This window comes from Blennius ocellaris (genome assembly GCF_963422515.1).
Source record: "Blennius ocellaris genome assembly, chromosome: 23".
In the NCBI taxonomy this organism is placed as follows: domain Eukaryota; kingdom Metazoa; phylum Chordata; class Actinopteri; order Blenniiformes; family Blenniidae; genus Blennius; species Blennius ocellaris.
The window spans coordinates 15014621-15302978 of NC_137672.1; the positions used below are offsets into that span (position 1 = coordinate 15014621).

At 41.6% G+C, this 288358-nt stretch overlaps 12 protein-coding genes across 16 annotated transcripts in view; 2 read left to right on the top strand and 10 right to left on the bottom strand.

The window, feature by feature from the left end:
- dok1b (docking protein 1b) overlaps positions 1 to 10432 on the top strand; it is a 16183-nt gene extending 5751 nt beyond the window's left edge. The window contains exons 2-5 of the mRNA XM_080518732.1: positions 5558 to 5881; positions 6576 to 6678; positions 6763 to 6935; positions 8033 to 10432. Coding sequence (XP_080374858.1) covers positions 5558 to 5881; positions 6576 to 6678; positions 6763 to 6935; positions 8033 to 9376 — 1944 coding nt within the window. The 3' untranslated portion in view covers positions 9377 to 10432. The remainder of the gene's footprint in view (positions 1 to 5557; positions 5882 to 6575; positions 6679 to 6762; positions 6936 to 8032) is intronic.
- A 13080-nt stretch (positions 10433 to 23512) lies between these two features.
- On the bottom strand, positions 23513 to 25806 carry LOC308147121 (G-protein coupled receptor 4). The gene is made up of 3 exons (XM_080519205.1): positions 25693 to 25806; positions 24784 to 25603; positions 23513 to 24514 (listed from the first exon to the last, which is right to left on the bottom strand). The coding sequence occupies exons 2-3, from the start codon at positions 25362 to 25364 to the stop codon at positions 24091 to 24093; spliced, it is 1005 nt and encodes a 334-aa protein (XP_080375331.1). The 5' UTR covers positions 25365 to 25603; positions 25693 to 25806; the 3' UTR covers positions 23513 to 24090.
- A 2322-nt stretch (positions 25807 to 28128) lies between these two features.
- ugt5g1 (UDP glucuronosyltransferase 5 family, polypeptide G1) lies at positions 28129 to 29715 on the bottom strand (the record flags this gene model as incomplete). The annotated part of the gene is made up of 1 exon (XM_080519281.1): positions 28129 to 29715. The coding sequence occupies one exon, from the start codon at positions 29713 to 29715 to the stop codon at positions 28129 to 28131; it is 1587 nt and encodes a 528-aa protein (XP_080375407.1).
- Positions 29716 to 34364: 4649 nt separating this feature from the next.
- Positions 34365 to 35885, bottom strand: LOC308147296 (cornifelin homolog A-like; the record flags this gene model as incomplete). Its single annotated transcript, XM_080519403.1, has 3 exons — positions 34365 to 34478; positions 35274 to 35428; positions 35771 to 35885. The coding sequence occupies 3 exons, from the start codon at positions 35883 to 35885 to the stop codon at positions 34365 to 34367; spliced, it is 384 nt and encodes a 127-aa protein (XP_080375529.1).
- Positions 35886 to 39826: 3941 nt separating this feature from the next.
- LOC308147297 (placenta-specific gene 8 protein-like) lies at positions 39827 to 44939 on the bottom strand (the record flags this gene model as incomplete). Its single annotated transcript, XM_080519404.1, has 3 exons — positions 39827 to 40003; positions 44564 to 44718; positions 44840 to 44939. The coding sequence occupies 3 exons, from the start codon at positions 44937 to 44939 to the stop codon at positions 39827 to 39829; spliced, it is 432 nt and encodes a 143-aa protein (XP_080375530.1).
- A 6247-nt stretch (positions 44940 to 51186) lies between these two features.
- LOC308146891 (uncharacterized protein) lies at positions 51187 to 55987 on the top strand. The gene is made up of 3 exons (XM_080518859.1): positions 51187 to 51417; positions 51733 to 52110; positions 54300 to 55987. Exons 2-3 carry the CDS (start codon positions 51930 to 51932, stop codon positions 54377 to 54379), a joined length of 261 nt encoding a protein of 86 aa, XP_080374985.1. The 5' UTR covers positions 51187 to 51417; positions 51733 to 51929; the 3' UTR covers positions 54380 to 55987.
- A 1917-nt stretch (positions 55988 to 57904) lies between these two features.
- Positions 57905 to 63187, bottom strand: cldn7a (claudin 7a; the record flags this gene model as incomplete). Its single annotated transcript, XM_080518850.1, has 4 exons — positions 57905 to 58073; positions 59333 to 59417; positions 60973 to 61137; positions 62965 to 63187. 4 exons carry the CDS (start codon positions 63185 to 63187, stop codon positions 57905 to 57907), a joined length of 642 nt encoding a protein of 213 aa, XP_080374976.1.
- Positions 63188 to 69235: 6048 nt separating this feature from the next.
- Positions 69236 to 79698, bottom strand: chrnb1l (cholinergic receptor, nicotinic, beta 1 (muscle) like). The gene is made up of 10 exons (XM_080518793.1): positions 79570 to 79698; positions 79285 to 79329; positions 78819 to 78928; positions 78004 to 78112; positions 77763 to 77910; positions 76989 to 77174; positions 76293 to 76516; positions 75470 to 75654; positions 69679 to 69817; positions 69236 to 69539 (listed from the first exon to the last, which is right to left on the bottom strand). The coding sequence occupies exons 1-10, from the start codon at positions 79648 to 79650 to the stop codon at positions 69399 to 69401; spliced, it is 1368 nt and encodes a 455-aa protein (XP_080374919.1). The 5' UTR covers positions 79651 to 79698; the 3' UTR covers positions 69236 to 69398.
- A 4577-nt stretch (positions 79699 to 84275) lies between these two features.
- Positions 84276 to 107664, bottom strand: chrnb1 (cholinergic receptor, nicotinic, beta 1 (muscle)). 4 transcript variants are annotated; one of them, XR_013937148.1, is made up of 12 exons: positions 107445 to 107664; positions 104191 to 104324; positions 101822 to 101866; positions 101247 to 101356; positions 97615 to 97723; positions 97389 to 97533; positions 97101 to 97286; positions 95588 to 95811; positions 92266 to 92441; positions 88078 to 88225; positions 87762 to 87978; positions 84276 to 84400 (listed from the first exon to the last, which is right to left on the bottom strand). XR_013937148.1 is itself a non-coding variant. In XM_080519298.1 (11 exons), exons 1-11 carry the CDS (start codon positions 107494 to 107496, stop codon positions 87832 to 87834), a joined length of 1476 nt encoding a protein of 491 aa, XP_080375424.1. In that variant the 5' UTR covers positions 107497 to 107664; the 3' UTR covers positions 86455 to 87831. The 4 variants fall into 4 exon arrangements, 2 of the variants coding, with proteins under 2 accessions (XP_080375424.1, XP_080375425.1); XR_013937149.1 differs by lacking the exon at positions 84276 to 84400 and adding an exon at positions 86455 to 86723; XM_080519298.1 differs by lacking the exon at positions 84276 to 84400 and having other exon boundaries at positions 86455 to 87978.
- Positions 107665 to 112053: 4389 nt separating this feature from the next.
- On the bottom strand, positions 112054 to 205174 carry fgf11a (fibroblast growth factor 11a). 2 transcript variants are annotated; one of them, XM_080518917.1, is made up of 6 exons: positions 205077 to 205174; positions 203582 to 204623; positions 156399 to 156509; positions 144111 to 144214; positions 119368 to 119566; positions 112054 to 118753 (listed from the first exon to the last, which is right to left on the bottom strand). In XM_080518917.1, exons 2-6 carry the CDS (start codon positions 203772 to 203774, stop codon positions 118611 to 118613), a joined length of 750 nt encoding a protein of 249 aa, XP_080375043.1. In that variant the 5' UTR covers positions 203775 to 204623; positions 205077 to 205174; the 3' UTR covers positions 112054 to 118610. The 2 variants fall into 2 exon arrangements, with proteins under 2 accessions (XP_080375043.1, XP_080375042.1); XM_080518916.1 differs by lacking the exon at positions 205077 to 205174 and having other exon boundaries at positions 203582 to 204684.
- Positions 205175 to 241757: 36583 nt separating this feature from the next.
- On the bottom strand, positions 241758 to 267649 carry tmem102 (transmembrane protein 102). The gene is made up of 6 exons (XM_080519253.1): positions 267524 to 267649; positions 264927 to 265138; positions 247772 to 248110; positions 245905 to 246098; positions 245509 to 245721; positions 241758 to 244725 (listed from the first exon to the last, which is right to left on the bottom strand). The coding sequence occupies exons 2-6, from the start codon at positions 265126 to 265128 to the stop codon at positions 244126 to 244128; spliced, it is 1548 nt and encodes a 515-aa protein (XP_080375379.1). The 5' UTR covers positions 265129 to 265138; positions 267524 to 267649; the 3' UTR covers positions 241758 to 244125.
- Positions 267650 to 275469: 7820 nt separating this feature from the next.
- tmem256 (transmembrane protein 256) lies at positions 275470 to 278236 on the bottom strand. Its single transcript, XM_080519249.1, has 4 exons — positions 278116 to 278236; positions 277537 to 277574; positions 277079 to 277159; positions 275470 to 275976 (listed from the first exon to the last, which is right to left on the bottom strand). The coding sequence occupies exons 1-4, from the start codon at positions 278195 to 278197 to the stop codon at positions 275833 to 275835; spliced, it is 345 nt and encodes a 114-aa protein (XP_080375375.1). The 5' UTR covers positions 278198 to 278236; the 3' UTR covers positions 275470 to 275832.
- Between the last annotated feature and the right edge of the window lie 10122 nt (positions 278237 to 288358).

A 288358-nucleotide genomic window follows, 5' to 3' on the forward strand; every position in this document is an offset into this window, starting at 1 on the left:
CATCACATTTTAGTCGTAATACATTGTTAAATAAAGCTGAAACACACTCATCATTTATAGAACATACCTACCAATAAACATGCTCATTAAACAACATTTGTTGTTAGTATGTGAAGTACAGTGAGCAAAAGTGCAGGTTTGAAAAAGATGCCAAATTAAGTTGTAGTAAGAAACCATTTCAAAAATTGTTGACTTTTGAAATGATGTCAACGTTTAGAAACAGTTTGATAGTAAAGGCTGGTGCGCTGATGAGAAACACGCACTATCTTAGCTGCTTCTGTCTGGTTCTCGGACACCAGTGAGGAAGTATGTCTCTGTCAGGATCTTATTTGCATAATTTCCACTCGGTGTACCAGCGGCTGATAACGGTCTGTTGCCTTATATGGACCAGCTCCTACACACACACACACACACACACACACACACACACACACACACACACACACACACACACACACACACACACACACACACACACACACACACACACACACACAAACACACACACACACACACACGCACGCCCTGATTGCAAAAGTTTTGACAGTTTCACACCCTGTTCATATGTACAGCAAACAATGTCACGCTTGTGCTGAACTTAGGACGGCCGTTCACAGTGTGTGCAGCTACAGATGGTCCAGAACGCCCCGGGGGGAATTATAACCCAAACAGATGGACATTCACAAACACATATATATCTTCACACACGTATACTGAGACACGCCTGGATGCAGAAGAAGCTCAGAGAATCCTGGGTAATGACAATCCCACACATTTCCTGTCCTTTCTGGCAGTTGCAGCCTGTAGAGTGTACATGTGTGTGCGTGTGTGTGTGTGTGTGTGTGTGTGTGTGTGTCTGCTGACTTATGAAACTGGGTGAGTGCAGGTGAGTGTGTGTAGCTAGATATCAATGAAACCGACATTTGGCTCCGGCCCCGAATTGCAAGTCGTGTGTTTACCTCAGGCGGCCTTACGGCCGGTGCAACATTCAACGTATTGTTTAATAGGAAAGGCAACGATGCATGATGCATGTGATAAAACTACTGTACGATAGTTGTGTGATAGTTTGTTTATAGTCTGAATGTGAAAATTTTTTTCCACCTCACTTCGTGTACTTATGAAGACATGCCTTTTATTTTCTATTATGAGGATGATAACATATTGAATAAACAACAGTTATTTAGACTTAAAGATACCAGTAAGTGGGCATGGGTTTGTACACATGCTCAACAGTGCAACTTTTCAGATGTTTCACAGTTTCATACAGTTTCCTGTGCAGTTCACAGTGTGCAGTGTCCTCAACTCATCCCTCCTACAGATCTCCTGATTTCCTACCTCGTTGGTTGCACTCTTGCTGTCATCACACTTTTCAAACATTTTGGATGCATTTTAAAACCTTTAATTAGCTTGTCAACCGCCTGTAGCTGACTGTAGCGCCTGACGTTTGACCGGCTCAGTCAGGTGTTCATGGATCACATTCACATTCACACTCAGCACGGTCTTCTTTTTACCACAAAGACAGGAGGACATGATATAGTATAATTACACCTATAGGGGCAATTCAGGGTCACCGATTAACCTCACATGCATGTTTTTGGATGTTGGGATTCATATGTGAACTCCATGCTGTAAGGTGAGAGCGCTCACCATTGGATCACCGTGTGCAATAGATCACAAGATGAATAAAAATAGCAGTTTTGCCACATAGAATTAAACAGAACACCATAATAAAATAAATCATTTTTGAATAATTTAAATGTTAAAAATGAACAAAAAATAATAACATAGGAAACGCATTTGCATTGATGCAATTCAGCCCCAAAATTACTTATGTTACACTTAAATTTAGCATTATTTTATATCCTTCAGGTCGACTTTCTGCACTATGGCAGAAAAATATGGTTAAACAGTATTATAATTTTTTATTTCCATTCAGTTTATGAATCATAGATTTTATTTTTGTTGATCATTAAAAAAGTTGAATGTTGTACCTTGGTTATTCCTAATCATCCTCCAAATAATACAATAAATACAAACAGTGTACTTGATTTACTGAAGTTGTAATAATTAATTCTCAAGTTACCTGCACTCAAATCATTACTTATATTTATATTGCTTCTTTACCCAAACAATTTAAGGCAACCAGTGTCCTCAAATGTTAAACTAACTCAGCAGGTTATATCGTGAAGAAAATTCAGCAAAAGTATGCAACACGTACATGTTTTCTTCTGATGAATCTTCGCAACTAAATATCATGTTTTTAATTTTCTAGAGGCTAAAAGCAAAATCGGCCATGTGTAATAAAGTCTTTCCTCTTCATGGGTTCTTTGGAAATAAAATAAAGTTACGACTGCACCAGTTAGGTAGAATTGACTGCAGGAGAATAAACACAACGATGCGGTGAAGGCGGATTAGTTCAGCGTGATGAGGTAACGTCTCTTTAGTATTCTGTAATTGAAGCAGCTGGTTTTTCTGAGTTGAAGACACACAAAATGTGCTGTTGTTTGACATTTCAAGGTCCAAAGAAACCATTTAGAAAAAGGTGTGTTTTTGTATTTCCTGTCAAATTATGACCTTCTAAAATTCTTCCTGCCTCACTGGTTGCGAGGATTAAAGGCCTGAATACAAACAATCTGCTGTGCATCAGATACATGTATAAAAGAAGAAGTTAATGCAGTCTAATTGTCTTGATTTCTATCGCTACCAATAGATACCATTTTATATGTCTGCTTTTACAGTTATTTTACGCATCATACTTTTCACTGGGTGTTTGACCGCAGCCTTTTGCACATGCACAGGAAGAGTAGAGGTGTTAGTAACTGAACTGATGATAACACTTTGAGCTGCTTGGGTTTTACGGTCCCGTTTATGCGCACACTGGCTCACCATCACAGCTTCCTGCAACAATGAAACAGAATGAAGCCTTCATAAACTTTATTAAAAGCACCCGCATGTCTCCTAACGTGGCTGAATGACAGGAAGAACAACATGGTCTCAATGCTACTCAAATATCACAACTTATCACAGGTCAGTGATTGATTACCTGCATGAAGTTACTGGACACGTGTGTGTTTTATTACATGTATTTGAGGTGAGTTGGTGAGTCTATGAGTGTGTTTGCCCTGCGATGGACCGATGATCTGTCCAGGGTGTAACCCGCCTTCGCCCAAAGTCGGCTCGCCGCCTCACAACTGTTTTCTATTTTCTTTAATGACACCAGTTCCAGTGAACCCGGGCTCGCCAGCGTAACTGGAAGCACGTGACCTGGAAATGCACAATTAAATGTTCACGGTTTAAAGGAGGGAAAACCGGCGACAGTGTAGAAAATACGGGAAGATGCGGTAAAACGTTTGTGTTAATTTGCACTCAACCAATAAAAAGTGTAATTCTCGTATAAAACCACAATCACAGCTTGCTATCTGCTGCTGTCTCTCTCTGCCCTGTTGGCTTTATTTTTCCACAGTACAATATCCATGGCTTTTAAATAAACCTTAGCGTCCCTTTCTTGGAGCTGTCTGCATGTTGATAGTTTATCTCTGCTGCTTCTTCATGCTCATAATTGTGCATGAAATTATTGGACGTTAATGATGTCTGAGTCACTAAAATAGACCAGAAGAACATGTGTAACACGCCCAACTAACTGGTGTAACTTTGGCTGAGCCTAATCAGTGCTTAGAATACCGGTATGAGTGCATGTGGGTTTTCATTTAGTAGCAAATGTAGTAACTACTACATTTAAACAAAACTAAACTGGGAACTGTCGTCAAACACTAATTTTCAGTTATCATATTTGAATGAGTTTTTGAATACTCATCACCAAATACATGAGTTAAATGACAATCAGGCATTTAAACACACTTACTTGATGATTTACTTATTTAGTTTTAACTAAAAATTTTGATCAGTAAAGGTCAGTAAGTGTGTGAAGAACTCAGCATGGGAATGTGTGTTCCCAGTTCATCACTGTTTGCTGGACTTTCCCCGCTGGTTGCAATATTTTAATACTGCCGACCTTCCTGTCATAAGCTCCGCTTGTTGCTCAGTGAATGTAGGGGAAGCACACACACAGAAACACATACACACACACACACAGTGGAGAATGTAACTATGATGAGGCATAATGTGATGGGACAGAAATTCCTACTAATGTCTTTCTGGAGGCAAATACAGGATGACTGGATAAAAAAAAAAAACCCATATATGTTTAATCATAGTTTGATATTCAGAGCATGTCGTGATGTGAATTGTTCGTATCGAACACGTCGGCCATTGCACACCTGCTGCGCTCCTCATTGTTAAATGTCACATAGTTTGTCCTCGTAAAGGAAGAGATCATTGTGAGCTGTTACTTCCTCACTGCTGTCTGCAGGGAGAAACAATAAACCCGTCACCTAGTTTTTAACTCTATTTTTAGTCTTTACAGGGCTCTGCCCCACAATGACCTACTCATTTGACACTCTCTTAACCTGTTGTCAAACAGAGATACTGACACGGAGGCACTTTTAGGACCTATTGTCAGTTTTGTTATTTCACGACACTGACAAAGCCTCGAAGAATGCGTATGCTCACCATCTTATACAACATATTATCCATCCATCCATCTTCTTTACCGCTTTTTCCAGTTCAGGGTCACGGGGTGCTGGATCCCAACTTCTGTAGGTGAGGGCAGGGGACGCCCTGGGCAGGGTGTCACAGGGCACAACACATTATGATCATGCTAATCTGGACAGACGTAGAAAAACCCCAAAACTAGAGCAGGACATTTCTCTCCTGTACAAGCAGCGATGACTAACGCTGAGACTGTTTAGGCCCACGGCTGCAGATTGAATGGAGAGGAAACAATGATATCTGCCGCAAATCCAAGACCACATTGGATTTATCACCACATGCACACATTTTTGACTCAGATTTTTTGCGGAGCTCGGATTGTTCACATTTTTCCCCTTTTCTGTCATCGTCAGTTTTTAATATGTGTGGTTTACTCTGTACATCCTTTTGCCCCTTAATGCTGCTTAACTAAGCCACATGAAGATCTCTTTCTCCCCTCTTTAGCGTATGTTAATGAGACGGTGTGTGTAGCACAAAAAAGTGTTCCATAACTGTCTCAACTCCATATGAAGCAGTTTAGAAATTTCATTGAGCTTACGAAGAAAGTGAACGTGAGAGTTTTCAATGTGTACTAGAATTGAAGGAAATGGATTTCTCTCTGTTCATGATGCTCACTTTATCATGAAGTGGTTTAGTTGAGATCAAATAGCACAGTATGTGAAGCCTGAATTAAAAGGAGTTTGACACCCCTGCACTAGAGAAAGTCTAACGTCTTTTCAACTCTTTGGGTGAATATGTGAGGGTTTGTCTGGTCACGACAAACAAGCTGCAGCTGGAATTAGCCGAGTTTGAGTTTGAGTTTGATGCTGAATAAACTGATTGCCGTTGCCTATTGTGAAACCAAAACAACAGTGCTTTTTAAAAAAAGTTTTCCAGTAATAATAATGTGTATCCTTGAGGTATAATGCGGAAGAAAGCCCAAGTAACACTTCCTGTTTTCCATCATCAGAAATGGAAGAAGAACTGGTTCGTCCTCTACCCCGCCAGTCAGAATGGCATCGCGCGCCTCGAGTTCTTCGACTCACCTTCGGGCGGAGGAGGCGGGGCCGCCGGCGGCTCGGGAAGCCTGGCCAATGAGAAGACCAGGAAGCTGGACAAGAAGATCATCCGCCTGTCTGAGTGCATTTCCATTCTGCCCGCTCTCACAGAGAGCTGCCCCAAAGAAAACATGGCAGCATTTTGTGTGGAGACAAACGACAAGACGCACGTGTTCGCGGCAGAAAGGCACGCTGCCAAGGAGTGGATGGTCACCATGTGTGACATCGCGTTTCAGGTATCTGCCGCAGGACCAGTACTCTATTACCTTAAGCACATTAGCTGTGAAGTGTTGGGATGAATCCCTCTCCATTCTCCCACACTGAGAATGTCTGCTCCAGGGTCTAGAGATGGCAGTATGTGATTGTATAGGTTACTTCATAACTTTAAAAGGTTTACATGTCCTAAATCTTTTTGGCCTTATGTTCTACTAGATATTTTTGGCCACATGACTCTCTGTTCTCTGGTCTTCAAGCCTGAAAACAACGACTTTTATTTACATAGAACAAACCAAAAAGCTCGACAACTGCTGCTTCAAATTTACAGAATGATGCGGTTGATGCCAAATTCTTTTTATGTGCGAGTCGTCCAACTATTCCCACAAGCCCCTGGAGGGTCTGTGCGGTCCAAAACTTCCATTGTGTGCACTTCCATACACATATACAAACATGATCATGACACAGATTTGTAGAGAGGAAGCCGGAGGGAGTTTCCATTAGGACAAATTCATCCCCTTTCCTCTCAGTTGAACCTTCAGTCTCTCAAACTCTTTTCTTCTTTCATTTCAATAACTATTTACTCACTCAGTTCTTCCACGGGTACTACTGGAAAGTCCACAATTCCTCATCTTTCCATACATACAGTACATAAAACAAAAAAGCTGAATCGAGCAGGAAATCATAATGACAAATTCAATTTGGTGTGATCTGCAGGGTGGAGGCAGCGGCGGCGGCGGCTGCGGCACTGCAGACTCCAATGGAGGACCTCAGGACCTGCAAATGTCTGAAAACCTCATCTACTATTCCAGGGAGGAGGGTGAGTACACTAACGTTAAGCAGAGTACATGAGCGCCATTCTAGAAGAAGTCTTTACCAACATGAAAAACCTCTTCTTCTCCAGTAAACGAGTTCTGGGTGAGCATTCAACGCACCGAGGCTTCGGACCGCTGCGGGCTGGCAGGAAACTACTGGCTGAAAGCCGAGAGAGACGTCCTGATTTTAAGGGAGCCAAAGACCAAGAGGAAAATTCTGGTGTGGCCTTATAAGCTGCTGAGGAGATACGGGAGGGACAGGGTGAGTGAATTTAGTTTTTTGTTTGTTTTAACTGCTCATGCTTATCACCTGTGGAGTTTAGCAGTTTACAAGTATGTGGAGAGGAAGTGCTCACTAGTCTGATTTAATCTCAAGCTGCGCGACTGATCACACATAGGAAGTTCACACAGCAACAGTGTGTGTGTATGTGTGTGTTCATGTGGTCGAAGCCCCAATGGTGTCCAAGTATATTTAGCTCAAGAGATTGTGGCTGTTTCTGTGTCACTGTGATGTTTCAAAGCTCGACTTAAGGAACTAAAACTGACACATGACCTTTAAAGAGTTTTTTCTAGTTGGTGTGCATATGATGTTTATTTCTCAATGTGTGAAAACCAATATAAGCTCAGACATGTACATGGAAAATGAAAATAGTCATAATTTCTTTCCATGTTCAAGATATAATGTCAAACAAATAACATTTATAACGGAATGATTATCATTTATTTAAAAAAAAGAGTCCAGTCCCATGGTAAAAAGTCTGTTCCTTTTGCCACTTTCACCCCCATGCAAATAAAAATCAACAGCTGGAAGTGTTGCATGCACATCGTATAAATAAAAAGGTTCCTGGGCTACATTTGCAGATCCTGAAGCAGTTAGCAGTTTGAAAACTTGTCTCATCCAAATAATTTTCCTTTACAGTGCAGCAACTTAAATGAAAACAATTGCAATAGCAAAGAGAAGAGCTCAAATGTCAAAGGTTTAAAAAAGGACAATTTGCTCTTGTCAGTCTGCAAGTCGGTCTGAATTATCGTCACCCAGTCATCAGTCTAATTCAAATCTGATTTTAATATGTGAAAACTACTCAAGTTAAAAGTTAATTGCAAAAAGTCAGTATTATGTGTCATTTTTATGACAGTGTCACATTTACCAATAAATACTGTTAAGAGGCATTGTTGGGTTTAAACTTTTTGAGATGGGAAGTTTTTAGAGCAAAGATCGTAAAAAAAAGAGTCAATCAGGAAACAGAAAACTGACGTTCAGTGGAAAGAGGAAGTGAGGATTTTTGTAGTATAAAAAATTTTATTTACCAGACCTGGTGCCAAAAACACATTTTCAATTCTTTTGTTTTCTCTCTTCAGGTGATGTTTTCATTCGAGGCCGGCCGACGCTGTGACTCAGGCCCCGGCAACTTCACCTTTGAGACCAAGCAAGGCAACGAGATCTTCACACTGGTGGACCAGGCCATCCAGTCACAGAAGGCCCTGGTTGAGGACCACCACGTCAGCAGCCCCATGAGCTTTGACCCGGACGGTTCCACGTTGCAACAGCACGCACGCAGCACTTCTTCCGGAGGCCCGACGGGAGTCAGCGGTGACAGCAGCAGCTCCAGCAGCCGGGAGGCGGACGGGGATTCGGGAGGCAGCAAACCCGGCTCCGCTGATGGCGTGCTCGGAAGGCGGGAGGGCGGAGATGGATTAAAGGGGCAAGGTGGCACATCTGGACACAAAGGGAGGAGTTTACCAGAACCTCCAGCGATGTTGGGGGTTTTGGGCGGAGGAGGAGGAGGAGGAGGAGGGACAAGCAGGAAAGGCGTCTCCACTGCTGACGAGCACGCGGGTCTTTATTCAGAGCCGGTAGATTCAGTCCGCCTGCCTCCACACAGCGCCGACAGCCTCTATTCAGATCCAGTGGACACTCTCAAGAGTCAGAACCAAACCAGCAACGTCCCAGTGCCGACTCCGCGCCTCCGGCCAGTCGGGGACGACGCCTGCGCGGCGACCCTCCAGGGAGACCATCACCACGCAGGCAACAACCACAGGAAGCACCCCGACCTGTACTCGCACGTGTATGACCAGATCAGCCTGGAGCTGAGCCAGAAAGCAGCTGCACTGGGTCTGAACGACGCTGCGGGGGGAGGCAGGGGGGCGACGCCTAACAGGCGAGCCCCAGGAGGTCGAGCGGAGGGCGCTTCATCGCCCGCCGCTCCTTTACAGGATCACATTTACGATGAGCCAGAAGGTTGCGCCAAAGGAAACGCCGCCATGCCCTCCGGCCTGGCCATGAGTATTTACGACGAGGCCCGCCTGGAGCCCCACAACCACTGGAGACAGGAAGAGGATCTTGGTGACGAATACAGCACCCCATCTCGGGGGAAACCGTTGGACCATCAAAAGTACTCTCCTCCGCAGCCAGGCAAGGGCCGCGGCATTCCGCAGCCGCCGGTGCCGCGGTGGCCAAAGCCCGTCAACGCCACTAGGATGGGGAGGGGCATTTTCACCCGGAAGGAACCGGTGCCTCTTCCCCCTGGCAAGCATGGTGGTCCCGGCAGTAACCTGAACAATAACAACAACGGGTGGGGCGGTGGAGGAGGCAAAGGAGGGACAATGGATCTGTACAGCACAGTATCCAAACAGAACCGTGCAAATCCAAATCTGGCACTGAGATCGCCCGATATCATTTATGACAACTTGGGAGATATTTGACATTGTGCTTTGTTTTTTTTTTATCAGTTCCAGAATCACAGACGGAAGGTAAAGAGAATCGATGGGATCTGAACGACCAATTATTTCACACGAAGTCTCTTCTGGCAGTTTACTTTTTTTATTTTTTCCTCCATCTATGGACAAAAAGTGGATTAGCTCACAACTTTGAGAAAACTGCATTATGGCTGCGTCTTACAACACAGAGCGCCACAATCGTACGGCCACCCTCTATGTGTGTGTGTGTGTGTGTGTGTGTGTGTGTGTGTGTGTGTGTGTGTGTGTGTGTGTGTGTGTGTGTGTGTGTGTGTGTGTGTGTGTGTGTGTGTGTTTAAGAAAGAGAGAGAGACAGAGAGAGTGAGTGTTTGTATGGACAAACCCATAATTGGCGTCCCAAGCCACACTGTGGTTAGAGCCAGCCACTTCACTTGAAGACACACACACACACACACACACACACACACACACACACACACACACACACACACACACACACACACACACACACACACACACACACACACACACACACACACACACACACACACACACACACACACAGGGCATGGATTTGCCAAAAGGACTCGGTCTCCAGACTATACTTTTACTTTTAACAAGTTGAGAGGGTGACTTGGCCGCTGTGCTCGCGAAGTGACGGGGAAACATGTTTTTTTTTGCACTGCTGCTTTTCTGTTTCTATGAAATCCGAGGCAATGTGATGGCCAGGAGTCACTGTTTGACAGGTCTGGACTATTTCTCTTCCATTATTTGTGTTTTCTGGATTGGAAATCCTCAGCCAGGGACACTATTAGAAGAGACGTGGCTGCATTTGAGGAGCAGCTGTATGAAAAAAAAAGAAAAGAAAACAACCTTAAGTTACCACTGGGTTGGAAGAAGCATGAAAAGTTTAAGACCCCCGTTTGGTCTTGGAAACAGATGGTGGTCCCCTTTTGAAAATCAATAGGCAAATTCCAGCTTAAGATTATATTTTTGGAATCGTGTTTTTATGTATAGACAAACTAAAGAAGAAATGAATTAATCCCCGGCAATGTGTCTGTATGTGTGTGATAAACAGCTGTGCTGTCTGTGAATATAACTAATAATAAAACATATTTGAAGACCCTTTAAACTGTTGTTCATAGTGAATCTGTAAACAACAAGACTTCCTGTGTGCGCCCCAGCAGGGAGCCAATCATCTGGCAGTATTTGTGTTTTTCAGTTCTGGACCGACCAGACAGTCTGCCCTCATCCTCCACTCTTGTTTTTCTTGTTTCACTCCGTTTCCAACCACTTCATTGCACCGTTAAAGCCCAGCCCCCGACAACCTGAAAACAAAGAAGCCCTTTCTTTCCTCTCTTCTCTTTCTCCCTCCCTGCATTAATTCTGTTGTTTGGTTGCTCCGGTGACATTCAATGGCGGCTGGTTTGTGTCGGACACGCTGTGCATTTTAACCGCCGAGAGATAGCGTGACGGCACGGAGGGGGGAAATGAACACGTGGGTGTTGGTGCTGAGCTGCTGCTGCTGCTGCTGATGATGATGATGATGATGATGATGATGATGATGATGATGGTGGAGGAGGGAAAGGAAAGGAGGAGAAAAGACACAAAAAAGATGCTGACATAATGAATGCTGGCTGAATGAACCTGTCTGTGTCTGCTTGGCTTGCTAACAGGTACACACTGTTCCCTCCACTGCTGCTGCTTTTGATCCCCTTCATTGTGTTGCTCCCCCCCCCCCCCCCCCCCCCCCCCCCACACACACACACACACACACACACCTGCTGCCCTCTGGACAGGAGAAGTAACTGGAAATACATTTTGAGGGTACATTTCCAAACGTCTCTCTTCCTTCCTCTCGGCAGCAAAAAGAAAGAAAAACAGAAAGTAGAAACCCTCTGTTTTTCTCATTAAACTCTGAGTGAACTCACTTGGAAAAAGAAAGGTCATGGTGAGGAAAGGGCACACAGACAGCACACACACCACTTCACACTTATTTGGTACTTACTTATTAGATAATAAGCCCCAACGCCACACAAATGTGTGTTTAGAGATGACTTTTCAACATTTGTGATCATAAAATTAACTATAATGGCAGAAACCTTGATAAAGATCTCTTGTTTCAGTAGCTTTTCTTTTTATTATCAAAGCGGAACCTGGTGCTTTTACACTGAAATCAGGGATTTTCCCTTGAGTTATCACCGACTGATTTTTGTGACTTTGTAAGGTCATAGAAGTTAAAGTAGCCAAATTGACCCACATACCATAAAGTATCCACCAAATATTACAGATTCAAAATCAACACATTAACATATACAGTATTTCACACTTATATGTGGACTGTATGCCATTACAAACCCATTTAATATAAAATTATACCTAATTCTTTGTGACAGAAGTGGAATTTTTTCGAATACATTTTACTATTGTTGAGGGATCACAGACTGATGTAACAAATAATAGATGAATAAAACACACATGATTCAATATATACTATTATTATTAATTTGACCAGCAAATTCTGGAAACAAGCTGCTTTTTCATGTATTTGAATGAAAACCGAAGTTATTACATAATCATTTTGAAATCGGGTCAAACTGACAAGAAAGAGAGGAAGGTCAAAATAAATTTTCTGAACATTGTCCGGTCTTTTCCTAAAACTTGGAAGAAAAAGAACCCCCATAGTTTATCACTTTCTTCATTCAACATGCCACAAAAACGAGCTCGAGTTAAATGTGTACTATTGTATACTTGGAAAAATCATTGAAAAAAGGTGTTCACGTGATGAGGTGACATTTGCACCTGAAAGATCTTGTAAGGCTCACCAAGCCTCACGTTATGTGCCGTGTGCATCATACTGTAAGTGTTAAAATAGCAGCCTGTGGTGTGACAGGATGTTATGTGCTGACTATTATTTCTGCTTTGAACACTGACTTCCTGACGGCTACGGCAACTGCACGATGCCTCCGAGCCTGACTGCAAAGCCCAACTGTCTCCTGGCTGCAGCTTCAGCTTTTACACCTGTTTACAAGAGCTTGGAAAGAGAAGGAAATACAAAGACAATGTCCCCAAATGTTTAGTTATTCCTTTTTAGTGTCATATAATCTGATTTCAGAGTTTGCATTTTAGAGATGACTTGAAAATCTCCTGTCATCTCTTCATCTTTTGTCACATTGCAGCCATGTGGCCTGTGTGCATTCTTGATCTGGTTTTGTGTTTGTGTGCTCATACTGAAAGCGTATGACATTGTAGTTTCACATCTCTTCCTGTGGGTTTTCTCAGAATGGTTGAGGCAACAAGAAGCTCTTTAATAGCTTATTGTGGGACAGGTAAATGGAAAAAGAGTTCTGGTGAGGTCTTGACCTGAAAAAAAAACCCCCATCTGATGTACTGTAGATAAGTATGACATTCACATTTCAGCTGAAGTGGGCGTGTTTATGTTACTCGCAACACAAGTTTCTCTCAGCACAGAGGTTTCACTTGTTGGCAACTTTAGTCTCAGTAATATATAATTTTTGACTGGCACACAATTAAGAGTCGCCAAATTGTCTCAAAAGCATGTTTGTGGATTAGTGCAAGCAAATCAGTAGAGTGAACAAGTCAGAGTATCTGATGAAAAACCCTCACATGCAACATACAAAGACCACACAGAAAGGCCCTGGTAGTTGTAGTAGTAAAATACTATTTTTCTTTGAGAAAATGCGTGTTTTGTTATTGTTTTGCTTTGGTCTGCTGATTTTGCTGGGAAAACATAAAATGTGAAAATGTAAAGCAGCTGCCGCATGCCACATGAAGTCGCATTTCCGCATTCTGTTTCAAGATGAGGGTGCGCAAGATGCGAGACGTTGCTTCTTGTGTGCATCTGAAAGAGATCTGACGTGTTCTGCCGTCTGATGCACCTGAAACCATCTCCCTTCTCACTCCGCAGACCACCGCATTTTATTTTTAGCTCTGCGTGGGCAAACTCATTCATTCTGCGAGAGCTTATTTCACTCTGCCAAATCCAAAGGCAAAGTTTCATTCATAACCCCACTTCAGTGCTTTGTGAACAAGACATTTAAATCCCCTCTGGTTGTGTGGATAAAGTGTGTAAAGGGGAGCTGTGATGGCGAAGTACCTTCCCAGTGAGCCGGCTAAATCAACACCTGCAAAATGTGCACGAATGACAAGAAAGTTGTCATACTTTTTGTCTTTTTGGCCTTTTGCCTTCTCAGATGTGCGAATCCCTTTAAGATTTTTCAGTCTGCTGATCCCCTCCTCACTTCTCCTCGCAGACACGAACTTCCCCTTTCAGTTCTCGCAAACCACAGTTGGCAAGAGAGAGAGAGAGAGAGAGAGAGACGATTATTCACTGTAAATGAATCGACCCTCTTGTGCGTCTTTGTGCTCCGTTCTGAGTCCGTACAGTACTGAGGTCCAGTGACCAGAACAATAGCAGGAAGGAAAAATATATATTTCAGTCTATGAGACAGATAGAGAGTCTGAAACCGTTTGTTTTTTCTCTTCTGCAGACTGCAGCAAAAAAAAAGGAAATGAGACATTGCAAATATAGCAGGAAGTCACAGCACTAATATTATCCTGAGCCAGTTAGAGACGAGGTGAAAAAATATGACTGCACTTTTAGCCCAGTTACCACAGTTTTTTTATGGACCACAATGGAAAAAAGAAAATAATAAAAAGAGCATCTGTAAATAGCTTTTTGAGAAATATATAAATAATGCTCAATGTAAAGAGAAGACGTGTCATTAAGAGGCAGTGTACGTTTTAAAATGGGTCAAAATCAATGACGAGACCAAATGCATTGTACACATAATAGAATGTTTATTTAGAAATATTTCCCTCGTGACTCTATTAAGTTGAACTTATATTTTTTGAAAATGATATTGTGGAACAGGGTTACAGTACATTTGGCAATAAAAACAGAATTCATATTGTAAGACAAACAAATGTTTTTTGATGACATATTTTAATGCAAATCTATTCGTCTTCTCCATTTGGACAGTTGGAGGAAACTAGATTACCCGAGAGCGCTCACTACTACTCTTTTTTGACCTAAAAATTCTATATAAAGTTTGGACAACTTTCAAAAAGTTAAAAAAGAAAAGTTTTTCCCTCAATGACACCCTGAAATTAATTGACGAGTGGTCCCCCAAGAGTAAAAGAAATGTCTTCAAAATAAACACTGACAACTTTAAACTTGTCTTTAGTAAACCACAGTAACAGTCCTAAATACAGAAGAATAAAAACATTTACTGAAAGATCACAGAGCAGAACGTACAGAGAACAAACAACATCGCTTCATGTCTGTCATGTCAAGATTAAATACAGTCAACAGACAACAGTGGACAGGAAAGCCAGTGAGTCACCACGGTGAGATAAGGATGTTTGTGCAGTGGAGTCATAAAGAACAACAATGAACAAGGAATTTAAAACTTCAAAACTCTTCTGGCAAACTAGAATTTTTTATTTATTTTTTTTCCTTTTCCAGAATTCGAACTCGATGAAATGTGAAAACACCTGAAAACCTCTGAGTCTGGTTTCTGCAAAGGTTTCTCCTTGTTGAGGGAGTTTTTCCTTTCCACAGTCGCAAACACACCTGCTTGCTCATGTGGATATGTTGGGCTTTTCTATTTTCTCTATAACAGCAAATTGGAATGACTGTAAAGTATTTAAAAATAAATAAATAAATAAAAAAAAATTAAAATAAAAAAAGAAATGTGAAAACACAAACAATTCCACTTTTGTCAGCTCCTGGTCGCGTCCCGTCAGTCTGCAGCAGTTGTGACATTTAGTGAGGAGTGTGTCAAACAGAGGAGCTTCAGCTCTTTTTTGCTCCTTTTGACCTCATTGGGGGACAGAGAGGCTGCTGTTGTTCCATCTGAACTAATTTCTGAGATTGGCACACGTTGGCTCAACTCCTCGACGCAACTGAGGAGCGAAGGGAGAGTTTAAGGGCGAGCGGGAGAAGTGAGGCGGGGGGGACCTCAGTGTGCAGTTTTGAAGGTTCGAATGAGTTCTCCTCAGAGACAAAAGCAGCGCTGTAGTTATAATTCCTGAATGCGGAAGTCCTGTGACATCACAACCTCATGAAGTCATTTCGCATCGGGGTTGGCCCGGATGGTATAAGGTTGAAAGAGGGGGTGGAATGGCGGGAGACTGATTAGGCTAGTGTGTGTGTGTGTGTGTGTGTGTGTGTGTGTGTGTGTGTGTGTGTGTGTGTGTGTGTGTGTGTGTGTGTGTGTGTGTGTGTGTGTGTGTGTGTGTGTGTGTGTGTGTGTGTGTGTGTGTGTGTATGACAAAGCTCCATGACGAAGAATGAAATAATGATAGTGACGGTGGACATACGAGACTGATCATTGTCTGAAGGGACGGCGAGTCGTGTCACTCCGCAACATGAACTCGGTGGAGATCTTCAGCTCAAAGTTGCCAAATCCCCTCTTTCTCTCGCCTCTGTTCGTCTCTCCATCCGGCCCCCTCGTGCTGCCTCCGAGCCCCCAGAGAGAGTGCTCGCTGTGGGGGTGAAGGGAGAGCAAGAGAGGCCCCTCTGTCTGCCGCTTTCTTCTCTGTCTCATTAAAACAGTGAAGCTGTGTTCAAATCGGGGCTCAAGGGCAAAACCAAAAAGGAATGTGCACATGTGTGTGTGTTTTCCTTTACGTCTTCAAACGCCACGGTCCTATCCAGTCTGAATTGTAGTTTTGTCGCCTTCTTTTCAGTCAGACTGTTTGTACCCGAACATGTGGAGTGTGGCTGTTGTACAGCCGTGTTCCTCTGATCTTCAACACCACCCACCTCTCTTCTTCTTTCTGTGCCCTTTTTCTTATTAATTTCCTTCCCTCCTCTTTTGAGAGCTTGTGGCTTTCATTGTCTTGCTGTTTCCCTTTCTTTTCATCTCTCCCCATTTTTCTTTTTCTTTTTTTTTATTGTTTATAGAGTATGGTTTTGAAGTTTTGCTGCCTCAGCGCTCTGCACATGGCAGTCAGCTGAAAGATTTCACACACATCATAATTCAAGCATGCACAAGCGGAGGTCTGTCGAGTTTGGATCGATCTGATGCCGCGTGTGTCGTGAGAACAATGAAAAGATGTGTCAGAAAAGCCACCCAGAGTGTGACGTGGAGAAAGCGCGCTCGCAGCATGTTAATGGGTTTGTTGGGATTTATGTGCAAATTGGTGTCTCTCCTCCCCTTACAAAGTCTTTAAAGAATTTATGAGCTGCAAGGGTGTTCACAAGCTTTTCAGTTGAGACCAATTAGACAAATGTGTTTCAGTGAGTGTCTGTGTGTGTGTGTGTGTGTGTGTGTGTGTGTGTGTGTGTGTGTGTGTGTGTGTGTGTGTGTGTGTGTGTGTGTGTGTGTGTGTGTGTGTGTGCATGCACACACTCTCTCCCACTTTCTGTGTGGCCAAAGATTTTGTGTTACATACATTGTACAAAATTTTCATATTATAAATTTGCAGACGACAGTTATTGTGTGGCTTCTAAAGGAAGAGGACACAGAGGAGGAGGAGGAGGGGGGGGGGGGGGGGGGGGGGGGGGGGGGATGCAGAGGCACGGTGGCCCCGACCTTGCACTTTGTTCCCAGCTGGCGACCCTGGATATGAGCTGACAGGACACAACGTGCCTTCCACATTTCATCACCAGGGGGTATTTAGAGTTCGGATAAACTAATAATATATTCAAATTGTCTGGAAATGACAAGATCATGGCATCCTTTATTATATGTCAAAAAAAAACTAAAGAGTCAGCTACATTGTGTTTGCATAATTCACTCTTTCTTCAAATAGACATGTACAACACAAAAAGAAAAATAAACAGAAATATAATAAAGCATAAATATACAGACAATTAAATCCCCCCTTTTCTCACATTGACAAATGGGTTCATTTATTTAGCCTCACTCTTCCAATGCTGCTGCAATAAAATAAAAAGTGTAATTGAATGGAATAATTCATAGTTTTACCCACAACACAATTCCATTTATCACGATTTTGTCTCAGACAAAAACCCCTCCACATTAAAAAAAAAAACAGTAAACTAAAGCCCTGGAGTTTTCAGTCATATTATATTCAGGAAAAAGTCAAAGATTTGAAGTTTCATAGTTGAGAGTAGCAATCGGGTGTCAGTAGGAGGGAGATTATTAGTAAAACAGGCAGCGTGAATAATGTGAGCTCAGGGACACACGATGAATCATGAATAAAATGTACCGTTTTATATTTCAGTTTCCGATCTGTTTCAGTTTATTTCTTCTTGTCTCTGATTCATAGGATAAATTCACTAAAGCTGAGTCATATTTGTAGGCGTTTGTTTTCAACGATGAGCATCTTTAAGATAAAGAAGAGGAAAATAGAAGGACATGAAAGAAGCTGAATCCAGCCTGGTGCTTCTGATTTGGGATTAAAGTTTCAGTGTTATGACGAAAAACAGATCAGATAGAAGCAGTGGAAAGAAACAGTTTCTCTCTCTTTGCTGCTGAAGTGAACTATTTGCATGTTAGCAGTCTTATCTGCAGCGCTGAGTCACACACAGCTCCACTGTCAAATCCATGAAGAAATAACACGACAAAAGATGTAATACAATATTTCCGAACAAGACATTGTGTCCGTATATCAGATGAATGATTATGAATGGGTCGTTAAAGATGACAGGGTCTTCGATTTGAAGGGTTTCCTCTTGTTAGAGACACCGATTGACATTATTGACAGAACAAACTGAGAATCTTTCAAAGTTTGTTTCCATCATGGTGGTGAAGAAAATCACCCTGAATTAAAGTAAGTGTAGAGGTAAAACTACAAGAGTGAATTAACTTTAGATAATCTAAATCTATATTGATCTATTATTTACATGATATCACATGACTTTCCATGTGACTTGATCCCAGTTGTAATGTAAAAACCTACTGTTAACTGCTTCAAATCAGCCATTTGGACCTCACACTGCTGAACTCGTCTGTGGTCACCTTTTCGCGAATTACCAATTTATAAGTGCTCTATAAAATATCATAAAGTAGTGCGACTCAACAATTAGCAATTCTTGAGGTGTTCCTTGTGACTCCTCATAATATATCACAGAACAGTTCCTTATTATTATTATCCATAATCTGAATGTAGTGAAGTAAATGTTGAAATGTTGTTTTTTGTATGGGAAATATACAAAGCATCTACACAAATACTCCGACCTTGGACGACAGTCCAAATCCAGTTCTGTGTACACACTGCCCCACTATGGTTGCAGAGGCCTGGGTCAGTTTGTGTGTGGCTGAGGCACGTGCTGCCATCTAGCGATTGAATGAGGAGCTGATTAAGAACTTTTACCACTAAAATTAAACTCCATGAGCACAACCTATGGAAGTAAAACTGTGCCATCAGATTCTGAATTCGAATTTCTAACTCTGAATTTTTTTACCATCGAAATCAGACTTTGAATTTGAAAAGCTGTCTAAAACATCTAAAAATATTCAGTGTGTAAAAATTCAATGTGTCTAAAAATTCATCTGCAAAAAAAAATTCGGCTGCAAAAAAAATTCGGCTGCAAAAAAAAAATTCGGCTGCAAAACAGCCAGAATATCTGTGCCATCAGGACGATGCAATCGATACCTGTCTCATTCACCCAACATCCAATCAAGGGAAGCTTTGTTGGTCACGTGACCAGTGCAACACTGGGCAGGAGCGCCCAGGATTTTCAATCAGCCATGGAGGCCAGCGGTAGTGACGGCGCTTCGGTGAGTATTTGTTATTTATGTCTGTAAATCACACATTGCAAATCACCAGAAGTTATGAAGCAACATATGTGACGAACTTTTAATGATGTGTGGAAATGTTTTCAAAGAAATTACATTTACTGTATGCAATGTTTTACATGCAGAAAATAGTTAAATTGTCTCCTGTTTGATTTTTTTTTAATGTCCATTGAATACTCTAATCTGCGCAGTGCTTGTTCTGGCAAAAACATTTTTTAACAAACATAACCAGGTCATTGACGGTGGTGCTAGAAACACTATTGCAGGGGGAGGGAATCCGCGCTCCGGAGGCATGTGGCTCTTCGGTAACGTCTTCAGTAATGTTTTGGATAATATTGTTTTCAAAGCATGGAGTTATTAGTATGCAGAATGAAACATTTTTGTATACTGCTTGTTTCATGTTACTTTATTACATATTTCAATTAAAATTGTCTCCATTTGTAGGGCCTGGATATTCCTGACATTGACTGGGAAAACAGTGGACTTCCTTATGATGACCACTCCAGCATGGTTGTTCCACACACAGGATGCCCACTGACTGATGGACAAATGGCAGCTTGAAGAGCTGCAGTTCACCAAAGAGCTGCTCCAGTGCTTTGGCAGTGACATTTACATTGCTGCTGTTCAATTTTGTGAGCAATTCCTTCATGTCTGAAGGAATCAATCAGAGAATCAGCTCTGAGTTTTGTATGTTGTAGCTTGAGTGTTGTAACAATGTAACAAAGACTTTCAATTGTGTAATATGGAAATAAAATCAGTGTCCACTTTATAAGTTGAATACTTGGAACATTGCATATGTCAAACTAGAGTAAGAAGGGCAAGGAATCTCACAGTGCATGGTTCAGAGAATCGGTGGGTTGCTGTTCAACAAATGCAACAATTCAGTCAAGTCTTGGAAGTGGGATCTATGCAGTCAAATTTATTTTAACAATTAACAAACATCAACACTAGTTACTTTGGACAAACAAGAAATTCAACCGTTCTCATTTCTTAAATTTGGATTGTATAAATGAAAAACGTATCCAGACATCCAGAGCTCTCAAACATGTAATTTAGGCTTGGAAACATGAACTTTTCACTTTACCTAAATACAGGCCCCATATAGTAACTCACACAAGACCAAATCCCGTATGGCAAGTGGCAATGCATGCCAGGATGTCGTTTTTAAAAGAGTTGTAGTCCGTATAATGTCCTGGGAAGCACAAGGTCTCAGAGCAGGTGGAGGCCGTTGGGTGTCTGCCACTGATGATTTGGATGGTGAGACTTTGTGGCAGAACCTCCCATCCAGTCCAGAGCTTGACCAGGTCATTTAATTCACTTGCAGCTGCTATAGAGTAGAGTACAATAGATTATGATCACGTGTACTCTGCGCACACTCAGACATTGGTAGCATGAGGAGGCCTTAAACCTACCATTGGCTATGAACTGTCCTACATAGCTCGACGTGCAGCATTTTGCTTGAATTGAGCAATCGTCCTCATCATCACTGTCATCTTGAGGCCATGTGATCCGCTGAAGAAGAACCTGCATTGAAAAAATAGCATGATAATAACTGATCATTTATCTAGAAACTAGAACTTCAAAGATAGTTTTAAACAACTGAATATTACTGGACTTTAATTGAAGTGACATAGTTTGATTAGCAGAAAATATGACACTTAAACTGTGGTGTATACATACATTATCAAGACCTAACAACTAAATAAAACATTTCCATCAGCAAACATAAATTCAGATATGCTCATTCAATATGCCTTTAAGATATCATTTTTTGTTCAGGTTTTGTATTTCCTAAAATTATTTATTTAATATCTTAAAAACAAAGGCAGTACAACCCTCCACCAATGCAGATTGACACAATTTTTGTTCATAATCATTTTATTATATCTTACAAAGTAAAACTGCACAAACGATACTTTTAGTCAGCACAAACCAGGACCAACGCAGCACAAACCACTTGACTATTTTCACTGATTTTCGCTGGGTGGGGGGGGGGGGGGGGAGGGGGGGAGGGGGCAGCTCACGTTATGTTTGTTAAAAAATGTTTTTGCCAGAACAAGCACTGCGCAGATTAGAGTATTCAATGGACATATAAAAAAAATCAAACAGGAGACAATTTAACTATTTTCTGCATGTAAAACATTGCATACAGTAAATGTAATTTCTTTGAAAACATTTTCACACATCATTAAAAGTTCACCACATATGTTGCTTCATAACTTCTGGTTGATTTGCAATGTGTGATTTACAGACATAAATGGCAAATACTCACCGAAGCGCCGTCACTACCGCTGGCCTCCAATGGCTGATTGAAAATCCTGGGCGCTCCTGCCCAGTGTTGCACTGGTCACGTGACCAACAAAGCTTCCCTTGATTGGATGTTGGGTGAATGAGACAGGTATCGATTGCATCGTCCTGATGGCACAGATATTCTGGCTGTTTTGCAGCCGAATTTTTTTTGCAGCCGAATTTTTTTTTGCAGCCGAAATTTTTTTTTGCAGATGAATTTTTAGACACATTGAATTTTTACACACTGAATATTTTTAGATGTTTTAGACAGCTTTTCCAAATTCAAAGTCTGATTTCGATGGTAAAAAAATTCAGAGTTAGAAATTCGAATTCAGAATCTGATGGCACAGTTTTACTTCCATAACAACCTGCATGCGGTTACATTCGACGTCAGTGTTTAAGTGTGTCTGCAGAGCAAGGTAGAGACTGCACAAACTATCACAAACCAACAACTGCCTGCAGAAGAACACACATACACCAAAAGGTCTCATTCCACCTTTTCTCACAAAGTCCATCAAAACAAAAGTATATGTGAAGTGAGAAAAAAAGCAAAAACTGTTTCTCTCCATAGAATCACACAGACATCAGCTCCTACAGATGCTGCACTTAAACTATGTGAATTCAAACACACAGTCCTCAAACTCTGCTGGAGCAGATTCACGACTCTGAAAAACATAGACAGAAATACATAAAACAGAAAAAAATGTCCACCTGTGTCATGAAAATGTCATACATTATCGTACAGTTTCAACACTAAGCTGGGAACCAAAACTGAACAGCAGATGGCACTAAAGATCAGTGATGTTGATAGTAAACAAGCGTTATTATCAAGGCCAAACCATGAGGGTGAGTTTGAGAAAACATGCATGCGAAATGCAGCGGATATCCCGAGAAACAACAGGCTGAGGACAAAAAAAAACACGAATGCATAGAAATTCAGATGGCACAAATTTTGGGGAAAATGCATCAATGTGAATATTTCAGGATGTCTTTGTATTTCTCTCAAGTATAATTTGGATTTACCTGTACTCATTGGTTATTGTGTTCTTAAACATGCTGGTTTTTAAAGAACGTTCTTCAGTTTTTTTTTTGTGTTTTTTTTTTGAGGGAGGGGGAATGGAGTAATCTTTCTACTTGTCTTCAGCTGTTTTGAGAGATTCCCACCATCAGAAGATCAGCAGAACAAAGCTCACTCTGATGTGACCCGAGAGCTTCGTCTCTGGAAATATTCCACCACTCTGCCATCAGAAAGAGTCCATTCATAGATCGGATCTGACGAGAAACACAGTACGTTACACATGTACTGCTGTTTCCCTTGCTGGCTAAAATCTGAAATAAAATTAGAATTTGATTGAGAAAAGAAATAGCAACAGAAATAAAGAAGTTGTTTCGAAATACTATTTGTGCATGTAGTCAAAGAGCAATGCATATGTTTTTATTTTTTGTTTAATTTTCATTAAATATATTAACAGAATATGAGCATAAAAAGCTCATCGAGGAGAGTAGTTGATAGTTGTTTGGTAAATGGGCATTTACTATTTACCGTTTTAGCTATACGAAAGGCTCCGACTAGATATTGAGGAATGTGTCATGGTTCACATTTGAGATTCTGACTCTTGTCTCTGGTTTCAGGCTCCTTAACTTCTCCTCCTCGTGTCTCATTGCTGTTTCCTGATGTCTTCACCTGCGCCTCAGTGTGTAATTGTCTTCACCTGGGGGCTGTGGTATATATTGGCCGTCTTCTGGTTGTTTGCTCGTCTGTGTTTCTGTGTGGGGAGTTCTCAGTCTGTGTTCCGGTTCCTGCTTTGCAGTGCCTCATTATCTCCTGTGATCTTGAGGACTTTAAGGACTTTTTTTTTTTTTTATTATTAATTTGCCCTCACCCTAACCCAAAAAGAATTTAGCATTTGTGAATGTGTGAAGTTACTGCAAAAAGGGTGTTCCTCTTTTGGATTTCAACCAAGCAGACTCTTTGAAGAACAAAGCAACAACTTTGAGAAGCTTTTTAGAATTTATTGAGATGTACCAAGAACAAGAGTTAGAATCTATTAGCATTATGAGTTGAGAATCATACAAAACAAGTCAAAACTATTTGAAATCTGTTTGAAAGTTGGGGATTCATACAAATGGACTCTACTCATATAGCAAAATTGCACTGCTTCAGAAGTCCTGATGCTCTGTTTAAAAATAATGACAAAAAGCCGATTGTTTGTAGTCCTTCTTTTAAAAAAAACAAAAAAAAACCTAAAAGGTTTACATTTGTAAACATACCAGTCAAAAGTGGGTTTACTCCACAATGAATTATTTATTTCCATGCAATGAAAAGACAAGAATAAATACATATTGGGAGTAACATCTTTCATGCTCTTATCGGCTCGTAAAGTTCGTGAAGTTTTGACAGAAATTAAAACCTGGATTCTCATCTTTCTTCTGTTGGATTTCTGCAAGCAAAGTTATTCCACCTTGACGTCTGTTCATTCAAAAGTGTTCAGCATAAAGATGATCACAAAAAAACAACTATGAATTGTATGAGAATAATTCTTTAGATGAGGGTTTGGAAACACTCACTGGCATTATTAGTGGATTTATTGAAAGGAAGAGCTTAGACTGTGTATAAACTGAACACACATATTTCCACTGGGTGGCACAATTGTTCCTGACTGAACTTCAGGAGTCAGACTTGTGGTCAAGTCAAACTTATATTGCCAGGAGGCTGCTGTGTCTTGTCTCACACTCCCTCTGGGCGTGTGGGTGAGCTCTGGTACTGAGGGTCAGGCTCTTCTGGGTAGTTTGCCCTCTTCCTAAACAGGGCAGGGACCTTTGCAGCTCCAGGCGAGCATCGGAGCACAGGAAGATGTAGAAGAGGGGATCGAGTAAGGTGTTGAGGCTGGTCAGACCATAGCACAGGCGGTAGACGAGGAAAATTGATCTTTCGAATCCACACGGCTCGTCTGTCAACAGGAGGGACACGAATCTGTATCCGCCCATGAGGTGGTAGGGTCCGAACACGACGATGAAGTTGATGGTGATCACGATGAGGATTCCCACTATTTTGTGGCGTTCTTGATCTGAAACAGACGGGGATCGCCGCAGTGTCACGCCGATGTGGGCTGAAGTGTATCTGAGGAAGAAAGCAGAACTTTCTTAGAAAAGATATATCAAAATAGTCAATATCCATAAAACATAGGAAAGGTTGAGGTTTCCTTGTTGAACTCACAAACAAGGAAACATATGACCAAGGGATTTTTAAACAGTTGTCCTCACTTCAGTCTGAATAGATACCATTGGAAAACTTAAAACATTAAAAAAATGTCTTGCAGTAAAACAGCCTCTTATTGTATGTGGAGAAACAAAATACACGCAAAGGAAATTTTTTTTTTTTGAGCTCACCCAAGTATGGTACATGGCAGCAGAAAGCCCAGAAGCACGGTGGCAATCTTGAAGTGAGCGTGTTTGGGGCTGACGGGGTACTGCTCCAAACACAGCAGCCGCTCAGAGTCAAACACAGACGGCAGCAGCCCGCTCAGGCAGAACAGAAAGGTCAGTGTCCACACCGCGATACCCGCCACGGCCGCCACTTTGACGGTCCGCACGCCACGGCTGCTCAGTGGGTACACGATGGCCAGGCAGCGATCCAGCGCTATCAGGCACAGGAACATCACGCTGGCGTAGACGTTCACGTAGAACACGTAGCCCACCAGCTCACAGGTGAGCTGTCCGTAAGGCCAGCGGTGCGCCCCTTGGAGGTACAGGATCCACAGTGGCAGCGTGAGCAGCTGGAGGAGGTCCGACAGCAGCAGGTTGAGGATGTAGACCAGCTGACAGCCTCCCCCGCCGGAACGGCCCAGGTGGTACAGTCCCCAGAGAGAGAGCAGGTTGCTGGGGAGTCCCAAAGAGAAGATGAGGCCATACATACAAGTCAGGCCAAATGTGTCCGTGTCCAAAGGGAGGTCACAGGTGTCATTGGACATGTCTCTGGTGATCAATCACCTGACATGAGAAAACGTGACCTCAACCAGGCACTGAGTGTCAAAGAACCTCCGCCTTTTAAAATAAAGTCCCTTCTGCTGTGAGCTTCATGCATTTGATTATCTTGAGTCCATTGTTTGACGCTCATGAATCTATTCCACCGTGGAAAACCTCAGTGTGTGTCCTCATAGAGACCGTTAACTCTTCGAAGTTTCCTGGATCCATCGACAGAAACAAGCACCTGCAAAGCACATGGATTCAGGACTTTCAGTGTCAACAGGTGCATGAGGAATTGAAATGCAAATCAAAACACCAACAATATTTACTCACCCCCTCAAAGCACTGAGACCGATTTGCCTCAAACAGCGTGAGTTCTGCTGTGGCAGGGCGACCTGTGTTCACCAAATGCTGGGAACAATTTGTCTCGACAGAGTCTCGTCTATTCAGTGATCGTTTCCTCCGCAGGAAACCCACTTCTTCAGCTTTAAAGGCAACATCCTGAGACAGGAGAACGCCTTTCTGCTCCAGAACAAAAACATACTCTTATTTTCTGTGCCTCCCTCTATTGCGGTCAAGTAGTAGTCACAATGATTAAGGATGGAGAGAGGCAAGGGAGGGGAGGAACTGATGTATAGTGTGTGCTAATGTCCTTTAGATTGTTTGTTGTTGGCTCTGATCCATTACACACTTTAACCCTTATGTGGTCTTTTTACATAAACATTTCTGAAAAAAACAAACAAACAATATGTATGTATATGCACACAATTATATTTGTTTAGGGTGAGTAAATTGGGATAGGTCATGCATGGAGATGTGTGAATACATATCATTGGCTTGTATCAGTTTACTTATGGGGCCGCAGGCTGAGAATAAACTGTACATACTTTTATGACAAATGTGGAAGTCCCTATATTCATATGCATGTATTCATGCCATGAGGTGTGGCTTTAGAAAGACTTGCTCTAACCTGGATAAAACAGGTCTAAAAGATAGAAAACTGATTATTGATGTGACTGTGTGAGTGCATCATGTCAATGAGAAGATTATCTGGCATGCTTTCAGGATTGCTTGATCTCACAAACTTAATTTTTACCCAAGGAAATATACACTTAAGAGTTCAAAAGAGGAATTGAACTCTGGGTCTTATAACCACTGAGCTGACCATTTATTTTACGAAGAAAACTTGTCAGCTGCAGACTTGCATGCATCAAATGAGCTATTTCTCACAAATGTACCAGTTGAAGATAGACATACTGACCACTTACTTATGGTGTCACTTTATCATCAGGCGCTAACAATGGCAGCCAAAACAATGAATGCAACAATAGTTGAGGACACATTTTGATTTGACTGTCGGGTCAGAGTTAAGCTAAGGTTAGGGTTGAATAAGGTCAACGTGAGAACGATAAGATCTCCCACAATGATTTAAACGTATATATATGTCCTTGTGTGTGTAGTTCCAGGCCTGTAGCATCTCATTTTTAAGTCAAACTGGATTTATGAGATTAAAAACATAGGAATCTTTGGAAGTGTCTTTTTTTTCTGTAAAAGCAACATTTCTGAGATAAATGAAATACAAAATAACATATTCTACTTTCAATGTTTATTTCAATTAGGGTTTGCATCCAGTTTTTGTGGTGAATTAACTGCAGAGACCTTTTCTCAAGCACGATAAGGAGGAAAAGTGAAACACAATTCAAATTGTTTGAGTAAAGAATGGGCCTATAAAGACAATAGGTGTTAGTCAGTATTTTTACCGCATGGTTTCAAAAAGAGGAGGGTCCAATCACTCACTTAGCTTCCTTTGAATGCCACAAATATCTGATTTATTTAATGACCCAAGAGGGTTCCTGATCAAAATGAATTGTCCTCTGAGGCTTTTACTCCCACTATCTGCTCTCCGGGACTTTTTTCACGTCAGTCTCGCTGAACCTGAACACATCGGCTGGAGAGGAAAGTGTCCCTGGAGAGGGTCCCATAGCAGAGGCAGCTTGATAAACTGTCTCTGTCTCTGCACAAATATAATCTTGCCGTGTCAGACAGCCTGTGCATGGAGAGATGAGAATGAAGCCTGTGAGCTTTTTTTTTTTTTTTTTTTCTTAATTTGTTTTTTATCAAAGCACAGTATTCTGCTACACTTTGAGCAACCAGCAGTCACGTTCACAGAAGTAAAACATAGAAAAGTAGAACAACTACTGTTATACGGACTGGTTTAATGCAGCTGTTTGGCTTTAGGCTCATGAATGCCAGAATTAACGCTTAAGCATAAAAGTTTGATATGGAAACCTGTTGACAAGTTATTTTTTCTGTAGCCAAATGAGTCAAAACGATGATCTGATTGTATCTAATTAAAGATTTCAGAGCAAATCAAACATGGAGAAAGGCCTTTATTTTCTGTAGAAAAGAGAGAAGGCAGACGTGGCAAAGATCATTGTCAATCATTATAGATAAGCATGTCAGATTAAATGTTGACCAGTTTTATTATTTTGAACAGAAATACATTTCTTTCAGGCAAAGGCATGACAACAATTATGGTGGGTTGGCAATGTTGGGAAAGGTTACCCAAAACACTGGAGTAAACTATTGTTTATAATTTCCTGCTTTTAAAATCTCTGGTATCAGAGCAGATCTCATTTGCTATGAAACGATTAAGGACCTGAAGTTTGAACTTGAATTTAACCTCCAAACATGTTGGATGATTTTTTCCCCCCAAGAACAAAATAAAAAACTTTTAGCAGCACTTAAAAAGAATCCTCTTTGGTTGAATTACTCTTTTTTCATTTTTCTCCTGGAACTCCGGCAGCAACAATTCCTGCAGACAAAGACTAAAACCCAGATAAAGGTTCCAGTCACGACCATAAAGAAAGCGGCCACATCCAGGCAAAAGTAGGTATACCAAGGCATCTTAAAACCTACAGGCTGGAGATGTGGCGCTCCTGCATTCCTGATGACATACTCAATCCAGAAGATCGCATTGTCCATAGGAGAGATCGGTCGGTCGCGATGTAGCTGGGAGAGACGTTGGATGTTGTTTCGGTAAGAGGCATTCTCAAGAACATCCTTAACAGCATCCAGAAAGTTCTCTTTGGTCAGTGAATAGGCCTCTACCACCTGAGCTGCACCACGCACCTTCAACCTGAGTAGGTTGTCAAATTGATCAATAATGAGGGGTATACCCAGAACCGGAACGGCGTGGTAAATGGCCTCATACATGCCGTTGGTACCTCCATGGGCTACAAACAGACGAGTCTTGGGGTGTCCCAGGAGATCGCCCTGAGGGAGCCATTTTACCAGCAAGGTGTTATTGCCTAGTGATGAGGGCGGTTCTCCAACAAACCTCCAAACTACCTTCTGAGGGAGTTCGGCGAAAGCAGCCGCGATGGCTTCTGTGGTCTCCCGGGGTAATGCAGACACTATTGTCCCGATAGACATTACCACCACTCCGTGCTCCCCAGAGCTCTGCACGAAGGCTTCCAACTCGGCAGGTAGGGGCTGGACCTCATTGCACTGGAAACCGCCAATGTGGACCACGTTTGGCATGGTGGGCCGAGGAAACTCATAGATGAAGTCTGTCCGCAGCAGCCAGATGTCAGCTGCAAGCTGCAGTGACTGCAAGTCAGTTCCAGGAGGGAAATGTCGCTGGAATATATCTGAATAGGGAGGGTTGATTACATAATACTGCTGAAACACACTGTAGACATAGTGTAGCATGTTCATGGTCCTTTCTGGAAAATCCATCTGGTCATGGAGTTCACTTCCTGATACCGGGACATAAGAGACAGGTGAGGGAGCGACAGTAAGATGACCTTCTCCAAAATTAATCCAGCGCACATTGAAAACCATGGGCAGCTTGAGGTAGCTACCTAGAAGAACCCCAATAGTCAAACATGGGTCTGTTAACATTAAGTCAAACTTTTCGTCTTGTAGTCTCTTCATAAATACTGGGTCATCTAACATGGAGGTAACTGCTCTCGCCAGGATCACGTGTCCCGCTGTCATCATGTGTGTGATCAAGCGCTGCTGGCAAAACGTACGTATGAAAGTCGGATAACGGCGACACTGCATAACATATTGGAGCACTTTATTATAGTGTTCCTTGTCTGTTTCATCTTCCAACATGGGCACGTTAATGGCCGTGTAAATCGAGGAGTTGCTGGGGATGTACCAGCTCTTGGCGGAGCGCAGCACCGTGATGGCGTGGCCTCTTGAGTGCAGCTCTCGGAGGATCACCTCCATGTTGATCCAGTGGCTGCCGTCGACGGGCACGACCAGGATCCTGCCACCACTGCAGGAGGGAGGGTTCAGCAACAGCAGGCAGAGCAGTGTCAGGGATAAAGGGAGTGTGTTGGACATTTCCTAGAAGAAAAAGCAAAAAGCTAGCATTATCCATGCACGTCAATTGAACAGTGTCTGGCACCTCTGAGCCAAATGTAACAAATTATCTACATATACTGTATTTCTTCTTTTTTAATTTACAAATGGTACTCATGAGCACCCTTGATTATTAATACATTGATTAAATCTGAATGTAGGTGGATTACAAATGCAAGCAAATTGACATGCTTAAATCTCTATGCTGTACATCCCCCATTGGTCCAGACAGACATCTTTGTGTAGGTGCAGTTTTCAAGTTCTAGACTCCAGAATATGTTCCATAAATGGTCAGCTAACTTTGAACAGACAGTAATTCCTAACTCAACTGATCTTCTCAAATTAGTTCAACTCACAGCAGTTTAGTATAGTATTATTCGCTTCTTGTTTATCCCACTCAACATGTCTCAGATCAATTTGATTGGATGGACGAGACTTTATAGTCTTCTCGTCTATCCAATCAAATAGTCTGGAGTTCAGTATTTATAGTGGTGGGATTGGTAATTCCTGGGTGTGTAGTTGAAACTGCCTCCCATTGTAATGTTTATATGCTGCTTTCTAGTTGCCCTTGATGTTTTGATTCCCTAATTTAGCATGATGTCATTTCATCGGATTCAATAAATCACTGCTTTGCAAGCCAGACAACAATACAAACGTCTCCAATAAGTCTTTTCACTGAAGAGCACTGAAACTGCTTAACTTTATACACACAGTCAATATTGCAGCAGTGTTGTGAAAATATGAATACACCTTGCTGACATGCCACATTCTGCACAGCCATCTTAAAAAAATAATGTTTGGGTCTTTGAAGCTGTCCCAAGAAATAGCCTCAGGATATTAACCTAAAGGAGGCAGTTCTTGTATCCAATCCAATCCAATCCAATTTATTTATAAAGCACTATTAAAAACAACTCAGTTGACCAAAGTGCTGTACAACAACATAACAAAACAATTATAAATACAACAATACAGTGGCCGCACAAAATACACTTGGAACAATAAAAGTCAACTTCAACACTGGTTAAAAGCCAAAGAGAACATGCGAGTTTTAAGATGTGATTTAAAAACATGAATTGAGTCAGCCTGTCTAATGAACAGAGGAAGCTCATTCCACAGTTTTGGACCAACCACAGAAAACGCTCGGTCTCCTCTTAGTCTACGATGCGTCTGAGGGACCGAGAGCAACGCTTGATCAGCTGACCTGAGTGAACGTGCTGGGGAGTACGACATGAGCAGGTCGGACAGGTATCGAGGGGCAAGGCCATTGAGACTTTTAAAAACAAATAACAGAATTTTAAAATCAATTGTATCACTTCAGCGTGGCAACAGCTCGGATTTATTTTCAACCGGAAAGCAGCATTAGTAAATGTGTGGGTCGTTGGCAACAAAGTCGTCAGAGAGTCGTGAAGGTCACATGCTTTTCCATTTCACTGGTTGTTAAGTTATCTTGAGGGAATTAAGTGCAAAATAGTTGGACAAATGTTTCTCTCAAACCAATCTTTCTTGACACAGTGTGAATGCACAGCAGTTGTCCTCAGTAGTTGTGAGCTTTTAAACTAGGAGTTTAAAGACCAATTGTTATGAAAGTGATTTTAAATACCTGCTTTCTGATTGGGCAAAACATTTATTAAATTACAAGGCACTTTTACAGATGAAAAACCCAACAACTGTCATCAACGTATGAAAGATTTTCTAAGGTGTGCTGTAGATATGTATTGTCTTTTTTGAAATGCACAGATGTAGTTACGATACTGAGCATGGGCTCATTTTATTATTTTCAGACCAAGTTTTTAAATTTTTTTTATTGCTGCCTGTTGGCAGTTATGTTATGAGTTATGTTGAATGACATTGATAAGAAATCAAAGTGAACTCATGTTATTGTTTTATATGCTGTCCCATGCGCAACACACTATTGGAAAGTAATGAAGTGGATGCAAGAAATAAATATAAAAATAATTCTGTTGGAAATCAAAGAGAGAAAACTCACCTCCTTCGGCTTGAGTTCCCAGTCATGTAGTGTTTCTGTTGCCACAGAGCTTCACTTGTACACTCATAGGGCCTCTACAATCAGGACAAAGTCCAGCACGTGGATGAGAATTAGCTGTGAAAGGTCTACACCTCATGTTTCACAACAAAGGTCACTGTTTACTAGTTCGGTATTTGTGACTTTGTGATAGTTCAAGAGAGACCTTTCTTTTTAATGTCAGTCTACACCTTAAATAATTCAATCCACTCAAGTAAAATCAAGTCATCAGATTTGACCTCTTGTTCAAGGTATATTTGTGGGCAATACAGGTTCCCACGATAAATCTGAGATTATTACTCAGTTTCAGGTTTTGCAGTGTAGATACTTTATTATTATTATTTTTTTTAGCAATTATTACTTTGGATGAGGAACCCTCTCCATGAAGTGTGAGACAGGCGTGGCTGCGGAACGAGGGAAGGAGGAAGCAGCAAGGTCAGGCTGGGGAGGAAAAATAAAGTGGTGATTACAATAACACCGCGACCCACTGCTCAACAGTCATATCAGTGAACCGCAGCCTTCCCCCCTGCTCTCCTCTGCCTCTCTGGAGTTGTATGAATGTGCACCAGGGAGCAACAGTCAGTTCGAGGTAACAGCAGCTCACAGAATCACAGCCACGCAGCTCTCGTCTAATAAACTGCTGTTGTTTGTCAGAATAACTGCAGATCAGTGCCTGTTGTTCATCATTCACTATGAGAAAGAGCTGCAGAGAGGCCAGAGTTTTCTGGTAAAACAACAGAATAAACCACACGGATCTTACTTACAGTGAAATAAGGCAAAAGAGCTGGTGTTTTGGAATTATGTAATTGGTCACATGTCAGAATGCAAACAACCAATAGGGAGGATGGAGATCATCCTCTGTCGTGCAGCTCAGTCTGATTCCACTACATCATGTAAGTTAAAGGAATCACACCCATTTAAAGATGTTACTTCGAAAGAAAACCAGGCTAAAAAAAAAGCTATCCTACACTTAAACACTACATTAATAAAAAAGAAGGTATATTACCATAATGTAATTCAGATCCCTTCTTCCTCATAAAAGCACCACACGTTCATTCATGAAAAGGCGAGACTCAGATGACCTTTCTCAACACAGGCACACACCAGTGGACGAGAAGGTGCTATGAAATAAAACCAAACGAAATGGTGCTCTGGAGGAGACATTTGAATTGCAGCCAGTCAGGGTTTGAGAGACCGAAGCTGCACATTGCTGCCAAACACGTCCGTTGCCATGGTGAACACTCCAATCAGGAAGGCCCGAAAATCAAAAACAGGCACCACGATGTGTCTCGTGGGACTGTTTCTACATTCATTGCACCTTTTCAAAGCTGACCTCCTGCTCACAAACATGTGAACAAAGCTGCTAAGACGTTTGCTGGTTTCAGAGCTTTTCCTTCCTCCAATTGTTCCGTGTCATGATATGGCTCATTTAGATCCCCATGACGGTGTTCACAGGCTTTTCTCAGATACTGTTTACTATTAATCAAAACACATGTTGGAATTTCATGCAACCCTGACGCTGGAGTTGAAATCAAACCTTTGAAGGTATTTTCAAGTGGTTTTCTTGTTTTTATTCAAACTTTGTTTGTACCAACTCACATTTGCGGTTAAATAGTTATTTGTAGGTAATTTGACCTCTGGCTCTTGCATGCTTACGTCACATTATTACGAAACAAAAGCTTTTTGGCATTCATAAGCTTGAATGACCTTTGAATCGATAAGATTGTTACTTTATTTACATGTATAACCTTCATTTACAGATGGCACCACTGCAATACGGGGTCTAACGATATCAAATAGCTGATCTATGTTAGTTTTTTGTAGTTGTTTTTTAGCCACGACCTACGTTCATAGATATAGAACTATGTGCATTAATGCATAGAAAGCCTGCTTTATCATAGAAAGATCATGCACAAATTAATTGGTCCTGCACACAGACAAAAACTAATGACAAAACAGCCTTACTGTCATGATGGTCTGTACAGAGAAGTACGGAAGAGGGAAAATATAGCATATTAGGCTCAGCCAATGTAAATAATCAAACATTATTGGAAGAAAAAAAAAATAGCTCATACACTTGGGGATTCAATTTCAAGAATAGTTAAATTCCAGAACTTGCAAACTCTTGTTTACTTTTTCATATTGAAAGTGAAATAAAACATCCACTGTATGAAAAGACCAGTTAAATTGAAACTATTTGTGGAAAAACTCAGTGATACAACCTGAGAAATGCAGCTAGTTTGTACAAACATGTAAGTTTAATATCAAACTGAAATTAAAGTAAAAAGACGGACAAATTGTTAATAAAAACCCAAACAACTTTATTCCCTAAAATCAAACCAATTTTTCCACCGTGATTCTGTTTTAAGAATCACTTGCAAAACCAAAATTACAATAAAAGGGCTAATAAAGCTTGCGAAGGTCTGTGAGCACATTCATCAGCTCATCTTTTTGAGTTCCTTCCTCTAGAATGCGTTTTCCTTTTAGCAGAGCACAGTTTAGCTCCATATTTAAAAACACCTAACTGTTGAGTTCCCAAGAATGACTCATGAGCTGCAGTTATTGAACCTCTCTAATTGTTTTGTACTACTTACATGTACAAGTTAAGCTAATTCTTGATGGCTGTGATCGGTTTCGTCCTGGTTTTGATCTCTCTGGATATCTGACACCAGGTGCAAGGCCCGCAGAAGCAGGCGTACACGCAGTCCTTACATACCGTTCCCTGTGAAGACAGAGTCACCGTTAGACAAGGGGGTGGTAAGAAGGGAACTAGTCTGATTTCAGCGTTTCTGACGATTCGATGTAAACGGACATCGATTTTCACAACGTTGCCGTGTAAAATTCAAACAATTCTGAAACGATAACAATACATTTTCACATCAAAATGTGTGTAAATGGGGTCTCGGAGTTTCTCTGCTTTGCTCCAGTCCCTCACAAATTTCTGACACACTCTGAATCTTTCCTGCTGCTCTGCTTCTGTTTTGTACTGCTCATGTTTTTTTTGTTTTTTTTTATTCTGCTGTGTAGCTTTTATTCATTGTGACAGTTTTCTTGCTTTGTCAGTTAGATAATTGAAGTTTTTTTTCAGTGGCACTGTAGCATCATTCTGCTGTAATGCAGTGACACCTAGTGGTCCCAGATGGTATATAACAGTAAATATAAATTGCATGAATGTTCAAAAACCTTAAAAAAGAACATTTTAAATGCGACGTATAGTCCACAAAAAAACAGTAAACATGCAAAACTGCATGACGCAACAAACACCCTCACAGTGGTCATGAAAGATTTGCATACCCATGAAACTAGTTATATTTTCCCAGTCTTTAATCGCAGAAGACCACAGTGTGTGACCTTCTTTAACGAGCACGCCACATGAATTGCTGGATGTTTGTGGGAAGTGTGTACACAGATTGTGGTGAACAGGTCGGAGGCTGATCACAGATTAGATAAAGACGGAATGCAGCAGTGACTCTGATGCTGGTGTTCCAGTACTGATAAAGCCGCGCTGTGTAAGTACCTCGATCCCGTATCGCTGGCGCACCGACACCCTGAGGGCCGTGGTCATCGGCGGGATGACCCCGAAAGCATCCAGCACTGGTAGCAACGGACACTCGCCGGCCTCGTGAGCCGTAATACAGGTGAAGCAGGGTAAGCACCAGAACGCAAAGCAACCTGAGACAAAGATGTGCTGATTAGAGATCACAGCTGGATAACATCAGCCCCAATACATCCCATGCTGAGCTTCTGGGCCTCGTTTCCACACATTATCACAGTTGAACTCTCTAAACCAGTCAGAACGCAGAATAGCACAAATCCTTTCCACCCTTTAACAGCATGCTAAAATTCCACAGAGTGATAAGAGGGTCGTTAGTTTCAGGTTTCACGGAGACAAGAGTGTGTGCTTTAACCACGGCATGTGTACCAAGAGTTGTGTCCACATGTCGTCTGATGTCCTGGACTTTGTCAAGTGTGTTCACCTGTTCTTTCTGCACGAAAACAAAGCAGAGCACTCACAGTGGGGAAGGTCCTGGAAGCAGTCAAGGACGCCGGAGGACCACTCGTTGGATGTGGAGGACGCGATGAAGGGCCGGGGTTGGGTCATGACTGTATTGTTGATCTTACCCCACATGTCTACAGCACAAAATTAATATATTCAAACTGATTTTAGATCATATTAGGTTTTTTTTTCCACACAAGCAAACACTGTCTGGGGATGTCTTCAGATTAGACTAGATTTGCTTCATTTTCTATAAAAATAGTTGTGGACAACAACAAATCTTCCAAGAGGCATTATTTTGGATAATTTCATGCTTAATGCATAGAAAACACAATTACCTATTACTTTTATTTGCATTTTTTCCAAATAGCCTCATAACTGCAGAAGTTCTACCTTGCTGAGAATTGCAAAATAAAGCAAACTTTTTTTTTGAGAACTGTCATTCATTGATTCTGTCTTCTATCTTCTCTCTGGATGCCCCATTAACTTTTTGTTTCTATCTTGTAGTCTGAGCTGTATGCTGCCTACTGTGCTTTTTTTCCTTGTTCATTTCTCATTTATTTAGTTAGAACATGTTTTAACTTTTATAAAGTTGATCCATCACTTTGGACTATATACCAAAACTGCAGCTTATGTTGACTTTTTGAAGTTTGATAACCAGCATTTTGTCAGGTCTAAACCCCTGAAATAGGTAAATAAAGAGAAGACACGTGAATCAAGAAACAATCAAGGTACTTGCAGCAAGGGAAGACACCAAGTTCACCTCACAGGGTTCACCCAGAAGTCTTCACAGAACGCTCTCTACCAGCCTTCTTTATTGATAGCTCAGTGGGCGGGTTCACAAGTTGTAAAAACACACTGGTTCAAACTGGGTCCTGTGGTCTGTCTTACATGATCGTAAAAACACAACTAATTCGAAGGGGGGAGAAACACAAACACTTAACAGATAAAGATCTCATGTGAGGTACAGGGGCTGCAGTCCACTGCACCCAAAGGTCTAGAATTTGCACAAGCATGAACAAATGATAATGAAACATTTCTCCTTACAGATTTAGAATGATCAAATTGCATTTTATTTGCATTTGCATTGTGGTTCTGCTGGAGGTTTCTTCCTGCTCTGCTTGCTCATTTGAAACTGCTGGAGTTCTTTAGATTTATTTTGAACGTGATGAGATGACTGTGTTGTCATTGCTTGACGACCTTATCTCTAAGTATATCTTAATGCGATCAAGTCCTCAATACGCAATGTGAAAATTTTAAACATTGTGTATTGGAAGTGCTTGTGCTCTGTGTATGTGCAAGTAATATGTATGCTTTTCTGTAAGAAGAAGGATTTGTTCATGCATGAAGATCGTAGATTTCCCTCCTGCACCGGCATGTACAATTTAGCTCAACCAAGTTTGTGACGTTTAATGTATTGAAGATATTTGCAAAAGAAAGCTGCATTTCACAATCAATGAACCTCCAACTCAAAAAAATGCTGATTTTAAGGATTTCCAAGTTATATTACAATTTGTTTAATCTTTAAATTTATTCTTTATTCTTTATTTTAATCTGTGCACCTTGTACCTTATTTCTTTACCACAATATCTGTGTTTAAAAACTCAAATCTAAAACATCTGGAATTCAGTTTGATGGTATGCACAACCAAAGTATTGGACCAAGGTACAGGAATTTAACAGACTATCACCAGATAACCAAGCAGCTGTACAAATAATAAACTGACTTATATGGTCTATATTGTTTGTAATCCGCATTTTTCGTCATGAAATTAAACAAACTCTTAGGGTATTTTAAATCTCTAAATAAAACTACACTTCATAATATATGAAGGCATTGATGCATCAGTGTTGCTGTTCTTACCTTAATGTGCTCAAGCGTAAAGGGCAGACTGTGTTCAACACCTGGAAGGTGACTGACAGATCTGCAGGGCTTTGGGACATCTTGTATGGCTGCTAAGCAGCAGTAGGAACGACAGCGTGACGGGATACTGGAGGGACACGACACCGACCGGTCTTTCCAGTCTGACTCCGGACAAAATGTCGGCCACCAGACGTCTGTCCCTCTCGCATCATTTTACAAATCTCAGACGTTATCGCAGGTTGAAATGAAGTCACGTCTGAACTATGCTAGCAATTTGTTTGACCGCGATACGTGAAAAGGTTGAAGGAGACCGTCACGTTCACAGAGATGTTGTTGATTCAGACGCTTCCTTCAATTCTCATCAGTCTGCTGTTTGCACATCATCATTATCACAATATTGAAAGTTTGTTTTATAGAACCCGTTCGAACAATTCCGCAGAAATAGTGTTGAATTAGGTTGCAGCACCACTTTAATGATACAGACAGGAATATTTCATCATTGGATACTTGTCTTGTCCGTATGGATGCTGAAGATGAGAAAAAAAATGCAGACTGAATAGTAAAAACAACAGAAACAGAAATAAAAAGCAACAGTGAATACAAATTGGATACTAAAGTCACACATTGCTGCCACCCAGTGCACAAAATTAACAGTGCATGAATTTTACATATTGCATCTTTAATTTCCACAGGTGGTCAGATGATGGAAAGAAATGTAGCAATAGTGCAAATTGAATCAAAAAAATATAAAATTACGAGTACAAATAAAAAAAAGCTGATGATTTCACAAATATCTCAAGTTGAAAAGTACATGTAAAAACAACAACAAACAAATGAAAACATTTTCGGGAACATGAATGTCCAAGAAATCATTTAGGAGTGAGGAAAACCAACTTAAAAAACAACTTCTTTCTCTTGTCTTTTTTTTCTCTATATTGACTTTTTTTCCACACATGAGCCTAAACAACATGAACAGTTATGTGCTTGATGAGGTTTGCTCACAGAAAATCAAAAATCGTGTAGATTAAATCATTTATTGTAATGAACCAACCACCTTCTTCATTATTAGAAACAGATGCAGATCTATTTGTTAAGTTTAAAGTCCATCCCCAGTGTTTGTGACCTGGATGTTTGAGTTCCTGCACCAAACTTAAAGATTTGGCCAGAAATGACCCTCAAGATATTTATATTCACATTTTTTTGTGTGAGTTCAAAGCAGCTTTCTTCTTCGAGCAAATGCAGGAGATAACAAACTTCTTTGATTCAGCTATGGGGTTTCTTTTTTGAAGCCATACAGTAAAAAACTAAACATTTTTTGACAAGAGGGACTTAATAAAACACGGACGGCATAGCATGAAATGGGAATGCATATAGTTTTATATCCAAAAAGCTGAGGTATACACCACAGCAACTTTACAGTCCCATTAGATTTTGTAGGAGTGTAAATAAAAACATTTTCAACATCCAACTGAAACCCAGTGGACATTCATGGCATCCTGAGCCTATTCAATTCAATTTTAATATCCTGAGCATCATGAAGGGGATTATGTGTGCAGAAATACATGTGGGTGACTGCTCATCACATGGAGTTTTAAAGGAGGAACAACAAGAAGGGATAAAAGCAGAAAAGTCAACCACAGACAATATTGAAGGTCAGATGGCAAAGTCACTCTTCATAATGACTTCAGTTCAGTGCCAGTGAATCAAATGTTCCTCCTGCCAACATGGAACGTTTCATTTCACTAAACTGACTTTAGTGTACCATATGAAGCCAAAGCCCCATTTACGATACGACATTTCAAGTCAAAACACATCATTTTTGCATTAGCAATTCAGAAAAGTTTACTATTTGCTCTTTGAAGATTTCGCTCAAGATTTTGGACTCTTTCTGTTCATTTTTAAAAACTCAAATTATGTGATGAATCCTTTGTGCATCTGTGTTATTTCTCACTGCTGAATGAACCCCAGAAATGGGATTTTTTTCTTTTTTTCTTTTCTTTTTTTTTTAAAGACCCAATTAAAGAAGAGCTCGGGAATGAGTTTTTATCAAAGTTCATTCACTTCATCTTGGAACAAACTGAACTTTCCGCCTCGCTGCAGGACTCATTGTGTCTGCTCAATCCTCTGAGGTAACAGGGAGTGGCTGCAGACTGGAGGAAGTGTGATTAAATCCAACTCCTGTACTCTGGAGGACCAAGATCTGCCGGTGTTCAGACCAAGTGCGCCCCCTGCAGGGACGTCAGAGCGCTGTATCTGACCGAGGAGGAGGATGAAGAGGAGGAGGTGGAGTGGGATGCTGCTGCTCTTCTCTTCAGCTCCCTGGAGATCTGGAGCCAGGATAACGGGTAGCAGCAGCATCCGTACAGGCAGTCGCTCCACACGCTGCCCTGCAAGAGACGCAGAGAGCGGCCTGAACTCAGGTGGGAGGCTTGACACAAAGAGATGAACATTTCCATTTAAGTGCAAAGGAGATATCTTTACTGACATGTGTAGCGACCAATAATGTAACAAACTGCTGCACAGCACTTATCCTCAGTTAGTGAGTATGACAATTGTGTCATCCACTATAACTTTTATGCAAATTGCAAAAAACTTATTTCGACATACTGCAGTCCTATTTATGTATCAATACAATATTGGCTTCAGTCATTTATTTTCCTAAAATGTTACTCCTTATTACAATAACTTATTATAAAATTGGCAAAATGTTATTACTACAATTGCTCAAATATCCCATACGACTAAGTTATTCCTGATATTTAAAATGGATAAAACATTATTAGTTGTTACAGATGTGCAATACAACAGATCAGAAAAGCCACATTATAATGTGTGTGAGAGTGTAATTTATGTTAAAGAAAAAGACACACAAGGTGTATTTCTACTTCTTCTTCATGTCATCTGGTTCCCCGATGAGCAGTTTTGGGGGTTAAAGGAAATCTTCAGAGAAACCTCGACGTGGCAGTGGGAAGCTTGTTTCCATGACCTTTAAGGCACCACTAATCCATAAGTGTAAAACACATGAAGCAAACCGCTTCAAGAAAGAGAGTTGTCTTCTTGTGTTTTGGTGAGGATCCACCTTCTGGACACAGCCGGTTTCAGGCAGCCAGGTCTTTGCTCATAGCAACAGAAAGAAAACCAAAAACTAAAAGCTCTTGCCAGTTAGCGTCGGGCTGGAAAACATTGGTGGGTGAGATCTGATGGATCAATAAAGTCTGAGAGACCCAGTAAGAAGGCAGCAGCATGTAAAAGATCTCCATGTGCAGCTCGAGCATGTGACTTTCATGAGGCTGAGTCAGCACATATCCAAGAGTTGATCTTTCTTCTTTCTTTATGACAGCGTTATTTGTTATTCTCTAACCTTGTCTTGATAGGATTGTAATTGTGAGCTTTAGCACTGTGATTAATAGCCATTCAACCATGCTGTGAATTCAATGTGGGAGGTGACATCAACACAATCATCTCTTCACCTTCAAGGCTTAAGGATTCTGATACAATTGTGTGTTAAGTACTATAGTCGGACCTTCATCAGTGCAGAAGCTACTGAAGATCTACTCTTCATTGTCTCCAACAGACCGGGACATTTCCTATAGGGTCTTTGGTTCTCTCAGCCTGGTCTATAAGAAGTCCTTTTTGTTCTCTATGTATGCAAAACATTCAGTTTTAGTTCATGGCTGCAGACATACCTTTACCTATCTTTCGAAAAATTGCAATGCGAATCATGAGTGTACTGCTTTTTATTGAAAGATACAGTATTGTTCTCTCAGTCATCCCGGCTCCCCCGTGGATTCAGTGTAGGAGGGTGACACCAATGACTAAAATTATCAGTATGTGCCTGTGAACAGGCCTGTATGTATGTATATATCTATATGTAACTTGCAGGCTTGATCTTGATATATAGTATGCATATACATTTAACATACATAAAGAAGATTGTAGAAACCCAGCCTCCTGGTTTGTGCACTTTTCCATCATTTGGTTAATCAATGTGTTATTACATATTTGTAAGCTGTCAACTCACATTTTAACTTGCGTAATCTTCAAATTGTGTTGTCATGAAAGATGAGGGAATGTTAAGAATGTTCTTTTTTGCAGAATAAGTAATTTGTTTTTTAAACAAAATGACTATAAAATTACATGAAACTCAAAAGAACCATATTGACAAACAAAAGAGTTCCAAAATGATGCAATACAATCACAACAATATAAAAAGATGCAAGTCTATTACTCTATAGCACTAAAAGAGCAGAAGGTGAACAAAAGCATAACAGAACAAGATGACAATCTGCCACTAACACATACAAAAAAATCAGAGATGTAAAAGTCCTGCAAAGTGATGCAAAGGAAGCCACGGGTGCACAAAACCTCTGTCAAATATTTTCAGTGAAAATTGAACCCAAGAGACAAAAATACCCCATACAGATATGGAAAATAACCCAAATGGTATCCAAAAAAATATCCAAAAGGAATGAACAAACACAGCAAAGTGTAAGTTGACAAAGGAAGACAAGTAATGACATAGCACTTCAAAACATAGCTTGAAAACAACCACAGAGAGAAAAAAACCCAAAACAAAACAAAAAGACAGTAAGAGACAGACGGAAACAGATGCAAGATGATCAGACAGACACTAAAAGATACTACACATAGAAGCACAACATCTACACACTGAAGACTAGAGAACGACCAGGGATCCAAAAGAAACACAAAATATCCTTAAAAATACAGAAATCACACACACCAGAAATTTGAACAATGGCAGCCAAAAACCATCATATAGAGACACTAAAGGACCAGAAAGAGCCACAAAAAACCCTGAAATATTCAATACGGACACAAAAGTATGAGTAAACCTGATGGTTTTATTCACACGCATCATTGCTAAAACATGTTGACCTGAGAAGTAAACCGAAACAATAGAAGGATTGCAAAACTTTGATCTAATTGGCCTGAATCCGCAGCTTCATTCTCAATGCTACGCAGCATTAGCTTCTTCCACAACAACCTACATGCTGTGATCTGTTTTCATAAGAACTTCTGGCATCCTCCGAGCTCATGCTCTGCAATATTGACAGCGATCCACGGCCCACTCCGCCTCCAGAGAGGACAACATTACCAGCCGCCTCCTCTCCGATGGCAGCGCTCCAGCCTCTGCCTGCCTGGCCTCCAACCACTCCCACCACCTCCATCCCTTATCTGTGCTTCTCCTCGGCGGCCCAGAAACGGCCAGGCAGCGCTTATCCAGCCCATCAGACCTCACACCTTTCGCTCTGGCATGTGCCGTTTGCATGTGAAACATCTGCTCTGTGTTTAGAGGAGCACTGCTGGGTGACGGAGACTTGATGTGCGGCCATGCACGTGGGTGAACGTGTGGACAAACGGCACAGCAGGCGAGCGGGGCAGCAACAGCTTGCAGTTTAGTCATTCCATTATTTACAGCTCTTGTTACAGGACTATCCTTTTATTTATTACCTGATTTCATGTCGATGTACACACAGCAGCCATAAAATGGACAAGTTTGATGTTTTCAGTGAGTGTGACAACAGAAGAAAAGCAGGGTTGATAGTATGTCTGATTTGGGTTTAACCAAGTTTGCATTGCTAAGTTACCTTTGGGTTTTACTATAAATGTCACAGCTATTTCCCATGTGTCCTCTCACAGTGTCGCATCACTGGGATGTCTCGCTCGCCTCAGCTGTGATTATAATTACTCTGTTTAATTTAGCTGAAGGCAGAATGTGGCCCGGGGACAAGGAATTAGTTGATTTGGCGCTTATTCCGAGGTCACGACTACAGGAGACACCTTACTTGGCTAAATGACATGAACACCACAGGTTAAAGTGCTTTTGTGGATTTTTAAGTTTTTCTGCTTCCACAAAACTGTCAAATCATTTATGTCGCTTTCATCCTGTGATATTTTCATTAAGTTACAGAGAAGTCTAAATGAGTTGCTTCCATACAAGGCACAATGAACAGTGAAAACGATGTATGATGCAGGAAAAAAAATAGAAAAACTGTCATATAACTTCATATCAAGCAATGCACAACGATGTTATGAAACTGAACAAAAGTGTTGTACAGGGGTTCCCAAGCTGTGCAGGACTTGCTGTCAAAGGTGACATGAATAACAAGAAGGAGTCCAATTCTTTTCCTGCTCAGACGATGGTAAAATCAGATTACATTGTATACTATATATAGGAGAAAATAATACCAAACATAACGGTTCCCATTTGGATCTCAACACTGTTGAACGGGCGAGTTTAATTGAAGCTCTGCAACCACTGTCGCTCTGCAATTTGTTTTAATTAGACTGAAATGCCTTGCTTGGTTTCTTAAAATTACTTGAGCAGTTCCTCCCATCCATCTCTATACTAGTTTTATCCAACTTTGGCTTGAAGAGGGGCTGGGTGGTATTTCCCAGCTGGCATTGGGCGAATGTACGGTCCATCACAATGAGACACACAACTACCAACTCTATAAGCTTTTATTGTGAAATCTGAACTTAATCTAGTGATTTTGCTGTGTAAATTCAGCCAAAGAGCCATAAAAACTAAGGTTGATTGCCTTCCTTATTCATGTATATTGTTATTATCCAATTAGAAGATAGGGATGGGCCTTGTTGCCCAATATTTATAAGATATACTGATGATACCAATGACTGCAATCAATCTCTCTAACTGAGGAATGAAAATGATGACCAACAAACTAAGAATCTGGAGCTGCTGAGAGTAATCATAGTGAGAAAAAGATGCTCCACTGAGGGTAGAAACAGCCCCCATGTGGGAAACCAGACAGTGTAAATGATCACACTGTGATCCTGTTACCATCAACACACGAAAGGGACAAACATTGTGATTCAGATACATCTGCTACAAGTCCAATGGTGTGAAACTCAATATATATTGGCGATGGAGAGTAGTCATTGAAGAGGCAGATGTAATACTGTACCTTGATGTCATATCGCTCCCTGACGGACGCCCTCATGGCGAGGGAGGCCGGCGGCACACAACCAATACAGTCTAGCAGAGGCAGGAAGGGACAAGCACCCACTGCACTGGTCACCTTACAGGTGAACAGCGGGAGGCAGCACAGAGCCAAACAGCCTGCAGACACACAAACACAGGGTTTAACTCCTTGGTGGCGCAAACATGACAACTTGTCAACACTTCATTCCAACAGTCAACCAGAGTGGATGAGTCCTTTACCCCTTATACACACACTTACAGTCGCCGATGTCTTTGTAGCACTCACACAGGCCGGTGCTCCACTGACCTCCCTCATGAAATCGGCTCTGCGGCTGAGTCTGGATCGGCCGTCGGGACATGGCTGTCAATCTGTGACCATTGAGGAAGTTGGGGCATTGAAATGAGTGACTCATACAATATATATGATCACAAAAAGTTAAATTACAGTACAGCAAATTCGATCACCGTGTGAAAAGGAGTACAGAATGACGTTTTTTTTCTCCAAGGGAAAATAACATTTAAAGTGTCACAGATCATTGTAACTGTGAACAGTGTTGTACAATGAGCTGAAGTTAGAACGCTAATAAATAAAGGTCTGTATGATTTCTTATCAAGTGGAATTATTATTGACATTGACTATATGAGGGGTTTGAGAGGCGTGTACATTTTTAGTCTACTCTATATAATTAACCGATGATTATTTTTTTCTTATGTATGTTTTAAAATACAAAGTTTCCTCAAGTTATGCTTCTCCTCTTTGTTTAAATTGGTGAATTTTTATGGATACTTTGGATTTTGTTTTGTATTACACTTTCTCTGTCTTTACTTTATGTTTTTTCCTGTGAACCCAGACATTAGGCATAATATAAACAAAGGGACAATTACTTGTTTTTTTATAAGTGACAGAGTTTAAACCCACATGTTCTCCCATGATTTCTTCTCATACACATGAGAACAGAAATAATTCAACAACATGCATGTTCCTCTAAGATAAAATGCCCTCGGTGCTTCTTTTACTGCTGCAATATACCCACTACTGTGTTCAGACATCTCAAAGTGTCTGGAGAAAATTAGAAAGATGGTTTACTCATAAAGCATCAGAGATGACGCAAGCTCCAGGAAATGGTCTTTACAAATATTTAACCAAAAACTCGTCTGACCCATGTTTCAGACCCAGAGGGCGTTAACACAAGCCTCCCCGGCAATCTAAATTAGCAGTACATTATCCTGTTTTATGAACTGCTTCTACCTGCACTGCTCAAAAATCCTTGCACCAGTGAGAAAACCGAAGGTCACCAAACATTAAGCTTTGCACCATCATTCCACTATGAATACCCAGCGGAAGACAGTGAAGAAGATAAGAGATACAGTCCAGTGAAGTAACTGAGAACAAATTTCCACGCCCCTCCCTCACAAAGGATTAAACACTGCTGTCTCCTGACTTGAGTTATTCTTCAGCTCTGGCCTCTTCAACCAGAGTGCCTCTCTCACATTGTGAAACAGCCTGTGAAGGAATGATTCACATCGGTGCTCTGGTCCAGAGCAAAGTTTAACTCAAAATGTGTAACTGGTGAAACAGAAGACTTACCTGTCAAAGTTAATCTATCCAGGAACAGGTGACAAACTCATCTCGTTCTTTCCGTCTTCCTTCGTTTACCTACACCTGTATGTGGGAGCTGTTTGTGGAACTGCAGTGTTTTGGTATAAATAAGAAACTGTCAGGACAATAAACAAGGCACCCTGTTCCCATGACAACTCTGCTGACCTGCAGGTTGCTGGTTGATATCTAAAACCATATCCAAATGAAGACAATCCTTGTTATTCTGTCTAGCTTGAAGTTTTTTCTTGAGTCTGTCCTCCACCCTGTGGAGTACCCCAGGTTTTTAATCGCAGCCCCTTTTGATTCTCAATCTAGAAGTCCTGAGCTCAACACTTTCTTGCGACCAAATGAAACTGAAATGAACCAAAGCGGACCTGATAGTTGGTCCAGGGGTGAATCTGATGCCACTATGGGTGGAGATTTTCCAGATCCACACAGTTTGTAAAATGCAATGATGAAACCTTGAGTGGAATTTTGCACAAGAAAAAAACAAAAAGTATCAAGTAAATCGGATTTTTGCTTCAATTTAATTTTCCAATATATTTTGTGTTGTGTTGACTTTTCCTGATTTGACTTCCATACCATTTCTTAAATTGGTATTTATGAGGCTGTTATTCGAAAATGTTGCTTCCTTTAACAGTATCTCCTAGGAATAAACACATCATACTGTCCCGAGGAATCACTGTTTGTTTTAGGAATGATTTTAGGATTTTATTCTTTACAAATGGTCTAGAAACCTGCCATTGTTTTTTTTTTTTTGGATGGTGCTGTTTGAGTGCGGACATATTTTTCTTGAGCGATGTGTTGTCAACAGTCCCTTTGCAAGTGAGCAAAACAGGGCAGTCAAATGAATCCCACCCCTATCAAGCAATCCCAGTCACATCTTCCATGAGGGTTGCTGCTGACACTGCTGATGGCACGGCAGATTAACAGGATTCATTTTATTGAGCATTTTTTAGCTGCAAAACAAGCTCCACATTAACTTCCTTCCCAATCAGAATGAAGTCTGATAACACTTAGGAACCCTAAAACCTAAAAACAGCTTGAATGAGGTAGTTTCCTTGATTTGCTTGAGTATCTGATTGAGTGGGACGCTAGCTGGCTCTGATATATGCAGTATATTCAACTTTCAATTGATACAACTTATAAAGAAATCTGACATCATCCAACAACAATAGGCTGATCAACATTGTTTACCTGCAAAGGAAGGTTCATTCTGTCATTATCTCACCTGAGACCACTCAAGACAATTTAAGCTTGTATGTACCATATGTACTTACACTGGCAATAAAAACAGTCCACCCTTCTTACTGGTATCCATGCATATGTTTAATTTGTATACACTGTAGAAAAATACATGAAGCACAGTGAGAAACTATTACAGTTTTTAACTTTACACCACAACACAATCACACAACCAAGTAACTTGAGACTTTTTACATCACACTGAAGTATAATAAACTTGGCAAGTTAACATGATGCTTTTTTTTTTTTAGCATATCTGCTTTAGCGAATGTCCTGAAAGTTCAGCTTTGTGTGTCATTTTCCCCTCATTGCATAATAAACCCATTTTATAGCATGAATATAACACAAAGTAATTCCGTCCAACTCAAAACACTCTGCAACCCATAAATAAATTAATATATTGTTTGAATCTCTAAAGAAAACTGCATTTAAGGTTATTATATATTCTGCAGGACTGTGATTACTGCAATGCTTTTGTGTCTCGAGTCTGCAGTCATACTTGTATTGGTTCTTCACCCTGTATGTGAGTGTAATAAAACATTTAGCATTTGCATGTTTTAATCAACTTAAAAAGATATGCATTGGTTTGTGTTACTTCTTCTTTTGTGAAATGGTCAGGCGACTTGAACTGCTTTGTTGTGCCGTTCAAACGATGCGTCTGAGGGTCAGATGTCACATCTCCCCCTCAGAATTATCATGCTGGTTCACATCAGGGTGACCGGATAGAAATTATACATCATTGAGGCTTTGCAGATCGCATGAAGCCGTGGAAGGTCTGCGAGGTAAGAAAAAAACAAAACACAAAAATAAACAAGCTGTGCACGAAACAGAAGTTCTCTCCAGCTCACTCCCACATCTTATTGCATCTCACTTACTGCGTCGCCTCATGTTGCTGCAGATGCATTTGATCAGGCTCGTTCTCTCGTTATTGTTTGTGGGCACAATTGGTGTGAGACATTTTCTGAATTTTTTCCCATGAGAATGATCTGGAATGAGAACAGAAAGTTGCTGTGAAACTCCAGTGTGGACAACTTTCCGTCCATGTTTGCTAGAAATAGTAGAAAGACCAGAAATATACAACCAGGCCTTTGAAAGAAAAATAAACAACCTTTGGTCATTAATTGCCAATGTTACTTTTTACATTGTTTAAAATGTAGTGGAGTTACTCTCTACTTACTGAATATACACCAGTCTGACACTTTTAACTATGAGCTCTCCACATCAGATGAGAAGAAAAGAGATTTAAAGATGATCACACTTCTGACAGAATCATCTTTAATAGATTTCCCTCTGGGATTAATAGACAAAAACTGACTAATGCTAGCAGTCGGCATGAAGCAGAGCGAGACAGCAGCTCTCGGACAGAGGAACCAGACAACACCTACATGGGCATCTGCATCGACGTACTTCCAATGGAGTTACTTGAAATCCAGCAGAAAGAGCTGAAAAATAAAACATGTCATTGATGTGGATGAGATGAAACACACATCATTTTGGTATTTAAGAAGACTGGGCCGGCGAGTCTCTGCAGAATAATTTCAAAGCGACTTGTTACTCATACTGTCGCTGAAGTTGTCGACCAGGATGATGAGCAGAAGAGTGGCGCCGACGATTCTGGACGAGCTCATGATGTCTTCACCGAACGCTCAGCGTTGAAGTACAAGAAAAGAGAAACTCTCACACTTTTATATCAGGTCATCATTCATGTGGGTTTTGCAGGATTTCATTTGCGCATCAGTCTTGGCTTGTCTAAACGGGAATTGTTTTTACTATGGGTGGCGATGATTATTCTCCCAGACATGCATGGATTCATCCCCAAAATGTGATGGACATGGAGATAAGGCTCAGTGATACTTAAACATGCATGGAGGTGCGGTGTGGTGCAAAAGCATTGATGGACTTTCACCTGAGTTCCAATCAGTTTAGCGATGATTACCACAACAGTGAAAATGTATGAACCCATCGCCCCATCAGATGTGCTTCAGACACATCTTTTCAGTAGAAACCAGATGGGGGGCCTTCAGAAGGCTGTAACATTCAAAGGAACCGACCCTGATCTGTTGTGTTGTTTGCAGAAATGAAAAAGGCAAAAACATTATAGGAAGTTGTGATACTTTTTACTTGTGGCTGTAACTCAAATACTTTTTCTGTCATCCTATTTTTCTCTCACAAACACCACAACAATGTCCACTGTTTGCATTCTGTCTTAATTCATTGATGATACTAAGTTTGTGCAGAAAGACTTTTCTCTCACAGCCCTTTATTAAGAACACAGCAATACAACATGTGATTGATTCTCTGTGTGTTTTTTGTCTTTTAAAGATCAGAAAATCTTTCCACATTGTTGGACACCATGCTCCATGCCTACTCTGTATGATGTACAAGAACAGTTGGATGTATTTTCTTCTTTATCAAACTTAAGATATTTTATGGGAAAAACAGGCTCAAGCACTAATTCTTTGATTTGGCTTTAAACTGGTGGTTTTTTTTTTTTTTTTATTTGACTGATGTATCATGTTAGTCTCTCAGTTGACATTAATACTATTTGTTGTCACTTTCTTCAACCCTTAAACGGCAACTTCCAGCACCAACTGCACAACATCATGTCTGTTCAAACCAATGACAACAAAAAACAATTCCATTCCATAATGCGTGATATCTGGAAAATCTTTCTCATGCTGCTGAAACTATGAAAGTTATGGGGGCTGCCAGCATGTGATTATAATCAGTAATGGACTGCCAGGCTGGTGCTGTTGATCACCTCCTGGGAAAATGTAATAAATAAACTCCAGGGATAACTGAGTGTTTAGGTAAAAACTGAAGTCCGTGCTGAACAGTGTCTCCCACCACCTCCATGATGTCTTTATCAACAGCAGCAACACTATCATAAAACACCACAGATCCATTGAACTCAACAAGTTTTCTGGTATTATTTTTCCAAGTTTCAGACCTTTCTCTGTGTATATATTGTGTTTATTTACTGACAAGCCGTCACTGTATTTATTGTTTAATTAGATTTACTATAAATTACAACTGTGTGTAACCCCCCCCCCCCCCACACACACACACACACACACAATCTCCCCCCTGGGATCCACTCAAATAAACATTACTCAGTGCTTGCTGCAATATAAGCATGAAAGAATAAACTACAACAAGTTAAGACGGGAGAAACAAGACCTTAGATATACAGGAAGTGGTTCCGTATCACTGAGTCCACAAACTCATCGGAAACATAGGAAGCAAGGGAGGAAGGAAGGAAGGATTAATACACGGAATAAAATAAGAAACAAGAAGGTAGAAAGGAAGGAGTAGATGAAAAAAGAAAGAATGAATTGGAAGAAATAAGAGAGAATGAGGGATTCCAGGAAGGAAGAGAAGGAGAAGTCAATAAAAAGAAAACAAATGAAGGTAATAAAGAATATTGAAAGGGAGGAAAGAGACACAACGAGAGAGGGAGCGACCAATTTGACTCATGTAATTATGACCTCATTCTTTTGTATTGGACTATATTTTCCCAGAAGGGCCTCAGGTTAACAGTAAAGTGGCCAAACAAGCGTGAACCAGCCCTGACATAAAGCGCTCCTCCTGTTACGTGCGGCGGATTATTGAACGCCGCTCGCCATTGGCTCGCGCCGGAGTCACTCTCCCCCGTTACGGGAGGTGCGTAATTACGCAGTGCGCCCTCGAAACTTTGGCACACCTCCACGGTGTAATCCGAAGTGTCAGCAGCACTGTCGCTTATATCCGCCGCACAGTGACGTCCACATGCCGCTATGAGGCAAGACACAATACGAGGAAATCCCCAACGCTGAGAAAACGACGAGAGGCCCCTTTAAATCGACGCTTCCTCGGTGCTCAGCCAAGAGAGAGAGAGCGAGAGAGAGAGAGGGAGAGGGGGAGAGAGAGGGAGCTCTGATAAACAACAACACGATTCTCAGAAGCAGCTTTTACGGGATTCAGCTCTTTGCTGCGGCCCTCGAAGGAAACAGGTGAGGTCATATTTGTTTTATGAGGCAGTGTATTTGAGCGATCGCGGAGAAAAAACTCCGTCTTCGCTGCTTTTCGAGCCACTTGGAGAAGCACGTTGTCGTTGTTCGCACCCGTTGTCACGTTATTGTCAAAGCCGCGCTGTTGTGTTGGCCGGCGAGGCGTTTGCTGCACCTGTTTGTAGTAATAGAGACGAAAACAGATGCGCTTGTTTCAGAGAAAACTGCCGGGAAGTGTCGGTGCGCACTTTCCAGAAGCTGCGCGCTCCGTGACGCGTGAGCGCTATTTTTGACGGACGTGTTTACTTTCATTGACAGGCATCGAGGACGCTCCCGTGCGTCGTTTCCCCAAACGTTTCCCCGTCTGTTTGTCTATACGTTCATTGTTGAATGCCATTGCGGAAGTGAGAGGCTCCTCGACACGACGCAAAGCCTGGACTGTGCGGACATCTAGCGGCCGATCCGGTTAAAAAAAAACAAACCGAAGAAGTGAAGAAGAGACGCTTCCTGCAGCGATGTACGGAGCTTCAGGTATCCCCGAGCTCATCCCGCCCAGCGGGCCGCCCAGGCAGCCAGGCCCGGCCGGACAGTTCAACCCGGGACACCCCCAGGTCAACGGCCACGGCGGAGAGACCAACCCGCAGAGACTCGGCCAGAGGGCCCCCAAACTGGGACAGATCGGCCGATCCAAGAAAGGTGAGAGGGGAGTGGCGGGGTTTTAACTTCTTATCTCACGTAAAATCATTACAGCAGTTTCAAATAAAGAAAAAGTAACATTTAAACTAACACAATATTCAATATAATGTTACATCAAATTATTGAAACTCAAAACAAACTCCCTTTGGAGGAACTGATCAAGACTAATTATAATCTCGCATCAATCAAGTGCTCAGATATTTTTGATGCCAAACACTGGTGTCAACTCAACTTTTAAAAATACCTTTCACTAATGTAGTATTTTCTTCTTTTGGGGCTCAATATCAATTTACAGTCACGTTTTAAAAAAAACCCAGATGATATCAGTTTTACAAAAAGTAACAATTATGTAATATAAATGCAGCCGCCTACACTGTGTCCATATGATGAATTGCTACATGCAGCCTTTGACATTAATCAGCACTTTTTGACAAAGTGCTCATTCTGGAAACTGTAGTTGTTCCGGTGATGGACCTCACATCAAGTGGAGTAAATGGTGTACTGTTTCCAGACTAAACATCACTTTAACATTATCCAGATAAAAGGCAAAGAGTAAACACATTTACAATGGCAAATTTGAATTAAACCACATTTTACCCAGGACTGTGGATAATTGTGATTAATCTGGATTGATCAGTTGTTTGTCCGTGAAATATAAATAATCACCCCAAAAATCAAAAAGTCTTTGTTTTGTAGTGAGTCCAGAATAAAAACATACTGTGTTTCTGATCATGGAGGATTAAAGAAACTTGATAATATTCACATTTGTTAGATTAAAGTCAGAAAAAAGCTCAAGAAATCAGCTCAAGACTCAAAATAAGAACTGAGACCCAAGCCTATTATTTCTGAACCACTGATAATAAATACAACAATAATATAGTTATCATTTCCCCTTTAGAAATGTAGAAATGGTTATTGAAGGGGTGGATTTCATATTGGGATTATCTCCTTTTCTATTTGGTTTCATGTTTTAATTCTATAATTTGTCTTATTTTGTGCCAATGAAGAAATGTAGTTAATTTAATTAAATTTAATTTCACTCAATTAGTTAGGCAAAATAACCTAATATTTATGTTGACTTCCACAAAGAGATGAAAAACCATGTTTTTAATTACTGCTTTCTAACTTTTAATGACAAAGCTAATTTGAAGTCGGCCGAGATCCCTAAACTAGAGTGTTATTTCCAAAAATATCCACTTCTGCTTTATTGCCCAGATAAAAAAAACAAAAAAAACACCCTCTCTCATAATGTTCCTGCCAGTTTGCTTAGCTAAGCATTAAAACTGAAAACAGGGTAAGTCTGCCTGCTTAGCTCAGTCCAAAAGCTTCAGAATCAACATAAAAGCACCACTAAAACTCACACATTAACACTTTTTTTTATCTTCTGTGGGGCATTAATTCTCAAATCAGATCGCAAAGCCAGATAATGTGGTTGTACAGATTGTTTTGGGTTTTTTTTTTATCAGGGGTAGCAACTTTTAATACACTTTCTTCATGAGAACAAATAAGATTAAAGAGGCTTTTTAAGCTTTTCAATGATTGGCGCATAAAATGTGACGGCTGCTGTATTTTATTGGTAGTTTTTGGTCTTTCTTTATTGAAACACTTTAAACTTCCTTTTCTCAGATTACTTTTGGTCTCTTTTTGTTGCAATAATTGACAGTTGTCACTATTTATTGACATTTGAAAGGAAAAAAACCTACTAACTAAATGCTTGATAATATCTAAGAATATCTATGAGTAGGAACTTCAAACCTGTGGGCCAAACTCCTCATCCCTCTCGTCTTCAACTGGAGGTAGAAAAAGTATAGGATAATGCAATTTGTTACAGATCTGAGTTATATTTAAATGACGAAAAACAATTAAAGCAATTAAAGCCGACAAGAGGTAGGACCAGCTGAAGAAATGAAAGTCATCTTAGTAGGAGATAAAGCAGATGAAATGGGACTATAAGTGCCGTCTTGTGTCTGGTAATGAGAGAAATGCTGATTTACCTACTCCGTGAGTTCATTTAGGCTTCGATTAGACGACTGCTGAAAGAAATCCGCACCCACAGTTTTGTAGTTTATATATTTTAATGTGATATATTATATACATTTTGAGGATTAAATGTGCTTTTTAGATGAAATATCTATACTGGAAACCTCTGCTTTGAGACAGCTGGTATCAGTGTCCCTTTGCCTCCTCAGTGGACCTGGAGGACGAAGATCTCGATGACATCATGAACAACAACGGGCAGTGCCCCGTCTCCTTGTCGCCCATCTCCTAAAGTTCACCGAGAAGTGCCAAAAAGAACAGGAAGTCTACTGAATCCCCCTTCTCCGGGACGCCGAACCCACCCCTGTCAGTGATCTTGGCCTTGGTCCTGTCAAGTGTCCTACTGAAGCTTCTTCTGACGGCTCGTTCCAAAAGGCTCCCAAAAACCAGGGGCCCGTTTAGCGCCGAGCGACGTCCGTGTCCTGATTGTACATAGTGTTTTATTTAAAGTTAAACCTTTTGGTCAGACTGTGAACGAATCATATTGCATCGCTCTCTACTCTATACCTCGGAAGTAGTCGGCTATCAGGACTCGAAGAAAGATTTGAGGAGTGTCTGTATTTTTCAAAGCTTCTTAAACAAGGGCTAACGCGTCTTAAAAGTTGCACTGAGCAAAAAAGAAAAAGGGTTAAAATGAGAAGCGGCCTCCCGCCTGCCTGTTTTACCCCCCCGGTGAGGGTCACTGATTGTCTGCGGGTCGGTCGCGTCGGGGAACACGAGCCTGTTAATGTGTATCACACGGGTGAAATGTTAAGCTTTTGGATGTGCAATGACTATCATTCTGTGCTGCCGCACCCGGTGCGTGCAGTGTACTATTAAATCCTGCAGATGGACAGCTAGCTAGTTACAGGAAGAAGAAAAAAAAAAAAAAGAATCTGTTGATTATTTATTGTTTCAAAATGAGACTCTTGTGTTGTTATGGCTTCTACATGTTTTTTACTCGTTTCTGAATGGATATCGCTATTCGAGTCCTCTTATTATGGAGAATTTCTCTCTCACGCTTCCAGATGGTGCACTTTGTGGGAATGCCTGTTATGTGCAGTGACATGTTGCAGAATTCTATGCATGAAGTCTGTCCAAGCATCCCAAAAAACAAAAACACACGTAACCGGTGATCCTGCTAATTAAGGGCTACATAGTAGTATTTCCACCACCATTGTGGTTTTCCTCTACTAGATTATGCCGCGTCATCGTTTCCCTGAGCTTCGAGCTGCAGACTCAGCGCTAAAGAAAAAAACAACTAACAAAAACAAACAAAAAAAACACTACACAGCTACTGAATGAATTATGGGGCTTTTGTCTGTTTTCAATGGCAGGGTTTCCCCCGTTTGCGGCACCCAGCTGTGAGGAGAAAGATGTACAGTTTAAATTATTTCACGAAATGCCAAATGACACTGCGTTGTAATTCTCACTGGCATGCTGAGCTGTAATTATGAACAAAAACAATTTCTTCTTACGCCTGCTTTCTGACCTCACATAATGGTGTGTTTGAAGTTGAGGTTGGTCTAATTGCAGGAGGAGTCGAACTCTTAATGACAGTATGAGATCATGAAAACGAGCAGATCACTGCTGAGACAATCGCTGGTTTTCTTACTTCTATTTTTTTTTTTTTTTTAAGCCTTTGGGTTGAGACATTCGTGCTGATGTCATGTTACGTCGCTGGCTGTGAAAATTGTTAGTAGTTCAATTTTTTTCCAAGTCATGGAAATGCTGCATTTCACAAGCTCTTTCTCTGACTCCAGAGGTCGATGTTCAGGTTGTGACTAACTTCTTCTGCATGGAAATGGTGGAGTTTTTCATGATGCATCTCGGGAAATAAACTATGAATCATTGTGGAAGATGTTTGATGTTCTGTTTTATTCACTCGCCAGTATCAGGAAATCACCGATGCAAGATTAGTGTCATCAAACCTTGTATCCTTGAATTGAAAAGTCTAAAAATGCAGCCAGCAAAATCATGAATACATATTTTTGCTATTATTTACCACTTTTACCGATGTTGGTATTACACAAACGGCTGAAAAACAAAAAAACGATTATGCAAGTCTACAAATAAAAATACAAATAGGAACCAACAAGATATAATTTGACTCATACCCTGTCTTAGCGCTTGTTTGGACAGAGACATTTGGACATTTTTTTTCCAAGCATATCTTGGAATCACTGAAATTCAACAATAAAGTGTTACAATACAAAAAAAACCCAACATCATTCACTTTGAACTGTTTTGCTATTTGACTGTTTTTCAAAACTTTATTAGTAAAAAGAAGCACAGTGGGGTTTGAATGTTAAAAGCAGTGTATGTATGTCCAGATAGAAAAAATGTTGGTGTTTCTAAAAAAAAAAAAAAAAAAGGGGGGGGGGGCAGTACAAATAGTTTGGAAACCACTGCTGTATTGATTTGTTGTATCAGTGTTTTGGGTGATCAGAGATCAAATAAAGGGTCTGCAACCTTTCTTAATGGCAACCTGGGGGGGCTCCGCTGTTGTAATAAACTTTAAGAGAGATTGCTAAAGTGGTAAAAAGCAACAAAAATGAAATTTCCTTTTGTTATTTTACTTTTAGATGAGGTCACATAGTGTATTGATTACTGCTCTTGCTTCATACAAAGAAGATTGTGTGTTCGAATCTTGCGCTTTTGATTTGGAGGTTACATGTTTGCCTTGTGCGCACCTCGGTTTTCTCAGATTGCTGATCGGTGTGATGAATCAAACTGTAATGGATTGGGTTTTAAGTGAAGATCATGGTTCCTCCCTTCACATTTTTCCCGATTATTAGAACACAGCACATTGATTCTAATCCAAATGGAAACAAGTGGAAAAACTACAGCACAACCAGCCAATGTCAACAACGTTGCAGTATCTTTATTATTTAAATGTAGGACAAACATTTTCCATTTTGACATGGTCTGCGAGAAAAGCCAAGTATATAAAACTATTATATTTAAAAAAAACAACACAAAAACAATCAGGAGACATTGTACAGAGCATTATATTGATTTAAAAAAAAAGTCCATAGTCTCTGGAAGCTACAAAACTTTACTATCACTCAGGTGCATCTAAACTGGAGCAACAACCTACCCTTAACAAAAATAAATAGAGACAGTTGAATAGGAAAGTGGCTGATACAGAAACAAATACGGTGATAATGACAGGGTGACTGTGACAGGAAATATTTCATATCGGAGCAGGGTTTGTAACAGACCGGTATGAAGCGCTGCAGTGTCTGTAGTGAGTATTGTAGTGAAATCTCTGTGTCGTAAGGTCGCCCTACACACGAGTCCTGTGTGTGAAGTCACGCCCTGCTCATCGCAACATCTATTTTAGGAACAAGAGTTAATATAAAACGTTGTATTGTCGCCATACGTCTGTGTTGGACACAAGTCGCAGCCAAATTGATTACTTTCAATTACACGGCAAAATGCTAATAAATGCTGGTTCTGACATGCGGCTGCAAGTGTTGGAAGTGATCCACCATTTAGGCTACAACTCAAGAGGTCGCACCCTGAGGACTTGTCTATTAGGTCAGGGGATCCAATTATAATGTATTTGTGAGGACTACTTGTAAACAATTGTGGAATGTGTGGACGGGGTGAGAGACATCCTTCATGAAACAATCGAGAGTGCTGCATGATAATCAATGGGGGGGGGGTCATTAAAGGCCTGCCTGAACAAAAAAAAAAAGTCCCATCTCAGTACTTCTTGCCTTGTTTGTGATTTTTGTTGTTTTGTTCCTACTACTCCTTGCCGGAGTAGAGCTCAGACGTACTCCTTCGCGCTGCTCGGCGGGCCGGAGCGGGAGCTGCCCATGGACGGGTACTTGGACACCTGCTTTTTTCTCGGGCAGGAAGCGGCCAGCATGGACCCTCCAAGGACGTCGAGGAGGGATCCACCCCAAGCGATGAAGATGGCAGCGCCAAACTCAAATCTGGTTAGAAATGACAGTCGCAAAAGAGAATCCTTGATCAGGGAGAGAGAAACATTTTCAAGCAAGAAAAGGCAAAACAAAACACTATTTTCAACATTTCAGTAAACTCAATCAAAATATAAGCGATATAGATACAAAATGGACTTTGGATTGGGCAACAAAGTAACAATCCTCCGGATGTTGTGTGACGTGATGGCAAATGTTACTTCCACAATTCTAAACAGGTTAGGATGGTGTGTAAAATCTAAAATGAACTCAGGATGCTGTGATTTGCACCCTTGAAAAGAATTTCTCCCACAACAAACAACACAAGATGAAACTGATGGATGAGCGGATCGATACGAAAATATCGATACTCCCAATAGCAAACGTTTTAGGATTGATTCTGATATTAAAAGATCAATATTGACACACTCTGCAGTCAAGTTAGCAACATGTGTTCTCTTTTTTCATCACAGAGGAACATTATTAAGCAACTTATTGGCTCTACTCAACATCGTATAGGAGGAGTTACTCTTCTATTTGTAATAATAATATTAACTAGCTTTGTATAAATAATAATGTCAGAGGCTGAGTTGCAGATCATAAAAAGTCATGTGCAATGCTTTTAGAGACAAGGATACAAGGATACCTGAATACATATAAACAGATGAATGCACTATAAAATATTACTGCAATATAAAACATTCTGTTTTTATCTCCCTTATGTTAACACCATATGGGTATTTTATCAGTTGAAACAATTGAATTGGTATTGTTATTGTGTTTGTTTATATCAGCCATTGATCATATTATATTGATATTGTATTATCAGATTGGTGTTATACCAATATTATATTTGTTCTATATCAGCATCATAGTCAAGTATTCTTTATAAAAGCAAGGGTTTTTGACTATTTTGCTTTTGCAAAGCCTTTTCTGTTCCCATTTAGTTCACGAGATTCACGCATTTATCTGAAAAATCTTTCAATATTTTAAGAGAACTACTGCAACTGACAGTATCCACTTTTATTGTATCGTCAGAGGGTTTTTTTTTTTTTTTTTTTTTTTTTTTTTAGCATATTGCATTGCAGAGTAGCACTCAATAATGCATCAGCAAATGTAATAGTTAATTAAGAGAATTTCTCAACCGGAACTGTTGAAATAATTGTGAATAACATCAGATTCAAGCCATTTTGAAATGGTGAATTTATCCACTGACTTTAAAGCTTTGAAGTTCAGAAAACCACCACCAGCACATGGTTTTTCGAGGCACTTACTTGGTGTTGACAGGAGTGTAGGGATTGTAGAAAGCCCGGATGACATTGTGAGCAAACCAGGAGCAAGCCACGATGGCGCAGAGCCCTGAAAGATCAATCAGTCCATCAGCACATCATCAAAACCCGAGTGGGAGCAGACATCCTTTTATCCCCTTTATAGTCACCGGGCGGCTACCTCTTGACTCCGGCACAATTAGCTTTTAGTGTTTCTCCGCTCTTTAGATCCTGTTAGACCTCTCATGTTGGAAGCAAGGCCAGGAGTGCCGGACTCATTCAGTCTAATGACCTCTGCAGGACAGCGTGTGGGAGCAAAGCTTTTTGGACTGGGGATCAAATCGCCTCCTACTTATTGTACGCTGTGTGGGAGATCCAAGCAAACGTGTTTTCATAAAATTACATAATATGAATGGATCAATCGTCAGATACTTGGTCCCATCCTACACTGTGGGTTTTGTCTCCCTGGAAATGGCCTGATTTAACTTTCGACTTCATGCATTGACAGTAGAAAAAGTTCCACTATGGGCTGGATTGAAACTTGGGGTGTTGAAGTGATGGAAATAACCATCTTGACATCTCAGTTTGTGTGTTTATAGCTTTATCTTACTTTGCAAACTGGATGAACATGCCATTTCCCCTTGGGTACAGTGTTGTATTCAAAATCTGGTTCACAAACGTAGATTGTACGATATCCAGTAGTAGTCTTAGCAGCATTGTCAGATGTCATATAGTCTAACATTTATTTCAGATTTTACTGAGAAAAACATCCAGAAACACGCTTGAAGTGAAATCAAGCCCGGGAAACTTTAGTCCTACACTTCTTGTTCAAATTAAATGTCAAGTTTAATTTTTGAAAATGATGTCTCACAACTTCACACATCACTTCAAACCAATGATGCATCAGATTAAGTGTTCTCATCAAAGCTCTGACCATGGATTGAAGTGATTGGGGAAGAAATTCTTGCTCCCCAGTTATTAAAGATGATTTCAAGCTCATCAAACTCATTAGAAAGGCTGATAACGTGGTGGTGAGTGGAGACGGACTCTGTACAGGTGGTCTCAGGGAGGAGGATCAGGTCCAAACTGAGATCCATCCTGAGCGGTTATTCTCACCTTCCATGATGTCCTGACCAGCAGCAGAAGCTCCTTCACCAACACACTAAACTATCTGTTTCTGTCTATGTGGAGCTATGTCCCAGATGTATTTATCCCCCAGGGATAAATAAAGTGATTCTGATCAATTGTATTTTGTATCCCAGTTACTTTTCTTGACATCTACTGAATGGATGGCAATACATTTCATTCCCAAAATTCCCCTAAACCGTTTCATTTCAGCCAGTGAGGTACCGGTAAATTTATAAACTGCACAAGTAAAATGCTAAAGTTTTAAAGCAATCGTGTTGCAATGCCCAAGTTTATCTGCTGGAATCAGTGGGTAAAATTTACATAAAGCCTAAGAGAAGCAGTGTAGGGGAGCAATAGACAGAGTAGGAATGTTTCTGAGCGAGAACAGATGAGATTTAGTTCCAAAAGTAAAAATGAGACCAAACTTAGGCCACCTGAAAACCCGTAGGAGCATTTTCTGCTTAATATAACACCATCCGTCAGTTGACTGGCCCGGTGTGGAGCTGTGGTTTCCTCACCTCCTACCAGCAGGATGATGCCTCCCGTCATGGCGACGCGGGACTTGCGCAGTTTATCGGCGCCTCCGCAGGTGGTGCACTTCATTCCCATGCAGGCCACACCCAGGCCAGCGACGGACACGATGATGCCAACTATCATGAGGGCGCGAGTGGCCTGGAGCGAACCTGAGAGCAGAGGAAGAAAGGAAAAAGGGAAACGCGATTCAGGAGCTAAGTAGAGCGTGGAAGGGAAGAATGTGTTTGTTTTGTTGTTCTTGTGGGAGACAGTGAATTGACAGCCTCTCGTTTTCTAGATTGCAGGATTTGAGAAAAATACTTTGTGTAAACTTACTACAATTGCATAGTCCCTATAGAAAGAGGTGAATTTGCAAGGACAAACCAGGAAATGATACACAAAGACTAATAAACAATCTGCGGACTATCAGAGAGGCTTTCTGTGTGTGTCCGCTGGTTGTGAATTACATTCACATTAGCCTGTCAGGAGACTTTAATGTGAGCGTTTCCTGGAAGAGAAACCATGGGATACACACACAAACAGTGGAGAAACATCTCACGGCCTTTCACCTTCACTGAACACCCCCCCCCCCCCCCCCCCCAGTTTGTGGAGGCATGCTGAAACACCACTGTCCTATTTGTCAGAATCCCCCACCCGCTTCTACTCACCCTATAAACCTATCAGCGAGGGAGCCCCCTCTTTCTCCCTCTCACTCTCTACCCCCACTGTCCACCTAGAACCAGTCTGTGCCAGTCTAGGCCATCCCTGCCCTGAACAAAACAAACAACACCCCTACAGGGAAGGATGGAGGGATGGGTGGAGAGAGACCGAGGATTCAGAGGATATGAAACGGAATATAAAGCAGTGAGAAATGTGAAACAATGGGGTGGATTATACACTAAATCCAGAGCAGGATGCCGAGTATCCTGGTCTGGAGTCACATCACACTGATCTCTATTCAGTTGGTCACACACTATAGAACAAAGTGGACAGAAAGAGCCAAACCAGTCATAACTGAATGAGATAATTCAACTGCCACACTTCAGCACTTGTTTCACATTATTTGCAATCACCTGAGCCAATCATTTTAGTCAGCTTGCTAAAGTCACAGGAAGCTGGACTCGATCCCTGCCATCAGGTAAGGGCAGTAAACACTCTGGACAGGTCTCCACTTCATCTGGTGAAACAATCAGGTTGACTTCTGATTACAGCCCAGATCAATGCATCTTGAATCCGTTTCAACTCATATAATATAAAATCCATGACATTTGTAAATATATTTCTTTTGATCTTGAAAAAAGCCAAAAACAAGGTTAACGGAATTTGATCAAGCTCAACATCAAGCTAACATGCTGCAAAAAACAATGCATTGAATGACTATATGAGCCATAGAGTTGCAGGAAAAACTTTACTTTGAAGTCACTATTCTACTAAGAAAATATTTTTCCAACTAGCTTCAACCCCCATATTACCAGACGAGGTATTTCTGTAAGTCTGAAAACCTCTGGCATAATATTCAGTTATTTACTTCTGAACAACATGTGGTTAATAAAGATGGAAATTGTGTTTCACTGTTTATGTGGGCTTTTTTTTTAATCTTTAGTCCTTTTCACAACATATTTGCATACCATGTGTAATATATACTTTTTCAGTGATTAGAGAATGGGACTCGGGATTTTGTGTCAAATGTGAGAAAATCGTTAGAACAATGCGTCGTGTGAGAGCCACAGATGACTGAGGGGTGAGTTTTCCTGAAGTGACATCTGGCTTCTCAACAAACCTGTCTCTGCTGGAATTCCTTACGGTTCCTTTAAAAAAAATAAACAATTTGAAGTTCGAGACCGCGACTTTCTGTCGCTTCAGATGGTGCGTAATTACGCGCGCGGAGGAGGTAACGGTGCGCTCCTTTGAGATACAGGTGAGCGTGCCACGTGCCAAGTAGTATCTATATTTGTTAACTTTTTTTGATGGGTGGGGGGTGAAAACGTGTCACTTACTGTCGAGCTGCAGGATGGAGTCGTAGATTTTACATTGGAGCTGCCCGGTACTCTGGAAAGCGCAAGACATCCAAAGTCCCTGGTACATGGCCACTGCTGTTATAATGTTGTCCCCGATGTATGCTGACATCTTCCACTGTGGCAGAATAGTCCCGATGATCAGTCCCACAATGCCAATTAATGAGAGGAAAAATCCCAGTAGCTGGATACCGGAGTTGGCCATTTAGGAATTTCAAATAATTTAAATATATATTTAAAAAAACACCCCCCTTTTTCTGTGAATAGATGTCTAAACAGGCTCCGTGTAGATATCACCTTCACTCAAAAATGTCTGGGATCGCCACTAAATCATACAAAAAGCAATGAGTTGTGTCCGTGTCGCCTCAGAGTTGTGTGTCGGGGGTCTGTACGGGGATGGGCGTCCAAGATGTGGGTGATGGTGTTAAGGGGGTGTGACATTAATCTGCCTGCTGATTCATGGACACACAGTTCTCATCTGCTCTGAAATGTTCCCCCTGCCTTCAGCGGAGCAACAGGTTGTGTTTCCACTCCGTCTCTAATGCTCCTCTCAGCTAAATGCAGACAATTCTTGTGATGATGATACACTTATAGTAATGTTTGTTTCACATTATCACAGTGCTTAAGGTTTGAAATGAAATGAAGTGGGAAACTGTTCAAACTTTTTTTTAAAGAGCCCCAATAAGAGTTCAAACATTTAGAGAAATATAATCTTTTAGTTTATTGTAAATCCATATAATCCCAATCAATATTCCAAATTAGTCAGAAAACAGATACAATGCCATTTCAAAGACAATTTTGTGAAGTGTTGCTGCTGTAACTACTAAAAACAACAGGTTTCCAACTTGGGCCAGCCTATTTAGTGTTGCAGTACCAGTTTAGACCATGAGATGGTGTATTGAGTCACTCAAAGAAGCAGCAGGGAAAATAGTTAAAACAAGCGGTGTGGTTCATGTGCCTTATTTCCACTGTGCAGTACAGTACGGCACAGCCAAGCATATCTAGACGTCCAGTGAAATGTTGTTATCTGAAATAGTTTTCATTAATATTTCAGACACATGTGCAGCCAAGACAGATCGGGTTAGTTGTCAGGTGTGTTATACTAGCGGATTGCATGAGGCAGTCTACATTAAAAAAAATTTTTAAAAATCAATATTCACTTTTGGTTGATTTAAAATTATTGCCGAGTTTGTTTCCTCCTATCCTTAATTAAAAAAAACAACAACATTGTGGCATTTTTTTTATGTGCCTGTTAAATAATACTACTTTGCTTATTATTATTAATAGATAATCCTCATATCAGCATATGAGTAAATATATTTCATTTGTGAACTGTATTGATAATTAAATGGATGCTATTGTATGTCCAGTTGCTCACAGTAGTAATACTTAGAGAGCTCAACATTTTCATCGTAAAATATTTGAGAACCTTCAGTCTATGTTGGACAACATTTACACATTTGATGTGATTCTACTCAGAACCAAATAGACGTGAAAAGCCAAAACTCTGAAGCCAGGTGAAAGACAGACGTGCTAAAATGACTCAACAGCACCACCTGATGTACAACTGGTGCATGACTTAAATGTTACATAGGTGCCCTTTAAATCTTTTATTTATTTCCTTTTCTGATCAGAGACCTATGGAGTTATTATGCTTTAGGAAAATGACTTATGCATATTTGTTGGACTTGATGGGTTGTGTATGCAGATTGATAATATGTGTAAAATATACATGCTTCTATTGTCCTATAGAGTGATGGGGTAGGTAGGGTTGCTTTGTTACCCTCTGTGTTCTTTTTCTTGATATATTGAAATGTGAAACAGGCATATCTTGCAAATGGAGGAATTTTGCATGATGTAGTGGTCAAAAAAATTCCAGCAGTTCAGTGTGAAAGCCTGGAGGACATCTCTGCATAATGCCTGCGGGAGGTTGTTTTTACTTACAGCAGTACTAAACTCCTTGAGTCAACAATTAATTTACTTTTCCCACCAACGAATATAACGTCTGTTGATATGTTTTATGGACTATTTTAAAATATTTTTGGAGTAGGAAAATGTTTGCTTGTCCAAACCACGAAAATAGTTTTCATACACCTGCACACACTGTTTACTTTACTGTATATGATTTGATGGATGCACATATATGTGCCACAGTAAGGAGGATTGATCAAACTTTAAAGGACCAGCAAAAGCAAACATCAGACAAATCCTGTATAAATATTGACAACTTCCAATTGTTTTGAGCATAAAAGTACCACAGCATTATGAACATCTCACTTCCTCTTTATTAATCGAATATATTATTTGAAGAACCGGAATTTGTTTTCAAATTGTTCGAGTCTGCAAAAATTCACCTTCATAGCATCCTAGTATGGTTTCCATGTTAATCAATTCCATTTGCAGTAATGTACTGAGTCAAACTGCTGTTTTTTTGGTATTGGATCAAAAACACTGGCGAGAAATTGACTATTAATTTTTTAAGTATTGCTGTTCATATTTTCCACTTCATTTCTGTAATTTTCCAGGTAATCCTGCAGATCCTGTGGTTGGCTGAGCTTTCCCCCTCAGGCCATATGTTTGACACCCCTGCGTTAAGATGTTAAATCTGTCAACACTCTCACATGACTGAGAGTCGTCATCCCGGAAAAGACAAAAAGCAATTCCCCATGAGTGACACATTGAAAACATTAAATGAACAGCCTTTATGGTTGGATTGAGGTCATATTTAGGATGGATATGTTAAAGACAGAAGAGTATGTTGTAATAATGGCTGGATGTTGAGTCAGTCTGCAGGGAATCAATGTGAGTCAATGCAATGTCCCTACAAGGTGTAAACACAAGAGTTGAGTGTGTTGTCTTTGATTAGTCTGTTTGTAGGGATGAACACTTGAGAACGTGACAAAATTCTGGACCCTGTAATGTTTTATATAATTTTAAGGGTTTTTAAATCACAATCCAGTTAAGATTTTGGTAAACCATTAAGTTGTGATTGTATGGTTCCAGAAAGTGAATAGGTAATACATTCTGTCAATGATTGGTGCTGTAAAAACTTATTGGAGTGCAAGAACTTTGTTTTAGGACAATGTATTGTATTCTCCTCTATAGAGGCAGCAACAAACAATGAAAGTCAATGTAAACATTATTACATTTTTGTGCTTCAGACTACTGAAGTAATACAGGAAGCTTAATTGAGAACCTTCTTCACATGTTTCAGAAAAACACAATGTCGTTCAATCCAGGGGAACTTTAAATTAAAGTAATATTTTTCAAGCCAATTTCTAAGATTGATAAAGTCAAGGATTTTCTGTAATATTATTTAACAGGCGAATTGTAACTATTTGCTTCGATGAATGAACAAAAACTAAGAAACAAAACAGTCATTGTCCATGTCAGAGATCAGCTTGGCTCTGCAGTGCATCTGACTTCACACTGCTGCTAAACAATAGGCCGACAGCGGAGGGAGAGGAAGTAATAACCCATAAGCCGGGAGGAAGTTATCCCCACTGCCAGGTTAATGGGAATGTGCTCACCTACTGGCTGGATTACCTATTTCAGATGTAATCATGCTGGACCGATCTTGCAGCTCGGCCACCCCTCCTCCTCCACGCCTTTCATTTTCTCACATTCTCACCCTTTCCACCCACTTCCAGGAACCTCTCTTCTTCTCACTATAACTCTTTTCTCTTGTACTGTATCCAGGCTTTCAGGACGGGCCTCGAGTCATTGCTGCCGGAGCCAACAAATGCCCCATTGTTGCTGGGGAGGAGTGACCCCCGAGCCTCAAGAATCTGCCTCTGTTTAATATAGAACTCGAGGATGATGCAGAGGAGGGGGAAGGAACGGTGAGGTTAAACAGTGTTGGGATCAAGGTGGGCAGGGATGGACGAATGAAAACTCTGAAGGTGAACACAAAGTGCTGGAAGAGAGGATGAGCAGAGAGAGATCAGGGTCAGTCTCGGGGCTACCAGTGCTGTTGCTACCAGTAACCTGATTTATATGATGTCCTCTCGGCTGCTTTCGGCCCGGGCTGGCAAAGAACACAAAAAGGAACATTGCTTCCCCCCCACCCACCCACCCTCTACTCTGGCTCCTCTTTTTTTTTTTTTTCTTACACTCCTTTTAAAAAAAAAAAGAAGAAGCGTAAACACACATTTGTCTTGCCGGTTTAGCCGTTGCTCACCTCTCAATAGGAGGTGAAGAAGAAAACAGCTAAATCAGCCAAAGAAGGGCACTAACAACATTCTCGCGGGGGCTCCCCCTCCTGTTAGCGAGGCCTCCTCTGGCTCTGAAGTGAGCAAGTGGACTGCGAATCCAATGATTGGAGTCCTTTAAGTGCCCCTTGGAAGTCACTGAGGCATTAGCAATAAAACACACTGGCCCCGCGACTTTTCCCTGAAAGGCTCAGAGCGCAACAAATGAGGGGGATGGCGCCCGTCTCTCTGCGTCCGCTTGTCCTCCAGACTTTAGGTGTTCTTATGCAAGCAGGCTTGGCTTTTGTGCATTCTTGGACTTGTGGGCTCATTCTTCTCGTGCTCCAGTCTGCGGCAACGACAGAGAGGTTCTCTTGAGAGGCTGGCAGGTGCTACATGCAGAGTCGCAACATATTTGGACAGCCTGGGTACAATAGACACAGTGGCAAGCTCTGTGGCTTCATGCTGATGGTCAGTGAGCATGAAAGTGCCTGCAGTGTAACTTTGGAAGGGAAAGAAAAGAAAATGCTCTTGCCCCGTATACGTCGTAATCATCATGGATGAAACGCAGAGAGAAAGACATCCACTCATGCCCAAATTCATCCGTCTTGGGCCTGTGAGAGGAAACTGGAATACTCAGAGAAAACCCACGCATGCACAAGGAGAACTAATTCTATTCTGGATATCCAAGTGCAAACAACCACACTCAGTTTGATCAATGTAGCGTGTATTTTTAACTACAACTAAAACATTGTCCTGCAACACTCAGACTGGACTTCACTTTTTTTTTTTCTTTTTGAAAGCTCAACCTGTCTTTTTATTTAAGCTTGAGTGACAAATGTCGGAATATTTGGTGGTTCTTTTTGGAGCATATAATAGATTTTATGCGGTTGAATAGAAATACTTATAAATTCTATATTCTAGAATGAAGCTCTTGTGAAACCACAGCAAGAGCTGAATGAACAAATTTTGAAAGTGTTGACTTATCCATCTTATCAACTACATCGATCAATGATGCAGGGAGCTGGATTTAACTTGGTATCACCACGTCATTCAGAAATGCTGTCATGGTACTCAGATTCTTTTTTTTTTATTTTCAAGACTTATTCTGGCCCCATGAAGAGTCTTTTCTTCCAAGTGTCTTTCATTCATGTACATTTTTCAGGCTGTATTGCAAAAAAAAAAAAAAAATCAGCAGTTGGGCTACAACACAATGAACAGACGTGTTTGGAATCGTAACTGGAATCTGTGCAAGGGTAACAAATGTGCATGGTTTGCATGTTCTCCCTGTGCCTACGTAGGTTTGTCTACTACAGCTTCCCCTGAAAATCAAGTGATGTTAACTGGTGACTTTAATTTGTGTCCCTGTGACCGAAAACTGAACAGAACAGATGCAGATGACAAATGAATAAATGCAAAATGTGCCAATCGTCTGATAATAGAAGTGCTTATGTTGCACATTACAACTCTGTTTTAAACTACTTTTAAACCTCAGTGACCCAAAACACCATGTCCCTTATTTATAATTCCTGTAAATGTGGTTTTGTGCAAAAACCATGGTCAGTACAAATCATAAATATATCACATCACATCTATTCATCAATTAGAGTTCTGTTTTACAGCAACGCTCTCTGAGATTCCAGAGGTGTAAGCATGTTGATCATGTTTTAAAGGTTATATCTTTATTGCATGGGATTCTCATTAACAATAACATGCCGACAGTGAGTTTATCTTTATCCCTAACAACATGTCACTGCCCCCTCCTGGACAGCATTCACCACTACAGGCACTTCGAGGGACCATAGATCTGTGTCGCAGGGCAAATTCAAAGTTCCCCTTGTGTCCAACATTATAATGAATAAAACAAAAGTCGTTTTTGAGAAACATGTATTTCAAAATTTTACACTCAAACAAAGAAAATCACAACGTGTTAGATACGTTACTCAAATGGAAATAATGCAAAGTTATCCCGACCTCCACCAAACGACATACAAGATGTTTGCCATGATGCCTGCTGTGCGTCAGAGGAGTCGACGTGCTTCAACTCTGTATGCAGAGGTGACCATACCAAACATGTCAGACGCTGACCACACGCATTTTGGAATATTTGTTTATGGAAAGTCAGATCCGGTGATCTTGGAAAGCACACAAGGAGGAGTACAAATGGAGAGACGACGACACGGTGCATGAAGCCCCAGCTGTGTGTGTTTGTGTGTGTGATGTCCACTAGGGGAAAGGGTTGTCGGGTGTGTAATTGAAGCTGGCATCCAGGAACATGGCGAGGGTTCCCAGGGTGGTGATGATGACAAACAACCAGAGGAAGAGGCGGTCCACTACCAGGGCGATGAACTGCCAGTCTCCCGTCATCTGCAGGGAGAACACACAGCACTTACAGCAGGCGCTGACTCAGCAGTCCGCCGTATGAACGCAGTGACACGTGGACGTGGCCGGGGGGGGGCATGTTTGGAACACACTGTGCTCAGGGAGGAGCAGGCGGAACAAATACCGTGTCGTCCGTGTCCTGCTTCTTCAGCTGCTCGGCCATGTATGTCACCGCAGCGATGGCAGACTTCAGGTTGGGGGGGAGGATCAGACAAAAGCGGTCAGAGTTCAGCACCTGCTGGATCTGCACCGTGCTCTCACACCTGAAACACACCGGCAGACCAGTTTGATTACATTTTTTTAAATCAATTTTTTGGGCCTTTTTTCTGTGTTTTTATATTAGCAATAAATTACATTGTCCCACAACATCCCCAATCTGACAGAATGACACAAATGTCCCCTCATTATGAACAAAGAGCTTTAGACAGCTTACTGATGCAGTAGGTATTATTGATGATACCTCACAGCTAAAATGTCCTTTTTCCAATCCGATTGCCAAATAGGCTTTCAGGGAGCATTTTGTTCTTTCCGTGTCTATGATTTCCATGTTTGACAGGTTAATTGGTGACTTAAATTTGGCCCTCAGTATGAGTGTTTTAGTCTGACTGCGTTTGTTGACTCTGTGATGGAATGGCAATTTTTACTATCACAGACTTAACTTTTGTTCTGTGTTGACAAATCATCATACAATAGGGTTAGGGGTTTTTTCTTACAGTTACTCATAAATTGACACGTGATTACGACTATCTCTCAAACCCTTACTCTGACCCTCACTTTAGTTTGGCCTTCAATGCCCATCAATCCAATTTCTGTACCACTTATTAAAAGTTAGGGTTGAGGGATGCTCTAGCTAATTTGAGCTGACCATCAATGAATTGATGGATAGTGGCCAGTTGCATGTACAGCACATGTGAGTTAAAACATGTTCTTAAAACATTTAATGCAATCCTGTAAATGTAGATACTGTTTGAACACACAGTATTATTTATACAGTGCACAAAAAGTTGAAAAAATAAATAAATCTAGTTTTAAAAATAGAAATACATGTTAATATACCAAAACTAGAATCTCGAGTATCTTTGTCACATGTTTCAGCCATAAACGTGAAATACAATCTGGAAAATTTAGTGAGTATTTCATTACTGGAGTATTTTTCCACTGTGTTCTTTCAATAAATCACTTTTATTTTAATATCGGCATGTCAACAACAAAGCACCACGCACGCTGATAGCGGAGAATGTTTGCTTCCAAAGACGACCCCCTCTAAACCGGGGGCCACGCCACGGCTCCAATGAGCTGAGATTTATGCTACGTATGTCATGAGTCACTGGCGCAGCATTGTTCGCCTCCTCCGCTAACATTATCTGCCCGGCAGAGGACATGCGGTACAGACGCAGATGTCATAACATGCAGAATGTGTCCTTGCGTGCCCTCTAGCCCATGACAACCCCCCCCCCCCCCCCCCCCCCCCCCATTGCAGCTTCTCACTGAGTGACAGGCGCACACTCCTCACACAGGGTGACATTGACACTGGGTCAATATTTACGCCACGCCCCTGACCCCTGTCCTCCGCCATTCCTCCTCGCACACAGCTGTTCCATACAGCAAAAAGCAGGGACGTGGTCTCATTAGAGGCGTTCTTATCTTACCTTCTCCATTCTTCAACCTGTTTGATCAGTTCTAACTTTCATACACACCTATACACAATTTAAAAACATTTTTTGGAATGCAAATGCATACGATCTAGTAATGAGCACATTCAGCTTCCCGGACATCTGACTGGAATTCTACAGACACTCGTGTCCCTCATGTAAACACTTGCAGGGTGTTTACTATTTGTCAGAGGTTCTACTACTTCCTGCAGCTCCTTGCTTCCCGACACCCCGTTCACCCTTCACCCGTTGTAAACTTGAGCGTGTTCTCTACATTGTCACCATCAGGTGAAATCTTTAAACGTGCTGCAGTTTACATTTTGTAACCCCATTCGTGTCAAGAGAATAAAGGTATTTTTTTATTCGTGGATGAACTCTTGAGATGAATCAGCATCAATCAAACAAGTACAAGTAAGAGATGGAACTACCCTCCATCTGGCCTTCATGTTCACTTTTAATACAGGGCGGGATGAAATTTGTCTCCCCTGCGTAGGGGTTAAAGATCTGAACAAAACACATCTAAACAAAGCTGAGAGTGGTAATTTACTCCGTACTGCTCATCAATCACCTCACTCAATATAGAAAATATTGACTGAATCCTGTATTTCATTTATTCTCAACATGAAAAATATGTTTTGTCAACAGATGATTTAAATCCAATATATTGTTAAAGAGGCTTTAACTTTAAACCTGAAAAAAAAAGTTGTATGTCTCCGAAATTGGTGCACCTGAAATATACATTATAGGCTTTTTTTTTAATTTAAACAATATTATTATTAAACTAAAGACATTACATATTAATAAACATAAAGCTATGATGAAGTTGTGTTTTCATTTGATTAAACACTATCCATTGCCCTCCCCACACTGTAAGACATGCAGGCTTCACAAAGGCTCTTTTCACAGTACAATAAATGGATTTTACTGGATGTAGCGCTTCAGCTTGTTCAGCGTGTTTTACACGATCAGTCACAAACTTTTTCCCACACGCACACACTCACACACTAATAGCGACAAATTCGAGGCAGCTCGTCAAACCACTGGGGCCAAGTTGAGGTTCAGTGTTGCACAAAGACTCTTTGAGACACATACAGATGGAGATTACCATCGAAGCATCGATCATGAGATCGACAACTGGCTTCACCTCCTGATCCACAGCTGACTGAACAGTACCAAGCATTTGTCGATTTGAATTAATTTGATTCTCTTTCAGAGAATCGAATTAATTAGTTTAAGTAGCCATGACATAAAGACTTTATCTATAGCTGTAGTTAACTGTAAATATGTTGGATAAAAGATCAGTGTCAAGCATGAAAAATGTAATTACTACTTCAGTGAATTATCGTTAATTTATCAGATGTTCTATTAAAGCATTCTGAGTTTTAGACATGCAAATCAGCAGATTCTATACACCTAAAACAAAACAGATACATTTTCTTTTTTTGGGGAGGGGGTTATGATTGCACATTCACTCTTTCCTCCCCTCCACAAAACATTGTGCTTAAACGTTTATATCAAATAGTTATTGTACAGTATATTGATCTTTGTGTTATCAAATGGAAAAAAAAAAAGGAATAAGAAAAACCTGATTATAAAAAACATGAATGCAGAAAGCTAAGAAAGCTGTTGATGAAGCTTCTGTTATAACATTTGGTAGTTTCACATCATCTGTAATACTGGTCTTATGTTGTTTACCATTACAACCTGATTGATCCATCACTATTGCTACAAGTGCAAGCGATGTATATAGCCTCTCTTGGCATGTGCATGCATGCCAGCAGCACACCCTTGAGCTAAATGTCACATGGCCGAATATGAAACAGTTTAATGAAGGGTTTGAGCTCCTCATGACATTATGCCTGTGTGGTCACGCTATGGGAGAAGTGTGAAGGTTCTGAAATATACCTTGTGTGGTCAAGTTATGCTGCACAGACCTTGATTTCTTTCTTTATAATGTGATTACTAAGTTTTATGACTTATGAGGAAGTGTAGCTTCACCATTGTTCTACATATTTACATATATATTTCCTGCATAGTCAGACTGTGTTGAGAATGTGCAGAAAGTCGGGCACCAGTAAGAGGGAGGTGTCAGAGCGGGACTCAGACAAGTTACAGGAAAACAGCGTGACAACACATGGACATTAAAAATGTTGCTGTGCGTATGTGTGTGTGTGTGTGTGTGTGTGTGTGTGTGTGTGTGTGTGTGTGTGTGTGTGTGTGTGTGTGTGTGTGTGTGTGTGTGTGTGTGTGTGTGCGCATGTGTGTGTGTCTGTGCGTGCATGACCACAGCTCAGTGCTAAGCTATGTGCTCCTCTGCATGCTGCATGCCATCCAGATTCCACGGCTTGTATTCATTACCACAGATACATGGAGCCTTTCTCACTATGACACACATAAGTGGACGCACACCCGCTCACACAAGCACATGCATGCTGGAGCCTCACCCCCATGCTGGGTTGGGGGGGGGGGGGGGGGGGGGGTGTTCATGTGGTTGTTAAGAACTTTAACCTGAATAAAAATACCACACATCGAGATGCATGTTGTCCATGAGCAGGAGACATCCAGAAAATTCTCATAAATGTGCTGTAAAGACCTGAGCTCAGGCCTTCTGACAAGGTGCAGAGAAGCGAATGGGGACACAGTCATGGAGACACGCTGGCGTATTCCAATCGGCCTCAATAACCTGGCCCCGTCTCTCCCACAACTAAAACAGCAAAAGCCCCCCCCCCCCTCCCCAAGCGCCCATCACTCAGCAGCGGCCTTCCCTTCGACTCATCTATTCCTCACCCTCCCTCCCTCCTTTGAGTGGGATTACCGCCTAATGCCCAACCTAAACAGAGGCTTAGAGGCTGGCGACTGTGGACGGGGGTGTGCGGCTTAGCTGGGGCTGAATCTGATGCCTTTGGAACGGGATGAGAGATGCCCAACACCAGGCCTGGTTCAGGGGCACAGTGGAGCTGTTTATGATGCAACGGCTGGGTGGCAAGGCTGGAGCCTACTCACAGATTAACCAGAGTGAAGCCAGTAATGTGGAGGAGACGCTGAAGTTTGTCACAGGAGTTTTGATTACGTTTTTATGTCTTTACATAAGATGCAACATGTGATCAACGTGTTGGATGTTGTTTCTATTTACCTCACCTGGTTACAGTCAACTACAAAAGTGATTTAAAATGTTCCTCCTGAAGTCCTGTAAGAAAGACTCATCTGTCCTCCAAGACAAACCTTGGGAGAGAGACGCCCGCTTATGAAGGGCAAAAAAGCAGGAAGTAAAAGTGATGGGCAATTTCTCAAGTCAGCGTTATACTATGGGAAATGCTCTGTAGGTCCGGATATAGAAATGATACCCATGTTGAAGTTTATGACATCATCATGTTAAAGCTGCATTAAAATTCTCATCATAATAAATTAAAATATATGGAAGTTGGATTGTCATTTCATTAACATTGGCATTGTGCAAAGTCAACGACTTCAATCTCTGTGCCATTTTGGTTATGCATGTTTTAGAATAGGAAATATATGTGAATTCAACGTTCATACACAGTGATGCAAATAATACATTCTAAAATCACACAAACTGCAGGAGGATTTACAGATCCATGAATGTACATACAGTACATTAAATAAGTGGATATATACTGCACACCTGAGACTGAGAGAAACATAAAACGTGGCATTTAGCTCATTCAAGACGGTTCAGCTGGATCTAAATCCATCGTCCTTATCGCTTTAGTTCATTACAGAACCCTTTTATAGTGCTTTATTAAACGTTGTATTAAATGTGGAGGGCTGTAGGGAGTGCACATACTCTTTGAGTTTTGACAGATTCTCTCAGTCGCTGTGATGACGGCTGTAATTCTGCCAACGCCGGCACGCAGTGTACTTTACTATAATAGCTAATCTGGCATCGGATCCCACATTCACACTTTGGCACGCTCTACAAAGAAGATTCATTTCCGCACTGGCTTTTATTAACATTAATAGAAATGGCTTTCCCCAGGTGCAACATCAGGATCAGCACATCTCAGCTTAGAGAGAGGCTGAAATAGGATGAACGAGCAAATCTGTACTTATGCTTGACGTCTTTTAAAGATGTTGACAGGTAAGAAGATAAGGATAGCTTTGTGGTTGTATATTCCTCTTTTTATGACTCAGACCACTTTGTGTTTAAAGTGTAATCAGTACAGCCTTTACTCAAACCTTAATTAGCATGTGAAACGTGTATGGCTTATATAATACGAGACTTTTCAGTAGATGTGGTCCTACCTGCCTCTCCAGGGGATGACCAGATCAGGGTTGATCTTGCGAAAGAAATACTCCCCTCCAGGTTGTCGCCCATTGAAACTTCGAGTGGGGGTGTCATTGTCCTTCTCCGACTCCTCCTTCAACATGGGCTCCTCTGGGTTCGGCCTCATCATGCCGATGTATTTGGGCAGGATGTGAATGAAGACCTACGAAGTAGAGGGAGACCAAAGTATTGAAGCAAAACTCTGCAAAAGTTGTGATTTTGTGTTGCCTGCAGTTTTGAGAAGAACATGTTAATGTATTGCCAGTAACAACATAGTTTTGTTATACATTTTTTGCCATTAAAGTGAGGAGCACCTCTGTTTCTCTTTCACTGAGCTTCTTTTTACTGGAGGAACAGTTTACATCTTCTTCCTTAAAGCAACTTGTAAGATCATGTTCCTTAACGTATGTTGACAGTCATCAATCATTGCATTTCACTTTATTACTTCAAAATTACATTGACCCTGCTGACAGGTCAGAAGTCTGAAACTGAAAAAGCACCCCAAAAAATCAAGTAAAAAATATTGAAAACAACAAAGTTCACAAACTATTTTGTATTTGAAAAGCTGCTGGAAGGAACTGAAGAAGCATGTTAGCTGAAAAACAGACAAAAATCGCAGTTCGGTTGCATTTTTTTAACATTTGGGAGAGAAAGAGCACTGTTATTCATCCCAAAACATAAAGATGTCACCATCACAAGCATTCGTATATTCAACACCACTCATATCACTGAGGTCAAAAGTGTTAATATAAGAGTGAACTGATTTGGACTGAGGGTTTACATTCGATGGTTCCTTGGTACCTTTCGAACCCAGTTGGGCATGATGTGTGTGCTGGGTGTCCGGTGGTGCAGATTGAGGACGACGACGCTCAGGATGACAGAGAAGGTAACCAGGATCATGGTGAACATGACATAGTTGACGATCATCGGGATGCCGAGCGACGTTTCCGGGACCTTGTCGGCCAGCAGCAGCATGAAGACAGTCAGAGCGATGAGGACAGAAATGGAGAGCGTCATCTTCTCTCCTGCACACAGATGGGGTGTTTAAGAGGATCAATTACAGCACTGAAGTGGAGAATATCACTCTGTCGGCTTGTTTTTGTCAAGCTGACAAGGCTGAACTTCTGGATGTGTGCATTAACTTTAAAAATGCGTCAAGAAAGTTGTTAAAAACGTTTCTGCACCAATAAATCACCGCCATCAATAATGCTCCATTTCCACTGGATTTAGACTTTTCTGCAACGTCAGTGAAACCTCTGTCTGAGAAGTGACTGCACAAGGCCAAAGGCTGACAAAGTACTTCCCTTACCATGGTCAATTGCTACCAATACATTGGACGTCAATATTTATTGATACTCTGAAGGCTGCTGGGACACATGAGGCAGATTTTCTTTGACACATGTTTCTGGCCATGACACCAGACAACACTTTCCTTCCTCTGTTTGCTCGTGGCGCTGATGTGTGGCCATGATGTCAAAGCAAGTCAAATGTGCTGACCTGCTCCAGGAGGCAAGTAGAAGACAAATATAGCCAAGACGCTGGTGAGGATGCAGGGCACGATGATGTTGATAACGTAGAAGAGAGGCTTCCTCTCGATGATGAGATAGAAGGTGATGTCCTCGTACAGATCCTCCTTCACGTTTTTCCTTGTCGGTGTGTGGCAGATGTTCCACTCGCCGTTCTCTGTGGAGGGAAAGAGACACAAGCTGTAACATCGGGAGGTTTGTTAGACACACACACACACACACACACACACACACACACACACACACACACACACACACACACTCTTTTTTAAATAGTATGTCAAAGTGGGCTGTGTAAAGAAGAGGATGCACTCTGGGTGTATTGAGGTTGAATACTGCATTTGTATCCATGTGAGTGAGATTAAAAATATAATATTCTTTTCTTTTGGGCTTTATGTTCCTTCAAAAATTATATTTAATTGTTTTGTTTTTTGTTTTTTATTTAAAACAAAATAAATAAATAAAATGAATAATCTGATCTACTTGTGACTGTAGCTCACCCCTAAGCTCTTAAGTCAGGAAAATATATATAAAAAAATCAATCAATCAATCAATCATACAGGATGACTCTTAAGAGGAGCTAAAAAGTCACGAGTCATTACAGTTATGCTTTACTGGTGGTGTCTTTGCACCACGCTTGAAATGTACAACAACTACAACAACAGCAACAACAGTTTATTTGCACATTACAAATAAAAAAAATAGGAATGTGGGCTATTAAGAAAAGCTGACTTTAAACACTGACCAGTGAAAGCGTTCTCATCTATCACAATCTCATGGATCTCTTTGCCCTCATCATCCAGAGAGTATTGCAGGTCAACTTCAGAGGCATCGTAGGTGTAAGAGCGGAAAACCATACTGCAGTTTTGCCAGTCAAATGGGAAATAGGCCACCTAAATTGTTGCATGGAAAGAAAGCAAAAACAATGCACATTAAGAGGAAACCCAAACCCTTTCTAATGAGTCGTAGCAGCTTATAGGCAGTACCTCGATAGAGCAGCTGCTGCGATAGATAGCTGGGGGGAGCCAGTTGACCGTCCCGTCACTGAAGACCAAGACGTTGACGTACAAAGCCACGTCGAACTGACCGTCATTACTGTGGAGATGAAAACAGAAATGTGTGACATTCGAGTCGATTATTGATTCCACCTCACAACAGGCAGACACAGAGAAATAGCCACACTGGTGGCTAATTGAGAGCTACCGATCAACCATGAATGCATGTTTTAGGACTGTGGGAGAAATCGGGGACTCAGAGAAAACCCACTCACACACACAGAGAACATGCAAACTCCTATGAGGTGTGTATGAGACACCACGACACCACCGTGTGGCAGGTGTTCATCATTCGACATCAAAAATGCAAACATTTGTGTACAGATATGAAATCAAGTGGTGTTTGGATGTTGTTGATATCCGATTAGCTGATAAAATACTAAAATAATAAAACATTGGTTATTTTATGCAATAATCCAAACATGAGGTGAAAATGTAATCAGATTTGTGCTGAGCTGACTTTAATATCCTGTGTTATCTCTGTAGGACGTCAACCACAGTTTATAAGATGCAAAAAAAATGTCTAATAATCATGAACAATGTATTATTATTAAAAATCTATTTGAACTTGAAATCCACTGACAATGTCTTGACTGCAGGCCTCATATTCGACATCTAATGAAAACACCCTAAAATCCAAACACTTCATTAATGAATAACTTAAAAAGTTCAGTTTTTTACTTATTTGTTATGATCAGATTAGATTATTGCTGTGATCTTCTTTTCATGTTGCACGGGACACTCACTTGTTTATGAGGTAGATGTCGGGACGCCACACCTTATTGGGGGGGATCCTCAAAACATCAATGTCGTCGTACTCTGCAGGGTTCCACGACAGCCTGTAGTCCGTCCATGCCTGTGAGGGATGGAGCAGCAGTGATGAAGGAGGGAGGAGAAAAAACTGAATATAAACGGCAGAAAAGACAGAGGGGATGTCGCTGTCATCCCCGTCCTTGTTTCTGCCGCCTTTGACAAGTCTTTTAAATCCCACTGACGCACACACACCGTCACACAGTGCAGTCACAAACAGTCCCACCGTCCTGAATTCTAAGCAGGAGCAAAAGAAGGAGTGGGAGACGCTCGAGATGAAGCAAGAAATAATTTTCATTTATAGAAAGTGACAAGTCCATTTAAGGGCAGAGCGACGGTGTGGAGGAGAGAGGAGTCAGAGCGAGGCCCCGCAGATGAAGATGAATGTTTTCGGGCTCGTACCAGATTCATGAACACGTTGGTTGTCATTTCGCCGTTCTTCTCGTTCTGTGGCAGGATGGAGAGAGAGAGAGAGAGGTAGAAAGACGTGGATTAGTTGCTTCACAATTTGTTGTGACTTTCGAGCCTCTTTTACTGTAGCTGATTGTCTGTGAATGAAAGATTGAATAATATATCCCCGCAACCACCAGGATCAGATTCGGTGTGTTTTTTTTTGGTTTTTTTTAGTAACAGGGAGATATTTTTCAATCACTCTATGTTTGCATGTGTGAGTGTTTATGTATTTACCAAGCTGACAAGCTGGGAGAGAGTCATGCCCACCCGCACCATCACCTTCTCCTCCCAGGAACGAGCTGGTCTCACTTTCATGTTGTAGTTGTGAAATATCTTCTTGTGAAGCCTCCGCTCGGTTTCTGAGGCTTCTGGATGAAAACAAAGGTACAAACTGGCTGAATATGATGGAGAGACATGATCAATTATGAACTGAGACCAACAAATATAGAAAGACCCCTGTATAGACCTCCAGATCACAAAGTGATGGAATGTTATAAACAAAAGTGATAAACTGGCACAGATATGACCTCAAATTATCATTATATTACACAAAAATACAAATTTGTCAAAGTCAACACAAAAATGAAGTTGACAACAAAAGCACAATGATCACCAATAAAGCCAAAATCACACACAGAGACTAAATGATTCATTGCAGTGATGACAAAGACAGGGACCACTAAAAGACTCAAACAATAAAAAAAGTGCATCAAATGGTCAAAAAATAAAAAAATAGAAACGCAGAAACAAAAAACAACAATCATAAGACACACAAAATTACCATTAGAAGATATATTTAAAAAGTGACATTTAAATAGCAACCATGAGGCACAGAGGGACTCAAAGTAACAGAAAATTCCCAGTGAAATTCTACTCGACTCAAAACATCTACCAAGAGACAAACGTTGTGACAAAGATGCCATAAAAGACTGCAACAAGGTGTATTATGGATAACATTAAGGCAGATACAACCACAAATATCAACATTTGCCAAAACCACTGGAAGGAGGAGTGCAGAGGTACTCATGATAATAAAGATAGTGGATGGTAATTTGTTTACCTTAAATGCATTTTAAAGGTTTATAATTATTTTTCAGTTTTAAAAAAATCATGTTGATAACTCGGGGCAAAATAAATGATATAATTACCTTATAATTAAAGATTATTATTGTTCCAGGTGGGGTGGTTAAGGGAAGTATTTTGAGAATTACCATGCTTCTGACTTTGAACACTTTAACAAACCCAAAGACACACAAAAAGCCATAGAAACATATAGCGACATTCCCTGATTCTCTAAAGTAGGTACATGCTCTTAGAGCTACACTTGTAATTAACATCTGGACTTTTTACTCAAGTCAGGTCAAATGGGAGTTTTTAACCCAGATCTACGACTTCACTACATTCACAACATGGGTGTGACTGTAGAGATAATATAATAATATATGTGGACCAGTGCTCATAACAATTATTTACCCCTTTAATCGGATGCGTAGCCAGAAAAGGAGAAATACAAGAATAGTTCTATATTGACCTGTCGCTTCAGGCCACTGACCACAGCATGTTTGTCGTGTGAGAATCAGTGAGTCAGACCTGCAGCAGTTCGGGATTCGGCTCATACCAGGATGACCTACGCTAAAAATACCATCTATTCTACACTGAGGGTGGGCTCCTGCTCTGTTGAGTGATTCATACTCTTCAGTCATTTGTCATGAGAAGGACGTGGCGCGGCTGGAAAAAAAATACGAACGTCTTGTTCAGATTGCACGTGAGAATACTCGGCAGCACAAATTGGACCTCATTAGTTCTCTCGAGGAAAAGAGGGAAGGTGTAAGATTAAATTGGGAGTATCAGCGAAGACGTACATTGCTTTAAATGTGTTTCAGCTACAGATGAGAGACACTATCTCTAAAATAACGAGTGGGACAGGCAGGGAAGGACAGGCAGGACATGTGGAGGTAGCCGCGGCGTGCTGCGATGAGTAGCAAAGGTGACTGAGCGAGTGTAATTGATATGCAACAAGGGAATGGGATCAAAGAGATTTCTGGGATACCGGCTTCATCAGAGACAAAAATAGATCCTGATTAGCAAACAATCATGTGTTAATATGGTTCATTATTTTTTCCCAGAACATATAATGAGAAGTCTAATCTTCTCAAGCGAAAAACAAAAAACAAAAAACACAACAAACATTCGAAAGATTATAAAAACAAGAGGTATCGAACTGTCAAATCACAAATCAAGACCCGTGTGGGAACTTTCTACTCCCTTTGTGGGGTCAAGAATATCAAAGTCAAAGTCCTTCACTTGAGCCCAGATAAGAAGTAGCCGTTGCCAATCGATTGCAATTATGATTTTAACTCTCACTACCTCCTCGTCCAATAAATAAATAAATAAATAAAGAGAGAAGCAGGCAGGAAATGGAATCAATAGCAATTTAAAGTAACTGACAGTTTAATGGGAGATGCTTGTGTGTTATCTGGTCCCTATGTAGCTGTCCAGCTCGCTGAAAAAAATGCCTTGATTCCGAGAACTGAGAGCTTTGGGGAGAGCGAGTGTCTTCTGAGCCTTAGTTGTGGTCGAGACAGTTGCAGGGATGGCAAAACTGCAAGTCTAACAAGTGTAACAAGGCAATTCTATGGTTTTTTCAACCGGATTTAGTGTCAGAAGTCAAGGTCTTTTCCAGTCTGTTTATATTTTCTTTCCCCACTCTTTCTGGATGCACGTTCAATTGAAAATCCATCCAGTACCTGACTGCTTGAGGTTGTTGGTTCAGGAAAGGTTAGGCTTACTGGTGCATTTTTGAAAATTTTTCAGTTACTTGAAAAAAAATTATGAACATCTTTAATAATAGTAATCTTATGGATGGAAAGATGCTTTATTAATTTCTATTACCTAAAATGAGTAGACTGCTGAATTGAATTTCCATGAAATACGCCAACTTTCAATCAATACCCAAAACATTAAATGAATCAAACGCCTCTTAAACGAACATCTTTTAAAGGCAGCCAGATCACAATGTCATCCTGTTGTTTGTGCACAGTTATGGTTAATTTTTAAAGTTTGCCCAAACTTTTAGCTAAACTGATTCAGGAACTCAAACATCTTCTTTTTCTGTGTAGTTATGCAAGTGCACATTTTCAAAAAAAAAATTCTGCCTATAAATGGAAAAGACAGCAACATATTTAAGCTTTAAGGTCGTGGTGCTGGTCCAGATCCTGGGGATATCTTGCACTTAAAGGCAGGTCAGTGTAAGTTTAATTATAATCTCCTTACATAAAGTCCAACATCTAAAAACTCTGCTGTCGATGTAAAAATATCATCAGCGTAAATCACAAGTTCATACGTGCAACAAGACAAGCCAACAGTATTCCTTGCAACGTTCTTACCTGTGGCAGCAAAGCAAAGGCAGCACACAATGAAAAGACCCGGGTACATCCTCCTGCTAAAGTTCAGAGTCATCTTCATTTGCTTGCTTATAACCGACATGGCATGTTTTTACTGTTCTCCTGTAGTGGCTGATGGCTCCTCCAATCCAGAATCTTTCACCTGGGACCCAGATGAGCGAGCGTCCGCTAAAGATCAGGCCCACTTTCCTGGCGCAGGCCTCCAGATGCACACCTCCGGCTAGATCTTAGCTACTTTGCACGTCGTGGAGCACAAACTGTCCCCCTCCTGCCCCTTCAACTCTTTGTGCCCATGCCTCCATGGGTGAAACCACGGCCTGATTGGGTGCGCGTGCTGGGAGTGACGAGAGGGCGGAATGTGTTTGTACTGGGAAGCCCGTGGGGCAGGCACCTGTTGGTGCTCACCAATGTGAGGTTAACCGTGTGGGGAGGGCGGGTGGGAGGAAGAGGAAGTGCACCGCCATTCCAAAAAGGAATGGCAATGCACTGTGGGGTTATGACAATGGAGATATTTTTGGGGTGGAGTACACGTAGGCGGGTTGAGCATGAAGTTGAATGTTTCTCCGAACGCCTTCTTCCTGTAAGTGATCCTTGCTCATATTCTTGTTTCCAGTTAAATCGAATCTCATTTGATGCCTTCACACACTTGTGTCTCTGAGGTAATGTTGAATTAATTTTTACAAATGAACACCAAATGGCCCTATTACATAAGAATGTCACAAATCACTTCCAGTAGACTCTTTTCAAATACCCGACCCTTCATTTGTTGAAGAAAATAATTTGTCCTCAACTGTAAATAACAATTGTATTTCAAGCGGCTAACAAGACTGAATCAAAGCTGTAAGGCAAGTTAATCTAAATAGCCCAATTACAACGTGAAGAGCTTTACAGCTGCACAGAAACGCTGGGAAATCAAACATCAAATTTTATTTCACACACTGATGGGACACTTTTATTGATAGCTGTGTTAAATATGTTGCACGTAGCTAACGTCAATGAAAGGCCCATTAATACTTTATCTTATGTCTTTGACTTCTGACTTTTACTTTTTGCACGTCTCTAGGCTAGATAAAATATGTTGATGAGAAATATAGTAGGTTTGAAATCTTCCAGCGAAATTAGTATTGGCTGTAAAAATGAGTGCAAAACATGTTTTTTCTAGAAATTAATTGGATCTGATTTATTAAGGCATACAATGTGCTGACACACACATGTTCACATGCTTGGGGAAAAAAAACAACAGCTCATTTACTCAGCCAATTTGCCTTCATTTTCCTAAAAATCCAAACATTACATAAAGCTATAATCCAAGGGATCTGATATGGACATTGTTTTCGGGAGACCAGAGAGCTAATGGCGAGCAAAATTAAAAAAAAGAAAGGTAATTATTAGAAAGCAGTTAGAGCAGAAAACTCACCGTGGCAAGGCTGACATAATGTGACTTTATGTGTCGCTGAGCCTTTAAAGCTAAAGTAAGTGGCAGAATTTAAACAAGATGCGTGGCGAGACCGCAGCGCATTGAAGACCTGCAAGACGGAGTATAAAATTACCAAACTACTTGGCAGGAGCAGCGCAGTGATGTCAGCCGTGATGGAGAGGTCTTGGAGGATTTCATCAGAGAAAGAGCACCACAGCCCTCCTGATGCCGAGTCGGAGGTGAGCTGGAGGCAAGAAAAGACATCGAAGAAATACATAAAAATGGAGACGGATGTTGTTGCCATAGAAATGCGGCGGGAAGATCTGAGACGAGAAGACCACAAGTGCAATGATCGATGAAGCCAAGGTCTCGGCGTGAACTTTGGATTGTGCGGCGACTTGAATCCTTTTTATGGAGTTGATGTCTACATTTTAAGGGTCATGAAGTTCTCTTCATCTGTTACACTTGATACAAACAGGCCCACTCTGTTACCACTGCCTGCCTTTGTTCCGACTTGTTCTACTCTCCCACTTGATGGTCCTTCAGGTAGTTTCAGAAAGAATTAAATCATGTCTCCTGCATGTTTTCCCTCATGTCAATCACCTCTAGTAGAAAAACATCAGTCTGAATGATTTTATGCAGCCAAACAGGCGGAATTTCGAGATGTACTGCAGTTTTATGCAAGGTTAAGGCAGAGCTGAAACTGTGATATGTCTAATCCAACATCGTGTAAGAAGTAGACCAGCTCTTGAAGGTTCAATGAACTATTGTGGGGATTCTAATGAGAGAGTTATAAAAAAAGAAACTAATCAATGAGATGATTCTCTGTGTTAATCTCTTCAGTATCTCTGAATCACATAGAGGCCCAGGAAATGATCATTCAATTTGGATTCTGCTGCAACAGTGAAGTGTGATGACGGCATAAAATCATGGCTTCTCTGAAGTGCAAATGTTTTTCTACCAACCTAATGAGAAATGTAATAAGCAAAAACAACTTGGGATATGGCTTTCTTTTATGAAGTCATTCACTGAAAACTAAATTGCTAGTTTTTTGTTGTTGTTTTATTTTTAAAAATCTCTGTGTAAATGTCAAAGATGTATCTTTAGATGCAGTTAACTATTTATTTACATTTTCAAGTCTTGGTCTGGACATGGCTGCAAAGAGTTAAGATTGTTTATCTCAATTTACAAACCAAATAAATCCATCTATTTGTGTTTACTTGTTGCCCTCAGTAACCACCAAGTTTTAAGAACAAGACCAAATAAACACTAAGAATGAATTTGTTGCTAAAACGTTTTATACCAAATGTTGTGAGCTTCGCTTTAGTCAGCTATTGAGAAGGAACTCAAAGTAGAGGCCCCGCCCCCTCCTACTCCCAGTTTAGCAAGTTCAAGGACCCGGCTGGGATTCTGGAAGACCTTGACATTGGCTCATGACTGTGGACAGGTCACTGTTGTGGTACCACTGGTGAAGTTACAGATGTGAAAGTCGTCTCTGCAGCTCTATTCGCTTCAAAGAGGAATGAAAGATGGATGAAATGATGGATGAATGCAGATGCAGGTGGATGGGTGAGTAGTTGTCAGATGTAATAGACAGATTGATAAATGCATTGGATGAACGGTCAGACTGATGGAAGTGTAGCTGTACGAATAGACTAATGAATGGTTGGACATACCGAATGCATGGATGAAATGAAGGATGGATGGTTGTTTGCATGGACAGATTGATGGATGGATGGATTTAGGATCAATACCAACTGTTTTACAATTTTTTTTGACTTTCCCTAAAGTTGTTATAGTTATATTCTATGTTGTAGACATATATACAGTATATTTCATCCTGGCTCATTACAATAGTGAGAAAATGTCTCACTATTATCCCAGGTTGAGTATATGGAGTGCCCTCACACAAAAAGAAAAATCTGGGATAGACTGTTCTGTAATCCGACCCCAAGTGTAGCAATCATGCAGCACAGAAGTCCATGATATTGAAAGACTATCAGCACTGTCTCTGCAATGGGCTGATGAGAATGACTGTAGACTTTTAGCCTTCACATCTTTCAGCTAATAGAGCTCATCGTGCATGTATGCATGAGTGTGTTGTTTACACATAGAAATGTCGGGGACGCCCATGAAAGCAGTGTCCAGTAACCAGCGCCAGTGTGTGGGTTATTATTAGCGTGGCGGGCAGGTGATGGGTCGTGGCTCTCATGGCAGCATTCTGACAACAGATGGAGCCTTTGATACCGTTCCCTTCAGATCTTTATTTAAAAGACAAAAATCCAAATTAATGCACAACATTAAAAGAGCGGGTGTTTGTTCGTGCCATTCTGTGCGAACACAACGGGCAAGTGTGTGTGTGTGTGTGTGTGTGTGTGTGTGTGTGTGTGTGTGTGTGTGTATGTGTGTGTGTGTGTGTGTGTTTAAGAGGGAGAGAGAGAGAGAAAGTGAGACATTTAAAGGCCTCCTTTACAGGTGGAATTCCACATGCTGTTGGTGCAGCTGGTGAATCAAGGCGGCGTGCAGCTCTGCACACGGGAATAGCCTCCATCGAAACCCGCTGGTGCCTTAAATACAAAGAGGATGACTATGGGAGCAGAAATATCCACAAAGCATGTGCCACACTCTGGCACATTCTGACACACTGAAATGAAAGGCAGGCTCGTTATAGCATCTGGTTTGTCTCGGTGTTTATGTGTTAGCACCACATGTGAATTTCCAGAGTTGGATCCACACTTCAGAGCTACACTCCTAATGAAGCTAACATGCGAAAAAACACACCAATGGTTTATATTCTAGTATGTATTTATATATAAGCTCTGTCTGCTAACATTAAAGTGGTAGCTATATTTCATGCAGAAATCATTGCCCATACACAAATGCTTTTTTTGTTGTTGCAGTTTTGCAGTCTTTTTAAACCCCATGTGATTATACAGCAAGATGTTACAAGGTTGTACTTTTATGAATGCTTGTTTACCAAATGAAAGGCTGCTTTGGAAACTGCATACTTCAAAATATTGGATGTGCCTTGATCTTCTTGTTTCATGAGGTATGTAAATACAAAGCCTTTTTTATTTTATTCTTTTTGCGATTGACAAACAGAAAACAACTAACTGATACAGCGCTGTCACTAGGTGGTGTGCAAAACAGTGACATAGTTGAAGAATGAAGTTACAAAACACTTCAAAATGTTGCACTCCTGTAACCATCTCAAAAGGCAAATGTTTATATCTATAAAGTCAAAGAAATCTGCATTCATAACATTCATCACTTGAGAGGACTATTTAGCAATGTGATTGTTCACATCTCGTTGTCAAAACTGTAAATTTAACAGTTTATCAACCATCCTATGTTCTTGTAAGCAGTTTACTGACTGGGCAGTCATTATCAAGGTAAATCCAATAACTTATAACTTGAAAAAAAATCCATAAATATTTGTTTATCTCTGTCACACTAACCCTAACCATTACCCAAATAAAGACTTATTTGGTCTTTGAGAATACTATGGAAATTATCTGGGACATGCCGTTAGAACAGTTGCTTCCCTAAATTTGAGTAAAACTGGAAATGGTGCTGTTGACACACGATGGCCGATCTGTACACACATAGACTGAGGTTGTTGGACTCTGAATGGCTGGTTGGAGGCAGAATGAGAAAGCCAAGGGTTTTCGCTCTTCATTTGTAGATGAACGGATCGGTGGGTGTGTGGTTGAAACTAGCATCGGTGAAGATAGCCAGGGTGCCAACAGTGGTGAAGACGACGAAGATCCAGAGGAACATGCGGTCTACCACCATGGCCACAAACTGCCAGTCCTCTTTGAGCTGGGGAATGGTGAAATAGAAAGAAAACTGAGTGAGGAGAACCAAATTATATGTTATGAAGGGAAATCGAATAAAGAGCAACAGTAGCACAGAACTTACGGCTTCGTAGTCCTTCTCAGCCTGCAGAGCCTCAGCGATGTACGTGATGGCATCTATGGCTGACTTGAGCTCGTCGGGTAGTGTGAGGTAGCTACTGGGGCCATCGATGAACTTTCTGAGGTCTGTACACATCCCCTCTGGCTGGAACCTACAAGACACACATAATGAATACAAGTAAGCCTGCATAACATGGCAATGGTGGCCGAGTGGTTAGAGAAGGAGGATCAAGTTAATGTCGCTGGTTCAAATACAGAAAGCCATCATTCATTTCCACACCTTGACCAAGGCCCCTAAATATTTCTCAGGGAGATGAATGTTTTAAACTACTCATGTATCAACATGTGAACTTGTATCAGCCAATATGAAGGAAAAAGTATTTATGAGCAATCCTGCACATCTCCTTTTCGCTCTTCTGACGGTCAAAGACCTAAAAGAAGGTGAGAGAAGTTCGCAGCGCGTGCCCCTCCGCTAGTGTGGCGTGCCCTCTGCTCTGCATGTGCCGACTGGGCTGCACCAACTGAGAAATACTATGTGTCTCTGTCTGTCTGTGCATGCTTTGTGTTTACTTGTTGCCCTCAGTAACCACCAATCAGCTGCAGCTGAGTGCAAGGAGTTGCTGGGGGAAGTTTGGGAAAAGTTGTGCAGTTACCTTCACACCACTGACTGACTGCTCATGAATCCCGCTCTTAATCTGTGCAAGCATGGGTGACTTTTCTCCCTTCAGAAAGTTTTGCAACATCACTTTAACTCACAGATATTATTGTGACCTTGAAGCATTTTACTCATCTTTTCTGCTCTGAGTTTTGCACTGTCTAGTGCAAATGTCCTTCAGCAATGACTTATGGATTACCACCGGCTGCTTCCTGTAGAGAGACATGCCCAGAGCTTTAATGCTCCTGGGAACTTAAGCAGTGATACATCATGATTGTCTCTGCAGGAAACCACATCTAAAATGTTTTTTGGAGAAACACTAATAGCTCTTAAAGTAAACGTGATTCTGATTACTAAAGAGGCGATCGAGGCATCTGTTTGGGGACCAAAGGGGTCAAATTATCCCTAAAGTAATCCAGAACAACCTTAAAGAGCCTCGGAAGTGACAGAAAACAATGACTTAGGACAAGAACAGCATGCGTTAAAGGACATGTATTGAAATCTCAAAACAAAAGAGTATTACATAGATGGAAACTATGAAGAAAGTAACAAGAAACAAGCAGAAACTGTTGACTGATGGAATATGATCACACACAAAAAATACAATAACAAAGGAATACAAGATGAGCAAAAAGTTACAAAAAACCACTGCAAACATATAAGACACATTCAGTAACAAAAACAGTCACAAACAGATATAAAACAGCCACAAAAAGACTGAAGACAGCCAGAAAATTGGGTGGAAACTAAATAACCAGGACAAAACTCAAGCAAACGACACACAAAAAGGCTCTCATACCCAGTTTCAAACTATTCTGGCACCTGGGGGCCCTAATAATTCAAAAATATTAAGTATTAGTCTCCTTTAACTAACTTAGACTTTCCCCTCAAACTATGTCTCCTTGAAGGTTTTTGACCAAGTCCAAGCAAACACAACATTCTGGTAAATTAACATGATCCTCTCTGCAGAGCAGCTGTTGCTCTTATGAAACACCTCAAATATTAAACACCTTCTCTACGTGCAGTTCTTAAGCAAAGACACACACACACACACACACACACACACACACACACACACACACACACACACACACGCACACACGCACACACGCACAAGCTACAGTTTTAACGAGCTGCAGATGGAGCAGATTCATCACCAGAGGGCAGTGTAGCACCTTGGTCCTGATTGGACATTGAGAGAGTTAACCTGGCAGGCAGGCAGGGCCAGAGCAGGTAGCTGCTTGGTATTCCATGCATGATTTGGGGAGTTTACGATGCAGCGCTGCGGTCGCTGCTGCTTCTGCATGTGTGGCAGGTGAAGGGGCTGTGACCTCTGAGAGGTGAAAACCCCACCAGGTTCTCAGAGAGATAGAGAGAGATGACAGGAAAAAAGGGAAGAAAGAGAGCTGGAGAGACACTTTGCCTTCTGAACCCCCTCCTCGTTTCCCCCCTTTACGACTCAGAGTATCAATTCATCAGTGAGAAGTAAATGACTGTCCAGGAGACTAATTCAACTAAAACTGGCCGCGTCTGGTGCCAAGACATGCACTAAACTCAATTAAGAAGGCGTGTGTGAGTGTATGTGTGGACTCGGGAGAGATAATGCTGTCTCATCATATTGCTTTAACACAACCCCCCAACCACCCCTGCCACCTCCTCCCCACCTTCACCACCCCTACCACCTCCTCCCATCACCCATCCCTCCACCTAGACGCGCAGCGTCGCGCCCCAAACGTGTCAGACTCGATTTGTACGGGTCATTATTATTTTAGAAACGATTCTCTCCCTCCAGACAGATTTCATTTCTCACAGGAGGGCGGAGAGGGAGGGGACAGCCACACACTGCGAGGAAGATTTTGGAGTCGTATTAATAGAGCAGCGGGATGGCGGGCCAGTTAAGGATGTCACATATCTGACTGCCAAGACACGCAAGTCTCCACGCTAACTAACTACCTGAGCAAGGTCATGTGTTTTCCGTGCACAAAGGCTGGAGACAAAGGGGTAGACTGATAGAACAGTTTGTCGCCAATTTATGTGCTGGGCAACACTGGCACCACTCCAGCTCCTTACTCAACAGCTCCAGGGGCAGCACTCTGTAAAACCTTTGATGAAAATCATCAATCTGGTCCTCACTGGAAGTGTCTGCATTCTAAAGTTTAAATGGCTTTTATAGACGCCGGTCTGTCTCATCACAACTAAGTTTGTTTTGCATGATAAAGCTCATGTGTTAGATTGCGGTTTCAAACTCAAAATTTATTTGTGGGCTCAATTTTAGATTAAGTGGGCTGGAAAAAGGGCAGAAAAGTCTCATTTCAATAGTATGTCATTTTCAGTGTCGTAAGAAATGATTTTGACCTTTATTAGCTCTCTCAGGCCAAAGTGAAAACTGAAAACTTTTGTTGTGTTTTGGGTGTCCGTTTCTACGACAGCGGTGCTTAGAGACACTGAAAGTGCAACTTTTTTGAACTACCCCGACTCCGTCTCTATATAAATGGGGAAAACACAACTTTTTGGAAACACTGTTACTCCGCATGTCCACCACGGTCGTAGTAAATAGTTTTTCTGTTCATTCGCAAGTGGATAGACAATAACAACAATGTTTGACTGCAGAGTGTCGTGGCTCCAAGTCCAGACTCCCACTACTGGGACGATAGTTTCATAGTTGAGAGTCGCCTGTAATAGCAATCCAACTTTGTGTTCTGTCCATGCAAATGTCCCTGTACTTGCTATTGTTTATGTTTATTATAACATATTGTTCTATATGCAGGTGTGGGAGTTCATTATGAAAACAAACCACAGTGCCAATATGTGGCCTGGCACGCTAATGATATAATTTTCAAAATGTCATATAAATGCGACACTTTTCTAAAATGAAAATGCACAAATTATGTGTTTTCACTTGAAATGTTGTGTAAACGGGACTAACTTTTTACATCCCTTGGGCTGGAAGGGAGTCTGTTGGGCTGGTTTTGGCTCTTGGACTGTATGTTTCACACCCCTGTGTTAGATGCTGAAAAGCCTTCTCAGTCTTACAGATGTAACCAGAGACCAGACAGTATAAAGCTACTAAATTCACGTCTTAATCAGTTTAGTTTAACATTAAACGGTGCCAATTGTACTGGTTTATGATGAACTTTGTTCACAAAATCCCTCCATGTCTTGGTCATGCTCCTGTGGTCTGCAGAAGGAATAAATACACTCAGTTTTGTGATGTTCTGCGGATTCACCCGTAGAAGACTTCAGCTCTAAATGATGGTATTCCCTCTTGCAAGATAAAGCACACATTTTGATTGAAGGATTTGCTGTTTGCTCATCGGACCAAGAGAGATTTTCTCTCTATTTCAGTGCTTTCTCTCTCGTCAAGTATCAAGAGCAAACCCATGCCAGTAGAGGGAGAGCATAATAATTTTACATAGCAGGTTTAGAAGCAGAAGCCTTTCTGTGTTAACTGTTGTCCCCTAAGCATGTACATTAAACAGATAAATTCAACTATCTCCTCATGCAGCCTGGTTCTTACGTACAGTGGCCGTTACTCACCTGTTGGGTTTCGGGAACAAGATGGAAGAGTCCGGTTTGCGTATAAAATATTCATCGGCGACTTTGCTGATGGCAACCATCTTTTTCTCCCTCCGGGGCAAAGTCTCCAGGGACAGGGGCGTCTCCACTTTTGGTCGCATCATGCCTAGATAAGGAGGCAGCATGTGGATGAAGATCTGGGTAGATAGGGAAGATAAAGATGGAGACTCTTGCTCAGAATTGATTGCACAAAAACACACTTGAAGACAAATGGTTAATTAACTCTACTGTATGTTTTCTGTCGATAGCTCATTGCCTTCCGCCAGACTTTATGCATAAATTGTCTTCCCAGGTAATAAAAAGCTATTTATTTGTATTCTTGTTTCATGATTTATGAGACAGCAGAAATGTACTCACTCTGTATTTACCTATTAAGGCTGAGAAATGAGTCCAAATGTTGAATTTAGCAGTGAGATAACCTTTGAGAACAGTTGCTGCTGAGTGATTTGGGTGGAGGAACCAACCGGGTAATGAGTTCCAATTCCTCAAAGTCTACTCTGAAGGTGTCCTTGAGCAAAATACATTGTTGTGGTGGAACCATTTGCATTTGAACATTTCAGTGAGAGACTAGCGTTTTACCATATACCTCTCAAGTGTGTTGTCAACTGTTGGATTATCTGATAATGGAACCTTTCAAAATATCAAATGATTCAATGGTGAAACATCAAAATCAATGGTTCAAAGGTTCATCTTGATCAATATCATAAATGCTGTAAGTGGCTCTTTAATTTCTCCTTTGAAGTGCACTGCTGCCATATATACAACTGTATTGACAGTTGAATGTCAATGAAAGGCCACAGGCAAGAAACACATGATGACTACTAGTGAATAGTAAATCTAGGTCAGGCAGCAGTGAACTTCAAAAAATGCAAATGTGTCTTCGTGTGACTTTCTCTGACTTTCTCTTTCACCAGTGACCGCATAGCACCGCTCAGCAGTAACAGACAATCAGACACAAGCAGGTGAACAGTGTCACATTTAGAAGCAAAAGATTTAGGAACTGGTAGACGCTCAAACAATTTACAAACAAAAGAGGAAATTGGAAATGTGTTTTTGGATTATTTTTCACAATTTCAACTGTATTCATCATGTATTCACAAGATACAAGAAATGTTGTTTCATAACGTTATTTGCTCCACAGGGACAATATCTATTGCCCCCTTCTGGCTTAAATGTGGGGTAACGATGAATGTTTTCTTACAAAGCAACAAAAGCAGTATACAAGTATACAAGGTCACTGTTTGCTGGAATGTGGGTATTTTGACAAAGAAAAATAGACCCTGGTCAAAAATGCATACATTAATGTTAATGGAAGTTTGTCTTTATAATCTCCTGCTGATTCCTTTCTATTGAGAGCCTCCGGCTGGAAGGCCAGTGGAAGTAAAGACTTGTATATCTATGGCTAAAAACGTGTTTATAAATCAACATTTCTACAGTTACGAATCTTACATCTCCTTGTTTGCCCTTTGCGCTATTATATGTTTTCATTATTCTTGAATTGCATTACGATTTTCCAATGTCCTGACACATACCGCCTTTTGTCCTTGCGGGATAAAACCTCACACAATCACCCCACAGTGACTGATTTTATTGCGAAGGACAGCAGCATACACTGCTATATGGGGAAAGATACAGGCTTATGGTTATGTACAGCAAATTCAAAGTCTTCCAACAGTTTAAATAATATGTTCTGAATGTTTTCGTAAAATATTTGTGAAAACACTTCGTTCTTTGTAGGTCCAACATGCCATAGATAGTTTATACATTTTATAATTGCCTGTACATGTCAGATTTGAATGTCTGAAACAAATGATTTACAAAGCTATAAATTATATGAATATATCTCTGCTCCATACACGAGGTAGTCTTTTCTACTTTAGTAACTGAAGATTCCTGCAGATGACCATTAACAGTACATCCCCAACGATGCCTATGAGTAACAATATATCTGTGATTTTTATATTATAACTGCTCATGTAGTTTTCTTCAAACACATCTGAAAATATCCATTACTATCACTTCAATTAATCTCCCCCCATATTTCACAGATGTCAGATTGAAAAGCAGCAGAAAACACAATGCCCCCTTCCTCCCATTAATCCAGTGCCAAGCAGCTCGGTTCCATTAAAGTGTGCAAATCACCTACAATCAATATGAGCATTTCTGATTCGAATGTCGCCCTGAAATGGTGACAGTGTTGGGAGGGTGGAGTACAGAGCTGCTGCTCGCGCCTGTAATTAGCTCCACATAATGTACAGCGAGGGCAACAGCCACTGATGGAGGTTAATAGTATAACAGGGCGATTAGAATCTTGAAGCCTGTGTCGACTTAATTCAGTGGTCCGCCTCAACCCAAACTACTGCCGCCTTCACTACCAATTGAAGACAAAAATTAACATTGTATTAATGAACCACTTCAAGGCCACAGTTTACTTCATCAAAGAGAGAAGGACCACGTGCCTCTAAAACAAATATTGCGCTCAAAATCAATTAAAATTAGGCTCAAATATATTTTCTCTGGCTAATTTGCAGCATGATTGCCTTTTTTGTTTGCCTTGCCCTTAATTTGTCTTTACAAGTGCCCTCGACATACCCAAAAGTGTAAGTCCTGTCTTGTGTCTTTTATATTGTAGAAGAAACGCACATTTAAAATATCTGTAAGAGTCTGCTACATTTTTAGAAGCAGCAGCCAGTGTCCTGAAAGGTCTTTTGAGGACATGCAGACAGCTTAATGGCATCACTCCCCCTGCCGCTTTCTGATAATGAAGAAAATGAAGAAAATGAAGGCTCAGATACTACCGATATGGCACTGCTTTTATTCCTGTGATTGAGCCGCTGGCGCTCTGCTAAAGCTCCTGACAACAGCAAAGAAGCTTTCTTGAGCTTAAAACTGTTCTGAGATGTGGACCAGCAACAGTGGTGGCATGAGTAATTGTCAAAGCAAATATTTAAGTGCAGAACCAAACTTATCCAAAGATAAGATAAAGATATGTTAGTGAGAAAAGTTGACTTGCAACTCATCAGATCTTTCGCATTTGTGTCATATGCATCGTTTCCAATTGCTTTATTTTGTGAGCGATAGTCACTTTTCTGCTAAAACTTGAACCCGTTCTTAAAAAACAACCAAAAGTCATTAGTTGAGTAATCTCATATGAAAACTGAAAACTGGGCACAGATGTGTGATGGCATGTGAATCATATTATTTCACCTCTGAAGCATTGCCCAAGGGATGCTATTGTAATATGGTGATGTAATTAAAAAGTATTTAGAATTTTGACGCTCACCTTGCGGACCCACATTGGCATCTGGTGGGTGTTGGGGGAGCGGTGGTGGAGGTTGAGGACAACCACACTGAGGATGACGGAGAACGTGACCAGGATCATGGTGAACATGATGTAATTGACGATAATCGGGACACCGAGCGAGGTCTCTGGGATTTTATCGGCCAGTAGGAGCAAGAAAACGGTGAGGGTGAGCAGCACGTTGATCGACAGCCCCATCTTCTCACCTGGCACAAAGGAAACAGACACTTTAAGCAACTACTGAAATGCACTTGTTAAGTCTTCTGCTCCACTGAACTCAAGCCGGGTTTGTTCCACCTTCAACTAGTGAGAGCTATTCTTTTTGCAGCATCTGGTCCATGTAATTTACCATTAATGACTGTAATGTGGACTTTATTTCCCATTTTACCACTTTATGTGGCCTACGGTATATATTTAGTGGTCACATTTAGTGGTTGTTACCTCAGAGGGGGTGGATCAGAGCAATGTATAATCTCTAACTGAACAGTCACATAAAAAGCATTTCTTCAGACTTCATCACACTGCTACTGTTGTATTACAGACAGAACATTGTTCAACAAGAAAAGAGCATCTCCCGGATGTTCGTAACCCAAACCAAAGCAAAACATAGTACAAAGTGAATGGAGTCTTTACCTACATGTGATTTCAACCAATGGCCATCTACATGTCCACATCATTGAGGATAGCGGCTTTGCACAAACAACATGCTGGCTACATTCGATTTTTTCAATTATTGATTCATAGTGTTGGCCTAAAGAAGAACTTTGCATCTCAGAAATTGCTTATATCTTGTTCTTTGCTGGTGAAGTAAGGTTTTTTTCTGGCCCAACTGATTTTCATGAAATGATAAACTCACTTCATTTTGCTCAAGTTTTAGCTTGTGACCTGAATTTACTTGTACATGGTGATTGGCACATGGTACTTGAAACATGCATTTTACAGCTGATGTGGTCTGAACATAGCGTTGTCGCTCACTTTTTACACTTGCTGACACAATCATTCACAAACCAACAGCTGAACTACTAAATGCTCACTTGGAGCATGTTGGAGTCTATAAGGACACTTTGACACAAAGACATTGCTTTTGTCTCCATTCACATTTTTCCCAGTGTCCCAAATTATGTTACATTGCAAACGTAATACAATCAAACAAAGTATGTTATCAAGTACTGTCACTCGCTCTGCTATGAGGTCACATATTCATCTTTGAGGTTATTGATTCAGCTCTTCTCCAGGAAACAGGCATCTAATCTCAAATTGAATTCCTTGGTAATTGGACAAATGTGTGATTGCTCAATTTAAAGAGACAGCACAAACACAATTAAGAAAATGCCATCGAGATGGTAGGAAATCAATGGCATGGCGGTTTTAATCTAAACCAGCTTTACATCAATGTGGAAATTGTATGGATGAACTGCCACAAGAGGAGAAAGAGACTGTCCAGCATCTTTAGCTCTTAAAATGATTTAAATGTTATCTTTTATAAATTGTGTACCTGCATCAGGGGGCAGGTAGAAGTTGAATATTGCGATAATGGTGATGAGGATGCAGGGAAGGATGATGTTGAGGACGTAGTACAGAGGCTTCCTCTCAATGATCAGGTAGAAGGTCACGTCCTCGTTCAGATCATCGTTTATGTTCTTCCTGCTCGGCTTGTGGGTGATGTGCCACTCGCCGCCCTCTGGAGAGACAGTCAGAAGTCAGGAATGATTTCAGCTAGAAAATGAAGCAAACGCACCCTCATTAGAGAGATGAAAAGCTGCGACATGATGCCAGTGCTCACCACTGTAAGAGTCGTCTAACAGGATCTCCCGGATCTCTTTGCCTTTTGAGTCCAGAGCGTACTGCAGGTCAATTTCTGTCGCGTCGTACGTGTAGGATCGGAACTGCATTGTGCAGTTCTGCCAGTCAAATGGGAAATACGTCACCTGGACAGAAAGACAGAGCTCATGAAAAAGATAAATGCAAGACAAAAATAGAGTGAAGTTTCTTCATATTTGTGTTTTAACCTTGACTCCACAGGAGCTGCAGTAAAGAGCAGGGGGGGTCCAAGTCACCCTGCCATTATAGTAAACCTGGACATGGACATGTAGGGCCACATCGAACACTCCGTCATTACTGCAAACAGAGGTATTTATTAATATCATTCAGTTTTCTGCTGAATAAAGATACATAAAATAATTTGTTCATATCATATTGCAGTTTTCAATATAGTGTCACATTCTGTTTGTGTCACTGTATCATATTGCAACACATGAAGTCTTTTTGTACCATATTATGTACTTTAATTTAATTATGTATCATATTACATTGCATCCTACTTTATCAGAGTGTATCTGAATGTATTTAGCAGCAATGTAATATTCTATTAGAATCATTTTGGATGGTACTGTAAAATGTATCTTGTGTGTTGCATTGTACCATGTTGCATCAAAGGAGATCGAATTGAATTGATGTGTATCATAACATTTCATAATGTATTGTATCAGAGTGTATGACATTACAGTTGATTGTATTCTATGAAAAGAATAAAGAACAATAGGCATACTTTACCAGTGTCAGTGGGAATTGTCAGAGTGTAAAATGACAAAATGTTGTCAGAGTATAATCAGAGCGGGTGAAATCCTAGATCACACAAGGGGGTCAGGGCTTTTACCTGGCTGTCAGACATTTGTCAAAACCTGATCTGAACATATCAAATCCTCAATTTAACACTTTCTTCTGCCTAGAAATTATTTGAAACATTTCTGGATGCTTTCATTTTGAAGACCGCTTTTAATGTGTTCGTGAACATACACATAGGACCGAGTTCACATCCTGTTTTGAAGTGAGGAGCCATGGTAACGGGGTGCATCACGATACTTCATATCAAGATTTGTATCAAGATTCATGGTAGTGCACTTAAATTGGTATTTGTAATGTATTATATGGTTTCATTGTAGATCAGTAGTACTCTATATTATATCAATGTCTAATGTTTTGTCAATACTGCAATAGTATAATAATTGTTTACCATGTATCATTTAGTACATCATATGTGAGATTGTTTGTCACTTATTGTATTCTGTTATATTATTCTGAATTGTACCATTCTGTTTCATATCATAGCTTATCTTGCATTGTTGCAGATTAAATGACAGATTGAAGAAAGTCGAATGAAGAATGCAGAAGATGCCAACAAGCAGAACGTAAGGCTTGAATAAACTTTGAGAAGCACAAACAAAAATATGTATAAATCTGTGAGATGTGCTTACAGGGAGACCAGATACCAGATCGATATTTACAGACAGCAGGGGCATTAGTGCGTTCTGCTGCAGATTGTGGTAAATAAAATCAATCAACTTTCAACAGCAGCATTAAAAACTTTACTCCACCTGCAGCCTTTGTTTTATGTTATCTCATATATGTTGTCTCATGGCTGATAATTGAAGTCACACAGCTCCTTCCATTTTCTCAGCACAGTCACGGAATATCTCGGCGTTTGGCTGTGCTCCCATTGTGCACGAATCCACCTTAAAACATTTTAATTGGCATAGATGTAAGGCAGTACTCAACACGTTTCACAGAGCGCCGCTAAGTGCACGGCTAATGTTGGCTGTGTACAAAGCTGTTTGGGTGCTTAAGCTCATAACACAATGCACAACAAAGACATTGAGTCAATTAGACACAGATTTAGCCCTCTGTCTGTGTGCAGTCTTTGGGCTTTTATAGCTGTGGTAATATAATATAACAGGGAGATGCTCGTGTCCTTTAAGTGGGCTCCCCTAAAAACCCTGTCCCAGTGAAGGTGCTGCTGCTGCTGCTGCTGCGGTTAAAATGACCTGAATTGATCATACAGACAGAGAGAAGTATATGCGTGTTTCCATTTGTGTCGGTTTACTCATTTGTGTGCGTGTGTGTGCAGTTCCAAATGAAAGCCTCACAAGCTGAAGTGGCTGTGCAGTGCCATGAGCTCAGTTATTAGGGAGCCATGCTGCTTAATTGCCTATAAAGTGTTGATGAATGGAGCAGTGTGGATATTTACAGTGGCGTTAATGGGAGTGTGTATGTGTGGAGGAATGAAGACTACACTCACTCTTCTTAGTATCTAAATCCTTTGACAATACACTGTGGTACATGGTTTTTAAAATACTATAATGTAAGTACTTTGTGTTTAGGCAAGTTCTGGTCTACTCAGGAATGTTTCTCCCCTGCTCGGGCTTACAATTGTCAGCCTTCGATAGCTCAGTTGTGAGAGCGAAGGATCGTAGTGGGGAACATAGATAATTATAGGTTGCTGCTTCAGGTTCAGCTTGAACAAAGGCTTTTTCAGAAAACTGTCTTTGTATCAAAGTGGGGATTCATTTGTCAGTATCAATCTCCATCAACAATTGCTCAAGAGTAGATGTTACAATGGTGAAGAAAAGTGCCCCTGAGGACTTGTTGAATGTAAAAGTGAAAAGATACTCCCAGGCTCCTCACATTGCCCTTTCAGTTAAAGTAATAGCTGGCTTTGCTAGATAACAGGCTGATGGGGAGTCTTTACAGGCAGTTTAGGAAGTATGCATAATGTAATCCAATCAGATCCAGTGTCAACCTTCACCTGTGTATATTCCGCATGGAAAGTTTTTGTCCTTGCTAGAACTGACACCTGACACCCTTTGATGGTGGTACCCGACAACCGCAAGTTGGTAGAGTGGAGGACTGTAGGCTTGAATGTATTGATATCCTAAGGTCGCTGGCTCGAAGGAGGCCTTTTCAGAAAACTGACTTTGTGTCCATTTGCATGGATCCTCACCGATAGCTAATTAAATGAAGCCTATCCAGCTTTTCGTGTGTCTAACATTGCATTGTCTGACAAAAGACACAAAAAGTGTGAAATGACCAATAAATTTGATCAGGAACATTGAAAATATGAACATAACCAGGGAACATTGAACGTTAACAAGTTAGTCCAGTTTGAACCTTCCAAAGTGTTTTTTCTTTTTGATTGTGGATGGCAATAGTTCTTTGATGGAGAAACATCTGGAAGGAACTAAATACTGTATCAGTCAAAATATAAAACAAGTTTTTCTTCTTTTTAAAAAAAATAGGAAACAAGTCTAAAAAAGAGGTGGTCTTATATTCAGGGTCTAAAGAAAAAGACATATCTGCCTTTTTTCATATTGTCTTTTACATGTCATTAAACAGGATCTGATACAGTTTTTGTTCCATAAAGAAGTAAAAGTATACCTAACATCCAGATGACAGTAACCTGTAGATGGAAAAATGGAGCAAAACAGGGATCACCTGGAGAAAAGTGGTTTAAAAGTAGGTCAAAATAAACAGCCACACAGGAGGAGTTATGAGGCTAATTGTAATCTGATGCTGATCAATGCAGATGAGACTAATAATAACTGTCAATCTGCTAAAAATATGGATTCATTGAGTGCAATGTGAGACAATGGAGAGCAGAAAAAGTGCAAAACTGTCCTGAAAGACACTGACAGGCTTCATCATAATGCATGAAAAGAGTCTGCAAACTATTTTTTCCTAAATATCCGCCTTATGTTTGGACCAATACAGTAAATGACTAATTAAGCTTTAAAATCTATGTGTAACAGTTGCAGACTAGTATCACTTTCAACACATCTAATACAATTCAAGGAGAGTTTCAGCTTACTTATTGATGAGGACAATGTCCGGAAGCCAAACCTTCGCAGAGGGAATGCGCAGGACTTCAACCCCATCATAGTCTTTTGGTTTCCACATCAGCCGATAATCTGTCCACTCCTGTTTGAAAGGTGCAAGAAGATGCTTTGTACGCGGGCGTGTGACAGTCACACCACAACACATGAAAAGCCGTCGGCAAGCTCGTGAAACAGAAAATGACAGATGGTTGAAATTGAGCATTCGCAAATCCAACCATGTCATGTCATCAGTTTATTTGTCATTTTTCCAGGCTTGTAATTGGATTCTTCTGGAATGGGCCCACCTGTCCTCGCATAACAAAACACTATTTACATATTTTTTTCATTTTCCCTCATATTACTGCTCCTCCAACTGTTCCTGTGGTCGTTTGTACAGTGTGTGTTGGCACTAAATGGTAACATGAGGGGGGAGGTGACATGATAATCAACTTATTGCCACTGGAGAAGTTGCTCATCATGACAAGAAACATGGTCACACCGGGGGACACGGACAATACAATCACATCACTCTGTGTGGGAAGTGTGAGTAATTTAGACAGAGACTTACCAGATCCATGACAACAATCGTGCTCATTTCTTCATTTTTCATGTTCTGAAGAAACAAAACATAAAAGGAAAAGATGAAGGGGAGAAAATCCTTCAGTTTGAAATTCACATTTCTATTCAAATGTGTCGGACATAAGGTGAACATCCATTCAACACTTCACTTTCATATTTTTCCGACATGGCTGTTCAAGTATGAAGCGAGAAACAAACAGTTTGTTTGTCTCTGCTAATTAACCAAAAATCCTGGTGGGTGTCAGGCAAGTTCAGTCCAATTAAAACAAGATTTTGGTGTAATTGTGGTCTCCATGTGGCCCATCTGTGGCGCTATCATCTGAGGCCTGATGTGCACCAAACAAGCTGATTTTCATTTCTCAACCAAATACTCAAGCATACTTGTAAACATTGAGTGCAGCTGTGATCAAAATGACCAAACAAAGGCTCAACTGACATTGGCGTCAGTCTATTTTCGATGTAAATATTCAATATAGAGCTTTAGGCTGGTGCCAATGCAACTCCTATAATCCCATATGTGCCAAAAAAGTTTTGTATTGAAAATGTCTGTTGACAACTCTGTCCATCTGTCTGGATCCATTTCAATTATACCCACAACTAACTTTTAATTGGTTTAACCATAAATAATTCATTTCTAAGATTTTTTTTCTTAAAAAAAAAGAAGAAAAAGGCGATTTGTGACTCTTTAGTGAGCAGCAAACTTACAATACAGCTGCTTTTGGGTCATTTCTTTTGTCATTTTCACGTTTATAAAAGTGGACACACGGCATTGCAGGAGTCCTAACGGAGATCACATGACAGAAAGCGGGAAGGCTGCTTCGATAAGCCGGTTCTGCTATTTAAAACTGCAGGAGGAATGTGAGGGAGACAGCTGGGACTCAACAAGAGGGAGGTGGAGGGGGTCTCTGTCTCTCTCTCTCTCTGATTTGACCGCAGACCCATTGCACACTTAAACATCCTGCTGCGGCTCACCTCAGGGCGTCCCTCAGGGCAAATGTTGATAATAACTCTGTGATTACCCAACTGACTAGTCCTGTGGAGACACAGGGGAGCCAAGCGTCCAAGTGGGTCACTTTTCAAGATCATTCCAGTCCAGAACTTAAGGGGTCCCGGGTGACTTCCTCTCCAGTGTAAGACTGACCTTGAATGTGTGGGGTTGTGCGTGTGTGTGTGTGTGTGTGTGTGTGGGGGGGGGGTATGAGGAGCGTGCTCACTGCAGACACTGTGTGGATGTGCATGCCACAGAGAGGAGAGCCAACAGGAGAATAAAGAACAAATAGTGACCTAGTGTGCAAGTGTGTATGTGCAATCGCTCCTTATCATTTTATGCAGTCACATAAGCAGCAGCCCAGTCAGTGCATGCTGCGATAACACTGCTTCCCAGCATGGATGAATAAAAATACAGTATTCCACTTCAGTAGTACTCGTTTGCGCCATCTGGTTCTGCATTTGAACCCAGATGGTACCCAGATATATTCACAGAGCCTTGAACACAAAAGTTTATCTTTGGATTTACATTTCAGAAGCAGAGCCGGATTTAAAAAAGAAAAAGAAAGAAGAAGAAGAAAAAAGTTGTTTGTGGCTTAGGTCACCAGCGGGATCTGTGTGACTCCTGTGTCGATGTGTGCAGTTTGCAGAGTGGCCATGCTTTCGTCCTGGAGACAGCTGATATTGTAGCGGGTGATGTATACACAGTTGCTGCAGTTTCATGTTCAGCTGCTTCTTCTCTTTAAAGAAAATACGGCCAAAGTTAGTTAGTTAAGAAGGAGGGACGCAGAAAAGCAGAAATTGCTTGTTGGTTTAGAGTCAGTAATACTGTGTTATACATTTGGATTCAGTAAATGACTCACTATATTAGGAAATTAGTAACAGAGTAATAATTGCTTACTTTTACGTACTTCAACTTCATCCTCTTTTGAAGCAGAGTTGCTTTATTTGGTTTTCAGAGCTGAATTGTTAGCTTCTCCCTCAGCTGAAGCTGTTGTGCTATATCACACTGAACGCCTTTGAAATCTTGTCCAGCTTTCATGTTCATTTTAGCCTGTTTTTCGCTAGGTGTGTCTTCGCTGTTCTGATTTAGTTTTGTTTTTTCAAGAAGCCGCAAAATCTCGATTGCAAATCATTTTCATTCAGCCTCAGCTGAACAATAGACGCACTTAGATGACGTCAAGTTACTTGTTAGTTTCTATTTTCAATAGCTGGTTGAGTAACACCATTGCTTTTGAAAACTGTAATAAATTGCTTGTTTTCACACAACATGCCAAAGGAAGTCGAGATGTGGACACAGCTCAAACGAGCAGCTCAATCCAAACCTAGCAGAGATCCTTGCACTGCACTTTTTGGCACTTTGAGCCTCACCAGTCCAACAAAGGAAGAGAGGACCATCCCCACGCGGACCACCACCCTATCTTCTGGGACGCGAGCCGGTCGGACCTTGACGTTGTAGGAGTTAAAGATGTGCTTCCAGAGCTCCTGCTCCACGTCTGCAGCGCCTGAGTGACACATGGAAAGAATCAGTGGCGACCCTCTGCTGGTAATGTTTTCAATTACTGTGGTATGATAAAGGGATTAAACCAACACTATTTAGGGTTATTTCATATGACATTTTTGATGTGATGACTAGAGAAGAAAGTTCAGCAACTTGTTTAAAGAAAAAAGTCAAAGAACTAATATGTTCAATACCTTTAAACACGACCTGTCTTGGTCTCAGTTGGGAAAATGTCTCAAATCCTCAGTCAGTCAAATTGATTATTTTGTGTATTTGAATGAGGATTGCCATGATTATCACAGTAACTCAGGTACTACATCCTAGAAATTCATATTTAATGATTTAAATCACATATGAAAAAAACTGATCGATGTGACACTTTCCCTGACGTATAGATGACAACGATACTTCAAGATATCCATAAAATATCTGTATAATGTCGAAATATCTCTTTGCTTTGATTATGCTCATCACCATTAAAATTGTAAAAGTGTTGCTATGTGTAAATAATGAAATGCATTAGATTCTGTGTTTGCACAATCACCATGCACTATCTATGCACTGTTATATGTGTATAAAATCCAGGTTTTACACTCCATCTCTTACTGTGGTGCTTGAACCTGTGGAGATCTCACACTTGGTGGTAAAGCACCTGGCTGGAGGTGGTTTTTTTCTGAGGCTTGGATGTGAAAATGTGACACAAAGCCAGAAAAGTGTTTTGTCATCCCACAACTTAATTTTCTGTTTTGGCTCAAACTTTAAATTGATAGTTTTTATTTCCATATTTTTTTTATTTGTTCAGCAGTAGGAGAGTGTTGCAAGAATTGTCATTATATTGTAACTTTTCCAAAACCCTAGAGACCCAGTTTCTATGTGTTTGGGAACTTTGATTGATTTGTTAGCTTCACATGCGTGGTCTTGAGTGGAAAGATTGTGGGAAATTACAATAAAAGACATTATGTGTAACTTGACAGCATAGACTGATACGAAAATCATATTCTTGGCTATTTCTTATTTACTTTGTGTTATTAATCCTGTTGCTTGACATAGCACCAGCTTATGGCCCAGTCGCATTTCTGTGTGGACAGTAATCAATTTTAAAAAGTTGCTGTTTGTATGTGAAACTTTTCTGAAACAGAAAATGGAGTAATGATGCAGTTAACAGCCGATTTCTGTTGAGCAAACAGGACCTTAGAGTCCAAAGCTGAATCCAATAGCAGACTTACATTGAATATGACTGAGCTGAATCATTTTTCTCTGGGATTATGCTCCAAAGCTCCTGAGTTTAAACGGGCTTTTGCATTGGTTTACATCATGCATTTGTAGTCTTGTGAAAACAGTTTACTTTGAAAAAAAAATCACTTGTCTCTTTTGCCCAATTACAGTGAGACGCTTCACCACAGGCTTCTTAAGGTTTAATATATAAAAAACGCAAATATGGCCATTCTTTTGCATTTTAAAACACAACTGTGGCTCTCCCCTTGCAAGCATTTCCTCCCTGGTGTTGGAAGGTTAGAGGCATTTATAATCAGCAGCTCTGGTGACGCAGCATTCATCACGTTTAGCATCGGTGTGGCCCCGGCAGGATCTGACCTGACAGGAATAAATGACGGCGATCACCCAGCAAGGCACCCCCATTAGCTAGGCATAGGAAAACATGGCTGCTGATGGGCGAGGGATGCGGTGGGAGGCAGTGGTTGAAGGCTGAAATTTACCATTTTTATCTCGCTTTCCCAGTTCAGACGAGCTAGTAAATGGCGAGGCTGACTGCAGCACATGGAGATGCAGTGAGAAGGTAAAATATTGGAAACACATTGCCCAGCGGCATTGGTAATCACATTCTAAAGTAAATTCTGACTGTAACGCTACTACTTTTAGTTCTAATCTGCTAGTAACGTCCTGTTTTTTAATGAGATGAATACTGGCATTTCAATGAGTTAATTATAAAAAGATGAAAATAGTTGGAGTTGGAGTAAAAGGAGAAAAAAATGTGTCTTTCTGTCAAGGAGATGACAGTTAGGTTGAACTAATGATACTGTGTCTCTAAACTCCTGTTTACTTGAATTTGTGACACATCAATGCCAAATTTAAAGTCCTGACAGCAACATGAAAGATACCAGATTTAAATGTATTACATGAAGTAAGTTATACAGTTATACATTGTATCCACATTACCAAAGTTAAAAACTATGTAGTTAACATGTTGGGCCACTAGCTGGTGCTGTTCAGTTGTTTTTATAATGAAAGCACACACACATGCGCACAGAGAACAATAAGCTAAAAACATTAATGATGGCAAGTACACGGACATTCATTTGGACAGATGACCGAGTTGTATTGCTATTAGAAGAGCCACTCGACGATTAAAAATATGGACTGGGCGTCATGACTCTCTGAAGGCCGCCATATTTGTTATTGTCTATCTACTTGCACGCGTGCAGAACTATTTATTATGACCGAGGTCTGCATCTGTAGTTGCATCTTCCCCCCTTGTGCATGGAGACGGTGGAGGACCATTTTTGAAAAGTTCCACCTGAGGAGGCATTTTCAAAAAAGTAGTCTAGATGGACACGTCCAACAAAATTTTTCTGTTTTCACTTGAAAAAGTTGCCATGTAAGTCTTTTGTAACTGACTAGCCATTATTACGTCACAGCAATGATACATTATTTACTATATCGATCCACCCTTTACATCACTTTATCTATTGAGAGTTAACAGGGCGTAGGAACTAATCCAACCAAATTGAGAGAGGAGGCAAAAAAAAAACCCATGCATGCTCAGGGAGAACAAAGTCAACAAAGAAATGCCTGGCTTGTATTTAAAAAAGACCACGATAGTCAGGCTGAGGTGAGAGCAATAACCATGACTATGTTATGACTGTTGCATGCACATAATCCAAATTAGTCTAAATGAAGGAAATCAGTAAAAGTAGCACAAACTTTGTCAACAATCTAGTAATCAGTAATCACATACCAAACATCAGTAACTTGCTGGTGTCAAGTACATGTTAACAAAAAGCAATAATTGAACTTGCTACTTTACACATGGTGTTTTTGTATTTCAGAGGGCGTATTAGTCCTCTAACCCTGACACATGGGCATGCTGTGCCAGCTTGTGTCTTACCTCCCAGAGTCCACAAGCAACATGCTACCAGGAAGAGATCCAGGCTTTTCATGGTGACGACCTCTCCTGAACCTTTCCTCTCCGCTCCCCCTCAAAACTAGACACTCAGCAGGGTTTACCAGACTTCTGTATCTCTGTTTTCGGTGTGCGACTCAGTGGAACTCCTCAGCGCTCGTCCAGAGTTTTGCTTTGGTCACTTTGGACTGTTGTTGTCTGTCAGTCAGGCCTGTGAGGCCAACTGCTGTCTGCTCCAATTACCTCCAGGAGGGAGGGGGAGAATGGGGGGGGGGCTGTGCATGTCCATGAGGGGGAAGCAGGTGTGGCTCTGCCCATAAAAAGCTTACAATACAGCAGCGTTCTTAAATTCTGCTTTCAGGGACATTTTGAGTTTTATGGGGACACAAAGTACCCAGACAAGTATTTTTCACTGCGATGTTTACACTTTAGATTAAGTTTAATTTATGTTACAGAATGCACAATCTCACTTTTTGGAAAAAAAGCAAGGACATTGTGAGAAAATAAAGATTGAATCATTAATTTGTGAAGTATTTATGTTTGTCTGAAAAGTGCTGCATGAATAATGATTGATGAAAGTCATTCATTTGAAATAAACTTTTGAAGTTGATGACTTTTAGAAAAGTTGGAACAAGATCAACAAAAAGATAACTTGGAAAACAATGTACTTGGAAAACAATCTACAATTTTTTTTTGGGGGGGGGGAGGGGGGGGGGTTAGCAGCATGGAGAGCAGAGAAGCACAGACATCTCCTGCAACTTTCCTCAATATCTAGCATCACCAAAACGCTGAAAATTTCATTCAAGCTTATTTTTTCCATTTCTATTTGTCATAATGCTTTCTTTCCTCCACTTTTGCTTGGTTTCTCAAAACATTTGCGTAAAGTTGAAATGCCACAGTTTCAGCTCTCAGATCAGATTTGAACAACATGCCTTCTTAATAAAACAGTCCAAACGTACATGTCACTGTTTGAATACACAAAACAGATTCATGAGACATGAAACTGAAGTCCACCAAGCTGAGATAGGAAATACTTTCTCAAATGCTTCCAGAGTGGTGAAAATATCACTGTCTGAAATCAATACCGATGCTGATAAAATATTCTGATTCAAATCTTTTTTTATTTTTTTCTTATTTGCTAATTACATACTATTGGATTTCAGTGGTTGTTCTGTTAGTGGACATTTCCTTACTCAGCTTCCTGTGCCAACTTGTTTTAATGTCTGATTACTTTTCCCTCCTTGTGCCTCACCTCCCATACCCTCATGTCCCAGAATCCCCTCTCCTCCTTTTCTTTCACAACTGAAAAAACCACAATGCCTCGTTGCAATACTGCTCCCACTGGAGTCTTGTTCCTGGGATTTCTCAATATCACACCATCTGGCTTATATCCATCATCAACCTGATGCCACTTCAGCTCGTCTCCCTCGGACCACCTGTGTACCGTTGATCTGATGTGATTTCACTTAAACATATGAACAAAGTCGATGCCGGTAGCGTCAACGAAGCAGCCATCTAGAGATGTGTATTGCTGGCATGCTGCTGTACCTCCTCAAGGACCTCCGAGGGGAAAAACTTCCCCGTCCTCCTCTATGTATCCGTCTCGTCACGCCATTCTGCTCTTGCTCCTCGTCCCTCCGTGCCGCCTCTAATTTACGATCCACTGTCCTCCCTGTCTGGCCGGATGCCAATTTAATTACCATAGAAGCTAACTATTAACAGCTAGCAGCCAGTGTCGAGTCACACATTACGTCGGTGGTCACAGGGGACTATATGAAGCTCCTGTTGGCTGTGACTCAAAACTCATGGAACCGTTCAAGATCACCGTTTAATTCAGACGTAAGTAGTTAACTTAAATTGGATTGATTGTACACCTGTGCTGACTGTATTTACTCTCATGGGTAATAAGTGATGATGTAGGCAATACTGGTGTAATCACATTACACTGACTGGACCTGGTTTAGCAACATTTTAATGCAGTTATGTGTTTTGATTTTTTTTGAAACGCTCGCTATTTCAGGCTAAGTTGATGTGCCTGCTTGGCCATCTGTGGTAATCGTATCAAAAAATTACTTTGTCTTAATTGTGGCGGCAGCTCGAAGTTTGAGGGAGGCCAACACGAACTCTACTTTTGAAATCAGGATTAAAACTTTCCTACTTGATGAAGCATACAGTTCAGACTGGTCCAGGACGGCCTCAACCATTTTCTAGTTAAGCTGCTGGTTTAGACTGCTGGGAGACCTTTGCTACGATAAGTTTTACTTCTGCATTCTGTTCATATTTCACCATTACTTGTCACTAACAGTCTGTCTCTCTCCTACAGTCTGTGACATATTGGTGGTAATGGCCACAGAAGGCAGCGAGAAGATGAACACTTTTAACAGCCAATAAACCAGGATGATTAAATCCAAAGATTCGATTTTTTTTTTGTTTACCCTAAAATCTGCAGACAGATGCAACTTGATACAGAAATGACATGAAGACAAAAGAACTCCGCAGAGACCATCATTACAATCATACAAATATATTAGTTTGTTTTATTCAATTATATCCAATAATACGTCTTCCTTGACATTGTGTAAGTTATTATAGAAATAAATACAGGTCATATTGCAAATGCAGAGACAAGAGTATCGGGAGAGGGGCAAGTGTTGAAGAGGAGGGGAGGGGTGGTTAAAGGGGTTTAAGAGTAAATATTAGGTAAAGACTGTTTCTTTGAAGGTGTCCAGTAAATGATTGGCGCATGCATACTTGTAGTCCCGCCCATCTGCGATCCTCTACCTCAACCCAGCAGTTTGAATCTGCACGTCCCAGAGCTCCCTGGAAGTCCTTCTCAGATCCCTCCTCCAAGTGATCCAATGAGGGTTGGATGGCATAATAGTCGCTGTGTAGTTCCACCTCGCCAGCAATAGGGGGAGTCACTTCACCCCCATCCCCCCAACCACATTTGCATGGATATATTTATATATAGGGATATATAGATATATTTTTTTTGCCCTGTTTGAATACAAAAATAGTGTCATTGTGGCTTTGATAAGTGGAAGACTGAAGCACTCTTTTTGCATTTGGAAGACGAGAAGGAAAGTAAGATTATGGTGTTTTTTTTTGTTTGTTTGTTTTTCTTTCCCTTTAAAATCTCTCTGGAAGACAGTTAAGTTGAATCGTCCATGCAGTACAAAGAAAAGAAAGGTCAGAAAAAGAATCCTTCAAGGATCAATCACAGGATCACACACACACACACACACACACACACACACACACACGCACGTGTAGTGTGAGACGGACGGTGAACCACTCAGGAGAGATCAAAGGTCGCAGGTTGGGCGCACTGTGGCTGACAGGTGGATTCTGGGGGATCAGAAGGACGAGATTTGAAACCCTACACTCCTTTGCTCCTTTGGAGACTGAGCTTCTTCTTCTTCTTTTTTTTTCTCTCCACAATTTGAGGATATTAGACACGGATATGCGTTGAAACAGCAAAAAGGAAAAAAAAATACATCAAACCAACAAACACACATTGAAAAGAACTACAATGGATACCTCATATCATTTCAACACTAGTCACAGTAGTTTCTATACATAGTCTTCCATGAACAACTCACACAAATAGAAATACACAGAGTACGACATGGGTGTGGTACATTAGCTTGTAAGAGGTGAAGTCCCTCGAAATGCTGGTAAAGGTCAGCAACATCGTAGTCACATCTGCACGAGCCTGGAGCAGAGCGATGCGTGTGCGTGCAATGCAGATGTGTCAAAAAAACAAAAAAACCCCAAAAAGAAGTTAATTTGCTGGTTAATGCAAGCTACGTAAGCTCAGGATTTCAGTGTAAAAGCACTTTTTTTTGTGGGAAGCAGCTACACGCACAAAAATGGGGATGAAAGGGGGAAAAAACAGAGGAAGGCGTCACTCCTTTGTGGGAGCACGTGAGTCTCTCTCTTCCTCCCTCTCTTTTTGTGTTTTCTGCTGCATTGCAGATGTGCTGAAGGGACTCCACCTCGAAGTAATGCACGCACACACTTGAACAGCTCGCAAAAAAAAAAAGAAGGGGGGAAAGTGTTAGAAAAATAAACGCTCTAATAAAACACGCAGTTGGTTCTATATCAATATTCATTTCTTTCTCCCCTCCCTTCGAGATAATGTGGCTGCACCTTGTTAATGGAGTTTATTGCTTTCTGCTCAAGGACTCATGCTCATTGATTTGGCTTCTGATTTATACTCTATTTTTCCTCCACCTCCGGTACACAAAGATATTCCGTCACAGTTACACAAAAAGCTAAAACTGATGAGTGTGGTGTTTTAGAGCCACACACACACACACACACACACACACACACACACACACACACACACACACACACACACACACACACACACACACACACACACACACACACACACACACACACACACACACACACACACAGCCTACAGGTTAAAGGGAAGTTGTGTTTACTGCTTGCAACAACAGAAAGAAGGGTCGCAGTGAGAAACTTCAAAGCGAGACTGTGAGGGCACGAGTCAGCTCCACCAGTGTGTGGCACATGCCCCCCCCCCCCCCCCACTCCTCACAGAGTCCTTCACAACCCCGGGTGACCCAGTCTCTCTCTTTCTGTCTCCTCACTGCTGTATTTCACTCAGTAAGCAGGGAGGGCCCTGACTCCGGAGAAACAAGAGGGAAGGGAAGTCCCCAGTGAAGGAGTGTTTGTGTGTCTGTGTGTGTGTGTATCAGATACACATCATTTAACTCCCTTCACTATCGCACCTCTCCCATCACTTGTAATATATAATGAAAAAGTGTTCTCCAAAGGGCCAGAATTTAGAGCTGAATCGAGAGACGTTCATCAGTGAGGTACAAGTAATAAATTAAAGCCACTGGAGGGGGCGTGAAGGAGGGGTGGAGGGTCACTAATCAAACATGTGCTCGGATGAATGGCAAACTTTACATCCAGTAACTCACGTAGGATTGTTTTGAGGTGAAGCCTGAAGGCCGACAGGCTGGAATAGCACAGCCGATTTCAGGCTTCACACAAAGGGACTCGGGGGGTCGTGAACACACACGCACACGCAAACTCATGCAACCATGCAAACTCTTCACACAGGATACATAATTCATTAACTCTACTGATCTGCAATCAATTACACCCCAAACAGAGCACAAGTCAGTTAACATCTCATAGGATTTATCTGCTTATAAATATCTTTTAAACCTCTGCGATTAAAAATAAAGTTCCCAAGTCATTATTGATAAATATGGACACTTATGTCACATCGATCACTGCTGAACAACACAAAGACTACAGCACAAAGAACAGTTTGCAAACTGGAGAAAGAAGCTAATTTATCTGCATATTCTACAGTGAAGCAGTGAAATGACTGACGTAGCTGATTGATGGTATTTGCATTGAATCCACACAGTGGCAATGTGAATATCCCAAACAGTGACACAATCCATCATTCATGAGATGTCAGCACTAACTGACGCTGTGCTGCTCTGACTTTAACAAAGCTGCTGATGGATTGACTTTGTGAAAACTTGGCTTTAAAGTCAATTCTAATCAGGATCAGAGGCAGAAAGTGAACTGATATCAGTGTTACTTAAGCAGCAAACAAATAAGAAAACAAACTCTTGCATCAAGATGCAGCTTTATGTGCAGGTTCAGTTTTATTTTTTTGACTGAAAATTGACTTAAAGTATTGCTGCTTTTTCTTTTGTAAGTTAAAGAGGCCGCCCGCTGATTTTGTGTGCAAAACATTAGAGGAGTAAAAAAAAACTACATTTCCCAAAATGCCACTCATGTATTTCAAAGGGGACCACTTATTAACCATTTTCCTATGAATTCAGACTCGGGGTGGGACCTTCTGAGGCTGTGTGGTGTTGTATTGTTCTGTTCCTGGTTTTAAATAATCCACATTGTAAGTGATCTACAGTTGAAAAGACAACAGATGAGAGGGACGTAGACGTTTGTTGGATCAGTTTTTTGTGAAACTAATAAAAACAGTCAAATTAACCGTATGAAATACTCACTGAAACACATTTTATAGTAATGCAGAGTACATTCAACACTATTACAAGCACTTTGACAGTTAAATTAGTGACTTTTTAACAATCTCATCTTGGCTAACACATATTTTGTTTGGACTGTTTGGTCTACACCTTGATGTTCAGTATGAATATAACCCGTGAAAGCGGGGCCTCACAATCCGTCTGACTTTTTGGGTTTTAACCAGGAGCTGTCAGAAAAGTTACCACAGTGATAACTGGCAGAATTCACCAAGTGTTGGATTGTTCACTCACTAATAGGGAATGTGAGCTGGATTAGTTTTACCCTACTGACAATGTGTTGTCACAATAGTAGTCCTCCAAAATCAAGTGATTTGGCTTGTCTCTTATAGAACCACATAATTATGATAACTTTCTGGTATTTACATTAATTTGTGATGCTAAAATAAACATTAAGTACTATGGACACAGCCAGACTGTCATTAATATTCAGTTGTTGGGTTGCCTAGAATGAACTTAAAATGACATGTTTCTGCAGTTGCTCCAAACTGACAGAATTTATTTGTAAGCATTTGAGATTTCCCATCCTGAGCCTGAACTAGCTGTGGTCTGTTGAACAGAACTTTTAGGCGTGAATGTGAAAGTTTATGACTGAAACAACAAGCACATGGATTAATTCTGTTATGAATACCAGAGGATTGCCTCTTTAAACATGCACGGTTTGAATAAATTCATGTTGATTTCGAACTAAAGTAGCTATATTTTCTCTTCATTTATATATTCCACCTGAATGAAAACATTAGCCCTTAATTCTTCCCTTTAAAAAAAAAAAACAATTGTTTGATTGAGTATTTAAAACAGTCGTGGCACAGATGTAAAAAATAAATAAAGAAAACAAAAGATATTGCAACATAGATTTTCCCAGCCCTTAAAATACACAATTGTAGTAAAAAAATATTACATTTTCTTAATCTTTCCTCCTCTTCCTCCTCCCATCTACAAGCATCCAGTCCCGGGCCGTCTTAAATCTGTTCCGCGAAGGCAGAGGCTTCACTTAATTAAACATTTGTGTAATTACTCTGAAAATAATAGTCAAACACTGTTCTGGATTTAGTGATCCTTGGGGGGGCGGCTGGCCACACGCACCAACCTGAAGGTCTATTTAACAGTTTAATTAAGGTCTTTAGTGTGAATGCAAGGCTTTAACAGTAGCTTGTGTGGAATAAATCAGCACCTCCTTCAGTTTACTCTAATGTCTTTAACACTTCATTCATTCACTTCTTATTTATCCTTTCCTTTCCTTTCCTCTCTCAGGTAGCAGATTACTTTGCTCAGCAGCTTGCCTCTATGCTGATCGGGTTATCAGCTATTATTATTTACAACCACGGGTTACAGAGGAGCAGTGGATTATGCACGAAGGGAGAGGGCGTGTAAATGTGCTGGCGCCCAGGGAACACCCGTTCACATTACCATAAATCCCTCTTAAATCTCTCTTTCTCATGCTCATCATCAGTAATTATCACTCCAGAAAATCTCCCTCCTCTTTCGCTTTCCTTTTCTGCGATTAGTCCCCCCCTCCCTTTCTCCGCGGCCTCCAATCATCAATCTCTCCTCGCCCAACATGCAGGACTCCCCTCGCTCCCCGCAATACATAAACATTAGGCGGGAACAATTACCTTGCCTGGCATATTGTATCAAGAAAGTTTGATATGAAAAATGATTGCTTTTCGTGTTTAATGAAAACAACGAATGGAAACGCAGCAAACAAGGACTCCTGAAAGAGAGGAGAAACATTCAATATGCGTTCTGTCAGTGACTTGCTTCACCTGCAGAGTCGACTAAATAAACACTGACAGAAATGACATCAGAGTAAAAGCCAACACAGGGATCTTTCCGTTTCTGACACTGCAGGACAGTCGTCACTTTCATTAGACACTTCTTCTCTGAACAAAACAGTCACGTGATGTGATACATGGAATTAAGTCACAATGTAAAAAAAAACAAAAAACAAATAGGCTCCACTTGACCCAACATGGGGTGGTTTGTTGTTTTGGGGTTTGCATTTGACTTATTTTCACATAAGTGTCTTTTTCTTTAAATGAGAAATTCTTGCATTGGAAACCTGAAAATAACAGAGAGAGCTTGCAGGGTGGAGTTAATTGAAACTTGTGCCGCAATCCATTTGCCTTCGCATTCATAATTTATTTGTGTTATATCACGGGGGTAAACTCGTAATAGTGTCAAGAAAACCGAGCTTCATTTTCAAGATGGCTGCACATGATGTGACATTTATACATACACAGTATTTTAATGTAGTTTTAGCTTTGCTGCTCTGTTTGAATGCAGAATAGATACAAATTTTTCCTGTGATTTTTAACTTGTATTATGATAAAGTGTATGTGCATGCCTGTTTATTTCTTTATTTCTTTAAAGAACAGGGTTAGTTGAGCTGATAAGTAAAAATGCATGGGGTATTTAAAGTGAATCACAAAAATTATGTTCACATATTTTTTGTCAGGAAATGCGGTCAAACTAGTAATTTCATCGAAGTGTGAATTTTAGCCACAATGGAGACTCAAGATTCACTAATGGTTCATTGTAGTCAAAAGTCAGAGCAAATTTCGAAGGTCAGATCAAGATCTGTGCAGACCCTGATTCAAATAAAACATCACAGAAAAGCCAAAAGATGGGAAATTCACCTAATTTAACAGAAAAATAAGATGCAGGAGCCTTCGAAATTGAATTCAAGGGCATGTTTCCTGTTTGGTTGTTGTTTTACAACCTCAAAGCTGCCAAAGCCTCATGCCTTCAACCTGCAATCTCAAGGTGGATCAAAATAACATAAACATAATATAAAAGAAGACAAATAGTCATCATGAATAACTTTTTTTTTTTTTTTTTTACCTATACCAGTTGTTTATTTATAATAAATTATTACAAACCTTGGTTACTTACGTTGCTTTATGATAAAACTGCATTGTGTTTCAGTGTCAGAAAACACTATTATCTACCAGGCAGAACCTGGAATGTCGAACTATTGGGAACAACCTCAACGGGCACAGGAAGCAGGACTGCCACTTGTCTCCACATTCTAATTAATAATCCAAGAGTGGATTTAATGGTGGTGTCAATAAGACTCCAAATCATTTCCAAACTTTTTTTCTATGCAAGTATTTCACATCAGAATTTAACTGTTCACATATAAGAGGATTCCCACCCATGCTACAGTTTCACCGGTGCCTTGGGGAAGGTTGTATTGTAGGACGGCTTCTTTATAATGGCTCTTTGCTCTTTCACTGTAATGATCATATGGTGTTGTGGAAATCAATTCTGGATATAATCTTGCATATTTACATATATAGGTGCATTAATATGAAGTGTCCCTTTTAGGCATAAAGAAATCTGAATCCAGAATTTATATCAAAGTGTGCACAACAACATAAGGTTAATGTAATGATTTGACAAAAGAAATAAACTTATATTTTGTAGTGAAATCCTCAGTCGTAAAATAAATAAATAAATAAATAAAACAATATTCTCCTTTAGATTGGATAGTATACTGCAAATTTAGTGACCATGCCATTTGAAGACAAGAGTTTATGGTTGTTTTTGGACTTGTGACCCCCTGATGGCAACACATTATTGAGAATGTTTGAGCACAAGGTTGGATCTAATCTGTTAAGAATGTCTTGTTTTCAAATTCACTATATATTGGACAATATGAATGCAATAACCAAATGAAATCCATCAATATTAGAGAGCAATAGCAGGCTGAGTGAAGGAGGTTACAGACACTGTGTGGGCCCTGAGGGTTTGTGCAATGCATGAGTGGTCACAGCAAAAACAAAACAAAAAAAAATGCTATTGCAGTGCAATCACATGCAACACACTCAGGGCTCCATCACTACCTCATCTCCCTGATGATATCCTCATCATCTCCCAGAACCACACACACACACACACACACACACAGACACACATTTGCCACAGTGGCGGTGCATACAGTATGTGTGCATCCATGAGTGTTAATGCATGTCATTTTATTAAGTGTGTTAAGTCGTGAGATCGTTTTCTGCGGTTGTTGCTCGCGGACATCGAGAGAGTGTGTGTGCACTCGCCTCTTGTACGTGTGTGTAAATGTCAGTGTGTGTAAATGAGCGCGCGTGCGTGCTGCTAGGTGGTGTGCTGAGGGAGCTGCTGGCCCCTCGTTTAAGGGTTGAAAGATTCCGATCAGACCCGGACTCCATTAACAGAGCCAGAGAGAAGGGTAGGGGGTGGGGGATGGGGGTGTTCTTGTGCCGCAGAGTGGAAAATTGAGTCCATGTCACAAACTAATCAAATCGAGCCAAAGGTGAATGGGAAAAGAAGAGAAAACACACACACACACACACTTGCACACACACATAGACACACAGGAACAAACATGTGCACACACATACACACAAACAGAGCCTGACGAGTATTCAGGCCATCTCCTGAAGTTGCTGATGCACACAGAAGATGTGGACCGGGCAGATGGCTCCAGAACTAAAGGCTGCAGGGTCTCTGTGACAGCCTCGCATCGCCAGGGCTCGGCGGGGAGCGAACGCCGGGGCTTCGACAGAGGAGTAAAAACACAAGCCATCTATGGAGGACGTGCTGCAGAGGAGCCGATGTGCCGCTTGCACCCGTTGTGGTAAAACCAGGAAGACTTTGCTGGGGTATTTGGTTGATGGACTCGCCACGGCTCGGGAGGCACACGGGACCTCCTTCCAGCTCCAGAAACACGCCATGGTGTCGTGCTGTACAACGCTAGGCCGCTGTTCACCTGTTTGTGGAGTTATTGCTTTTAAATCCCAGGCTCTGCTGATCGCAGAGGTCGTTAAATAAGAAGGTGGAGGGCTGGTGTGCATGTGGAGGGGGAGTGCACACCAGTGGGGGGGGGGTCCTGCGAAGGTAAAAGAGGGCTTCCTGTTCCTTTCACTCCACCTGGACCTTTTCCTTAACTCCAGGTTTACGCCAGTGCATGGTGGGGGGTGGAGGTCAGTATTACAGGCAGCAGGTGGGGGTAGCCCTAACAACCTTGTTCAGGTGTCCGCTGGTGCCCATCGCCCTGTGTCACCCCACCCCTCTTCTCTCCTCTCCTCCTCCCATGAGTTTGTGAGCGCTAGGAGGAGGAGGTTTTGGTTTTGGATTGAGGGTCCTTCTTGCCGTTCTGGTGCACAGGCGAGTCACTGGAGGTCTTAGGTGTTTTTCTGGGCGGGCTCTGTTCAGCGACGTCATGTAGGGAGGGCTCCCTGTACATGGCCACTGTGGTGGGAGAAGGCAAAACAGGAGTTACCAGGAGACACGCTGTATTTGACTGATGTTCACTTCACTTATTATATTATTATTTAGTTTAACCTGATTTGAAAACCCAATTACAGACAGACAACTTTTACAGATTCCAATTCACATTGACCGCTCTCACTTCGGACACAGATTGAAATACAGACAGAAAACTCTCCATACGTTTTGCCACAATAATGTCCCTGTACTTTTTAAATATTAATTGCAATGAGCTCTGGTTTTTATACTGTATCATTCAGAAGCAATATTTAGTATGTTCATGCAAATTCTGCCATTTTGACAGAAGTCAAACCTCGTTTTTGGGGCTCACAGCAAGTTGTCACGTTCCCAGCGGGGGGGGGGGGGGGGGGGGTTAGGTTTGACAGCGATCGGGTGTTTTTATTTTGTTAGTTATGAAGATTGTACCATTATTTACTTTTCTATTTACGCAATATAATTTTGAAAAAATGTTGGAAGAACATTGGAAAACAGGTTGGATGATTTAAAGAAAAAAAAAAAAACCCTGCAATAAAAGAACTTATCGATCTGGAAAGTGTTTCATCAGGAGTGGCGTGTACAGTATGGATCTTTACTACCTTCGATGAGTTTGGGCAGAAAGTGAGCGGCTCCCTTGGTCTTCTTCACGCGGTTTCCCTTCATGACTTGGCCGTCCCTGTTGATGCCGATGTACCAGGCCCGCCCCGACTGGGTTTGTCTGTACAGGATGGACGAGTAGGTGACGTAGTAGTTCTCAAACACACACTCCTTAAACTTGCACTCAGGTGTGAAGTGTTCCTGAAAGACACGCACACACACACACATATGGAGAGGCGTCAGGTCAGAGTAGAAGAATAACACATCTGGAGAGTCTGCCATCTTTTATCGCTTCCATTATTTATATATTTACTCTTCAATTCCACCGGCTCAGTTGGGAATGGGAGAAAATGGGCTCCACATTTCATCGTGACAGGGTTACGGGAGCATCTGCGGCTACACACACACACACGCACGTACACACACTTACTGTCACACACCAACAACTGAGTTCGACATGCCTGCCCACGACATGGATGAAGTGGCTGGTGTGCTGGGAAGCCATAACTCAGCCGGTTTCAGTTTACCTGTAACAAACAACAATCAACCAGATCCTTCACCTCCACTCCACGGTTTAATGACCCCGGCTGTTGGCCTTCAGCTGTGCATGCACACACACGCACACACACGAGCCCAGACGATACGTCAACAGCGGGACATCCTACATCCCTACCCACCTACTATCTCTCTCTTTCTCGTTACGGCTCTCACATATTCCTTTTCCATCTCATATTCCGCCTCTCCTTCTCCACTTCATTCCCTCCATCCCTTCGTCATTTGGTAACCTTGTCGAGGAACAAACCAATTTGCAGGATTGATTTGGAGCCTTGATGTGACTGGTGAGCAGAAAAGGCCTGAATAAGGAGTTTGCTCTCTCCTACTCTCTCTCTCTCTCTCTCCTTTTCTTTCTCCACGTCTTCTATCTCTCCTCTCCACTTGTCTGCCACTGCAGGCGCGGGGCCTTAACGCCTGCCCATATCCATTGTACCGCGCATAAACAACCTAATTACATCGACTGTATCGCCCATTCTTTAATTACACATCCATTCACTCAAGCAGCCATTCATTTCCTCGCCCACCCATTACCTTAGCTCTATTAGTGCAGAGTGAAATCCAAAGGTCTGGAGTGTCTCGGAAGGTGTAATCAGATTGCTATCATTAACTGTGTTTGCATCGCAACGTGACTCGTCTCATTGTGTAGTCGCTGTGTGTGTGTGTGTGTGTGTGTGTGTGTGTAGTTGGAACTTTGAAAAGACTACAGTCTGCTTTGTGAAGCCTGATCACTCCGCCTGCAGACAGACTGGCTTAAGTTCATTAATTGACTTTCATTAGTTAACTGCGCAAAAATATACAGAGTTAGGCTCAGCGGTGATGGCTTAGCAGAGCAAAATGATCTTAACAAGCAACACAACACACTATTTACAAGGGGGAGTTATGGAGTCTTATTGCCACAGCAATGAAGGAAAGGTTTTCATGCAAGACACTGAGAAGGGTTTCCATTGTTGTGTGTGTGTACGTAATTGTGAAATAGATTCATTGTGACAGGTCGTATGAAGACTGCTGAAGCTGTAAAATGAGTGACATAAGTCCAGTCAATTTGTGTAAAATTACGGATTAAAAAAGTAGGAGGGGAAAAAGTAAATCGATATCCTCAATTAGTGTACAGTAAGTATGAGCTGATGATTCATCTAACCTTCTATACATCTTTATTCAAATGCAAGGCGCTGGAGGCCAGATACACCCTGACCAGGTCACCTACTGTATAACAGGTAAAATACAGAGAGAAGTCTACAGAAGTCTTGAGTCTTCACACAACAATGTGCCATTCATGGAGCCCTTCTTCCCATGTAGTCCCCGAACAAGTGTTTCGACATTGAAAATTTGATGTATTTGCATTAAAACTGTGTATGAATGTGTCAAACTAGACAAAAGGTAACGTGCCAGTCATGCATGAACTACCTTAGTGCATTAGTTTCCAGTTAAAATGCATCTGCATAAAGTACCTGTGCTTCTTATGGAGTGTTTATACTGTTTAGTGGAACTACTAGAGCCAAGTTTAAGTTATGTTGTTAGTGTGTGAATAATATCAGATTTTCCTTTCATGAAAGTGCTATTAGTTTAGCTTCAAACGACATTTTAAAACAATTTTTTGCCATTTGTAATAGGCAAAATTAGAAAAATATGCATGTAAAAAAATTGGGGAGGGGGGGTATTTTCGATATTTAATTCCACTTATACAGCTTCATATTTATCTTTACGGTCTTCTTACAGCATGCGTGGGTCTGCAGGATCATATGTGCGTGCAAAGCACATATGGAGCCTCTGATACATCCCATTACGCTGCAGAAAGGTGTCGTCTTAATGACATTTCAGCCCCATCAAGATGTCAGGTCCACTCAGACGGCTGATGGCTCAGACTGACGTTTAAGGGCAGGCCGCTTCCTCATCTGTCATCTTCGCTAAGAGTGTGCAGAGCTGACAGAGATAAACACGGGAAGTTATGGATGAGATGAATCTCACTTTAAATCTAAATAGTGTATATAAAAAGCCAAATAGACACCAAACATAAAATTCTGTACCATTTGCTACAAATCCCTCTTGTAAAATGCACCTTTAATATTTCATGTGATCTGACTCTGTGTACTTATTAGCATAGTCCTACGTGAACCGAATCCTCACAACAGAATATGAAAGCCTTGCAGTTTTCGTGCAGAACTTCATGCAACTGTAAATGATTAAAATGAGTCAATTTGACCCATTAAATGGCTTAAATCTCCCAAAATGTTTCTAGGCCATAGATTTTCAAATGTGCAATGCATAAATTATTGCAAATTGAACCGAATTGTTTTGTGAGTGAACATGTAATAATCATTTCAAATGAAAGTCTTTGGTCCTGGCCTGGAGCCAAACTCATGTACTCAATCACCAGCAGGCTCTCAGGGTGCCATCAGCAATGCTACTTTATAGGATAACACACTATTAAGCAGTCATTTATGGAGACGCATTATTCTCACAGCAGACACACAGGGGACAGATGCACATCTGTCTGCACAGCTTACTCTAAATAAACTTCAGGCTCAATTTCTGACTGATAATTCAATTTTTACTTTTAATCCGAAGTTAAAGAAAAGGGGCCCTCACACCTCTTCAGCCAGAACGCCAAATGATCCTCGTTCTAATAAAAACACTGAAAGGTATTCGTCACAGGAGTCCAATAAAACCTCATCTCCTCTCATGTGGAAGACAAACCCTCAGAATTTAAAATCACTGATGCAGTTCTTTTCGCTCTCAGCAGGGGCTGCTCCAAACACACAGGCAGACAGGAACCTCCTCTACCTGCTGCTGCTGCAAATGAACTGGTGTCTGCTCACACACTCAGTTCTCCCCAAAGGACCTCCTGAAAACAGCCACATATCCACAAAACGGAGAGAAGGAAACAGCCACAAATATTGTTTTTTTTTCTTAAAATAAAGCCGAAATCTGCTAAACCTTCCCGTCATGTCACATTATATCACTTCAGTATGTAGAAGCCCAACAGACTACAACAATGCAACGTGTTGTAACTAATATATACTTTACAACTCCAGGCAATATTGATAAACTTAACATATTCATTGTTGTTTATGGCAAAACACAATTAAAAGCATCACAGATATGCTGTGAAATCATATGGATAAATAATCCCATATTGTGGCTTCTTAACTTGTTTGTGTTTATTTAGTTTATTTTATGTCCATTATTTAAAAAACTCAGCATTCCAAAATTCTCTACTGACACATTTTGATAACGATAACAATAAAGTCCACTTTTAATTTTTCTTTTTTAAATCGCAAATTAAACCCTAACCTTGTGGTTTTCAACTGTGGGAGGAAACAAGAGTAAAAAAAACACAAAACAAGAAAACATGCATGCACAGGGAGACCATGCAAACTCCACACAGCAAAATCCACAAGCGTGAACTTAAACCTGGGAATATCTTGCTGCGAGGAGAGATTACTAAGCATGACAACACTGTTGTTGTGGGATAGGAAAGAAACTCCATTCAAGAAAAATGCAAAAGTTACATTTTATACAGATAATTGTGAGAATACAAACGACATTTGGTGAAATTAGGGGAAATATGACAGTCAACAGCTTGAAAAACAACATTATTCTGTTCTTTAATGCCGAGATTTTTTTATATGTAGATTTTGATGTCAGACATAAAACTATCAGCATTTAACTTTGGAATATTCCTCAATTTTCAGCAAAATACAGTCTAAATATTAGAGCAATAAACATGTATTTTGACATTTTATGTGGATTCACTGAAATCAATATAAAGTAATTACATTCTGATGTGAAACTAGTTTTTATTTAAGCCAAGATTAGGGGGTACAGTGTGGTTTACAGTGCGTCTGCAGTAAATGAATGAAAATGAATGAAAGTCAATGTGAGGTTCCCAGAACTGATGGAAACACAGTGTATGCGTCTTCTGCCGTGTGTGTGTGTGTGTGTGTGTGTGTGTGTACAGCCACTCATGCGTGTCTGCTGTTGTGACAGGGAGACATGACGGATCCCTCTTACATCAGTGGGAGGCCACCCGGTGCCAGATGACACACACACACACACACACACACACACACACACACACACACACACACACACACACACACACACACACACACACACACACACACACACACACACACACACACACACACACACACACACACACACACACACTATGAACAGTGACGGATGGACCTGGTCCCTCCCTCATCATTCACTCTCTCAGACAGAGGAGAGAAAAAGAGAGGGACACACAGAGAGAGAGAGAAGAGAGAGAGAGGCGGGCATTAAAGCAGAGAAGGTGAATGAATAAGAAACAGAACAAAAACAATGAAGGAGAAATGAGGAAGATGAGTAAAGCAGGATTGCTCCCCCCTAGTAATGACACACAGCCCCATCTTATTTCCATCTGTTGACACCTGAAGACATTTTTCAGCCCGGCGTGCAACGAGCCTCCCGACCACTCAGCTGGAGGATTGATTCCATGTAAGGCCTCTGCGAAAAGTCAATAGGCATCGGGGCAGAAAAAAAGCGGGATTAGGCTTTGATTGGACGCCCGACGCAGCGACGCAACCGAGCATGAAGAACTTAAAACGACTTACAAGCTGCAATCGGGCAGGCACAGGTTAATCCGCAGGCTTTAAGTCATAGACACTTATCGACTACGTCCCAAAGGACAAACGTATTTTACACCATCAATAGGACACATGCATGAGCAGATGTGTGTGTGTGTGTGTGTGGGTGTGTGTATGTGTATGTGTTCCCAAAGCCTCACTTGTACTGTACATGACTGGGGAAATCCATTCATTTTTTTTTTACAGCTTTAGCTGAACGATGTTTATGGTTTCATGTGTCAGCAGGAACAACTGATCGATAGAGGTTTTCCCGTCACGGTTGTAAGTGTTGAACCTGGGCGGAAGTGTCAGGCTGATAAGGGGAAGTCCCAGATGGGGACAAAAGGGGAAGGATGTCATTGAATGCTTTTCACGATACAGTTTATAATGTAATCTAATCTGTCGTTCTGAACTTTCATATATCCCGACATTCAGAACGTCCTCAACAAACAATGCAAATTTAATGTCTCTTTAACAGATTACATTTTAAAATATTGCCGAATTTATTGCAGGAATTCTCACTTTCAAACATCCAATATATCCAGATGTAAGTTAATTATGTGATGTGATGCTGGTAAAGATGGTGTGTGCCATAAGAGCACTGGGTTATAATGATGTCATGACTCATTAATACAGCCAACAAATGGTGCAGGTTGGAACTCAACAACGGTCTTTCACCAAAACTCCCAAATTACCACACAAACAGCAGGAATCAAAACCCGAACTCTGAACACAGAGGGAACCAGAAACATGTTGTAAGACTGGTACTTGATGGAGCTGGGACATTAATCAGGTGTTACAGTTCATGTCAGTCTGGGCCTAATTACAAATATCCAACACACAATACATTGCTGTCTGATTAATGGAAAATGATGCATGTCTAAAAGCAGATTCAGAGTCAATTGCAATTTCGAAGCCAAATGTTTTGCATGTGCCAAAACTGTCATCTGTTGTGTGTCTGCTGGTCTGCAAAGCCAAACACACTTTACCCACAATCCCACGAGCTGCTACCAGACTGATTCAGAACTTGAGTTTGTTTGCGACGAAAAGATAATTTAAGATTTGCTGGAGCCAAAGTTGCAATGCAAGTTGTTTATACTTTTCTTTAGCCAAGTATGAAGTCATCAGATTTATGGACTGCACTTTCCCCGCACATTTCCATCTTAGAGGAATGAAATGATGTTGAGAGACATTTGTCTCTTGTTACTCACACTTTGCAAGACCTTTGCAAGGTGCTCGCTCTCAATACAGAGGTCATGGTCTTGTCCAAAGAATCAAAAAGCCATTTCAATCATAAAATAGCCACTCAACCACCTCTATGTTAGATGGTTTGTTTTGGGTACTTTGGCTTCTTTGCACAATCCTAGAAAAATACCCATATTTTTCTACTTGATTACTGCTCCTAACATGGAGTGTAAATACTGTGACTCTGTTCACGTGTAGACGCAGGAAAATGCAATTTTTTGGAAACGCTGCTATGGCGGCCTCCAGAGTGTCATGACTTCAAGTCCATATTCTCCTGGTACTTGGTAGTTTTGTAGTCACCCGTAATCCCAATCAAACGTAGTCTTCTGTCCATTCAAATATCTGTGTACTCTCCATTGTTAATGTCTGTGGTGTGTTGTTCTCTGCACGCAAATGTGTGTGGTTTCATTACAAAAACAAACAATAGCACTCACTTGTGGTCCAACCTGAAAAATGCATCGTTTTCAGCATTTCTGTCGGCTCTACGTAAACAAACATCCTTTTCTAAAACACAGTATTTCAGAATAAAAACACAAAAAAATATGTGTTTTCAATTGTAAACAGGGTCCCGGATGTACTCTGCTTTAAACCCAAGTTCAGATGGATGAATGGATAAATTAATGGATGGATGGATCGTTTATGTACGGAGGATTTAAATTTTTGGTCTATAGAGGGTAAACTTGCAAAGTTCCGGACCAATTTTCGTAAGTTCAATTTCAGTCCTGTTCTAAGTTTAATCAGCGTCAAACTTAAAGGCACTGATTCAAAGACAATATTAATGTGAAACTTGCATGTGACTAATGCTGTGAGGACAGTATGGACGCTGAGAATGAGTTACACCGTGTCAAAGGTCATGTTTGACATTCCAACTCTTGCCAACGGCTCGTCTTGTCAGCTTGAATCTTCCGCCTCCGTCTCTCCGTCTCATCTCTCCGTCTCTTCACTTTACAATCCATTAAAACTAAAAGTGTCATAAAAAAAATATCCTGCGGGGGGAGAAACAAAAAACTTTAAAAGGATGACTGGGTTGTAAAGTATATTGATAGTGAATTGGGGAGCTGTTTTCTTTCATCTGCGTGCTTTAGTGGGTGTTTCTGCTTTGTTGTACAAATGCCTGATAAATGACTGCTTAATAAAGCCGTGATGTAAAATTTTAATCACGACAAAGAAGCCGTGGGACCCGCTGGATTTCTGGCCGAGGACGAACCTGACAGAGAAATGAAACGAGGTAATTCCGTCCCCGTTCGGTGAGTGATGAATATTCACCCGCGGATACAACCCCCGTCAGGAGGATAAGAATCAGCAGCAAAAGCACAAGCAGCAAGGTTAGCCTCACAAAGGCTTGTTTACCAGCAAAGCTGATTATTATCTGAGCAAATGAGCAGAAAAACAACTTTAATTGAGGACAAACAGCTGAGGAAGCATCACAGGAGCTCTGCAAAACAATCCTCTAAAGATAGGAGTAATTATCACTTATTAATTTATGCATGGACAACACGCAGCCCTGCCGGCACTCCTCTTTTCATCAGCGCTGTTTCTTCAAATCATGTATACAAACCATCACTCAGCATTCAGGGAGTTAGTCCTAACAGAAAAAGGTCTGGTGCTGGTACTCTCAGGCGGACAAACTAGGTGGCTCAAGTTTCAAAAAAAATAATAACATCAAAATATTGACATCGACAAGAGTTAAGTAGACAACAACCTATGACATTCAAAGCAACTTTGTCAAAAGCCTTTGAAGAAGCAGCGGCAACAGCAAGCAGTCTGTTGACTTCAGCTTTTAAAGCAACATTTTTCTGCTCCACTTGATTTTTGTCACACCGCAAGATGCTGCACTATGGGTAAAAAAAAAAAAGTGGTAGTCGTGAGTCTGCTGTATTACTGTAAGACAACAAACCGAATATAAGATGTACTGTAAATATACTGATATATTAGCTTTTGCAATATTGCAATAGACTGACAGAACTGCAATAAATGGCGTGTTTCCATGTATATGTATTCATAATTTGCCAACATACTTAGCCAATCAGACACGAGCCCTACTGCCATAGATCGATCTATTATTGCAACGATACATCATAACGACAAAGTCAACAACCGGCTCTGTGTATTGTAATGCTGCTGATGGGAACTGCGGCTGAGAAAAAACAAAGCAACAGTGCTTAACAGTTACTTTTACATACTTTAAAGTAACCAGCAGAGGGAGTTACCACTTCCTACTCACATGTACAATCATGAACCGTGACCATATAAATTCACACAACTTTGTGTCCCGTCTGTTATTCTTTGCAGCTAGAGATTGGAACTGAGTAAAGTGACAGCAATAAAGTAATTCGGATGCTTACTGGGCATCTTTCAATGTATTGGGTTGTTTGGAAGTAGGACAACAATTGCATTGACAATCACTTTTAAACAGAAGTACATTACAAGATGTCTCTCAGCTTTGTTGTGGAGACTTACGTATGTAAGATTTGCCATAACAGCACAATTCTCCCTCATTGCTGTTTTGATTGGACACAGAGGCCTTAAACTGTAGCTGTTGACTTTTTAAAGGTCTCTTTTCTGTCTTTTGCTGGCTGAACTCCGCTTTCTGGCCTCTCGTTGCTTTTGAGAACCCTCCTGAGTGTCTGAGCCGCTGTCTGACTGAGAGGAGAAAGAAGTTTTTATCACTTCAGGCGGAGAAAGGGAGAGTGTGTGTGTGTGTGGGGGGGGGGGCTCGTCAGTGCGCCAACATTCTGGCATTTACAGGGGCACCATGAGGAGCGCTGGAGCTCGACCAGGCCTGATGGGCTACACACACACGCGCACACACACACACACACTTGCTCTCACGCTACACAAACACACATGTAAACACACAATGGTGTCTGACTGCACAAAAGGATGAATAAATAAGCTGCTCGCATGAATTGCAAACACACAGTGCCGACAAATTATAAACACACACACACACACACACACACACACACACACACACACACACACACACACACACACACACACACACACACACACACACACACACACACACACACACACACACACACACACACACACACACACACACACACACAGTGTAATGGGAACAGCTGGAGAGGGTGCAGGCGGGTGCACAAGAGGGGGATGAAGCAGGGAGGGAGGGAGGGAGGGAGGGAGGGATGTCCTCTCCTCTCACCTTGACTGCCAGACCCTCGCTGTGCGTTTGGGGATTTTCCAAAGGGAACAAGAGGTAACCTGTCTTACGACCACGGCGTCTTTTCCATCCCTCCTTCTATGCTACTCGATTATCTTACTCTCTCTCTCGCTCTCTCACTCACTTCTCCTCCTTCCTCCATCTCTTTCCTCAATGCCACATGTGTCGGGAAGCAGTGTGCCTGTGTGACGGGGGTGACAAGGTGGCGAGCTAACGAGGTTGATCAGAGTACAAATAGGGGAGATGAGAAAGGCACGAAGAGAGAGAGCGAGAGAGAGAGAGAGAGAGAGAGAGAGAGAGAGAGAGAGAGAGAGAGAGAGAGAGAGAGAGAGAGAGAAAGAAGGAAGGAAAGGAAAGGAAACAAGAATGCTGAGTCAAAGAAAATGAGACAAGCTTTTTCTGATTCGACGGGATTGTGAGGAAGGTCAGAGGAAGGCATGATTGTGTGTGTGTGTGTGTGTGTGTGTGTGTGTGTGTGTGTGTGTGTGTGTGTGTGTGTGTGTGTGTGTGTGTGTGTGTGTGTGTGTGTGTGTGTGTGTGTGTGTGTGTGTGTGTGTGTGTTTCCCCCTCAGGTCAAACTGGAAGAAGACTTAGTTGAGGGAGCTGACTAATTGCCAGTTTGCCACCTGTCAGGTGCATCTGTTTGTGGGTGAAAGGGCGCACGAGTGCACGTTTGTATGTGTCGAGGAGCCGGTGAGGACTTTCACCTATGAAGTGCTCACACTGCACACACACTCTGCATATACTTCTTTTGGCAGATGGGCAAAGGTATTTGAATAAATTTATACATCAAATGACTCAGGTTCACTTGAAAAACTGTGATGAACCCAAAACATTTTCAAGACGCTTGAAGGCTACAATGCAATACATGCATTCAGCTATTGTGGCTTGGTGTGATTTTTAACATAGGTTGACATCTTTTATTTCTGTGGATTTGACCCATTATATTCATATTTAAAGTTATCTATGAATACTTGGAGCACCTGCTGTAATTTTTCTCTAACTATACTGTAATAACAGATTAGCTTTGAATATATTCTAACTTTGTTGGTGAACTCTGTATGACTTATATTAACTGGTATGTTAAGGTATTTTTCTCTATTTGATGCAATTATGGAAATTCACATTTCTATTCAATTTATATGCAACTTGTATTATGTGATTTACTTTTAAAATCAATAGTTTCTACCTAGAACGTACACAATTTAATAACAAAACTACGACTGATTTGAGAAAATCTTGTATTTTGTAGACAATCAAGGGAATGGAAAAGTTTCAAACTTGCTAAAGTTGTTGACTTATAAAGCAAACATTAATGTGCTCTGTAAACTGTTGGAGTTCTCCCACAAAAAGAGTAATCTAAATAATCCTGCCCTTATCATGGTATGAAAATAGAGACGTCTGGAAAGACAACACAGGAGCGACAGATCCAAAACAGAATACATGAATCAGTGAATCAATGGGGTAAAAACCTACGAGTGACCTACTTGAACTCGCAAATCCAACAACTGGAAGTTTTCAAGACAAACAGCCTATTCACATTGTCACATTGTTTTCATATTCTCACTTCCTGAGACACTGTTAAATATAGATTACGGCCTCTTCAGTCTTGTATTTTATAGACATAAATGGTGCTGTAAAGCATCCAAAGCACTCAATCAGTGTTATCCAACTACATATTTATTTTGCATTGTCTGTTGACACTTTTATATACACTGAAACACAACAATGACACAATATACAATGATTCAGACGGCAATAATGGCAGTCTGTGACGTGAATGAATGAAGAATTGTGGCAGTAATGGACTATAAATTACAACTATTGGCCAAGTGCAGGAAACAGATCAAAATATTCCAACAGGTTTTCACTTGTGTCAATGATAAGAACTCAGGTGGACGTTCAAAGTATGTGGCGCTGTCCAAGGTGCTGAAGTTGAGTAAAGACGCTTGTTGAGATGTTTCCTTTTCTTTCTCGTTTGGTAATATATCTGAATAATATTCTGTTTTACTCATGTTAGTGCAAGCTATTCTAACTCAATACTTACAAGCTGGACAGTTCATTGTGTTATTGGAATCATACTTAAATCAATGACTTTTGAGGAGGAAATAAAGAATTTTGATTGTCCTGACTCCATGCATTGCCCAGTTTTAGCAACAATCACCAAAACAAATGGGGAAAAGTGTTGGCTTTCAGTTGAAGGAACCAGAGTAATGCCAGCTTTGTTTGAAAAACAACAATATCAATATATTAATTAAAAAAAAACCATTCAGCTCATATCCATTAAATTAACTTCAAAACAACACTGTTTTGAGTCATTCTTCTCTGCCACTTTTGCCAGTTCACTTTTTTTCTCATATCAAACAGAGCTTAAAAGGAAATGTTGCACCTTAAGTCAATGCCTCAGCTTAAATGATACCAAACTTTGGATTAAAAATATATTTGCCATCACAATTATTACAGTTGCCCATCTAAATTAAAGATTACCATGATTTCCACTGATCAAAAAACAAATAAGACAAAAAACAACAACATTCTTTGATTTGCCAAACATTACATCAAAGTCAAATACGAATAAACACGTGCACTCTTATGAGAACACATCCAGCAAGAAACCATTTTGAGGTGCTCAAACAGGAATCATCATGACGGCGAAATGACTAGAAATTAATGACTGCGCACAACCCCAACTGCACATGTGTGGTATTACAGAATTCTTGAATATTGTACCTTCAAAAACTAGTATTCAGAATCGAGGGGTCAGTTGGTAGATAAACACATAGTTACTGAAACTTAAATGAATGTGATATTTAACAGCTCATTAGGAAACTTCACTTATCCGAGATGTTCCCAGTTGCCACTCATCAATAACCTTTTCACACGTTAGAAATCTGAACATTTCCTCGTCCTCACATTCATCCTGTGACCTACTCCTCATACCAGTGCTGAAACTGAGTGAACTAAATATCTCTGAGAGGCCTCCGTCCACACATGCGCTCCCCCTCTCACTCTTCCTCTCAGCCGGTCTCCACAGAGAAAGGAGCCTGCTCGCTGTTACGGAACAAAGCGCAATGATGGATGTGGTAACTCTCCATATCACCGAGGACCATCCATCCCAATTAACTGCTTCTGTGAGACGTGGCAGCAAAACGGCACAGCATGAAACTTATAAAGAAAAGTCCACTCATAGGAATTAATTGACAGTAAAAAGCTTGTGTACTTGAACCTTTTCCACCCGGCTGTGTTTGCTGTCCTATAAATTGCCGAATACAATGGACCCAGACATACAGCTCACCTGTGTGTTTATAGATTGATTGAGCAGAGGGCAAACTTTGAATCAACGAGAATGTCTCAGCTGTGGTTGTCGAGCCACAATGTAGCATTTTATTTAAACTTCTGCCTCTCTTCTCCTGCACAGTATCGGTTTATCGGCTTGGCCTTGGCCTGTCTAAACTTGTCGTATTTTTTTCTCATAAGAATCAGACTGAGTAGCAAACACAACAGATGCTGGAGCATATAATACTCACTGACTATAAAACAAACGAGAAACTATAGTGATCCAGTATCATTAATTACAGTACAAAAGTGGTATTACATCAACTTTATGTACTGCACATGTTTTACACGACTATCAATCCATCCTCTGTACCTCTTCATCCAGTCCAGGGTCATGGGACACTTGAGGAACCCGAAAGTGAGAACAACCCAGAGAAAAGCCGTGCATGCAGAGGGACAACATGGGAACTCAATACAAAATCAAACCCACATCATTCTTGGCATGGGGTGAGAGTGCTAACCAGACTGAAAGTCTCGTGTGTTATGATACATACACATATTCCTACTATAATCAAATCTGCACATGGGGGCCAAACTAAAACTTAAATGAAATGATATTTTTCTGCAATAATCCAAATTATTGTATAGATCTAATTTATTTTTGCATTTCTTTTGCATTTTTCAAAAGAAGCCATGCTCCAACTTGTAGGCTGACCTACAAAAACACATCTTCCCTGCAGCACTCTAATGAATTAGGTGTGGACGGACTGTAGCTGCGGCACTTTATCCTACCTCTGATCTCTGATGTCCTACATCCTTTGCTTATCATTTGCCTTTACTTCTCATTCCGCATTCCCTCCACAAGCCTCGCTGCCCTCCCCTCAACTCTGTACTGGGTCATGTGGGCATGTTGGCATTCCCTCGATTTGTGAGCATCCAAAAAGCCATCCCCGAGGGACAGCTTAGAGGAGGACGCAAACGGTGCAGAGAACAGTGTGTTTACGTCCCCTTCTGAAATCACATTTGAGGAAAAGAGGCAGGTTGTGAGTCTGACAAGGCTCAGTTTTGGGTCAGAAGTGTGCATGTGCTTGTTTATCCTCTGCGCCGATCCACAATGTCACTGGAGCAAAGTTTTACTCTGCCTAACTTTGCTCGGTTTTGCTGTGCAGAGTTTGGCCGGAGCCGGTCGTGGGTATCGGAGTCCGGCCCAATTATGTCTGCCTGCCTCTGTCAGATTGTTTATACCTGGCTGCACATGTGTGTTACTGAGAGTGGAGCAGGTTGCAAGAGGAAGTCTGTGTCTGTGTGTGTGTGTGCACACATTTTTTGCTGCATGTGCCTTTGACTACACCCCCCCCCCCACACACACACACACACACCCATCCGCCCACACACACACACTGCTTCCTCCCTCCCTCTTTGCTGCCTTCTCCCTACCCGGGAGGCTTTTCCCAAGCGCACGGCTAATAAAGTGGGCCAGGTCCACGGCTGAGCACTATTTTTATCAGAAAAAGCAATTTTCAGGAGGTGCCCACAGGTAAGCGGGTCCCGGTCGCCTCACACAATGGAGCAGTGACAAGGAGTTTCCCCTCGCCATTAACCTCTGCTGAGCTACTCCCACATGCTCCAGTTTTACAGGAGGAACACTGGCCACTGCATAGACAGCCGTGCGGCTGCACCCCCAATCCCACATTCATATCGATACTTTTCTTTAAAACAATTCTTGTTCCTGATTTGCTGAATTAAAGAAACAGGTAAGGAGTCCTTCAGTGCTTGTTCAGCTTGCATGTTTTTTTATTTTTTTAATGTGTCAGAAATATGCAGGGGATATGAAAAGATGTATCGTGACCAGATGAGACAAGGTGCTGCAGAGGTGAAAGTGACAAGAGAGTGATGAAAAAGGATGTGAATTGTCGGGGATGTGTGAAGACAGATGGATACAAGCAGTCCATCTGGCTCCAGGAAAAGTTTCTGCTCATGTATCATTTCACAAAGTTTACCCGTTACCGACATTGGTGCAGTGGGAAAACTACACTAGAATTCTGGGCTCCGCACAGAAAAGTTTGCATGTTCTCCCTTTGTGTGTGTGTGTGTGTGTGTATCCTCCACATACTGAGTTAATTACTTATACATTGTGCACACAGTGTGCGAGTTGGACACTCACCCATCACTTTAGGGCCTCACCGACGGAAGGCCAGACACGTGGACATGCAAAATAACACACATTATCCATTTCATGGTGCCTTCATGAGCATGGAACATGGTGTATAGAGAACAGGTTTTAGGAGAGGCATCTCCTCAGCTGGCTCCCCACGACTTTTATTAATGGATTCGATTCAAAGATATTATCATTTCTGTATTACTTCTTAGGCCTTGCATTTTTTTTTCAAATCTCTTCTAATGGTGAACTCTTCCCATGTTTGTTGATTGATTTGTTGTACCACCAATATAGTGGACTTTTACACTTCTTTACACATCTAACTCCATCGATCATATGTCATTTTGTGCTTTTAAGGACTCCATCCGATCACTATCTGGGGAACTGAAGCATACGAACATGGATCAATAGTTTCCAGCTGATTATTTTCATGCAAGCTGTTCCTAATACACACAAAGTTCTCATCAGATTTTTTCTGTTTGCATATAATGACACTTATTGTTCGTGGATCACCTGCAGAATGCATGCATTTGCATGTATTTGCATGGATCTGCAGTTTCATACACATTATAGAGGGCGTTAGTAGATCCGGCCTTAAGTTTGATAAAGCTCGCTTGGATGGAAGAAATATATAAGAAAGGCTGGATATCTTTTAATATGAAACGCAGACTTTGAATTTGAGTCAGACAAGTATTTTCCATTCTATTTTTTTCTCTCGAAATTATCATAATAGTAGCTTATAAAAGTCTAAAAAGTATTATATAGAGAAAAATTTAAAGAAAAGGAGGCAGAGGAGAGTTCACAATGGGACCGGGAGCTTTTGGAAGGAGGAGGTAGAGGACAAAAGGACAGAGGGGGAAAAGAAGAACAGAACAGCAGAGGACAGAGATAGGACAAGGCCTGCAGATAAGGGACACATCAAAACAGAGATCTGTTCTGAATACAGGAGGGTCGCAGGGGTGACAAGACACGACGGAGGAGAAGGGCAGTGGAGATGGTTGAGGAGAGGAAAACGACAAACCGCAAGAGACGCCAACCGACACAAATGTCCAGACGAGGAGTGAGACAGACTGACAGGCAAGTAAAAGCTGTACAAGTGAGACAGGGGCAGGGAGTGGGGGGGGGGGGGGGGGGGGGGGGTAGAGGGGGTGGCGGGAGGAGCAGGGGAAGAAAGATGAGCATAGCAGCGGCTGTGGCTCCCAGAGGAGACGTTATGTTCGCCTCCGAGTCTGGGCCTGTCAGCCCATCCTTCTCCCTCTCTCTTCCCACCAGCCTCCTCCTTCCATCTCTCCGTTATCCTTCCTCTCAGGACAGTGACAACAATCGGCCCTGTTGTTATTACTGATGCTAAGATCCAGCCTGTCCGGTCAATCAAATTGCCCCGCCGGCCCTCTTGTTCTCAGGGAGCTTGGGGAGCGCCGTCCTTGAATACAAATTCATGTGGGTGTTGCATGTTTACCCTCCAGAAAACTTGCATGTATGGGAATGTCAAAAAATGTTTTTCAATTCAATTTTAAAAGTGAATGAAAAACAGTAAAAGCAATTTATCTTGTCTAACCATTAGAAACCATGAAATTACTACAGAGCATTCCCTCAAATAGCAAGACAGAGACTTTATAAACAAATACAATATATAAATTATGTCATGCTTTATGCTTATATCTTACTACCATATAAATAATAATGCATCACGATTTTACATTCCTGTCATCAGACAAGATTTTTTCCCCTTTGAAAACCTACAGTTTCAGAATTTTGATTTAAATAGAATATTTAAATCCCAATTGTATCTAAACTAGTTACTAAACTAGCTAGCCACAGACCAATCCAACGTCCTGTAATACCGGTGCGTACCACAAGATGGTGCAGTTCAGCCTACGTTCAGTCAATGTAGCAGCGCATTCTAAAGAGAAATGTTTGACTCACGACCGAAACTCAAACGCACAAACGCACTGCACCTTTAAACATAAAGTGTCTCAGTTTGACTCAGCTTCTTTCCTTTGTATTTTTATGTTAATGCAGAAAAAGCTATGCCTTGCAGTGACTCACTCCTCCATCCTCCGTCTCACCTCTGTTATCATCTTGTTTTATCCTCCCGACACCAGAAGCTCACATAAGGACGAAAGGACATTTTCTCCATCATTTAGCCTGTCACTCCCACTCCCCGTGTTTGTCTTGCGCACACCGTCTCCCCAGTCAACATTTTAAGTCAGAACAAGTGTGTTATTTCTTTTTACAGCAGATTACTTCTCGGCAACATATAACATTTCGTCTCTGCTTTCTCCCGACTGCTAAAAAGAGCCTGGGAAATGTTGTTTGGGTGTCTTTAAATATCTCCTAAGGCTGCCTATTTCTTCTCTGAAGCAGGTAAATAGGTGCCTGAGATAGACAAATTTCTCCCCCGGTGAAATCGGCGCTGTTTATTTTCTCTACAAGCTGCTTTCGTGGCCAGTGTGTAAATGTGTCTGCTTGTCGGCGGAGTTCTGGATAAATGAAGCTGGAGAGAAGTTGGAGGGATTTGTTGTGTGACATGTTATCATTTATTCATAACGTGTATTTGCAAGAGAAACGCGAGCATCAAAGTACTGTGAGAATAACTATAACATTTCACATCATCCTTATTATGATCACACTGCAAGTTTAGGGTATTGTTGGAAACTTTGGTTGACAGTCCTTGCTGTGTGTTTCTTAAAGCAAACAGACAAGGTTCAGATGAAGATTTAAAGGTAAAGGTTTTTAGTAATACTTGTCAGAATTTTCCACTATGGTGTAATAATAAATTGTAGCTCTTGATTGCTTCAGGTTAACACAAAGTTTTTATGTGAGCTATTATCCAATGACATTTACAAAATACATTCAATCACAAGGCTCCTTGGTGGATGTCATTCTCATAGGTTGCTTGATGCTTTCAAACAGTACGTTCACCTATTTGTATCTTAAAAAGCCAGCGGATCACCCTTATTGATCCCCTCTCAATTTGCCAAAACATCAGAATGAAGACAAAGAAAATTGTAAGAAACTTGTAGAATTTGTCTGATTCTGTTTTTCCCTCACCTTGGGCGGCCAAACATCTGATCCCTGGTGCTCCTAAAATGTGTCCTAGACTTGAGGGTGAATCGACCTTCCTCGACAAGTTTTGCCGATTTAATGACAAATAATAATTCAAAGGGATGTTTTGAGTGTATCAGCAAATAAATGTGTTTTGCCTGAATGCCTCATAGGAAGTGCTAATATGAAGACCGATTAAAGCTGTTAAAAAAGCCTGTTACTCCTGGGAACATATGGAGTCACTATACTCTTCAATCTTAGAATTGGAAATGCAACACTAATACACGGGACCGCATCTCAAATGAATACTGATGGCCTGATTTGGATTTTTCTACCATGAACACAAAACATATATAGGTGATTGGATATAGAGCCATTATTGAGTTCAACCCGTTTCAGTTTAAACAAGTTATCTATGTGTGTTAGTTGTTTGGTTGATTCCAGTTTTCTTTTTTGCTCATTTTTACCCCGGGAAGGCCGTCATGCACATTCGTCACTAGGAAGACATCCTGCCATAAGGAACCAATGCATCAGTCACCAAGTTTTTGTTGACTGATCTCTCTTTGGAAAGGCAAACAGACCAAGAACAAATGCACGGCAACAACAAAATAAATGGAAATTTAATGTCAGCCTTTAGTTGGCTCGCTAGCATGGGGCGCGAAAAAGTTTCAGCACATGCCCCGAGAGAGCTGGCGATCAATCAGAGCCGTGCTGACACCATCAATCAATGTGTAAACGTCACGCATCCCCTTGAGAACGCCATCATACTGAGTGCTAGCATTGGGAAGGGATGGAACAAGCACAACTGAACCTAAGGGATATGTCAGTTAGTATTTAATATTCCTTTAATGACGGGGTTATGGAGCCATAATGAGAAACGCAGCTTAAAAGCAATTTTTTTACATGCAAACCCTTATAAAAAGACAAAACACACACACACACACACACTGTCCTACTGTGCAAGAAAAAATCTATAACTCTGTAGTGCAAACTGATCCTTGGTGTGCCCTGTAGAGCAGCGAGGGAAAGACATTTCCTCCATGGGCATCATCGACCTTGACCAAAAATTGCTTATGGGACTGTCATCCCGTAATCATGTATTTTCTTCCTTCCTTTGCTTTCATGAATTCACATTCACCAGCTCGATTAAGCAACAAAAAAAAAAAAAGACTGTTAGATGTGATCAAGCGTATATTTAATTAGTTTGAAAGATAAAAGGAGGTCACGACAGAGATTTAAAGAATTTAAAAGGTGTCATTGGTAGTTAGATTAGGTGATTAGGTGAAATTCTGCTGGTTCTTGCGAGAAAATAGGAGTGCAGATTCATGAAAAGAATAAGCCAAATAGAAAATACTGAGGAAAATTACAACAAATGAGGACAATGCATCTGATAAATAAAGATAAATGACGAGGACGGCTGAGCCAGAAAAACGACTTTTCTCTTTCCTCGCAGCCATTACTGGCAAATGCACAGCTGGGAGGAGGCGCTTCATTTTCAGATCCTTTAAATAAGTGCTGTAATTATCTTCTGGTGTGTGTGTGTGCGTGTGTGTGTGTGTGTGTGTGTGTGTGTGTGTGTGTGTGTGTGTGTGCGGTTCGCAGAGGGCAACACGTCTGCCACAGAGGCCCATGAAAGATTAATGCTGAGTAGCCACTGGAACACTGCCGCAGCCGATGCGAGCATTTGTTATTCCTAGAAAAAGGTGAAGAAGGAAACGTCCGTCCACCTCGGGTACACTTTGTTATTGCACAGGAGAAAGCTCTCATTAAACTGTAATGGTATGTGGGTGTTTTTTTTTCTTTTTGTATGTAGATTTGGAGATCACAATTAATCTCTAATAAGAAAATCACGTCTCGGCTCCTTGAAACCAAATTCAGAACTAATGTAACACGAATGAGGGCAAGTTGATATTGAATGTTTCTGTGAAGACGACAGATTTTACATGACTGATTTGTTAAACTTGGGTATTTAAGTGTGGCTGCACAATGTTACTCTACACTGAATTGTAGGCTCGCTATCTCAAGTTTGATCTGTGTACGAAACCGAGAGGAAGTGAATAAATAAAGCACAGCACAAATAGAGCCATATTGTTCCAGGAGATGGTACTTGGGGTTCTTTTCTACAGTGTTTTTTTTTTTTAAATGATTAACAGCCCCCATCGGCACTTTAAAATGTTAGTCACATTCACCGATTCACACACTCACTAATGGAGGCCGCTTCCATCCGGAAGGGAGTTTGGAGTTCTTTGTCTCGCTTAAGAACACTTCGACTTACAGACAGATGAGGAATCAAACCTGCGACCTTTGACAGTGTCGAAACATTATCTCAGGCTGTCTGCAAATGTTTTCACCATTTGACAGAGAAGGTTTCCAACAACTTGCAAACTCCACACAGAAAGGGCCTGGCTGGTGTTTTAACCCATGATCTTCTTGCTGTGAGGCAAGACCGCTAACCACTGCTCCACTATGTGGCTCCACCCACAAACCATTTTATTTCTCTTGCAAAAACTCTCATTTGTTAACTGTAAATAATGACTATGTTTTGGCAACACGCACATCACTGGTTTTAATTTCTTCCCTCAATCTGTTCACAAAGTGCAAATCTTTTTTCCCCTCGTTTTTTCCACATCGCAGACCAACTCCGCCATCAGCTCAACGCGGTAACCCATGAATATTTCAAGAACACACACATCAGAAATGAAACAAAAACAGGGTATCCCCCCCCCCCCCCCTCTTTCCCACAGTGCACTATGCAGTTTCCGCTGCACGAGGCAAAAAGAAATGTGTCGCCGTGATCTGAAATGGCACATTTATTCCTCTATGCTCATGGACAAGGTTACTTCTGAGACGGCTTCCTAAACCCCCCCCCCTCCCACACCTTCACCCTTCAGGTGCTGGCGCAGGGGCGGCCTTGTTCCCTGCACATGCTAACGGTTGCATAACAGGATGTTAAAGCTCCGCATTGCCTCTCCCAGGAACCCCGGGGGCAACGAGCCCAAAAACATGCCTCCATCATCTTTTCCCTCTTTCTCTTGCTGTGGCGCTCATATGAGCACAGAACAATGGCACAGCAGTTAGTTTGAGGTGAGAAGGATAGGAGATAAAATTCTTCCTGCTCTTCTTTGTCCTCTGTCTCTTCTCATCTCAGAGGGATTTTCTCAAACGTTTCCCTTTTGCCCCCCCCCTCCCATCCCCTCTCTTTCCCTGTGGTTATTTCCATGAGTGAAAAATGGGTCACCTTTCTTTTGTCAGGAGAATGCCTGGGTAAGTGTAACCTCGGTTGTGTGCAAGTTTTTTTTTTTTTAACTGTCTAGGGGGGGTTCCAAGCCCTGAAAAAGTCATGCGAGGACCATTTTTCTGGGTCTCATTAGGGATAAAGTATAGTTTTTGGGGGGTTTGGGGCTACAGTATTGTGAGGTTGAGACTAAAATATGGATTGAGGCAATGTTGTAGCAGCAGGTAAAACTATACTTCCTGACATGCTCGATGACAGACTTTCACAAACTCCAGAGTGCCACGGCCCACAAAGCATATAATCTTCTGGGGCTCAAGCCAACCGTAATATCAACCATCTGATCAAAATCTCAGACTAAGATAAATTCCACTGGAGCGTTTGCTCCAGACAGAATAATTCAATATGGAGATGGGCTCATGGCAAGATAGTGCTAATTAATAGATGCACAAAAGATGATCTTACTCATTTTTCAAATAAATCATTATTCTGTTATTACAGTTAATTATAGCTGCGATACTTTTTTGAGCCTAAAGTTGATATAAGCTACAAAAATTATATTTGCCAGTGTTTCTATGTTTGTATGCAGTTCCTATGTTAAGGGCAGTGGGTGGCACATCTCTCAATGGGAAAAGAAGGAAAAGACTGGTCTAATTAAGATTAGATTAAAAACAAGCAATTCAAAAAAACATCTCTGTTCTCTGCAACTACTCATTACTTTTTAAAACTAAATTTAAGATCTTCCTTTTAATCAAGACTTTTAACTAAATGTCCCCTGTTACCTGTTGTTGAAGTTTAGGATTTTTATTTCAACATGATATTTAGACTGGTTTTTAATTCATATTGTGTTTTAATTGGCTTTTAGTTTATTATGTGTGGATGGGAATGGACATACAGGTGGGTGTCACTCTGTCACTCAATTTTGTTTTAACCTGTAAAATACTTTGTTTTGCATTTTAATGTACAAAAAGTATGACATCAATGAAGTTTAATTGCTTAATTGATTGATTGATTACTCCCACAAGCCATTTCCTAAAGTCTTTCGGTTGGCGGTTCCTCAGCTTCGATGTCCTAGCACTGTCGGCTACGCTTCTTTCTCCTCATTATGCTCCACACGATCCACTGCACTCTCTTTGGTTCACCTCCTGTATTTGCTGAATAGTCCGCTGAATAGTCTCATAGTAAACGAACTGCACAAAAGTTCACCTGCAAGTGAATCCAGACCCACCTTTTCAAACAGTCCAGACTTCATCTGTTTGATGGGTACCAGAGTGTGGATGAGCTGTTAGAAATGCAAAAATGAAGCAAGAGCAAGTGGACTTGTTTGAATTGGACCAAACAGCGTCCACAGTCGTAAGCCCGGCAGCACCGGGGACAAATTACAGTTACTGTATGTGTCTGATCGTGTCGCAGCTGACAACCCGCTGCACCTCTGCACCCCGTCTCTAGCAGTGTGCACACAGGCACCGTTGGATAAACTTTGAAATGAACACAGCAATGCGCTTCAAAGAAGATCTCACACAATTTGCATGTGTGCCAAGCGAGGGGGGGGGGGGGGGGGGGGGAGTAGAAAAAAAGTGCTTTCCTCTGCATCCTGAAAGAGGTGCACTCTGATCATCTGTTCTTCCATCTACCTCTCGAATCTGCGGCTCGGCTGCCTGCTCCTCTCTGTACATCAATGAGAAACAACTCTCCGGTAGCTGGTTCACAAGCCGTGGCGTACGAGTGCCGCCGCCGCCGCCTCCGGCGAGGGAAACCATCTGATGTGCATCAGATGTATACAAAGTTTCAGATGTCACCACCTCAGCTTGTCTCTGAGCGGCGACAAGGGAACAAGGTTAGAGCGAAAAGACTGTCACGAGTCTCAGATGACGGCCGTGACTCGTGTGATGCATGGCGGCTCACAGGACACTTAAGAGTGCATAACTGGAGCTGATATCATATAAAATAGCCACAGGAATTATCCATCAAAGAATATATATATGCATATATGGTAAGCGAGCAATCTTCAAAGTAATAACTTGAAGAGAACTATATATATATATATATATATATATATATATATATATATATATATATATATATATATATATATATATATATATATATATATATATATATATATATATATATATATATATATGCAGCTTCTTCAGATTTGTTTTGGAGATAAAAGATGGCAGCATTTCTGCAACACAATAATAACTCGGTCACACCGGGTCAGCACTTTCCTCTTTGTCTTTGATTTGAATTACTCTGATAATTTTCTCCAGAAAAGGTATAGAAACATGCAGAGATGCACCATTTGTGTGATACAATCCTTATCATTCTAATCTTCAGTTACATGCTACTCTACATAAGTCACATGTTTATGTTTTTTTCTTTAATGAGGGTTTCATGGTTTCAATTAAAAAAAGCTGAATAATGACGATTGATATGCCGTCTCTCATTGTGCAGCTCACTAAGGCCACCTTTAACATTACAATTCCAGCAAAAAGGAGCATTGTTGCTATTTAACTAAACTCCCGTTTGAAGTTCATTCAAACAAATGAATGGCTTGGCTGTTATGAGATGCAGCATTTGACTGGATAGAAGAGCAAAAAAGGTTGCGTCTTATATGTTTCTACCCTGGAGTCAAATTGTGTGTCAGTAATGTCTGAATAACTGCTGCTGTGAAGCAGTGAACTGATATCTGATCTTATGTGGTACAGTGTTGTTTTGTTTATTTGTAGGAATTGTATATTTAGGCAAATATGCAGATCATGCTTTCCTTCTGCAGATATGTCAATGTGATAAAAAAAAAAAAAAAGACATTAAAAAACACTCCACTGCTACAGCAATGTGCATATTATTCCTGAAATCATTATTTCCAATCACTCGCTAGTTGGTATTCAGTTGGTAACTCCATTACTTCTTAAATGGGTAGTAACCAGTAACTGTAATTTGTTGCTAATTTCCGGTATTTGACAAATTTTAACATGGTTGAACACAGAATCAGGCCTTTGCAAAGCATCTCAAATATCTCAGATTGAAATCACCAGTTTGTGGGAGGAATTATTGTAAAATGCTGTGTCGTTATTGTGCAAAAAGACTCTGGAGAATTTAATTTGCAGATAACACACTTTCAAGTGGACTGATTTGGATGTTTTTCTGGGAGTATTTCTTTCTGCCCCCGACAATGTGTGGTCCTTTACAGTTCAGATTTCAGCTCTAATAGAAGAATGAATAATAAATGAAGAAGCCCCACTTTGTTCTCTTTAACTTTTAAAGGCAACATAACGTCGTCTGAGAGAGAACGCAGCAGGTCAGCCGAACGTGGTCCACGCGCACCAACTACAATGTGTTTCATCAACCGACGAAGAACACGGTCAGCAGAGGGGTGGCAGTGTGTCCAGAAGCGTTGCTGAAAAGTGTTGTTGCGACCGTACCGAAGTGTAGAGGTAGCCCTCGCTGTTCATGGCAACGTAGAGCCCTGTCTTGGTGCTCTGGATGGCCACTATCCTGAGCCCCACAGGAATCAAGTTGAACTGCACTGCAAAAACACAGAGGAGGGGAAGTGGGGGGGAGAGGGGAGGCATGTGAGAGCAATCATTCTCTCTCCTAAACAGCATTTCCTCACAGCATAAAAAGACAATCGTTTTCCAGCTGTCTCTTATTTCATCCTCCCTGTTGTACGGTTGATCTGTCAGAGGCGCCAATAGGAAAGTGTGTGAAAAACAGAATTGAGTGAAGGATTAGAGGGGAGAGATTTAGGGGGAATAAAGTCTGGTTGCTGGTACAGCAGAGGTCAAACAAAACCGAGAGTGACAGGATGGAGAAAACCCTGCTGGAGGACGAAACATGGTGAGAGAGAAAAACACTCGCCGAGCGGAGATCCTCAAGAAAATACAGTACTTTAGAGGGTGACATCTTCTGAGCACGCTTTTGAATTAATTCTCTCTGTCCCGACACAGTAAACAACACTTTGTAATGTAGGTTGGCTGAATCCCCTCCAGTGGCTCCGTGAATTTCTTATGTGCATAGCTCTCCATACAAACTAACTTCAACCTGGCCAGCGGAGCAGCACTCAGAGTATAATGCGTCTGAGGGACAGACTCAATTGAATGCTCATGCAAATAAATTGCATTTTCTGTTCAAGTAAGGATAATACCATGAGTGATATCATGCGTATGTGTTAATGTTTGTGTTTTCTTTGGAGTGATTAGATGGAGCCCAAAGAAGTACAAAATGTCACACCATGTAGTTGGATGCATCGGTAGAGGAAGTTATTAAACATATGGTAGCATTACGGCAAATGAAAGAAAAACATTTGCATGGGGGATGGATGTCACAAAGTCAAAGATGCAGAATGAATATGAGATTCAGAAAAGATTGCATGACCTAAGAATTTGTACAATACAAAAAAAAAATGGTTAATCCTGCAAATAAGAGTCAGGGGAAAAAAGATGAAAAAATACATAAACTGCTTCCAGCATTTTCTGGAACAAAGACTTTTGTTATTTTGTGGATTTATAAGATTGCTGCCTCCACGATATTTGTTTACAGACTTGATTTTAAGATATTATTTATGGGGTACCTCAAAATTTGACTATATGAAAGATTAATGTTCCGATATGTTTAACAACTTCCTCCACAAACACAACACATCCAGTTCCACATTTGTTTGCTCGAGGTGAATTTATCCACAGTGAATTGCAAGCAAATGAACTCAGAAGCAACACTGTCCCCAACAAACGTGAAACGTGTCTAAATCAAACCAAACCCTCATTTGGAAACATATTTTTGCATCTGATGTCACACATAGTGTTTTTCTTTACAAAATGCACACAAACTGAGTATCAGTTTCAGGATGCTTTATACGAGAGCTGAGTAAAACACAAAAATGCCATTGACCCAATCTGAATCTCCGTACACTAATATTTCCACAATCTGTAATCACTTTGTGCTGTGCACCTTAATCAAAGTGCGTAAAGCGGTTTGCACTGTTTGTGTGGCTGACACTGCACATTTGAATCTTTGTGGTCACTTGAGATATTCAGTGGCCTCAGAGCCACTTTATGATCCAGATCTTGTCAGACCTATAATTTTCATACAAAGCACGCTCACGTTTGACTGTGAGTACTTGTCTATGTTTTTTTGTTTTCTTCTCAGATATCATGATGCTATTGTGTTGATGTGACATGGCAAGTTGAATAATACCGACATAAACAGCCTCTGGCTGCCAGCTGCTCTGCTGTCATGAACAAACACAACTCGGATGATGAACATCCCAGAAGCGGTCGGACAGGATCAGATTAAAAGGCAACCAAAACAGAATGGGCTGAGAACACAAAACACTCACGAACTCTAAAATATTGATGGTTTGTTGGTGTATTGCTGCATTAACCAACAAAGTCACAGTTGGCAGTGTTTGTTTAGACCTGTAGAATATATGTAGACTTGTGTACACTGCATGATGAAAGATGTGATAGGAAATTATATATTGGGTGTAATAAACAATGGCTTGTAGACTCTCCTGAGATAACACATTCCAGTAGGTTATTGTCACAACCAAAATCTCATTCTGGAGTCAACTTAATTAAAATATGTCTGCGATGCCCTTCTTTCTCCAAGTTCTTTTCCAAGTGACAGTGAATATGTGAGTCATACTTATAGGCTTTAGACATCAGTGGGTTCAGATGATATTACACTGAGATTACACTGAGCACCAAGAATGCAATGCACGCACACAGAGAGAGAGAGATTTGTATCGTGCTTCTTCTTTTTTTTAAATGTTGAAATTGTGGATTCAGTCGGAGTGCAATTCTTTTTTTTTTTTTTTAGGTGGAGACTTGTTTGCATTGGCTTGTTCAAATGTCACTACTGTGTCTTCCACAGCTACAGACCTTTAAACGTTACACTCCAGTGAACCTCATGATCTCCAGGCACTTGATCTCAAATAGGTTTCATTCCACTTTAATACTGAAAAGCTCCACGCACCAGAGGAAGTAAAGACAGGGACCGTTAAAGATGGGACGCAGTGCTTGCAATCTTCTAAGATTTATTGGAATGAAGCACAGTGGTACTTGGTCAAACTTCCCAAATAGAACATGAAGGCTGACTCTCTGACTAGTAGCCGAGTTGCTTCTGGTTAAAACAGGCTTAAATGCCAAAAAGTGTTTCCAAATATTCCAGGACTATCAACAGAAGCATGATCATTCTATTTAATTAAGTTAGCTGGTTTCATTCGCTTGAATCACTCAAAACAAAGATGTTGGATGATTGACCAAAATAATCTGTTGGACAAAGTTAATATCTGGGAGTAAAAACCTGGAAATGAGCCGAAATTTTTATGTGTAAGAAAATGAAAGCAAAAAAGTAGGCCTCAATTAAGTTATCAGGCGGTGTCAGAAAGTCAATGTCGGCAATGATTTACAAGAAAACAAAGGCAAAAACCACCTCGTCAGCGCTGTTGAATGATTTTCAAGATGCACAGAATTAAGATGTTTCATTACTGTTTTGCAACACTGACTTTTTTGGGGGTTTAAACCAACAAGCCTCAGCTCTAATGAGCACATGTCAACAGTAAGTGAACAGAAAGTCTGTTCATTTAGATTTTGATGCATGATCACAATAGATGTATGAATGTTGGTAATGGAAACTGCATACAAATATACCCCCCCCCCCCAGTCTCCCCTCTCATTCCCCCTTTCCTTTCTTAAGGGCCTTGCTTCTATTTGCTCGATCGATCGCTGCATCTCAAACAGTCGGTTTCGCAAATGAACAAGGTGTCACCGTAGAGCGCGGTAGGGATGACAAATAGACCACATCATGCACACACTCAAAAACACACAAGCACACACACCGGCCCCTTCCTGCATGTAGTTGGGTTTCGCCTCACACAGCTACCAAGGAAAACACATATACTAAATATAAAGTGCAATGACAACTAATGGCCGAAAGCTGAAACTCACCATTGAAGTTGGGTTTGTGACAGTATGACATGTGATATCATAAACTAGGTACGTACTATGGCAGGATGCATGTCAACTTCTGACAGTGCTGGAAATAAAAGCTTAAAACTAGAGCACAATCATACATGTGGTTATATTTATACTTTAAGGGTGTTTTTTTTTAGAAAAGGCGTGCATGTACAGTCCGTAGTACAAGTTTATGTACTAACGGGAAAGACTTGGGATAAAATAACACAAACATTTCTTGTGTCTATCAGATGTTCTGTCAGTTTACATTAACAGATTAATGTACATGTACAATGTGATTTCCTATGTGTGAAATTATTTTAGTTATTTGACGGTAAGAGGCTTTTCCACAGCTGGCTCTCCACAGCTTTTATAACAAATCATCTATGTTGTCGGCTTTTTTAAGTCCTGATATTGTTTCCCCTCAGATTTTACTTTTCTTTTTCAGATATGTCCGATAACGTCCTCCACCAAGACGTCCAGCTCCACAGTATGACATTAATCTCATGCCTCTAACATTCTCAACTCTCAAATCAAATCACTGAATGGCGAGGCAACACAGAAATTATACAATTTACAGCAAAATTGTCCCGTTTGCACTCATTGTGTGATTCTCTGTGTTGAGTACCCATGAAACGCATGCAAAAATGAAAGTTTGAATGTGCAATTTAGAGCATTTTTACTAGAATAATTAACTACAGATTTTTTTAAGAAGTACTTTCAGGCTTTTCAAGATTATCAGAAGTGGAACTTTTAGTTCTACTTCTGATAATCTTCATGTTTGTGCCATATCTCATCCTAAATAACTTATACTTCTCAACTCTAAAAAAAACCCTAATAAATGCTCACTTACATTCTGCTTCTCCTGTGTTAACAGAACCATGTTTTCCCCTCACTCTCTTTCTACAATTTGTTCACAGCCCTCTTACTTCCTCAGTCTGTGCTCATGACAAGGATCACATAACTGTCTGGGTGGGTAATGGAGGCAACCTCCCCTCCTCCCGCCCTCCCTCTCTTTCTTGCCATCCTTACATTTGAATCCTTTTTCCCCCGGCAGCGTCTCGGAGACTGTTAGATTAATCAAAAGTCTTTAGAGGGAGGGGAGGAGGAGAGGAGGGGGAGGGAAATGAAGGGGGAGGGTTTTTGCCAGATCAATCCCACAAGTCAATTTTTAGGCTTGCAATCATCTACACAATAAATAAACAAGGGGAGAGAGGAGACGGGAAGAGAGGTGGCCGTGCGCAGGGAAGTGGCAGCAGGACATGGAGTTAAGCTGTGCAGAGGGCATCTGCAGGCATGCACGCTGCGCGCCTGCTCTGCAGTGTTGTTTTGTGCTGCACAGTTGGTCCCCGTTGGAATGAGAAGAGGATTATAGTCATCTGTGAGAAGTCACACAGAGTTTAACTTCAGGACTGACACTGGCAGTTCTGTGCCGTCTTCCCTCAGTGAGAATATTGGATAACAGTATTGTGATGTTATATATGTAAAAGCATCTGAAAGCGACTTATTCGAGTCATGTCTAATATTGTATTGGTCAGATCACAAGGAGATCCTTTAACCTGTTTTGCATTTTATCCTCATATCCTTAAAACATTTTATCTTGCTTAAGGCAGACAAAATACTAAATATTCCTGGTTTTAGTAAAGAAAGCAGGATAAATATCAACAAAACATATTGTAGTATTCTAAAGGCTTTTCCAAAAATATAATACATGAAGTTATCTCATATTGGAAGTTCCCATCTACATCATCTACAACTCACAACCAAGAATTTCAATGAAAAATTTGCAGTTTTAATGCAGATCGTCCCTCTGTTGCATTAAAACTGTAAAAGTCAAATATGCTGAACATACAGAAAGTCTACGCAAGCACTGCATGTTAGCTACTTGAGAAAGAAAACATTGCCTTTCTTAAAATTCAGTTAGCAGCTTCATCAATGAGAAGAGGCATAAAAAAATAGGTTTTGTATGGAAAGGTACATTTTCATTTGAGGTTGAACAGGAACATTTTAAACCACTAATGTTAATGCTACCGATAACATGCTTTCTTCATCCAGCAAACAGGAGTTTGGCAAAATAGTAACTATGGGTGACAAACTGTGCTTCTTCTTTTTTAAAACCAACTAGTTCCGAACATTTTACTGCTGTAAGTATCCAGGAGTGGTGAGGTTTTATTCACAACAATATAGATATGACTGATTTGACTCAATTTGAATGTAGCGGCGTTGCCAGACACAGAGATTAAATTTCCAACAGACAGGCCCAGTGGAAGGATCATTAAAATGATGCCTGAACTAATGAAGATGCATAAAAGGAGTGGAATTGCATCAGCAACATGTGAAACGACCCCTATCCTCTCACACATCATCATTTGTGTTTTGAAGAAATGAGCTTTAAAGGCTCAATAGTAGATTAAATGACTTGGAGCCGAGCATTACGCCTGATTTCCCTGGTGGTCGATGGCTCTGATGACAAGACAACTACCTTCACTCTCCTGTTATTTAACTTCTCCCTCCTCCCCCAGGCTTTCCTCCTCATCGCCGACTCCCCTGCCCCTTTATCGGTCTCTCTTTCACTTCAATCTCTCTCTTTCTTTTCCTCTCCTCTCTCTTCACCCCTTCTTGTTGTGAATTAATATCCTCCTCCTTATCGCAGTTTCTTTCTCCACGTCTCTCCATTCCTCTTTCTTATTTGTTCCCCTTTCGGCTCCCCTGTTGCTGGCTGTCATTCTCCCCGTCCTGTGAAACCAATACTTTTCCACCCGTGTCCATTCATCTTTGTCCCATTTTGCCCCGCGGCCGCCTCTGTTTGCGTCTTCATCACTCTCTCCTCGCCTCTGCTTTTGTATCCTCACTTCCCCTCGTTCGGTACGCTCCGTGCTCTCTCTCGGCGTCGCTCTGCTACCCCCTCACCTTTCTCGTCATCTGGCGAACAGAGCCCCTGCTTTCAATGTTCACATTTTCCCCTCCTTGAATGCTCAGCTCGCACACAGAGCTGACTTTTCTCGTGTCTGCCTTTCAAGTCAGAGGGGTGTTTTTTTTCCCCTTCCCTGCCATCTGCGAGGGAGCATTATCAGAGCACTGGGTGAAAGTTAGACAGAGAAAAAGACTTGTTCCAGAGCATGGAGAGAGATAAGTAAAATTTACTTCCAACAGTGGGAGATGGTAATTACAGTGGATAAAATTCAGGGAATCAAGTTCCTCTTTATGGCTTTTCGATGTACACGCTGGCAGTCAATACAGCTTTCATCTACTCGACTTCTCTTTTTCTCTTTTCGCTGCCCATGAAACTGTATTTCTGTCTCATTCTGGGATTTTTTTTCATCCTTTTCTTCCTAAACAGAAAAAAAATCCAAATCCATCAGCAGCACCATCCCTTCTCATCACTGACTTTCCTTCATTTTCCATGCCTTAAAGAAAGAATATGCTTTCTCATTCATATGCAGCTCCTATTGGCCCGATCCACGAAAGGTTTATGTATATAAAAAATATCACAGCACATAAACGTTGTGCTAGTGTGCGGACACACACGCCTGGAAGCTGATGTACAAACAAGATACATTCAGGGTTGCGTGGAACACAAACACGATATTGATGAACTGTCATTAGAGACATGTTCCTGATTGTGCAAAATACTGGAAAGCATTTATCCTAATAGATTAATGTACAACACCAATGTAATTTACAGCACCTTATCCTTCAGCAGAAATGCTGCTGTTATTGTGGTAAGGGGCTTTTTTTCCCCTCAGCTGGCTCACCACCTTTGTATTGTACTCCCTCTTGGGCATTTTTGAAACTCTTCTGTTGTTATTATTTTTCTCCAGAGCTTTAACTTTGTGACATTTTGTACCCGTGGGTGCAAACCCATTATTGGAATACTTCTGTCTCTTACTTCTGGTGATACTTATATAGTTGATCACCGAAAAAAAACCTACACAGACTAAAAGCACAACTATTTGTTTTAGTATGCGATTTACCATGCTTGATATAAGATCTTAGTAAAGCTTATGACATGGCGACTTGGCTGTAGTTTAATTCGATGTTGGGTCACTTACAAGTCCAATTTCTTTGTTTTTGCTGTCTGGAGGATTCAGGCAGATCAGGAATCATGGGATTCTCCTCCAGTTAATATAATATACCAACATCATGCAATTATGAAAAGCTCATGTAGCGAAAGTTAAAAGTTGGAGATTTTTCACTTAGTTTTGGACTGAATCAATCTTCATTGAGTAAGGAGGAGAAATGCACGGCTCTCTCTCAGAAACACTTTAGAATAGTTTAAAATTTTATGATCAGCTGTGAAAACTTTTTCATCTTCTATCAACTGCAAAGTTCACTTCAGGTTCCACTGACCATTATTCTATTATTATTGTTGTATTATGACATTATCATTCCACTTTAGGTGGCAATCGATCATATCACAAACTTATACGAAAGTGATGAAAGTTTGAAAATGGTGTTTTACCTCAAACTTTAAAAGTACCGAGAGAAATAGTCGGCTAACATTAAATGACTTGTAATAAACTGGCTCAGATGTGCAAAAACACCAGGATAGACCTTTAACAGCACTTCTCGGGAAAATAGATAATAAATCTCTGCTCACTTGCCATCCTCCTCTTTCCTCCCTTCATCCCTCTTCCAGCTTCATTACATAACAGCAGGCAGGAGCCAAGAACAGCGAAGGAGAAGAGAATGAGCAGGGTGGAGAAGAGGGTGGTAGCTCCTCTGACCTCCCACCAGAGGGGGGAGACACAGTGATTGAGGAGCCGTCAGCTGCACGCCAGCTGCTGCTCCTGCTCGCCGTGGCTTCTTCCTCTCGCTCTCCCTGTCCTCCTCTTGTTCTCCCCCTCTTCCAGTTCTCTCCCTCTGCCAGCCAGGCTTGTCCGTTTGGCTCACTTTACTCTGGCATGTCCTCCTTCTCCTCCCCCTCTCTGATCCTTTACTTCACTTTTCTTTTCATTTTTGTGCTTCAACTTTTGTGCCAGTCACTTCTGGCCTTGTGAAAACTCCGTCTGTCACATAGTTATGGAGGCTTTTGGGGGAACCTAAAATAGTGACATAAAAGTATTCCAAGGCCGTACCAAAGCTACTCTTGTCACTTTTTGTTCTTTTACATCCCCTCAGGGCTTCTGTACCTCCTTCCAAGTCCTTTTACTCCCCTCCACCTGGCTGCCTCTTCAATGTCCTGCCTTCTGACATATTCTGGTCAGGGACAACTACTGAGGTTAAGGGAGCCGCTGTAAAGCCAAGCATCCCAGGCAGAGAGCGGATGAGATGGAGCCAGGACACCTGTTGGGTCACGCTTGATCCATTTACTTAGAGGTCATTGCTCCATCACTCCAACAGCAACAGGTGGCGCTGTGCGTGCGTGTGCGTGCATGTTTTAATGTCTATTCGTCATTTGGAAAGATTGATCATCTGACCCTGTTCTGTTGGTTGTGATGCGGTACAGATTTAATCAACCATATTAAACTGTCACTATTTTAACTCCAACAATATTTATATTTTCACTCAAAAACATGGAGATCGTGGACTTTTGACAACCATAATCTGAAAAGTTGAATAAGAGAGTTTTGTGAGATTTGAAGAAATAAGCTTGAGGTCCATTGACTCTGAACCAAAACTCACTGATACGAATTTAATCAGGTGGAAATTTGCAAAATACTTCCTCTGTACCTTCATCCCAAATTGCTTTACTGAATATTTCTAAAGGGTGCAAAACCAGGCACCAGGTGTTACTAAATTCACTTATAGTCATTTATTTTGGGAACCTAATAAAAGCACTGCTTAATAATTCCATTACCTGACACAGGGGCCCCTACTAATCACATATTTTCAATCTCTGTGTCTTGTTTTATGACCTTGATTCTGGCTAATATTTGTGCTTACAAGGTGCTTATACCTAAAATGAATTAATTTAATTAGCTGTCACCAAGGGAGCCAAGAATAATAGATGGATTGAACAGAGCATGTGGGACCAGGTGGGTTAATCATGGTCCAGGTTCCCAAAGGCGAAAGTGAAGAAGTCGAACCAGATGTTATATTGAAAGCATAGCAGTGGCAAAGCGGCACCGAGTCAAATGAGAATGTTCATCAATGGATCTGTCACAGAGGTATTTGGTTGATTTTCTACTTTCTTTCAAAGTTTTGAAAAAATAGTGACTTTTTTTAAACTTTTGCTTCAAACGTTATTTAAAGGAAAGAATTAGCAGTGAACATTTATTTGTGTTTGAAATGGAGAAGGCTTTCAGGTAGCACTTCAATTCATGTCTGACAGTAAAGGAGTCTATACACACACTCTTATGCATACACACACACAGTGTGTTCCATTACATGCTCATGCAGCACTTTCTATCCATTCAATGTTCCGTGCAGCCAGGTAGACGGCTGGGTTTCAGCTCGATACTCTAATAATGTCAATCACTCAACGATTCCTGCTTGGTTGAATAAATGATCTGACACGCGGGGAAAAGCATAATTCATGAGATTTCGTGGGACTAATCTGTCACACCCATACGCATTCTGCACCCCGACTGCGACGAACCCGGCTTTAAAGCTCGTCCCGGGACTGATGGAGTTATAGTTGTTATAATATGAACTATAAGTCAGACCCACGCAAACACTTTGCAGGGTGACCTCCGCTGACAAATCTATAATACCCCGACACACCAGGAGCACTGTTACGCAACAGCGGTCTTTACATCCATCGGGAAATGAGTCCCCATCGCCTTCAGATGTGCCCCGTGGTATTATGTGATGAATATTTCAGATTGGACATGAGAGTGTTTAAAGTTCAGCGCGCGTCGATGTTTGCCTCGGCGGAGGTGTGCTGTTACATAAGAGGGAGAGGTGAGAGCAGGTCCAATCAGTTATCGGAGAGCTTTCTGGAGGTGTTCAACCAAACGGCCGGGTTGGGCAGGATTCATAACCCCAGTGCCGCGCCAGCTCTTCAGTAATCTGGATATGCAGTTATTTTGATAATTTGTCAGAATATGAATTAAAACATCACACAAAAACTGCCTTAAGTTTTTAATCATCAGATTGACAGTAATAAACAGAGATGTGGGTGTGAAATGTAGGTGGGTGTCTATGTACAAAGAATAAATAATTAGAAGCCCCATGTGGGGCCATTTATTCCGAGAAACCAGACATATGACTCTAAATTGCCTATCGCTGTAAAAGCAAGCGTCTGTGACTTTCTGTGTTTGTGCTGGGATGAACTATAGACCTGTCCAGATTGTAATGCTGCACTCAGTAAGCCTGTATTGCCTCCAGCACCCATGATGCCAAGTTACATAAAATGATAGAGAAGTTGGAATATACTGTATACAAAATAGTGCAAAAGGAAGATTATTATATTACATTATATATATAAACACAACCCTTCCAATCCTGGTAACATCACGAGTATTCTTAACATATGGAAACTTTGCAGAGGGAACCATAACTAAGAGTTGAAGAAGGGTTTATCTCCCTCCTTCTTGCAGCTTGTGAATCCAAAATAGTGCTAACTTCATGTTTTCCCTCCAAACGGGTGTTTTGACAGAAAAAAAAAAAGATCCAAAACAAAACTGCTGCGTAGCCACATTAGGGATATTCTGTGATGTTATATTGATCTCTTTGGGAGGGCTGGAGGGAGGCCAGGGACTCAGGGAGATCATGAGATATGATGTTTCCAGTCAGTAATCACCTCAGCAGTGACCTCTCGCGGGGTGAGGTGTGAGTTAATGCGGTTGGTGGTGGTGATGTGCATTAGTACACCCAGCAGCTAAAAATGAAAGTAGGTTTCTGTACTAATGGGAAGAGATTCAAGTCTTGGTCCATGACCTCAGCAGATTCTCTGCTCCCATTACAGTGCCCTTAAGAATTGCTCCTCCTCATGATCAAGTATTTCTTTCAAAATTAAAAAGATTAAAAAGTTATATGAACATTTATGCACTGATTTACTAAGATCTTGCATAAAGTGAGCTAGTGGTTTCTATGTATTCTGCAGGCGATCAGATAAGAAATCTGATCAAATACAACGAGTGACATATTCAACCTTATTTATACGAGAATGGCCGGCAAGAAATGTTATCATATCTGCTGGTTTATTCGCTTTCGGCATCATAAACAATGCAAACATTTTCAGATGTTGTAAATCACATTGCGCAATATCCATTGATCCATGAGCAAATATTGCTTATTCATGAAGGCAACCACAGTTAATGTGTGAGTTAATTTGTGCGTCTGTCAGAAACAATCAGGTTTTTGTTTGCTTTTATTAGTTCAAACCTTTAGCAGTTCCGGCTCAATATATTTTTCTTTACCACAGCTGCTGTTACGACCGTAGAATAGAGCTCTGGTGTATCTAATAGACATTTTACATTCCTATGTGACTGAGTGTAGATCAACAAGGCTGTAACTTAAAGGTCATGATGATTGTTCGCGAAACATTAAAGCCACGTGTTGAGGAAACTTCATCTGTGATACATTATGTAACAAGAACAAATCCCATTGAGCTGGCAGTCATCCAGCACACCTCTCCAAGTGTGCAAACATTTTCAGCCTGATTGATCCTTGTGTGAATCAAACCAGAAAGCATGGCGGCACCTTTTTATGCTCTCCTCAGATATATGACTGTCCTCGGAGGAAAGTCCCCCTTTTAAATGTCCTTTGGCATGAAGCTACGGGGGGGGGGGGGGGGACTCCCAGAATACCAACAAAGCTGTGAAAAGGGCGCTCTTCAAAAAGAGCAGAAACTGTGATTCAGTCACTTACAGAAGGAGCTGCTTTCGTCCTTTGTGCCTTCCATGGTGCCATCCGGCAGCATCTGGAGGTAGAAGCCGTGTCTGCAGTAGAGCCGCGTGACGATGCCCTTCAGCTGGGGCTCTGCAGAGTAAACACAGCATTCGACACACGTTTAGCGTCCCGCTACACACATTCTTGTTAGGCGGCGTATACCTTTGTGCACCTGTGAGCGTGCACACCGAGCAAACACCAGGCAGGTCTTAATATTTACCCAATGAATCAGTTAAACACTAAAGTATAAGTGTTTGCACACACACACATACACACACGAGTGTGTTTGTGTGTGTGACTGTGGACTTGAGGATGACTGATGGGATGTCAGCGTCTGCTATAAAGACGGAGTCATTACAGTTGGGTTCAAGTAAGGGAAGCAAGCAGTTCCTTTCATCAACGGTATCTACAACATATGAAGGGATCTATTATAACTAACGACATGGTCCCAATACAGTATATTCAATATATTTGCATTATTCTACTAATTCATTACAAACAGGTACTCCAGTCCTCAGTTATTTATTATGATAAATTTGAGCCTGTAAAGTGTTCACCCATCCAATATGTGGCCACTACTGGTATTTTATACGTACAGTACATGTATAAGCTGTTGGTCAGTATTTATCCCGCTACAACAATGCATTATGCTTTGTTTTGTAACCAGCATATTATACGTCACAGAAGCTCTCAGGTGTTCTGTTTCCATCTTTTGGTCTAATGTTGAACGTACCTCTGAAAGTGAAAACTTTATCATCACACTATCATATCATGGTCCACCACTGGGGCACTGAGAGGCTCAATGGCGATGCTTCTTCCCATCTGAAGGAGCATTTCACCCAACAAACCCCTACGCGATGACTCTGCCTGTAAAATAAGTCTAAATGTCACCACACTGCCAGAACAAAACCCTGCACCATGGAGGATCAAACTTTCTACTTTGCTGCGTCTTGCTTGTGGAACAACGTCCCTGACCATCTGAGGACACGATGAACTGTGGAGAGTTTCAGAAAGAGCAGATAAACTTCAGTCTTCTCGTAAAACACTTGAATGCACCTCATTTTTGACATATATTTGCTTCTATTTATATATATAGAACCAACTCAGTAAAAACAATGTCTTTGTCAAATTGACTCTGCAGTACTTCAGCACCAGCAGCAGTAAGAGCTTTATGTTTGTTTATCTGAGGGCTCTTCAAAGCCAATGTTGAGTGTCGGTAAAGCGCAGATTTTAAATAGACTGAAAATGTCTCTCTACAAAAAGAAAACATATTTTATTGTATCATCTAATCTAATCAATCTGGTATTAGGTGTCATATTCAGATTTTAGATGTATATTGCCTCCCATGCAGAAGTGTACACAATTTCCTTCACATGGTTAATTATTCAAATGATAATGACTAATAAAGCATAATTGCTTGCATGTGATACAGCGAAAAAGACCTCAACAAACAAGTGCAACTCGAGAGCCATGCTGAATTTTTTAAAGCACCATCTTCATTCGTCTATTTACCCTCCTCTCAAGCACCAACTGTATTTGAGCACCTGTCCTCATTTACTCAGTGGCAGTCGAGCCCCTGTTTGTTTCCGTGAGCCAGTCGGGCGTCTGTCTGTCCGCCGCACCGGCGAGGAGTCGTCTCCATCCAACCTCGTGTGTTGTGTTTGTCTCCTTAAGGCCGCTCACGCATGACTGAGGGGGGCTCTTTCACTCCGAGAGTGCTGAGGGAGACTAAATAGTGGATCAGAAGGAATGTCAGAATGCTGAAGTGTTTCCACAATCAAGATTTAATGAGACACATCAAATATGGATGAGGACAGAGAAGTACGGGGGCAGCTGGCAGTTGGCCCTCGGTTGACAGCAGGGTGTGTGTGTGTGTGTGTGTGTGTGTGTGTGTGTGTGTGTGTGTGTGTGTGTGTGTGTGTGTGTGTGTGTGTGTGTGTGTGTGTGTGTGTGTGTGTGTGTGTGTGTGAGAGAGAGAGAGCTGGAATAGTGACTCACTGAAGTACATGAAAAATTATGATGTAACACAAACAAATGTCTATATATTTTTTTATATATATAAATAAAGTTTACTTTAGAGTTCTTCAGCATTATTCATCTTCCAGTATGTTTTCTCTCTATTTTTCACATATTTACAGGCTACTTTAGCAGTGTAGTGCTGCACATCCATCAAGTTAGGAAAGCTATTGAAACAATAGATTCTACCAGTCCTTATACTGCAACTCAATTATATTTTCTTCTTGTGTAAAAACAGAGTGTCAACATATTATTCCAACTGAGAAAAGTAATGTTTGGAGGTAACTTGGGTGATTCATCAAATGCTTGTAGCGTTTGAGAATTTTTAGCGGAATGTGCACATACTGTGGGAAATATTTGCTTCTTCTTTTTTTTTTTGATAAGTAAAGTGTAATTTGCTCAAGGGACATGCAATAATAATAAAACTAAGGTAATTAACTCTAAACCCTCTTTAAATTTTGTTATCCCAGCCTTTTTGTATTTTATATAACATAATGTAGTTTTTTGCTGATCCGTATGCAATAAATAGAATTCGTTGATACTCGTTAGCGACTTTATGTGCCTAAAAACAATAATATTTTATCCTCCATTGTTTTTCATCCGATTTCCTCATATTTTCCTCAAACATACAGCCGGCGAATGCCAACCACGGTCATCAACAACCCACCTCTGCTTTCATCATAAATAACACAAATTATAAGTAATACCTACTCATTTGGATGTTTTTTTGTTGTTTATAATTGTTTGTTTTTTTTTAGAGGACAAAATTAGAAATAGTAACGCCGCTTCTTCAGCTAATTAAAGTAAAAAACCAAACAAACATGTTCTTTCAGCTTTAGAAAGTTTTATGAATAAGGAACACGAGAATGTGAAAATTCCTGCTTTCTCTATATTATTATCTGGTTCATGTACCGATTACCACTTTGTGGTGCAAAGAAGATATTCTTGTTCCATTTTATTATTTCTGATGTACTTATTTATTTGTTTTGTGGTGTCTCTTGTGGGTGTTCATAAACTCTAACACTTGTTCTGCAGATTCTGCAGTTATTTTATGTTGCTTTCACATTTTCACATCTGGCATCTATAAAATTCATTGATCAACACATTATTTCTAACATATGTGATATATATATATATATATATATCATAGGTGATATTGCTGCACACTAGTAAGGACATGTATATGTCTGTCAGGTTTATTAAATAGTGATCTGAATTAGTTCTGTGAAGGAGTAGTCAACTATTCAGAGGCTTTCCAAACTTTTTTCCATACACACCTGAGAAGCCTGAGAAGAAGATGGATATGTCAAATGCTTATCTTTTACCTGGAGAGTTCAGGTATTGACTCTGATGAGTCAGCATGCCGTGTGGCATTGTGCTGTCAACAACCGTCCATATTTCTTGGGACAGCTCGGCTGTTTGTGATTTCCCAGCACCTGTTGGTCCCTGCGAGGCTCTCAGTAAACTGACTCCCCAGTCCAGTTGAAGGACATTACCCGCTAAAACAGGTGGCTCTACATCACGACCCAGGGAGCAAACAGGAGCAAACAAAATCTGACCCTTTCTCAGACAGAAGAAGCACGTCAGGGTAAAATCTTTATTTTATCCTTATGTACAACCCCTTAAACCTGGTTCCCACTATAGAGCAGTTGTGTACTCTCTTAGAGAGAACACAACTGGTACACAACAGGTCCCTGTAACTGTACCCTTGTTAATGTTTATAGCATACTGTTCTCTACATGCATGTGTGTGGTTTCAATACAAAATCAAACAACAGCACCCACTCGTGACCCCCTACATGAAAACGACAGCATTTGTTTCAGCAATTTTACCTTTTCAAAAACGATGGATTTTCACTTGAAATGTTGTTGGATGACAACAAGAAATACTGACAGGTCCGAAGATTGAGGTGAAGTTCAAGCTTGTAAGATGGCATTTACCATGCTTGAAGAAGATGACTTCAATTTAATAACCCAAGTGCAGCCAAGCGGACTCTTTTTGAACCTCATGAAGGAGCTGCATTGATGACGATGAAAGTACTGTATTTTTCCACTTATTGGGTAACCTTTCATCGCAGGCTCTGGCCTTGGCAACAAAATTGTGTTGCTGTAACTACTAAAGGATAAAAGCTGATTTCTCCACCACTGCCTGACCAGACGCAGAAGGTCAAACCTGGAATGTGGTAATCTGTAATATCCTGAGTGTTAATCCCAAATTAAGCAGCACATGGCTTAATGTGTGGGCAGAGGCTTAAAACATCTGCTGCAGAGCAGTGCAACGAGCGCGCCGGGAAATGCCTCGTCTTAGCGTTTGAGTTGAAGCTCCGCCTCCACACAGATTGGTTCGGTAACAACGCCACCATCTAAAACAGCAAAAACACGGTTTGGCTGCAGTGACATGCAACACTGCATGCCCAGAGCTGAGATAGAGTCGTCATACATGTGTGCACACGGAGCACCTCATGCATATGCATACATGTGCTCAGCTAAAAGCAGGGGGAATTGCCTGGGGACATACCTGAGGCAGGATGTCAGTTGAACAAAGGGGTTTTACACAGAGATATGGATAGAGAGTGACAGTGGATTACTTTCAGAATCCACTGTGTCTTTTAAACTGATGCATTTGAGCCGACAGATGAATTTACAAGGAATCACTATGAAAATGTTATCAAAGCAGGAGTTTGTTCACGGTCGAAGCAACCCCACCAAATCAAGTTGGCTTCAATTTATCAGAAAAGTCGTCGTGAGACATGTAAAATTATGTTAGAAAATCTACTTCTTACTCCAAATATCTTTTGCTCACATCTCTCCATCATATATTCCATATAATCCAGACGTTTTGTCACAAAGCTGACGTCGTAAACCCTGATTCCCCCCCATGACGTTCGAAGGCTTCCACTGAAGCCAAACATCGGAGAGCTATTTTTACAGGCTGAGGAGCACTATCACGACGGGTAAGATGACCTTGATGTGTACAATTAATGTGACACTTGTTTCCCCGTAACTCCGAGTCAGAATTGCAAATAAAAATCAGAATTTTTATGGTCTCCTGTCATTTTTGGGAGGTCTTTCGTTCCAGAAGATATGTGGATCTCTTACCTTCTGTTTAGGATCGCCAATAAAAAAATATTTGATTCTCACACACAAAAGCAACCTTGTGAAACCAGGTTCAATTCCAGGCCCAGGCCTTTCTGTGTGGTTGTTCTCCAAGTGCCGGCATGAGTTTTCACTGAGTACAGCTTCCTTCAACTTTGGCGTCTCAAAATGTGCTATATAGTGAGATTTTCTATCATTCTATCCAGGCAATCAACAAGCAGCCCCTGCAACATCAACTTGCTGGTATTAACAACAGATGGCTTTATTGGTTTTCATCATATTTATGCTATTTCTTGTTGTACTTAAAAATTAAAAAAAATCCAAACTCTCAGTGACTTTTCTTTTTGAAGTACACAAAGCCTCTTAAATGGCATTAAAACTGTGGGACGAGAACTTCAGTTCAAACTTGTGTGAACAGCAATCCCATTGTCACGTTGGCTCGTATCCTGGGAATATCACAGCGCCAGTCAAGAGATAACAGAGTCAGCCCTGTCCTGCAGCACAAAAGTGTGTGTTGGTTTGTGTGCAGCGTGTTTATTCACGGGGAGGATTTGTGCTCGTAATCCGGCAGACATTCAACGCCAATTATGGAGTGACCTTAATAAAGAATGGGATTAATTTCACTTATTAAGAATTTCAACCATTAAAGTCACCCTGAACCCGCCGGCTGCTCGGGGCCTCGCGTCAGACGACAACTGGGCAGCCGCTGGTGTTATTTTCACCCCCATTACACACTGCAGTTATGCTTGTGTGTGTGTGTGTGTGTGTGTGTGTGTGTGTGTGTGTGTGTGTGTGTGTGTGTGTGTGTGTGTGTGTGTGTGTGTGTGTGTGTGTGTGTGTGTGTGTGTGTGTGTGTGTGTGTGTGTGTGTTGGACACCTCCAACCGGATGGACTTGGCATAAGGTGCAGAGAAGATGTGCCAAGAACAATGTCTGTCCGTCATCACACACACAAGCACGCACACTCACATACGTACATTCTCCTTTTTTATGTGTCTTTCTCGTCTCAAGTGTAAAAAGTGTTAAGCGCCAGTCATCCCTGAGATTATGTCTTTACTAGCTCCTAAAATTAAAATGCTGTTCCAGCACTCAGTGTTCTTGCATTACACACAGACTGCTTTTTCCTTACCTTAAAGTACTGCACAAAGCCCATTTTGAAATATTTTAAACCATGGGTTGACTGCGTCACTGGCAGTATCCACGTGCTCCATTCGTGGAGCTGTAGCTTTTAGTTGGTAAAGTGAGTTGTTCAATATCCGATCTTGCTCTTTTCATATGCCCTCGGGCAAGACGCTGGATCCCATATTCCTCCCAATGGTGTCCTTCCTCTTGAGAATGATTTTTATATGCAAATGGGAGAATGTGACAAATCATGAAAAATGTGTTGAGACTGCTGTGGTAAAATACGGTAAACAAAATAAAGTGGATTTACTATCTTCTAACAGTTTATGCTGATTTGTTAGGTTTTCAATGTTCTCAACACCAACTGGTCAAGACAGATGTTCCTCACCTATTTTGTTTTCCCTTTTTGGAGGGAGTATTTTCTTTCCACTGTCACCAATACTCTCGTGTTTAGGACGTTTGGGCTTCTACTTTTCATTATCTTGGGTGTCTTGATAGAACACTGACCACTAACTGGTACAAATTGTGGAAGAGCTTCCAAAATAACTAAGTTAACAAAGAATACTCATTAATCTTAGATATTTACTAGTCAACAGTTTTAAGACTATTATCTTTTTATTTACAAAAAACTAAAAGAGCCTGGCAAACCACAAATTACCAATACCTCAGTGTCTACGACTGTTGGAGTACTTTATTTGTGTTACCTGAATAGATATAAAACTGGAGAAGTCCAGCCCAAACAATGATGAAACAACATTTTCTAATTCTGATAGTGAAAGAACAAAACAATAGATACAGAGAAAATAAAACAATCTATGGCAAGTTGTCCATATTGACCCACTGCAGGTAGTTCCTATCAGTATTGAATAGAGTTTAATTAGATTTAAGAAATATTTCTCTGACCGACAATCATCTGGTGCGATAGTAATAGTGGTGTTTTTGCTTTGGCTAACACAAGCAGAAAGCACCAAGGCACTGCGTGACGGTGTCATAATGCTTCGAGTTAACATGGATAACACACTGTGCACAATGGGCTATCTTGCAATTTTTGGTCACTGATGCTCCCATGAGAACAATAAACCGCCAAGCAAGCAGCCAATTGCCTCATGCTGATATATTTAACCGCTCCACCAACAAACCTTCCCAACCCTTTTCCACAACAATGTTTTTTTTTTTCTTTTATTGCTCACTGTGTGTCCAATCCTCCATTAATGGCACATCCGTAATTCCATCAAAACTGGTGAAAACGTCAGCTTGCTCGCCAAATGGCACCACAGTTGCACTGGGAGTGCTAGTTCACAGTTTTTGCTAACACAGCTTGGGGTCGTGTACTTCAGACAGTTTTACTCTTTTTCTGCCGTCTATTTAATGTCTCTCATTCAGCCCTCTCTCTACTTCCATGTCATTCTTCCTCCCGTCTTTGCAGTCTTGCCCCACCTCCCCATCCCTCCGAGTTCTTTTTCTTCCCATCTCATCCCGAGAAAACTGCCTACCTAATCTGCAGGGAAGCCCTTACTTTTGCTCTTTTAAAACAGTGAACGACTGATGCGGAGAGAAATGGGGGAGAAGGAGGAAAAGCACTTAATAGCAGAGGAGAGTGCTGAATGACAGACTGTCAGTCAGGGGAAGAGGAGGAGGCAGAGGGGGGGAAAGAAAGCAGACGGTATATAAAAAAGAGAAGAAGGGGAAGAGATGCGAGTAAACTGTTTATGATTCCACCACTAAGCATTTAAATGCGATTCTCCACAGGTAGTCGTGCACTTTGGCAGCACTAGGACACACCGACGACTTGCTACTGACGTTTCATTTAGCAGAGAGGTGGCAATCCACTTTTTTTTATTCTTATTATTCTGACGCTGAAGCCTGTCACACCACTTGAAGCTGACGATAGCTGAATATTATGCTTCCATCTGTTTTGTCGAGACGTCTTCTTAAACGCCCGACGTCGGCAGTGGCGCAGTCAAAAACTCTGGGGAGCACAGATGTGCAACATCGCAGATGAATTATGGTCATTGTGGTTCGCTAAGTGCGTCGAGGTTTTTGGCAGGATTAAAGCTATCAAATTTTAGGAAGACGGAATCAGCAGCTTTGAGCAACAGAAAATCACAAAAAAACAGCTGTTATGTTCTGAACTGTAACACTTGGGTAGTGGTGGTTTTATTGTTTTGACTGTAATCACTTCATAGCAAACAGTACATCCTCCAAACTAAGCACTTTAGATTCATAAAGACGGGAATTATAAGAAATTGCAGCGAATTTAATGTATTGTTTCGGTACTCAGTAGGAAAAAATATGTCGCAAAATCTGTGAAAAAGCACATATTTTTGGTTCTCTACTGTTGCAGTAAAGGTGATGCCACCACAAGCCACTGGATAAACTCTCTATGGATTTTCCGAAGATAAACAAGTTTGAAGTGGTTTCTACATCACCTCTCACAACATGAAGGAGACTCTGGCTCTGAAAAGTTCTAGCGTTCTCCCACTCTGTCTTCAAAGTCAAACCCACCATATATAATATCACGCAGTGACGTTCACGTCAGAAAACTTACTCAAATCTTCCAAAACCATATCGACCCATCGGAACATAAGTTGATATTTCCAACTATTTTAAAAGTCAGGTGTGATGATTAAAGTATAGTATCAAACATTTTCATTCTACATGCAGTTGTATGTGTTGCATTGTCATCAAATACTATGAAAAATAGATCCGTTTTGGCATCCAAGTGCAAGGAACGTGCATCAAATGATCTGTAGTTCACAAACGCCTGCTGTAAATTGTATCAGCAAAAATTAGAGGCCATTATTGGTTAGTATCAGTCAGTGTGAAAAAGTAGAGGGTTTATTCTGGGTGGTTCAGTTGGCTGTCATAAAAAAAAAACATATATTAAAATATTATATGAAAGATGTCATTGACTTAATAGCTTTTAATACTTTGATTATGACATAATAACCACATACAACATATGTCCAATATAACACACAATGGATTGATTGATTAATCGGGATAAAACAGATATAAGAATGCATAAGTTATGTTCAAACTTTGTTTTTCTGTTTCTTGGAAAATTCCAAATGATTTTGTTTTTAAATCAACAAAACAAAATGCATGGCTGCATGCCAGCCTTTTAATGCTTTTGTTTGGTCGTTCTATATACGGAGAAGAAAGTCATGGAGGGGAGATTTCTTCAGTTTCACAGCATTGATGGGCAATTATCAATATTGTGATGAGCTACAAAATTGTCATCTTTATTACCAAGAGGTTAAAATGTGACAGAGTGTCTCTACCACAAGGATAAAAAAAAGATGTATGGCTACTTATGTCATGTATATTTTAATCTAATTTGAAATGTTATACCATTGTAAAATGTAATTTAATTCACAAATATGGTTGAAATGTGGTCAAAATGACTTTGAAAGTAATATTGTCAATATTAAAGAATGGAGCTGAGGGCTTGTGTGTCCATGTCTCTTCTACAGCAGTCATACTGTTGAAGAGACATGAACACACAGCCCTAACCCAAAATGAGATCAACAGATTTATCTGATTATTTTTCCACAGATCTCATGATAAAAGTCCATCAACAGGAGTTAACTTGACTTTTTCCTGGAATCAAAAGGATTAAAATTAAAACAAAAGGTTACATTAGATCCAAATTCTAACCGGAATTAGCTCAGTCGATGCTCAGATTATATCTGAGACGACGGCTGTAACTCCGTCAGCTGGCTGACAGATTGTGCTTTGTGCTGCAGGAACAAAGCACAGTTGAATTTCTCATGTAATTATTCCTTGGGGCTGAGCAACAGAGCAGCAGTAATTTACAGTTGCATGCTGTTCATGCTCTACAACCGAGGAATCTTTCCAGTCTGTTCCTGTATGACTTGTCTCTAAGATCACAAAAGGTGACAGTCGTCGTGAGCGTGAGCCAAGAATATGTTGCACCTCCTGACTAAGGGATTTTTTTGTTACCATATATGACCTGAAAATCAACCTCAAGAGCTTCAGGCAAACTTGGTTTCCTCGTCACCTGCTGGTCAAGGGTCAGATTAGTTTTCATTCTGAAATCTCACACTGAGGGCAAACTCCTGCTCCTTCATGACTACTTAACATGCCATGCTTCTGCTCTCTGGTCCCTGAAACACTTCTCGGCTTTCTCCGCAGTTAATAAGCTTGTTACTCCCCACTGACTCTAATATTGTCTTTCTCACCACCAGCATGAGAGCCCGGAGCTATTAATCCATGGACATATGGATTTTACAACTCCCAGTATTTCATCTTGCGGCGTTTATTGCCGCCGACTGTAAATGCTCAACGGCGGCAACAAAAGCAATCATATTTCCTGTATTGAAGTTAGAGCAAGCAAAGTTCGATGTGTAGATTTATTTTCCCTACAATCACAATAAAAGCAAACAAATGTTTAATTTTTTTTTTTGCAATGTATTGACACTCTTCCCTGAAACATCTAGGTTCAGGTTGAGGGAACGCTACGCAAGCTTTTCATATTTCAAGAGCCACATTAAGTGCACCACTAAATTGCATAAAATTAGGGGCTCACACTGGCCCCGGCCGACAGTGAATAATAGGGATAAAGTCGGGGAGAGCCTATATGGTAATGGCCATATTTACAAGGACCATCAATCATCTCCAAACCGCAAGCAGCCTCATTCCTCATAGGACAGACGGAGGGAAAGGGGTGGGACACCTTCAAAACAAAATGCCCCTCGCTCTCTCTCTCTCTCTGTCTCTCTCTCGCTCGCTCTTTCTCACACACAGCCCAACTTCGGCTTTTAGGAAAATCGATCCTGACAAAAGTGATGAAGTGCAATCCCGCTAAAAGTTTACCACACTACAGGTTGAGACGTGTTTTTGTTTGTAATTAAAATGACAAAAGTGACAAAATAAATAGTGGGTGACTGGTGGCGGAGTCACAAGAGGAGAAGGACGGAGGAGGACAGCAGAGAGCTCTGCCGGCTGCAGCGAACTTCGAGTTACCGTGTGTGAAAATCTGATTCTGATGTGTCGGAGTGTGTATTCCAAAGAAAAGGATCAATGCCTCCACTGTAACGACGGCAGGAGAAGAGCTCAGACGGAGACTGAAGGATATTCTTCGATCTGCCTACAGTCTCACTGCGTTCCAGCTATTTATTCTCATTATGTTTGAAGCTGAAATGTAAATATTATATATGATCTTGAAAGCCAGAGCAAAATGCAACAAAATTCTTTTAGCAATCTTTTAGGAAATCCCACTCTGCACTCTGTGTCACTTTTTCACAGGCTGGCTTTCGAAGGCTGTGTCTGGAAATTATAATTCAATTTTTCTCATTTTTTTACCTCAACAAAAATGGAAACATTGAAAAGTAACAGGAGATAGTAACAGATAAAGATAATAAACCAAACAAAATTTAGATCGGGGAAAAACTCATTTTTACCAGGGGCATAACCTTTATAAGACTATTCATAGAGGTGGAGAACATCTATCTGCTGTTATTGAGATAATAGAAACAAAAAATATTCGTTGTTTCCAAAGTATGACCCAAGTTGCCTAGAATAACAAACATTACAAATAACAAGCATAGCGTGCTTCAAAGGGACATTAAATTATCCTTCAGTGCACAAGAAAACTGCACGCAAACAAAGTACACTAAATATTGTGCCAGTGGACTAATTAATTTCCACATCAGGACATCTTGCCTCAGTGCTACACTTGGTAGTGTGAATAAGTTGGAGGCAACAGAAACAGAGCAAACATACTTGCTTTTAAGAAGCTTAACGAACTTTTCTAATAAGTAGCACAGACCAGTGATAAAGCTGATGTCTCAGTGCAATTTGAGTAAGATGCTTCCCACATCAATAAACCACATCTTTAATGAAATTAAATGAACAACTGTACCAAGAATCATATATATATATCAAGCATATACATGCAATTATACATGCAAATATATACATGCATTTTATTGCCATACAACTGAACATTAGCACTGTGTGAATATTGTACCCTGCTCGATTGTCCAATAGGAACATAATTGCTATGTCTGAGCGCTGCGATAATTACAAAAATGAGTCACTGCAGTGGCAAAGTCACCACACCTCAACAAGCACACACAATGATCCACAAGCACACACACACCTCAAAGCAAAAAAAAAAGAAAAGAAAAAAGAAGCATACTTGAACAATAAGTGACACATTCATAGGTCAGAGAGAGTGAGACATCGTGGATTAATTAGAACTGGGTGAACTTTTTTACAGCGCTCTAAAGCTTAATGATTTAAAGCTTAAATGAATGGCCTAATGATTAAGTCAGAGAGAGGGGAAGAGTGAGAGAAAGAAACAAAAGCGGCTGTCTCGGAGAATGAGTGAGGGAGGGTATGTGGAGAGGAAGATAAGGAGAGGGATAAAGAGCAAGATTAAATTGGGATGAGAGGGAGGAAGAGTGGGATGAAGAAGATGGGCGTAAATCAGGAAAAGAGAGGGAGGAGGAAGGAGTGTTGTTTTTGCATGAAAATATGTGAAATGTGGAGGCCATAGACATTTTTGGAAACAGAAAAAAACAGCACTGGTTTCATGAACCCCGACGGGTTAAAGTTTATGCCTGCAGTTTGTTAATGTGTTAAGAACGGGATTGAATTGAATATTCTCAGCAATCTTGAGACGCAATAGCCCGATGGTTAGTTAAATCAATTTGACTGGAGCACTGACCACTCCTGACGTGTGGGCCAGTGGGTAAATCTTTCAATTCAAGTGTTGGAGGCTTGGATCCCCCCATCTTGTGCTATCCATGAGTCGGGCCCTCGGGTATGAAAGCGAGTCCCAAGTTGCTTGCAAAGTTGCATAATTGTGTGTGTAACGTCTGAATAGAAGGGATCATGTTGTGTGTTGGGATTGCTAAAGCTGGAAAATGTGTGATATTAATACAGTCCATTTGCCATTTATTTACCTTGAGGCCTCAGCAGTTCCAGTCTTCATAGATGGTGGGTAAAAGTCCCAGTGGTTCAGTGAGTAAAGACGTTTACTTTCAGGATAACAAATAAAACCCCACTGGAGTTGTTTGACCGATCCATTATCTATTGAGCTTTTGTTTGCTGGGCAATTTAAATATTTTAAACTATGGATGACCAGTTGGTCTTTCATGACTTGGGTTTTCTTTTTGAAGTGGGTCTGTGCAAATATCTGGGTCTGTGCAACTGGGTCTGTGCAAATATCAAGTGAAAGAAATATCACTTTGACTAAAATTGGTCAAAGTGATAGTCGTCACTTGTACCTGATTAAAAGAGGATGAGACGTAGAGAGAGAGAGCTTACTTGTGTTAATTACAATAATAATTACCAGGAGTGGGGTACCGGAGTGCTAGAGCAGATATCGGAAAAGATCACCTGATAGAGGATGAAGGGAGAGACGATGGGATGAAGTTGAGCATGTCTTGAGAAAATGAAAAGAAAAGAAGTGAGAGAAGAGGGACGATAGTCACATTGGGAGGAAAAGTGGGAGGGAGAAAAACCATGAAGGGGAAAAAAGAGAAAGAAATCCAAGCATGGAAAAGAGAACAAGACAAGTAAGAAAAGAAATGGAGAGAAGACGATGAGAGACGAGACAAGCGATGGAATCATTAAGATAGAATGCGAGAGAGACGAGACCACCACATTTGCAGAAGGACTGGAGGACAGCGAACGAGTGAATCAGCGGGAGGCAAAGGAACAGAGGGAGAGTGAATGGTGGGAGGCGAGTGGAGAGATCAATCAACGATGGCCCTGGTGTTGTAACATTGGAAAAGTCAATGGCCAGGAACCAAACTTTCCACCCACGAGCTGTTTTGCTCTCCTGACTTCGAATGTCTTTCCTTCCCAGAAAAAAACCCTGCTCTCCTTCTTCCTGTCCTTCTCTCTTTATTGCCACGTTCCTCTCCTCTCTCTTAACAACGTCTTATATATCTCAGCCTTTTAACACCGTGCTATATTTCTGCTCTTGCTGGTAAGTGCTGACCTATACAGAGATAAATAGGAATACTCCCTTAAGAGCCATTAGAGGCAAATACAAGCCAATTTTCTGTCTATAGAAGCTCTCTGGTTGACACTTAAAGCATATTATACCATAACTCACAGCGATGCACAAGTGGAAAGGAATGAATGTGGCATATGAAAATGTGCGGAAAATACCCCAAAAGACACAAATTGGCCAAATGTTTGAAAGTTTACAACTCTGTCCAATAAAAGTGGGAAAATTGTTGAGCTTTCAGTCCTGGGACTGTTTGAGAAGAGGGGAGTACAGCAGCCACAGTGGAGGTCGGCCAATGCTGAGGCGATAAAGGCTCTCACAGTGTTTTCCTCTTTTATCTAAATTAGTAATTTCATGACGTGAATCAAAGTCTGTTGCAGTAATGCAACGTTAATTCCCACCGCAGCCAAAATAAATCTTAATAGGCTCCAATATGTGTATATGTAGGAGACGGTGGCAAACCAACTCCAAACTCCTGGCAACAGATGCATTGTACTAGAAAAATGGAATTGATGCAGTTCCTTGAATAAATATATTTAAACAGGTCACTCTCAGTCTTTCCAAACAAAAATCTCAGATGTCAAAGACATAATATGATTAACAATTACATTCACAAACTCTTCTTATCTCGTTGTATTTGTTTCAATAAACAACTTTTCGGGTTATTTTCCAATTTGTTTTCCCTTTCAGATTATTTTTGTGTGCCTTATCTGCACTGCTTGAAAAACAAGCTTATTAAAATTACACATCATTAGATAAATGTATAGCTGTGCTATATGAAATGTTTCTATTTTGCCATTTTACTTCAAATACAAGTTATTTAATCTCCAGAAATGTTTCATTGATTTCACCATGACATTAATAAATACAAACACCCCCCCCCCCCCACACACACACACACACACACACACACACACACACACACACACACACACACACACACACACACACACACACACACACACACTCATTCAAATGTCAATCAAAAACAATGTAACAAATGAAAGCTAAGACTCCACAGATTATGATGATATAGGAGTACATCACTTTTGAGCAGAAGCCTAAACTAGACTTGGTTTCAAATGATTGAGAAAAAAAAAATTAAGTAATTTGTTTTAAATATAAATATGACGGAAACCTCATTACCAGAAATGTTTTATGTGTTTTGTGTCTATTAATGTTGTCTTGATCAACATTAACCAGCTTGAATGCGGCACAAGGCTCGCACACACACACACACACACACACACACACACACACACACACACACACACACACACACACACACACACACACACACACACACACACACACACACACACACACACACACACACACACACACACACACACACACACACACACACACACACACACACACACACACACACACACACACACACACCGATCAAGTTAAAAAACAGGTCATGACACTTGCTGCTGTCATTTTGTTTCTCAATTGTTTCCCAGGAGAGTGGAAACAAAATGCATGTGTTTATGACACCAGATGCTTTGAGAGTGTTCCATCTGTGCGTGCGTGCGTGTGTGTGTGTGTGCAATCATTTGCAATGCATGCTTCCATGTGCAGTCACACTGTGCAACTGACATGCGATGCTGCATGTCTGGTCGTCCACCTGAGAATACCTCCAGGTGTGCCTGTGCATCTGTGCATTTGTGCACGTGTGTGCGTGTTCTTGGCTGAGAGTCTGACAGAGATGGATGAGGCAGAGTCGACCCTGCAAGGGACCGGTGTGCTTTTGCGTCAGCGACCTCTGACCCCGGCGAGGCCGGCAGCGGCGGACACGCTCTCCCACCGTGCATTAGTTAATGACCAATTTCTGTATTCGTACAAACACACGCATGCACAGGTGAGTTTGTCATCCTCAAGTAGCAACAGTGGGAGCAGATGGGTAATGGGCTGCAGGGGAGGGTGAATCGACAATGACTTGACAAATTTAAACAACCCAGAAGGACTCTTTGCGCAAATCTTGGCTTGGATCTGATCCAGAGACGCCGAGAGAAAGAGGACAAATCAATTTGCTTTCACATTATTATGAGAGGGACTTCACAGCTCTACGTGTGCTGGTTTTAAACATCAGGGTATCATTAGCAAATTGTGAAGGCTTGATGTTCGGGTCAGGCTGATTTCAAATTATCAGAATAAAACAAACCTTGATTGTGTTCAACTCGGGATATCATAACTGCAGCAGGCACATTTCTTTGACGTTGTCACATAAAAGTTGAAATATGTATTGATCCATAACACTGAATAGTAGCCATGTTTGGGGAAAAAAAACACAAATTAAACACCGACCCATCTTTGTAAAGAGGCAAAATGTGGACCTAACTCAAACCTTTAATTGGTCATCAGAACATTTTGATTTGATTTGTGCTCTGTGGATTTGTATAGTGTAATGAGAATGAGCTACAAGACTGAGAAAGTAGTTAACAACTGAGCACTTGTGTGTTTTTTTTTTTTACTTCTGTATCTTTGTTCGTCGCATAGGCTAAGGAGTTCTTTTAATGTTTTATTCAACAATATAAAAAGTTACTGGAAATGTCACGCATGTGGCTTTTTGAGCTCTCAAGGTTACGGTCAGCTTGTTACGTCAGCAGCTAAATTATGCAACAGTGGCAGGAAACTATAGAATGACCCTGAGAAGAGATTATTACACCTTTAAAACCTTTCGCAACTTGTGTATTTGTCGTTTTTATTGTATTTGTGAGCTGGTGCGTGATTTTTGCAGAAACTGCGAATGAACTCAATGTTAGGAAACGGTTGAAAACAGGCTGTGGGGAAGCCTCTTATGGGGGCAAAGCCATTGCCGTTGTTGATGTTTTTAGGTTTATTCACATCGAAGCCGGTGTCTACTCTCAATAATCAGGCGAACAATGATTACCTAAGTTGTGATTATGGCTGCCTTTGCCGACTTTTACCCAGTTGTACTGAAAAGTTTGCTCCTTTTCCCCTCATGAGTGTCCACTTTGATACAGGGCTGCCCAAAATCACAGAGGAGGCTGAAGCGCATAAAAGATAGAGGAAAGGGAAGAGAGAGAGAGAGAACATCGTTTTTCAAGGTAATTGCTTCTCTTTCCCTGCTCTGTTTTCTCTTCTCATTCATCTCTAAGCATATGAATAGACACCTTTCACCTCCTTTCTCCTCTCTTCCTCGTTCCTTCTCTCCTTTGGCACAGTGCTGAGCCAGCACTTGCACTTTGCCGTCTCTCTCTCTCTCTCTCTCTCTCTCTCTCTCTCTCAGCCACAGCAGTGGAACATGGAGCACAATGCTAATCAGGCTCGACGCTCCTATTCACTCCAAGAAAACCCCGTCAAACGAGAGCCAGGACTCATAAAAAGCAGCCAAACTCTGCCTCGCCCTTAAGTGTCTCCCTCCCTCTCATTCTTTTTTTTATTCATTCTACGTCAGCGGCGGCTCCCAAGTGATTCAATCAACAGCCATGTAACTATAATATTGGATTTTTTTTCCTCAGGTCATATCCCTAAAACTCCACAGCCATCTGTTTTGTAGACTCTCACATTTCCATCTGCAAGCGGACGCTGATATTGGCCATCAGTTGGAAGTAAAATGATGGCTTTGGAAGAGACACTACATCCTAATACACTCAAAGTTAAAGCTACTGAATACGACACCAGGTTTTACCAAATATGAAATATGAGTGGGTATCAGACAGTAACACCTCTTCAGTCACTTAATTAATGAACCGATTGAAGCCAAAGTTACATAACGTATCACCTAAAGTGTCTTTTTGGGATACTCTTGTTACTGCTTGTGTCAATACACTTAAACACAATACACCACAGGAATATCAAGTCTGCTGCTTGTTTGCTGGACCAAACCTACAGTCCAAAATGTTGTTGTCCTAATAAATGTGGTTTTGTAAATTAAGTCTTTTCAAAGCCTTTTCATAAAGCCTATTTTGTACTCTAAACGCAAATGATACGCGAAGGCAATGCAATGCCGCATCTCGCACAATGTGTACCAAGGAGGAGTATCTTCTAATTGTTTAATATACTATGTGCAATATGGTTTACAATTTCTGAAAATGTTTGCATTAATCCTGTTTCTGATGCATTTGAAATGGAGAGACCAATCACCTCAGGCTTTAGCAGAGAAGCAGCTATTTTGTGGCCCCACTCCACCAGCTTTCATTTGCAGGATCTTTTCTATCCACAATGTGTTTGCTATTTCCTGCGCCACATTTAATTTTGTGCTTGTGGGGGGCTCCGTAGATCTAATAGCTCATTCTGGTGTAAATGACCTCATGCATGCAAAGCTCTGAGGTAAATACTCCTCTTTATGTGCAATGTCATTCATGGACTTATTTTTAATTGAACAATCATTGAAAATCGAAAGTGCAATCTATCTGTGTGAGCATAGAATTAAGGACACTTTATAGCCTACAGGAGTTTACTACATCGGGTTGGCGCTAACTGGGCTTCTAAGCAGCTGACACTTGACAATCACAAGAGGTGAGTTGAGACGCGTAAATAGCTCCTTGACGGAAGTAAAAGTTGCTGGTAATGAAGTATGGGAATTAAGAGCAACACAGGCAACGGCAACAATCTTGATACATTGATGTCATACATTGTTCAGCACAATGATCCCAGCTAACAACAAGCAGAGAGCAATATAGATCCTCGACAGGTTACTATTTCATCATAGGGCTTACACAGAAGGACAACCACATGCTTGTATTTATACCTATGGGCAACAAAGACTCCTCCTTATACTCGGAGTGTCAAATACATTTGAATTCAGGGCCACATACAGTAAAATTTTAATTTAAACTTCAAAGTTTTTAAGTTTCTCTTTGTTGTGGCGCAGAGTATACATAAAGAAAATGTTCAGAAAACCAAACAATTACTAATGTTGTAAGTGTAGAAAGCTGAGCACTGTGTGGTCTCAGTCTAAGTCTAAGTTTTCAGGTCTAAGTTTTCCTGTTAACTGTAACGTACAAGACAAAATCAAGATCCTGTTGCATATAGGGTTTTACAATCCTTCAACTGAAGATGGTAACTGTAAGTATAAATCTTATTATAAGATTGGCAATATGACATGAACAAGATACACCTGTCACACAAGAAAGACTGATACAAAGGGAGGACGGGTGTTTACAGACAATATTAAATGTTTCTGATACCTAGTTTGCCTATAATAAACAAATTATAAACAAGTTCCATGTAGTCCGAGTGAAGAAGTGTGCACCATGCCAAAGTAAATGTTTGTTCAGACTATGACTCGTCCTTATACACACCATCTCCTCCACAAGAAACTCCTTATTAGTAATCAATCTAATTCGAAGCACTTTTGGGACAGAGTTTGTGCATTACTTCAGGATTAGCAGTGCTCTCCATGACTGTGCTGCTGTGTCCCTTATTCCCAAATTTCCCTGCAGCCCACCGTTTTGAAACTAAACTCATTTCACAGCTCAGACTGAAGACATGAGCTGAGGTTTGAAGTAGCCGAGTCAATAACAGATGGTGTCCTTGTGAGAGAAAACTCGAACTTTGGTTGGGCTTTTAGTTAGTGAGTCGTTCTTGCATTAATAAGTGACATTTTGCATTTCCGAACTGATGAATATGCTGGCAGACAGCACCCAAAAAACCTTTTAAGACCGGATTTTACTGACACCAGACTGAGAAAATGTTTGCTCTCTTAGCACAAGCTGTTTGTTTTAACACCTTTACCCAAAGCAACATCCTTTTGATTTTGAACGATGATCTTGATGTAGCACTAAAATAAACACATTGAAATATTGCGTCTTATTACAAAAGTGCCAAATGTCTGTCAGTTGTAAATTTATAGCTGTAGTAATTCACAACGATCACTTAATTGTATGAAAGCCATTCAGGTAATAACGTATGAGTACAGGTACAGAACAACAGCGATGAAGCACAGTAGAGATAAAGAGATGGGTGCATGTTGCAAGAACAAGCTATAGTTTGCGTTAATATTGTATTTTATATTTGTACATTTTGCATGATTCATGTAGCATCCATGTTTTGGTCTATCATTGATTATTTTCCTTCAAAAAACTGCAGTAACAGTAAAATGTAGATACTAAGCTAATACCAGTGAATCTAACAATGTTGAGACAATTCGGGATTCCTGTGCAACTTAATGCCTGAATATATTCAAGTTGATTTTAGAGGCGTCTGGCATCTGTAGCAGGACCTTGACTACCATTGTGAGAAAAGTGAATATATTATTTATGAATGTTATGAAAAAGCATAAGAGACCATTTAGCCTTTTAAAACTTTAATAGTCCCTGAGCACTGGCATGTCCGATTGTGCCATTAATGAAATGACTCTTCTCAAAATCACACTGACTGCATTTGTGGCTTTTGGAGACATGCAATGCCAACAAATTTTCCTGGAACGCTAACCAGGTTACCATGCTTTAAAAAGTCATTTGTAAAATATAACAAGATGATCCACACTAGTTCATGCAAAGCTCATTTATGCCATTGTAAATCCAATTTCAAAGGCTGTTGGAAACAATGTGGCTGAAACACAATTGACTCTCAATGTCTGAAATATAAATCAACCATGCGGCAAATGCTTTTTATTTCCTGACATTAAAAGAGTCGCCTGGGGTCTGAGGGTTTTGGTCGTCCACAGTGGGCTGCTCGAGAGATTCTGCATCCTCACAAAACCTGGATGCCGGACATACGTGTGTGTGTCCTGCAGCAGTTCTCCTGAATCCTTTCCCCGGATTCTGTATGACGCTACTAATTAGGCTCCCGGCGACAGGCAGCATGCACTGGTGCACGCATGCAGGCGACTTGGGATGTACCAGGCTGCCAAGACAAGACACCGGGTGACGAGGTGCTGTGGAAACTGAAGAAGCATCGTGGGATGGGAATGCTCTGTATCACCGTGGGGAAACATGTACCACAGGAGTCTGCTTTAGGTGTCTCTCAAAAATCATTTTTATTCTTTTTTTTGTTTCTTTTTTTGTCCAAACTTTCCATTTTCCCTGTTTTCTCTATCTCCAATCTGTGTCTTTCTCACTGTGTAATCATATCCTTTACACCATAGGCTCCCAATCTAATCTCATGCATCGGTACTCTTTAATTAAACTGATTTGCAGAGACTCTCTCCTCCAGTCTGTCCTCAATTCATTCATGCCCCCATACCAAAACGAGCGTGCGCACGCACGCACGCACGCACGCACGCACGCACACACGCACACACGCACACACACACACACACACACACACACACACACACACACACACACACACACACACACACACGCACACACGCACGCACGCACGCACGCACACACGCACACACGCACACATGCACACACCACAGTACGTCCTCATTCCACTATGTTCTTGTTGGCAGCTCCGCAATCAACTCAAATGCCACGCAGTTCGCGAAATGTTACTCCTAATTATTTCCTGATCTCATTGAAGCAGCTGTTTCTCATCCAGCAGAATCGTTCTCTGACTGGTGACACCAAACTGCGACGACTCGACAATAAACAGTCACCCCGAATGTCCCGGAATGACGCCCGCGGGGCGGGCGGAGGGGTGGATCTGTCGGTGGCATTCGTTCACGTAGTTCGTTTGTCAGCTGAATTTGAACCGGCTCGATGGGGTTATCCTCACAGAGCAGTGCATTTCTTTCTCTCTCTCTCTCTCTTTTTTTTTTTAAAACCTGCTGCAGCTAATCATAGCAAACAAGAGAACACACACAGGTCATACAGTTGCTCCTGTGCCTCACAGTCTAATTTGCAGCACAAAGATAATAGAAAACGTGAAGCTCTTTTTCCCCACCACCTCTTTAGAATTTACCCTCTTTGTTCACATGCTTATCTACCTTCTCGTTCTCCTGCCGTTCTCGTGCAGCTTCTGAGGGATTCAATTTCCCTCAAGCTAGTAAACTGCACTGTAATTATACTAGCTGCTATATTGAACTGGACAGGGATAATTCCCTTTATGCATACAAAGACTTTAAAACCCACCCGGGTAACCCCATCATCTCTGTTTTTCCCGGTGATCTCCTTGTACATCTGTCCATCTGTTCATGTGTAGTTTCTTCTCTCCCCGCTGCTCCATTATCGCCTTGTGTCGGCGGGTCAGCGCGTCTGGCTCGCTGCTCGTGATCCATTTAATGCTGTTGTGTGTGTCCGTTACCCTGCAGCAGAGCAGCACTGTCTGCTGGTGTCCTGTTAAAGCCAGGCCTGATGTTACGTCCAAACAGGCGAACCTGATTTGTGTGGTTGACAAATGAGCCATTTAGGCTGAGTTTAGCTGAGGTATAACTTAAATTCTGTCTAAATTCAATGGACTTATTATTATTTTTCACATATGGGGGTAAACATGTCTGAACTCAGAGTAAGAAGCTTGTCAGTCACGACCCTGCTTTCTGTGTAGAGTGTGGGTGCTTTAACTGCCTGTGTATATTTTTCTCCCACTGTCCAAAAACATACATTTGAGGCCAATTGGTGAGTCTAACATGTCTATTATTAGCAAGCAACCCACAATTCTGAATTGGATGGAGCGCTATAGATGATTTCTGAGCCTGCAAATAACAATGACAACAGTAGAGAATACTGTGCCGACATATTATTTGAAGTCTCCTTATTTCAGTGATCAGCAGGCTCGCTGTCTTTCCTTGTTCACACCAGCCTCTCTTTTCCTGAACTGTGCCCTGCTCTGACCGGTGATTGGCGAAACGCAGTCTACCTTCACCGAAGCAGCCAGATACGCCTCCTTTCCCTTCAAAACCAAAGTGATCTAATTGGGTATGATCATGCATAACAAGCATCATCTTGGGAAGTTTCAAACTGGTTGTGAGTGGGACACTGTGGAATTCATAATTAAGCTGCACTTTCACTGAAAAGTGCAGTCCTGAACTCTCGACAAGCTCTCTCACAACACCCTAAAATGTGCTAGGAATCAGTTGGGGATTAGTCATTTGAAATGACGTGGGCAAAAAACATCAACATACATTTGACAACAAAATTGACACCCTCCAGTGTTGCTGACACTTCCTATGTTGTATCGATGTGATAATATGTTGGTTCCATTTGTTTTGGTGATAATATGATAATATATGCACCTTGTTTCATAATGTCTTAAAGTAAATATAACCCCACTTAAAACTGCTAGTATCAAAATGAAGATTGCAGTGTGCAGACATTCTCAATGTCAGAGGTTATGATCATTTACAGAAGCCTCGCTGGAAGCAGCTTGTTTGTGTCAACTTGAAGGACACTGAAGGACACTGGCCCTTAAGATGCTTCCCAGCGGCGTGGCTTAGCTGCGGCTCACTTAAGATGATCTTCCAAACTCCTCGTGAGCCATAACATCTTCATTTGCAGCGCACAGCAAGGAGGCGCGAGTGCAAACGACCTGGAGAGGCGACTCGTGGAATCGCACCAACATGTAAAGCCGTAATGACTATCGTCAGGGCGATCATTACTGTCACGCAACAGGAAGGCAAAACAGGACTAATTGCTTCCTTCTGAGGTCCTGGGAGATTTACTGTGTAAGTAAGTGATGGCTCCTGGAGGGACGGCGAGGGGAGGGGCAGGGAAGGGATAGTGCGGCAGGTTTTCAATAAGGTGATCAGCTCTCCCATGTTGCTTTGCTCCAACTCATTTTCTCAGTTTCTCTCTCTCACCATGTTGGGTTTAATTTGAAGGAGGGTGGAGGGTGGGGAGTGGGGGTGCGAGTTGAGCGGTGGATCCACAGTCATTTTGTCTGTCTAATTGCTGCGGGTGTGGGAGTTGGCTTTTTGTAATTACATTTAAGTCAAAACCCCCTTCAGGCTGCGGGAGGATTGAGGACACGGAGGCTGGGAAATGTGGGAATGTTAAAGATATTAAACACCTCGATTTAAAATGGGAATAAAAGCTTTGTCGCAAGGAGACAGAGGAATATTCCAGGTGAGGGTTTTCTGTGTGCATGTGTGTGTTTGTGTGGTTTCATACAGAAACAAAAGCATCCTGCCATTTCCATATAAGCAGACATCGTTTTCAAAATGTTGCTGTGTAAACATGAAACTTTTCCTCAACGAAAACATTTTTAATTGAAACGTTGTGTAGCGAGACCTATATTGACACATTTAGATCCTTTAGAGTCACCAATTAACCTTTGTATTGGAAGTGGTGGATAGTGTATCCGATAAAGCCCATGCGTAGATAAAGAAAACATGGCAGCAAATTGGCACTTTCACAGTAGTTACATAAAACCTGCTTTGTAAAAATCTTTCTGAGTTCAATACTAACCCTCGTTTCTCCATGTACTGACTGTGCAATATTGTATTTGCAAACACAACACAAGCAATACGTATAATGTTTCCTCTACGGCCTCTACTAAACAGTTCCAGCTATGGGGAAAAAAAGAAAAAGAATGTATATTACCCACATAAGGGACTTTTCGGTTGGCAGGGATGCCAAGCAGCATTTAGCATTATTAGTGTATATTTATTCATTTGACCGTGCCGGGCGCTGGAGAGGAGCAGTCTGGCAGCGTTGAGCAGGCAATAAAAAAAAGAAAAGTACTTCAGCTTTTGGACCGATTACTGTACCAGAGCAAAAAGCCTGTTTGGATGTATAAATTCGGACAAACATTGTGTGAGTCCACAAAGTCATTGTCAGTGGCCATCCTCCAGGCTGTATATCATGATGACACTCCATATTACGGTCTAGGCGCTGTAGCTTCAGGCATCACGAAAGTGGTTGCACAAGTGTCCAAGGCCTTAGGTATAACCTGAGAACATTCGCAAATTGAATGCCAATCCTTTTAAGAATGGCTTTCTCTGAACAGAGCAGGGTGTCAGTATTATGTGTGGCTTCCCAAAGTTTCATTCTGAACAGATTTGTTTCCTTTCTAATTGTTATCATTCAAGACAGCGACCCTAAGTGGAGTGGAGTTAAATAAAAAGGAACTATAAAGCAGCACGAGTCCTGTCTCACTGGTGCAATGTGTCATGAGCCGGGGTAACACAGCCTGAATCGATTCCCTCTCCACAGAGGGAGGATAGATCCACAGCGGAGAACTCCGCCGATGTCAGTGTTTCCCAGGGTGACTCGCTGCGCGTGGTCCCTCCTGAGTCCCGCCGCTGCACCTGCTGAACCGCTCACAAACTGCACACCCGCACTTCGCCTTCCTGCGTCGCCTCCCACGCTGACATGGTCGGTCCCCAGCTTCCCCGGGTGACATTAATGTCACATTTATACTTCCCCTGAAAGCCGCACATGGCACAACACGGGCCGCAGCTGAGCATGTGTCAGAGCAACGTGGTTAATATTTGAAGTTGACTCATCTAAGATTTGAGTGCTCACTTTACCTTGACATGTCGGGGGGAGGAGCAAGATTTGTTAAATGATGCCTCGCTTGTGCTGCGGCGTAATGGAAAATGGCAAAGTGACGTTTAAGAACTTGTTAGGATCCACTTCTTTGGTTTGTTTCTGTTGGAAAACAATATTTCACGTCATCCACATGACAAGTAAAGCAGCAACAGAGCAAACACAGATCATCACACGCAAACTTTACTCAGAACTCAAACTACGTGTTTTGATTCCTGGTGGCAGTCCGAAACACTACACCACTACCCGATCTTACTATTGGAAGTAAAAACGTGTTTGTTGTGCTGATTCTACAAGTTTAAATTGAGAATTGCTTCTCCAAATTGTTATTTTCCACACACTCTTAATAGAATCCAACCTATAATGTTCCAAAATTATAAACACAAACGAGCAGTTCAAAGATGCTTGGAAACTATCCTAAAAATTAAAACTATGGAAAAATTAGGGTTTCAGGCAAATGGTTCAAAACTATAAAACAATAGATTCAACGCAGTGTTTGACCTCCACCTCTGACGCCACCAATTACGACGCTGATACTTGACCTTTCCACCATGCAGAAGCTGCAGAGCAGTTGGATTCTCTGCACCTCATTAGGGTGATATGAATAAGCATGAATGAATAATTCTAAGCACATTTCCACCATCTCCCAAGAACGTTTTTGTTTCAGCCTATTGTTCCGTTTTGTGCATTGAACACGCCAGTCACAAAAAGATCATCGGGAATGACTGATCATAGGATCATTTGGTATAAAAAACATTGTTATTGACGTTTCACATCTTTTGGATTCTGCAAAAATAACAATTACATGATAATTGTGACATAATACATTAGATACACTGAGACTGGTGCCACTTGCTCCCAGTCTGTGCAAATGGTTGATCCATTTAGTATAAATATTTCTAAAAAGTTAACTATTAAACACCAAATTTGATGGAATATGCTCTTCTCATACAATCGGTCTCAATGACAACAATATACATTTTGCAAAAATACCTGAAATGTCTGTCACTGTAATTTCTGGTCAAATATATTCCCTTTATAAAAAAAGTGTATATGTATATATATATATATATATATATATATATATATATATATATATATATAGATATAGTTAAACGACATAAGACACTTAAGAAAGATGTAAAAGTTTTGATCTATTTAAAAAGCTAAAAATGGGTGTCCGTTTACAAGACAATGGTGCTCAGAGCCTTAGACAATAGCATTTTTTGAAAATGCTACCGCTGCAAGTACTTGCCATTGTTCGCGTTTATAACATATTTTACTATGCGCACGAGTGTGTGGTTTCATGACAAAACAGCATCAACTCATGGCCTGACATGGTAACTGAATCATTTTTAGCACTTCTGTTGTTTGTGTGTACATGGACGCTATTTTGAAAATGATGCTGAATATATGCAAAACTTTTGTAAAAAGAAAACGCAAAACAACTGAGTTTTCTTTTCGCTTAAGCCATTCTAATATCCAATCACAATTCCATGTTGGAAATTCACCAATTCCAAGTATTTCATTGTACGCCCTTTAATGGATTAAGTAAGAAAAGATGTATATTACTTATAGCTTGTTAGAACCTTTATAAATCCAGGGTAAAATTACATTTTCAGACCGTTCGTACCATTTTTCAGGATCTTTCACATGATGTTTTAAAAAACAGATTTTTTTTTTTTTTTAGCATAGATTCCATTGAATAACTCCTATAAGGAGTAAACTAAGTCAGTGTTTTACTTTTTCACATTTAGTTAAAACGTGAATATATGATTAACAATTGAAAAGTATGTGTCAGAGTCTCAGTGTGTGTGTGTGTGTGTGTGTGTGTGTGTGTGTCTGTGTACGCATTGACTGATGCAGAGATACTGTCATTGAGGGTACAAGGGCATCGCTAAAAGCCCTCTTTATGCAAATGGGGCGGATATGACAGTGTGTATGTGTCATGGGGAGGACATATCTCATAATGATGACTTATCTCAGCCAGCAGATACGCCTGATATGGAAAATGAGAGACACGCACAAAGCCATTGCGATTCAAATCCCCCCTCCTATTTCTTCTCACACACACACACGCGCGCACACGCAATTACACACGATCTGCCTCTCGCTCTCCATCTCTACCTCTCTCTCTGTGTTACATGGAGTGCTCATTAAGAAATTTATTAATGGCCTCTTAATTATGTCTGCTTATCTTCTCTGAAGCCCCGGTGCTGCCCCCAGACTCCAATCTTAACGTAGAGACACACACACAAACTCACACACGCCGCACAACTTGTGGGGCCTTTTCTTTTGACCCTCACTTCAACCAATATGACTAAGTGCTTAACCTTCATTGATTAGAACCTTAAAACCACATAAACTTTTTAAAATGTTGTAAATCATCGCAGGTTGATCCTTACGAAGTAAGTAGGACCCCACAACTTTAGCGTGATTTCAGGAGATTGAATGAGGAGGGGAAAACAAGTAGGTATATATTTACATAGAGCTTTTCTGACGCACGCACACGAACGCACACACACACAAACACACGGAATTACAAGCATTTCTCAGACTAACTTATCAGATGAAGCTCCCCTCTGCGACTCATGAATCGACTTCAGGTTCATTCAAACCTCTGACTTCCCCCCCCCTTTCATTTTTACTACCCCCAATCATCTTTTAACCCTTTCCTTCTCCTTTCCACTCCCGGCTTACTTCCTATCTACCCTTCCATCTCTCTCTGGACCGTTCTTACCTCCTTCCTTGCATCCACCCACCTCCTCTCCTCTCTTTATCCTTCCATCTCTCTATCGCAACATCTCCTCCTCACCATTTTAGAGCTGCTTTTACTTCCTCCACCTATCTGTCCATCTCTCTCTGGCTCTCCAAGATATATCTGTGCGCTCACTGCTTCCTCGCCTCCTTACCTCTCTTATCTCCTCAGCTCTTGCACAACTGTCAATCCTAATAGCCTGTCTATTATTTGTATCATAACTGCAGAGCAACTTTTTTCCCAGTCAGGTTTAACATTCAGCTTAGTATTCAGTTTACTTCCTGGGTATATATTTCAAGGACTATTTTGGTTTTTTTTCTCGAGTGGAGAAGTAGAAGACAAAATAATTACCTGTTTTTTGTGGCTTGTAATATCCCAGCTGTTCCTTCTTCCTTTGTGTGCTCACCTAACATCACACCTGTGTCTCTTTATCCTCTGTTTTTCTCACGTGTAGATTCGATCCATTGATTGTTCCAGCTGTACCTAGTTTCCCCTCAAATTTTAAAAAAAGTGTGTGGATCAGGTTTTATTGGACGATGGTGAGTACTGCCCCGTGCTGTGTTTTCTAGTGTTAACGAGACCAACACACAGCTACCGCTAACATAGAGTGCCATTTCAGATTAACTACTATGCAGGTACCTTGTCCCAAAGAGAATAAAACTAGTGGTGATTTGTGAACCATGGAAAGGTATCACATTACAAGCAAGCTGAGGGCGCAGATCCTTTCATGCCCTGGGTGTCAATATTAAGTCATACTCCAGGTTGCTCTTACATATTCACAGAGCCTTCCGGCTGAATGTAAAGCAGACGAAGTTACTTGTTATCTCACTGAACGGCCTGTAGCAAAGAAACTGCAATGTCACAGTGAGCCACTTTTGGCTATAAGTGGAGATGCAAAGGAAACAACTCCAGTGAAAAAAATCTAGAGTCGGCTGCTTTTCTAGCGATATGAAGGGAAGAATACACCGCTGCTCCTCTTTTAGGAAATTACCAACGATTAATGACTTTTTGATTTAATTGTCTTATAATATAATAATGTTTACTGGTCTGCTGAGCAGCTTCAAGGACAGCAAAATGCAGGCGTGGTACATTTGTGCCATGAAATCAGCGAACATGTGGAAGCTGTCTTTTCATTGATCCCCTCATGGAGAGCAAAGTCAGTGACCACAGTAATTTAATGGGACCGAAGCAGAAAATGAGGTGATGGAGTAGAAAGGATTTTCCATTACACACTGGCGCCATGAATCTTTAATCAGGACACCTTTGTTGGTGTCACACTGAAAGCATATCAGCTCAGGCCCCGTTTATTTTCAAGTGAAAAAGCAAGACTTTCGGAGGCACTGAAAACGCAACTTTTTGGAGGTGGGGCTTTTTGAAAATGCTCCGCCTCCGTCATTGGGTAAACAGGATTTTATAGTTAACGGTGACCGTAAATGCTCAAACAGTCATGAGATTGCGAGTTAGTGACTTAGACTCAGTTGCTCGAGTGCTTGTCTTCCGATCGTAAGGCTGTAGGTTTGATTCCCAATCCGCCTGTCTGCATGTTGAATCGTTCAGCATGGCGGCCGCCTCCACTGGTGTGTGAGTGTGACTTAACAATGTAAAGCGCTTTGGGGCTGGTCAAGCAGTTGAAAAGCGCCATATAAGTGAAATCCATTTACCATTTAGACTTTGTGAGGATAAACACATTCTGCCACAGATTCAGTTGTTTATCAACGTTTTCTCACTAAAACAAAGATCTTCTGATATCACAGCTGGTTAAAGTTAAAGCCATCTAAAACTGTGTGGTTCAATGAGAGCTGGCAAAAAGTCGATCCCCTCCAACTGGCTCCCTCTTTTAGAAAGTGACACCTGCAAATTCAAGACCAGGCAAACAAACAAACAAACAAACAAAACAAAAAAAGACTTTATCTGTCTGATTCACACTCACTGAAGAAAACAACTGCATCTCCAAACTGGAACTGTAGTCCCAAGAAAATCCCTCCACCTGAACTTTAACCGTATTAAAAACACAGTCGACGTGATATTGTATCATTTTTATCTTTCCCTTCTCGAGACTCTCCGACTTGCAGCATCCCACTTTTATCTCTGTATCTCTTCATCTTCCTCCTCCTCATCCTTTCTCTTGGTTACCTTTAGCTAGAGGTCAGACTTCAGTCTGTCCTTGTCTGCTCTAATCACACCATCTCCCAATTCACTTTTAGTCTCAGAGAGAGAGAGGGAGAGAGAGAGAGAGAGAGAGAGAGAGAGAGAGAGAGAGAGAGAGAGAGAGAGAGAGAGAATGCAGCACTTTCCTTACCATGTTTCAGTATTAGGGAAACAAGTGCTTTCTCAATTATTTACATACACGCATGATAAAATCAATGATTTTTTTTTTTTTATTTTGCACTTGGAAAAACTGGAGGTTATTTCTGTAAATCGGTTTGCCTGGACGCCGTTTCTTTAATGCAAATCGTTTTTTTTTTTTTTTTTTGAGGGCAAACACTGTAGAAATTGCCTGACAAAAGGAGTGCTGCTTTCCTGACAGTTTTATTCACTTGACACGTACACTGTATTCAGGATTCGCATAAGAAAGTATAACTCTCCAATTTAAGCTACCGTTCCAGCCTGACATCTATAACTTTCCTGACATCGTGTTCATGTTGGCTTACTTCTGGTTTACTTAGTTGGGTTTTTTTTTACAAGAAATATTCAGATTGTAAATCATTTTGTGTTGATCTGTCAGTTTCTCCAACAGTTAAATGGGAACTTGACAGAAATATCATACATAAAGGATATAATCCTTTCAGATTCATATTTTTATTCTACTCACCATTTAACTGTATTTTTGCAAATGAAAGTCACTTATATAGTGCTTTTTCACTGACATTGTTTATCACATTCACTCATTCATACACACACTCGTATCCATACAATCCCTCCATTGTGAGCAACATATTGACAGGGAGTGATGGGAGTATTGAACCGGCAACCTTACAATTGAAAGATCACCCATTCATCCAGCTGAGCCTTCAAATAATAACTCATTGTGATATAAAACAATGTAATGAATTAAAGAAAAGCAGTCATGATGTCATTTCAAACACAATTTTATGTTGCTGCTATACCTCACAAGGTTTTCTGCTCTTTGCAGTGCAGGTTTGTACCACAAGGTGGTGTACTGAGTAACTCCGAAGGGCAGCTATGAATAAAAATGGAGACTGACGATAAAAGAATCCAACAATGTCATGACTTGACTCTTACAGTTTGTGGTTTACAGGTTTTCTTCTCAGTTCCATTCAAACCACCACAGACATTCATGAAATATGAAAGGATCATAATGAGCTTTGGATTGACTACTAAGGCATAGTATGGTTAAAAAACAACAACAATTGAATAAGTGACAATTACTCCCTTCTAACAACAGATAAAAAATATATTTTGGGGAAAAAAATCATCAACAATACTCTGAATGCTACGCCAACTGATACCAATTCTTCTAAAGAGCTTCTACTCAGTTGTGTTTGGTAATTTATCTTCAGTGCTGTGAAGAAAGTCCTATGAGTATTAAAAGCTCTGATTCTGAATATGTTTTGTTTATTCTTGTCATATATGAAGCCTTTCTAAAACATGGATAAAAACGCTTTAATTTGTTGACAGACCCAAAATGAGTATTCACTGCTGCTGCTTGCCCTCTACTAAAATAATACTGATAGAAACCAAATGTCTCAAGAGTCTTTCAGTGTGAAATACCTCTGTTCATTAGGCTTTGGCACTGTGATAAAAAAAAACACTTAAAAAAAAAAAGGAGGGGGGCTCAGCATTCACAAAGCATTCATTTTACAGTTGCTTCGATGCTCCCGACTGTTGGAATCACACAACCGCCTCTCTCCAATAATCTATCCGTCTCGCTCTCTCTTTACGTCAGTGAGCCACGATGGCATCCTGCCACCACGTCCATGTTCTCCAGAGCGAGCAGCCAAGGCTGTGGCAGAGGCCAAAACCACGGCCTGATGGCGAGGAGGTACAGTTGCATCACATTTCTTGTTACGGGTACAGTTTGTACCCGCATCAGCAAAACTTTCAGAAAACCACAACCCTCCGCTCGCAGGTGGGGGATGAGACGTGTCGCGAACGCAAAAGTGGATGACGCGAATCGAGCACCCGGATGACGGGGGCCCTGTCTAATTGAGATTCAGCTCTCTGACTCCGGCTTGCTCTCTGTCACATCCAATTTCAGCCACTCAGTACCTCCACGTCTCTGTCAGCTCGTCATTATCTCGCGCGTATTCTTGAGCTAATCCTGTCACGCTTCCCTGTGAGACGATGGCTCGTGTGATTGGCTCCCACTCGAATGTGCGACAGTGTATGTGCATTTAAAGCTTTATGTAAGCGGTGTGTCTCGAGGTCGGCGCTACAGTCAATCTTTTGCAGCGGGACGTGCTGGAATGACGAGTCGTGATTTAAAAATGTGGCATGAATTTGTGATGAAAACTGAGTTGAATAAGTTATACCGTCTGGCTTCATTAGGAGGATTTAATGCCTTCCATCTTAGAGCGCCTTTGGATGGATTACATGAAACTCTGCCGACATGAATACATATGTTAATTTAACCATTTATGCATGGAACACGAATTAAAGGAGAGACTGGGTCTGTCGATATGACTCATGGTGACGTCGAGCATCATGGGTTTGAATCTGTCTCGTGACCTTTGTGAATGTCATCACCCGACCGGGCCTCATCCCGTCACTTACCGCTTCAAAATGTCTAATAAAGCTGAAACGGTTTAAAAATAATGATGATAAATATCTGCAAATGGATGTCCTTCATGGCCCAACGGCCTTAAGGGGCCTCCAACATTTCAAGTTGCAAAGATTTCATACAGCGCTCCACCCTCGCCTCTCTTGCTCTCTCTTTCCCTCTTCTGCCCTTTCGCTGGGATTCAGAAATTGATCACAAAACTGAGAGCTTCATAATTTGACTTGAAGAGATGAAAATTATTTTTACTGACTCCCCATCAACCTGCAGGACTTTGATCTTTAGGATTTTGTGAGACCACTCCATCTGTCTCAACATCTGTCAACTACTGGTCAGTAAATACAAATACTTACCAACACAACTGTATTTAATTTTATTACCGTAATAGTAAACAGTCAAACGTATTGGCTCGAATAGCTTTCTTATTACAAATTTCAATTTTACCCTCATTTTCTGTCAAAGTTATGCTTTGTTTATGTGTTTCTTTCCATATTGTTCCCATCTCACCTTTTGTCCCGTGTTTTCTCATCTTCTACATTTGTCCTGTTATAACTTTTGCTCTGGTATCATGTCCTGCAAAGTTTACAACCAGTACTTCCCTGTGTCTTGTAATCCTGTTTTCACTTTGAAAAAGTAAAATCCCCATGCTGACTATAGACAGAAAAAACATCTACAATTCCATAAATAAAGAGATTGTACTCCTGTGATGTGTGCACCAATAATCTCTGTCCACCTGCCTCATCCAGTTAATAGTAGCGGGGTGCTAGAGGCAAGACAACAAACAAAGGTAGAGCACAACACAACACAATGTAGGCAAGTGGTGTCACCAGTGAACGTTGCACGCATGTTTTTGGATTCGGGGAGGAAACCCTAGTACCAGGAGAAAGCCTCCATTTTTCCTCCATGTACCCCTTGGACACTGTAAAATACCCCCCCGCCCCCAGTTATATAGGCAATAAGGTTTCAAAGGTGGACTTGTGTGTTTGTAACACAATACTAAATAACAGGCACTCAATAGAAAAACGACAGGTGCAAAATACACTAAAGAGTATTTTGTCATGTTATTGCTTTGTGAAAATGCCTTTAGATGAGCAGTTTCATTGAAGACACTGTGTCCATGTATTGTTTTTGTCAGCGCAGCTCCTTTTGAGAAAAAGTTTTCTTTACTTTAATATGGCTGTACTCTCACTCAGAACACCCCGGAAGACCAGCAGTGGAAAAACTCCACAAATGCATGGCTTTCTCTTAACATGTAAGTCTGAAAGTGCTCTCTATCTCTGTCCGTCCCTATCTCTGTCCCTCTCTGCAGGATTGGAATCTAATTGCATGATGGATAATTTAATGGCAAAGGGAAAGCCCCGGGTTTGGAAGAAAAGTCCTCTCTCTCATGCACGCAAAATCCCTTCAGAGAGCGGAAAGATTTCTCGATTGTGTATGCGCATGTATGTGTGTGCCGGAATGTGTGTGTGTCAGTGAGGGGGGGGGGGGCGAAGAAGATTGCACTCTGGCTCATCTCCAGCTTTCCAGATTGATGGCACATTAAAGTGAAGGACGCGTCACGCACCTGTGCTTGTGTACCACAGGGGGAACAACACACAGGTAGGCAGGGTGCTGCAATCAGCAAGTCCCCCCCCCCCCCCCCATGACACAACGACACACTCGTATGTAGACATACGTGAGAATGTTTATTGTTTATTTTTCAAAGGGAATACATACATGCCAAATCTTTCCACAAAGAACACATGTAAACGCTGGAGGTCTCTGTTCAACATGACACGTGTGCTTTGAAAATGTGCAAAATGCCTACAGGCAGTTGACACAGTGTAGATCACAGCTCTTTTATCATCCCTTTCCATATGTGTGTGTGTGTGTGTGTGTGTGACACCAAACTGCAAATGTAAAGTGCATGTCGGTCTGTCCACCTCACATTTCTTTTCAAAACACTTACAACAGCATCTGCTTTTCCATACAGACTTTGTGCCCCTTCATTACTCTGGAACGTTGCATTTTCTTTTCACATAATGAATAATGTCTACATGCAGGAACCCGCTCGCCTACGCCGTCTGTGTATCGAAGCACGCGAGTTACATTATTCAGTGTTACTCATGCTCTGACTTAGGAGCGGCACTTAATGTACAGTAAATGCAGTTTGCATGTTTAAAGTGGGCCACGTGTGTGTGGCGACGAGGGGAGGAAAGTGCAAATGCTTGTGGGATCATGGCACATGTGCACTTGTGGCAACAACCACACCAGGAACATTTCTGTTGAAATTCTAAGTGTCCAGCAAGAGAGGCTTTGACAGAAGAAACCAGGAGCATTTAAATGCAATCCTATGCTGGGACACAACCACAAACATAAACAGGTGCTTGAGCGATGTTGATTAAAAGTTGTGATTACAAGGTAATTTACAGGTTTGCATATCAACCCTCTGGTCCAAGAGATTAAAATTACTTCACAAGCAGACCAGAGAAAACACAGTGAATAATAGCATTTAAAGATCCAACTGAAGCAGGGCTGCCATCACTTGGGGCTCAAGAGTGAAAGTCACATCATTAACTCTGAACTCACGTGTTTATATTGTCTTACTTTTGCCTTATATGCTTTATATCTTATCTGGTTTTATCTTGCGCTATGACATGTATGCGTGGGCAACTTACAATGTTCAGAAATGTCCCTTTGTCCCATGTTTAGACACGTTTCCTTGACAGATTGATTGATTACTTATTTATGTTGTGACTGACTATGCATGAATGTACACAAGGAAGCTAAAAAATGAATTACTCTTTGTGAGGTAAATAAAGTTGTCAGAGCTGAACTGAACTGTATTTTCCCTCATGCTCAGATGATCATTTGTTGATTTCAAAATAGTTGAATTTCATATGAAAATAGATTGTTCACAGCTGTAGGGATATATGCACAGCACATTGCCAGAAGTATCCTATTTAAACTAGGTAAGTAGGTATTTCCTCATAGGCTTGAAAACCTGTGTTTTGTGTGGAGGGTAGAAAAAGAATCAGGGAACAGCCTGTCGGGTTTAAACGAGGCAAACAAAGGAATAAGTGGTATGGAGAAATGTATTCTATGTTCTGAAAAATCATCCTAAAAAAACATATTCTGATATACATTACATTTAGTTAAAAAAAATGTAATTTATTTGAAAATGACCCTAAGCCTAACACCCGCTTTGGTTTGATCTATTATATAACAATTTATCATTCAAAAATGTTCGGCAGTCATGATCGGCGTTGATGCACTGAGCAGGAGAAAAACTAGGAGGGCAAGTTCCGTCTCATACTTGATCAAACTTTGCCACAGTATATGTTGTCAAGATTTGAAGTTACTTATTTATTTAGGAATATCACATAATTCCAAGTCATTCTTCAGTGTCTGCATTTTTTTTATTCAGGCTGATGCTTCAATATTGCTTTTCAAACAAACGTGACACCAGAGTGACACATCTTGCAACGTCTTTGGTGCAAGTCATTTTCCTATTCGTGTGTGTGTGTGAATGTGTTTTATGGAGTTTCTGTGTTACCGTGTCCTTCAACAGCCCTCCCTGGTGGCAGCTCGAGAAGGCAGAGCCACATCACGGGGAATGAAGGCGACGGAGACGAAAGGCAGGGATCAGGGGACGGGCAACATAGGACATGTAGGCAAAGAGAAACGACGAAGAAAACGGCAGACGGATTTCACTTCTACAGCACTTCCACCGTTATAGTTGCCAATGTGGGCGATAATGAGATGATAGAGGGCGGTGTTATAGAGGAAAGAAATCAAAACTGCGTAGATTCAGGGCATAGGCAATGTGTAGGATAAGAGTTGTTTGGTCAGATAGTAAGACAAGTGGCACAAGATGTGGGAAACTTTCCCCGAGGCCCAGAGACACTGTGCAGCCTGACAGGACCAGGAACCAAGTCGTGCCCCAACTTGTTGTCAGAGCAAGAAAACAATCGACGAGAACCGAACCCCCACGGGTCGAGAAGAAGGAACAATGGGCGCCACTCAAGCACCTAATGGCCGAGTTTCCCTCTGATCAAAGTGCCAAGTCCCACAAAACCACAAGTTCAATACAAGTTGTGGAAATGCACCATCCAGGTTCCCCCAGCATCTTATGCAACTTTAAATGTATGCCTCAATTTCAATATGTTGATAAAATAATAACATTTCATGCTACGAGAACTTAAATCTGAGAATAAAAAGTGAGAAACTATGCGTCTGTGTAATTTGAGTTAGCTTCTACATTCACACATATTAGAACGCAGAATCATAATTAGCTCAAAAGCTCCATCTGACTTTGCCTGATGAAACGCATGATGTGTATTTCAGTGATCCTCTAAACAAGTCTGGCAGGTTTGTACTCATTAAAACTAACCAACCATCCACTTTTACAGCTGCCAGGAGCTAATGATCTCCAATTACTTCACGTACTGGAGGCTGAGGATTTGCATACCACTGAAGTTTCAGCATTTATTTCTCTTGAAGGACTGAGATGGTTCATCTTGTCGATCACACCGCGACTAAATTAAACAAATCCCACAAGACCTCAAATACATATATATGTAAAGAGTGCTTTTTTTTTCTTTTTTTTCCCAGTAGGAGATACAGGCTACAGACAATGGTCGGAGCTGTGTGCTGATCTGTTGTGGTCCGGAGCACCTGTCAGTAAATCCTACACCACCCCTGGGTGCCTCAGTCTCCGTGATCAAAGTAAATTAACACGTAATCAGATACAGACGCAAGCAGAAAAGCATGCATGCCCAGGCTATTCCCATAAGGGCGTTTTTTTTTTTTTTGCCCCTCACTTGCATCACTCGACAGCAGGTTTCAGGTATGTGTGAGAGAGAGAGAGACACACACACACACACACACACACACACACACACACACAGAAAGGTGGGGAGGGATTGACGCATGATTTAATGAGTTGTCTTTTGGACAGTGTCACTTCGGTCAGGGGCACTGAGCATGAGCTGAGAGAGATCAGACTCCCCATGCATGACCGTGTGTGTGTGTGTATGTGTGTGTGTGTGTGTGGGCGTGTACCATTGCCTGCCTCGCGTTCTTTTTTCAGGACCGAGCCAGAAGACCCGGTGGCATGTCAAGTTCAGGTGTACGTGTGTGCTTGTCGTATCACTTAACTGTCATCTCCACGTGACACACACGTTGCGCTCAGCTCCGCACTCGCAGAACCACGCAGCAAATTGATTGTCCATAAAATGCAAATGCTGCTTTTACTGTCCACGGCACGTTAATATTGAGAGTTTAACTGTAGGCATTGATTAAAGGAGATGGTGTTTCTTTGAGGTTTTGTGACATTGAGGAATACAAGGTTGGGTTGGGCGGCGGCGGTTTCTGGATGCTGACTCGACGCTTGCTGGTCATTTGTTACTTGGGCTCTCAAGATGGTGAATCCCGGCGGAGTGGTAATTGGCGGATGCAAAATAAGACGTTGAGCGGCGGGGTAGACAAATGTAAACATATTAACATATGCATGCGGACATGTTTCACCGCTGATGTGTGTGTGTGTGTTGCAATCTCAGTTGGAGGTCATTTGAAGAGCAAGGTCTCCAGATCTGAAACCCCTCGGCCTCAGTGGCATGCTCTAATTACACTTCAGCGTTCTGTGTGCCGTGCTGTGCCACACTGAGCCAAGAATGTGCTGTGCCGGGTCCAAGCCGCTCGCCTCATTCCTACCAGGGCACTGCAGCCGCCATAAACCAAACAAGGTCCCTATTAACACCCACCCACAGTTCAGACCAGCGTCAAGCTGAAATACACCAGGGAGGGCACAATCACTAGAAATATTCAATTTTTCCTGATAATGATGATTGATGTGGATCCAAAAAAGCTTTGCAGCGAAAACAAATGGCGGCGGGGTCCATAAATCAATTGTTAGGGATCGGAGGCACTGAAAGCCCACATTGATCATCACACAGGCCAAATGTTAGCATCTCCAAATCATTTATTCTGAGCACCATTCATACACAACATCTGCCGCGCTGGCAGAGACGGAGGGCGGAACGAGCTACAGAATACGACGGACGCCATCAACTGCCGGTAATTCATAGTAAACAGGATGTTTGTGGGTCATAGATGGTTACAGGGTGATTATCTTTCAGCTAAGTCAATGCAAGTTAAGGTGAAAGAGCATGTTCTCTGAAAAAAACAAACAAAACTGAATACAGCATTTAATACTGATACAGAATATTTTCTTACATTTTTTCCCAGGTTGTCCGAATCATTTTAGTTCAGGGGTCACATTAAGCACTATTTTACCTTTAGTGGGTCGGATCAGTAAAGCAGTGCCATGGAAGCCTTGAAATATAAACTTTAAAGTTTTTCTTTGTTGTGTTGCAGAGTATACGTGATGAAAATGGCCACATGTTTACAAAAACAAACAATAACTATCTAAATTTATTACAATCTGAACATGAAGTTAATTTTAATGATACCTTCTTGTTCAAAAACACCGCTTTATAATTTGAGTTTTTTTTAACCCAAATAAATGGATTGAATGAACGACTAGTAATATTCTAATTCGGTGTCTCCGTTGATTTAATAAAGGAGCGTTAAACATTTGCTGCCTTGCTACAGGTTGACTCACAGTTTAACAGTAGAACTGCTCATCCTTTTTATCTTTACTGTGTCATTCTTGCTTTTGTTACTCCTCCTTTTCGTTATTTGTTTTTGATTCTCACTGTCTCGGTTTTATCTGCACCGCCCTTGCAGAGGCCGAGGGCAGCCAGTGTCGAAGCAGCAAAGTTACAGAAATGGCTTTAAAGTTTTCAAGCCTGAGGGAGAACTATAAAACCTGGAGAAAAGGTTACAATACTTTCCTCTCGTGTCTTTTTAACACTGCCTCCAAACTCTATCCCGCCCCATCGTAGAGCACAATACATCAATCAGTTTTATAGGGAAATTGATTTTGGTTAAATTATTATGTTTTTTTTCAAATATGTAGAATGTGTGCCTGCTTGTTTTGGTTCTTATTCCTATATCATTAGTAAAGTGGTTTGCTCTTGCCTCACGGTGAGACTTTGTGTAGTTCGGGTCCGGTCAGGAGATCTTTCTCTGATATTCATTAGGTACTCAGGCTTCCTCCCACAAAATCCTAAGACATGCTTTTTGGGTAAATTGGTGCAGATGTGTCTTTCAGTGTTTGCCCTGACCTGTCCAGAGCTTACCCTGCCTCTGCCAGGAGACAGCTGGGATCGGCTCCAAGCCCCCCCCCGTGACCCTAAATTGGATAAAGAAAGTGAATGACTTGATGGATTATCACCTACATTAAAGAATGTGTTGCTTGACCTTCATGGTCACTTTTTTTGGCAACCCATTAAACCAAATGGCAAATCTCATCCAACTTTTACAATGTGTGAGGGTGAAAAAGTTTGGTAATCCTACAGTCGTACTGCAGATCACATGAAAAGTCAACCTTGCAAGACTTAACTCCTCACAATTACACTGTTTAAAGCGTACCTGCCAGAGCAGACGAGGTGAATGTAGGGATCATTTCTCACACTTTGGCAATCGATGCGCATCACATTCGTTCCTGATCCGTGAACAATGGAAGTAGGATTACGCAACGTGGCAGCACAATACCCTGGTTATCTGTGCCATTGTAGCGTCCAGTGGCTAACTGGCTGGCCCGGAGACAAGATGATTAGACACAGTGGAAAATACAGCGAGTGAAGAGGAGGAGATCGGAAGCCAGAAAGAAAGAGAGAGAGCGACAGAGAAAGCGAGAGAGAGACAGGTATGAGAAAGCCAGATGTCCTTGAGAAGATAAGTGTGTGTGTTCATGTGTGTACGTGTGTATGTAATCAAGTCTTTGTGAGAGCAGAGCGAGGGAGTGAGCCAAAGAGAAAGAAAGAGAGAAATACAGTCCTTCCCGGTGTGGCCTGTCTGGAGTGTCCAGTGTGTGAGGCAGTAAATCGCCCCACTTCAGTGTGCGCGTCTCAGACGCTGGTGCACATTATTGATAAATCAGTGTGTGTTAATGAGAGAAACCGATGTAGCCTGATGAATCATGACAACAATGAGCCCTGCACGCACACACACACACATCCCGAGTCTAGCCGAATCATGCACACTGACTGCTGCCATTCATCTCTGATACAAACACACATTTTCTTCCTCCTTGCGCGCACACACACACACACACGCACACAAAGCCAATTTGCAGTGGCTGGATGAACACTTGGCCCCTGCGCTGCAGTAACAACTCTGTGTTATTCTATCCTGTTAACAGACGAGAGGAGGGCCTCCACAGCAGCTCCAGCAGGCAGTCAGAGGACAACACAAGCTATTTTGGTTTCACTTTGATATCCAATAGGCGGCTTAACATCCTCATTAGATCATATCAGCCCCACACACAAACACACAAGCAGAAAGCCGCGGCTGGAATTATCTCGCTCCTACACCCCACCAAAATTATCATGAAATCTCATCATTAGTTTGTGTTTGTCCTCGTGTGCGTGTCTGATTTATTAGCTTGTGCGTGGGTGATTCTCTGTTTGCATTTATACATGTGGACATAATTCTCTCTATATGTGTTGCCCTGGCACTTGTAATTGCGGGTGCGCTCTGTGTGTGTGTGTGTGTGTGTGTGTGTGTGTGTGTGTGTGTGTGTGTGTGTGTGTGTGTGTGTGTGTGTGTGTGTGTGTGTGTGTGTGTGTGTGTGTGTGTGTGTGTGTGTGTGTGTGTGTGTGTGTGTGTGTGTGTGTGTGTGTGTGTGTGTGTGTGTGTGTGTGTGTGCACAGGGCAAGATGACCTTGTTATAAGCTGAGTGGGCTGTAGTGCTGGAGCATCATCAGTATGGGTTAGGTGAGGGTTAGAAGGTGTGTGTGTATGTGTGGAGGTGAGGGGGGTGACATCGCGGGGGAGGGTTGCGGGGTGACAGTATAGAAGAGTAGAGGTATATGGGTCAGGCCGGGACACGCAAACACACATCACTCAGGTCATCCGTCACTTAGAAGGAGGTCGAGAGCAAATTTGGGGACACACACTTTTATGCTTAAGCACACTTCCTCCTCTCCCTCCTCCTCCTGCAATGGCCTCAAATGGCCTTCGCAGGGATCCGGGTCTGTCCGGCCACAATGAATTGATGCACGAAGCAGCCGCCGCCCTCTCCTTTACGTCTCCAAGCCCGTGCAGAGAAAACGGAACGTCTTGAGTCTACACCGGCTTCTCAGTGCTCCAACATCCCAGACTGGAAATGGCATGACCAGATTTTTAAACTGGGACACAGGACCTCCTGTGTGCTGACACATGTTCAGTCTCTAGGTGTTGATCCTTATTAAAGAGTTGTGCTGAAGTGACTACCTTCAAGCAAGCATGCCTGACACGACAAGACTGCATAATTAAACGAGCCCCAGTAACTCTGCTAAATTAGAGCACGTCTTTTCTGCAGCCCACCTACTTGTAAAACATGATAATGTTGTGTTTTTAGTGTTTCCTATCCTCTCTTTGAGGATTCCATTGAGGGCAGCCAGGCTGTCTGATGGATTAGGCCCTGTTTGCATGGGATTGTTTTCAAGTGAAAAGCATTAGACTGTCATAGCAGAGTATCTGATAATTGCACTTTCATTAAACTGATTTTATACTTCAAAATGCCTTATCTTCATATATGAACAAGAAAACCACAGCTTTTATGGCATGTGGAGACCTGCACATGCACACTACAGTTGTAGTTGTTGTGCACATGCATGGGAATAGTACAACATTTTTTGAGTGGTTCTATAGGACAAGGACAGCTTTAATGGACTTGATCACTTATATTGTACTGTTCTCTTCACGTACGCATGTGTGGCTGCAATACATTACAACTAATTACCCAGAGATGAATACAACAGATTGTTTTCAACATGTCTATTGTCATTTGCATATCAATCCATGTGAAAACGTTGCTCTCAACTGTGCTAAAACAAAAATGAAATAGACTACGCTGTTTTATATCATTCTCATGTAAACGGAGCCAAAGTCTCAAAAGGATTCAAACTTCTATTCATCCATCTTTCCTGTCTGACTTAAGGTCACACCAGGACACGTCGTTAAAAGCAGGGTAATGCAATCAACAGGTCAACAGTCTATTAGACTGACATACTAAAAATCCTAAACGTAATTTAAAGTCACACAAAAAGCAAGTGTTTTTTTTTTTAAATGCTGGAGTATTCAGGTAAAACCCACATATGCAGAGGAAGAACATGCACATGGAAAAGTTCCTGAAACGACACCAGACCTTTTTGATCTGAGGTAACAGTGCAAACCTCAACACCTCAAAGACTCTCAAAAACTCAAATACCGGCCAGGATCTTTCTGGGTGCAGTTTGCACATCCTCTGAGTGTTTCCTCCCACTGTCCAAAAACATAGATGTAAAGTTAATTAGTCACCCTAATTTACCCTCGCCTTATTGCAGTCTCCTCCATTACCAAGTCGTAACGTTGGTTTGAAACAGCATCCAAACAAATGCATTCCCATTAACATATAAACTTTGAGCAAATTCAAAAACATGCAAAGCAACCAGTCTCAGGTTGAAACAGATATCAAACTTCCCTCTTTCCTGCCACTGATTTTCATCAGTATACATGCCAGAATAATAAACATTATTAACACCTCAGTACTCTGACGAGATCTGTTTAGTTGTATCAGCACAAGTGTTACACCATGTGACCGGGTGGTGTACGTGCTACCGAGACTTTATTGTAATGTACGAAATGCAGATTGTTTCTGCCTCTAGAACTTCCCAAAATAAATTTCCCTGTGGGCAAAATAAATCTTTTTACGTATTGGACAATGTAAACGTCAGTAGAGAATGAAAACAGTCACTGTAATTGTTTTTGGAGTAGATTTTTATCAGAATTTCACAGCTGATTTCCTGTTTTCACAATTTTCTTTGTCACCGGAGAAATCATACAGCCCAAGGTAGGGCCTGATGAATATATATATATATATATATATATATATATATATATATATATAAAATTCGTATTCTTAATGGACTTAAATAAGGAGATGACAAAAAAAACCACAGGAGAGGTTATGTTACTTGCTGTATCTTCACATTGGTTTCTGTCGAAACTTTCCTATCTGTTGTTGCTTAGCTGGGAGCTGAACACATTAGATTTTTACAGTAGATACAAACAAAATGATGATTGTTAATGGCTGCATCCATAATACTGAGGATGCTGTCCCTGGGAAAAAAAAGACAATACAAATGTGATTATCCAGTGACATGAATTGGAAGCCCGTAAGAGTGCTGATGTTGTAATATATCATCGCGTTATCAGTTGTCTGCAGTGAAATCTGAACAGAATTAAAATGTATTGTCCCCAAGTGGCTCCTGCAAGTCTTATTGCCGTCTTTATATATTACAGAAACTGAATGAAGACCGAGGGAATAAAAACAACAGCATGACAATTCAGCCACTGGAAATCAAATGATGCCAGGAGAAACAATGGAAGGTAGTTGAAGTGAATCGCGCTGTAAGCCGGTCGCTCTGATGTCCTGCCAGGAGGAGGAGGAGGAAGAGGAGAAGGAGGTGGATGAGGAGAAGGACAAGGTGGAGGCCATAGCTTGAGAATATTCTATTCGTTTATTCCTGGCCAGGGGTCAACCAAGGCCTGGGGCTGAGGCTGGTAGGAGGCAGTGAGGAACTCACACATGCCGAGTTGTCACACTCACACACGCGTTGCCGGGGGTCAGCAGTGTCCTCCGCGTGTTTAACACACACGTGCACGCATGGGGAGACTCCTTAAGGGAATGATGAAGACGCTCATCTCCACACCGGGCGCTTAACACAAACCCCAGTAAATCACAGCCGGGAATGGTCAGGATAGTAATGCATCTCTAACCACAGCCGCCATACCTCGTCCCCACGATTAACATAATAAATCCATAAGAGTGTGAGGAGCTGTGAAGCCATTAGGATGGAAATGGCTTCAAACAATGGCCGTGGCACACGCGGCGGCCTTTTTCCAGAGAGCTGGAGCTGCCACGACCTGTCCAACATATTTTACAACCGCAATTACAATATAGAGAGCAGCCGCCTCTACGGCAGATGCTGCTTCCCACGTTAGAGGTTCCCCACGTAATTATCATGATGAACTTGGCACGCTGAGGTAATAAATATCACCGAAGGCGCGCGCACACACATGCACTTGCACGAGACTGAAAGGAACACACATCAGACTGTAAGTGGATGATCGGGCAGGGAAGAAAGAGAACACACACACACACACAAGCTGGTGAGGTGAGGACAAGCAGATTCAGAGTTTTTACACACTCATCAGTGCAGATTGGTCTCAGATCTCAGGCTATGTTTTAACGATCTGAAGCGAGGCAAATTCAGGAGGTCTGTCCTGATCTAACCTTTCGAGTTTGAGAGCACATCACTAAAAGGGGTTAATCTTAATACACTCAAAAGGTATTTAAGATCTTAAAAGCAACTTTGATTGAACTTCTTCATCACCCATTTGCCCTGTGAGGCAACCAGTCCAGGATCTAACCTGCCTTATGTTGTGCAGTGTGAACGGTTCACAGACAATCTAGTGACATTTCTCAAATTGGAATGTCCATCTCACCAAATTTCAGCTGTTACCTTTTAGCTATTCAATAACCAATAGAAAATCCCTTTGATATGGAGCCACAATCAATACTGGCATTACACCAAAATGATAACAAACAGATTCCAGAGATAGTAAAACACAAGACAGTGTCCACCATGCAATTTGTCATAAAAGTATTTTATCAAAAAAGTAGACAAATGTAAATGTAGTGAATAAAATGATGTAATGCAGAGGAAAATGAGCAACATATTTAATATTAAAGCTGTGGCTGAAGTAAAGCTTGATTGTGGTGCTTAATTTTAATCAGGTATATGTTGTGATGCCACTTGGTGCCACCTGGCAGAAGCTATTAGATATAGGAGTTTTATTTGTTTAATGAATGCTTGTCATGATGAAGCCAGCACAGTGGTCAAGTAATAATAAAAAAATAAATAAAAAGCAAAAGCTCCAGGCTCCAGGCTATAGTAAAATATAACAACAAATACAAAGTGTTTTTAAAAACGCATATACGGTAGGTAGTGATTACATTCAACAGAAACACATGAACTTGTTTTAAGGAAATAACTCCTCAAAAGAAAGAATGTTTACTTCAAGTGTGTATGTACAACTTCTGATAAACCACTTGATAAAACTGCAAAAAGCCCTCAAGATATTTGGCCTACTCGTGCATCTTGTTTGTAGACCACTGGCCAACTCAAACCCCATGTGTGTGTTTCTAGTGCTCAGCCCTGCTTGTCCTCATCTAAATTTGGAAATGTATTTCTAATAGATCCAAAAGATTTTCAGCAGCACAGCTTCTCTGCAGAATTTTGTCTTGGTGAAATCCATTCATCTCCAGTTTGAACTGTAGAAATCTATTGCCATATGCAGCACAGCCGCACACATGGCGCAATTCAAGAGCCATTATCTCATTTAGCGCCAATTAATAATCCTACAACCACATTTAACATGCAAACACTCAAAGACAAATTAGGACACACTGTGTTTCTCCTAGCCTTTGGAGAAGCACGTGGAGAGTAATGGCCCCCAGAATGGCAAATGAGGCGCCTCTTGACATTTTTATATGACAGTAAATCACCGTACGTATGAGCCAAGTTCACAGTGGGCTTGCAGATTACCAGAGAGCATGTGAATGTATTGACATGCACCCCAACAAAGTCATCACCACAGTTGCAACAAAATGTAGATGCTTTCTGTGTTGGAAGACCTGCGTATCAACCTGTCCGTTCTCCAATACAAGCTGCCGTAAATACAGGACATGCTGTGTACAGCGAGATGGAAGACGGGTTGGGATGTTTCCCAGATTCAGATTAAGTCCTGAACTCTGAAATTACAGGCTGCGGATGTTCTCTATTGAGGCTTTACAGTTGAGGATTAATCTGTAGTCTGGCAAGTCAACCATCAAAATCCAGTTATCCACTACAGGCAGAAAGCAGTGCAAAGAAGAGAAGATGAACCGGCTGCAGGAAGGAAAGAGAGAAACCAGAAAGACGCAGATTTGAAAAATGAAGGCCTTTCAAAGAACTCACCTGGTCTTTTTTCCATTTTTCTCCCTCGACTGCCACATAGTCGAACCTTTGATATTAATATGAGGATTTGCTTCTGGCAGAGTGACTTGTTGCTCTTCGGGCAGGGCTTGCGCTTGCTGGCAATCTGCCGGTTTGCTTGAGGGTCCTTGACCTCCCTGCGCTGGCGAATTAGGGAGCTGGCAAGGGCGGCCATCTTCCCAGCGCTGACCCTGCAGCCGCCTCACCAGCCTCTGGCGGCTCGGTGGCGCCCAGGTGTCGGGGGGTACCGTGGGCCACCCCCCTGCCCGCTCACCCAGGGCGACGGAGCACCGCTGAGGGGAGGGGTACAGAGCGGAGGAGGGGGGCTTCCAAGGATGGACCGAAGCAAAAGGTGTGGGAGAAGGGCAGGACGAAAGGGAGAGGAGGAGCAGTCGATGGTAGAAAAGAACAGTGGATCCTTTAAAAGCCCATCTGAATGTGACAGCTACAGCTTGGCGACGTTTGACTACGTGACTGTTTGTTTTTAAATGTCCTTCTGATTTTCCCCTTCAGGTTGACAGTCAGGTGAAGCACCGATTTGTCATTGATCCTTCATTGGTACAAGTCATGCTGTCATGCACCCAGATTCCGAGCTCTTTAAGCCAGCGTCCCCCCCGAGTTCTCTGTCCCACTCTGAGAGTAGTCCCAGGTCCGGTGAAGTTCAACTCAATCCCGTCCGGTAGGGAACTGAGCCCTTCACCGCATTGTGAAAACAGACACAAATATCACATTTAGCCCTCTTAACTTGCTCAGTCCTGCAGCTCAAGCTCCAATCCAGAGAGATAGAAATTCTCCATATGTCAACTGTCCAAAATCAAAAGCACTGTCGGGACAATCCTTGCTGTCCCTCACCTGTAAAATCTCTCAATCCGAGCAAGAGAAGTAGAAGAAGTAGGGACTGTCCGACCTGAGGTATCAGCTCCGCAAGCTGATGAAAGGATGCGGACGCTGCTGGACAGAGTGTGGCTTGCTTCCCCGCTGTCTTTCAGGCTCTCCTGGCATCAGCCTTGCATTTGCTTGCACCCTGAGAGAAGAAGGGGAGAAACACAGAGGCTTGATAAATCCGGCATTTCCCAGAGATAGAGGTGACATTCATGAACGAGAGAGCATGGGGATAGAGAGACAGACAGCAGCAGAGAGAGAGCAAGAGAGAGAGAGAGAGAGAGAGAGAGAGAGAGAGAGAGAGAGAGAGAGAGAGAGAGGGAGAGAGGGAGTAGAGAGAGAGAGAGAGGGAGTAGAGAGAGTCTATCTATCCTCCTATCGGATCGGGCTCTCCAACTCTCGCAGCTACGCGCTAAACCACAGCAGAGCGCAGCTCTGTGTCCTTCAGCCACACATGCCACCTCGCAGTAGGGGGAACAAGGGATGAATGAATGGAGGGAGACAGAAAAGAGGAAGGGAGGGTGGGGAGAAAGAGAGGAGATGAACGGGGAGAGGGAGTGCGGGGAGGGTGGGCTGCCAGGTAGCGGTGCCTTACGGTGGGCGCCGTGGTGCCGGCGCTCATGCGAGAGTCTCCGTTGGCGGGTGACAAGGGTCCACTCTGGTTCTATTGACTCCAGTGTGTGTGTGTGTGTGTGTGACAGAGAGAGAGAGAGAGAGAGAGAGAGAGAGAGAGACAGAGACAGAGAGAGACAAAGTATGAGTCTCCTGAATAAGGCACCTCTCGGGCTCAGTGCACACGTGTGAAAGAGTGAGCGCATGTGTCTGACAGAGCGACACAGTATGAAGGTGTACGGGTGTGTGTGTGTGTGTGTGTGTGTGTGTGTGTGTGTGTGTTCCTCTCCCTCTTGTCCCTGTTCACAGTGCATTACTGAGTGAGCGCTGGCAGCGTGCTTCACACGCGCTCTCTCTTTTTGTCGCTCTCAAATCTATTTCCCTAAACCCTCCCCCTTTGCTCCTCTTCCTCCCTCCCTCTTCTCCTCAATCTCCGTCACTCAGATCCCTCCTTCCACATCTGAAATTCAATGCCCCCTCCTCCTCCTCCTCCTCCTCCTCCTCCTCCCCCCGTGTCTGTACACCCTATCACCTCTCCGGTATCGTGCCGGGTCAGGCATGGCCAGGACCGGCAGCGTGTCGATGATGGGGCGCTCCCTCTCTCCCTCCCTCCTTTTCTCTCCCCCCTTTTCTCTCCCCCATCACCTCTGAAATGATGTTGGCTTAAAGAGACAAACTCAGAGAGGTTGTCAGTGCTGCGTTCTCAACTATGACAAGGACATATACATGCCGTGACACAGCCCGAGTCAGTCGGGATTGAACGTCACTGCATCATCCATACATGAGTCACACACATTGCAGACTCCTTCACATGGTGTAAAGTCTTTGAGAGCGAAACAGAAGCGGTCACTTTATAAACAAAGGCATCTGGACCCAGACTTTAGTTCAATAATCCCCATTGCACAGTAAAATCCGAGGAAACTGATGAATGTTTTCAGTTGGAAGGTCGCCGTTCAATCATAATAGAGAGACGCAAACTCACACCGACTTCCTTAAGTGAGCGATCAATAGATTACTTTCTGTCTCTTTAATATTTAAAACTTACCGAGAAAGGTCAGTCAGTGGTTCTCAAAGCATGAGATACAGACTTATTCTCTTAAGTCTTTGCCTGACAAGTCAAATAAAATGTAGTTTGTATCATTATAGAGAAAATAAATTAGAAATATTACATTCAAGAGATTGTTACAATCTGACAATCAAGAAGTGAATTATTCAATGCATTATTTGGGGATTTTACTTATCCATGTGTCTGTTCTGGTCTTCCATACATGAGATGGCAATGGGTTCAGGATTGGTGGTTTTGAACCCCAATCTCGCTATGTTTTTTGGGGCGACACGTAGAGCCCCAATTGTCCCGCAAAAGTGTGTGAGCTCCTCAAATGTGTGCCGTCCCTTTTTGTGTGTGAGCGGCTGAATGTTACTGATCATGTTGGGGAAAAAACAACAAAACACGTGTTTTACATTTACTTTTTCAGCTGAATTAAAATTTTGACAAACAATGGTATCATAATGCAGTAATGTCCATTATAAAAGGTCAGTCATATTCCACAGACAGTAAAAATCTTCTTATCTCACAGCAAAGATTCATGAGAAAAAGTGTGTTAACGCCTAACGTCCATTTGCAGCCCAGACAGATAACCAATTAGCTGCTCAGGTGAAGCGCATTAAACAGCATATAAATGTACCTGGAAATGTCATTTGGGCCCATTTAGACAAGCTTTATCTTTACTCATCCTGCAAACAACAGCAAATAGCTCAGTGACTGCTCATGTGAAATCGTGTATAACATATTTGACTACAGCGTCAATTGTTTTTTGTTTTTTTTCTTTCTCCCAACTCAGGATCAGCTGAGCAGCCTCTGTACATCAAACCATGACCCACCCCAATTTAAAGGAAAGGGGTATTTTCTGTTTTATAGATTCTGTTCAAACATATTAAACACAGATGCCTTTCCAAGTGCACAAAAGGATGAATAATTGGGATTCCGGTTGGATTGTAAGACCTGTCTCAGTGTGAATGTGTATCTCGCATCACTGAGTTTCTTCCTCTGCACATTCCCAGATGTCAGCGGTTAACGTGAGCTTTAGGTCCACTGCTACGGTCCACTCTGACATCTACTGTAGATGTGATGGATCACCAGTGAATTTTGTAAATGCATTGATAGTCACTGTGGAACAGGGCAACCCTTTATTTTCCACTCTGTCCACAGGTAGAGATAAACTTTTGGTTTCAAATGTAAAATTTTGAATATTTAAATCACCAGAGCCACCATCAAATAATGGTATATCAACAGTCATCATGCAAGAACAAAAGTTCTAGTAATGGGAGAAATACCCGAGGAACTGAATTCCATGAATTACGACTACCATTTAACACCGGAAGGTGTGATCCCATATAGAATAGTACCTGGCATTAAAACTATAAGTACTCCAAATTATATGATCCACATCCAAAACAGGTAAAACTCTAATTGCACCCGTCTCACACCGGCATGTGATTGGACAGTGGTGAGCACTATTAACTCGGAGAATGTTGAGAGTTTGAGTTTGGGAATGCATGCATTCAAAGTTCCTCTGGCGACATTGCCCAAGTCGGAGATAAGCAAGCAAGCTACATATGGAAATCTGACTGAAGAAAACATCTCCGTTTCAACAGTTTTCGTTTGAAAGACGATTGTCGTTTTTCATTTGACATCATCATCTTATAGAAAGAACTGAACAACAACAACAACAAAGCAGTCAATCGAGGTCTTTTAAGGAAACTATTGCAACAAGCGACACCACCATCAAATTTAGCCTGCAGTTTAATCTTCAGAGAGTGCTGGTATTGCTTCTGACTTCAGCTCACTTCTCCAAAGCTTCTCTGCTGGCCCGTGTTCAAACTCTGATCAGTGAGGGTGAATTTATTAATGCCCAGCCTGAACCAGCTGGCAGCATGGCGTTGCTCTGTGGCCAAAGACGGAGCGATCACGCTCCACCAGTAAGTCACATCAAACCTAGACAATCGTCTTACCTCCATCCATCCATCCATCCATCCATCCATCCATCCCCCAATACACTCCTCAACAGAAGCGGCAGTTGAGTTAAAATGTTCCGGAACAGCCGTCATCATCCACTCGATTGACTGTTTAATTGCGTATGTGCGTTAAGTGCGGATCGCCGTTGAGCTGAGCAAACCTGATCGTTAACTTTGGTGATGTGCAGTGAGGCCCTTCAGGCAGTTCTTTCTCGCCATCCTTCCACCTGATCATCTTTTTTTTTTGCTAAGCTGGAGAACAGGCTGCTTGATGCAACTTTCAAATGAACAACCATGTGGGTCAGAAATGAAACAATATAAAGTTAGAGCCAGAAGAGATTGAAACGTGTCCCTCTGACCAATCCAGTTGACAGTAGATGTGGGTTGAATTACCCAACGGTACATATGAATCGTTAGATATAATGCTAAAAACTGAAACCCACAGAGTTAAACTTATTTTACTTCAGGGTTCACACACACACAAATTAAATTAAGCTTTGATGGGGTGGATCGTTAAATTGAATGTTCTAAATTTGGACAGATGTTGACAAGTACATTCTGAAAAAAAGTTGGTTAACCACCTTCAAAGCAGGTGGCACTAAGACAGTACTACTGAATAATTTGTAAACAGCAATTACTTCTGCTGAAAAGTGAATATTTTGTTAATATTTTGTTTGTAATTTTTTGACTTTGCAAGGTCATCTGGCTACTTTTGACAATGGGTCATATGTTTGACACCGCGCTGACTTAAAAAATTAACTGTTAACTGTAAATTCCACAAGGATCTGGTCCAAAAACAGGATTCATATTGAAAATTTTTTCCCATTTTTGCATGCTGAAAATTCTCACAGAAATAATATAAACCGCTTGCGTCTTTTTAGTATTGATTAACTACAAACTGGACTGTATTAATTTCAACAGGGGGCTTTTAACTAAATCCCGCTACAACTAATCAACTGATTTCCATCGGTGGAGCCAGGACATCACTGCTGATTATCTAAAAGAACAAAAAAGAACAAGAATTTTTTTTTTAACAAAGCAGAAAAAAAAAACATGGGAACAAATTAAGCCTGGCTAATGAAAACCAAACATTGATTTGTCTGGACTGAATCGATGTTAATCAAAACATCTCAAGTCAGTTTTGGGATTAATAAGTTAATGCCAAACACGATTAGCAACGTTTGGTGACGGGGGGTTTCCAGAGATAACGTCTCTCCTCAGCCTGTGGTCCCCGGAGAAGGAAAATGTGAAAGGATAGTGGGATTCTGTGATTTGTAGGCACTGCTCTCTCTCTCTCTTTCTGTTTCTGCTGGCATCGTAGGGAACGAGGAAGAGAAAACCCTGCAGGATTTCCCCCAACACACACACACACACACACACACACACACACACACACACACACGCACACACACCCCGCCGTATTGCAGTTTCCTGAGCTGTTAAATAATTATCTCTCTCTCTCCCCGTGTCCTCCCCTCTCACTGCGCCATGGTCGTCTTTCCCCAGCTATGCTACCCCAAGGACGTCCCTCAGCCCTCTCTATAAAACCACCTACCCAGAACTTTATTCACAACCTCTTAGTTAAAATGCAAAAATTGGAGAAAAAAAAAAAGAAAACTTTATATTTTTGCTGACTAACCAAAAAACTGCAAAGCAAAAATTAAAACTGAGAAAATTGTCCACATTTACTCAGATTCTGTGTAAAGTTATGCAATTGGATAGCTCGTCCTGTATGTTTAAAACTAAGAATAATACCGTAAGTTTACAAAACATTTTTTTTTTTTTTTTTTTTTTTTTTTAAATCAGTGCCAGTGCAAGTGCTGAACCCTCACCAGCATAAAATGAACTGTGATGTCGGGGTTATTGAACATATTGGAGTCTTGCAGTAAAGAATTCTGGAAAAAAATTTAAATAAAGATGCAATAGAGGAGATGATCTGTCGCAGCGTCAAAACTGCAAAACCTGAGAAGCAGTAGAACACACAAAGAGGTCTACTGATATAATCTGTTGGGAGACACCTGAGGGAAATGCCTCGCACTGCAATAACAGCAGCACCTCTGATAAAGTTAAACACAATCATTAAGAATGCAAATGTTTTCAGAGGTTGCCAATCACACTTCATGTTGCATGTTAACCTATTAGCCTAAAGTCTCCCCAGTATTTTCGCACATGTCCAATACTTCCTGGAGGAAAATGTGCTACATGAGATTTGATATATGGTCAGATGCTTTATCTCTGCACCCTGGGGCTGAATCACTTTCCACATCGGTCTGTAATATAACATTTATATAGATTTATGAAGCGTGCTAACCTCGATTAAATCAGGCTCACTGTCATTTTGTTTAATCAAAGTTGTCGTAACAGAGTTGACCCACTCATGGGATTTTCATGCCTATATCAGTTTGTGCACAATGACCTGCTGTTTTTTTTAAAGGCTCGAAGACTTGGATACCATCTTGAATTTGTACTTTTTGAACATTGCTGTGGTGGTACACCGTGGCCGAGCATCCTCTTAAAGCAACCTGCTCAGGACGCAGCCTTGAGATTAAATGGATGATGGAAACCGTTTGGTGTGGAGGGGTGATAAAGATGCAGATGCTGGTGGATTGCAATGAAGACATTATTGGGCGCAAACCGGCCAAGGCACGGTACGCCGAGTGCCAGGAGGGAGAAGAGAACTGCCAAGGAGACAAACAAAATCCCCGGCCAAGACACAGAGCCACGGAAACAGAGGGACGGAGAGGGACAATGACGTAAAGAGGGATGGGAAGGGCGAAAGGAAGGCAAAACATGCCCTGAATCTATTTGTACAACATCTGTGTCCGAGATCACGCCAACAATGGGTGGTTGGACATGGATTTGTTTGGTGAGCGAGTGGGTTTCCCATCCGTTAATGCCTCTGAGGGTGACACCATGATCTGGTCACAGGGCAGCAACCCCCTCCCCACCACTTCTTCTTCTTCACTGCCCCTCCATCCATCACTCCACCCATCAGTCCACACACAGTTCTGTCTGTCCATCTTTCTAAAGTCAATTCATTTTACAAGGCTTATTAAAGATTCACTTTCAAATACTGTATTAAACAACATTTCCTAGTCCACAATTCCTGGCTGGATTATTACAAAAGCATGTACTGGATTCATCGGACAGCTTGGGTAAAGAAAAAAAAGAGATTTTTGGCAGTGGATCTGAAACCAGCTCTAAAATGTTAGAGACATTTTATCTCAAGCTTCACAATTATTTCACAACATTACTACAAAATGTTATTTAACTTTAATTACATTGTAATCTATTATCAAATCATGTAATGTAAGCATTCAAGGTTTCCATGGTAACAATGATTTTCTGATCTCACTGGATCACCTGAGAGAAAAATCAAACCCTTCAATGTGTAACATTCAAAGTTAATTGGAAGTCCACCTCCTCTCCATTTCTCATCCTTCCCTCCGTCATCGGCCTCGTATGTTTCATCATGACGCATAAAATGTTGAGGGGTGAACATAAAAGCATGAATGGGGTAGCTTTGTGTTGTTTTCCCTGAAACAGATGGAGAGCCTTTAGTTAAAAAGAAAACAGAAAGAAAATCCTGCAGTGTTTGCATGACTGATCACACAGTTGGTGTTTCGCTTTGGGCCGTTCACTGATATTCTGGTTTCAATGATGCAGGGAGGGGCTACGAAATGCCATGGGAGCAATGGAGAGGGAGGGGTTAGAATGCAAATTCATCCAAAGTTTACCAGCAATAGTGGAGGGATTTGCATGATCACATCTAAGACTTGAGAATTACGATCGAGGGTCGAACAGCGTCTGAATATTCAACACAGAAAGGAAACATGATTCCGCTGCTTATTAAATGAAGCGACTTTTGTTCGTCAGCTAGATCTAGCCAAGTTAGACTGCCAGTACTACTTTTCAGTTTATACGATTTATTACTGCGAGTTCAAATGTTGTCTACCCAAGTGGAGGTTTTTTTTTTTTTTTTACAAGCGCCATAAATAAGAGGGTAGTACGGTGCAACATCTACTTTATTCTGATGGCGAACTGCAATAAACAGAAGACTTAGTGTAAAGAGGGTTAAACTCCATGCCAGAATGAAGTGGAGGATAGGAGAGAGACTGGAAAAGTGTGTTTGCGTCTCATGTTAAGCCAATCTTTCAAAAAAAACATAGGGGAATAAAGTTAAGTGTGTATACTAAACATAGATACTCAAACACTTTTTTTTTCAATTGACCAAGAACTCAAAGTTTGACTTTTGCTCTTTTATGGAGGAGATTGTTTTACAATTTCCTCCATCTCAGCCTGTTAAAGCATCCTTAATTCAGTATGCTATATAAGTCCATTTTCCATTTTCCAAATCCAACTGAAGAAAGATCATACTACATTTAAAGTTGTTGGTACAAAGCATCTCTGTCGTCTCAATAAAATGTAACTTTGAATATACTATTGTGATGTGTGGAGACAATGACATTTTGCTGTAAAGGAAATGACTGTTGGTTTAGGATGAACAATCTAAGCAGTGAAATGATTGTGGCTAATATGAAAAGCTTCATTATATCATCCATATGAAGAGATAGTTAAAACAGTCAGTGGCAGAAAATATGACCTACTACTTTAAAATAGAAGATAAAATAGGCTTTGGAAGAATGGAAACGATTCCTCATGGTTACTAGCTCGTGCTTCATATATATTACCCATGCATGGTTATCTGTAATCCTTCCTTTTTCTGTGTTTCTGCACAAGTGCAGAGAGGAGGGTGACAGAAAATCTGCTTGGATCAGAGAGAGCAGGTGCAAAAGGCAAAATATAGTCAGTACGCGGAGAGCAGGAAGCCCGGGGCTAACTCAATAAAGATGAGGGAAAGCAACAAAAGAATTTGGGGACGTAAAATATGAAAAAGGATTGGAAAGGCACTGCAATGAAGAAGCAAGCACTCTTTATCTCTTTCAAGCATCTGTGCAGAGAAACAACAGACAAAGCTGCACAACATATAGCTCTGGATTTGTCATCTCGACATCAGCAATTGGATGGAAGGAGCTGAGGGCACTAATGCATTATGACTTCATATTTCAACCTACATCCAGCCCCGACTTTGGTGTCACAGATAAATATACCCAATAAAGACGGAGAACGCACACGGCACATTCATAAAACCACAAAACCGAGCCGCCGCAAGAGGTTGCAAAGTGAATGTTTGTCATTTGACCGTACGGGATTGTGTCTGTCACACGCTTCCTGTGCTTGGTTGTGCTTGGTTGTGCTGCATGTGTGCGTTAGCCCCACGCTCACCTCTAAATCTCTAGACACGGCTGCAGATTAGATGCTGGTAAATTATTGCTCAGCAGTGCTGTGCTGTCTCACGTAATGCAATAACACGCAGCCCCTTTGTGTCAGTCAGCGTCTATTATGTGGCATCAGCCTCGGATAAATTGACCTCAAATTGGGATTTATATGGAAGCTTTTCTTCTGTAGGGGGATTTAATGAACACACACTGCAGGTATGTGCAACTGAGTGCTCGTCGGATCTCGCAAATACATCTCTGAGGGGCTGCAGGTGTGACAGGACCAGGATGCTAAAGCATGACGGATTCAGATGCTTCGGTTTCGACAAACTTGATTATGTCATCAACAGCATTTCAAGTTGTATTGACCTAATTTAATCATGAAGGCAAAAACTACCTCAACCAACAAACTTTTACTTATTTCTCGTCAGTTCTAGTTACAAATATCAAAAGTGGCACTTTGTGTTAAAGCACACAGAGACTCTAATATAGTTGTAGTTAAATCTCTCAGTGTTCCCCTTCCGTTGCCCAGCATGGTAGATAGACTCCACATTCAGCTCTTTGCGTCTCCAGCGCCTCGGCGGATATGTATTCTTGCAAAAACACACGATTAAGAACACAGAGCTTGAGATACCTGAAGAATCAAACCAATTAAAGCAGGAACTCAACAGATCTTTACAACAAACCTCCTTTTATTCCTAAATGAAAGTGAGGCAGTTCAGAAGGCTCTCTGGCAATCTCTGAAACAATACAGAGATCAAGGAACATCCCTCTCCTCTCATCTACAGTGTGTGTGTGTGTGTGTGTGTGTGTGTGGATGGATGGGTACTTACTACTGTTATAGGGACCTAAAAGTGTTCAGTTGCTTATACGCTGGGGACAAAAAGCAAGTACTCAGAAGAAAAATCGCATATTTGGGTGATTAGGAAATAAGGACATGTTTAATTTTAGGGCAAGGTTTAGGACTGAGCAAGTGAGGAGATGAATATACATCAATCCCATTAAGTATATGTGTGCATGAGTGTGTATTTGTTGTAGGTCGGTTCCAACATTTCAGAGATGGCTGGCCCGGCCGACATTATGTCGACCGAGTGTTGGAGCTCATTACAATTTACATGTAATTAAGTGTGAAGACAGGGTTTCAGGGCTGAGGTTACATTAAGGTTACTGTTAAGGTTTGAGTATGGGCCAGCAAATTGCATAATGTCCAATTAATGGAATCGTGTGTGTGTGTGTGTGTGTGTGTGTGTGTGTGTGTGTGTGTGTGTGTGTGTGTGTGTGTGTGTGTGTGTGTGTGTGTGTGTGTGTGTGTGTGTGTTGTCAATGTTCAGGAAATAGGGAAAGTCAATAGAGAGCTGTGTGTATGTGTGCGCTGGTTGTCGTCTGTTCAGGTTTGCTGCACTTGTTGGGTCCAAACCAAAGATTGGACCTTGAAACTTAAACGTTATGATGTGTAAAGATGAGGTTTAAGGGTTGACGGGAATGCTGTAGAGTTCTGAATAATAGATCTGCAGGGAATTAATGTAAGTCAATATAAGGGTGTGCGTAAGTATGTACTTGTTTTATGGTTTAGCACTTCGACGAATATTAAGATGTGGTTTAGGAGTTGGAATTTGGGCAGGATATAGGTTGGGATAACACTCGGTTATGAGTCAAGGAAATGCATAATGACCCACGCATACTGTACAAACATGTCTGTGCATGTTTCTGCTGCCGTGCATGTTATAGGTCCATTAGCGTGAGGTTCTTCCATCGATGTAACCGGAGCAAACACTGTCTCTTTGTATGTCTCGTCCGGAGCAACAACTCTGAATATTCATGTGTGCACAGACACAGACGGGGAAGCGCAGATCGATAAGCAGAGGTTAAAACCGGCACGGCTCATTGGGGTTTCATAGAGGAGGCAGGATGCGACGGGGCAGGAAAACATTAGGCGGCGGAGATTTGAAATAAATATGAAAGAGAAGCAAGGAGACAAGAGGAGACGCTGACATTATGTCCTGAGACAGAAATATGCTGATGAGGGGAGGAAGACATGAGAGGAAATGAAAGGAGATGAAAAAAAAAGAAAAGAAAAAAAGACGAGGGGGGGGGGGGCTGACAGGGGACGGAGAATTAGAGCCACTCAAACCGACAGACTAGAGGAGAGGAAGAGAAGCCGAGCGGCTCTAAATACTTAAAGAGCCACAGCGGGCTGGGGGAAGACAGCGGGCGGTGGTGGTGGTGGTGGGGGGGGGGGGCTGACCCATCGTGTTGTGGAGATACAACACGCAGTGGAGCAGAGCGGACAATCTCTCTGCAGCACGGGACTCGGCGCCGGGGCCTCCGCCATGTCCTCGCCTTTCCATTCTATTAATTAGAAGTTTTTTCACCTCCTTTCAGAGCTGCAGAAGAAGTGGGCAACGCTGTGCATATGCATCCATGGAAAAAGACTTTATTCTTTAGGTTTAATTAGACATTTTCTTGGTGGATGGAGGAATGCTATGCTCTGTTCAGTGATGTCGTTTAGAACTACAATATTATGCTTTTGTATGAATAAGGATTGGGTAGATAGACGTAGGTGTTTAATTGACAATAATGTTTTCCACAACGTTGTCCAGTCTAGTTTGGAGGTTTAGCGACCATGGTTTCAAAAGCTCACCAAACACAACAATTTACAAAAGATTGACGTCTTTTGTAAATTCAATGAAGGAGTGTTAAGATGTTGTCACTAACCAACTAAACCTTCGAGGTTGGAGGCGATAGCAGCTGACGGTGAACGAATGCAAGATACACCGACCCCCAATTTGAAATCACCATGTCACTTCAAACACATGCCTTTTGGAATATGTTAGGAAACTGGAATACCTGGAGAAAACCCAAGCAAGCAGATGAAGAACATGCAAACTTCCCTCAAGCGAGGGATATTCTTCCTGTAAAGGCATGAATGGTCTAGAATAGCATGTGATCTTACCATTCAATGCAACTTTTCTCTAATAATATATATATATATATATTAAACTTGTACTAATATTTCTGGATAAACACAAAGGAAGTTTATAAAATGAAACCCATGCTTGAATAAAATTGCAATTTCTTTTTTTTTTTTCATCAGAAGGAGAAATGTCTGTTAACTCATCCAGGTCTTAGTATTTTTGGACTGTGAAAGGACCATATATGCACAGAAAGAACATGCAAACTCCAGAGAGGTTTTTTAGACATTTTGCATCAGAAGGTGTCATTAAATTGTCTGATATTGATTTTGTAGTCATTTTACAGAGTAATAATTTTTGGGGGAGAAAATATAGATATTTCTATCATTTATAGACACTGCAAGTCTGGCCCACTCCAGATGAAATTTGGCTTTATGTGAGCCCTGAACTGTGTTTGACACCTCTAGTTTTGATCATCAAGCTGTTCCCCATACAAGAAAAAGTCAATTTTTTTCACAAAAATGGATTCATGTCTCACCAAATGTGTCTTGAAATAACTTATTGAAGATACATTCACGTTCTCAAGTCTCCAGCATCAAAATAACAAATGATCATCATTTTTAAAAAAAAGGTAAACTGAGATGACGTATGCAATTTTAGTTCTTCTGTTTACTTTGCAATTGAACAAGAACGACGTTATCTCGAGACTCTAGTGCTGCAGATCCAGGTAGCTCAGCCGACACTGACCTGGCCTCTGTTAAGTTGTACACTTTCACATTAGCGTTCAGGGGGAGCTTCTCAAGGACGGCCCAGAAGCACTTTAATGTGAGGAAAGAGGCCGTTTGTTTCCTCGCTCAGTCTTCAGACAATGGCCTGCGTGCGGGTGCCAAGAATATTATCTTTTCCAGACACTGACCGAGTCGTCCAAGTTCAGAGCAATTTCCACTTTACAACACACCATATAACTGTTCGACAACATAAGGGGGACATATAGTATAGGATCACACAATTTCTAACAGTCTTTATGGCCGGGGATCTTCTTTGACCACAAAAGAACCATGTACTTCAATGCAAAATTAATAAAGAAATGCAAACCTCTATATTAAGATGCTTTTTACATCCTTGATTTATTACAAGAAATCACTAGCAAAGATCAATAAGAAACCACTTCCTTCAGCCAAGTTCAAAAAAGACAATCCAGTAAAGTGTTGCATTTTTAATCCGAAGTATTCTGTTTGGAAAGTTATAAAACTGATTTTCAATCAAATTAACTTCTAATTTTGATGTGATCTTCTTTTAATTGCCATTAAAAGATTATAACGTGTAATTAACAATCCGAACAGTAATTAAAAAAAAAAAGAAGGGGTGCCATAAAAGAGATAGAAATGAAGGTACACACACTGGGGAAATCCAGCTGAGGCACAGTTACAGGCTGTGCTCTCACTTTTAGAAACAGGCAGCTTGGTGAGAGAGCAAACACACACACATACACACACACACACATCCAGACACCGTAAGATCTAATTAAAACCGCTTTAGCAATTGTTCACAGAGGAGCTCCCATCAAAGCCTGGTTCACTGGTGATATATTAACCACAGCCACTAAAAGTGATTTTTTTTTTTGGGGGGGAGGGGGAAATTAAGCAAATTTAAATGCAACACATCACACTGAATCAAGTTCTGAGCGCGTCTTCAATAAAAAATTCTTAATTCCCGTGTTTAAAATCCTGTGCTCGTTGCTCTCGGTGCCACTGGGAGGTGTCGTGTGACCTCTCGACTGGAGACGTACTTGAAAGAGTGCAGAAGACGACTCTGGAGGGGCGAAAAACCGACGAGCGGCACGTCGGCTAGAGAGCCACTACAGTTGTATAATAAGCAGAGCCGAGCGTTTTTTGGACGCAGACAGCAGAAAAACCCCACTAAACCGTGAAGCGCCAGGGCTTGCGAGCTGGCGCCCGGGCCTTGGCAGCCCGGCGCGGCGAGCCCCAACAACGGGCTGGCAACCGCAGCGGCTACAGAGGGAAGCAGTTGTGCGATATCACAGTGAAACAGATTGAGATTAGCCTGCCATGATCCACACGGGAGGAAAGAGGGGATGGAAGAGGGGAGCGGAGATAGAAACGAGCAGCTTTTATAATTTGGGAGGGGTGACAGATCCTTGTTTCTCCTTTTCTTCCCTCGTCCTCCTTCGATTTGGTTTACGTCCCAATTTCGCCGTTATTAAACTGTTTGGCCGTCATCCACCGTGCGAACAACAACACTCATAATTGTATCGCTTTTTCAGTTCGTTTTTTCCTGTTCTCTTTATCTCCCCTCCACCTCGTCCTTCTCCAGTTTGGCCTCAGGCTCAGTGTAATCTCACCTCTGCGCTACCTTGGCGAGGAGGCACACGCCTCCCAGTCCACCCTCGGGGTAAATTATCCCTCGTTAGAAACAGAAGCGCTGCCCCCGCTGTTTGGCATGTCTTCATTTTCTAATCCCAACAATTATGACAAGTCCTGGTGTGAAACCTCTTCCTCCGTTACTTTCTGCTCTCATCTCATCCTATAGGAGGTGCTTTAGTGTCCCACAGCCGGCCTGGCACATGAAAAGAGGCCGCTGGAGTGGCCTTTGATGGTATTAGCTGGAGAGAGTTTCTCTGTATGACGAAACCTTCCCACAGCATGACATCCTATGTGTCTCCTATAAATACATCCCGTGCTGTATGAGGAGCTCTATGTTGAGGTTTTGACAGCAGGGATTTGCTAAATTGGATTAGCCATTATCGCCAAGGATTACAAATCTGATGGCAGCCGCCGCGGCGACGGGCCCCCCCGCTATACGCGGTGATTGACAAGACTGATCGTCTCGGTTATGCGACGCTCCCGTGCCGAGTGGGCGTGGCGGCACAGGCTGGATTATAATTGCCTCAAGATGAATAGCTGAAGGTTCAATTGTGTGTCGAGCCAGAAGAAAAGCTAATTAAGATGCATGTTTAGAAATCCAACTTAACTGTCATACTATTAGTGAGATCACTGGCGTCGGAGGCGGGTTTGTAATACAAGATCTGTTAGACTTAGGTTACAAGTGCTTTGGGAAAAGGAAACAGCTTGGAAGTAAACGAGCATAATGAAAGTTTAGTAATGGCATCAAGAGTCCACCTTCCTTCAGATTTAAAAAAAATATATATATTATTTACATAAAATTTGAAATCTCAGGGTGACAAAAAACAGCTTATTTTCTTGACGATATCAACCCACACTTTGAGTTTGTCTAAAGGACACGAGGTGGCTAAGTGTTCAAAGGACATAGACTTTATGTTTTGAGCATTTACATTAACTTAAAAACCTTTTCTGCGCTGCATCAGGCTGTTGAACCTGTCAAACTGCAGACGTGGCTCAGGTGGTGGAGCAGGTCCAATGTTTTCTGGAGACACAATGAAAACACTAAATTTGTCCTGAAGGAGTGTCTGGGTGAACAAACTATGAGAATAGTAGGAAAAATGCAATGAGCGAAGTCTATTGACCATGAAATGGTAAAACTGTGCTTCTTCAAACTGAAGTACAGACGATTTAAATTGTGCTTCACGTGTTAATTAGTTGCTGAATCGTAGTGTTGACTTATGGGGTAGATTTAAAGCAATGGATGAAACAGGCTCTGGTGAATACATTGCTGCTCTATGTTTTGCACTTCTTTCCGATAGAGAACACATACAGCTGTATATTAAAAATATCTTTATTTTCTTTTTGTAGACGATGAAAGCATTTTCTTAAACATAACTGATGAGAAGAGTTGTTTATTCATTCATTTATAAAATAGTATTTAATTAAAATTTCACAATATACAATAAACATTTTGGAGCTGGAGTTTTTAATATTATTGAAATAAATAAAGATTATTCATTCAGTTACATTGGATGATGATGTTCTTACCCAGAAGTTCCATTGTTTGGTTTTGAGAGAAATCTCATTTTTCCATTATTGAAATCTGTGCTTTCAATTGATTTACATGAAACTGGGAAAAAAAAAATAGACCTGAAACATCTGTGTAATTATCTTCACCAGTGACTTATTTTTGAGTCAATCAGTGAGAGAATTCATAATGTGTGCAAACCTCATTCTCTGCTGCTCATCCCACAAATGCACATTCCTGTGGAGGAACACTGCATGTGGCTGATGGATGCACCTTTTTATGCTTTAACTGGCCTGCATGAGAAGACGTAATTTTACAGGGAAAATACTGCATGACAGTCGCTTGAGTCCAAGACATCGTCATGAAAATGAATGGACGGTCACTCATCTCATGGAGTCAGACGACTGGGGGGCACGGGAAGGACATGTGTGTGTGTGTGTGTGTGTGTGGGGGGGGGGGGGGGGGTAGACTCTGCTCAGAAGTTGAAGGGGTAATAAAGTATAGGCGGTGCAGGTGACCCCCCCCCCCCCCCCCCCGTCAATCTGCTGCTTGTTAGAGACAAATGATTGCCGTGTTGGGTCACTCTGTCAACCTCTGGTGACTCTTGTAAACCTGAAGTTATTTACTGTGTGTTTGTGTTTGTGTGTGATAGTGGCTATAGAAAATTCACATGTTTTCATCATGCAACAGGCTGTAAGAGTCTGTATATCATTTTATGTTTGTGTGTGTGATGAGAAGGAGGAAGAGGGGATGACCGGACTCTTAAATCATGCAGCCCTCGCTTGTCACGGCACAGCGTGTTTGTGTGGCCAATGCACTTGCTCTCCGTTGGCCCTGCGGAAATAAATAGCACTAATATTTTGCCTGGCCGCACGTCACCTTCATTCTCGCTCTCAGCACTCTAGTTTTGTGGCATAATCCAGAAACACACACATACGCAGCGTCTTTAACCTTTATTGAGAGGTTTAACGGGACGAAAGCGGATGAGTCACGTTAATAAATCACACTCATCAAAGTGTATTAAAAGTCAACAAATGTTTTTTTTTTTTTAAATTACACAGAACTTAACAGGAATTCAATATTAATCAAATCAGCAGGAGGCGACTCTGTTCTCACAGCTAGTGGATAAAAATTCATCACTTTAGCAACAATTTTCCCATCAGGGCCGGCGAGAAAGTTCACTTAACTACTTTTCTGTTTCAATTGCACGGTTGCAGAAACGCGATGGACACAAAAACTCACAGCAGGAAAGTCCGCATTTTGCTTCACGTCGCAACGTCCACCAGCCTCTATGAGTCAAATACGGCACTATCGTACGGCCAAACTTTTAACTTTTATTTTTTGCATGTCTCATCCCTCAGATTGCTGATTTTGCACACATTTAGATGGGTCTTTAACGACCTCCCATTAATTTAATAATTCTAATGCAATAAAGTCCATAATGTAATAACTTGCGAGTAGTGTAATGACATATTTGATTTCTTATCATCATAACATTTTGATTTGAAATATGATTAATTTTGTGCAAATTAGGCACTATTTAAATTCAACACTTAATAGGTTTTCTAAACAAGCAAAGTTTTTGGGTACCCGAAATGGATTACTCCGCCCTCAGCTGGGGTCTATTGGCCTCGAGGGTCATTTCTCAAAGAAGCCTTATTCAGGTTTAGTCCAGTTTAATGACGCCTTTTGTCGGTAAAGGGAACCAACGATCACTATACCCGATTAAATGAACTGCTGACGACTGATTTTCTGTTTTTGATCTTATTCCCTTTGAAGAGCCAGCGTGAATCCTGACTGATGAACGATCCCTGCCCTGCAACGCCGCATGCACGCCAACATAGGGACATGAGACGTGATAAAAACTTCCAATACCTTTTAACAAATGACATTACCAGTGGTAAAATGAATGAGTTTGTACTTTTTTATGGTAAAGATTTAGAAAAGTGTTTGGATTATTTTATCTGGAGAAGTATGTATGTTAATCCAACTGAACTGGTGGGTTTGTTTAATAATTCATTACCAAACATAACTGCATTGGACAGGCTATCTGTATTCACATGTGATTGCACAAACGACCACAACTAAATACAGGACTCATGCAAGTTCATGAATAAACTTGATTTCCATGTAGGTGAAAGCTTGTTGGCCTGAAGCTACTATAGGTTTCGTGATAGTATATACAGTATAGGTGTTTTAGTAGACAAGTATAAATGTGACAAGGCGTTGAAGGTGTGTTTGGTGAAATTATAACATTCACAAACTCCCTCATAGTAGTTATGCAAGAACCATTAAAGATTCAAGCCTCACATGTGGCATGAATTTAATTTAACCTGAAGGTCAACTGGGGGGTAAAAAGAAAGCTTCAAAATGGTACCAGCCCAGTAATGTTTCTCAATATGACGATCAAAGTTCATTCGAAGTGCAACTAAGAGGAATTGGTTCTGTTAAAAGTAGGAAAAGTAGTGTGAAGTTTGGCATGAGGTCAGTTAAAGCAACTACAGGGATAAATGAGAAATACATCACTTTAATTTCAATTAAATCGTACTAGTTGTGACGTTCAGAAATGTCAAAGCAGTTATACAAGAAAAAGTCATCAAAGCAATAAAAAAAAGTTCATCCACATGGATGTGGACCGGAGAGGTTGACTTTTAGTGACACGTTGAACACATGTTGAATCAAAGACGCTTATTTCTAAAATTTTGAACATTTCTTGTTGCATCCAATCACCTGACCTTTTCGGTTTGTTCTGTTCATGGTTCCAACTGTTACTCCAAGCTGCTTATAACAGATTATTATTGCTTGTACTGTCCACCTGCCATCATATATCGCAGATCATTTACATCCAATCTCACTGAGAACACTGCTCATGCTGAGTTGATTCGGGGAAACTTTCTCACGGGTCTCAGGACACAACTGACAGCTCCGGCGCTCTGATCTGATGTACAACGGCAACAGAAAACTCTGCCGGCACAAAACAGCATCGCGCACATTCCCGTTTATCAAGCGGCCATGCCTGTAGCCTCAAACAAGCCGTAGTTCATTCCTCGTACATCCTACAGCTCTCCAGAAATAATCCATTTCTAAAGAGTGTTCAGGGAAAGAAAAGATAGAGGGCGTGCGTCACGAGGGTTTAGCTCTCATGAAGTATTGATCGCCGTTTCTCATCTGGTTTTTCCCTAAGCTCTCATACACCTCAGAAAGAAGAAGGATCTGTGGCACAGCACCACAAGTAAAACACACACAAACACACACACACTCTTCGAACCAGCTGTTACAGAGTCTTCACAGAGCGTTTTTGCCTCGCAAACACTCGGAATCCAACTGTGAACGTACACACAATTCAATGAAATGCCATGGAAATTATGCACACACACACTCAAACACACTTACAAATAAGCAGGAGGCACAGGCAGATGCCCCACAGCGAGGGACCGGCGTCATAAATATTCATACATTCCCGTGATTGCGGGAATGTAAATAAGTCAACAGTCGTGAAATTGGCGGCATCTGGTCACTCTGGAGAAAGACGAGAAGGCAGGGATGAAGAAGGGAGGAGAGACGGGTGACGGGGGGGAGGGCAGGAGGCGGCGGAATAAGTGGAGGACGTCGAAAGAGGAGGGAGAAAGAGGGACACAAAAAGTGGCCCGGTGATGAGAGAGAAGAGAGAGGAAGGCTGAAAGGGCGGGGAGTCCAATCAGCCAGATTATTTTCCACTTTCACCATAATGACTCTCGCTCGGATTCACGCGCAATTACTTAATGATAAATATCCTGGAGAGCCCATTCATTTGGCATTCTTCGGGTGGAGAGCAGCAGCTGGAGCGCGAGCTGAGGAATGAGGAACATCTGTTTTACACGAGAAGAGCGAACGTCTCTCAGGGTGCCACGAGATCACAGGTTGATACGGCTGGAAGTCAGCGGCAGTGCGTCGTGAAGCCAAAGAGCAATTTGCTCCCGTAACCAGGCCTCCCTCGGTTATATGAACCTCATGTATTATGGCATTTAAAGCCGCTGAAGTCAGCATTGTTTTAGATCTCATGATAGGAAGCCTGAAAGAAATATATTCTATTTAGTCAAAGACAAATATTTACTAAGAAAGCCCAATACAGTTATTTAGGGAAAAACAATCATGCCTGCAAACAGATCCCAGTGATAACAGTTATACAAACTACATGAATAAAAGTGAAGAAATATGTGATTTTTTTTGCAATACATTTCGGATTGTCTTCCTTTCAACTGGTGCCATATCCATAAGGAACATGCATTTGGGGGATGGGCAGAAGTGCTAAATATACATGTTATACCCTTGAAAAAGTGGACAAATCTTCTTTGTCAGCATTAGAAAGCATTAGAGGCGTTCTGTTTGCTAAGGCACATTAAATTTCCTCAGCCGACTACATAGGACAGTAGATGTATTCATGTTTAATAATTTCATACTTTGAATACACTTTTGTCATGTGTCTTAGTCAGCTAAACTCATGTTCTCATTCAAAGTGGCTGCATGGCCACAACGTTTGGATTCCTCAGACGTTGTTTGTTTGTAAGTATGGGCGTGGCTGGGCGGTTTGAATATATTGAGAAATGGAAAAAAAATTTAAATTACACATTACCATAGGAGTATATTTGCCCTTATCTCCAGAAGATGGCTTTTTTTTGCTTGTGCTAAGCTGAGCCAAACTCATCCGTGCAGCCTTGACCAGCCTATGCATGCATAAGTAACTGTAGCGCTGATACTGTGCTGGAAGGCAGGACGGGAACTCCAGCAATCTGTGCCAGAGCACTTATCATCTGTGTTCAGTATGTCAAGTTTGAACCCTAATGCGGCACACCGCCTGCAGAAAAGCCTTGCCCCTACTGTGCAGTATTTGTTTAATCTTTTTTGTTGTCGTCGTCGATATTTTTGAAGGGAGTGGCACAGTTACAATTAGTGTGCTGCTTCAGGTGTTCTGGTTTCTACAGTCCAATGACAAGAAAGTGATTCTGATTTGACACTAAAAGTAAAAAAAAGATCACTTTCCAATGCAATCATCTGTAGGATGTGCTCGACAAGTAATTCGGATCCATAGAGGCTCCAGCTCATCCCTTAGATACTAAACATCCAATGAAGTTCATGCCTTAATACCTTATGGTTGTATTTTTTTTGGTCTTGATTATAAGCGTCATTTACATGAAGTATCAAGTAAAAGCATTTTTGTTTCAGAAAACGTTTGCGTTTACGCTGCACATTCTGAAAACAATATCAATTTATATGAAAATGCTCAAAATGAGTAGGCGCTGTTGGTTGGTTGTCTTTCGAATGAAACTACACACACATGCACACAGAAAACAATGCATATGTTATAAATGTTTACAATGGCGAGTACGACCAAGTTGGATTTTTAGCTACCAGTAACTCAACTCTAAACCTACCAAGTCCTAGGAAGATATACTGCAGTCGACCATACAGTGTGCAGTATGTCGTTGAGGATGTTAAATATTATTATTTCTGCTGATTCAGCCACCCTTGATTTTTATGAATAGGAGGGGAAAAAATCACTTTTTAGAGACGGTGTAAACTCACACTGAACAAGGATCCCTCTCGACCTTGTGATGTGGTCTGAAATGTGAAAAGGCTTGCCGCATGACGGATGACAACGACAAAGACAACCTTCATCTGTGTCAAAGATGGTATAAAATGTTATCCCCACCAAAGTGAAGCCAACTTAAAACAGCCGGTATCACCTCACATCAACCACTTTTTAAAACAATAGTTATTAATTAATTCAAACTGGATCAGAATAAATCGACTTTCAGAAATAATTCAGGCGCTGAAGAAACAGGAGGACCTCCACGAAAGGGATTGCCACGGCTGTCCTTACTGCACATTACAGTCCTGTAGTGCTCCAGCAGAGGTGTGTGTGCATGTGTCCAAGGTCTGTAGTGATTGATGTTCCTTCAGAGGCCTCGGGGCTTTGGGGACCGCAGATATGACCTCTGCAGAGGTGAGCGGATCAGCAGCTCCGCTATGACTGACTGCCCACCTGGAGGAACGCTGGAGATGCCTCCAGTGACCTTCTCCTACATGGAAAGCACACAGGACGCGTGCGAACAGTGCATGCGAGCACACAAACATGTGTCCTAATGTTCAGGCAGTGGACGTTGTCTTATCGTCCCAGAAGGGTAATGGACCGATAACCAAAAAAAATGCATTTGAAGTCAACCACTCACAGCCGCGTCTCTCCCTTGTGATGTAGTTATAACACAAGCATGGTCCGTCTCCTGCACTACCCCTGGAACATAAACACGCGCGCGAATACGATATTTGGAGTCCGTCGACACGCGCAGATGTGCAACGGAGCAAAAACAAAAACAATCGCCAATTTAAATAGTCTCCTGCTCGACACGCAACACGAGCACGTATGAGTGTGTCGCATTTCTTCCCTCCCAAGGTCACAGTGTGTGTGAGACTGTGCGCCGGATGACTTCATAAGTTGTTGGCGTGACATCTGCCTTTCCCAGAGCCAGCATCTATTACACCGGCGCTGGGGATACTGTTCCGACAGACACAGTAAAGTAAGTGTTAACAGCCGGCAAACGGGACACACACACACACACACACACACACACCCTCACTCACACACCTGAAGGTGGACGTCCTAAATCTTCATCAGCAGTGCCGGCCAGCCTGAGGATCAGAGCAGAGAAAGCTCACTGACGAATGGCTCTATTTTAGAGAGAGTCGCATACACACACACACACACACACACACACACACACACACACACACACACACACACACTTTCAAAAAATATGTGAACGGAATGTCTCCGACAGTTACATCAACACTAACTACACAGACTTCGATCAGTGTTGCAAACTTCCAATATAAGAATGGCACATTTTTCTCTTCCAAACACACAACTCAACTCAACTTTATCTATATAGCACTTTAAAAACAACCACATCTCAAACAAAGCGCTGTGCTAAGGAGCAACAATAAAGTGCCGACAAAAAGAACAGAAGCAGAGTCTTAAGCTTGGACAAAAGCCAAGGATTTAGAATGGGTTTTAAAAATGGACATCAAACAGGTAGAAGCAAGCGCTGGCATTGGTGGATGGAGCATTGTGTCGCTGCAGTGGATTACCATCATCCGTAATAAAAAGAAAAAGTATTACTTCAATCTAAAGAGGATGGAAGTGTCCATGTAGGAATTCATCTCGTACCCAACTTTATCCAGGCCAGGTCATCGAGGGACTGGAGGTCATTCAGTCGTGACACTCTGGATGCCGCCATTGTTGCTATTGTCAATTTACTGCACAGCAGCAGAGTGTTTTCACAAAGTTCCACTGTGATTCAATGAGTAAACATTCCTTTTTCCCTCTCTGATCAGAACAACACTCAGAGGGATACTGTTGTTTGGATGCTGGACACACAACTTACAAAAAAAAAAAAGGCTGACAGAAAACACAAAGAGCAAATCATTAAGGAACATTAATCTCCAGTTCTGTGGTTTTGCTGATCTGATTTAAAGGAATCAGATCCATTGATCTTAGTCCAGCTTCCCAGCTACGCATCACTGGCTCAGTAATAGCTTCCAAGTCCATGCATCAACCCTGACTCCGTCTTTGTCAAAAGATGATGATTTTCATATTTTCAACACTGCTTTTCCTTCATGCATAACACTGCAGAATTCCCAGTTTTCACCCAAAGCTCATGCAATTCTTTGGCATCATGTACCTCAGAACAATCTGTGACAATGACATTGGCTGGAGTAATAGATTGATGGGTTAACTGATCAAGTCACTGACCTGGTAAAATTCTGCAGATACACCAAGCTGATCTTTTTTTCTTTTTTGAGACCAGAATATCAAAGAGTTCAAAACAGTGGATTTGTGTACAAAACTTTACATTCACCACTATTCTATTGACTGATTTTACTCCACACCACAAGCATATACTCATGTCTTGATATAAATACCTCATGGGAGCCTTCATCTGCAAAAGCAGATGCTTCTAAAATAGCTAGACTCACTCACTTTTGGAAACGTATACCTACTTTATATTATACGTACAGGTACAATGTATTCATCATTGTTGTGTGTGTACAGAAGAACTATTGACAAAAAAGTTTTCAAAAAGTTGTGTTTTCATGCTCTGTTATGTAAACAGACAGCCAAAACATAATGAAAGTTTCTCATTTTCCATGGAAAAGATATAAACAGGACGTCCTCCAAACACCGAAGTCATATTTATATTTGTTTGTACATTTCTTTCTTCCCGTTTCCTTACCTTTTTGTTTGGTCCAGTCGCTCCGCCTACATGTGCTGATCACCTGATTGTGCGTCCTCTGCATTTCTCACTGGTATGAAGTGATTTACTTCCTGTTCCTGTTTAACTGACAGCTGATAAAAAATTAAATAAAATAAAAAACATAAAAATAATACATTATCTGATTATAGCAACCACAAAAAAGGAGCATCCAACAAAAACAAAGGAATTATCATGGAAGTTTGTGAAAAAAAAAAAACCTGTGATATCAAAGTGCATATAAAGATTTATGCGTTTTTATTTAGAAAGAGAGCTTTTAAAACATGTTGGGGTCTCTTTTTAGACCATTTCTCCTGCTTTAGAAAATAAAATCTTCCATAAGGACAGAGAGCATAAGAATTTCAAAGCCAGTTTGTGGAGGTGGAGATATGTTTGTTTCATAATCTGATCGGACTCGAAAGGATCGGTTTTCTTTGGCTCAGAGCTTCTTAGTTCAGCAGCATTTTCTGCTTTCAAACCTTTTACTGCATCATTGGCTATATATATATATATATACATGAGTTCAACGGTGTCTTGACTTTCTTGATTGCAGCAAGTTGCAAGTTTCAAAAAAATATTGACTGTAATGGCGCAATTTCATTCTATGTCCATATAGGCGATGCAAAGTTGTTTGCTGTTTCTCAAATGTGTCAAACGCATGTGGGACTTTTACAACATGACCAATAAGTTGCCTTATGTACGTGGAGTAAATTCCGTTTATTGTAGTCGTGCTTGAGAGTTCTTTCCTCGAGGTTTCAGCCGAGGATTGGCTGATTCATGCTGGCCGGTGATATTCAGTCATCTTTCCTTCTGAAGCTGCATTATCCCTTAAACTTCCTGTAACTCCACGCTGTTCCCTTTCACACGCTCTGTTCCCTCCCACCTGTCTGTGGCAGGTGCCTCTTCCTCCTCCCACTTTCATTGACAGAATGAGACATTGAGTGTGTGTGTGTGCGTGTGCGTGTGTGTGTGTTGTATGCCCCCCCAGTGAGTGTGTGCAGGGCTGCACACAGCCCCTCTCTGCGGGCGTCCCTCCCTGCTCTGTTTCATTCACGGCGATGCAGTGCCAAGCGAGATGACTCATCCTCCAGTGTGAAAGGCGCGAATCGCTCTCTCTGTTCATCTCTGCTCCTCATCAAGTCTGCAGCGCTCTCTCTCTCTCTCTCTCGCTCTCTCCGTCCTTCCAGTGGTCTCCTCACACACACATTCACACACACTCCCCCTCCGTCTCAGTCTTTGAGGCACCGATCCGTGGCCGGGCTCCGTCACATGCCGACGCTGAATGGACAGGGGCAGTAAGTGGCTGCGACAAAGGAGCACATGTTATATATGCAGATGAATCCATCTGACAGTCACCTCATGTCACCTCGCTGGGCCCTGACTCTCACTGTACCCGTCAGCGGACGCCTCAGCGGCGGACGCACGCGTCGCAGCGGCGGTGCTTTCGTGGTTGACTTGAGCTCATATCACACTGGGGACAGAACGCTCCTTCAAAGACTGATACCATGGGGAATCTGTGGCAACCGGGTTTGATTCCGTGCCTGGGCCTTTCAGTGTGATATCAGGAAGGAAAGACTCCAGGCCGGACAGTTAAAGAAGACTTTTTCCCCACAAAAAGAAATACTTGGCATGAGGTCAGTGAAGGTGAGAAATAGAAAGTATTAAAAAAAAAAAAGAAAAAGTTTGATTGAAAGTAGAACAGGTTGGATTCTACTTTCCACACGTCATGAACATTTCACGTTGCAATTCCTGCACATGGCAGGTGGAGTCGATCCCAGCGGACATCCTGAACCTTCCTTCACCACTCAAACTAACAATTTTTTTTTCTGATAATAGAAAATACCAACACTAACAAAGTATAACAGACAATGGGCTGAAGCCAGTGGCTTATATATACCTACAGTATCCTTGAGGTTCCATGGAATAACCTGGAAGATGTGCAACTTCCTCACAATAGTGTGTGAGTGAAGAAGTTCAATCCTGGTACTTTTCCCTATGTGCTTCTTTCTACACGCATTTGTTCGAGTTCAGTAAGGAATGTGAGGCCTTTTTCCTATAAATTGCACGCTATTTTCATTTGTATGGTTGCCTGTGTCTTTCTGCAAATTCCTTATTTCATTGTGACTAATACTTGCATTTTCAAACATGATCATCCATCAAGGAGGTAAGTTAAGTTGTGTCCCAACACTTCACCACTCCATGAACATTTTCTTACGGCTCCTCGGTGCAGCGGAAGTGTGAAAAGGATTCATAATTTTTTGAATCATCAGCATTCCATTTACATGCACAGGCAGAAGCAGAAGTGCATATGTTTTCGTGTGTGTGTGTGTGTGATCCTAGGAACACACAGCCAGTCTGCACGTCTGTGGGTGTGAACATCGTTCTGCACTTCAGAGAGCCGCAGCAGCGTGAGAAATGGAGGGAATTTCTCATAAAAGCTGCACAGCTCTGTAGTTCCCATGTATGTTTGTGTTGTTGAATTACTTCATATTACTGAGTCAGAAAAAATTGTATAAATTACCCCCCCACCCCCACCCACCCAAGTCTGCACGCGCTATCTCTCTGTAACCCGCCGCTTTTCTGACGGAGGTGTGGAGCGGTAAATGGCGATATTAGGTTAGGTAGCATTACTCCAGATTATACTTCCACATTTTTCTCATTTTCTGCTCCTTTCATCTGTTTCTATTATCTCTCCCTGGAGGATTGCACCTCTCCTCCAATCAGGTTTCCCCTCTTGTCTTTCTTTACTCCGCCTCCTCTGAGCTGCACGGAGGCAAAAATGGATGACCTGCCTTTTTGTAAAATGGTATCTGGAATGCATTTTTTTTAAGCAAATATAAAAGCTCTTTACACCGCTTATGGGGTCCGTGCACGTGACTGCATCGATCTACATGTGCATTTTTTTTTTTTTTGTGGGGAAATTGTTTTCATAAGCCAGCACTTGCACACCTCTCACTGCTTTTGCTCCTCCTTTTGCCCCTCACTTAGCTCAATGTCAATAAAAGCTGGGACTGAACACACACACTCTCTCTTTCTCTCTCACACACACACACACACAAAATCAATTATACATTTTCCCAGGTACACGTGCGCCTCAAGCCAAACACACAATATAACAGATCCAGTCACACACACACGTGGACACACACACAGAATGTGAATGAAATAAGACACGTGGGGAAGTTAAATGGATTTCTAATGTGATGCCCGGCCTCTCCACTCTCAGGCAAAATTAATTGTGTGCGTGTGAGCGTGTGTGTGTGTGTGTGTGTGTGTGTGCGTGTGGTGGATTCCCATTCACGTCAGGGAGGAGATTTTCAAAATCTTGCGTGCTCACACGAACACTCTCACAAGTATCACTCAGAGTCCTACTAGACTGAGTGCAAGATAAATACAACTGTGTTGTCGAATTATTCATGTTTTCCCATCTGGTCTGAGCAGGACGTGCAGGTGAGGAGATCGGAGCAGTGCATGGGGGAACGAATGATCACAGAGCGAAGAGATGGCGGCAGCAGGTTCGCCTGCAGGAGGAGAAGACGATTGACAGCTGTGATCAATCAGTTTGATCACAGGTTATGGTGTGGCATAGTTTCAGGCGCTCGTAAAATCTTGTAAATGCCAAAATTTTGATTTTGTGCTGATATATTGTTGCGGTAATGTTAATTAGATTTTTTTTAAATGGCATTTTGATTCTGGGAAACCACAGCCACACACTCATAAATCAGAATATCATCGGTAGCTAGTGATACTGGACTTTTAGATACTTCATCTGTAGTATTGTGGTACAAATGTCCTGCATAATGTGTATTTTTCAGGAAATAAATGGACTTGGTGTCATAGTCGTTGACTTGTAAGTTAGTTTTAAAGAAATGACTTGAAATGACTGTTGTATTTGTGCGATATAAATAATGCTGAATTGAATTGAATTGAAAGAAGAATAAGCTCCATAGCCATAGATTACAGACCCCCAGAGGATCGAATAAGAAAATCTTTGTGCTTTATATGAACATTAATAGAGATCAGTATAGACCTGGTGTTAAGCTGCTTGGTATTTATTTCACAGACAAGTGGATCCAGATCTCCAGAACCAGTTATCTTCAGGGGACGACAAAAATAGCTCAAAGTTTTTCATGTTTCGAAGTTGTCAAATTAAGATTTGTCAGAGAAAATGAAAACCGGTTGTTTGATTAAAAAAAAAAAAAAATGTTTTGGCAATTATATAATGAGAGAGCAGGTCTGCATCCAGGAGTCTCCAAGGAAAGTTGCTGAAAAGCAATTTTCTATAGTATAACAGACTTTGATATACGAAATGTCACATTTCTGAAATTTTCTTCAATAACGAGCAAAAAAACAAGTACTTTAAAAACCAGTAAAATGCACTGGAGAGCAACTATAATCGACCTCATTTCAAGTGTGTTTAATTTAGTCTCCTTGATATATAAAGACATGGATTAAAACAGCATGAAAACCACGTGACAGTACATCACAATATGATTTAACACCAACAAAGTCACAGCATCAATAGACGCCTTCCAGTGCCTGTAGCAGTGAGTGAATAATTACAAGCTGTTTTCATAAATAAACTATTGAAGATGCTACAGGGAAACATTTGTTGTAAGGTCATGAAATGAGGACAAACAGGCTTGATATGCAGCTCCAGAGCTCCATCATCTGAACGTCTTTATTGATCCCTGCGGCGGAGAGCAGTCTATCCAAACCCTGACTTCACAGCAGGGGGGATGTGGGGGGGGGGGCGTCACATGTCAAGTCGGGGCCACAACAAGCGTGCGCTCAGGTGTTTTTCAAGTTGAAGATTTTAATCCCTCCACCTTTTCCCTCCTTTTTCATGCTCCATCTGTAAACTTTGCTCAAGTAATTTCACTTCAAAGATAGTGAGGCCGTGACCAATTTTCCCGGCTCGTCTCAGATTCCCTTCGCGACGATAGTAATTACACACGGATTTAATTAATGTGGGAACAGGAAGGGAGGAGCAGGAGGGGTCTTTGAACTGTATGCTTGGAGTAGACGGAGGGAAAAGATTTTTTTTTTTTTTTTAAAGAGTGAGAGATTAGCAAGCGAAGGCAGAATGAGTTATTTGAGATCGCAAATGTGAGCCCGAGCCGAGGCTGGTAATCTCTGGCGGATCCATAATGTTTCAGTCGCTCATCTGTCCCGACTCTCTAATTGTTTTCTTGCTGAATGTTTTAATGCCTCCTCTTCATCGCATGTGCCTTACTGGCGTCTTCCCTCCCCGGTTTCCTTCTCTTCTTGGCTGCAGAAGCAAAAGGGAGAAGGGAGGGTGGGAGAGGAAGGAAGGGAAAAAAAAGCAGACGGCACACGACAACTCCTGAGTCAGCACCGGCTACCTCTGGAGAATAATAAACCGGGAGGATAATTCAGCGCTGACGAAGGCCTAATGAGGGATGGAGGGGACTGCAGGAGAGGAGGAGGTTGCAGGTGGTGTGTCATTCATGTGAGACCATATGAGAGGGGGGAAAAAAAAGCATTTTAGTCAACTTCATTAAAAAAAAACTTTTTTTTTAATCCACTTTAAACTTCCAGAAGTTTGTAGTTGTTTTGAACATCTCTATATCTGAATGTTTGTTTTTTTTTTACACTTTTTTCCACCACTTTCTTTTCATCAGGTTTAAATTGTAAATCGTTAATCATATTCACACACCAATAGAGGCGGCTGCCATGTAAGGTTTTGGATTCAGTGTGGCTCAAAGACACTTGTGGAGATGGGGAATCAAACCTGCAACCTTTTGATTGAGAGACGACCACCCTATCAATGAAGAGGTTGCATATCATTCAAATAATTGAAATAGGTGTGATTTTGATGTAGAAACGGGTCCAAATTTGATTGACATTCAAAAGTAGTCTAAGAACACATCTAAAAGTTAATATAATGTTGGAAAAAACGAATTTCCTGCCACCATTACGTTTCTGCAGCTTCTCTTCTCGGACACATCTGATGCCAACGGAAGACGCAAAGGAGAGGCGGCGGAGTGTTGATCAATGCAAGTAGTTGTGTCCAATGACAGACATGACTGGCAGCTGTGATGTCATCAAGCTGCTTCTATAGAGACAAAAGAAAAAAAACACACACACACACACAAATCCCAGTCGGAAAATCACAGTAAAACTAATGGCAACTCCAACAGGAAAAGTCCTCGTGTCAAGAGCAGCAGGAAAACACTCAGCACGAGGAGCATGCACTGAGCCAAAGATTCTACTCTTCCTCCTCTCAGCTGAGCCCGAAGATGCAAAAAAACGAGAGGCAGCAGGCTTGACGCTCTCTGGCCAAGCCACAAAGTCAACAGCATCGACTCTGGTTTCAAAAATCAATGGGCACAACGATCATTTTGGCGTGTCTCGCTCCCGCGTGAAGACAAAGGTGTGAAACTTGATTCGTGTGGGAAGAGCATCAGTTTTAGCTGGACATGCACAGTTGCTGGAAAAAAAATAAAAAAGTGACCCGCTGATGTTTTTGCAGCATTAAATCAGAACCCGTACCACGGTGACTCTCTGGCTGAGGTTTCCAAAGCAATAAGAGCCGAGTTGACCTTTAATGGAAGAACAACAACAACAATAACAACACAAGCCGCGATTCTGCCCAAATGTTGGTCAGCATCGACATCAGGTCACCTCTTTGTTCCAAACTTAAAGAGTTTCAGATATTTGAGACAAGAATCGGTGATCCAGGCTCCAGAATAAGAGAATTTACACTGTGGGAGGATAAGCTCCGCCCCCTTTATCACATCATCTTGAACAAGTGAGTATTGACACAACGGCGCTTCGAACCACTGAACTGGCAACACGTCTTTTTTGAATTACAATATTCTTTTTTTTATTTTCAAACAAGGAAACCTTAAAGTGACAGGATGTCTCTATGTCCCTTCGCTCTTAATATTGTGTCCCCACATGGACAAGGCAGTAAAGTAAGCAAGCTGGATGGATGAATACAGATTTTCTATACAAGACTCTTTCAGGCATTTCTTTTGCTTGGATGAAATCGAAGCATGGTGGTGACAGCATCATGCTACGTGGCTGCCTCTCAGTAAGCGTATCCATAAGGTCTTGTCGAGGTCGAACTTCATTCCATCTCTGATAGAACTACAATTCGAAAAACAATCTAGCAGCAGGAGGTGAATGTTATGCCCCCCCCTCCATCCCCTCTGTCCGTTCACACTTTTGTCTGTGACCATATGTACGTAGTCATACAAGCTCCTACGCAGTGAAAAGGCTGCATTTCAAAGGAATTTTACGACGGCCCCAGTGTGCAATGTGAACCGAGGACTATTAGCTTAATGATGTGTGATTTACTGTCGACTCTGACCGAGCCGCGGTTTTCACAGCCGAGCCAAAGAGGAGAGGAGAACTGAACGCGTACAGTACAAGGGCAAAAGGTGGGGAGACACCCACGTCGTGCATGAAATCAGTGCAGAGATGCACGCGGCTCTCTCTCTCTCTCTCTCTCTCTCTCTCTCTCTCTCTCTCGCTCTCTCTCTCTCTCTCTCTCTCTCTCTCTCTCTCTCTCTCTCTCTCTCTCTCTCTCTCGCTCTCGCTCTCTCTCTCTCTCTCTCTCTCTCTCTCTCTCGGATGTCCTCCCTCATTCTGTCCCTGCAAACTCATACACGTGATTCAATAATGGAGATTAATGCACACTGGCACGGGAACAAGTTTCAGACACACAAACAGAGAGCGGCAAGAGTGTGTGTGAATGCAAAACCGTGTGTGTGTGTGTGTGTGTGTGTGTGTGTGTGTGTGTGTGTGTGTGTGTGTGCGTGTGTGTGTGTGTGTGTGTATCTGTGTGTAGGGGTGACCAAAGTAGAGAAAAACGGGGACACAGATGAAAGATTATGGTGACTGACTGTGTCGGCGCATCGTGCACTTCCTGAATCCAAACGGACCATCCGATCATTAGTCACTGTTTGCACCTCAGATATAGGTGAGAGCACACACACACACACACACACACACACACACACACACACACACACACACACACACACACACACACACACACACACACACACACACACACACACACACACACACACACACACACACACACACACACACACACACATGCACACACACACACACACCCCTGCAGGCGATCAGGTGAGCTGGGGGGGTAAAGAGGCTGCCACACCAACACGTCACCAACACTTCTGGGTCAAGGTGAGGAATCCGACAGCTGCACTGAGCACAGAGAGAGATTGTTTCTCCCTCTTCGACGGACGGCAACACACAGAAAAAGCTCACCGTCGGTGGCGAGAGGTGACGAGGCTGACAGGATGGCTTTAAATCGACCCGGGAGCACCGGCTACAGTTGCCGTCGTGTGCGTCGGGTGAACACATGTCCCCGTTCAGGACCAGTTGTTCGGTGACAGACTGCTCGATGGCTATGGAGTTACAGCCTGGCCTCGTTCGTCGCGCCAACAGACACACACACAGACACAGAGACACACAACTTTTGTGACCACAAACAGGCCGCCCGAGGGCTTGAGGTTACACTGGCCTATTTACAGTGGAGATTAGGTCATAAGGCCTGGTGAGAGATACAGGGGAGGACATGCTGAAGCAGCAGGTCGAGGAGCCGCAGAAACAGCCAGGAGATGTTTTTAGTTGAGGACAGTGTGATATAGAATCTTTGAAAATGATATAAGACATACAAAATGTGTTTCTACATCTTTTCAGTGGTTAATATGGTGAGAAAACCATTCAATGTTGGTGTTTCTGAAGCTTTAATATATATTAAAGCTTGCTATAATCATGCGACTTGTCTGTAAAAACACTCACGAAGAGACATAAACTATAAACTTAACTATAACAAAAGCACGCAAAAACGCATACAAATATTCTAAATAAAACCAAAAAAAATTTGAAAAAGGAAGAAAGCAATAAAAAAAAAACCCAAAAACAATGCAATGGAAAATGGTCACAAACATGCAAAAACCAATGACAGATACAAAAATACAGAACAACTACAGATGAAATGAGAAGTAAAACTCAGGAAGTAGACTAAAATGACACAACATAGAGGTGTAAATAATTACAAAATCAAACATACAACAACTTGACCTATGACCTAAAATCACCACAAAAGACAAAAACCACTCAAGAACTGTACAAAAATGCAAAATGATTGAAACCCGATTAAAACAAAACAAAACATAAAGATGCTAAATAGCCCCAAACAAACAGTTAGAGGTAAAACATACACAGATGGACTAAACCAAACAAAGAAAGCCAGTAAGCAATCAAAGTATAAATAATTGTAAAATGACTGCAAAGTGACAGAAACCTCGACCAAGATAAGAGAACATAATTAACCTCAGCAGTCTAAACCATCAACAAGACACAAAGGAGGCGGAAAACACCAAAGAGTGAGATAAAGAAAAGAAAAACACTCGAACGATGCAAATGAGTCACAAACAGAGAGACAAATAACAAATAGAAGCAAGTCGATGCAGAGTTTCAAGTGGGCCGCAAATTGAAAACGAGGTCTAAAAGCAGCACAGAGACACACAAATAGAAGCCAAACAACCACAATCCTAATCCTGGAGGAGTTTAAAAGAGGTCGGAAGAAAGGACCTTCACTCCCTTTTCTCCCTTTTTCTCAGAGGAACCTGCTTAAGTTTTAATGTGCAAATCCCTCCACCTGCCCTTTTTCACTCAGTCGGGCAATTTGTTAAAGCGACGGCCCCTGCGAGGCTCCGTCAGGTGTGAACAGGTGAAACTTCTGGGAAACAAACTTCAGGAACACCTACTGTGTCGGCTGCCTGAGTAATTCATGAATCATCAGCTGTTCCTAGTCTCCAAACAATGACCGAAGTGTTTGATCTCTCATCGCTATGCACCAACAGAGACGACTACAAAACAAAAACCTGGCGGGAACATGAAGCAGAGGGGAAACCGAACTCGCCTCAAAAGACAAAACAGGAGAAAATGCAGCTTTTCTTAAAACACTGCGAACATGCATGTGCCACCAGGGACGTAGGTTTTCTGCACATGCAGATCGATGCTTGTTAATGCTTAAAGGGGATTGTCTTCTGCACCCATGTGTGTTTTTACACTACAGCACCCAATAGGGCATTAGCATGCTATTTCCACCATTTTCAGCATTTCTATCCATGTTACCCATAACGTTTTCAAAACACTTCCATGTAAATGCAAAACTTTTCTTAAATTTTTCACTCGAAAAACTGTCACATACACTGGGCCTTTAACATTGGTGTTTTAATCTATTCGTGTTTATTGTTGTATTTTTCATACTTTTTTACCGTTTTGTTTGCAAGACACTTTTATTTCAAAGAAAAAATTAAGTGCTTGTGCTTTAAATGTTGCTAACGGAGCCATTTGCTGTGGAATAAAAAGTGAGGTATGTATTTTGAATGACAATAAAAGATATATCTATCTGGGGGCCTATCAGTGGTAGTTGTTATCAGAGAAAATCTTGGGTTTGTACCCAGACTTGAGGGCTTTATATCCATATTACATGTACTTCTTTCTTCTTGGAGAGCTCTTTATAGGATTCACACCCAAATCTCAGCTCACTGCTGTAACCTGTCGGCCAGCGCCAACTCCCTTAAAACTAAGACCTGAAGACGTAGATGGCTTCAGTGAAGAGATGAGTCAATGGTGAGATTACCAGCGTCTCCAGAGATCACATGGGATTATGTGTCATAACAGCGAAATAAACCTTGGCAGCATCATCAGTGGAACATGTTCTGCCAAAAGCTTGTACACATATAGTTGATTCAGTTTCTACATATAGTTGTGCACATATAAACCTTCAATTTGTCTTTCCAAGAATGGACTATTTCATTCATCTCTGCAATTTCTGCAACAGAAAGTCATTGTAATTCATCCTGTCGTCGTTACCTGACAGTTTCTTATATTTCAGTGTACCTTTCTCATTCTGACTTGAGGATCAGAAGATTTGATCCCCAGTTTGATTTGCTCCACTTAAGTTCACTTAAGATTTTAACCATTTTGTTTTTTAATTAATGGTTGAGAACATCGTATCGCTGCTTTTGCTGCAGTTTCTCTATGACTTCATGTGTGATTTCAAACTCCAGCATGGGTCAGTGAGCAACTCCAGCTTTTTTATTTCCTCTTCGAGAGGCGTTGCTGGTAAAGCGTCTGCATTACAAACCTTGTCCTGTTGCAGCCTCTGTTGGCCAGCGTATGTATTGCAGTGCTGGTTAAAACCCTGTATTTGTTAGTAGAAACAGAGGAAAAATTCCAGGTTTTGATTTAAAATGTAGTGATTTATTTCATGCTAAAGCTCCAAGATCAATCAATACAAACCCCAAAGAAATAAAAACAGTAATAAATACAGAAAATCAGCTGTTAGAAAGAAAAAAAAAATTATCTGCACACTTTTTTTTTTCCTTTTTAAAAAGAGGAAGAACTCAACAAATATAAGAGATATGAAATTCAATTTGTCAGACTGTGGAGTGATTCAGTGCAGATGTTAATCTACGCGCTGGAGTGCAGAGCCGCGTACATCTGGTAAAGATAACAGTGACAGTGGACTCAAGTAGGGAAACAGATCGGAGAGATATGCTAGATACATTCATCGGATTTACTTAGCTATTTATCCACCGCTGAATCATCAAACAAGAAGATTAGAGGATAAATAATAGCACGGCACAGAGTGAGGACTGATGATCAGGGGCGTCGTCTGTGCTTCTCACAATCGCTGGACAGCGGAAAGCGAGTCCTTGTCCTCTTACAGTAAATACGGTCAACAGGCCGCTTGAAATGTACGGGGAATCGATTGCATATGTGGAATTTGTCAATCGTGTGAAATCTCCACAAAATATCTGATATGTAAAACTCAGGGTTACGTCGTCGTTTCCAGTGTGATCTACAAGTAAGACAGCGTCACAGACTCACAGCACTGTCAGTCAAAACATGAAATGTACTTTGAACCAACAACTATTAAGTGATTATATTCAGCGATTCTCTTTATATCTCTTTAAAATCCCGAAGGAGCAAAGCAGGTTTAAAAAAACAAAAACAAAAAAAACAGAAAAAGTGCTGAAAACAAGCGACACCTGGCAGCTGAATAACACACCCTGTTCGGACATCCTGTACCACACTTTGGTTTCAGTCCACACACGCGTACAAACAGACACACACACCAGACTGACACTATAAAAAAAACAATTCATTCAGTAGTTTAGCACGTGAAATACATGAAATGCGGTGATTCGGAGAGCTGACGGAGAGTGCAGCAGGGATGATGTGTTGGACCCGAAGTTCACCTTCACCTCGGTTGCTTGAACAGAGAATAAATAAGATTTCAGAGTAAAGATAAAAATCTGTGATATGTCGCGGTATAAATATCCTTAGTCTGTGTTTTTTCTTAAGCTCCGTTCTTCATTCGTTCCTCAACAAACCTCAAGCACAATCTGAGAAACACGTTACGAAAAGAAATGCATCCAAGTTTCTCACTTCACCTTTTTGTCATGAAGTTTTTAATCAGAGAATCAAGTAATAGTTCTTGCATGTAAAAGGTGCAGTGTCATTTATTTCAGTGTAAAACCTTTAAAACGAGCTCCAGACGGTATTGAGTTGATGTCTATGGATTGTAGGTTTGTGTACTCGGCTCTGTTCAGTCGTGTGAATCCAGCATCTATTCTATCTTCTATCTTCACAATCAAGATAGAATAGAAAATACAACAGAGGCTGGAGCGCTTGGTAATTTTAGTCATTGCATGGTTAGTGACTGAATACAATAGTTTGTATTTAGTGAGAAGTTTCCACTTTTTGTAATGAAAGTGCAACTTTTCCTGATAAATTCTATATAGTAACTTTATTATCCACAGACTTAAGGCAATTGATTAACTTCAGGTTTCTCATTCCCGCTGCACCCTTTTTTAAAAATTTTTTTATTAAACACAACATTCAGACTTCTGTCTGACAGAGAAACATTCCACCAGTAGTTCAGCATCGCCCTGATACTCAAGCAAACCTGTCACGAACTGTGTTATTTTTTCTTTTTTAAAATCACTGCACCCTCCTGACGCAGCAGCACTGGAAGCAGCTTTGTAGTGCTAAACTAATTCAATCTAAGTTCAAACATTAGTTTGTTTGCAGATAGGGTTCCCGCCAACCCCCCCCCCCCCCCTTCATTAAAGTAAAACAAGCAGCTCTCGGTAAACTTAATGAATTGTACTGAAGTGGATGAATGTAAGCGGAAGTGAGGAGAACTGCAGCTCGTTTGGGGTTTATTTTCCGCCGCAGCGTTTTACCGGATCGTGATCGAATCAGCTGAGTGGCGCTGCAGGAGTGTGAACCTCGTTTTGGAGGAGGAGCGCATTTGAAGAGCTTTTTGTGGCTCGAGGAACTCCCCAGGACTAAAAGAAAGACAAACTGAAATGAGATGGAGGAAAATAGAATCAGAAACCAGCGGAAGTTACGCCTCTATTTTCATCCCCCCCCCCTCCTTGACGACAAGTTGGCCTGGTGGCCGACACGTCCCCGCTGATGGGAGAGCTTGGCGGGCAGCATCTGGGTTTCTGTCTGCGTCCCGCTGCGAGGTTCGTCCCTCGCCAAACGCGCCGCACATGCAAGCGCGGGAAGCTCATTAAAGAAGACCAACCAAGCAGAGGTAGACGGCGGACAATTATCAGAAGCAGTGAAGTCAGAAGCCGGTCTTCAAAACACAATGAAAGACACTAAGCTGGAAGTCTCGACAGGAGAAAGCCAACAGATGTTTACTGAAGATATAGTTGTACTTTTGAAGGCAGTTTTTGACAGTGAAGGAACTCGCGTGTAGTTGCAACCGTTGTACCCAACAGCTGACTGCTGATCTGACTGAAGCCTGCAGACACTGGGAGGACCATAGCACTGGATCAATGAAGTGGACACTGTGCAGAGTCAATAACCTAATAATACTGTTATCATGACTCAATCTGGATGCTTTTATCCCGTTTGACCTCTTCAACGTTTGAAAGCCCGCTCACACCAGAGCTGGAACTGGGAAAAGAACACTGGAAGAGTCCAATATCACATAAACACCTTGATATCAGTGTAAAACAGTGGAAAGTTACTCTATTTTCCCCTGCCCATAATATTGCAATGCACATTTAACGATTTGTAACCGCTGACATGTAACCTAATCCCAGATTCCCGATTATACAATCAGGTCAGTCGTCGATTCATCTGGTACTCAAACCCTCATTGGGTTTTGGGGAGACGAGAGACTTCATTAGATCGACATACGTCAAAGACAAAACCAAAAGCAGATTGTGTAAACCGCCTGTGGCTTTCATTTCAAAGGTTTCCGCCTTTCCGGAGTGTTTAGCTTAGAGATTGGAGATAAAATCCACTGCTGTTCTTCAAAGTGATCTGTTGCAGGACAAAGTAACATTACAAAGGTAAGATTTGATTCTCAAGATCTGGCTATGAATACATGAAATATTGTGGGGAAAAAAAACTGTGGTAAGCTGATATACTGGCGTTTTTTTTTCTTCTTTTTTTAAAGTGGAGGCCTGCTCCAGATGCAGTAGCATGAAGCTGGTGTGAAATTACAAGGCTCTGTTGATTGAATCATTTCAGAAAACGGTGGCAATGAGAGGATTCTAAAGAGAGTGGGCAGAAACTACAGTCGCCAATGACAAAAAGACAATACGAAAGATTTTTGACACTGGTGTGACCGGGACTTTTAACGGAAATATGAACATTCTGACCATCAATCAGAAGACTCGTCGATTTGCGCCGAAGTCAGACGTTGAGAGATCTATTGAAACGCGTCGATCAAATGGGAGCTCTTTGGTACATTCCAACACCCCCTTGAAATGTAAGCGGCATGAAATGCCAGTAAAGACTTTTCGAAAAGGGAACCACAGACATCAAAACAAGGTTGTGCATACCTGAGAGAGATTGGGACAAAAATAGTGGAAAAGCCGCCACAAATCCAGGCGCGAGGATCTGGGGGCGGGAAAAGAAAAGGGCTAAAAATGTAGTTGAAAGAGAGACGAGACTCTTTGTTCAGAGACTCGGCGGATCTCCTCACATTACATTCAGTTACATCAGCCACACCTTGTTTTCCCCCTTCGAAATCAGCCATCGTACACTCTGATCTGAAATAGAGAGGGGAAAAAAAAAAAAAAACGAGGAAGAAACGCAGCAATCAAGAAGCTTTTCTCCCGCTGTCTTTAGACATGAAGTGTGGAAACCTTCAGGCGGAAATGTACGCTCACACTCACACACGAAACCACACACACACACTCACACACGCTGTGTTCCATCTAAACGTTGTTGTTTTTTTTTTGTTTTTTTTAATCCTTTCACACAAGTGAAGCCGGCCCTCGTCTTTGTAGCACCAGCTGATGAGTCTCATTAAGGCCAGCTCGTTAGCAGAGGGCAGCAGCTCGGTGACATCGTGTCTGTCGGGCGACGTTTGGGAGAAAAAAAAAAAATTCAACGTCGGTTCGGTCACTCGTAGGAAATGTGTTTTTTGGTTTTAAAGTCGAGCGGCGCGGTTTTGCCCGCTGTGCTTGTTAAGGTTGAGTCAACAAGGACGCCGGCGTGGCGTTCTGGAGGGGGGAAACAGCCGGCTGATTCCCTCCCCCCCCCCCGCGCCCTCCGACGTCAACCCTCTCACTTTTGCGTCCTCAACCTCAGTAGAACTTGTCGTCGATGCGAAAATGCGGCCTGGTGACGTCGTCCGGGTTGAGGAAGACCGATATGGATTTCCCGGGGTTCTCGGTGACCAGCTGCTGCAGCCGCTGCGCCAGCTTGTCCTCCGACGGCGAGATGATGCCGTTGGCCGGCTGATGCCCCGGCGAGCCGTGGCCGTTGGACGTCCCCGTGAGCTCCTTCTTCAGCTGGCCCGCCTGCTGCGCCTGGTCCAGGGCGGCGCGCAGGTGCTCGCTGGGGTCCGAGCGCACGTGGGCGAGCTTGCGGGCCACCAGCAGCGCCTGGCCGTCGGTGAGGTGCTCCAGCATGTTGCACTGGGGCAGGAAGTAGTTGGGGCAGTTTTTGCCCAGGATGCAGTGGGCCAGGTCGTCCAGGAGGCCCAGGAGGAGGCGGCCCGGCGTGTCGCCGTCGGGGCACGACAGGTAGGCGGTGGGGAGCCGGTCGCACGCCCAGAAGAGCAGCGTGCGCAGGTGGTAGAGGCTGAGGCCCGTCCGGGGGCGGGCCAGGATGCGAGACAGGACGGCTTTGGCCGCTTGGAACGCCTGCGCCATGGGGAACGGGATGCACTTCTTCAGCTGGACCTGGAGACGGGAACAACGATTCAAGTCGGAACAGGATCAAGACAAACCGCAGCTGAGAACGCCAAGTGTAGCGTCTCACATCTCATGAGGTGAATGAAGTGAATTCTGGGGAAATGTCAACATGTGTGCCAGATTACAGCAACGTACATCCGAAGTAATCTTATCGTTTCAAATGTATCAAAAGTAGACATGGAAAACCACCTGTGTAAGCAACATGTATAGGAAGGAAGATCAAGTGAGGTGAAGCACAAACAAATGGCCATGATGTCCAATGTAATGACACTGAGGTAGTGAAGAGGACACAGTCAATTTCTAATAAAAGGCATACAATATGATATAAGAGCACAAGTCATGAGTGGTACGTGAACGCTTCATTCAATATAATACTTAAAAGTTTTTACACTCCAGATTGCATTTTTTTTGTAAGATCTGACTTTGTTGAGAAGAATAGAGCCAAACTTTATTCTGTTTAAAAAGAACAGGCCATCAACATTTCTGAAAAGACTTCAAGCCACCTTGTGTCACCAAAACTAAAGGGAGAAAGAACTGAGAACTCTTCAGAAACTAAATCAATCCATTTCCATTCTGTTTTTTTTGCCTCTCACTTCAGAAGCTAAAGTCATTAAATTCATCCAGGCAGATAAAATATCTCACTGTTAATATTTGATTAGTCATCTTGCGATTTTCAATTATGTTAAATCCATGGTTGTAATCAATGGATTCCAACCTTTTTTTTTTTTAATCTTAACTTTTTCCTGAACCACTTCTGACGGTGGCCCTCACCTCGCTGCGGGAGAAGGCCAGCCTCCACTCCCTGTCGGGCCGACCGCCAAGCGGCGAGCAGCAGGGCAGCAGGTAGAAGCCAGAGATGGCCTCCTCCTCCGTGATCTTGCCGTCCCAGAAGTGGTTGGCCGTCAGCCAGCCCTGGGCCACGGCGGGCCAGCCCCGGAACGACACCACCGGCAGCAGGTCGTACAGCACCCGGCTGGAGCCCGCCTGCAGGGGGAGAGAGGAAAATGATTTCAACGTCTCGCGGCAAATCCCCCGCCGTATTGATTTCTCTCCAATAAATGTCCTCTTAAAGTGAGAAATTTTTTAAGCACAACTCCGAAAGGCGTATTGATTTGGAACACAACAAGCCCGCCGGGCGGCGGTTTGTCATCATTTCGGCGTCGGTACCTGAAGGATGATGGTGGTGAGGGGTCCATTCTTCTCCAGTCGCTCCGGGGTCGGGATGCCTCTCTGGGGGCTGCGCCGCAGCTCGTCCACCGCCTCGCTCACAACCCCCCAGAACCAGTCCGTCACTAATGAGGGGGAGAAGTAGCACCCGTCCAGAGACTGAGGGGAGCCCAGGGAGGGGATGGAGCCTTTACCTGAGCCGGGAGGAGGGCACATGATGAATGGATATTTCTATACACTCGTCCGCCGCTTCAATTGGTTTGCTGCACTTTAAACGAGGAGACTTTACTGTACTCCTATCGAGAGCAAGAAAAGTAGGAGAAAGAAAGTTTAGCACCTTTAGAAAGAGACAGGGGAGATGAAGTATAGCTGTTTTAGCCCTGCTGGTTCTTAGAAAACTAAACAATTTCATAAAAGAATTGTTGTGTGAATGCATCGTGCTGAAATCTGAGTGAACCAGTCATCCATTCATATCCAAGTGTTTCTTACAAAGTCCCCGTCATGCCTCTAAATCTAAATAGAATATAAGTAGTCATAAACAAAGTGTTTGTTCTCAATAAAGTGACGCATTTCTCTTACTTCAGGTTTCTGATGATAGTTGTACATATGCGACTGGAATGACTTCAAGCTGAATCCATTAAACAAAAAGGTGAAAGTTGTAGAACAAAAGAAGTAGAGCTCTCATTTGTTTCAATTAATAATTGGAATATTATTTTGAACAGACTTGAATGTCTCCAGGCTGTACACTCACTCAGAAGATGGATGGATGGATCACTTCAAAGCACATGTTTGGGGTAAAAGCTATATAAAAAATAATTAGACATGAGGTCAGTTAAAATTGCAATATTGTAATTCGGGCCGGAAACGCTGTTTGACCTTTCTTGCCTTCGTACAAATAAGTGGAGGGTTGAAACATACATTTGGAAATGAGTAGGGGCTCATTGAATCTCAGTGAGGAGCTCATTAGTGAAACGTGTCATTGCTCCAAATAATCGGACGACAAGGGGTTTTCTTCTGTTAAAACCTGATTTTGACTTGTTTGTTTCAGCAAACAGCTTGAATAGAACAACATATCAAAACCTTCAACGAACTTGGTTTAAAATCTCGCAGGTCCTCAATCAGAGCCGCTGCACTAAATCGGGATTTTCTATTTATTGCTTTCTGTGCAATCTGCCGAGCAGCTTCACATCAGTCTGGTACAGCGTCCCGATCTCACAGTTGTGGCTAAACACAACAATCAATACATCATCTCTCTACTGCTCAGAAGTTTCAGGGTCTCAAAGGACACCAACTCCTGAAAGTACTGCAGGCACTTGAAGACTTTGAGGTCCCATGAAAAATAGATTTGTTTTTTTTCCTTCTTCTTCTTCTTCCACACTAGAAACTGCAAACTCATTTCAGTTTTGCCCTCTTCGTAACCTTTCGATGGCATTTTGCTGTCGAACCGAAGCTCAATCACGTCCTTACATGAGAAGATTGTGCGACATATTGTGAGAAAATACACAAAGCTTGTTCTCCAATTTAAAAAGATTCATGTGAAAGGCCGGCGTGGCGGAACGATGCGCCGAGAGCCTGCGTTTCCATTGTTAAGTTACCCTCATAAATGTTTCAGTGTTTATTTCACGGGGCGGGATTGCCTTACGAGGAAGGATAAAGAACAGGCCTGCGCTTCCCCGCAACATCATGCATCAAATTACCTGAAGACGGAATAAAAATTCAATCCCATCCCAGACCGCTCGAGCTCCGGCTCCCCAATCGCTGTTTTTTTTTTCCACACGGCTTCACTCGTCTCTCCGTTGTTAACTCGTGCTTAAAAGAACCCGCCATTGTTTTCTTGCCCCTCCAATCTTTTACTTCTTCCACTCACCCATCTCCCCCTCTTCCTCGTCGTCGTCCTCCGGGGGCAGGCCGTTCTCCTCCTGGCAGCAGATGCTCCAGCGGGACAGGACGTTGGAGTCGCAGAGGCGCAGGCTGAGCCACGAGTGGCAGGGTGGCGAGTGGCGCATGTCCAGCGTGACGGGCTGGTTGCGGTCGTGGAGCTTCAGGGCGGGCACCAGCAGCGTGAAGTCCAGGTCGAAGTCGGCCCCCCGGGCGTAGTCGCCCAGGTCCTCGGGGTTGAGGTCCAGGACGCCCTCGCGGGCCCCGCCGGACAGCAGCAGGTACTCGTTGGCCACCGGGAGGCGCTGGTCAACCTTCTGGACTAAGCCTGGAAGGGAAGGGTGAGCAAGAAAATTAATACGGCTCAGCAAAAATTCACAACAGGGGGAGAATGTGAGGGGGGGGAAATCGTGTATATTTGCAGGGAACTTCTGCTATTTTACATTTGTTGATATTTATATGAAGATAAGCCTCAATATTATTCAATTAAATTATAAAAGAAAATAATTTTATACAAAATGTGATTCATTTCCACATTATTCTTAAAATATTGATTCTAAACATGTGCAACATCTGCCTTTTTGGAAGGATTATTTATTCTAAACAATTCTAATTTGTTCGCACCATTTACACATTCTCACCATTTGCGCTATTCCTGACGCATTATTTTGTTCTCGCCATTTGTGACGGATTCTTAAGATTAAGACACTAAAAATAATGAAATTTCTTCGCCTAATCATCAAGACTTCCCACTGAAAGTCATTGTTCTCACCTTTTCACTTCATTCTCTACAATACGCTTTTCATCTTAATTACTCATCTTCATGAAATATCAGTTTTGTCGGTGTTCAGCCTCAACATATTATTGGTACTTGACAATTTTCAGAGTGTGATTTTAGATTTTGATGAGCGACTTGCTGAAATCTGGGCGGATGACAACACCTTCAACGGGAAGTTGGATGTGTCAAAAAAAATCCACAAGCACTCAGGTGAAAATCTTGGCATGTTCTTTTACTAAGATTTTGAGGCTTGGCAGCGCCGCCGTCTTCCAGCTTATGAAAATGCATTCTTCCTTCTCATATCTGAACAGTATATGAGTGAAGCTCAAGCTTTCAAATCCCTTTATGGCTACTTAGCTGTGTCACATACTCTGCAGGCTCTGGGCTCATAGGAGCCGCAGCCCTGGACTGAAAGAAAAAAAAAAGCAACTGAAGGCCAGAACTGATTTTCAAAACACTGGTTGTATTCCTCATTAATAAACTGTAATCATTTCAAAATATTTAAAGTGGCAATAAATAGGTCCAGGAGAGTCATACTACCAACATAACTGCCACACCTAGTGGCCAAACCTTTTTTTTTCCGCAGTGGAGTAATTATCATCCATTTATGGTTATGGAGGTGAACTGCTCAATATATGGTGATATTGATTTGAGGCCATATCACCCAGCCCTTATTGTATTATTATTATTATTATTATTATTGTGACCTTTTTTTCCAATTGTGATGGTCATGCATGTTTGGTGTCAATTGTTGGTTTGCTGATGCGTGTTAAGAGGTTATTTTGTGCCTGTTAATGTAGATTTGATTGCTGGTGGAATTTTTAATTAACGTTCATGTGACTTCCAGACAAGACATCCATGCGATGTCCAAAAACTTGAATTGTGGCTTTTTGTGTCCAATTGAGGCCTTGAAAACACAACTGGACACCAGTTTTGGCTCGGTGGGGAAGACAAGTAGACTGTAACTCTGCCGTTGGATCAGTGTTGTGGTCTTTCGCTCATTGGAGCAGTTTTCCCCCCGTCAGGCTCGGTTGCCTTAAGTTAGTTGAAGCAGGAATAAATGATGAATGGTTGAATGATTTGATTTTTTTTTTTCTCCGTCCCATTTAATGCTTAAAAGTGCTACTTACAGAACTCATGTCACATAAATAAATCACAACAAGGTAATGAGGATATATAGAGTTAAATGAAGCATATTCAAAAATTCTTGGCAGCCTGACATGATAAGGCAGAGCAGGGAAAACGTAGAGGGAGGGGGGGAGGAAATGAACACGGATCAAACATGGAGTTAAAAGAACTCACTGGTGCTTCGAAAAGAACATTATAAAGCACATTATCCAACGACACCACAAGGGGAGCAATCAGCGAGAAGAATGTGACGGCTCGGCTTTGAAACTTCATATTCATGCTCAGAATTGGCCTGTCGACAGTCAATACCATGTTAATGATTCACAACTTTTTGTTGTGAAAAGTGCATCATGCTGAACTCATCTTTGCTCGGCGGTTACAGTTTGTGCCTGGGACTTGGAAAAACTGAGTTTGACCCGAACGATAATGAAGATTTGTGAGGCTGGCGAGACGGACAAAAAGCAGAAATGGCGAAATGCAGATGAAAGCGCAGAAGAAAAAGGAAGAGACGTGTCAGAGTGAGGACCAGATCAGACACCAGCCAAAGGGCAACGATTCTCAAGCAGCAGCTCCTCTGATTTGTTTGGGTTTTTATCTCCCACTGATAAATTGGATAAAATAGACTAGGAGGAGGAACACTGTGATGAAAGAGGGGGGGAAAAAAAGAGCATCTTATCTTCAGTTAGAGAGGCGCACAGAGAGAGAGAGAGAAAAACTTGCATCAATTAGCGAAGCCTCCCAAGTCTGCACGCTGGCAGCAGGAAGTTTAAGGTTCTTCCAAAACACACAATCTACTTTTTAATCCAAACTTGAAAAATTGACAACCGGACAGAACTTCACTGGGCTTGAAGATGCTTTGGCACATGTGCCTATAGACGCCACACAGCATGCGAACAGCGACTCAAAGCTTTCACAGCCATGGATTTTACCTAATCCTGTAAAATGAAATGCCTTTGAATGGAGCCTTCTATTATAGTGAAGTTTTTCATGCGGAGCTTCTTCAAGGCTAAAGCCAAGTGACTCTGGGATTTTAAATGACATAGTCTTACTACAGAAACAACCATCACAGTACTTTTAAGGTTGACAGTTGTGTGTGGTGCAATCAAAGAGCAATCAAGCAGGTATCCCAGCCTTTAAACTATCCTCAGTATGAGGCTGTGGGGCAAAAAGCCAATATCTGATTGTAACATGAATAAATCATTCCCCAAAATCCCTCTTCCACAGTGGTGATTACCAGAACAGCAGGAGAAACGCACCAGAAAATAGGGGAGTTTCTCTACAAATTGGTAATTTATTCTCTGAGAATGAGCCTTATATTCTTTAAACTAACATGCACATATTTTGTTAAAAAGAAAAATCTTATTGTTTGCGGTCTTGCGTAAACAAGCGCAACATTTTTTTCAGATTCTGCTTGACAGGAGCAGTAATACAAACGAGAGGAAGGAATGTGGCTGATTAAGAACTTGAGGAAGAAACAAACAAAAAGACAAAATACAGTCAAGACTGTAATGTACCACCTCATATTTGGCCGTAAAACTCAAAAGTAGTTATTCCTGAGCCCAGAATGGAAGTAAAGATAAAAACATTTTTTTACAATCAATTCATTTCAGGCATGTGGCATTTGGACCCGGAGCACCCGGAGAAATGCACAACATCTAAACTTTGCATAGTAAATCCCCCCAACCCTCAATGTGTGTTTTGGGACGATGTGACAACAGTATGTTTTGACTGCCCCCTTGTGGCTGGGTGCAATAAACACGTCTGAGAGCAGAGGGGGGGGGTGCGCCTTTAGAATTGTGCATAACAATGAAGTTGAATGCGGTCACAAATTTTAACACGAGCTTTTTAAATGTCAATGTTTAATACTAATTAAAATTTTTATGTTTGAAAGTAACTTCATGAACACTTTCAGAGTGATTCAGGGTTAATCCTCAAAACCCAATCGAAGCTAAGATATACACCTCAGTGCTCTTTAATGTCTTTGTGGGATTCTTGAGACGCTCATGCTGATGTTGTGCTCTGACGCTTCTTGGTTGCATCTTAAAAGCACCCTGGAATGACTAATCGTGAGTAATACCATTCTTAAGCATGGCTACATTTCGTGGACTTTAGCCGTTTGTAGATTACAGTGAAACAAGGACCAAACTTTGAGAGAGAAATTAAAATACACACAGAATAAGGTTTTCTTTTCAATATATTCAGCCACCCTTTCAGTTAATCACCTACGTAATAAAGAAATTAAGTAATAAAAAAGCCATAAAAAAAAACAAACGACTTTGCTGTGACATCAAAATCAATACATAATTCATTTGTGCACGAGTCCAATTTTATCAGCCGTCTCAGGAGTTAATCTACGACTCGAACCATAACGGTGTTATAATACAACATGCTGATTGAATGGGGTCAATGCGGTATGGACTCGCATGCTAAACAGGCTCTGTGCATGTTAAAAATGACCGTTTGTCTAAAAGATGCAACTATATACTCGCTGTTACCTCGGCCAGGTCCCTCCTTAAAAACACACCATCTCAATGGGACTACCTGGTTTTCTATATTAAAGTCTCCAAATACCCCAAAATAAAGACAGTACAAAGTGAAAAGCAACCTGAAAAAGCCTGAAGCAGAGCGGCGGCGACATGGGAAAGACATACTCAGTCATCGCGGAGTGAGAATATTCCGTCACACACCTCGACTTTGATGGGACTCCAGAAATAGCTGGGTAATTCTCTCTGGAAAATGGGATTCCTCTAAATAAGCCAGTGACTTTTGCACGCCATCGTGGGGAAAAGAAAATGGTTTGAAACTGAATGATGGGGGGGAAAAAAAATGAAATGAAAATAGGCTGCACCATCATGTCGGATGGAGATAAAGCCAGTAAAAACACTCTTGTACATTTAGTTTTAAAAAGTGCTTAATAGGATTTTTGCACATGATCTATACTAATCATACCCGCGTGATTAGACTGCATGATGGCAGTAGGAACCTAAACTGGAGAATTTGCATTTCGTCTCATTTTATGCACTAACTACAAGCATGACGACGCCTGTGCTCCCAAGGACATTTAATCAAGGACTTCACCAATTCATTCTCCACTTACTGTTCACCTAACTTAATTTGACGTCGGTGGCTTTTTGCATTTTCGCATTTGCCTTTGAAAACTGTATTTTTTTTCTATTTACATAGAAATGGCAGACACTCAGAAAACGATGTAGTGAGCACGCCAGGCCCTTGTTAGACCTCCATTAAAAAGCGATGTGCATCAACAGACATACTAATAAAGATTTGAATAGTCCACCAAATTCTAAATATGGACCCTTCAGATGAGGAGGTGCTTGTTGATTTTTTTTGTTCCCCACTATTATTTTGAGATTGTACCATGTGTGCTCTTCCTGGTCTGGTGCATCTTAATAGTTACTTGGGTAATCTGAAACACCTTCAAGCTTCTCATAGCAGTGTTTCTTGTCCATGACTTCATAGAAGCATCACTTACTCCCAAGAATCGTCAAAGTTCAAATTAAATTACAAAACTTTTGAATGTTCCCAAATACCCTTGAAGTTCAAAGTGAGGTTTAGCTTCCCACAGTCGGGTACATTTAGTTTCACCCAGAGCCTGAAGAAGAAGAAAAAAAAATGATGTGTTCCAGTTGCTGGAAGTAGGCCTGCTGTTCAGCTACAGAATAATTTACTTTTTTAATTCGCATGTCGACCTTCACAGACAGTTGGGTAAATAGCAAGGCAACAAATTACCAACAGCCTGTTGAACGTAGTTGAAAAAGAAAATAGCACTGGAAAAACATGGCAGAGAAAAATAGTCACGAGGATATGGCATGATAACAAGTGAAAACATATAGAGCTTCACAGATGAATGGTAGCGGTGTGTCACAGACGTTCGGGGTCCGGGGGACGACGTGACCACCGGCAACTTGGCGGCGCAACGGTGATGAATGTTCACCGACGGAAAGAAACGAGTCACTGCGCTGTAACAAAACTGCACAGAAGCAATTCCTTTTAAAGACGGCGGGACAGAGTGGCCCCACAAACAGAAATGTACTTTCATGTGTATCTACCACAAACAATTTATGCTTTTAACGTTTTAAAAGTTTACTTTGTTAGCTGGGAGGAGTTATTTTCTACAACGGTTTCATCAACACAAAGCTGCCAAGCAGCAAACCAACACTCAAGGTCAACCATTGCACCTTGCGAGCTGCCACAGTTAGGCTTTAACAAGCAGTTCCAATGTTTCCCATGAGATGTCTTACAATGCACCTCACTGCAGTGGAAGCTCCTGGTCCATTTATTAGTAAATATTGTAAATAGACAAGTGGACATGTACATAGTCTGCAGTTTCTTTGTAAAATCTGAGAAAGAGCAAACCCAAGGGACACGACCTTTGACTTCATCAACTCCTCGGTTTGAGTAATCGTATGGCCCTGTAGAAGATGGCCTTACAGACTGACTGTATAATCCATCACACTAGCAGGCATGCATTTATTGTATAGCAAAACAAACTATCTGGGCTCATGCAGACCCACTTTGCATGGCATGGAAAACAAAATTGTGTGTGGCTTTCATTTGAGGCGCACTGAAACATCTTGGATAATAACGACAATGGCGGCCTCCAGTTTATAGCGTAATAACCGGTGAACGTATGTGTGTTTTCCTTACAAAAGCAAAACAGCAGCCACTAGTGGTCCTCTATGAAAACTGCATTCTCTTCCGTGTCACAGTATTTTTAAAGGAAAACTTTTCACAAACTTTTCGCAACCCATTTTGTCAAGATCAACTGAATTTAAAAGATTAATTAACAGAATAAACATTAGGTTAATGTGCATGCAAGCAGGCTGTTTGCACTGTAGATGTGTCCACCAAAGGGACTGCTGCACCAGCGATCTTTCTGAAGACTGCATTGATGTTTTACATTTCATGTTTTTACTTTCTTCTTCTTTTTTTCTTTTTAAATCAAAAAGACTACCTAATAAAGACACAACAGAGAAAATCAGTAAGTCATGTTTTGGTATCCAATTTGGTTGTGACTTCTTGTGACTTCTTTTAACAATTCTCACGGCAGTTACAATTACTGGTAAATACGCAACTATCTCAATAATGAAGCTCATGAACAAATGTGTTGCAGCAGCCAAAAATACTAGTTCTGAATAACAACATTTATATTAAACGGTCCAAGTAGTAATTCCGCATTCATGATTAGTCTCAGTGTTCAAACTATAACTTCCAGCTGTGTTCCCCGCTGGGTCGTTGAACCTCTTTCTTTTAAAACTCCCCCATCGATTCTTCAGTCGTAGAATCAGCATTTCAAACGACGCTTTGGTGAGATTAACAGTGACTCGATCAGTGTTCACACTTCAGGGCACCTTGTTGCGGTGCAGCTCGTAGGAGAGGATGTCAAAACAAGAAGCACAGCTCTCGTTGAGCTGCTCCAACCTCAGTGTGACCTCCTTTTTTTCCCCCCTTTCGACAATAGAACTGGAACACAGCCGCGCCGTAGGAATTATCTAAAATTGCAGGCACTTCCCAAAAGAAACCATTCGATCCACTGCACACGACTCCTGACTAATATAGTCTCGACCGGATGTTATCGGTGCTTTTCAACAGACACTTCTCGCAGCCTCACCTTGCGCACTAATAGCAGGATTAATCCCAGACAACCCCGCCGCTGAAAGGTGAGCCTCTCTGCCGCCTCGCTGTTTATGAATTCATATCCAAGCAGGAGATTAGCTCTGAAATGGGTCTTTTAGAGGAGGCGGAGGAATGGAGACGTTCTGATTGAATCCGATTGGAGGGGTTGTCTCAGATCATTGGGCCAGGTGTTTGTGTGTGTGAAAGCGTTGAGGCGAGACGCTGAGAGTTATGGCAGGCGCTGCCAGTGAAGCACCTGCCGAGAGAGAGGGGGGGGGGGGGACGCGAGAAGATGCCGCTATCTTCCCCGCTCCTCGTTGTCGCTTTGATGCCAGCGACGCTGTGACACCGTGTCCTGCTAAATGGCAGGCAATTACCTTCTAAAAGAAAAAAGAAAAGAAAAGAAAAGGAAAAAAAGAAAAAAAAAGGTCCCTGCGGTTTTACTTTTACATTTCGGGACAGCAGTGCGGCCTCATCCTGGGAGACTGAACCAAAGGCTGATGTAGACTTCTGATTTTCTGACTGAACCGTGGCAAGAGATGTGATGAGCTTGCCATTGAAATCAATTAAATGCCGCGTTAACTATGTCACTATGTAACGCAACACTTCATGTTGGTTCAGATCCACTAAAGGTAAACGAGAAGGGGTTATTGGGGTATATTGTAGTGGGTCGGCAAGGTGTGGTTATAATTACAATGGAGATGTCAAAATCATTGGTCCATTGAAGATGATATGAGCCAACATTTAACAGTATTCTTTATTATGAACAGAATGAATAGATAAAGAAACAAGGTCAATATGTTCAAAAACAGGGACTATGAAAGACTTTTTCATACAAACGTAGGTGACCTGAATGACAGACAATTTAATTCTTAATCTGTATAGATATTTTTCACATAATTTTGGATACTAGTTATTTCACATGAGTTTCTATGGATGGAGAATGCAGTTTGAGGTGGCTTTGGTGCTCAGCAGCAGCAGTTACATGGACCGTGAGCACTTCATTTCAACATAAATCCAATTCAAATTGTGAAATGTAAATCCTTCCATTTGATCAGATGCCATTTCCAATTGAAGCTGTGATTGGATCAAAAGGAGGTGGTGTGAATCTGTCTAACGGCAGCTGGAAATGGATTCCCACTGACCAGGATGTGTGTAGATGTCTGTTACGTCACTCCACATACTTTGGAGAAGGAACATTCTGTGGTGGCGAAGCGAGAGACAACACAGCTTGTTAAAAATTAAAGACTTGCAAAGATAGACGAGAGACTCAAAAGACAAAATTATCAAATGCATGAAACGCTAACAATTTATATCTAATAGTGGCGGGCTTCTACGTGAAGCGTGTCACAGTGCAAAGCATTACGGGAATGATCCTCCTGACACGGATCATCTTTCTGATTATTTTAGTCAGTATTTATGTGGATGCGTAAAGTCTAGCCGACACAGTTTAGACTGTTTAGCATTTCTGTTGATGGGAGGAACTTTGCCTTAACGTCAAGTCAGTACCTGGTCAATTTGGTGACTTTGTATCTCTTTTTCAAGCTTTTTAGGACCCTTAAATGTCTCATTTTAGTTGTTTTACTTCTCTTTGTGGACATTTTCAGTAAGCCTTGATCACTTCCATCTCATTTTGAGAAATAGGGCCACATTGGAATTCAACACAGAAGTTTTATCAATCATGTTTGGCAAAAATGTCATTTGAACGTGTCATTTTCAAGTGAAGAGCAAAGTGTGGCCGTTTAATCATTCAGCAAGAGTACAAATTAATTTACCGAAGACCGTAATTAGCAGATAAAATGCATATTAATTATTCATTGTTTGAAATCAATGGCGACTTATCTTTCAGTCAGTCCGACGTTTCCGCGCACATTCTGACATGTTTCAAATGGATTGGAACGCTTGTGACGGAGGTGTGTGGTAAAACATGATCTCTTTAAAAGAGTGTGGCAGAGCCACACAGCTGCACTCTGCTCGCAACATGCCGTTATCAGCTGACAGCAACCACCAAACGTATTCCTCCCTCACTGCCTCCGGAGTACTTAAAAGTGTGATTATGAAGGAGCCAAAATCCTTACGTCAGCCTCGCTTATTACACCGAGCAGGATGGCAGATAGTGTCATGTCCTGTCAAAACACTTTTTAACACGACAAATACAACAAGTCGGAAAAGAATTAGGTATCATGAAAGACGATGCCTAATGTGAACTGATGTCTGCGGCAAGAGATACTACGACGTGTTTCGGTTGCAGGCTGAATTGTTAACTTAGCGTCTACAAAGAGAGGCCGTGAGCGTTGGTAAATTAGCAACGGCTTATTTGTACATGCGGTCTTTCTTATTGACTATAGAAGATGGAGGCTCAGGCCCTTAATAGTGATCTAACTTTGCTGTCTCTCCATACAGATGTCTGTGTACTCTCATTGTTAATGTTTATAGCGTTTTGTTCTCTGCGCACATGTGCATGTAGTTTAATTACAAAATCTAACTCACCTTCCTGAGGGATAAAGTTGTTGGTCTATAAGATAAACATCACCCAATATGTTATTCAAGTCCACAACAAAAAAAAGAATGTGTACTGTATTGTGTTTAGGAAAAAATAAACAGGGAAGAAATTCAGTTCCACATAAAATCGACCCTATATTCAGTGAGAAAAGAAAAAGCGCTCTGACTTGGATGTTTTGATGCCGCCTGAATGACTGTGGAAAAAAAGGCGAAATGACGATAAGGAAATAAGCCGGTCTCAGAATTATACTCCAAAGCTCACAGTCTTCTCTAATCCCGGGATAATTACAGTGAAGAGTAAATTCAAACAAACCTTGGCACACTTTCCTAATCATGGCAAGACCTTCACCGGCTGCCGGGGAAATAGATGCACCATACACATAAGGCCAAAGAAAGTGCATTAACCTCTTGAACCCTAAGCAAAAGGTGAGATTCCCTATGACTCTATATCACACCAAAGATTCCTGCATACAAGGCTACTTTGAATGTTATGCTAAGCTGCTTCAGGAGCTTTAAATATCAAATATTGTTCTATAATAGCCACTGGCTGTTTCGCCAAAATGTAAAACTGTTTTTCCGGTGACAACAACATATCAAGTGGAGTAATCTTTAAATCAAAATGCCTATGACATTCTATTGCAACCGCTCTTCAAATGTTGAACAGCTCCAGGTCAATAAATGTTTCTGTTTTTAACTAATAGACAAATAGTGGCTCTGATTGGGAAACATGTCCCATAACCCTGTACTTTTCACATTGTAGACGTCTCCCTGTGCTTGGTTGTTATGAAGTTTTGTTGGAGAAGGCAGAACCGAATCACTTTTGCACCAAGTCAGCTTATAGTATGTACAACTCATGTGTAATCCTTGGGGGGGGGGTTACACATGGGGGATTTCTGTGTACAGTTGGCACATTACCCCATACACTATATGGGCATTCTCCAGGTTTTCCAGTTTCCTCGGAAGACATGCCTGTTTGGTTGATTAGCGACTTCAAATTGCCCCAAGTGTTAGCAATGTGATAAGAGTGACATTTCCCGGGATTCCATGCCCTTTGCCGAGTGTGAGCTTGGTTGGGCTCCAACCTGCAGTCCTGACTTGAATAAAATGCGTGTCGAAGACGGATTCAAGGAGTGTTCCCAGAAATCCCAAGAGCTCAGCCATGCGGTTGAGGAAGAATATCACTTCCAACAAAGCATGTTCCTAAAAGCACCACTGGTCTAGTCTGAGGAAAAGAAATATCCATTTTCAAAAGCATCTTTGGATTATTATTGCCATGCACAACTGCGATGTTACCTTTCAGAATTTGTTAAATGTCCTGTTTAAATGGGGTTAGACCACACGTGTCGCGAGCAGTAAATCAATTTGACAAATAAACATAATAATGTTCTCCCAACAACTCATAAAAATAAACCTGTTTGTAAACGGTATTTATACTTTAAAATCTCATTGACTCATGTCAAGAGGTGTCGAGTCTCTCATTTTGCATCTGGGAAAGTTCCTCCTTGAGCTTCACTCAACCACAAAACAACCTCCGTCTCGTTTTTGTTTATCTCTTCCATTATTCATCACAGCCAGACTTGAACTTTTGACTCACCTGACGGAGAATAAACTGGCAGACGCACTGATCAGCCGTCTCAGTCTTCACCGCCTTCAGTTATCACCGCTCACACCCGAATGTGCACGCTGTCAAGTGTCTAAGTATGAAGGATGGTGGTAAATGAGGGGCTGACGCAAGATGCCTTGTGTAAAGGCAAGTGGTAGAGATCGCGGCAATGGAAGCGGGGTGGAAAAGTCAAGATCTGGCATACGGCAAGAGTGCCCGAGACACTGCAGCATCAGGCTTGTGACTGGGGTTTGAATACCCACTGAAGATTGCATCATTAGGGACATCCACTGTGAAAGTATTATGGATTGTTAAGGGATCACTTATGGTCATCATCACCTTCTCAGAAAAAAAAAAAGTTTTATCCCTGCAATTACAGAAAAGCTCTTCAACATGCCAGGTTATTTTTTTAAGTTTCTCCTGAACTTAAATGAGTAAATGTGGAGCTATTCCTGCAGTCAGTAGGACTGTTTTCCAAAAAGATACACATGGTAGTCCCCACCACACTGGGTAAATAAGAGCCTCCTCTTGGATTTGTCAGACTGTGGAGAAAAATCACTTGGTGCACACGATGTGCGCGTGTGTAATCTCCTCTGTTTTTTTTTTCCCTGACAGTGTGCAAAGCCCCGCGGGGTTCCCCGCACAGCTCAAACTTTAGAAAAGCCTGGCAAAAACAGAGGCGAAACCCCCTCGGGTTTGGCATCCGCACACCTATGCAGCAGAGCCTCCAACAGTGGCTCAGTACGCTGCAACAAGGTCGTTCCATCAAGAGGATCCTATTTGCCCCCCCCCACACCCCCCCTCCAGCTCCCATTGGGCCTCGAGAGGCAGAGCGCTGCTAATGTGCCTACCACCGCATGCTTAACTTTAGATTTCTCGAATCCAATGCAAACCGTCTATCTATTCAAAGTGCCAAACTTCTTTTTTTCGTCTTTTCCTCTCTCTCTCTCTCTCTCTCTCTCTCTCTCTCTCTCTCCACACAGTTGGGAGCCGTCACAGCAGGCGGTGAGGAACTGCATACCGTCGGTGATTACGCAGCCAAAAGCAGCTTAAAATAAAATGTTAAAAAAAAAAAAAAAATTCTTAAAAAAGTTATCAGGAGATTCTCAACCAAGGCTGAGTGGGAGCAAAGAGGAGTCACCAGCATTCGAAGAAAACCGAAGTGTCTGCCTGTGTGCGGCGATATGCTAAAAAAAAAAAAAAAGAGTGGAATGAGCAGAGTTCTGTTTTGATCGGTGCGATTTCCTCCCAGGTGAGCAGCCCTCAGCGGAGGAGGGAGAAGCCTTGAAACACAGATGCGAGTCAATTGAGCCCCTGATTTAACAGGAATAGCAAAAAAGGATGGTATTCTAGGAAGTAGGGGGGGAGAAGCTCTGAACAAGTTTCTCTGAACACTGACAAGAGGACACACAAACACACGCCCGAAAGTGTTAAGGACGCTGCCCAAACGTGCTTTGATTCCTTCGGGTGTCATGAGAGATGACGGCTGGGAGGGGGGAGAGTGCCACCTATTGGATGAAGGAAGACATTTCCTCTTTTAGAGAAACAGCAGTGGAGCTTTGGGGCGAACTCGATCCCTCGCCGGTGTGTGTGTGTGTGTGTGTGTGTGTGTGTGTGTGTGTGTGTGTGTGTGTGTGCAATGAAGGCAGCAGACAGACTGGAGCCGTGCACGATGATAACTCAAGAATGTTCTTCAATTAGAAAGGAATGTACACATTGCAACGGATTCCAAACCACCGGAGATCACGTATTTGAAACTCAACCACATTGTTTGCATCGTTCCCACTCGTCGCTCGTATTGTTTTCACGACTGATCGAGTGGAAAAGAATGTGGAAGAGATATTGATCTCCGTTCTCGCTCTTGTGGCACCCATACATCTAAAAACTCCCAACGAGCTCTTCGCGACAGATTCAGGATGATTTTACATACAAAAATGTATATGTGATATATACTTATTGGTGTTTCACTTACTTTAACCATTTTTGTCCAAAAGGTATGAAAACTGTCGGCGTGTTTTCATAACTACTGAGCACATCAACGCCAGTAACAGCTGGCATGTTCATGTGGCTATAACCAACATTCCCTCAAGTACTTAGTGCAGCTCGTAGAATCACAGAAACATTTTCCCTTTTCTGCAACATCGTTTCCAATTTTATTAAGCGTATCATGCACTCTGATGTATTCCACACATATTTCTTGGATTTTATGTGTGACGATTACAAAGAGCTGTTAAACACTGCATAAACAACCGTTTATGGCTTCTTGATGGTCTCCGTTTGTAGTTGGTATTTTTCTCACCATGCTTGTACAAATACTTTGGTCAAATAGTAGTAGTTCACATAGTTGCCACAATGGATATCTGATGGGGCTCAGGAGGCTTTTTAGCTCAAAATTGTGAGTAAACAAGGCGCCCTGATGTCACTTTTATTCTACATTCACTGAGCATCAGTTTGGCTGGAGACTTTCTCTGCTGGTCGGTCTCTGAGCTGCTGTTTTGGCATGTTCGCACCTTCACTGCTGCACCAAAGGTCACAAAACGGAATTGTTTCACACTCAGCGGCAGGAGTGAAAGCATCCTTACTGACCACTGTAACGCAGATGAATCTACCACACTGGTAAGAGAAACCAAATGTATGACTGAGAATGTGCCAAGATTATTCCGTCACTGTCGGGAGAGTTCAGCAGTTCCTCTGATTATATATACTCCACCATGTATGACCAAATTAAATGTGTGCATCTCCTTCACATTTACATGAGATCTAGATTTGTCTTTTTGGACAGAATTGCTGCAATCTTACAAAGTTTAAAGAAAATGCGACAGATTGCAGGGAAAGAGTGGTTGGATGGGTCAATCAGCCCATGAAAGGATGGTTTTGGCTGATTACGTCTGTTCCCACAAAGAATTCCGACTAACACATTTCACACTTCTTTCTAATTGCACTGGAACTTCTAAAAGCCTCCAAGGGTTCCTTTAGTCCTGCAGCCACCTCTGGGCTCTGGTGCAGCTGCAGCTTTTTATTGGTGTTGAAGCAGTGTGGCTAAAACCTCCACCATGACAGTTAAATGGCTCTGCTGCCCGAGGTGGCGCCAGCTGTTGTCAATAAACGTGCCAGTCCCCTTTGCCCCTCACTCTTCCATGATCACATCCATTCCCCTTCTGCAACGATGACAACCACAGTATCGTGCAGACGCAAGAAATCATTGGACAAAAAAAAACCGAACAAAGAATCAGAGGATTATTTTTTTTTTTTTTTACAAGGCGATAAAATAGGAAAGAAATTTAAGCCGTGGGATTTGCCCATAACTGCGTGAAACCGGGGGGAGGTTCAACAATGACAAGTGTCATACAATTTTATACACAAATAAGTATTTGTGTGTTTAAAAGTCTCTTAAAAAAATCAAACCATATGCTTCTGATATACAATACATTTCTGTAAACCTTATACAGACATATAACTCAAGAGCAAAGCAACATTCAAACCATGTCAATAAGCCAAATCCACAAAAAAACAAATGGGACTTTGAAAAAAAGCAAAAACAAATTCTGTGTTCCAGATCCTCTAAATGTCAGTGGCTGTAATTCTAACACGGCCAGCATGACACTGCAGATAGAGTACATGTCATTATGCATGAAGCTGACGTCTCTCATCAGTGTGTCACATAAAAAGCATGGCGAGTGCCAGCACAGATCACACTGTGATTGTACCGGGCAGAGTCCAGGTGACAATGTGTCAAACAGTGTCCGAGGGGAATCGGGCCGCTCCTGAAGTATGTTGCCGTCTAAAAGGTCTGTCCGGGGCTCAGAAATACATCTCGCTTGCTAAGAAAAGATGGGATGTCGTAAAAAAAGCAGCATTTCAAAAGTATACAGACTGAAAAACTTTCAGCGCAACACGCGATCATGTGGAAAAACTGCAGAGTGGACAGTTCGTCACACTCTCTCTGAAAGGCTCCATGTGAAGGTAAGCAAGAGGAGATGATTAGTAAAAGACCTGCTGTTCAGAGTGCTGCAACGCAGGCACTTGAGGACAATAGTCGAGCATTCAAGAATGCGTGGGAGTTTCATAAGGAGTGAGGCTGGAGACAGAACATCAAGAGCCAGCACTCATATAGAGGTGTCAAGAAAATGGACAAGTCCCAAGCTCACATTGTCACAGGTGGCATCAGAAGAGTCTCACCTGAGTATACAAGAACTACACAAGAAAGGTTTTAGAGCTGCCTCTGTCGGCTGACAAGCTGCGTCAAGATTTACTTTTCCAATCGGACTTCCATCTAAACACTCCATCTCTGACCGTACTGAGCTGAATGCCGCAGAGAGTCTGTGGACTGTTGTCAAGAGGAAAACGAGATAAAACAAGACCAATCCAGGTGAGCAGAAGGCCTCTAATAAAACAAGCTGCGCTTTATCACATGCTGATCAGCTTTATACCAACCACACTGACGCAGGTCAGAAAGAAAAAAGTCCAACTATTTATACCGAAAGAATGGGGGATAAAATACCTTCTACAAGTTTAACTTTTCAGATTTATCACTTTCATCTTAACAAATTTAATGTGTGAATAATTTCCAGAATTAAAACTAAAAAGGTAGAAATACTGCAGATCAGCAATGTGCAACATATGAAAATGTTAATTTTGGAAAAGTGTGGCACAAAGTGCAAAAGTGTGGAAGTAATCAGCATCATGCAGCTTTGTATTCACAACCAGCGTGAAGGAGAGTCAGAGTCATTTTAACTCCATGCAATACATGCATACTATTCCACACCTGTAACATGTGGTTAACATCCATTATTCAACTGACAACATGACGGGTTTAGATTCCCGTCATCCAGCCTCACTACTCCATATATACATTTCATCCCGTGTCCATTTTTATTTGACAAGCTTTGACCCTTCTACTTTAACATAAGAAGCTGCCATCTCCGTTTCCAGCTCCAACTTTTCTTGTCTCCTCTTCAGCTCCATGTAATTCAGTATTGGGCTGAATAGCCGGTGAGAGGAATCGACTGTGTAATCTAATGATCAATAAATGGACTGCCATATCCAAAGACAAATTGTGTTTTGATTCATCTGTTCACCTGAGCATGTCAAAACCGGTTCCCCATCCTCACTAGAGCAGCACTTTGATTAGGTTAAGGTGACGCCACGACAACACACACACACACACACACACACACACACACACACACACACACACACACACACACACACACACACACACACACACACACACACACACACACACACACTCTGATTCTAACTGCACCTTTTCATCCCCGATTAGTGTTAACATGTTTACTGTTGGTTTGGTTCAGGTGTTCCTGCCCGTTTCCTCCCAAAGTCCTAAAACATGCAATTGAGGTTAATTGGTGACTCAACAGCAAGTGTGTGTGTTTGTCCTGTGTTGAACTGGCAATCTGTGCGGTGTATACCCTGCCTATAGCCCACTGTTGGTTTGTCCCTCAAGGAACATAATGCAACTGAAATTAGCATGTTTACCGAGCATGTTGAAGATGAAGTCCTTGGCCGTGTGGACTTCTAAGGCCGTCTGGTCTCCGAACTCCCCCTGCTCCACCACCACCAGCTCCGACACCTGTGCTGACAGCTGGTCCAGCGTGGTCCCTGACCGGAAGTCCACCTCAGACAGCTTCTTGGCGGGGGCTGGGGAGCGCGGAGCCACCGCGCTCATCAGGGACTCCATTGCTACAACCCTGCCGATAGAGCGAGAGACCACAAAGATGATTATGGGTTTTTTCAGGGGTCTTCGAACATGACGGCGCACCCCTGTCGCGACTAAACTGAGGGATGACCTCTGCTGCCACAGTGGAACCGATGACTAATGGCTTTTGAGGGTTAGTATTTAGCAGCCAAGAACAAAACACAGGGCTCCAATTGATTTGTTTACAGGGCGCAATGAGCAGCAGACTGTATGTTTATACCGATTTAGTGTTGCTTAGCCTTCATGTTTTCACTTCTGCATAATGCTGGCCTTGTTCGCTAAAGCCCCGTGTGAATCATGAGACATTTGAGGGCCACTTGCAAAAGAACATATGACATCAGAGAACCACTAAAGTGGGAATAAGGAGCATTACTTTGCAGCTACAAAGCTCTTTCTTAATCTGCAACCCAAGTACACCTCATAAAAGCTTTGGAGAACAGATTGATATGGTATCTGAGCTGTAGTTGGTAGACATAAAAAGAGAAATGAAGACAGCAAAAATTACAAGTCAATGAGTTGCAATTGACAGAAAATGGGACGCCAAGCAAACACAAAAGTATGACAATTGCACCCAGACAAACACACAAAAGCCTCAAATGACCACTAATGAGGCAAAAATCATTACACGGAGAAAGAAAACTACAAATATATGCAATGTGATTACAAAGAAAAATATTTTTCTTTAGAAAAAGCAAATGAAGAAATACTCAAAAACACAAAATGAAACATAGAAAACAAGACAAATAAATACAAAATGACCACCGAGAGACAAAATGACCACCCCAGAATGTAAAATGATGGCAATAAAGCAAAACTCCAGCAGGAAACGTCAAACACACAGACACAAAACTAAATGTTATCAAAAATGAACATCAACATAAACAAATCAACCAAAGAAAAACACATAGAGAAGCAGAAATTACCAGACGACAACAATAAATAAAATGTTGCATCAATCAACTGCATAAAAACTAAAATGGGCTGAGCTTTAATCATGGATCACAAATGAAACGTAAAATGTCCATATGGAGCCGTAGGCCACATTTACACGACAATGTTTTAAGTGAAAAAACTTTGTTTCTGCATTTTCATTTCAGAATTTTTTGGTGTTTACATGGCAACGTCTGTCGACATTGGACAGCTGAAAATGATGTCGTTTTAATGATGGGCCACTACACAGACATTCATGATGACAGACAATGAGGTTGGATTACTATTCCAGGTGACTCTCAATGATAAAACTACCAAGTGTCAGGAGAATATGGGAAATCACACCACTCTGGGGCCGGCCATTATTGTGATTGTCCATCTATTACATGCAAGTGCAGAGAAACTATTTACAAGCATGGGCAGTAGCAGCTTTTCAGTTCCACTTTGGGAGCAGTTTTTAAAACATTGGCTCCGATCACCATTGTTGTATAAACCAACACCCAAAAATACAACAAAAGTTTTGACGCATTAAACTAACAATTATAAATACGAATACAGACTCACAGAACTTCTAAAGGGACAAAAACAAACTCTTATTAAAGACACAAACAACTTTTAAAAATGCAATCAATTGTCCAAAGACGGAGGGGAAGGAACACATGATGACAGAAACAGAGGCAAACAACAACAAAGAGGCATACAATAACCATAAGGGGTTTCTTCACATTTATGCCCTTGTCTGTTTTCTCATGATTCACCCCTGCTTGTAAACTAGGGTAACTTACCAAGCAGCTAACAGGATTTTAGCATAAAGTGGAGGATTGAAGATGGAAACAACACATAAAACATCAAATAGTAACGACGTGGAGGGTTTAAAATGCAAGACTACCGTGGCCCAGAAAGTTTAAAGGGGTAAAAGTTCCAATGTAAACAAAGCTCGGTGGAGTGGAATGACAACATTGGCCTCTGCCCTCTTCAAACTGGGTCAATTAGCAGTCGGCTTCTACATGCTAAGCTAACGCAAATTAGCCAGCCTGCTGTCGGGACACGTAACGAGATAATTCCGACCGACAGAAAACAATCCGGGGACGCCTTCGTGTGTCTGTTAAAACCTCCGTGCTGCCACACGAGCCGACTTGTGGTCAGGTCGGCACGCCCAAACTCAGCTAATTTAATTTATTAGCCCACACCAGCGTTGACAAATTAGCATGTTAGCTTTGACGTGACAGGCGAGAGGAGAAGAACTACATCTCCACACACACACACACGTACACACACCACACATACATTGAAATCCATGTACACACACACTCGCGTAAACACAGATGCATACACCCACATGCACTCCACTCGGGTTAGCTTACGAGATCCCCGTGGATGTTATTAGCTCTCAGGCTAAAAGCTGCTGGACACACACACACACACACGCTCACACACACACACACACCCTTCAACGCCAGGTGATTTTCTCCGCTATCTCCTGCCTTCGCCGTTACTGTGATCCCCGACCGTCAGTCCGCCTTCCTCGGCTGTCATTTCCAACAGGTCCCCCGGCCACCTCCTTCCCCCCGGCAACACCGTCCCAGAAATCACGGTCCTACTCACTCACGGGATCCATCCGGGGATTAGCGGTGTGTGTGCTCGGCACGCGCGCCCCACATTGTGCACCGCAACACGGCGGATAAGGGAAGAGAGGTCAGGTTTTCTATGATTAAAATTGTGCACCGTGTCCTCGCAAAGGAGATAAAGGCAGGGAGGTTTTTTTTTTTTTTTTAAAGCAGCCAGGAGCTGGGGATGGGCGTGCAGGCAGGCAGGCAACAGTGCTGCAGCGGTGATTTCAGCTGGTGGTGTCACCACACACTCCCACGCACACGTATCAACTCAGATCACCAGGATCGATTATGGCATTAGGTCACAATATTAGGAAGAGCTTTTTTTTCTCCACGAGGGAATTCGCCAGCTGTGAAAAGGAGAGTAGCAGGGGGGTTTCTAAACCAGGGGGGTCACAGCAACCCTGCAGGAGAGAACCACTGTCCTGCATGTCTGAGGTCAGGGGTCTGCGACCTTTACCATCTGCAACTTTTCCACCAAATAAAACTCTTCTGGAGCCACAAAACACGTTTAATCATAAAATATCACAGAGAATGTAATGTTAGTTATGCTCAGCGTACATTCATGACATTTCAAATTCACGAAGAACAAACTTCCCGAACACCTGAGGAATGCTGGCACTATCGTCTTTTAAATCAGGATTTAAAGCATTTGTATTTGCACAGGCTTTTGAATAAACACTAGACTTATTTTATTACCTTTATCTAATAAAGCTCTTACCTTATTTATTCTCCTTGTTTCTAATCCCTTTAACAATCAACCGTGATGTTGGAAATCGCTTCTTGAAATTAATCGTGGATTAATTTTTGAAGTGACGCAGTGAAGCACTTCATTCCTCCACTCACCTAGAAATGTATTATTTCTATGTTGGATGCGCAGAGAAAGTCCATTGTTTTCAGAGGTACCCGGAACAGCGTGACTTGTGGGGTTGTGTGACGAGAGGTGGGAATGTTTGTGGATGATTTGTGAATTGTCTTGTGTCTGAATGGTGTTCTATAAATAAATGCGCCTGCCCTTTCATGACTGCAGTTTAGAATAGTAGCTTTGTTGTAGCCATTCTCAGCTTTTTCTTTTTTTAAACCATTTTTACTGTGAGCCATTTTAGTTCTTTTAAGCATTTGCCCTGTTTTTGCTACATTCTTGACCCCTCCAAACATTCTGGAAACTGGAATAAGAGGGTTACAAGATGTATGGATGAAAATATCTCCTACTTCATTCATTACTTCGTTTGACAGTGTGGATATATTTTTGTCTTTTAGAAACAATACAGTATGCATTCAAATGTTCAAAAGTTGTTACAGTAACTAAAGCATCTGATGGAAATGAAGCATTCATAAACTGATTTGCAATATTAAGTAGCCAAAATCAGAACTCGAGATCAGCTATTCCCCAAATGTGGGCGCTGATGTACTCTGCTTGTAATACTCGGTGCATTCCAAGGTTGACTAATGCTCCTAATGACTGAATAACAGACATTTATTCAACAGCTTTAAGAGGATTCATTTTAAAATGTGTCCCTGAAGAAGATTCCTTGTTTGAATGAAGATGAAGAAATTTGTTGACAAATCTGTTTTCTTTGAAACTCCTCATGTTTGACACTCCTGTTGTAACAATGCAATTCTTTCAGCTTTGTCCCATCACTTCATTGTTTGATAAATGTGAAATTAAACTGTTGTTTCTCTGGGATTATTGGCAAGTGTTACCCCCACGTATTGGAGCTCTTTGCTGTGGCTTATTTGTGCATGAACCTCTTTGACTCTATTCCCAGTTTGTTGTTTGTTTGTTTTTTTTCTGGTAAATTTCTCCCAGTTGATAGATAGCACTTCAGATTACTTGCCCGACCTCTCACTTAGTCTGCTGATGAATTCCTGCTACCTCGCGGACTGCAATCACAGCAAATGTGAGAAGAAATGTCCGTACGCGGCCCCAGAGTGTCTGATCCATAAGCCCATCCTGAGGTATAAGTGGAGCATTTATCAAGATAATGCAGGACCAAACAGCACTTAATGAGCAAGACGGGGGAGTGACAGTATCCGTTTGCCAAATGAGAGGTCGGAGACAACCCTGGCCTTCAGCAGATAGAGTGAGACTTGGAAAAAAAAATGACTGAAATATCTTCTCAAAATGCTACTTTCAACTTTTTCTCTCTGTGCAAAACTTTTTTTTCCCCCCTTACCCTGGAGGAGAGCACCGAGGGAACATTACCAGCCCTCTTGACATCCCTCCATATGTCTCTCTGCTCTGAAAATGTTCCTCCCTGAGAGTCGGATCAAGCTGGCAAACGTTTTTCAGGTCAAGTGATGGTGCGATGTCCAACGATTCAGCCTCTGGCACCAAGTCGATGCTTGTTCAGCAACATTAGTGAAAGCAAAGTTAAAGAAGAGTGAGAAGGGGGGGAGGAAAGGGACAGGAGGAAAGTGGAGGAAAATGAAACTAGAATCTGAGGAGAAAAAAAATCATTAGACTCAAGAGTAATCAGAAGACAAAAAATATATATATTTTGGCTTACAATGCCCAGTGTTGGCTGATTTGAAATGACTTACATCCAATCCATCAGACACATTCAGTGAGTAGAGACAAAACCTTACTGTTTTTCTTCAAACGGGAAAAATGTGTCATTCAAGTGTTATGACAAAGTAATGAGAAAGTGATGCTCAACTTTCTTTTATCCTTTCAATTACTGAGTCCATCCACCTGTCATACTCATTTCAGAAGGTTGTGGAGACCTGGAGCCTCTCCAAGCTCACAGCGAGCAAAAGGCAGGATAAATACTCAAACCTACACCGGCATTTCATGATCACTAAAGGACCGGACAGGCATGTGTTTGGATTGTGGGAGGGATTCCTTACCCTGAGGGGAAATGAACTCAAAACGGTATATTTCTGAACAAATGTGCACGATAGGGTAGTTTTTTTATCACTTGTGTGTTGCTACAGAGGTCCTGAAAGTTTCTTCAGCTCATAAATGCCACCGATGAGCCTGCATTATAATGTGTTTGGGTCCCATCCAGGAGAAAAGGCCTATTTATTACTTTAAACTGTTGCTCTCAGTTGTAAACCTTCACGGGGCTGTTAAAAACAGTTTATGTTGCATCATTTGCACAACATAATCCCAATCACCGCCGCCATCTATACCGTCTCCCAGCTGGCTAATAACAATTCCCAGACATTACATTACTCTGCGCGACGGCTGCTGCGGATTGTGGCTGTTTGGTGATGCGGTAATGACGGCGGTTCCCCATAGTGTCACCCCTTTAGCTCCCCTGATGCATTGTTGTCATCCCATCCGCTGCAGCCTGAGGTGAAATGATTGGGTGCAAAGCCGAGAAAGCGTGGCTGTAGCGATGAGGACTCGGTGTCCATTGAACTGAGGGAATAATCTATCTGAAGGTGCAATTGCACTGACCATCATTTAAGTGGCTTGAAAAGGTCAGGAAGGGGATCGGGATGTGGGAGCGCTCCGAATGGCCATTATAGCCATTCCGCTTCACTGTGTGAGCCGCCAACCACCTGATTGATGCCTCCGAGAGAGGATTTGGCGCTGCTGTGGTGTGTATTATACAGCATGCACTTTAATATATTGCCTGTGTGTGTCGACTGGCTGTTATTTGTGTGTCTCGCCGTCCGTGGAAGTGAGCAGGAGGAAGCTCTGGGTCGTCGAGTAAAGAAGGCCTGGCACACCCATCCATGGTCATCCCATCAAATGCCCTAAGCTCCCCATCAACTTACCCCTTCATGACCGATGACTCCAGAAAATACACCTGCTTTTTTTTTTTTTTTTTTTTTTTACTTTTGGCCAAAAACAGACAAGAAATCAGTGGCAGAAGAAATTGTTTCTGCCTCAGACGCAGGGAAGCTGATGTAATTAAATCCGTCTGTGGGGAAAGACAAGTTAAGGGCAAAAGAGGAAAAGGAGGAAGCTTTTTTGGACTAAATAATATATTCTTGAGTGGAGCAATAAAAGAGCAGGGGAGGTCCCTGGAGGATTAATTAACAATATCTACCGTTAGTATCTCGGCTTCTTCTTTCTCTGATGCGCACAATAGTAGAGACTGAGACAGAGGCACAACCACACTCCTTGCCAGTGGGCTGGGTTCCTGTAAACCATCCTGATTCTCATTCTGTGAATTAAAAGGCTTCACATAATGGCTGCGAAAAAACTGTCTTCCCCGAGTTTTCATTTTTTATTGTGTTGCAGCATTAAATCAAAAGGAATTAACTGTGGCATTTTTGACACTTGTTTCTCGCCCAATGAATGAATACACGTATAAGAAATGCAACGGCTGGCTCTTTTTCAAATGAGACACCTCATATGTTTCAGTCGAAAACATGGCCTGAGGATAAGGATGCTGGCTATTGCATGTGTTAGTTAATAACCATGCCGTCATGGCTGACTGGAGCACAAGAACTGAGCAGAGCTGTGCTTTTCTATTTTGAAGGGTACAGCTGATGAGGCACAATCTCAAATTAAATGTATGATTTTGGAAAGATGTACCATTTTGTAGCCCTGAGGCCTGTAAGAGTTTACTCTGGCCATGCATATGGAAACATTTCTTTGGGCACAACAACATCTATCCATTCGCTTTTACCACCTAATAATCCAAGTTGGGGTCATGTGATGCTGAACTCAATCCCAGTTGACACTGGGTGAAGGGGAGGTCTTGAAAGTGCAATGGCTGAATACATTTTGCATTTTCAATTGACCTGAAGCACTTTTTGGAATATGTTATTTGTAATGTGCAACATGTTAACAAAAACACAAAGATTCTTGAGAATTTCCAACCAAAATTGGTTTCATATCAGTCATTTTAGCATTTGCTTTTGAGTCCACTTCAACTCCACTCACCTTACAAGCAGCGAAGTCTTGTCAGTAATTTCTTTCTGGTCATTTTGAGAGGTAAATCCTCATCCCATCAGTTTTTTTTTTTTTTTTATCAAAGCTTCACATGTATTATTTGTAGTTTCACAGCTGGATTACACTAATCCGTGGGCAACAAGATTAGCTCCATCAGCATCACTGTCTGCCATGCAGCATTAGTCACGTAGAATCTGAACAGAGTCCAGGAATTCTACAACTTTATTGGAGTATATTGCCTGTAAAGACAGGCCTTTATCTTCCATGTCTATATGGAATTATGGAAAGTATTTTCTACTGATGTTTCCATAAAGATGCTGTAAATCTACTTACTGAGAAATGAATGGATCGATTGGCTTTTGTCTGGATTACATTGAAAGGTTTTGAAGCTCAGTCAGACATGTGGGTCTTCCCCCTTCATCTCACTTTCCATTTCACCCTGCCTCTCTCATGTGCTCACACATTGCATGTGGCTTGCTGGAGCAGATTGCCGTGAGACCGTTAATGGATTTTAACACAGAGATGCTGTGTTGGCAACAGGAAGCCTAAATGTGAGCATCAGCTGCAAAGTAGTGACGTAAATAGCCTTAAAATAAGACTGCTGTGTGAAACTAGTCTGAATTTGCGGCTCACATCTTCACAGAGAATCACAAGTCTTTTAAAAAAAAAAATTTTTTTTCAATTTAAGTATTTAAGAAGTAGCTGCAAATTTGATGATGGCGTGTCAAATATGCATCCGACTCTGCAGGACACCGTCTAACTTTCAGTCGGGAGCCTCCCATGAACTTGTGGGACTGGATGTGGGAGCTTTCCGTGCCGTGTGATTGCCTGGTCCCAGACCGGCAAAAGGCTACTTAATTCTAATGAGCATTTTATGAGTCGTGATCAAGAGCTCATTGGCAACGTGTTCAGTCAATAGCGTCTCCTCTTGTGAGCGGAGCCTCGGCTTATGCACCGACCCCGGCAAATTGACCTGGAGATTTATACAGCTCTTTTCTAAAGGTCCCCATTCGTGGGCCTACAGTCAGGAAGGAGAATTAGTGTTTCAATGGATTTCACTTTCAATTTGAATGCAGAGTAGTTGGAACATGGCCCTGGCTAAAGGGAGGCCATTGGTAATGAACTCCTTTGTGTTCTGCCACCGAGAGGATCAAATCCTTGAGGCTGTGGAGGCATTCAGCGCTCGCGAGAGACATGATTTCCTGTGGCTGCTATAGGCGGTGAATCCTATGGGTTGATTCACACACTGAGCGCCCCTGTTTCAGGCACACGCACACACACACACACACACTGGCATATTTGTGAACTCTTTAAAGGTTACATTGCTGCAGGAATGTTTTATGTATGCGTGTCAGATGTATTGAGGGCAATGTAAACTTCTTGGCTGTCACTGTATGGAATCCAGTGAAAGCAGTCACGAGTCAGATCTTCTATTGACGATAGCAATACCACAGTTAAACTTGGAGGGCTTTTATAAGCACACGATGAGTGTAATCCATCCATTCATCTTCTCTGAGTTGTATTGGCTGGAGCCGATTCAGTATGTATGGCGTTGTCTACAGTTAAAACATTTAGCTTTGACAAAACCAACATCAACTATGAGCTGTCAAATTGATGGAAAGTTTGACCTTTCATAAAAGTTGACACGATGTCAATTAGAGGAAACACAAGTATAATTAAATTAATTTTAATTGAGGTACATATACAGTTGTTAAAAGTACTGCCAAGAGTGGAAGAACTCAACCTTTAAAGTACAGGCGACTCAAAGCATGAGAATGAAAAGTAACCTTTTCAAGGACTTCTCTAGAGGCTGTTTCTGTTCTTCATGCTGGAAACTTCAAAACATTTCTCTGGGGAAGGTCTTTCTGCTCTAAGGAGCCGTTTACACAACGTTTTCAAGTGAAAAAGAAAAACTTTCATGGCGTTTTGGGTTTCGAAAACGCTCTGCCTGGGGCAGTTGCATTGGCTGAATTTAAGGAATAGCTGAGGAACAAATTCACAGAAGGTTCTGGAACAGCAGCTGCTGGACCAGGACAATAGTGCGAATTGTTATTTTCCTCTTCACAATGCATTTTTTTATACATGCGACCAATGTACATGTACGGTAATCCATTCCATAGCCATGCTGTGAGAAGAATCACCCCAACAACTTCCATCAATCAACTGGAAATATAATGGAAAATATAACAAATGCAGTCAAAACAGGTTTTTAGCCAGAATAGTGAGGTAGGAAAATAACTCATGTTAGGGTGATGTTAATCTTTCTGGCAAGAATAATGAACAGGCCATGTGCTTATCCTGCTGCAGATCATAGCTGGTGTGCACGGTTCAGGACTCTCAGCTGCTGTTTATACATTTATAGTGAGTTTTATAAACTGCTGGTGGGTTCTTAGCTGGTAAAAATACCATCCCAGTAATCCAACATGCCAGAGTGAACCCAACTATTCCTTCTTTTTACCTCATTTTAACTTTAAAATGTTCATTATATTATGCAGCAGATCTGATTATTATATAGAAATTATTTACATTGTATACATTATGTACTTGCACTATTGACACTGGTCTATGTATATTCATCTATATATCTTTTAAAATCCGTGTTCTCAATTGTCTTTCTTACTTTTAATATTGTAATATACTGTGCTATTCTCTTTGTAATTTCTTTATCTTTTATTCTTCTAGCCCATCAAAAAAAAACTGTTGTTTCAGTGAAGAACATGTACTCAAATCATTTCACTGCACAATATACTATGAATAAGTGTTGTGTGTGATAAATAAAGGACTTGACATTGATTTTGCCAAAAGACAAGCAAATGACAACTTGATGGGGTGATGAATCATCCATTCAGGAAAAAAACAAGGAAAGCACATGTAAGAAAACATGATTTATTTAACTTGAAACTCATTCAATTCTTTATTTCACTCCATCTGCCAATCCTTTATTGTACAAAGCTACCAGACAATTTTAATGTGATTACTGCAGAAAAATTGTCATTTCGATCAGTAAAAACTCATCACAGTCCTCCTTTACCTTCATTATTTAACTCAGAAAGCAGCAGTCACAGACAGCAATGGTAAAAAGAAAAAAAAAAAAGAAGAAGAATCTAATCGTGACCTTATCTCTCACTGACACCCACAACGAAGTGGGTTGTTTCGGTCGGTGACATTTTTACTCCGCGCCGCCCCTCAGACAACCCTTCCCAAGCCCTCCACTTCATCCGTGAGCAGCCGTGACAGTTAAGTGTCACAAGAGTGGCCCTTGTGAAGAAAACGTGAGCTGTCACATGCAGTTCAGAGAATGATGGCGAGCCATCCTGCGATCATGGCCATGCCGCCCATGGGGGCCACTTTGCGTAGTGCCGAGTCGCCCGTTAGAGCCTGGTGGTACAGAGAGCCGCAGAACATCCCCATGCCGGCTATCAGGAGGGTTCCCGCCTGGAAAGAAAGCACATTTTTACCTCGTTGATCACTGCGTGGTGTCCACTTTGTTGGACGATACACGAGGGGAAGCGTGTGCTTAAAACTAAACAGGAATCTGTGCATGCTGCATTTGGTAGATGACAAGGAGCACACAGCAATGGAGGATGGTGACTCAGCTTGTACAAATATTTCAGCAGCCAAGGACAAATGTTAGCTGAGCTATAGTTGGAAAGCAGCATTTTGTCGCCGACAAGGCGCCGTATTTCAGCACAGCTCTTTAATCCGACGCTTCAATAATGTCCCCATCCAGTTCACAACATTTTTTCGTTTTTGAATTTTTAAAACTTCTTAGGCTTTGTTCCATACATTTTAAATAGGTCCCCTTGAAGATTTCATCAGGTTTGCTATCAAGATTCTGCCTATTCACATGACATTTTTATGAAATTGTTATAAAATCTTGAAGTTTGTTAACTCATTTTAACGCTTCTACTTGTGAATGTTGGTGAGAGCGGGTGAATAAATGACCCAAATCTGGCAGATATGTCCAGAATCTGTCTGTACTAACATGACAACAACCATTTAATCGAGCATATATATTAAAGTGATCTATAATTTCAGTATTTCATGGTCATATGGGGAACAATGTTATTAAAATCCACTCTGATCTCTTTCAGGCCACCAGACCATCCTAACCAAAATGCTAATTTCACCTGACAGAGGGGGTGGCTGCTCTTCGGTGCAATTCTGGGACATGTTGTGTCACTAAAGTCACACTTCATATCACAAACAATCTAACCGAGCAAGGCAGAGTCTGCTGCTCTGTCTAAGTAAGATAACTGTTGAAAAGAGAAGAGTGATGAACTGGTGTTGGCTCCCTATTGAAATGCTGGTAACCAAAGTAAATATGTTAAATAAAGCAATGTTGTTAATTATTACAGACTGTTTCATGGGTGGAAAGACAAAATAATGGGTCATCGTCCAATCAAAATATGGCCCTTTTTAAATCAAAATAGGCAATGAGAAGTACACACAAGGTTGAGTTGACATTTTGTAATGCACAATGCACTAAAACCAGCATCCACTTTTTGAAAAGAGAACCTTCGACTCCTATACTCACCACAGCAGGTTTGCTGGAGTGGGCAGCACCCAGCAGGGCCAGGCTGTGGTAGAAATGGTACTTGTTGGCGGTTTCAAATAGCTGGAGAGGCAGACACACACAGAGACAGAGCTTTCAGACCATTCATGCCCTCTCCAACCGGCCCTCAGTTCAGTGAATCAAACGTCCTATGATGAAGGCTGCTACTATAGAGTGTAAATGGAGAATTAGAAGATGCTTAATGAGCCACTAGTGGGAAGAGGGAATAGGCTGCTGTCAGGCACCTATTACACCATTTTCATCAATCAAGACAAGTCCTTTAAACACACAGACAGGGGAACAGCCTCATACCAGAGGGAAAAACCTGTATCGTGTGCGTGCGTGTGCGTGTGTGTGTAAGAGAAGGAGTATGGCAATCAGGTCTATCATATTGTGACAAGAAATGTAAAGTTAAATGTCTTGACAGATCTATTACATACCACAAACTGGTAATCATCAGGGTCCCGGTTTTTGAAACCTGGGGGAACAGAAAATGACACATTGAACTGAAAAGTTACCTATATTATCTTGTTGCATATCACACTAACAATAACTAGAATTCTGCACATCTAAAACTCATATGAGCGCATGCAAACTGGTGCAACTGCAAGGATCAGACATCCAAGATGTGCTGATCTGATATGACAAAACATTTTATCCACAATAATTATCCTGAGGTCATTACGACCCTGCTCTACTATTTTGTCCTGCGGCTTTACTCAGCCCTCCTCCTCCATGACACACAAAGTAGGCGGGTCACCTTCATTACGAAATTGTCCTCGTAAGAAAAACAGCTTCCTGCTTGGTTTGTTATTTGTAAGCCGAATAAAAGATGAGCTCATTTAATATTAGCAGCGGCAATAGTTATATTGTTTACCGACATGCAGTCGCCAGAAACGGAAGTAAAGTTTAAGTTAGCATGTTTTCGGACGGAGGCTGGAACAGCGAGCAAAACAGACCGCTTTGGTTCTGCTAGCTTGAGGGGAGTCGGGGACAATGAGCTAATGTTTATTCCCTACCGTGAGCTCCGTATGCCCCCAGCCCCACCGCAGATGCCCCCGACAGAGCCGCTAACCTCCGCACAACAACAGAAGCAGTCATGTTTTGGAGCTACGTGAATTAGTCCAGTGTGAAACTGAGTGACAGGGGTGATGCGTTCAAGTCCCGATATAGAGGCTTCTGCTTCTCGGCTTCCAGTTTTTAAAGCGCTCAATACAAATTTATGTTCGAAGGAAAATTGTGTACAAATGTGAAACCTAATTAGTTCTGTACGTAAAGCACATCGTGTTGTATGAGTATACGTAAGGTAAAATATTTTTTCTAACACGTGTCAATGTACGTTTTTAAATCGCCTCTTGGTTGACGTTAATTCGACATTCTCATTTGTCCCTGAAGGCAGCAGGAGCTTGAGGGAAAGAAACTGACAAGCGTCCGGGCACTTCCGTTATCTGGAGACTTGAACCAAAATGGCGACTCACGTGACACAGTTTCAGCCCACGGGCAAGTTTCCCAATTGTACCAAACAGCTCTTGGACTGACGAGTTACTCCAGCAGTCATTCTCATGCTTTTAGGTTTCATATCAAGCTGTGTGTGGTGTAAAAGCTAATTATGCTCCCATTGTTGATCAGTTTTGGCTTTGACAGCTTCCATGTATATATGAGCACTGGATTCATACATAGATGAGCTTATGGTGTTGAATCTGGTGCTGTCATTAAACCAAGCAGACAGTAAAAGGTCTGAATTATATCACTCACTCACTCACCTCCATTCAGCAAATCAAACATTACTGTGCTTTACCGCCACTTTGTTTAAAACTCTAAAATGCATTATTCATGACAGGGTTGAATAATTATAGTATTTTGGTGCTTTTGTATGAATAATTATATATTTTTTTCATAGCAGAGGAGTTTCTTTGCTTCAGAAATGGTTTCATGCTGCCGCTGTTTTCAGCTGCACCAAATTGCCACATTGCCACATTGCACTGCATGATAAGATCAGCAGCGGAGCAGGGGGTGCATGGTGTGCAGCTGTTTGCAGTTTGGCAAATGTCTGCAAAATGCCTCTGCTTTTGCAAATTACTCTTAATGTTTGATGTGTTTCTCTGCCAACAGAGGTGTGGAAGGCTAATGCTGATGTTACCCTCTGATGAAAATATCACAATCCCCAAGGAGAGTCTGCCAAGAGGGGGAGCTGTACTGCTTCCTCATTGCAGAAAGTTTGGATAGAGGAAGTGTGTGTTGGCATGAGGTCCACTTGGTGGAGGGGGCAGGGGGACATCTTCCAATTATCATATTGAAATTATGAAGGGTCACACTGTATTACTGGAGTCCCAGTTTCCGTTGAGCCTTGTCCTTAGTTGACTTTGACACAGCATTAACACAGTGCATACAATTAACACATTTTGAGGGCCACGTAGCTAATTAAAAATAAGCTTTATGAGTCACAGGTTCATCATCAGTTGTGAAGTGAACCTGTTGTCAGTGTAGAGGTGTTTGTGTGAAAATGTTTTCGTCTTTCAACGTGGAAGAATTACTGAGCATGCTTCATAAGGACAGCTCCAGGGCTCCCTGGAGTGAGGGGACAAAATGTCATAATACGTGCTTTTAAAGCCACTATGAACAAAGGGACAATCACCTCAAACACAGGTAAAAACAACTACAAAGAGACATTTAACATGTATGAAATAACCAGAAAAAGACATGAAACAACCATCAGCTGATGGAAAATAACCACAAACATAAGCCTTCATAGCCCCATGTCGAGCTTCGCCACATCTCATCTCATTTGAGGTTGTGCCGAGTGAAAGCTGAGGTGGGGGTTGGGGCTGCGGCTGAGGCCTGGTCCCTCATCCAACCCAATTTCAAATACACTTTAGGCCCAATTTACATATCAACTGAAGTGAAAACAAAAAATAACCTTTGTAGTATATTGGTCGTCTATTCACAATAACAATGCTCAGACCTTTTAAACATGGCTCCCAAGAATCACAATCCTTTTATTGTCATACATATGCCTCCATACACAGGACAACGTTGCATTTGGAAGTCCCGTCTTTCAGCAAAAAGAAAAAAGTATGAATTGAACTTGGTGTAAGGTGTATTTCGAAAATGTTTTGAAGTTGCTCTGATTTCATCTCTGTGTAAACGGTGCAAAACGCAATCTTTGGGAAACCCTGCTACTAGTAAATAGTTCTGCACATGCTCAGTAGATGGATAATAACAATGATGGCGGCCTCTGGAGTGTCATGACTCTGAGTCCCTATTACCCTGGGACTTGGTTTTGTAGTTGACAGTCACTTGGAATAACAACCCAACTGTGTTTTCATTACAAAAACAAACAACAGCACAGTGGCCCTACATGAAAACTACATTGTTTTCAGAGTTTCTGCCATTTTTGCATCAATGGAAATTGTTTTGAAAATGTTGCTCTGTACGCCAAAACAATGTGTTTTCTCTTTGTTGTGTAGACATGGATTTATTCAAACAGGTTTTCAGTGTTAGGATTTAAGGACCTCTTCCACCAGGGGAAATTTCTTCATGCGCTAGGATTTTAGCTATAGGCGTTATGGAGGCTCTTGTTTCTGGCTTCTTGGTTGCTCCTTGAACTTTACCCTGGGCCTTGTGTGGGTCTGAGGCCAGTGGGGCCTGGAGGTTCTGGCAACCAATGTCCATGCCTTGGGGGTGTAATATTTTTCTTTCTTCCCTCCCGTGGGCTCCTCTTGGCTCAGGCCAGTTTTGCCTGAATTCTCTTTCTGGCATTCACTCAGGTCAGGTGTGTGGTTGTCTCTAGTTTTAAGATACAGGTGTTCCTCGCCTCTGGTGGGAGGTTGGACGGCCTGTTTTGGGGCCCCAAGGATGTTTTGATTGAAATAACCAAGAATGAGGCACAAATCAACCAGTAAATGCTTTAAAGAACAACGGCTTATTTATGGAATTTAAGCAGAAAGTGTCACAAAATAAAAACATTAAAATTAAACAGGAAAAACTAAAAACTAAAAAGACATTAAACAACTCAAATGGTCTCTGAAGGAGTCTATATATATATGTATAGTGGTGGGTATATTTCAATTTAGGACAATATATAAAACAAACCTTCTTCAGCACATGTTTTAAACAAAATGTTTTAATTCAATAGGAATTGAGAGCTGCTCATTGGATTCGAAGGTCCTTCGTGGCTTGGCTGTTGATTGCACCGTATTGAATACAAATGTTGAGGCTGTGGAATAAACACACAAGTTGACAGTAACTAAAACTGCAGAATTTCTCCTTCTACAGGCCCCCTGGTACCTCTGAATCCATTTTTAAAATAGATCCATTGTAGCATTTTTTCACAATTACACATTTAAATCACACCCAACACATATATTGCTGTACAGAGCTTAAGAATTTCAGAAAAACAATTAAAATTATTTTCAGCAACCGCCTCCAGATTCTTGTTCTACAGGCTCCCAGGTATAAGTCAATTTTTAACATAGATCCACTGTAGTATTTTCTTCCACAACATTTGAATCCCACCCAATGCATACACAGTTCAATTGTGAATAACTGCTGCAGTGAATCCACTTGATAATTGACGCAGAGGCCCCTGGAAGCATGTAGAACAATAATATGTAGTAAAATGACACAACAGTAATGACAGTTATATGTATTTTAACACATGAATATTAAAAAGAAAAAAGTGAAACGCACCATGAAGCCCCTGTCGTATTCAAGCACGGTTCACTGTGCATCATTTCACAAAGCTGTCTATCTGGTAAGTGAAATAACTTAGTGAGCAGCACTTCAACTCCCCACAACAACATTAAATTTGTTGAATTCGGGGACAAAAATGACCTGAGCTCTCCTGTGTCTCCACAGCAGGCTGCCTGGCTCTGAGTGAGGAGGAGGAGGAGGAGGGGAGGAGGCAGGGCGTCCAGCGCTGGTCACCAAGGTCATCTGACGCCACGGTCAAAATATGCTACGCTATTTAATTCAAAGTATATTTTTTTGTATCGTTTATTGCATATGCGAGACAAAGAAGAGAACATGAATATCATTTTTTTGTTTGTTTGTTTTAAATATATATATATATATAAAAAAAACACCCTGCCCAAATGGGCAATTACTGACTTGGGGCAAAAGGGGCAGGTGCTCCTGCACCCCCCCCCCCCCCCCCCCCCCCCCCCCCCCCCCCGCACATGCCTGTAATCCACCCATGGATTTGGATCCATGTCTGTCTTCATCAAATGCCGCCATGCATGTGGTGAACTCTCCTGCTGGCATGCTTTGCAGCATTTTGCCTGCGTTGTCGTGTTGTATGCAGAAGGATGCTCGCTCGCTCAGCACAGCAATCTGCTCACGCACATACACACACATGCGCGTACACACTCTCACAAACACACAGGTCATTTTCACTCTGGCCCGTGGCAGATGGGACAGCAAGGACAACAATAAAGTATGGCTTTACATCTTGTTTTCACAGACAAGCAGCAAATTATCTCTAAGTCCCAGCAGCAGTGCACTGTGAGGTTCCTCCAAGAGCCGACATCCATCTCACTTCAGCCGGCCCGCCTGCCTGTCCTCTCCTCCGCTCTCCAGCGACCGCTTTAAGTCCTCGCCAATCCTCGGTGTGTTCGGAGCAGAAACGTGCGCGTGTATGTGTCTGATCTCCTCAGATTGTTTGGCCGGGACCTGTCTTGTTGTGATCGAGGCTCTCATCCGGGGAGAAACAAGCAGCTCACTGCGAAAGAAAACACACACAAAAAACAGTCAGTGGGAAAATAGGACTGATGGACAGATGTTGTCGCAAAACGGAGCTTCAGATTTACATGACAACTGCTACTGCCTCACACTTCATTTCATATCAGATCAAGGGTTTTTGGGAGTTGAGTTGCTTCCATCCAGAGGAAAAAAAAAAAGGGGGAAGATTGTGATTTGTCTTTTCCTCTTTACACACATTCATATCTAAGTGTGTGCATACACTTGAAATCTCAATCTCTTTACAGCCAATTGTACTGCCACGGGTCTTTTTAGAAATCCAATTTCCACTACTTGTTAGCTGTATAGTTATCTGCTTGTGATGCATCTTTGTTCTGTGAGGAATTTCAGCACAAAGCAAATACAATCAAAAACAGGCTTTCTCGTCAACATGAAAATAAAGATTCTCCTTTGTTTTGTCTTTCACACGTAACAAGACAGACTGGAATGCCGTACACCCCTGAAGACGTCATTATTGCGAGAGACGAGCTTTGCACAGAACGCGGTTCTCCGAAATGGGGGAAGCTTTTATTGTGGTACTGTTTGAAATGTCAAATGTGTCAAGCATTACCCTGCTACCGTCACACTCTGAGCTGCCTCAAAGTGAACATGCGATAGGAAAATCGAATAACGGGATGGCTAATACTACGAGCAAACAGCTATCCTCTTTTTTATTTTATTTTTTCAGCTTGTCGTGCTTCACATAGAGTGCTCCCTCTCTTTGGGAGATTTAAAAAAAAAAAGCCCAACTTTTCTGGAAATTCTCCACTAACCTTGATGTGTTTTGACGGTTGCACCCCTTCGCCGTCTGCTCTTAGCTTGGAGACACCGGCCAATTATCTATCTGTTAAGAGGAAGTGGGACAGGGTTGGGGGGGGGGTTGTCGGGGGGGTATACTTAGATGTGAATATACTTAGATGTGAATCCATCTGTGCATCGTGCCCTGACGTCGCAGCTTCTCCTGCTCTTTCACTTGTACTTGTCATTGCAGCCCTTTCAGCAAAGGGGAACGGATGGTGGGGGGGAGCAATGGAGAGAGAGAGAGTGAGAGAGGGGAGGAATGAGAGATAGAAGAGACAGGCCTGTCGAGTGACATTTTGTGTTGGTGTCCAGGCTATTGTGTGCTGGGGGAGATAACACCAGTCATTGCCATTGCACTGCCTGGCGGAGTAGCACATGTACCCCACACCCAAACAGCCTCGGGTACATACGCAGAAAACGTGCACAATAGTATTTGTTTGCACCCTTGTGTTTTCAGGATGTCTTTCAGCCAAACGAGTCCATTGTCTGCTTTTTTTTAATGTATCTATTTTTTTTAAGTTGGTGTTCTGTCAGCTTGATCCTGATACAGCTGAAAGACAACGCAATGGAAGCTCAGTCATTATTAATCCGGTTTTGCGAGATCTCTTCCTAATGTCAGGTTGTTTGTCCCACGGCTGGCACGCACACACTTGTGCGTACAAAAAACAAAGCCTACAATCTGAAACACCCGCATGCACGCTTTCGTGCGCATGCAAAGTTGAGGTTGCAGCAGCATCCAAGCAGCATAATTAGCCCACTCGTTAAGCTCATCTGCATCCCTCTTCAAAGGGGATCGATGCAAATGGATGAGATTTAGCCACCGGCAGCAATTAGGCCAAAAAATAAATAAATACCCGAGCTGGAGAAACTTGGTTACAGCAAAAAGGCACCATTGGTTTCATAACAGGGAAAGAATGCATATTCTGCACCAAGCAGCAGGCTGATGGAATCGGGACGCTCTCGTCTTCTCTTTTCTTGAGTCGAGAGCTGTTTTATGATGTCCGGTACCAGCCCTCCTGGGCATCGTGTCATCCCAAGCATACAGGGAGAGTAAAGTCTCATTGAGGAAATGTATGCAGATTCCATTTTGTTGATGTTGATTCAAACATAACTGTACAAAAACAACAGGCTCAGATGTAATCTAAAGACAAGGGAATATTAAAACTTTGAGTACATTTGAAAAATTGATCTCATGCAGCCATGACTATAAAAGATGCAAATTAAAAAAGAGACAGTACGGTGCAATCAACATTAATCTTAACACATTTTACAATCAAACAATGAATCATAAACAAGGTCTCATGCAACAAGACCATTTTTTGTGGATTTCTGAAACATAACGTCTTCTCTGCAAATCAGTGTTCATAAAAAATTAAAGTAAGTTCCTCATTGAATTTACCCAAAAGCAAGAAAACAATGGAGAGATAAAAGCTTTAATAAATCAGTGGAGCCTCCAGAAAAGCAGTCGGCTGACGAGTCCACTGGGAAATGCTCACACAATGGATCAGAGTTTACACGCAAGGAGAAGAATACAAGATGGGGCTGTAGAAATTACTATATCTGACCTATATCATGAGCCGTACGACCAATGGAATGAAGAAATGGGAAAATCTATTAGTTCATGTGACAAATTAACAATTTCCCAAGAGAAAACAATAGTTTTTGATGATGCAATAATAACCTTACCAGGTCCAACAGAATGAGGAAAATGTTAAAAGATTTTCCAACTAAAGCCAACTTTTCACTTAACTTTTGGCTTTTCAGTGCAGGAAGGTTAACTCCATGCTTGAGCCTCTTTGTGCCACTCATGGTTCCTCTTCACTCGAGCTTTGAATTCAAACAACAGCAGAATCTCTGGGCCTTATCGGAGCTGCATGCAAATTCATTGTAATCTTGAAATTCCACTGAGCATTGGTTTATGACATAATGGCTACAGAGCTGTTTTATATTTCACGCAATAACTCAATTCCCATCAGAACTCACAACCTCAGCTTCGTAAAGTCGTTTATGGATATTTTTGATTTACTTCTATTTTTGCCCAGATAACGACTATAGATAACTTATTTTGAAATTCACTAAATAATCCAAACATTCCTGTGTCTTACTTCTTGTCCGACTCAATCTTTCCTGCAAGGTTTGATGCCGCCCTGTGCAGCTTCGGCCAAAAATAGACGGAGAGGCATGCTTTTAGTGGAGCAGAGCTGCTTTCTGAAATGTGCTTTGGCGAGTCTTCTCCAAACACAGGCAATGAAGAGAGTGGCTCCAATCAACTCCATTGAAGGCAGTCGGGGGTAACATCGACTTGGGGCAATTGTGTGGACGTGGATGGGTGATCAGCATTTGTATCCACTGGGCCTGTGAGCACATTTAATAGACTGCAGGCTCAAACCTACAGAAGCATTTACAAATAAATGGCCCAGGAGAGGCCTCTGCAATGGGGTGAATCACCATATTGTTTCTCTGCAGAGTGAAAAGGTGTCACATGGTTACAAAGGGCAACCGATTGCGTTTCTTTCAAACTCGATTGATCACAAACCATTAAACACACACACCGCACATCATAAATACGGCCACTCAAAGTCAATGAGCGCTAAACAACAATCTTAACAGATACTGCATTGGTCTTGGCAAAGGGACCACAGTTAAAGTTGAGAGTGCGAAGACCCTCCACGAAGGCAACACCTGGTTAACATCCAAGAAACCTGCTGAGCCAAACGTTCCACCTGAGTCCACTTCAGTGACTAAAGCCATTCTACCTTCCTCATCACCAACCACTACAAAGCACAGCCAGAAACAGATGAGCTCCGCCAGTGGTGGGCAGAGATCAATAAATAAGATATGCTTTACATGTTTATAGCTTTAAATGTTAATTAGCTGTTTTCATTTGTTCACACCTTCAAATATCGTTTCACAAAGACCCTGAAGTGGGCCATGTTCTTGTTTCTTTGTTTTTCTTTCACCCAACTTTAAAACTAGCATATGTTTTATTGTTTTATTTCCTGCCCCCGATGTGTTTGCCAGGCTGCATGTTAAGATAATTAAAAGAAGAAATAAATAGGCCTTTTCACTTCAACTCCTGTTGTTACCCCCGGGAGTTTTTTTTTTAGGACAACTGTCGGACTCAGATTGCATTTACATTAATCTACGACAGCGGACGTTATTGAAGCAGGTCTGGCGGCCACACACACACTTGTACAACCTGGTAAAAAAATGTGACTTCATTACTAAGATTGGGATTGGAATAAAACAAAAGGAGCAGCCCCGATATGCTTTATTAAAGCAAGGTTGTCAGCGTCTGTCACTGAAGCAAAGTGAATAATTGATATTCCTGAAGGCTGGCAATGCAACACTGTTCGAAATAAAGAAATGCAATGAAAAAGAGCTTCTGTTACTTGCTGTTAACCTCGGTGTGCACCCGAGCAGGTAACAACAAGTCAAAACACTCTTCTTGATCCTGTTCATACACTAATTATCGATGTTGTTCACAGAGAACCCTTCACCTTTGACCCCCACCGTTACATTATTGAAAGTTCACTATTACAGTTGGTAAAAATGTAACAGAAATAGATGCAAGATCATCTTGTTTTCATTCCACTATCTCCCTTTCTTTCTTCACTTCCAGATCTTCCAGCCTCTTCACCCGGTCTCATTCTGGCCACACCCACCACACCTGCTCCCAGTTTTTCCAATCAGCCCATCAAAAGCTGCTGTCCTGAGCTTCTCCATGTTGTTACTGTTCTTTCAGCTCTCGCCACTCAGATAAATTAACAGCAACATCCTGGATTCTTGGTTTCTCTATCTGTGCACGTGGTGCTGGACCAATGTGGAGTTCTACGCCTGATCGCGTGAGTCAAGCTCTTACTTGCTTTAATCTCCCACTGTTGAAGTCTTTTTTTCTCTCTTCATGTGAACTTTCACAGCAGCTTCAGTCACATGTGCTGGAAAACAGTACCCATGTGTCTGGGGAGATTACTTAGCTGTTAAGTGATGGAAGCAGCTCTGTGTCCAACAATGGCTGCAGGGTTTATGCTGTCACATTCCACTTTATTTACTCTTGTAGAAATGTCTTTTTTTTGGCAGCGTTAAGTGTTGTTTTTGTTTGGTTTGTCTTTTTTAATACTTGTGGTGTTTGGTTGCATAATTGACCAAGCGCTTTGGCTTGTTTGTTTCAATTTCACACTAGGTTAAGAAGGATTTTGGTAATTTCTATGAATCCAGACCCATGGGTCCCTGGTCGCTTGCATATGTATCTCTGATTGGAATGAAACTGGGCTTTGTTAGGAGCAAGGCAGTGGCTGTCAAGGGTGACCTCTGCTCCAGAGTGAGGAATAATTGCAGGCAGGAAATTGTTGCCGTTTACAAGACTCTTGGTTAAGATTGCATAATATGACCCTTCCAGAGTGATCCCAAAAGCCAAACTCTTGTCTGTGAATGTTTCCCCAAACCCAACCAGCAGCTGTAACGGAGTGGATGGGGAAGGAGCAATGAACTCGTCACATGCATAAAGAAATATATTATTGGGCGAATATGTAAATACTTCTTTAGCATGAGTGCTATTTCTGTTCACATCTGCTTTAATTTCTAATCTATATGAGGAAACCTGAAATGATCAATGAACTTTTATTTAATCTGATTTTGTAGCTGTTATGCTTCATTTGACAGAGGTAACTTTTCTGGTAATTTGCTGTTTTTAATGGTTTCAATTTACACATTTTTGACCATATC

Coding starts and splice junctions, on each gene's coding strand:
- tmem102 (XM_080519253.1), bottom strand. CDS start 265,128: ATGGAGTCCCTGATGAGCGCGGTGGCTCCGCGCTCCCCAGCCCCCGCC. Junction 248,111..264,926: donor CTTCATCTTCAACATGCTCG/GTAAACATGCTA, acceptor CTTCCCTTCCAG/GCTTAGTCCAGAAGGTTGAC. Junction 244,726..245,508: donor TGGCCTTCTCCCGCAGCGAG/GTGAGGGCCACC, acceptor TCCCGTCTCCAG/GTCCAGCTGAAGAAGTGCAT.
- chrnb1 (XM_080519298.1), bottom strand. CDS start 107,496: ATGAAAAGCCTGGATCTCTTCCTGGTAGCATGTTGCTTGTGGACTCTG. Junction 97,724..101,246: donor GACATTGTCCTCATCAATAA/GTAAGCTGAAAC, acceptor CTCTGTTTGCAG/TAATGACGGAGTGTTCGATG. Junction 88,226..92,265: donor TTGTTCCCGAAACCCAACAG/GTGAGTAACGGC, acceptor TGTGTCTTGTAG/GTTCCAGCCAGAGGGGATGT.
- chrnb1l (XM_080518793.1), bottom strand. CDS start 79,650: ATGAAAGTGAGACCAGCTCGTTCCTGGGAGGAGAAGGTGATGGTGCGG. Junction 78,113..78,818: donor GACATCTACCTCATAAACAA/GTGAGTGTCCCG, acceptor TCATCTCCACAG/TAATGACGGTCAGTTCGACG. Junction 69,540..69,678: donor AGCAGGACACGGACGACACG/GTATTTGTTCCG, acceptor TTCTCCCTGCAG/ATGACGGGAGACTGGCAGTT.
- LOC308146891 (XM_080518859.1), top strand. CDS start 51,930: ATGTACGGAGCTTCAGGTATCCCCGAGCTCATCCCGCCCAGCGGGCCG. Junction 52,111..54,299: donor GATCGGCCGATCCAAGAAAG/GTGAGAGGGGAG, acceptor TTGCCTCCTCAG/TGGACCTGGAGGACGAAGAT.
- LOC308147121 (XM_080519205.1), bottom strand. CDS start 25,364: ATGTCCAATGACACCTGTGACCTCCCTTTGGACACGGACACATTTGGC. Junction 24,515..24,783: donor CTGCCATGTACCATACTTGG/GTGAGCTCAAAA, acceptor TTTCTTCCTCAG/ATACACTTCAGCCCACATCG.
- fgf11a (XM_080518917.1), bottom strand. CDS start 203,774: ATGGCCGCCCTTGCCAGCTCCCTAATTCGCCAGCGCAGGGAGGTCAAG. Junction 156,510..203,581: donor AAAAATGGAAAAAAGACCAG/GTGAGTTCTTTG, acceptor TTTACTCTGCAG/AGCCCCAGCTGAAGGGCATC. Junction 119,567..144,110: donor AGGGCTACCTCTACACTTCG/GTACGGTCGCAA, acceptor CGTGTCTTTCAG/GAACACTTCACACCTGAGTG.
- tmem256 (XM_080519249.1), bottom strand. CDS start 278,197: ATGACTGCTTCTGTTGTTGTGCGGAGGTTAGCGGCTCTGTCGGGGGCA. Junction 277,575..278,115: donor GGGGGCATACGGAGCTCACG/GTAGGGAATAAA, acceptor CTGTTCCCCCAG/GTTTCAAAAACCGGGACCCT. Junction 277,160..277,536: donor CTGATGATTACCAGTTTGTG/GTATGTAATAGA, acceptor CTGCCTCTCCAG/CTATTTGAAACCGCCAACAA.